The following is a 288,358-nucleotide window of genomic DNA, read 5'->3' as shown; positions in this document are numbered from 1 at the left end:
AAATGAAATAAATTGGTTAAGGTATTTTTAAAATATCTTCACATTTGGAATCTGACTCTTCTGAATTACTTTTTGGCTCAGTCAATATGTTCTGAATTTTCCATATAATATTATTCTTTGTCATTAACAACATTAGAAATGTATTATTTCTGGTGGTGACAGGGGAGTGGGGGGAGGGGTGTGGGGGAAGTGTTCTACTTTTGTCCATCCAGGGTTTTCTTCCATGTTGCTGCAGCCATTTTACAAGTTTTGATGCTGGTGCTTTCTTGATCTTACCAGAAGGTGTCAGACAATGACAGTTACATCATAACTGCCGCCTGACCAACAGTAATTGTGAGATTCCATTAGTTATAAACTGCATGCCGATTTTAGAAATGCTAAAAGCATGAAGAAAAGTGCAATTTTTGATCAATTAAATGGTATTAGTTACTATCATTGTGCCTTTCATAAATTCTACATTTTTCTTTAGCTCAATTTATTTTTCTCTTTTCCTTCATAACCCTGCTTTTAAAAAAGAACAGTCTGTGTTTATTGTCTCACTTTCTTCCCCTTTCATTCACCCTTTTATCTATTACATTCTAACCCCCATCACTCCAGTGGTGGTCTGTTTTAAGTCCTTTTGCAGAATTGTTCACCAACCAGTGAATTCTTATAGTCTGGGATGATAACAATAGTATGGAGCAAATCACAGTATCTTAGAACTAGAAGATTTCCTAATTCTGCCCTTTTCTTAATGTGGCAAACCATCACATTTGACCATTGTTCGTGGCTCCTTTTCCACCTGCCCATTTTAGGTTCATTTTAAGTTCAATAGTTCTAGCTTCTTCAGCCAGTCCTCATATGACAAGGTTTCTAGAAAACTTCCCATCTTGGTTGCCTTGACCTGAACATGTGGTTGGCAGAGGCCTCCTCAGATGTGGAGCCCCAAGGGAAATTCACATTGTCCCTTAAAGGAACCACAAAGACCCAGCAATCCTTTTACTATTACTAGCTAGCTTTTGCTCCCATTCCCAGTAGATGCTATTTTAAACCTTTCCTCACCTCTCTTCTTACATTGCCTTCTCCATCTCAGTTCCCTCCCATTCTGAAGATGTTCTTGCCTCCCCTTCATAAAGAAAATTGAAGCCAAATACCAGCTTCTCTACTTCAGAATCTAGTTACATTTGTGCTCAGCCTTTCCTGTTTACCTCCCTTTGTGAAAAGCTAATCTTCTACACGTGCACAAAGTCCTATAACCTCACATTTTTAAAGGGTCCTGACTTGGCCAATATTATTACTTCTCTTTCTTATCTCTTAAACTTTTTTGTCTTCATCACAGATTCTTGCCGTCAGCAGGTAAACATGCTTTAGAATCTACTGCATTGTGAGAAAAAGGTATGCTTCATTAGTTCTATATCCAGCTTTCAGTTCAGTTCAGTTCAGTCGCTCAGTCATGTCCGACTCTTTGTGACCCCATGAATCACAGCACGCCAGGCCTCCCTGTCCATCACCAACTCCCGGAGTTCACTCAAACTCATGTCCATCGAACCGGTGATGCCATCCAGCCATCTCATTCTCTGTCATCCCCGTCTCCTCCCCCCCTCAATCCCTCCCAGCATCAGAGTCTTTCCAGTGAGTCAACTCGTCGCATGAGGTGGCCAAAGTATTGGAGTTTCAGTTTTAGCATCAGTCCTTCCAATGAACACCCAGGATTGATCTCCTTTAGAATGGACTGGTTGGATCTCCTTGCAGTCCAAGGGACTCTCAAGAGTTTTCTCCAGCACCCCAGTTCAAAAGCATCAATTCTTCAGCGATCAGCTTTCTTCACAGTCCAACTCTCACATCCATATATGACCACAGGAAAAACCATAGCCTTGACTAGATGGACCTTGGTTGGCAAAGTAATGTCTCTGCTTTTTAATATGCTATCCAGCTTTAGTTAAACTTAATTCTTCTTTTTTTCTTAGACAAACTTAATTTTAAATTTTTATTATTATTTCTGTTTTGGTTCAATATTCAAAAGTTATAAAAGGGCATACCAGGAAAAATTTCCTTCCCATTCCCATCCCAGTGGGAACTAGGGTTTTCAATTTCTGCTATCCCTTTGTAGCCCAGCCCTAAGGCATCTATTGTATGTAATTAATAAACTTACCACCGGGCATCTAGAATGGCATTAGTTATGTGCTGTTCTTGGGAAAATCAAAGGTATATTCACACAAAAAATTTTTCTAAAGGGCTTTAATCTCTGAACTCTGATTGAGAAAAGCTGTAGAGATAACTATGTATATGTAAGCAGCTATGCATATATATACATATATTTATATATAATTTTTCTTTTTTAGAGAAATGATGTCATCTTATATGCTGTCTTGCAACTGTCTTTATTCACATAACCATATGTATTGGAGATCTATGTATGTTATCTAAATCTATTCTATCTATTAAATAGTTGACTCACTGGAAAAGACATGCTGGGAGGGATTGGGGGCAGGAGGAGAAGGGAATGACAGAGAATGAGATGGCTGGATGGCACCAGCGACTCGATGGACGTGAGTTTGAGTGAACTTCGGGAGTTGGCGATGGACAGGGAGGCCTGGCGTGCTGTGATTCATGGGGTCGCAAAGAGTTGGACACGACTGAGCGACTGAACTGAACTGAACTGATGTTTGTATACATCCACAAACCTAAAGCTATCCCTTATTAAAAAAAAAGAAATTCACCTATATCTTTAAAAAAGCAGCTTGATGCAGCTATATTTCATGTACCATATAGTTCACTTATTTAAATGGGTTTTATTATATTCACAGAGTTTAGCAGTCATCCCTCATTTCCTCTCAACCCTCCCAGCCCTGGCAGCCACTAACCTATTTTCTGTATCTATAAATGTGCCTATTCTAGATATTTCATATAAAGGGATTCACCATGTGTGGTCTTTTGTGACTAGCTTCTTTCACTTAGCAGTTTTTAAGGTTCATGTTATAGCGTGAACTTCATTTCTTTATAGTGATAAATAATGTTTGTATGGACATACTGTTGTAGGAAGGGGGAGGCCCCCCCTTCAGGGCCCCAAGAGTGGGCTCTTGTCTAACAGAAAAGAATTGTGGGAGGAGACACTGGCTGACAAAGCAAGAGATTTTATTGGGAAAGGACACCCAGGCGGAGAGCAGTAGAGTAAGGGAAACCAGGAGAACAGCTCTGCCACTTGGCTCGCAGTCTCAGGTTTTATGGTGACCGTATTAGTTTCCAGTGGTCTTTGGCCAATCATTCTAATTCAGAGTGGTGGCGCATTGCACCGCTCAGCCAAGATGGATGCTAGCCAGAGGGATTCTGGGAAGTGGAGGGACATGCGGTGTCTCCTTTTGACGTTTCCCAAACTCTTCAGGTTGGTGGTGGCTTATTAGTTCCCTATCCCTTACCAGGATCTCCTGTCATAAAACAACTCATGCAAATGGTTACTAAAGGGCCTAGTCAGCAGAGTCCGCAGACTAGGCTGCAAGGCAGCCCCTGGCAGACGTGGAGCGCACTGCTCCGGCCATGGCAGCCCCCAACCCGCCTCCCGCGATCTCCGCCTCGCTCCAGTGTTTTACGCCCCGCATCTTCGGCACTGCCCCGAAGCCCAAAGTGAATTCTTTCCGGTCTGGCGACAGCGAGCCGCCTCCGGCGCTGGGGCCCAGCGCGCACAGTTGGGCCGGGTGGGCGAGATGCCCCTGCCGCCCCCAGAAGACTTTCCCTTACCGCCTCCTCCGGTGGTCGGGGAGGCAGACGACTCCCTGAGGGCGCCCTGGGAGGTGCCTTCTCACCTCCGCCGCCCCCATCGACGAACCGTTTCCACCCCCCGCCCCGCGCCTTTGGAGGAGGAAATCTTACCTTCCCCACCGCCCCCGCTAGTGGAGGAGGGAGGTCCCCAGGCCCCCACCCAGTTCCCATCGCAGCCCAGGGAGAAGGTGAGCAGTATTGATCTGGAGATCAACTCCCTGTCTTCGCTGCTGGATGACATGACCAAGAACTATCCCTTCAAAGCCCGGGTGTCATCTGGATATGTACCCGCGCCGGTCACCAATCCATTCATTTCCAAGTCCAATACTAAGCCTGCAACTGGGGGCACAGCACCCCTGCCTCCCTGGAAGTCCCCTTCTAGCTCCCAGCCTGTGTCCCAGGCTCAACCTCAGAGCCAGACACAGTTCCATGTCCAGTCCCAGCCCCAGGCCAAACCCCAGGCCCCTCCCCAGCCTGTTCCTTTGGCCACCACCCAGCCTCGGGGGGGCCCCAGCCGCATCTCTAGCCCCTAAGTTTTCTCCAGTGACTCCCAAGTTTACCCCTGTGGCTTCCAAGTTCAGCCCTGGAGCCCCAGGTGGACCCAGGTCCTAGCCCCATCAGAAGTTGGGGGCCCCCTGAAGCTCCCTCTTCCACTGGCACAGGCTCCCCTCAGCTCCCCCAGCTTTACCTATGCTCAGCAGAAGGAGAAAGCCCCAAGTGCAGGAGATGCAGCACCCAGTGCCCCCACTGACTCAAAACCAAAACCAGGTGCGTCCCGCTGGGGCCCCAGGGCCTCTGACACTGAAAGAGGTGGAGGAGCTGGAACAGCTGACGCAGAAGCTGATGCAGGACATGGAGCATCCTCAGAAGCAGCGCGAGCCCGTCAATGAGTCCTGTGGCCGGTGTCACCAGCCCCTGGCACGTTCGCAGCCCACGGTTCGCACGCTGGGGCAGCTCTTCCACATCACCTGCTTCACCAGCCGCCAGTGTGAGCAGCAGCTCCAAGGCCAGCAGTTCTATAGCCTGGAGGGGGCTCCGTACTGCGAGGGCTGCTACACCGATACCCTGGAGAAGTGCAGCACCTGTGGGCAGCCGATCACCAACCGCATGCTGAGGGCCACAGGCAAGGTCTACCACCTGTGTGGTCTGCGCCTGCGCCCTGGAGGGCACCTCCTTCATCGTGGACCAGGCCAACCGGCCCCACTGCGTCCCTGACTACCACAAGCAATACGCCCCCAGATGCTCTGTGTGCGCGGAGCCCATCATGCCAGAGCCTGGGAGCTAGGAGACCATGCGCGTGGTCGCTCTGGACAAGAACTTCCACATGAAGTGCTACAAGTGCGAGGACTGTGGGAAGCCCCTCTCCATTGAGGCGGATGACAACGGCTGCTTCCCCTTGGATGGCCACGTGCTCTGCCGGAAATGCCACACCGCCAGAGCCTAGACTGAGTGAGGACTGGCCCCCTTCTCGGACCGCAAGTCCATTCCCCCATCAGCAGACCGCCCACGGTGGGACCACATCCCCTTCAGCCTCCCCACAGTTATTTTTTGACGTCCAGTCCCTCCTTCCATACCAAACCCCACCCCAGTCTCACTCGTGCCCTGATCCAAGGCCCCTAAGTGGCCTCGGGGCTGCAGAGTCCCAGCCCTGTGGTCCAGTCCCCCTAGTCCTGCAGGGACCACCCACCATCGTCCAGGTAACCCCGCCTGAGGGGGCACAGCTACAAATAAAAGTGTTTTCCAGAAATAAAAATAAAGGACCTAGTCAGGGTGGGCGGTTTCAGTCAGTGTGCTTCCCCTAACAATACCATATTTTATTTTTCTTTTCTTTTTTTTTTTTTGTAGTTAATTTATTTTTTATTGGAGGCAAATTATTTTACAATATTATATTGGTTGGTTTTGCCATACATTGATATGAATTTGCCCCGGGTTTACATAAGTTCCCCCTCCTGAACCCCCCTCCCACCTCCCTCCTCCCTTTATCCTCCCTCTGGGTCATCCCCGCATGCCAGCCCCGAGCATCCTATAACATGCATCGACCCTGAACTAGTGATTCGTTTCACATATGACAACATACATGTTTCAATGCCATTCTCCCAAATCATCCCACCCTCACCCTCTCCCATAGAGTCCCAAAGACTGTTCTATACATCTGTGTCTCTTATGCTGTCTCGTATACAGAGTGAAGTAAGCCAGAAAGAAAAACACCAATACAGTATACTAACACATATATATGGAATTTAGAAACATATTTTATTTTTCTATTCATCAATTGATGGAAGGACCTATGGACATACCACATTTTATTTTACTATTCATCAATTGATGGACATTTGTTTCTATTTTTTGGCTACTACAAATAATGCTGCTATCAGTATTTGTGCACAAGTGTTTTTGTGGACATACGTTTTCATTTCTCTTGGGTATATATTTAGGTGCACGTTTGCTTGGTCATATAGTGATTCTATGTTTAATCTTTGGGGAAACTGCCAAACTATTTTCCACAAAGGCTGCACCATTTTACACTCCCACCAGCAGTGTATGAGGGTTTCAGTTAATCTACATCTTCACCAATACTTGTTATTTTCTGTCATTTTGATCATAGCCATCCTAGTGGGTATGAAGTGGTATCTTATTGTGTGTTTTTTTCAGGGATTGAACCTGTGCCGCTTGCAGTGCTGAGTCTTAACCACTGGACCACCAGGGAAGTCACCTTATTGTAGCTTTGATTCGCATTTTTCTGCTGGCTAGTGATGTTGAGCATCTTGTAATATTCTTTTTGACCATTTGCATATCTTCTTGGAGAAATGTCTATTCAGATCCTTTGCCCATTTTAAAGTTGAGTTGTTCATCTTGTTTTTTACTGTGGCAAAATAATATAACATAAAATCTATGAATTTAACCATTTTAAAATGTACTGTTATGTGGCATAAAGCACATTATAGTGTTGTGGAACAACCACTACCCATTTCCAGAACTTTTTCATCTTCCCCGGCTGAAGCTCTGTACCTGTTAAATAATAACTCTTCATTCCCACATCTCCCCAACCCCAGAAACCACCATTCTACTCTATCTCTATTCATTTGACTACTCTAGAAACCTCATACAAATGGTATTATATTTGCCCTTTTGTGACTGGCTTGTTTCCCCTAGAATGATGTCTTTAAGGTTCATCTAAGTTGTAGCCTATGTCAATATTTTCTTCCTTTTTAAGGTGGTATAATATTCCATTGTATGTATGTACCACAGTTTGTTTATCCATTCATCTGTCAATGGATATTTGAGTTGTTCCACTTTTTGACTATTGTAAATAATACTGCTATGAACATAGGTGTACAAATACCTACTCAAGTCCCTGCCTTCAGTTCTTTTGGGTAAATAACTCAGAAATGGAATTGCTGAATCATATAGTATAATTCTAAATTCAATTTTTTTTTAGGAATCACCATACTGTTTTCCATAGCAACTGTCCTGTTTTACATTCCTACCAGCGAGGCACAAGGATTTTAACTTCTTCATATTCTTACCAAAACTGGTTATTTTCTATGTTTTTGGTTTTTTTAAAATAATAGTCATCTTAGTGGATGTGAAATGGTTATCTTTTTATTATTGAATTGTAAGACTTCTTTTTATATTCTGGATACAAATCTTTTATCAGATAAATGATTTGTAAATATTTCCCACTGTTTTATGGGTTGTGATTTTACTTTCTTGAAGGTGTCATTTGAAGAATAAAAGTTTTTAACTTTGATGAAATCCAATTTATTAATTCTGTTGCTTGTGCTTTTGGTGTGGTATCTAAAATCCATTACTTACTCCAAGGTCATGAAGATTTACAGTTATGTTTTCTTATGAGAGTTTTATAGTTTTGGCTTTTACATTTAGGTATTTGATCCAATTTGAGTTAATCTTTGTATATGATGTGAGGCATCCAAAATCATTCTTTTGCATGTTATTATCTAATTGTCCCAGCACAATTTGTTGAAAAGATTATGCTGTTTCCCATTGAATTATCTTCATACCCTTGTCAAAAATCAGTTGACCATAAATGTGAAGGTTTATTTATGGACTCTCAATTCTATTCCATTGAGTTCTATATCTGTCCTTATGCCAGTATCATATTCTCTTGATTACTGTGACTTTGTAATAAGTTTTGAAATTGGGAAGTATGAGTCTTCTAACTTTCTTGTTCTTTTTCAAGATTAATTTTTGCTATTCTGAGTCTCTTGAGTTTCCATATGGATTTTAGAATCAGCTTGTCAATTTTTGCAAAGAAGCCCATTGGAATTTTGATGAGTATTGCGTTGTTGTTGTTGTTTAGTCGTTAAGTTATGTCCAACTCTTTTGTGAGCCCATGGACTGTAGCCCACCAGACTCCTCTGTGCATGGGATTTTCCAGACAAGAATACTGGAGTGGTTGCCATTTCTTTCTCCAGGGGATCTTCCCGACTCAGGGATAAAAACTGCTTCTCTTGCTTGGCACTGAGCCACCTGGGAAGCCCCAAGTATGATGTTACCTGTGGATTTTTTTTTTTATCGTTCTTGAGACCTGCCTCTCCTCCTGTGCTAAATCTCTGAGCCTCTACTCTGGAAATCAGGGTAGGGACAGTGGCCTTTTTTTTTTTTTTTAGGTAATTAATTTATTTTTTATTGGAGGCAAATTATTTTACAATATTATATTGGTTGGTTTTGCCATACATTGATATGAATTTGCCCCGGGTTTACATAAGTTCCCCCTCCTGAACCGCCCTCCCACCTCCCTCCTCCCTTTATCCTCCCTCTGGGTCATCCCCGCATGCCAGCCCCGAGCATCCTGTAATATGCATAGACCCTGAACTAGTGATTCGTTTCACATATGACAACATACGTGTTTCAATGCCATTCTCCCAAATCATCCCACCCTCACCATCTCCCACAGAGTCCCAAAGACTATTCTATACATCTGTGTCTCTTTTGCTGTCTCATATACAGGGTTATCATTTGCATCTTTCTAAATTCCATATATATGTGTTAGTATACTGTATTGGTGTTTTTCTTTCTGGCTTACTTCACTCTGTATAATAGGCTCCAGTTTCATCCACCTCATTAGAACTGATTCAAATGTATTCTTTTTAATGGCTGAGTAATACTCCATTGTGTATATGTACCAAAGCTTTCTTATCCATTCGTCTGCAGATGGACATCTAGGTTGCTTCCATGTCCTGGCTATTATAAACAGTGCTGCAATGAACATTGGAGTACATGTGTCTCTTTCAATTCTGGTTTCCTCGGTGTGTATGCCCAGGAGTGCGATTGCTGGGTCATATGGCAGTTCTATTTCCAATTTTTTGAGGCATCTCCACACCGTTCTCCATAGTGGCTGTACTAGTTTGCATTCCCACCAACAGTGTCAGAGGGTTCCTTTCTCTCCACATCCTCTCCAGCATTTATTGCATGTAGACTTTTGGATAGCAGCCATTCTGACTGGTGTGAAATGGTATCTCATTGTGGTTTTGATTTGCATCTCTCTGATTATGAGGGATGTTGAGCATTTTTTCATGTGTTTGTTAGCCATCTTTATGTCTTCTTTGGAGAAATGTCTGTTTAGTTCTTTGGCCCATTTTTTGATTGGGTCATTTATTTTTCTGGAATTGAGCTGCAGGAGCTGCTTGTATATTTTGGAGATTAATCCTTTATCAGTTGCTTCATTTGCTATTATTTTCTCCCATTCTGAAGGCTGTCTTTTCACCTTGCTTATAGTTTCCTTTTACACCTCATCTTTGACAAAGGAGGCAAGAATATAAAGTGGAGAAAAGACAGTCTCTTTAACAAGTGGTGCTGGGAAAACTGGTCAGCCACTTGTAAAAGAATGAAACTAGAACACTTCCTAACACCATACACCAAAATAAACTCAAAATGGATTAGAGAGCTAAATGTAAGACCAGATTCTATAAAACTCCTAGAGGAGAACGTAGGCAAAACACTCTCCGACATAAATCACAGCAGGATCCTCCATGACACACCTCCCAGAATATTGGAAATAAAAGCAAAAATAAACAAATGGGACCTAATTAAAATCAAAAGCTTCTGGACAGTGGCCTTTTAAAGTGACACCCCTGTTTAATGAACTGGCCACTGAAAAGGGCTGGTAGCCCCTGGTTTTCTTGGCTTGCCAGTGTGGAACCTCTGCCCTACAAGCTAGCTGGGCAAGGGCCTTAGGGACTACAATAATTTTGTCCTGGGGCACCTGGGTAGAGGCTCTGTTCTATGATTGGGAGCTGGGTGGAAGGAGGGAACCCTTGATGTCTTAGCCTCAAGCACTAAGAATTTAGCCTGTGCCACTGTAGCTAGGGGTCATTGAGAAATCCTGAAGGCCTGCCCCTCCTGCAAAGATACTTTAATCCCTGACTGGGACCTGAGAGGAGAGGATATTCTGTTTTCTTGGCCACATGTGCCAGGAGTAGAGCTTCAGTCATGCTGAACTGGGGTGGGGGAGGTTGTGGGTCATTTCTCAAGTGTCACAGACTCTTCTTATTGAGATTTAGATTTTCTTGAATAAATGTTTTTGTGTTTGCTCTATGCCCTTAAGATAATTTCCAGAGAGTGTTAAATCACTGCCTGTGTTTTAAAAGTAATTTTCACCACTTATGGGTACTTCATTTGAGAGTGGATCTTCACAGCTCTTCACATTGACCCTGGGAAATGGAACCTCCTTTCTCTTTAAAATAACTATATTACGTTGAATTGAAAGGACCACACTTTATTTAACCAGTTAACAGGTTATTTAAAAACAGTGCTCCAATTAATAACCCCGTGTATATGCTAGTAGGGCTTCCCAGGTGGTATTAGTGGTAAAGAATCCGCCTGCCAATGCAAGAGATGTAAGAGACATTGGTTCCATCCCTGAGTTGGGAAGATCCTCTGGAGGAGGGCATAACAACCCACTCCAGTATTCTTGCTTGGAGAATCCTATGAACAGAGGAGCCTGGTGGGCTACAGTCCATGGGGTCACAAAGAGTCGGACACGACTGAAGCAACTTAGCATGCATGCATGAATGCATATTCTAGTATATCTGTAAAATACATTTCAATTGCTGGATGAAATAGTATGAATATAAATAGCTTTGATGGATGTTCCCAGGGTTTCCTCTGTTGAGGGCTTCAACCACTAATATAAAAGTCTATCTATTTCTTCATAGTACTCTGGCCATCATAGTATATTATCAAAATTTTTGGTCTTTCCTATCCTTATGTGAAAACTGATTTTAGATATAATTTTAATTAATTTTTTCCTGCTATAAGTGAAGTTAAGAGTCTTCTTATATGCTTATGAGCCAGGTATTTCCTCTTCTGTGGTCTATTTTTATCTTTTGGTCATTTTAAAATTGGGATGATGGTCTTTTTATTGATTTGTAGATTTTTATATATTAAGAAAATAAACCTTTTGCCATATGAATTGCATATTGTTTCCTTTAGTATGTCCTATGTTTAAATTTTTTATTTGGGGTTTTATTATTTAAGATTTCTTTTATTTTTATGTAGTCAAATTTTTCAGTCTTTTCTTTTGTGACTTCTAGGTTTGAGTCATACTTAGAAGGGCATCTCCCCTTCTTGCTCTGAGATTAGAAAAAGAAATGATGTCTATCATTCTTCCTAGTACTGTTATGGCTAGTTATGGTTTCAATTTATGTTTAAGTTTTTCTTCCATATGGAATTAATTTTATTGTATTTTGGGGGTTAGTGTTTTTTTTAATTTTTATTTATTTATTTTTGGCTGTGCTGGGTCTTCACTGCTGCATGGGCTACTCTCTAGTTGGAGTTTGCAGGCTTCTTATTTCAGTGGCTTCTCTTGTTGTGGAGCACAGGCTTTAGAATGTGAGGGCTTCAGTAGTTGCAGTATGTGGGCTTAGTAGTTACAGCTCACAGGCTCTAGGGCACAGGCTTAGTAGTTGTGGTGCATGGGCTTAGCTGCTCTGCAGCATGTGGGATCTTCTCAGACCAGGGTGCAAACTCACGTCTCATGCATTGGCAGGCAGATTCTTTACCACTGAGCCACTAGGGAAACCCTGTTTTATTGTATTTTGGTGCAAGATATACCCATGAATCCAACTTACTTATTTATAGATAGCTACCTATTTCTCCTACAGAATAGAGACAATGTTTTCTTCATGTCTGCATCTTTAGTACTTAACATAGTTCCTTGCTCATTGTAGGTTGTATGTAAATGTTGTTTGAATGAACAAGATGAATACTCTGCTTCTCTTATAATATTTAGTACCTGCCTTACTGTGGTGAACATACCTAAAATGACCCCCAATTTGTCACACCACGTATAATCCTCTCCACCTGAGTGCAGGTAGAACCTGTCACTAGCTTCTAATCCATAGAATATGGCAAAGGTGATGGTATGCAACTCTCATGATCACGTTAAGTTATATAAGACTCTATGTTAGAAAATTAGAATGAGAGAAACTCTCCTGCTATTCAGTTCAGTTCAGTTCAGTCGCTCAGTCGTGTCTGACTCTTTGCGACCCCATGAATCACAGCACGCCAGGCCTCCCTGTCCATCACCAACTCCTGGAGTTCACTCAAACTCATGTCCATAAAGTCAGTGATGCCATCCAGCCATCTCATTCTCTGTCATTCCCTTCTCCTCCTGCCCCCAATCCCTCCCAGCATCAGGGTCTTTTCCAATGAGTCAACTCTTCACATGAGGTGGCCAAAGTATTGGAGTTTCAGCTTTAGCATCAGTCCTTCCAATGAACACCCAGGACTGATCTCCTTTAGAATGGACTGGTTGGATCTCCTTGCAGTCCAAGGGACTCTCAGGACTCTCAGGTCTTCTCCAACACCACAGTTCAAAAGCATCAATTCTTCGGCGATCAGCTTTCTTCACAGTCCAACTCTCACATCCATACATGACCACTGGAAAAACTAGACGGACTAGACGGACCTTGGTTGGCAAAGTAATGTCTCTGCTTTTTAATATGCTATCTAGGTTGGTCATAACTTTCCTTCCAAGGAGTAAGCATCTTTTAATTTCCTGGCTGCAATCATCATCTGCAGTGATTTTGGAGCCCAAAAAATTAAAGTCTGACACTGTTTCCACTGTTTCCCCATCTATTTCCCATGAAGTGATAGGACCAGATGCCATGATCTTTGTTTTCTGAATGTTGAGCTTCAAGCCAACCTTTTCACTCTCCTCTTTCACTTTCATCAAGAGGCTTTTGAGTTCCTCTTCACTTTCTGCCATAAGGGTGGTGTCATCTGCATATCTGAGGTTATTGATATTTCTCCCAGCAATCTTGATTCCAGCTTGTGCTTCTTCCAGCCCAGCGTTCCTCATGATGTACTCTGCATATAAGTTAAATAAGCAGGGTGACAATATACAACCTTGACGTACTCCTTTTCCTATTTGGAACCAGTCTGTTGTTCCATGTCCAGTTCTAACTGTTGCTTCCAGACCTGCATACAGGTTTCTCAAGAGGCAGATCAGGTGATCTGGTATTCCCATCTCTTTCAGAATTTTCCACAGTTTATTGTGATCCACACAGTCAAAGTAGATACAAAAGTAATTGTGGTTTTACACTGTTGAACTTTGCCATTTAATATTGGAATACATTCTTAAATAAATGTGGTTATGTTATACATCATTTAATGTGCATTTCTCACTTTATGTATTTTTGCTAATGACTTATTATTTGCCATGTATTTTATATTTGTTTTAAACTATGGAAATGATGTTGGACAAAAAGCACATTTGAGCAATTTTCTTACTGGAGTACAAAATGGATCATAAAGCACCAGAGACAACTTGCAACATCAACAATGCATTTGGCCCAGGAACTGTTAATGAACTTACAATGCAGCAGTGGTTCAAGAAGTTTTGCAAAGGAGATAAGAGCCTTCAAGATGAGCACAGTGGCTGGCCATTGGAAGCTGACAGTGACCAACTGGGAGCATTGAAGTTGATCCTCTTACATGAGAGGTTGCCAAAGAACTCAATGTCAACCATTCTAAGGTTGTTCAGCATTTGAAGCAAATTGGAAAGGTGAAAAAGCTCGATAAGTGGGTGCCTTGTGAGCTGACTGAAAATTTTTAAAAATCATCGTTTTGAAGTGTTATGTTCTCTTATTCTTTGCAGCAACAATGAACCATTTCTCAATCGGATTGTGTCATGCAAGTTCAGTTCAGTTCAGTTCAGTCGCTCAGTCGTGTCCGACTCTTAGCGACCCCATGAACCACAGCATGCCAGGCCTCCCTGTCCATCACCAACTCCTGGAGTTCACTCAAACTCATGTCCATCGAGTCAGTGATGCCATCCAGCCATCTCATTCTCTGTCGTCCCCATCTCCTCCTACCCCCAATCACTCCCAGCATCAGAGTCTTTTCCAGTGAGTCAACTCGTCTCATGAGGTGGCCAAAGTATTGGAGTTTCAGCTTTAGCATCAGTCCTTCCAATGAACACCCAGGATTGATATCCTCTAGAATGGACTGGTTGGATCTCCTTGCAGTCCAAGGGACTCTCAAGAGTCTTCTCCAGCACCACAGTTCAAAAGCATCAATTCTTCGGCGATCAGCTTTCTTCACAGTCCAACTCTCACATCCATACATGACCACGGGAAAAACCATAGCCTTGACTAGACGTACCTTGGTTGGCAAAGTAATGTCTCTGCTTTTCAATATGCTATCTAGGCTGGTCATAACTTTCCTTCCAAGGAGTAAGCGTCTTTTAATTTCATGGCTGCAATCAGCATCCGCAGTGATTTTGGAGCCCCAAAAAATAAAGTCTGACACTGTTTCCACTGTTTCCCCATCTATTTCCCAAGAAGTGATGGGACCAGATGCCATGATCTTCGTTTTCTGAATGTTGAGCTTCAAGCCAACCTTTTCACTCTCCTCTTTCACTTTCATCAAGAGGCCTTTGAGTTTGTTATGATTATACAGTGGAAGTAAGAAATAGATTTAAGGGTCTAGATCTGATAGATAGAGTGCCTGATGAACTCTGGACGGAGGTTCGTGACATTGTACAGGAGACAGGGACCAAGACCATCCCCATGGAAAAGAAATGCAAAAAAGCAAAATGGCTGTCTGAGGAGGCCTTACAAATAGCTGGGAAAAGAAGAGAAGCGAAAAGTAAACGAGAAAAGGAAAGATATAAGCATCTGAATGCAGAGTTCCAAAGAATAGCAAAGAGAGATAAGAAAGCCTTCCTCAGCGATCAATGCAAAGAAATAGAGGAAAACAACAGAATAGGAAAAACAAGAGATCTTTTCAAGAAAATTAGAGATATAAAGGGAACATTTCATGCAAAGATGGGCTCGATAAAGGACAGAAATGGTATGGACCTAACAGAAGCAGAAGATATTAAGAAGAGGTGGCAAGAATACACAGAAGAACTGTACAAAAAAGATCTTCACGACGAAGATAATCATGATGGCGTGATCACTCAACTGGAACCAGACATCTTGGAATGTGAAGTCAAGTGGGCCTTAGAGAGCATCACGATGAACAAAGCTAGTGGAGGTGATGGAATTCCAATTGAGCTATTTCAAATCCTGAAAGATGATGCTGTGAAAGTGCTGCACTCAATATGTCAGCAAATTTGGAAAACTCAGCAATGGCCACAGGACTGGAAAAGGTCAGTCTTCATTCCAATCCCAAAGAAAGGCAATGCCAAAGAATGCTCAAACTACCACACAATTGCACTCATCTCACAAGCTAGTAAAGTCATGCTCAAAATTCTCCAAGCTAGGCTTCAGCAATATGTGAACCGTGAGCTCCCAGATGTTCAAGCAGGTTTTAGAAAAGGCAGAGGCACCAGAGATCAAATTGCCAACATCCGCTGGATTATGGAGAAAGCAAGAGAGTTCCAGAAAAACATCTATTTCTGCTTCATTGACTATGCCAAAGCCTTTGACTGTGTGGATCACAATAAACTGTGGAACATTCTGAAAGAGATGGGAATACCAGACCACCTGACCTGCCTCTTGAGAAACCTGTATGCAGGTCAGGAAGCAACAGTTAGAACTGGACATGGAACAACAGACTGGTTCCAAATAGGAAAAGGAGTACGTCAAGGTTGTATATTGTCACCCTGCTTATTTAACTTATATGCAGAGTACATCATGAGGAACGCTGGGCTGGAAGAAGCACAAGCTGGAATCAAGATTGCCGGGAGAAATATCAATAACCTCAGATATGCAGATGACACCACCCTTATGGCAGAAAGTGAAGAGGAACTCAAAGGCCTCTTGATGAAAGTGAAAGAGGAGAGTGTCATGCAAAGTGGATTGTATATGACAACCAGTGACAACTAGCTCAGTGGTTGAACCAAGAAGACACTCCAAAGCACTTCTCAAAGCCAACCTTGCACCATAAAATGGTCATGGTCACTGTTTGGTGGTCTGCTGCCCATCTGATCCACTACAGCTTTCTGAGTCCTGGCAAAACCATTACATCTGAGAAGTATGCTCAGCAAATCAATGAGATGCACTGAAAACTGCAATGCCTGCAGTTGGCATTGGTCAATAGAAAGAGGAGCCTAATTCTTTTCCATGACAATTTCCGACCACATGTCACACAACTAACACTTCAAAAATTGAATGAACTGAGCTATGAATCTTTACCTTATCTGCTATATTCACCTGACCTCTCTCCAACCAACTACCACTTCTTCAAGCATCTCCATGACTTTTTGTGGGGAAAATGCTTCCACAACTAGCAGGATTCAGAAAATACTTTCCAAGAGTTAGTTGAATCCCGAAGCACGGATTTTTATGCTACAAGAAAAAACAAACTCTTTTTCTCAATGGCAAAATGTGTTGATTGTTAATGGTTCCTATTTTGATTAATGAAGATGTGTTTGAGACTAGTTATAATGATTTAAATTTCACCATGTGAAACTGCAATTTGGTTTGCACCAACCTAAAAGACTCTGATGCTGGGAAAGGTTGGGGGCGGGAGGAGAAGGGGACGACAGAAAATGAGATGGCTGGATGGCATCACCGGCTCTATGGACATGAGTTTGAGTGAACTCCGGGAATTGGTGATGGACAGGGAGACCTGGTGTGCTGTGATTCATGGGGTCGCGGAGAGTCGGACACGACTGAGCGACTGAACTGAACTGAACAGCTTTAAAGAAGCAAACTGCTAGGAAATAAACTGCCTATGGAACTTGCCATGTAGCAGGGAACTGCTAGTGGCCTCTAGGAGCTGAGAGTCTCAGACCCATAACCACAAGAACTGAATTCTGCCAACTTTGTGAGTTTGGAGGAGCATCCCAAGCTCCAGATGAGACCCCAGCCTTGGCCTATACCTTGATTTCAGCCCACTGGGATCCTAAGCAGTGAACTAAACCCATCTGTGCTGGGACTCCTGACCCATAGAAACTATGAAATAATAAATGGGACTGTTTTAAGCTGATAAATTTGTGGTAATTTGTTATACAGCAATAGAAAATTAATTTACTTAAATTGTTGACTCCTTTAGAGCTTCCAAGTTTTCTTCATGTCATTTTAAGTCAGTTCACTCCATCTTATTCCTTTGAAGTCAAGTTTTAAAATTTAGTATATGACTTTTAAATATTTATTACCATTAAATCCCACCTTCTTGGTTTGGAATCAGTGTTCTATGCATGTAGATTATTTGAGAAGTTTTATCTCCTCTTCTGTGAGTTCTTCTTGGATGGCTTTTCTCTGTCCTTTCCCTCTAATACACTATGGATTGTTCTTTCTTTTGAGACATATCATCTGGTCCCATCACTTAATGGCAAATAGATGGGGAAACAATGGAAAGTGACAGACTTTATTTTCTTGGGCTCCACAATCAATGCAGATGGTGACTGCAGTCATGAAATTAAAAGACGCTTGCTCCTTGGAAGAAAAGCTATGACCAACCTAGACAGCATATTAGAAAGCAGAGACATTACTTTGGTGACAAAGGTCCATACAGTCAAAGCTATGGTTTTTCCAGTAGTCATATATAGATGTGAGAGTTGGACTATAAAGAAAGCTGAGTGCTGAAGAATTGATGCTTTTGAACTGTGGTGTTGGAAAAGGCTCTTGAGAGTCCTTTGGACTGCAAGGAGATCAAACCAGTCAGTCCTAAAGGAAATCAGTCCTGAATATTCATTGGAAGGACTGATGTTGAAGCTGAAACTCCAATACTTTGGCCACCTGATATGAAAAACTGAGTCATTTGAAAAGACCCTGATGCTGGGAAAGATTAAAGGAATAAGGAGAAGGGGAACAATAGAAGATGAGATGGTTGGATGGCATCACCAGCTTGATGGACATGAGTTTGAGCAAGTTCTAGGAGTTGATGATGGACAGGGAAGTCTGGCGTGCTGCAGTCCATGGGGTCACAAAGAGTAGGACATGACTGAGTGACTGAACTTAAGTCCCCTACATATGAACCTTCAAGTTATGAAATTTCAAAGATGTGAATATGCATACTATCAATGTTGGGTGTGTGTGAAATTGCAGCTTTCCCTCTATGTCCTATTGCCAATGATCCTTCAGCTCTACCATCTCGCACCTCCTCTCCCTCCTCCAGTCAGTAACTCTTCTTGCCTGTTCACTTGATGATAGCCCCTGTATACCAGCTGTTGTACTGTATTATTGTACTTTTCAAGGTACTGTCAGATTTAAAATGTTTTCATTTTTTGTGTTTGTTTTTAATGTATTATTTGTGTGAAAAGTAGTATAAAGTACTATATAGCCAATTGTGTCAGTTGGGTACCTAGGCTTATGAACACACTCTCATAACAGAAGTCATTCATATGTAGGGAACTTACTGTACAGTAGCATTATTACAGTACATTGTGATTATCTGCTCACATGCTCATCTTTTCCACTAGACTATGAACTCAAAGACAGGGACCTTGACTTTTCACATCTTAGTGCAGTGCCTGATGTAATAGAAGCTCAATAATTCTTTTTTGTTGTGTGGGTAAAATGAAAGAAGTGATCAATAACAGGAAATGCTTCATATGACTTAAACAGAAGAGGTCGAAGGAGGATATTGTCATGGTCTATGCACGGGTTGGAAAAGAATTTCCGGATATGAGGCAGAATGAAAGGAGAATAAAGTTTATTAGAGTGGGGGAGGGGAGAGTCGCTGCTAGCACAGTGGGTGGGCTTCCTGATAGTCAGGGAGAGCCAACATTGAAAGGGGTGCTTGGTCCATTTTTATACCCAGGGTGCAAGGAGCGAGATAGGGGTTTTGCGGGTCACTTGCTAATAGGATGAGGCACATATACTGGGAGGGAGAGCCAACACTGAACGGGGTCCTTGGTCCAATTTTATAGCCAGGGTACAAGGAGTGAGATAGGGGTCTTGCGGGTCACTTGCTGATTGGATGAGGCACATAAACTCGGTGGGGGAAGAGTAAGGCAAATACCTTCTCCCTATATGGGGTAGGAGGGGAGACAGGTTATACTACTCAGGAGGACCTGAAATTCTTGAATAGTTACAACATGGGGGAGGGCAAGGAGGATAAGGGTCTGGTTTTTTCTGTTCCTGAATTCCAAGACCCTCCTTGGTTTTTTCTGTTTTTTTGTCCTTGGTATACCACAGATATGATTTGAGGTCTCCATGAAAATTTCAACCCCTCTCTAAGGTGAATTCTGCCCCTATTCTCTCACTTAGGGGTAGAGTTATGATAATAAGCCTTCTTTTGTCCTTTGCATCTTATTGTGGCCCCTTTCCTGACCTAACTGTGCTTGCCAGATACATTTAGTTCAAGACTAATTCTGTTCCCAATTACAACACGTGTGGGTACCACACCACCAAGCAATTCTCAAACACTAGCTGGGTGTCCTAAATTCAACACAATTCTGACACTATGAGCCTAGAGATAACATCAGATGCCACAGGCTCAGTCCTACAAGACTGAGCCCCATCCAACTCAGACATCAACTCCAAATTCACATTGTTACCTGTGTTTCAGAATTGCCAGTTATAGAGCAGAGGTTCCAAAACACCTCTCCATGAGTTTAATTACTTTCTAGAGTAGTTCACAGAACTCAGAGAAGTATTTTACTTACTAGATTACCAGTTTATTATAAAAGAGTATAACTTAGGAACAGCCAGATGAAAGAAATGCATAGGGTATGAGGAAAGGGCATGGAGATTCCATTCATGCCCTCTCTGAGAGCACCCAGACCCAGAAGCCCTTCAAGCCATCTTTTCGGATTGTTTCCTTTTTTGTTTCTTTTTGACTATGCCACACAACTTGAAGCATCTTAGTTCCCCCACCAAGGATTGAACCCAGGCCCCCAGCAGTTGAAGTGCCAAATCCTAACCACTGGACTGCCAGGGAATTCCCTCTTTTGGAATTTTTATGGCAGCTTCATTACCCAGACTGCTGCTGCTGCTAAGTCACTTCAGTCGTGTCCGACTCTGTGTGACCCCATAGACGGAAGCCCACCAGGCTCCCCCGTCCCTGGGATTCTCCAGGCAAGAACACTGGAGTGGGTTGCCATTTCCTTCTCCAATGTGTGAAAGTGAAAAGTGAAAGTGAAGTCACTCAGTCGTGTCCGATCCTTAGCGACCCCATGGACTGCAGCCTACCAGGTTCCTCTATCCATGGGATTTTCTAGGCAAGAGTACTGGAGTGGCTTGCCATTGCCTTCTCCGTCATTACCCAAACATAGTTGATTAAATCATTGGCCACTGGTGATTGATTCACCCTCCAGAACCTTCCCCTCCCCCAAGATCAGAGGGTGGGACTGAAAGTTGTTTCTTCTTGCACCCAGCCCCCATTCTTCCGCTAGGTCATTTATTATATTAACTTAACAAAAGACACCTTGACTGTTCTCCTCTTGTAGAGAATTCCAAGGATTTTAGGATCTCTCTGCCAGAAAGGAAGCAAAGACCACATCACAATATCACAAAGATCCTCTCATGGCAGAAACTACTGAAGCCTGAGTACCTGAGTCACGGGGATGTACTCAGTCACTCAGTCGTATCTGACTCTTCGCGGCCCCATGGGCTGTAGCCTGCCAGGCTTCTCTGTCCAAGGGATTTTCCAGGCAAGAATACTGGAGTGGGGTGTCATTTTCTTCTCCAAGGTATCCTCCTGACCCAGGGATCAAACCAACGTCTCTTTCATCTCCTGCATTGGGAGGCGGATTCTTTATTGTTAGCGCCACCTGGGAGGCCCCCAAGTTATGGCTAGAATAAGTTAAATACTCTTCACAGGGTAGAGAATTGTTGCCAGCTCCTCTTTCTGATATCTATACCAGTGCTTATTTCTTACTTTGTGATAGCAAACCCTTAAGAGTTGGGAATGGAATCAAGAAATGACACCCTCTGAACATAGTGTAACCATAGTGTCTTACAAGACAAGGACATTTCCTAAATTTTTTGTCCAGGAAACCTGAACATCTTACCTAACCTAAGGAAAAGCTCAGAGTAATTCTCAGTTCTAACAGAGGGTATGGGGCTTATCCTCACATCTGGAATGTAACTGATGTAACGAGAATGAAATAACTTAATTTTATTATAATCTGTTTGACGTTGACAAAAAGTTGGTGTTCTATGAGAAGAGTAGAAATAATGGAACCAAAAGTAAGAATTCATGAGTGTATCACCAGGCTTGACCTTGAGAGCAGACATAAATTTCTCCAGAGTACAATAGAGGAGTTAATCATAGTGAAAATTCAAAAACAACATAAATTTACCATAATAGTTATTTTAGGATATTTCAAAAGGATATTACAGTAGGTTTTGAAGAATGTTCAGTGGTAAGTGTAAAAGTTTACTAGAGTTGCCATAACAAAATACCACTAGGCAGTTTAAACAATAGAAATTTATTTTCTCATAGTTCTGGAGGCTAGAAGTCCAAAATCAAGGTGTTGACAAGTCTGGTTTCTTCTGAGGCTTCTCTCCCTGACCTTGGGTGCCCTCGCGCCCTGCAGTGGCTTGAAGCAGGGTTTTGGTTCCCAGCCAGAGATTGAGATTGGGCTGCAGCAGTAAGAGTGGCCAAATCTTAGCCACTAGACCAGTGGTCAGTGATAAGGCCCTGGCCCTTTGGCTTTGCAAAAAAGAATTTTCAAAAAGACGAAAAGTAGTGAAACAAGTTAAGTGTTTATTAGGAGAAAAAAGAGTACAGTACCTGTGGACTCAGACAGTGCACCCTCAGGGCATTTCTTCCTGGTTTTCTTTGGCCAATCATTTTTATTTGCCTGGCTGAGTCTGTATTGGGTATATTTCAGGATCCTCCCATGTGTGTCTGTGCACATCTCTCAGCCAAAATGGATTCCAGAGAAGAACTCTGGGCAGCTTGACATCACTCTCCTTTTGACCTCCAAGGAGTTTTTTAGTCGGGAAGATTTCCTTGACTTAGAAAATGAGGAATATGTAGTCTCTCATCTTATCTAGGCAGGGTCCAGCCTCCTCTTTCAATTTTCCTGCTATTTTGGAGGTTCTGTCCACAAGGAACGAACTCTAGCTGCTCACCTTGGGGCTCATCTATCTGCTGCCTCATCCTTGGCTTGAAGATGACCACCTTCTCACTGTGTTCTCACATGTTTTTTTTTTTTTCAGTGTATACCCATCCCTTGTGTGTCTGTGTGTGTCCAGATTTCCTCTTATAAGAATACCAGTCAGATTGGATTAGGGCCCACCCTGATGGTCTCATTTTAATTTCAGCACCTCTTTAAAGGCCCTGTCTGCAAATACAGTCACATTTTGAGGTCCTGGGAGTTAAGGCTTCAACATACAAATTTTGGAGGAACACAGTTCAGTCCATACAACAGGAGGAAAGTTTTACAATATGAATTAAAAGGCAAGATATAATGTAATATTTTGTTGTTGTTGTTTAGTTGCTAAGGCATGTCCAACTCTTTGCAACCCCATGGACAATAGCCTCCCAGGCTCCTCTGTCCATGGAATTTTCCAGGTAAGAATACTGGAATGGGTTGCCATTTTCTTCTCCAGGGGATCTTCCCAACCCAGGGATCAAACCTGTGTCCTCTGCATTGCTGAGCCACCAGGGTAGCCCCAATATAATATTTAGTGTGATTCTAATCATATAATCATATGCAGAAAAAGACTGGAAAGAAATACTCAAAAATATTAATAATTGTTTTTTAGAGTTTGAGAATTATGAATAATTTTAAATGTTTTCTTCTTTATGCATTTCTGTATTTTCTAAATTTTCTCTAATAAAACATGTATTATAATGAGAAAAATGCAATAAAAGTCACATTAAAAATTTATTCCTTTCCCCTTAATTTTATGACTAAATCAGCTTACCTTCAAGAATGGAAGACAAGGAGATAAATGTGACAGAATAATTGGTATCAGTTGTTAAATTATAAGTGGTATTCTATTATAGGTCACACTATGGTGAGGTTGATCCTGTTGATTGGTTCTCTTTTGAGTAAAATTATTAAAAATTACTTGTTTTCATGTGTGAAGGGGACAAAAAGTTATAAGCTTCAAGTTATAAAATAAGTCATGAGAAGGCAATGTACAGCATGATGACTATAGTTAATAAAAATATATTGCATATTTGAAAGTAGGAGAGTAGATCTTGAAAGTTCTCATCACAAGAAAAGAAACTTTTGTTATTATGTATAGCTCAGTTCAGCTGAGTCACTTAGCTGTGTCTGACTCTTTGCAACCCCATGATCCGCAGCATGTCAGGCCTCCCGGTCCATCACCAAATCCCAGAGTCCACCCAAACCCATGTCCATCGAGTCGGTGATGCCATCCAACCATCTCACCCTCTGTAGTCTCCTTCTCCTCCTGCTCTCAATCTTTCCCAGCATCAGGGTCTTTTCAAATGAGTCAGCTCTTTGAATCAGGTGGCCAAAATATTGGAGTTTTAGCTTCAACATCAGTCCTTCCAATGAACACCCAGGACTGATCTCCTTTAGGATGGACTCATTGGATCTCCTTGCAGTCCAAGGGACTCTCAAGAGTCTTCTCCAACACTGCAGTTCAAAAGCATCAATTCTTCGGCACTCAGCTTTCTTTATAGTCCAACTCTAACATCTATACATGACCCCTGGAAAAACCATAGCCTTGTCTAGACGGACCTTTGTTGGCAAAGTTATATTTCTGCTTTTTAATATGCTGTCTAGGTTGGTCATAACTTTCCTTCCAAGGAGTAAGTGTCTTTTATTTTCATGGCACAATCACCATCTGCAATGATTTTGGAGCCCAGAAAAATAAAGTCAGACACTGTTTCCACTGTTTCCCCATCTATTTGCCATGAAGTGATGAGACCAGATGCCATGATCTTCGTTTTCTGAATGTTGAGCTTTAAGCCAACATTTTCACTCTCCTCTTTCACTTTCATCAAGAGGCTCTTTAGTTCTTCACTTTCTGCCATAAGGGTGGTGTCATCTGCATATCTGAGGTCATTGATTTTTCTCCCAGCAATCTTGATTCCAGCTTGTGCTTCCTCCAGCCCAGCTTTTCTCATGATGTACTCTGCATAGAAGTTAAATAAGCAGGGTGACAATATACAGCCTTGACGTACTCCTTCTCCTATTTGGAACCAGTCTTTTCCTATTTGAACCGGTCCTTTTCCTATTTGGAACCATAATTATGTATGGTGACAGATGTTAATTGGTCTTATTGTGGTGACCATTTTGCAATACATACAGATGTTGTATCATTACATCATACATTTGAAACTAATAAAATGTAATGTCAATTGTACCTCAATTAAAAATGTTTTTAAACTTGCTTTTTCAATCTGAAAACCTGGGGATTCATTTTTGGACTGCAGTAAGAGCACCATCCACTACACTACAATGAAATCTTTGTGGAACCTTTCATCTGGTCCCTTCTTTGACATCTAACTTTGAATCCCCAACCTGAGAAGATATTTAAATCAAAGCATCCAAAATCATATGCTTTAGACTACTGTTCTTCTCTTTCTTTGGAACCAGACTATAAGAGACATCAAAGAAGAAACCCTTGTAATGCTGTGGTCTTCCAGGTTCACCCAACTATGATATTATGTCTCGACATATGAGCACACAGTTTCCAAGCAACTGTTCCCAGATACCTTTAAAATTTTGCTTATTTATTCATTTTTGGCTCTGCTGGGTCTTTGTTGTTGTGTATGGGCTTTCTCTAGTTGTGGTGCATGGACTTCTCTTATTTTGGAGCACTGGCTCTGGTGGGGGTGGGCTTCAGTAGTTGTGGCTCGTGGGCTATAGAGTGTGGGGCTTCAGTAGTTGTGGTGCATGGGCTTAGTTGCCCCATGGTGTGTGGAATCTTCCCAGACCAGGTATCAAACCCATGCCTCCAGCATTGGCAGGAGAATTCTTAACCATGGGACTCCCAGGGAAGTCCCCATCAGATACCTTCATACCACCTCCACTTTTACACTTTAGTATATTTTTGCCTTCTTAACGCATTATTTCTGGGTTCTTTCTTCCCATAACGCTCTTAGCTCTGAAACTTGCATACTTTTACCTGTTCATCAGGAGCTGGGTTATACAGCTCTATCCATCTTTGGGTGCATTTTCTCTTATCTAGTTCAAAGGTCATTGAATCATGCTGGCTCTCCTCCATGAGGCAAACTTGTAGAACCTGTAATTAAGGAGACAATCTAGATGCAGGCCAACATGGTTTTCACTAGAGTTAGCATTTCTAATATTAAAAATTTATTATATGCCTAATAAGTAGGCATATAGATGAGCAACTAGTGGATGGAATCTAATTAAACTTTGAAAACCTTTTTTTGAGAAGCTTTTATTTTAAAGGTAATTAAAAGGGAAACATTCCTTTTTCCCCCCATAAAGACCAGCAACTTAGAAAGATACTAGGTGCTGGAGTTAGAAGAAGAATAAAATGATCTCTACATTTGAGAAGGCCTGTCTAGTGGGAGATACAAAAAAATATGAACACAATTTTTATAGAAGAAATACTATGTTAGATATATAAACAGAAGAACAAGCTCTGGGATTGGACCTAGGTTGGTGGTGACATGGTGAAATGCACCAAGAAGGTCGGAATCATGGATAAATTTGGGACCCATTATGGTGCTTCCCTCAGGAAAATGGTGAAAAATTTTGAAATTAGCCAGCATGCCAAGTACACTTGCTCCTTTGGTGGCAAAACCAAGATGAAGAGACAAGCTTTGGGCATTTGGCACTGTGGTTTGTATATGAAAATGGTAGCTGGTGGTGCCTGGACCTACAACACCAGTTTCACCATCACAATAAGTCTGCCATCAGAAGACAGAATTGAATGACCAATAGAAACACTACCATTTGAATCATTCAGTTGAGTTCAGTTGCTCAGTCGTGACCGACTCTTTGCGACCCCATGAATCACAGCACGCCAGGCCTCCCTGTCCATCACCAACTTCCGGAGTTCACTCAAACTCATGTCCATCGAGTCGGTGATGCCATCCAGCCATCTCATTCTCTGTCGTCCCCTTCTCTTCCCACCCCCAATCCTTCCCAGCATCAGAGTCTTTTCCAGTGAGTCAACACTTCGCATGAGGTGGCCAAAGTATTGGAGTTTCAGCTTTAGCATCAGTCCTTCCAATGAACACCCAGGATCGATCTCCTTTAGAATGGACTAGTTGGATCTCCTTGAATCATTGCTAGCCTATAATAAATAGGTTAATTTATGTAACAAAATTACTTTGGTTTGTTGTTAATTTTATTAGTTAAATGTTGTTGTTCAGTCACTAAGTCAAGTCCAACTCTTTCTGTGAGCCTGTGGACTGTATCCTTCTAGGCACCTCTGTCCATGGGATTTCCTAGGCAAGAATACTAGAGTGGGTTGCCATTTCCTCCTCCAGGGAATCTTCCTGACCCAGAGACTGAACCTGCGTCTCTTGCATTGGCAGGAGGGTTGTTTACCACTGAGCCACCAGGGAAGCCCAAAAGTGTTCTTATTAACATTGCATTAATTTTTATTTCTAAAAAAAGACTTGGATATTAAAGTCCTCCTAATTTTTTTTGGAAAACACCACCAACAAAAAACCCAGAAACAAAAGAGATTAACACAGCCTGAGTAGTGGATGTTAAGGTTTTAAATGAGTCAATATATGAAGCTTCCTTTTCCCCCTTGATAATTTCTAACCAATTGAGAAATAAGGCATAGGAGACAAGTAAATGGAGATTAAAATGTCAGCATTCTTACTGATGAAACTGTTGAGTGGACATGACTTAAGAGCTGCAGCCAGTTGAGCCTGTTACTTCTCTTTCATTCTTTGCCCTGAATTAGAGAGATTTACTCATCTGGTTGGGCAACCTAGGCCACCCACACAGAGCAAATCAGAATGCACCCTTTCTATGGGCAGAATGGCTTCAAAAGTGAGGACTCAGGAAGAGCTGAGCCATACACACCCAGTACCTTCTCTCAAAATCATAAGTCAAGTTAGTCAATTTTCTTTCTGGAGAGGAGTAATGAGAAAGCAGAAAGAGAAAAGAGGTTCACTCAATAACAGCAGCCATCTATTGCTCTGATCTGTGGAGGCCTGCCCCTTTCTGTCACATACAGTTTTCTTAGGACTGTACAGAAGAGTACCACTTCACCCCTGAGTACACAAGAGCCAGGCTTTGATCTCGGGTGACCTTGGCCTGCAGCACCTTGAAGCAGGGTTTTGGTTCCTGGCCAGAGATCGAGATCAGGTCGCAGCAGTGAGAGTGCTGAATCCTAGCCACTAGACCAGTGGTCAGTGACAAGGCCCTGGCCCTTCAGCTTTTCAGAAAAGAATTTGCACAAAGACAGAAACTAATGAAACAAGTAAAGTATTTACTAGGAGAAAAAGAGTATAGTATGTGTGGATAGACACACAGGTAGACTGAGAGAGTCATGCCCTTGTGGTAATCTGAATTACTCCTGTGAGGCATTTCTACTGGGTTTCCTTTGGCCTATCATTTTGATTTACCTGATTCTGAGTCTGTATTTGGTATATCTCAGGATCTTCCATGTGTGCATGCACATCTCTCAGCCAAGATGATTTCCATCAAAGAGGCCTGTGGGTAGTTGACATCACTTACTATGGAGTGGTGCTTCCTCCTTTTGTGACCTCCAAGGAGCTGTCCAGTTGGGAAGGTTTCCTTGACTTTAAGGGGGCTTCCCAGGCGGTGTAGTGGTGAAAAAATCCACCTGCCAAGGCAGGAGACACCTGAGACGTGGGTTCAATCCCTGGGTCAGGAAGATCTCCTGGAGGAGGAAATGGCAACCCACTCCAATATTTCTTGCCTGAAAAATCCCATGGATAGAGGAGCCTAGCGGGCTATAGTCCATGGGGTCACCAAGAGTCGAACGTGACTGAGCACACAGACACCCTGACTTTGAGAATGAGAAATATGTGGTGTCTCATCTTTTATTAATATCTGGGCAGGGTCCAGTCTCCTCTCCTGATGGTCCTGCTATTGTTATTTTGGAGTTTCTGTCCATGGGGAATGAACTCAAATTGCTCTAACAGAGGGGGCCCATTTACCTCCTGCCTCAAATATTCCCTGAGGGATACAGACCCCAAGAAATCTTTATTGGAAAGATGAAGGGGAAGGTTTGTCTTCTGTAGCTTCTTCAGGCTGGCAAGGGGCTCATAAACCCTACCTAGCTGGGGTCATGGAGCTCTTGCCCTGTCTCATTAAGGGACCCAAGAGTTTCTTCTGTTATTATTTTGGCAGGATCTTCTGTGGGGAGCAGCTGGAGTTCTGTATTACCATTGTCCTGTGATGCCCTAGAGAAAACAAACTAAATAATTAGAGAAGCAGAAGCTAACCACTTAAGCAGAAGTAAAAGACTATTATAATCAGAAACTCAAACAAGGGTAGGAATCTGGTTAAACAGGTCAGCATATTTTTTGTTAATCTTAGGCTTAAAATTTTTGGATATTTCTCTGTTTCTAAAATGAAAGGTCTAAACCTGTTGGTCCCAGGCCTCCTTCTTGAACTGAAAGGTCTTAGTTGCAGGTTTGCAGCAATATGGAAGAGAACAAAGCACTACACGAAATATAACATAAATCAATATAGCTGAGATGAGGAAGGTTGTAAGAAAATGGAAACCTCCCATCAGAAAGATTTTAGTAGTTTTGTGGGATCCAGGAGAACAAGTTAGAGAAGCAGTTTCCAATTTCCCCACCCATACTGAACAGTGAGGATTGGTGGTTAATTGTCTGTTGAAGCCAGGTGGCTTGTTTGAATTTTCTCAGTATCAGTCTCTACCTGGGAAGAGGTGTTAGTGTATGTGCAAAAAGAAGTATTGGCAACTGCATATACCCCTCCTTGTTCTGCCAACAGATAATCCAGGGCCAGAGGGTTGTCAAATATCACCTTGGCCAGCAAATCTAGAGACTTCTGTAAATTAGCAAGTGAGTTAGCAGTATGGTTAGCTATGGCAGTAGGAGTATAAGTTTCAAAGGACATGTTGGTAGGCAACTACTCCCCATTTCAACTACACCATTTTAACAGGGTGTACCCAAAGAAATAGGCATTTCCATTTGGGAGCCACCAGGTAAATCTTGAGTTAATTGAGTGAACAGTTTTAATGAACTAGCCCAGTGCTTGGATTCATTGAAGGAGTAGATTGAGAAAGAAGGTTCCCAGCATACACTCTGTGTGTGTGGAGTTGTTGCATAGATGATTAGTGGCCCATGGTTTTTTATCTACCTGACACATGAAAATGTATTCTGGTTAGGCACAATAGACTAACTCATTCAAGGTTTTAAAAACTAGCGATTCCATCACCGACCTGATGGACGTGAGTTTGAGTAGGCTCCGGGAGTTGGTGATGGACAGGGAAACCTGGCATGTTACAGTCCATGGGCTCACAAAAAGTTGGACACAACTGAGCGAATGAACTGAACTGGAGTATTTACTCTATCTGATACTCTTTATTGCTCATTAAATGTTTAAGATTTTATATATGCAGGTCAGGAAGCAACAGTTGGAACTGGACATGGAACAACAGACTGGTTCCAAATAGGAAAAGGAGTATGTCAAGGCTGTATATTGTCACCCTGCTTATTTAACTTCTATGCAGAGTACATCATGAGAAACGCTGGGCTGGAAGAAGCAGAAGCTGGAATCAAGATTGCTGGGAGAAATATCAATAACCTCAGATATTCGGATGACACCACCCTTATGGCAGAAAGTGAAGAACTAAAGAGCCTCTTAATGAAAGTGGAAGAGGAGAGTGAAAAAGTTGGCTTAAAGCTCAACATTCAGAAAATGAAGATCATGGCATCTGGTCCCATCACTTCATGGGAAATAGATGGGGAAACAGTGGAAACAGTGTCAGACTTTATTTTTTGGGGGCTCCAAAATCACTGCAGATGGTGAGTGCAGCCATGAAATTAAAAGACGCTTACTCCTTGGAAGGAAAGTTATGACCAACCTAGATAGCATATTAGAAAGCAGAGATATCACTTTGCCAACAAAGGTCCGTCTAGTCAAGGCTACGGTTTTTCCAGTGGTCATGTATGGATGTGAGAGTTGGACTGTCTGAAGAAAGCTGAGTGCCGAAGTATTGATGCTTTTGAACTGTGGTGCTGGAGAAGACTCTTGAGAGTCCCTTGAACTGTGAGGAGATCCAACCAGTCCATCCTAAAGGAGATCAGTCCTGGGTGTTCATTGGAAGGACTGATGCTGAGGCTAAGACTCCAATACTTTGGGCACCTCATGCAAAGAGTTGACTCATTGGAAAAGACCCTGATGCTGGGAGGGATTGGGATCAGGAGGAGAAGGGGACGACAGAGAATGAGATGGCTGGATGGCATCACTGACTTGATGGACATGAGTTTGAGTGAACTCCGGGAGTTGGTGATGGACAGGGAGGCCTGGCGTGCTGTGGTTCATGGTGTCGCAAAGAGTCAGACACGACTGAGCGACTGAACTGAACTGAACTGAACTGATGGTAATGTTTTCCCTCCACCTGAAGAATAGCCTTTAAAGTGCACGTCACTAGACACAATTTGTCTCTCTCTTCTTTCTCTGTTTTAAATTAGCTTTATTTGCCGTAACTTATGAAGGACATTTTCACTGAATATAGAATTCTAGTTTGGAAAAAAATAAAAACTAGCCATCCAGTTCTACAGCTATGGAAATGTTCTCCAGCTGCAAACCCAACCTGTTCCATCCCTGTCCATCTTGCTATCTGCTTCTCCTGTGTGGATCCTTCTTCCATTGGGGGCAAGTTAAGGTTTGGGCACAAGTAGGTAGCTGGAATTCTGACTGAGAGGGGGCCATTATAAGGCACTGGGGTATTTTTTTTTTTGAAGTTTTCTAAAATATATATATTATACATATCAGATCAGTTGCTCAGTCGTGTCTGACTCTTTGTGACCCCATGAACCGCAGCACACCAGGCCTCCCGGTCCATCACCAAATTCCAGAGTCCACCCAAACCCATGTCCATCGAGTCGGTGATGCCATCCAACCATCTCACCCTCTGTAGTCCCCTCCTCCTCCTGCCCTCAATCTTTCCCAGCATCAGGGTCTTTTCAAATGTGTCAGCTCTTTGCATCAGGTGGCCAAAGTATTGGAGTTTCAGCTTTAACATCAGTCCTTCCAATGAACACCCAGGACTGATCTCCTTTAGGATGGACTTGTTGGATCTCCTTGCAGTCCAAGGGACTCTCAAGAGTCTTCCCCAACACCACAGTTCAAAAGCATCAATTCTTCGGCACTCAGCTTTCTTTATAGTCCAACTCTCACATCCATACATGATTACTGGAAAAACCATAGCTTTGACTAGATGGACCTTCGTTGACAAAGTAATGTCTCTGCTGTCTAGATTGATCATAACTTTCCTTCCAAGGAGTAAGCATCTTTTAATTTCATGGCTGCAATCACCATCTGCAGTGATTTTGGAGCCCCCCAAAATAAAGTCAGCCACTGTTTCCACTGTTTCCCCATCTATTTGCCATGAAGTGATGGAACCAGATGCCATGATCTTAGTTTTCTGAATGTTGAGCTTTAAGCCAACTTTTTCACTCTCCTCTTTCATCACTTTCATCAGGAGGCTCTTTAGTTCTTCTTCACTTTCTGCCATAAGGGTGGTGTCATTGATATTTCTCCCAGCAATCTTGATTCCAGCTTGTGCTTCCTCCAGCCCAGCGTTTCTCATGATGTACTCTGCATATATATGTATACAAAAGCTTTGCTACTACACTTGATAAAGGCTTGAGAAAGAACATTAAAAAAAAGGGATAGAGAAATTGCAGAACACAAACTAGATGAAATGGGAGCACTGAATATGAAATAGAAAAAGTGAAACAAACTGGATGATAGTAATTGACCATCATATAGTCCAGTTGTTTTCAAACATGACTGCTCATTAGAAACTTATCTGGAGCTCTGGAGAAAAAAAGCAATACCTGAGCATTTGTACTTTTCAAAAAAATTTCAAGATAATTCTGATATGCATCTGATCTTAAAAAGTGATTACAGGTTTTTCTATTAGATCCTAGTTTTGGTGATATACAGTTCTATTATTTTTCTGTTGAACAATCAAGGTAAAATGGTATTAAGTAATAGTTACATAATCACAATAGTAAAATATATTTATCAGTTTTCACAATCAATATCCAGGAAAAAATTAAAGATACTTACAATTGCAAGCCATAATGAGAACTTGATTAACTTATCAATATAAAATAATTACATTCAGTTTAGGGGGATCAAGCAGAGTGATGTGGTAAGTGGAAGTGCATACATGCACATGTTTCCATCCACCCAGCAAATCTGTCTTTTGGTTGGTGCATTTTATCCATTTATATTTAAGGTAATTATCAATATGTAAGATCCTATTCGGTTCAGATCAGTTCGGTCAGTCACGCCTGACTGCTCTAAGGTCTTGTACCATCCTATATTCCCAATTTGGCTTAACAACTAGCAGAATAAGAGTATTGCACAGAGACTGCAGGGCACCAAGAGGCCTTGCCTTAAGAATTTATCTATGAGGGGTTTTAAGCCCTTCTTTGCTTCCAACTTTATAGGATACTGTCTCTTGTTAGGATAGGCAGTTTCTGGCCCAAGGCTAATTCTTACAGGTTGGGCGTTTGTGACCCTTCCAGGGATTCCTTTGTCCCATAAGGAAGAGTCTACTGTTTGTAGAATATGGCTGGGAATAGAATCTTGCTCTTCTGGCTGGTCTGTCTTAGTCAGAATCAAAATAAGGGGCTGCTTGGGGCCTCCTAACTGGAGGATGGCCCTAAGGGAGCTCAGAAGGTCCCTCCCAAGGAAAGGGGTAGGATACTGAGGCACAACAAGAAAGGGGCAATAAAGATCCAATTGCAGAATGGTATGATAATTTAGAGACCCATTTTCAGGCCATTTTTTTCTATTCCCCAACTTATTATACAAAAGTCAGGCACCATTATGGTAGAACTTCAGTTTTTCCTTTCTCAGTCCTTTTATTTTAAACAATTTCCAGTTCTTAAGGATACACTCCAGAGGTGCTGCTTCTGGTTTGTGGGAGCAGGGTGGGGTGGGGATGGGGAGCCCTCCCATGTTGGGTAACTTGCAACAGAGAACAAGAGAGTGCTCCTAGAAATGAAATCTGATGTCCCAGAAATATTTACCAGGAGGCTTTAGCTTGAAGGGGTTCAGGATGCCCCCTAAGTTCCCTTTACACCTGATGCAGTCTCAAGTGTCCTCTACTCTCCCATCGATTCCTGACCAAATGCCTCTAGTCTTCCTTGGTCCCACCTTGATGCTGGGAAAGATTGAAGGCAAAAGGAAAAGTGGGCAGCAGAGGATGAGATAGTTTGATAGCATAACAGACTTAATGGACATGAATTTGAGCAAACTCAGGGAGGTACTGAAGGACAGGGGAGCCTGGTATGCTGCAGTCCATGGATCATGAAGTTGGGCATGACTTAGTGACTGAACAACAACAAAAAGTGTCCCCCCACATGGCCAGGGGGGACATTTGAACCAGTGCAGACCAGTTGCCAGACTTTCCTTTGGAGAAATCCCTTGTCTATAGAGCTTATCTCCTGTAACGAGTTTTCCTGTGCTGGGGTCTGTCTATTCCTCACAACTGAGCATCAACAAAGTTTATAATTTGGGCTTCTGGTTAGCAAGCAGCCTGATAGATTGTTGGTAGCACTGTGGAGGCTGCCAAGGACTGGAGTGAAGGGGTATGATAAATGCAAAGAGGGACCGTTGGAGAAATTGGAGTTGGGCACTATGGAAGATGGCACGGATTCAAGACTCAGGGGCTGGAAGGTGAAGAAATTCTCACAGTAAATTTTTGGGGCATTGAGTGAGGTGAGACTGGACAGCAGAAGAACCCCAAATCCCTTGCCCTGTCTGGCAGCTAAGATAGAATTGGGAATCATCTGATGATTCTGTCTGACACAGCACCAAGTTTGGCAGTGGCATGGACGCAGTTTAGGAATGAAGTCCAGGAAATCCTTCCCTAAATGGATGCAGAGATAAGAAGTGAGAAAGAGACTTTGTTGTGCGAGTAAGGTGGGAAAGAAAAGCATAGTGGAGGGTTCCATATGGGCCAGTGAGAGAAGGAGAGCGAGAGACCCCTTGGGCTCCTGAATGGTTGAAAATTGTGTTTCCACCATGTCCCAGAGGACAGTGTCAGCTGTCACCCAAGCATTATTTGGAATCTGCAAGGCTCGAGGAATCCCCCTGCCACTTCCAATGTTGGGGGGAGCCATAGTGCTGTGGGCAGACAGAGGTTATGCCTTGTGAGTCTTGAAAAGGGGCCTCAAGCTGACTTGAGTCAGGGACTGTGAAGTCCGCGGTTTACTTTGAATTCCCAAGTTTCAGAACCAAGTATGATCTCCAGGTAGCCTTGGCCTGCAGCACCTTGAAGCAGGGTTACAGTTCTCGGCCAGAGATCGAGGTCAGGTCTCAGCAGTGAGAGTGCTGAATCCTAGCCACTAGACCAGTGGTCCTGGCCCTTCAGCTTTTCAGAAGAAAATTCCCACAAAGACAGGAAGTAATGAACCAAGTGTTTCTACGAGGAAAAGGGTACAGTATGTGTGGATAGACACATGGGTGGACTGAGAGAGAGAGTCATGCCTTTGTGGTAGTCACTCATATAGGGCATTTCTTCTGGGTTTCCTTTGGCAAATCATTTTGATTTGCCTGGTTCTGAGTCTGTATTTGGTTTATCTGCACCATCTGCCTTTGGTCACCATCTGCAGTGATTTTGGAGCCCAGGGAAAGAAAATCTGTTACTGTTTCCATTGTTTCCCCATCTATTTGCCATGAAGTGATGGGACTGAATGCCACAATCTTAGTTTTTTGAATGCTGAGTTACCAATCCAAATTAAGGTTCCGTTCCGTTCTGTCACTCAGTCGTGTCCGACTCTTTGCGACCCTGTGAACTGTAGCCTATCAGGCTTCTCCATCCATGGGATTCTCCAGGCAAGAATACTGGAGTGGGTTACCGTTTCCTTCTCCAGGGGATCTTCCCAACCCAGGGATCGAACCCGGGTCTCACGCATTGGAGGCAGACGCTTTACCTCTGAGCCACCAGGGAAGCCCAAATCCAAAAACAGGAAGGTTGTCTTAGATTACCTCAGTGGGCCCAGTGTAATCACAGAAACCCTTAAAAGTGGAAGAGAGGAGGTCAGAAACACTCAAAGCAGGTGGATTTGATGCATTGGAGCTTAGAAATGGAGAAGATTATATGTTAAGGAAATGGGACTTCAGTCCTACAATTGCTTGGAACTAAATTCTACCAACAATGTGACTGAACTTGGAAGTGAATTCTTCCCCAGAGCTTCTAAATAGGAATGCAGATACTTTGATTTTACCCCTGTGAGACCCTGAGCAAAGAATTCAGCCATGCAGTGCTGGACTTCTGACCTTTATAAAGTGTGGAATAATTAATTTGTGTTGTTTTAAGCTGATAAATTTGTGGTAATTTTTTACTGCAGAAATAGAAAACTAATATAGGTATGTTTTCTTTTGTAATTAATATGTAGACTGTGGGGTGCTACTTTGAGATCATGTGAATATTGTGTTTTCCATTACTCAAGGATCATCTATTGATTATCCTTGTCTGAATCAGTTATTTCTTTTTTTTTAAGTTTCTTATATTTTATTTTTATTATTATTATTTTTTAAATTTATTTATTTTAATTGGAGGCTAATTACTTTACATTATTGTATTGGTTTTGCCATACATTGACATGAATCTGCCCCAGGTGTACATATGTTCCCCATCTTGAACCCCCTTGGTGAGTACAAAATGGTGAGATTTGAATTCTAGCATTTCTTATAAATTTATTAGCTGGTGTTCTTTTTTTAAAAAAATATATTTATTTATTTCGCTGTACCAGGTCTTAGTTGCAGCATGCGGGATCTTTAGTTGCAGCATGTAGGATCTATTTCCTTGAACAGGGATAGAACCTGGGCCCCTTGCATTGGAAGCATGGAGTTTCATCCACTGGACCACTGGGGAAGTCTCTGTTAGCTGGTGTTCTTCTATAAAGAAGAGCTTCCCCATGCCCTTTTAAAGCATCACTATGAAATTATGCATTCTCTCAGTAAGGAAATGGCAACTCCAGTATTCTTTTTTTTTATTTATACTTTATTTTTTATTATTTTTAAAAATTTATTTATTTTAATTGGAGGCTAATTTTTTAAACTTTTTTATTTTATTTTTATTTTTATTGGAGGCTAATTATTTTACAATATTATATTGGTTGGTTTTGCCATACATTGACATGAATCCGCCGAGGCTAATTACTTTACAATATTGTATTGGTTTTGCCATAGATTGACACTCCAGTATTCTTGCCTGGAAAATCCCATGGACAGAGGAGACTGGTAGGCTACAGTCCATGGGGTCGCAAAGAGTTGGACATGACTGAAGGACTAACACTTTTACTTGCATCGAATAAATATTAAAAAATACTTCAATATCTTTTGAAATTAAGTTTGACAGCTTCAAATATAAAATTTCAAAAGTCAAATATATCCACATTGTATTATTCAGCAAGTCCACTGATAGTTTTTTTTTTAAACATTTATTTATTTTTGGCTGCACTGGGTTTTTGTTGCTGCACATGGGCTTTCTCTAGTTGCAGAGCTACTCTCTTGTTGCAGTGCACAGGTTTCTCATTGCGGTGGCTTCTCTTGTTGTGGAGCATGAGCTCTAGGGTGTAGGCTCAGTAGTTGCGGCACATGGGTTTAGCTGCTCTGTGGCATGTGGGATCTTCCTGGATCAGGGATCGAACCCGTGTCCCCCACATTGCAAGACAGATTCTTAACCACTGGACTACCAGGGAAGCCCACATTGATAGGTTCATACCCAATAGTAATGTACATGTTTTCAGCAAATAATATGTATTGGAATGTTCAAAGCAGTACTATTTGCAGTAGCTAAACTGTAAAATAACCAAAAAGTGATCAACAAGGTAGGAGGAATAAATTCTGATATAGTCCCACAAAGGAATACTATACAGCTAAGAATGAATGATCTACAATGAAATACAACAATATGGATAAATTTCAAAAAGTTAATGTTAAATGAACTTCCTCAGTCTAGTAAAGGGTATACACAAAAAACCAACAGCTAGCAACATAGGTAACGGTGAAAACCTGAATGCTTTCCCCCTGTGATCAGAAACAAGGCAAGGTTGTCTACTCTCACCACTTCTACTCAATATCGTACTGAAAGTTTGAACTAGAGCAATTAGGTAAGGAAAAGAAAGAAAGGGCATTCAGATTGGGAATGAAGAAGTGAAACCATCTCTGTAGATGACATTATCTGTATATAGAAAGTTATAAGGAATCCATTAAAACACTATTAGAACTTATAAGTGAGCTCACCCAGGTTGCAAGGTACAGGAACAATCTACCTACAGATATCAATTATATTTCTATAGAAGAAAAAGAGGGAAACTTTTTTTACAATAATATCAAAAAGAGTAATATACTTGATAATATATTTATCTAAAGAAGTATAAAACTTACTCTCTGAAAACTATAGAATATTGTTGACAAATTGAAAGAAGACCTTAAAAAAATGGAAAGACATCCATGTTCACAGTTCAGAAGACTTGATACTGTTAAGATGGTAATACTTTCCAAATTAATGTATGGATATATGGCCATACCCCTCAAAATTCCAGCTGTCTTTGTAGAAATTGGCAAGCAGATCCTGAATTTCACATGGAAATTCAAGGGCTCCTGGAATAGTCAAAAATCTTCAAAGAGAAGAACAAAGTTGAAGAACTCACGTTTCCAATTTCAAAACTTACTACAAAGCTATAGTAATCAAGACAGTGTAGGGGACTTCCCTGTGGTCCATTGGCTAACACTCTGTATTCCCAAAACGAGGATCTGGGTTTGATCTCTGGTCATGGAACTAGATCCCACATGCCGAAACTAAGACCCAGCATATCCAAATAAATAGATATTAAAACAAAAAAGGGTGGGACTGGTGTAAGGACAGACAGTGGAATAGAACTGAGAGTTCAGAAGTAAACTCTCATATTTTCAGTCAGTTGATTTTTGGTGAGGTGCCAAGACAATTCAATGGGGGAAAGAATAGTCTTTTCAACAAATGGTATTGGAACACTTTATATCCATATGCAAAGGAATGGATTTGGACTCCTACCTCACACCTTGCACAGAAATTAACTAAAAAATGGACCAAAGACCTAAACATGAAGTAAAACTATAAAACTAGTGGGAAACATAGGTATAAATCTTTGTGACCATGAATTAGGCAATGGTTTCTTACATATGACACTTAAATCAGAAGCAATAAGAGAAAAAATAGATAAATTGGACTTCATCAAAATTAAAAACTTTTATGTATTGAAAGACACTATGAAGGAGACTTCCAAGATGGTCCAGTGGTTAAGACTCTGAGCTTCTACTGCAGGGGGCATGGGTTTGATTCCTGGTCAGGGAACTAAGATCCCAAATGCCATGCAGTGCAGCCAAAAGAATAAATAAATGCAAGATTAAAAAAAAAGCATACATCTTAAAAAAAATAAAGACACTATGAACAAAGTGAAAAGACAGCCCATAAAATGGACAAATATTATCAAATCTTTTATCTTATAGAATTCTAGTGTCTAGACAATATAAAGAACTTTTAAGACTCAACAATATAAAGACAATCAATTAAAAATGGACAAAGGATTTGAATAGATTTTTCTTCAAAGAAGACAGCCAAATGGCTAATAAGCACATGAGAAGATATTCAACATCATTAATCATTCCGTTCCGTTCCGTTCAGTTCAGTCGCTCAGTCGTGTCTGACTCTTTGCGACCCTGTGGACTGTAGCCTACCAGGCTTCTCCGTCCATGGGATTCTCCAGGTAAGAATACTGGAGTGGGTTACCGTTTCCTTCTCCATCATTAATCATTAGGGAAATGCAATTTAAAACCATGATAAGATACCAGTTCACACTTAGGATGGCTAGGATTTTTTTAAAAAGATGAATTATAGCAAGTGTTGGTGAGAAAGTGGAATAAATGGAAGCCTTATAATACTGCTGATGGGCATATAAAATGGTGCAGCTTTCATGAAAAACAGTCTGGTAGTTTCTCAAAGGTTAAAAATAGTTACCACATGACTCAGCAATTCGATTCCTAGGTATCTACTCAAAAGAATTTAACACATATGTCCACAGGAAAACTTTTATACTAATGGTCATAGCAGCATTATTCATAATAGCCAAAAAAAGGAAAGAAAAGAGACAACCCAAATGTTCACTGGCTGATTAATGGATAAATAAAATGTGTTTTTTCCATACAATAGACTATTATTTGGCAATAAAAAAAGGAATGAAGTATGCACTTATACATGGTACAAAATTGATGAACCTTGAAAACATTATGCTAAATGAAAGGAGCAGGTTCACAAAAGACCACATATTGCATGCTTCCATTTAGGTGAATGTTTAGAATAGGCAAATTTATGGAGACCAAAAGTAGAATTGTGGTTGCCTGGGGCTGGAGTGAGGGGGTTGGGAGGGAACAGGGAATGACTGGAAATGGGAACAGGGTTTCTTTTGGGGATAGTGAGTATTTATAAAATTGATTGTAGTAATGGAGGTACAACTCTGTAGCTATACTAAAAACTAGTGAATTGTACATTTCAAAAGGTTGAATTTTATGGCATGTGAATTTTATCTCAATTATCAAAATAGTACATACTATATGCTTCCATTTATATAAAGAACAAAAACAAACAAAAAAAATTTAGGCTGTTAGAAGTTGGGACAGAGGTTGCCCTTGTGGGAAGGGAAAGCAGTTACTAGAAGGAAGCATGAAAGGAATTTCTGGGGTACTGATAATGTTTTGTTTCTTGATGTAGGTGCTGTTACATGAGTATGTTCATTTTCTGAACATTCATTGAGCTGTACACTTATGATACCAGTGTGCACATTTCTCTGTGTATATAATACCTCAATAAAAAGTTTAAAACACTTAAACTTTGTAAATAAAAGCAACAAAAATTGGAAAATATTTGAATCAAATATTATAGAAGAAAGTTTAATATCTATATATTAAATACATTCTAATTTATAAGGAAAGCATGAGGACCCAAATAACTAAGGTTGGGGAAAAGAAAAGATATGAATAAGCAATTTCCAAAAGAAATATTAATTCTAAACAGAATGTACTTCCTTCTACTTTTATTAACAAATGACTTATTTAAATTGTAGACATGCGTTGAGATTGTGTTAAGGTTGGTTTACTCTGACATGGCTAATAGCACTGTAAATTGATAAAAATCCTTTGGGAAAGCACTGTAACAAGTATCAAAGTTTATAAATATGCTTCTTATCTTCAATATTGATTATCAATAATCCCAATCCTGGGAATGAAACCTAAGAAGTAATTCAACTAAATATAGACATTGTATTAATGAAAGTATTTCTTAGAATGAAGGAAAACTTGAAACAACCTGAATAAAAGTTTAAATAATTACATAAAAAATAGTGTATCAGTATTATGGAATATTATGCAACCATTAGCAATGATAATTTTGAGTATTAGAAGTAATTTAAAAAATATTTGATCATGAAAAAAGAAATAGGCAAAATTATATGATAATATTCGGTGGTTTGGGGGACAGTTTTCATTAGTATTACATTGTTTTATAATAAAAACACATAAAATTCATTGTTTTACCCCTGGCCATTATACCACAAGAAAGAGATAATGAAGTTGGAGAAAGTCCAATGATGAAGGATACCATGGAACTTCTGGAAAAATTAAAGCTGAGGAAGGAAATATGGTTGAACTTACACACTCATGAAAGGGATAGGTAAGTGAATGAGAAGAGCTGCATAAAATCTTGAAATGCTAGAATTGGAGAGCACCTCCTGATGTTTCCAATTAATTGATCAAGTTTGTATTGAATAAAGTGAAAGTGTAATCACTCAGTCATGTCTGACTCTTTGCCACCCCATGGACTGTAGCCTGCCAGGCTCCTCTGTCCATGGAATTCTCCAGGCAAGAATACTGGAGTGGATTGCCATTTCCTTCTCCAGGAGATCATCCCAACTCAGAGATTGAACCCAGGTCTCCTGTACTGCAGGCGGATTCTTTACCGTCTGAGCCACCTGGGGGGCCACCTTCAATTGAAGGTCTATTAAAGCCACTGTTAATCTGCACATGCTAGATTGGTCTCTACAGGGGCTCCTGAATTCACGCCTCCACCCCTTACGAACTAAGAGGTCTTCTTTATATCAACATATTCCAGTCTGTACCAATGACTTCTTTTCCTGAATTATTTACAATAGCAATTTGTCAGTCTCATAATTGAATCAATCACCTAATCTAAGCAACCAAATAATTATCAGATACATGGATGTATTATTCTGAATATGTATTAAGTTTTTTTGAATACTTCCTATGTGCCCAGGCAGGAAGAATTGACTTCATAATCACATCTAAGCATCACAACAACCCTGTGAAACGTGTATGCTGCTGCTACTTGGTTGCTAAGTCATGTCCAACTCTTTGCGAACCCATGGACTGTGGCCCACTAGGCTCCTCTGTTTATGGGATTTCCTAGGCAACCACACTAGAGTGGGTTGCCATTTCCTCCTCCAGGGGATCTTTCTGACCCAGGGATCAAACCCCTGACTCCTGCTCTGCAAGTGGATTCTTTACCACTGAACCACCTGGGAAGCCCCCTTGAAACGTGTATCCAAAAACGGAGGCTCAGGGATGTTAGATAATTTGCTCAAGACCAAGTGTCTGAGCTGGAAATTTAGCATAGGTCTAATTCCAAAGACTGCCCTCCTAACCACTAGGTATTAATAACACAGTTTCAATTGTATTGTATATGTTTTTTTTCCCCTAACTAGATTTTTAAGACTAGGAGAGCAAGGATTTTATTTTCTTTTTCCTTTGCTTTGTGTATGCTAACTTCTATACACATAGTCCTCAATGGGTACTTAAAGCCAGTAGCTGTAGATAGCTGAAACTACCAGTTACTTCAAAATGAATTTATATTTTAGATAGATTCACTGGAAATCTTTTCACAATGGATTACTTAAAGGAAACAAGGATATTTAGGTCCTTCCTTAATCCCTGAGATGTGTGTGGAAGAGAACCACCTTCACAAAGCTGGTTGCTTCTTTCTGTCTAAGAACTGATAAGGCTGAATGGGATTAGGGTGTGATCCTTTGATTCTTCTGCTTCTCTTCTGTTTTCTAGAAACTCCTAGCCTAAAAGGGTCTATCTCCATTCTAGTGCTTCTCCTGGTTTGGATTTGCTTGCTTACACCCCTCCTTTTCTTGTGTGAGAAATGGGAAATGGAAACCCACTCCAGTGTTCTTGTGTGGAGAATCCAATGGACAGAAGAGCCTGGCAGGCTATAGTCCATGGGGACTGTAGTACAAGGGGTTGCAAGAGTCCAACATGACTTAGCGACTAAACCACCACAAACCACCATGGCACCTATAGAGGCAGATATTAAAGTTAAATATGCCAGGTTTTATCAGTACGGTGGTCAACAAATAATTATGGTATTATGTCAGGCAAGTTATGCCTCTGAGCCTCAGTTTACTCATCAGTAAAATGGAATTAAATAAGCCCCCTCCTCTAATATTTCAATACTGTCATAATTTCATAGTTAATATTTAGTTTAATATATGGATATTGGGTGCTAGAAGGAGGTTCTCCCCAGAGTTGCTGGCCCCTCCTGGGTTGAGTTCTGCTTAATTTCCAAAGAGCCATAGTTATATTTAGTTTAATAATTAATGGGTAGCTGGAGGTACACTATGGAGAGACTGGGGCCTATACATCTGCTGCTGCTGCTGCTGCGTCACTTCAGTCGTGTCCGACTCTGTGTGACCCCATAGACAGAAGCCCACCAGGGTCCCCCGTCCCCGGGATTCTCCAGGCAAGAACACTGGAGTGGGTTGCCATTTCCTTCTCCAATGTGTGAAAGTGAAAAGAGAAAGTGAAGTCGCTCAGTCGTGTCCGACCCCTAGCGACCCCACGGACTGCAGCCAACAAACTGTTGAAATCATCTTCCATTCTCCTGCTGACTGCATTAGGAAAACACCACAGTTGAGGGTGAGAACTGAGGGGTTGGAGTCAGCTGGCTATCCACAATCTGGTAGGGTCCTTGGGAAAGATTTCAGGGGTGAAAGCTCACGTAGAATTCCAGTTAATTTCAGTTAATTTCAGGTAACCTCTTGTAGAAAAGAAAGCTTGGGAAGGAGAGAGTTGAGTTGGAGACCCCTCTGTGCTGTTTTCCCCTCCAACTCTCACCCCTCCCCCACTCCTGTCAATCACCGATTCTGACTATCAAGGCACAAAGGTAGAAAACCCCTGGGGGTCTCAGGCCAGGAAGGCTCTTATTGTCCAGCTCTGATGCCTAGCGAGGAATAGGAAAAGGCTGCCCTCCCCCCTTTCTCGCTGCCTGCCACACCGGTCTTGCTTTTGCAAGTGGAGAGCAATGTCAGGCCCCACGCAATCCCTTTTGCAAAGCTGGAGAGAGAGAGAGGTGTGTGTGTGTGTGTGTGTGGTGTGTGGTGTGTGTGTGGTGTGTGTGTGTGTGTGTGTGTGGTGTGTAGCGAAGAGGATTGGGGGTGGGATTCCATGACGTTAGCGGCTCCGCCTCCCGGTGTATATAAGGGGCGCTTGGCGCGCAACGACCCCAAGCAGCAGCTTTGAAGCCTGAGCAACTGAACTCGGCAGCCCCAACCCAACTCGACTGAACTCAGCCTCGTGGAACCCTAACCGAGATTTTCCGCGCCCTGGGCTTGCAACAGCTCCCGGGTAAGCCTTGAAGGCCGACACGTGTGTCGGAGGGGACACGCGAGGGTCTGGGCATACCTAGGATTCTCTGGCAACCATGGCATGCAGTTGCATCAACGCGGCCGTGACCTGTTGCAGGCGAGACCCCAGTCCTGGGAGCCAAGGCTCTCATTTGCATCTCAGCCCCAGACCTTTTCTAGATGAGATCATAAGAAACTGGGAGCTGAGTCGGGGAGGGGGGCATAAGGCGGAACCCCTCCTCTGGGGTGCTAGCAATTTCGGGCTGCTCAGGGGCCCCTCTTGCCGGGGGTGGGGGTGGGTATCTCCTAATCTTCAGATGTCGAAGCCCCGCCTCACTGTTGATGCTTGCTGGTCAGCCTTGCGGGCCGGAGGAAGTGGGGAATATTTGCTTACTTCCCTGGGCGACGGCAGTGCCATTTACAGTGTGGGCTTCGAGAGGAGGGATGGAACTGAGTCGGTGCTCACTTCTGATCTGTGGCCGAGATTGGTCTCCCCTCTCTCTGGGCGATCTAGGAACCATGCTTATTTGAAGCCCTGGGGGTCAGCCCCGGAAAGGAATGTGGATATTGGGTGCTAGAAGGAGGTTCTCCCGAGTTGCTGGCCCCTCCTAGGTTGAGTTCTGTTTAATTCCCAAAGAGCCACAGGCCAGGGGACGAAGGCAAATCAGCTTCCCTGGCTCCTGAGTTGGGGTCTAGGATAAGCTCTATAGTTCCCCGCCAAAGAAAGAAGAGACTGATGATATTGATTGAGCATCTACAAGGTGCCAGACCACTGAAGGATGGGGAGTTTCACGTGCCTTTTCTGAAATTGTCCTTCCACAAACCTGTGAGGTATTGTTATTCCTACTTGCAAATGAAGAAACTGAGGTTAGAGGAAGAGTGACTTTCCTTTGTCCCCTCAACATCCTCCTCCCCTCCCCCCACAATTCTTTTACTTGGTGGCATGGGTATTGTAATTCACTCTTAGAGCTTAGGGATAATGAGCCCTATTGAAGGTCTTTTGTCTTGTTTTTCACCAGATCCTTCCTAGCATCCTCTTCAGTTCCAGCTAGAATGCTGTGGCAGGCGCTTTGCAGATTTGGTCAAAAGCTGGTACGCAGACGTACGCTGGAGCCAGGCATGGCTGAGACTCGCCTTGCCAGATGCCTGAGCACTCTGGATTTAGTGGCCCTAGGTGTGGGCAGCACTTTGGGTGCAGGCGTGTATGTCTTGGCTGGTGAGGTGGCCAAAGATAAAGCAGGACCGTCCATTGTGATCTGCTTTTTGGTGGCTGCCCTATCTTCTATGTTGGCTGGGCTGTGCTATGCGGAGTTTGGTGCTCGGGTTCCCCGTTCTGGTTCTGCATATCTCTACAGCTATGTCACTGTGGGTGAACTCTGGGCCTTCACCACTGGCTGGAACCTCATCCTCTCCTATGTCATCGGTGAGATGGTGGGGCAGGGGGGCACTTAGGCAGCCAGTGAAGGGGCTTGGAGTCAGGAAATCTGGGTGGAATGGTGAAGCGAGATATTCATCATTCACCAGAATTAAATATTCGTAAATGCGTGTATTTGTTGGGGGGCTGGGTGGGTTGAAGATGTGGAGAAATTATTCGTTCTACTTACCTCTGTCCTGGCTTCCTTAATTGGCTGGTTTTGGTTCTTAAAAGGTAAGAATAGGTGAAAATAGCAGGGTTCTTATGACACTGGTCTGGAAGAGGGAGGAAAGGAGATTAGAGAAGAAACTTGACCCCGTATTTCTCCCTCTGCTCCGTTAGGTACAGCCAGTGTGGCCCGGGCCTGGAGCTCAGCTTTTGACAACCTGATTGGGAACCACATCTCTCAGACCCTGCAGGGAAGCATCTCACTGCACGTTCCCCGTGTCCTCGCAGAATATCCAGACTTTTTTGCTATGGGTCTTGTGTTATTGCTCACCGGTGAGGCAAGGGACAGGGACAGTGACTGGGGTGGGGCTAGTAGGGGCTAGGCTTGGGAGCTTGTGGAGGTGGTAGCTGTGAGAAAGAAGAGAAGCTGGGGAAGAAAGGTCTGCATCTAGAGGCAGGGAAACAGAGCTGGGACTGAGGCCTTTCTTAAAGTCCTGAATGCCTCTTTCCCACAGGATTGCTGGCTCTGGGGGCTAGTGAGTCAGCCCTAGTTACCAAGGTGTTCACGGTGGTGAATCTTTTAGTTCTTGGTTTTGTCATCATCTCTGGCTTCGTTAAGGGAGATCTGCACAATTGGAAGCTCACAGAAGAGGACTACAAACTGGCCGTGGCCGGACTCAATGACACCTCTAGGTTAGGAGAGGAGATAGAGCTGGGAGCATGGTGGAGAGCAGGGGATCTGCACTGAGGGATTCTGGTGGGGGTGGGGGGTGGGGACGGGAACCTAGGCCTTGAAGACCCAGCTGAGTAGCTGGGCTTCAGAGAAAAAGAACCATTGGCTGAATATGCCCTTACTTTTTCTGTCTCTTCTTTCACTTTAGCTTGGGCCCTCTGGGCTCTGGAGGGTTTGTGCCTTTTGGCTTCGAGGGGATTCTCCGTGGAGCAGCGACCTGTTTCTACGCATTTGTTGGTTTTGACTGTATTGCTACCACTGGTAATAGTCATTCCATTCCATCGGGGCTTGTGCACCTTATTGTGCTCAGGTGGTGTTGCGGGTTGGGGGAACGGTAGAGAACCAAGCCTGCTTCTCTGATTCAGACCTTGTGCCCCTTCCTGCAGGGGAAGAGGCCCAGAATCCTCAGCGTTCTATCCCCACAGGCATTGTGATTTCACTCTTGGTCTGTTTTTTGGCCTATTTTGGGATCTCTTCGGCGCTCACACTCATGATGCCTTACTACCAGCTTCAACCCAAGAGTCCCTTGCCTGAGGCCTTTCTCTATACCGGGTGGGCCCCAGCCCGCTATGTTGTAGCCATTGGATCCCTCTGTGCTCTTTCTACCAGGTCAGTGTCAAATGTTTGTTCTCCTCTGTTGCCAGAGTCTCAGGTGATAGTGTTCCATACCAGAGACTACCCCTAAAAAGGCCTTTGCATGCCTGCCTGCATGAGAATTTGCTTTAGTCGTGTCCGACTCTCTGTGACCCTATGGACTATAGCCTGCCAGGCTCCTTTGTCCATGAGATGTCCCAGGAAAGAATGCTGGAGTGGTTTGCTATGCCCTCCTGTAGGGTATCTTCCCAACCCAGGGATCGAACTTGCGTCTCCTACATTGGCAGGTGGGTTCTTTACCACTAGCACCACCTGGGAAGCCCTAAAAGGCCCTTTAAAAGCCCTTAAAAGGCCTGTGAGCAGAAAGTGGAGGCTCCTTAAGCTCACATTTTGGAGGAAAGAGATACCTGGTCAACACTGCTCTGGGCATTCTTCTCTCCAGCCTCTTGGGCTCAATGTTCCCCATGCCTCGAGTGATCTATGCGATGGCAGAGGATGGCCTCCTGTTTCATGGCCTTGCCCGGATCCACACCAGCACACACACTCCCATCGTGGCCACTGTGGTCTCTGGCATTATTGCAGGTGAAAACTCTTTGCCATTCCCCTTGTTATTTCACCAACTCCCTTGACTTTGCTCTTGCCTTCGCTCATGTTTTCTGCCCATCAATTTCAGCATTCATGGCATTCCTCTTTGAACTCACTGATCTGGTGGACCTCATGTCAATTGGGACCCTGCTTGCTTATTCCCTGGTGGCTATTTGTGTTCTCATCCTCAGGTGAGGCTCCTTTCCTCTGCATACTGTCGTTTGGGTTTTAATTCTTAGAAGAAGAGTGATGGGGATCTGCTTCTCTTCCCCCCTCTCTGCCTTCACCATCCTGACTGTCCTCGAGGAGTATGGCTATCCCTCCCTGCCAAAAAATGCGACTACCCTTAATGGTGATGAGGAAGGTTAACCTGCCTGGGAGAAGATGGTTAAGGGTTGTTCTTAATACTCCCATCTTCCTCTTGCCTCAGGTATCAGCCTGACCGGGAGATGAGGAATGAGGAAGATGAAGTGGAGTTGCAGGAGGAGAAGATCCCTGAAGCAGAGAAACTGACCCTGCAGGGACTATTTTGTCCACTGAACTCCATCCCCACTCCACTCTCTGGCCAAGTTGTCTATGTTTGTTCCTCACTGCTTGGTGAGCATTGGAATTTTTCTCTTGGGTCAGCATGATGTGAACTGGAGAGAGGGTGGCTCTCCTTGGAATGGGGTGCCTAATGTTTTAACATGTTGCTCTCAAGAACTGGTTTTGATGCTTTTCAACTTGACTCTTGAAGCTCTGCTGCTGAGTGTCCTTTGCCTAGTACTGGCCCAGTGGTCCATTCCACTGCTTTCTGGAAACCCAGTGTGGATTGCAGTGGTTGTGCTGCTCCTGATGCTCATTACTGGGATCACTGGAGTCATCTGGAGACAGCCACAGAGCTCCGCTGAACTTCACTTTAAGGTAAATGACCTCTTTCTTTCCCTGCAACTAACCCATGTTGGAAGAATAGGTTCTAGATACCTCGCAGTCTCACATATTCTTTCACTGGACAAGAAGGGAAAGGTATAGGAGATACCTAGGCTGAAACATCTTATCTGATGCTTATTTCTTTCCTGTTCCATTTCCCCAGACTCTGCATATTCTTGAGTCCCATGAGGTACACTACATGAGCAGGCACTGAAACACATAGCATTAGTAGGAGTCAGACTCTCCCTTTCCTGGCTAAAAAAGGTTAGGAATCTCTTCTATCTTACCTTGTGGTCTGTACAAAGAAGATTTTGCTTTGTTCCCAGGTACCTGCTTTGCCTTTTCTTCCACTAATGAGCATCTTTGTGAATATTTACCTTATGATGCAGATGACAGCTGGCACCTGGGCCCGATTTGGGGTCTGGATGCTGATTGGTAGGTATTCTTGGGAAGAGTAGGCCTCTTGGGTCCTATCCCACCTCCTTTCTGTCTTGGTCTCAAGTAGGAGTCATTAAGCCTTTACAGACCATTATTTCTCTACCTCACAGCTACCTTTTCCCACTAGGATTTGCTATCTACTTCGGCTATGGGATGCGGCACAGCCTGGAAGAGGTTAAGAGTGACCAACCCTCACTCAAGTCTAGGGCCAGAACTGTAGATTTGGACCTCAGCAGTGCCTGTGGGCATTCGATTTGACATCATCACACCTGAATGCTGTCTGGTCTCCCTGCACAATAATGGAGTGTACTCCTGACCACACTGAGCTAGGCTTCCCATGGGACGTCGGGGGCGGGGAACACAGATAGAGCTCTGTATTTATTGTGGAGTCAAGGATATGTCTTTGCCATTTCTCATCTTTTTTTTTTTCATTCGTTTACTTTTTAATTGTATCTGTAGTTGCTTAACCAGCTTTTAAAAAATTACTATTAAAAGAAACTAGAAAAAGAATCTATGTTTTGTTCTTTGTTTGCTAGAGGTGATATGGAGCCTGACTTTCAGTGTGGAGAACTTCAGATAAGTGTCTTTTGTTTGCTCTGTCAGCACAAAAGTATCCACTCTGCCTGTGTGTGCTTCTTACTGGCTTGGGGTTTGAGTAGGATGGTGTAAGTAGCATCAAGTCTAATCACACTTCAGGGAACAAACTTGAGATATACTTTCCCCTTGCTACACTAAAGGTTAGTTTGTAAATAAGTAGGCAGCAACACTCATCTCTGGGATTTGGGGGTGGACTCTGATCTCAACACTGGCATTGGTCAAGGCCAACACTGAGACCACTGTCTTTTGTTCCACTCCTTCTAGATGGACCAGGCCCAGACTCCTGTGACTGCCTGGACAACAGAAATTTTGGCTGAGGTGTTTGGTACTTCTGGGAAGAAGAGGGGACAGTAGGGGAGAGTGGGTAAAGGACTGTGTATATGTTATAGATACTTGGAACAGGTTAGAGCTGCTCAGACCAAGAACTATTCATTCATCCATTTACTCAACAAGCATATGTCCTCCTATAAAATGCTAGGCCCTGCGCTGGGTGTTGAGGATACAAACATGAATAAGACATAGTCCTTGCTCTCAAGGAACTCATCATTTAGTAGTGGAGACAAGCAGGTCAGCAGGAAACAGTGTGATTTGTCCCAGGGTAGAGGTAAGTGCTGAGTGCTGCAGAAGCATGGTAAAGGATATGCTTGACTTGAGTGTGCCTCATGGGGGATTAACCTGGGGCCTCTGCAGGGAAAGCTCAGAGTCCTAACCACTGGATTGCCAGGGAATTCCCTTGAGTAGGTGTTTATGAAGTGGATTGAGGGGAGGGCTTGTCTGCCGGTGAACAGTGTGCACAAGGCTGCGGGAGTGTGAAAGGCGTACTGTATTGGGAGTATGACATAGTTTAATGTGGCTGAAGGGCAGCACATATGGGGTTGTGGTAAAAGAGAACATGCGGATGGCCTTGTGTACCCTACCTAGGAATCCAGATGTTATCTTAAAATGGTGTGTGTGTGTGTGTGTGTGTGTGTGTGTGGAGGGGAGGGGGTGTTGTCACTGAATGATTCCGAGCAAAAGAGGTGGTTGGATTTATTAGTCTGGCAGCAGCAAGGAGGATAGCTTGGAAGAGGGCGGGGGAAGTTAGAGCAGTGTGATAATAGCTGCCATTTTTTGAGTGTTTATTATAGGCCAGATAGTGTGAATAAATCTCTTAGTTCTTGCAATAACCCAATGAAGTAGATGTTATGATAAACAGATAAGGGAACAGGCTTGGGGTAAAGAATATGCTCTAGGTCACATAACTTGGGATGATTAGGGCCAGGATACAAACTCAGTTCTGACTCTGCAGTGTGTACTCTTTAACCACTGTGTGACATTGCTAGCAGTAACTAGAAGAGCATCATAGTCCTTTGGGCAAAATATTTCAAGAATTTTGGTCATGTGGATGTATGAGGTAAGAAAAAAGTGGCTGATTTAGATTTCTGGGTGAATGATCAAATTATTAGCCAAAATGGAGAGCATAAGAAGAAGAGCATATTTGGGGAAAGATAAATTCAGTTCCTGGAGAAGGAAATGACAACCCACTCCTCCAGTATTCTTGCCTGGAGAATTCCATAGACAGAGGAGCCTGGTGGGGTACAGTCCATCGGGTCTCAAAGAGTCGGACATGACTAAGTGACTAACTTTCACTTTTCAAATTCAGTTCCATATATGCTGAGTTTATAAACATGTACAGGAGTTTAGCTCCATATAGGTGAAAATACATAATCACCAATTGAAACTTGGAGCTAGGCTAGAGGTCTTAAGCTAGAGTTACAGATTTAGAAATCAACCGACTGAGCAACTGAACTGAACTGAAGTGAACTCAGAGAGCAGATGAGTATGTAATGGAAGCTGTGTGGGGCTAAAGATTGCCTTGGGATGAAATAAACAATCAAAAAAATTGAAGCACAAATTATATAATTTCCTTTATATACAAAGAACTCATAAAAAGTCAATAAGAGATATAATAACCTGATACAAAGGATATAGTTTTCAGAAAAAGAATATAAAATGCAAACAAATATAAAAAAGATACTCAACCTCACTTATCAAAGAAATGCAAATGAAAACAGTCACGAGAATTCAGTTCTCACAGACTGGCAAAACAAATTTCAATGACAAGGCACTGGCAAAAGTGAGGGTAAAAAGGCAATCTTATGCATGATAGGGATATACTTTCTTGTGATTTGTGGAGGGTAATTTGATGATACCAGAATTAAAAATACTTCCTTTTTAGTCTGATAATTTCATTGATAGGAATTAAAATTTTACATATATAAGGATATTTACAGTGACATTTTTCATAATAGTGTCAAAGTTGGAAACCACCTAATGTGCACCAGCCAGGAACTAGTTAAGTTACATTAATTCAGTGGAATACTTAATATAGCCATTAGAAAGATGGTAGAAGATCTTGCTCTTCTGAATATAAAGCTTATAAATCTAAATAAAATAAAACAGCATGGTATTTACTTTAAAAAAGGTGAGCTAGAATTATATGTGCCAAGAGGTGATATAGATGGACAGAGATCCAAGACACATTTTAAGCAGAGACAGAACAAAATGGAACCCCCAAGGTGCAAAATATTTATGTGAAAGAACAAAAGAGAATGCATCTAAACTTTTTTTTTGAAAAATTAGCCAGAAACCTCTGATTTCTCTTACGTACTTTTCAGTTTTTTACTAGATACAAACATTACTTTTAAAATTCCTTTTATAATCATAGTAAAAGATTGGAGGAACTAACATCGAAGGGATGGAGGAGGACAACTCGGTGCAGGAGAAGATGGAGAAGGAATGACTGAGAAGACAGGAGAGTGATGTGGCAGTCTAGTGAGGAAGAAACTTCTCAGGAGCAGTCAGCAATGCCAAATACTGCCTAGAGAGTCAAGTTAAATAAGCTGACTGAAAGGTTTCATTGGTTTTGTCAGTTAGTAGGTAATCGATCATTTTAAGAGCAGGTTCTGTCAGATGTGGGGGAGGGGGTTGCAGTAGATTGTGAATGGAAGGTGAGGAAGAGGATGTGTGCTCTAGGCGAGCATTTCAGGGCACAGCTGGAGGGAGTTGAGGGAGAGGTTTCCTTTTTTTTTTTTTAGATGGGCAATTCTTGTATTTATATGCTTAAAGGAGATTGTCAATGGAGACAGCACAATACATCCTGGCACTACTCTTTAAACATCATTTGTGAAGGAAGGAGTAGTTCTTTGATTCGGTTCTCTACGTCTTTTTTCTTTCAGTGCAGTGTTTCCAGATCTCAGATAGATAAATATAACCTTCACAAATTTTTCTCTATTTGTGTAAGTACTATACTATTTATAAAAACACATCATTTTTAAGATTAAATATACTTACTTAAAAAAGCTATTTGTGGACTTCCCTGGTGATCCAGTGGTTAAGAATCCATCTGCCAATGCAGGGGACATGGGTTCAATCCCTGATCCGGGAAGATCCCACGTGCTATGGGGCAACTAAGCCCGTGCATCACAACTGTTGAGCTTGTGCACCGCAACAAGAGAAGCCACCACAATTAGAAGCCCACCTACTGGAACTAGAGAGTAGCCCCCACTTGCTGAAACTAGAGAAAGCCTGTGTGCAGCAACCAAGACCCAGGATGGCCAAAAATTAAATAAATTAATTAAAAAAACATTTTACCACTATTATAAGTGGAAAATAGAATTTTTCTAATATGCATTAAAATATCAAACTATTAAAAAATGCTTGGCTGTGCATCACCTAAAATGCATACACCATATTTTGGAAACAATTACCACAGTGAATAATCTCTGTAGGATGCTATGCTTGAAGCTGGAGTAGAAAATTTCTTTAAGCATGGTCTAATCAATCTCTTCAGAGTCAGAGATAAAATTGCCCCAAATAATTATAGACACAAAGTGGGAAATAACAAGTATCATAAGAGAGGTATGCATGAAGTACCAGTCACAAGAGGGAGTTCTGTGAAATCTTCCTGGAGGTTGAAGCTTTTAAACTGGTTTAAAGGGTGGGTAAAATATGTAATTTCAGATATGATGGGAGAGCATTTCAGGAGGAGGGAACATTGTACCAAAGGCAAAAAGATGGGAAAGTTTATAATTCTGTTTGCTTAGAGCCTAGGATTTTGAAGTACTGAAGTGGATAAAGAAAGAAGGAGAGGAAGATTCCAGTTACTCTTGAACTCAGTTAATTTCAGGACCTGCAACTAAAGGACAGGAAGTGTGTGGATTAGTGTTATAATAAGCGAAGGTGAGAGTGGGTCTGTGATTTGTTTCAATGAATTACATACACCTCAGATACTTACATCAAATTTTCTGTATACATCTTCTCAAGTTATAGCTATTTGCCCAAGTAACCCCACTGCCACAATTCTGACCTCATGAATCCTCCCATTCGCTACTCCCCAACTCTCCAGATATACTTTCTCTCTTTTTATCAGTTTCCTCCAATCTTTGCTTGTTCTCTTTTCCACTTACATTTCTGCATTTATTATCATTATCATTCTTGTTAATATCTTTATCTCACTAGTCAACACTCCAGAGTACTCTCTACCCTACCCAGAGGAATCCAAACATCTTCTTCATACTTTCACCTCTGTAGTTCAAGATTGTTGGTGGCAATCACACAGGTGGGTGGGTTAACGGTCAAGCTTGACCAGGCCCTCAAATGTGCTGGAAATCCTCTTTTTCTCTCTGATTGCCCTGCTCTCTGAAACAACTATTTCTTTCCTTATTCACGTTCTTCAGATCTCTCCCTCCTACCCTCTGCTGTTGACTTTGTCTCATACTTTATTGCAAAAACACATGCCATCAGATAAAAACTTCCTCATCTTCCTGTGGATTTTTAAAAATGGAAATAGCTTTTCTTTTTTCCCCTAGTGATAAAAATGTGTGCATTGTAGGACACTGAAAAACTGAAAGATATAAAGAATCCCAAATCCCAACACTCAAAGATAAACATTAATATTTTGGTAAATATTCTTCCACACATTTTTGTTAAAATATGCATGCATAAGTGTTTATCTTTCTGTGAACTGTTTCCTTTTTTCAATTTATGTATTAGTTGGATTTGTTGGTCCCTGTAGCCATGTATGTCTCTTCCCATTCATACTCACACAGAAACCATCTCAATAGTTTATTATTTTTTATATTTATTTACTTTTATTTAAGGCTTCCCTTGTGGCTCAGCTGGTAAAGAACCCACCTGCCAATATAGGAGATGCCCAAGACCCAGGTTCGATCCCTGGGTTGGGAAGATTCCCTGGAGAAGGGCAGGGCAACCCATTCCAGTATTCTTGCCTGGAGAATCCCATGGACAGAGGAGCCTGGCGGGCTACAGTCCATGGGGTCACAAAAAGTTGGACACAATTTAGCAGCTACACACACATATACTTGATTTACAATTGTGTTCATTTCAGGTGTCCAGCATAGTGATTCAGCTTTGTTACAGATTCTTTTCCATTTATAGGTTATTGTAAGACATTGGATATAATTCCCTGTTCTATACAGTAAATCTTTGTTGCATATCTATTGTATGTATAGTATTTTTTTTTTTTTGCCACATCACACGGCTTGTGGGATCTTAGTTCTCTGACTAGCGGTAGAACCTGGGACCACTGCAATGAAAGAGCTGAGTCTTAACTACTGGACCACCAGGGAACTCCCTGTATAATAGTTTTTGTAGTTATTCAAATCTATAAAATTACACCTTTTTGAGCAGTTAGTAACTTCTTTCTTTTTAAAATTCAATGGTAGGATACAGGCATTTCCCGTCTTATACATTTAGGTTGTTTTCTCAGCAGTGTCTTTAGAGGCTGTATAAGTATTCCACTATATGGTATTAATGTACACTAGGCTGAATAAATAGTCCAGATTCAACTAGGTGAACATTTAAGAGATTTACACTGTGTTGGTGAACATTTTTGTTAATCTATCTTTGCAGAATTTTCCACTTTCTTCTTTAGGAAGATTCCTAGAAGAGGAATTGTTGTGAAACAGGGTATATACATTCTAAGATTTAAAGATCTATTCATTTGGCTGTGCTGGGTCTTAGTTGTGGCATATGGGATCTTAGTTCTCCAACCAGGGATTGAACCTGAGACCCCCGGAACTGGGAACATGGGAGTCTCAGCCACTGGACCACCAGGGAAGCCCCCACTTTTAAGATTTTGATACCCATTTGCACTCCTACCAAGAGTGCACAAGAGTGGGTCTTTTATACATCTTATCAATTTGAAGTTTTGTTAATCTTTTTAACCTTTGTCAATCTGATAAATGAAAAAAAATTCACTTGCTTTATTTGCATTTCTTTGATTACTGGTGAGGCTGAATATCTCTTCATGTGTTTATTGGCTATTTATATTTCTTCCTGTGCAAATTGTCTGATCACGTCCTTTGCTGATTTATGGTGCTAGAACATTTGTTTTTTGAACTTTAAGAGCTCTTATGTTAGATATGTTAACTGTTTATCTATTACATATGTTGAAAGTACCTTTTTCTAATCTGTGGTTTGTCTTTCAACCTTGCTTATAGTACCATTAGGAAGATTTTAATTTTTATGTGGTAAAACTTATTTTTCCATTATGATTCTGGTTTCAGATCATGTTTAAATCTTGTTGTGTTTATAAAATATTCACTCAAACTTCCTTTAGAAGTTTTATGATTCAATTTAGTCTTTGATTAATTCAGAATTCATTTTGGTATATGAAGTAAGTTAGGGATTCGGTTTTATTATTTTTTTAAAATGGCTATCTCACTTCAATACTTTTTCCTGACTAGCTCTTTTCTCCACTGGTTTGAATCCTTTCTATATATACTTGGACCTCTTTCTGGACTCTATTTTGTTCCATTTCTCTGTATGCACTATTACCATACAATTTTATTTATGGTAGTTTTAATATCTAATAGAATAAGCCCATTCCTTGCTTCATTATTAATTTGTTTTGGGAATTTTCCAGCCTATACTTACATATTTATCCTAGAGGTCTCTTTCTTCTTTTGACAAGATGTAATGCTTATTAACTAATTTGTATTCTCAGTTGCTTATTCTCTTTTAATCCACTCTATTAATGAGAGTCTTAATAAGCTCTCATTAGAGTCCAAGCTGTTCACCTGCCTTATGTACTATCTCACCATTTCTGCACTAATTTGTAAAAGGGTTGGATTGGAAAATTTATAGTTTATGCTAGGGGAAAGGGAAGATAATTTACAGCAAGTTGCGTGCTGCTTAATAGTATTTCACTGCTCACTCTTGCATGTCCTTCTCAACATGCACCAGCTTCTTTTATCTCCTTTTCTCTGCTCTTTCTCTTTTTCTTCTGTCTCTTAATCCTCACTTACTTGTAACATCTAAAGAGGCTATCGAGACCAAAAACAAAAACATTGGAGATACCTATACAACATAAGGGTTTTTCACTTTTCTGCATATTTTCCTTTTTTCACTGGCCCTTTCAATGCAGTGGTGTCAGTTCAGTAAGTAGACCTGACTTTGGAGTCATATTTGCAGTCAGTATCGATCAACTGAGTCACTTGATTCCTGGATGCCTTATGTAATCTTGGATAATATAATAGCCATTCTACTACAGACATTATTAGACACTAAGAGCTCTCAAAGGACCACGTAGGCTTGAGAACTGAGGTCTAATTATCGTCCTGTTTGTTCATTTATTCATCCATGAACAAAGGAATTATGCTACAGCCAGGAGCTTGGGTGGGATGATGGAAGTTGGTAGCTCTTAACTGCCAACCAGGAAATAGGGAATTACAATGGGAACTTAGATTTGATAAGTACCTACCGTATGCCAGCCACTGTTTTAGATGTTAACATGTACACTATTCCATTGAACCAGAAGCCTAGAATGACTTTTATTCCCATCTTACAGATGGGGAAATTGAGGTATTGAGATTCTAAGTAGCTAGCCCCGGGTCACACAGTATGTAGTGCATAAAGATTCAGTCAATAATGGGCTACTCTACTGCCTTTGGGCTTTCCAGGAGGCTTGAGTGGTAAAGAATCCACCTGCCAATGCAGGAGATGCAGGCTCGATCCCTTGGCCAGGAAAATCCCCTAGAGGAGGAAATACCGCTCCAGTATTCTTGTGTGGAAAATCCCATGGACAGAGGAGCTTGGTAGGCTACAGTCCATGGGGTCACAAAGAGTTGGACACAACTAAACAACTGAACACACACACACACACACACACACATTGCCCTTTTCTACTATATTTCTTCCCCTAATTTAGCAATCTAGGATTGTGAATTATATACCAGGGTTTAATAGAGGAGGATCCGAAAGTATTTAACAGCAGCACTTCCTGTTTTCCCCCTTTTCTTCATGATACTATGTGATTTAGATGCAGAAAATTTTGAAGAGGGAAAAGAAATTATTTTTAGAAATCTCATCTTTCCCATAGTAAATAATGACTGAATCTGAGACTCTCAGGGTCGCAAGGAAGCTCTGTTAGTGTTCCCAGATTTGAAGCCATAATCTCTGCATCTAGCTTGACTGAGGTGCACAGGGCTTAAAAGAGGGGTATGTGAGGCAGGAGGTGGGAGGCTTGTTAATGTTTTGATATGGGGTGTCTCCAAATACGGAGACATCATGTCTTAACACTGCTGTCTCTGAGTGGAGATTTCAGCAGAGGCCAACTCCTTGCTTGCAAGCATCACCCATAGATTTAGCTGGAATCAAACATATTCATATATATATATATTCCACACCATCAATGAAATCATTTGTTAGGAGTTGGGTAGGTCCCTTTGCTCTTGCTGTGAACCTGCAGGGGTGTCACTGGGTATTTTTCTTAAGACTTGACAAGGGCAGGGCAGCAGAAACATATCTTGGAACTCAGGGTTTTTCTGTCTCCTCAGCTTCTGATACTTGTGACTTTTGCTACTCTTGAATATCAGTGGGCAACATTGTTTATTTTACTTCCTTTTCTTTCCTTTCTTCCCCCCTCCTTTTTTTTTTCTTTCGAAGACCTGCTCTCCTCTTTCCTGTAACCCTCACCATCTGCACTCTTCCCATAGTAACTGCAGTATGTTTTAGTATTGCACTATACTCCCTCACTCTCAGTGATTCTCACCCAGCCCTCTGAACCTCATCCCCAGAACTTCATGTACAGACCGTGCTAGGAAGCTCAGGCTCTGTACCGGAACTGCTCTGCGACGGCTCTGCGATTTACGTCCTTTGATTTACGTCACTTTTAGGGGCGGAGCTTTCCTAACGTCCGGCGTCTGGCGTTCTCCTCTTCGTCGACGACTCGCACTGCCGACTCGGTTTGCAGAGGAGCACAGTGGCATTGGCTCTGCCGGCTGATGTGAGTGATTTTTTTTTTGGATTTTTTTTGGTTCGAAGTGCTAGAGGAGGGTCAGGTACAGGTTAGTTGGGTAGTTTCTAATTAGCGAGGAGATGCTGCCGTTAGGTTACCACTTAAAAAATATATATTTATTTTAATCAGAGGATAATTACTTTACAATATTGTGATGGCCTCTGCCAGACATTAACATGAATCCGCCATAGGCAAATACTTTTTAAAGTGGTTCTGAGGCAGTGATTTTGAACTCTGGAATGGACTGTAGGAAGGTGGGCAAAAGGCAGGGTTTGGGGTCATGGATGAAGTATGGACAGTGGTGTGGGGCCAGCGAAAGTGGGAGATATTTATTGTAGTTTGCATGTGAAGGACTTAAAATTCGGTTGAAGCTGCATGGTTAGTGACTGTTGGGGGCAGGGAGCTGAGACGTTAGCTGGGTCTGCAGAGAGCGGGAAAAAGGACGGTCAGTGATTGGATGTTTTGAAGGTATGCGCGGCAGAGTTGGGAGATTTTGAGCCAATTAGAGGAGGCAACAGCAGACAGACCAATCACAGGGTAACTTGAGCCCGTGGGCGGTTTTTGTGTTGCGGGGCAGATTGTCCTAAGACTCGAGATGAAAATTTTCTCTAAGCTGAGTTCACGTCGCAGGAGCTTGACCCTGGCCTTCATTAACTGTTTTATCTGGGTTTAAAAATTTCCTCACATTTTTTCTTAAGGAACAGAACTGACGGGAAAATTTGAAAAGAAATTTATTGAGAAGCTGGAGAATAAAGGACAGAATATTAAAATATTTTCTTATTTCATAGGCCTGAGCCAGAGATTCCAAAATGGACAACGTTGATTTTCACTTCATGGACTTCAAAGGTATCTAGCTTTACACTAGAAAATGTCAAAATAGTAAAGAAAATGTTTAACTATTTGCTGCCTTATCTAAGATCTTCTGAATGTATTTTGTTTCCTAATTTTGTCTCTTCGGAGTATCGGTAGCTCCAAGTTTTCTCATTTATGTGTTGGAAAACAATGTTAATGTTTAAGACACTGGAATCTTTTTATAAACTAGCGTAGGGAAATAGAATTCACAATTTATAGCTTGTTTTCTCAGGATTTTTGTGCGTGCGTAGTAATACTGGTTTAATCTGAAATAGAAATCTGTGTTAAAAGAACATTAAAAAAACTTACTGCTAGATCCTGAAGTGCCTGTCCGTAATCATCAGTGAAAAATAAATTATATCCTGTGTAGCGTTAGGTTTAAGTGCATTTTATTGTATCTTAATTCTTTTGAAAATTGGTACTCAATGGATGATATTTGTGGGAATTCTTAGTTAAAAAAGCACTTCAATTGACTAAAAAGCCAGATTCCGCAGTCATGCCAGGTATGCGAGAATTTACCGTATTTCTTTTTTTGAGGAACATGATTAGACCTATGGTACATTTGTATTCACGTTCATATAATAATGAAATATGTCATAACCAGATTGGCTACAAATCTGTAATTTAAAAAAGTTTAGGTCGGTATTTTGTTAGTGCTTATCATTTTACAACAACAACAAAGCCCACTACCACTTACCTTAAGTTTTAATTTAGGATATGCTGTTTTAGGGCTTTGCTTGTGGCTAGGCTGGTAAGAGTCGGACACGACTGAGCGACTTCACTTTCACTTTTCACTTTCCACTTTCATGCATTGGAGAAGGAAATGGCAACCCACTCCAGTGTTCTTGCCTGGAGAATCCCAGGGACGGGGGAGCCTGGTGGGCTGCCGTCTGTGGGGTCGCACAGAGTCGGACATGACTGAAGCGACTTAGCAGCTGCAGCAGCAGCGGGCTGGTAAAGAATCCGCCGGCAACTTGGGAGATCTTGGTTCGAACCCTGGGTTGGGAAGATCCCTGGAGACAGGAACGGCTACCCACTCCAGTGTTCTGGCCTGGAGAATTCCACGGACTGTTTAGTCCATGGGATCACAGTGTAGGACACGACTGAGTGACTTTCCCTTTCATCTTAAGGATTAAAAACATTGAGTAGGGATTATTACTTTTAAATATATTTTATTTGAGACCTGGTATTTACATAAATATTTGAAGCACACAGAAAAGTTTAAGAAGAATATAATGAAGACCTGTAAAGCCACCACAAAGTTTTGTTGAATCTTCACATTTTGCCACATACTTCTAAAAGATTGTCCTTAGTCGCTCAGTTTTGTCCGACTCTTTGCGACCCCATGAACTTTAGCCTGCCATGCTCCTCTGCCCATGGGAATTCTCTGGGCAAGAATGTTAGAGTGGGTTGCGATACCCTCCTTTAGGGGATCTTCCCAACCTAGGGATTGAACCCAGGTCTCCTGCCTTGCAGGTGGATTCTTTACCATCTGAGCCCCCAGGGAGGCCCTCTAAAAGATTAAGGTGCCTTTTTTTATCTTTGAAATATTACATAAATTATATAATTTTGTATGATTTTTTTCCTGCAAGTTGTATTATTTTTTTCTCTGTGTTATGTTTTGGATATTTACCCATACAGATATTTTAGCTCTAGTTCATTTATTTACACTGCTTATTAGTAATATTATACTGACTATAAGTGTACCACAATTTATTTATCTAATCTCAACAGCATTACAGCATTGTGTTTTGAAGAGTTTATCAGGAGCTTTCAAACATTTTTGATTACCACCACCACCTATGGAAAGGAAATATATTTTCTATCGCATCTTGGTATATACACACTGCATCAAAAGTTTAATGAAATCATTTTACCCTTATTACATGCAGTGCATGTGTATGTAATATTTTCTATTCTATGCTTTTTCTTTTAAAAATGTAAATGTTGGTTATGACTCATTAATTTATTTTTTGAACACTAGTGGATGAAGCTCTAGGGCAGTGCTGTACAATTGAAACATAGTGCAAAAGTAAAGAATTTTGTATTTTTTGTACCACATTAAAAAAGCTTAAACAGATGAAATTAATTTTAACAATACAAATTATTTAGCTCAGTATATCCAAAATGTTATCATTTCAACATGTAATCAATATAAAAATTATTAGTGAAATAGTTTGCATTCTTTTTCTTTTCTATTCAAAATCATTGAAGTCTAGTATGTATTTTATACTTAAAGCATATCTCATTTTGGACTTGCCACATTTCAAGTGGCTAGTGGCTACCTATAGTGGCAGTGCTACTCTGGATTGTAACTAAGAATTTGAACTGCTGGGTGAAATGCTCTAAGCATCTTTAACTTAACAAATATTGCCAAATCATTGTCAAAAGTAGTTTGAACAATTTATACTGCCTCTTCCTTTTTCTTTCCCTATTATTCTTTCTAATATTTGCTTTTGTCAGACTTAAAAAATTTTGCATGATTGAAGGGTGTTGTTTTTAAGTAACATTTTATTTTAGGACAGTTTTAGATTTATAGAGTAATTATTACAGAGAGAGTACAGAAAGTTCTTAGATACTCCTCAGCCAGTTCCATTTGCTCTAGTGTTATCGTATTACATGGATGTTTTAATTTGCATATCTGTTAAGTAGCGAAGTTGGGTATATTTTCATAGATTTATTGTCCATTTGAGTTTTATCTTCTGTGTATATAACCTTTTTAGTCAAGTTTTGTAAAAATGGATCACAAAAGGCCACGTGATGGCTTAGCTTATTTTTTTCTCAGGGAGAATTGACATAACATGTGTCTTTTTGCATCAACAATTCCAGTCAATTTCAAGGGCAAAAAGGAACAGAAATTGGTCTAAATTATACTCATTATGTCTAAATAATTGTAATTCCTTTTCTGCATATCAGCTCTTCAACTATTTAAAGATACTTCTGTCCCTGGAAAGTCTCTTCTTCAGATTCAGCATTTTTAGTTCTTTTAGTCATTCCTTATATTACATGGATTCTAGTCCTCTCATCATTTTGTTTGCTGTCCTCTGAACATGCTCTATTCTTTTCATGTTATTCCTTAATGTATGGTACACAGAACAGAAAACAGTTCTCTCGGTTCAGTATGATAAGCTCAAAATAATCTTTTGCTTTAGATTTAGAAATGATCATTGTTGTCTTTAGATACTGTTATAGCTAAGATTGAATTTTTTTCCTTTTTTTGGGAGCTGAAAATCACACCATACTGATGACTCATTTTGAGCTTTTGGTCTCCAGAAGACCCTCAGTCTTTTTTTAATACATTCTTATATTAAGCTACATCTTGACTCTCATATATTGGTAGAGTTAGTTTCAGAGACTTAAATGCAGGACTTTTTGTTTCTTACCTTAATGTCATTCTGTAATTGGGGATTTAATTTTTGTTCATGATTATATCCTGTCTTTTATTTCTTGTCTGTTTCTCTCTCAACTTCTTCATGCAAATCATTGATAAAATTGTTAAATAGAGTAGAGCCAAGGGCAGAATGTTACGTTATTAAAAACTTAAGACTGACATTAATTCATTAGGCAACAAGCTCTGAGTATGCTTTTTAAAAAAGTATTTTTTGAGTTAATTTTTATTAGAGTATAGTTGGTTTACAGTGTTTTGCTAGTTTCTGCTTATAGCAAAGTGAATCAGTTATACATGCATATGTATCCACTCTTTTTTAGATTCTATTCCCATATAGGTTACTGCAGAGTACTGAGTAGTCTTACCTGTGCTATATAGTAGATTCTTTAGTTATCTGTTTTATATAAAGTATTATGTATCTGTCAATCCCAGTCTCCCAATTTATCCCTCCCCCCTCTTTCCCCCTTGATAACTAAGTCTGTTTTCTACATCTGTGACTCCATTGCTGTTTTGTAAATAGGTTCATTTGTACCATTTTTTTTTAGATTCCACATATAAGCAATATCATATGATATTTATCTTTTTCTGTCTGATTTCACTCAGTGTGACAATCTCTAGGTCCATCCATTTTGCTGCAGATGAAATTATTTTGATCTTTTTTTTCTTTTTGGATGAGTAATATTCCTCTGTGTGTGTGTATGTGTATAACCACTTTCCTCCTTTGATGGACATTTAGGTTGCTTCCATGACCTGGGTATTGTAAATAGTGCTGTAGTGAACACTGGGGCACATGTATCTTTTCAAATTGTGATTTTCTCCAGATATATGTCCATGATTGGGATTGTTGGGTCATATGGTAGCTCTATATTTGGCTTTTTAAGGAACCTCCATACTGTTTTCCATAATGACTGTACCAATTTACATTCCCACCATACCCTGTCCAACATTTAATGTTTGTAGATTTTTTGATGATGGCCATTCTGACTTGTGTAAAGTGATACCTCATTGTAGTTTTGATTTGCATTTTTCTAATAATCAGTGATGTTGAGCATCTTTTTATGTGCCTCTTGGCCTCTGTATTTGGAGAAATGTCTATCTAGAACTAATCCTTATTGGTCGCTTTGTTTACAAATATTTTCTCCCATTCTATGTGTTGTCTTTTTATTTGGTTTATAGATTCCTTTTTTTGGCTGCTCCACAGCATCTTTAGTTTTCTGACTAGGGATCGAACAAACATTCCCTGCATTGAAAGCACAGAGTCTTAACCATTGGACTGCCAGGGAAGTCCTTGCTGCACAAAAGCTTTTAAGTTTAATTAGGTCCCATTTGTTTATTTTTGTTCTTATTTTCATTACTCTAGGAAATGGATCAAAAAAAAATTCTGTAGTGTATGTTAGAGAGTGTTCTACCTTTCTTTTCCTCTAAGAGGTTTATAGTATCTGGTCTTACATCTAGGTCTTTAATCTGTTTTGAGTTTATTTTTATGTATGGTATTAGAGAGTGTTCTGATTTCATTTTTTTTATGTAGCTGTCCAGTTTTCCCAGAACTACTTATTGATGAGGTTCTTTTTTTCCAGTGTATCTTCTTGCCTCCCTTGTCATAGATTAGGTGATCGTAGGTGTGTGGGTTTATCTCTGGACTTTCTGTCCTTTTCTGTTGATTTATATTTGTTTTTATGCTAGGAAATGGCAACCCACTCCAGTACTCTTACCTGGAAAATTCCATGGACTGAGGGGCCTGGTGGGCTATAGTCCATGAGGTCCCAAAGAGTCGAAACACGACTGAGCGACTTCACTTTCACCACATTGTTTTGATTACTATAAACTTTGTAGTATAAGTCTGAAGTCAGGGAACCTGATTCCTCCTGCTGCTTTTTTCTTTCTCAGGGTTGCTTTGGGTATTCTGGGTCTTTAGTGTTTCCGTACAAAATGTAAATTTTTTTTGTTCTAGTTCTATGGAAAACTGGCATTGGTAATTTGATAAGGATTATATTGAATCTGTAGATTACTTTGGGAAATATAGTCATTTTCACAATATTGATTCTTCTAATCCAAGAACATGGTAAATCTTTCGATCTGTTTGTGTTATCTTTGTTTTTTTTTCTTATTTTTATTTTTTAAAATTTATTTATTTTAGTTGGAGGCTAATTACTTTACATTATTGTATTGGTTTTGCCATACATTGACATGAATCTGCCCCGGGTGTACATGTGTTCCCCATCTTGAACCCTCCTTCCACCTCCCTCACCATCCCATCCCTCTGGTTCATCCCAGTACACCAGCCCCGAGCATCCTGTATCATGCATGAACCTGGACTGGCGATTTGTTTCACATATGATAATATACATGTTTCAATGCCATTCTCCCAAATCATCCCACTCTTACCCTCTCCCACAGAGTCCAAAATACTGTTCTATACATCTGTGTCTGTTTTGCTGTCTCGCATATAGGGTCATCGCTACCATCTTTCTAAATTCCATATATATGCGTTAGTATATTGTATTGGTGTTTTTCTTTCTGGCTTACTTCACTCTGTATAATAGGCTCCAGTTTCATCCACCTCATTAGAACTGATTCAAATGTATTCTTTTTAATGGCTGAATAATACTCCATTGTGTATATGTACCACAGCTTTCTTATCCATTCGTCTTCAGATAGACATCTAGGTTGCTTCCATGTCCTGGCTATTATAAACAGTGCTGCGATGAACATTGGAGTACATGAGTCTCTTTCAGTTCTGGTTTCCTCAGTGTGTATGCCCAGGAGTGTGATTGCTGTGTTGTATGGCAGCTCTATTTCCAGTTTTTTAAGGAATCTCCACACTGTTCTCCATAGTGGTTGTACTAGTTTGCGTTCCCACCAACAGTGTAAGAGGGTTCCCTTTTCTCCACATCCTATCCAGCATTTATTGCTTGTAGACTTTTGGATAGCAGCCATTCTGACTGGTGTGAAGTGGTACCTCATTGTGGTTTTGATTTGCATTTCTCTGATTATGAGTGATGTTGAGCATCTTTTCATGTGTTTGTGAGCCATCTTTATTTCTTCTTTGGAGAAATGTTTGTGTAGTTCTTTGGCCCATTTTTTGATTGGGTCATTTATTTTTCTGGAATTGAGCTGCAGGAGTTGCTTGTATATTTTTGAGATTAATTCTTTGTCAGTTGCTTCATTTGCTATTATTTTCTCCCATTCTGAAGCTGTCTTTTCACCTTGCTTATAGTTTCTTTTGCTGTGCAAAAGCTTTTAATTTTAATTAGGTCCCATTTGTTTATTTTTGCTTTTATTTCCAGTATTCTGGGAGGTGGGTCATGGAGGATCCTGCTATGATTTATGTCGGAGAGTGTTTTGCCTATGTTCTCCTCTAGGAGTTTTATAGTTTCTGGTTTTACTTTTAGATCTTTAATCCATTTTGAGTTTATTTTTGTGTGTGGTGTTAGGGAGTGTTCTAGTTTCATTCTTTTACAAGTGATTGACCAGTTTTCCGAGCACCACTTGTTAAAGAGATTGTCTTTTCTCCATTGAATATTCTTGCCTTCTTTGTCAAAGAAAAGGTGTCCATAGGTGCATGGATTTATCTCTGGGCTTTCTATTTTGTTCCATTGATCTATATTTCTGTCTTTATGCCAGTACCATACTGTCTTGATGACTGTGGCTTTGTAGTAGAGCCTGAAGTCCGGCAGGTTGATTCCCCCAATTCCATTCTTCTTTCTCAAGATTGCTGTGGCTATTCGAGGTTTTTTGTATTTCCATACAAATTGTGACATTATTTGTTCTGCTGCTGCTGCTGCTGCTAAGTCACTTCAGTCGTGTCCGACTCTGTGTGACCCCATAGACGGAAGCCCACCAGGCTCCCCCATCCCCGGGATTCTCCAGGCAAGAACACTGGAGTGGGTTGCCATTTCCTTCTCCAATGTGTGAAAGTGAAAAGTGAAAGTGAAGTCGCTCAGTCGTGTCCGACCCTTAGCGACCCCACGGACTGCAGCCCACCAGGCTCCTCCATCCATGGGGTTTTCTAGGCAAGAGTACTGGAGTGGCTTGCCTTTGCAGTTCTGTGAAAAACACCGTTGGTATCTTGATACGGATTGCATAGAACTTATAAATTACTTTGGGTAATATATTCATTTTCACAATGTTTATTCTTCCAATCCATGAACCCGGTATATTTCTCCATCTGTTAGTGTCCTCTCTGATTTCTTTCACCAGTGTTTTATAGTTTTTTATATATAGGTCTTTTGTTTCTTTAGGTAGATATATTCCTAAGTATTTTATTCTTTTCGTTGCAACGGTGAATGGAATAGTTTCCTTAATTTCTCTTTATGTTTTCTCATTATTAGTGTATAGGAATGCAAGGGATTTCTGTGTGTTGATTTTATATCCTGAAACTTTACTATATTCATTGATTAGCTCTAGTAATTTTCTGGTAGAGTCTTTAGGGTTTTCTGTGTAGAGGATCATGTCATCTGCAAACAGAGTTTTACTTCTTCTTTTCCAATTTGGATTCCTTTTATGTCTTTTTCTGCTCTGATTGCTGTGGCCAAAACTTCCAAAACTATGTTGAATAGTATTGGTGTGAGTGGGCACCCTTGTCTTGTTCCTGACTTTAGGGGAAATGCTTTCAGTTTTTCACCATTGAGGATAATGTTTGCTGTGGGTTTGTCATATAGAAGGAAATGGCAACCCACTCCTGTGTTCTCGTCTGGAAAATCCCAGGGACGGGGGAGCCTGTTGGGCTAACGTCTATGGGGTCACAGAGTCGGACACGACTGAAGTGACTTAGCAGCAGCAACAGCTTTTGTTATGTTGAGGAATGTTCCTTCTATTCCTGCCTTCTGGAGGATTTTTATCATAAATGGATGTTGTATTTTGTCAAAGGCTTTCTCTGCATCTATTGAGATAATCATCAGTTCAGTTCAGTTCAGTCGCTCAATCGTGTCCGACTCTTCGCGACCCCATGAATCACAGCACGCCAGGCCTCCCTGTCCATCACCAACTCCCGGAGTTCACTCAAACTCATGTCCATCGAGTCGGTGATGCCATCCAGCCATCTCATTCTCTGTCGTCCCCGTCTCCTCCCGCCCCCAGTCCCTCCCAGCATCAGACTCTTTTCCAGTGAGTCAGCTCTTTGCATGAGGTGGCCAAAGTATTGGAGTTTCATCCTCAGCATCAGTCCTTCCAATGAACACCCAGGATTGATTTCTAGAATGGACTTTTTGGATATCCTTGCAGTCCAAGGGACTCTCAAGAGTCTTCTCCAGCACCACAGTTCAAAAGCATCAATTCTTCGGCGATCAGCTTTCTTCACAGTCCAACTCTCACATCCATACATGACCACGGGAAAAATCATTGCCTTGACTAGACGGACCTTGGTTGGCAAAGTAATGTCTCTGCTTTTTAATATGCTATCAAGGTTGGTCATAACTTTCCTTCCAAGGAGTAAGCGTCTTTTAATTTCCTGGCTGCAATCAGCATCCGCAGTGATTTTGGAGCCCAAAAAAATAAAGTCTGACATTGCTGCCACTGTTTCCCCATCTATTTCCCATGAAGTGATGGGACCAGATGCCATGATCTTAGTTTTCTGAATGTTTAGCTTCAAGCCAACCTTTTCACTCTCCACTTTCACTTTCATCAAGAGGTTTTTGAGTTCCTCTTCACTTTCTGCCATAAGGGTGGTGTCATCTGCATATCTGAGGTTATTAATATTTCTCCCAGCAATCTTGATTCCAGCTTGGTTTTTATTTTTCATTTTGTTAATGTGGTGTATTACATTGATTGATTTGCGGATATTGAAGAATCCTTGCATCCCTGGGATAAAGCCCACTTGGTCTTGATGTATGATCTTTTTAATGTGCTGTTGGATTCTGATTGCTAGAATTTTGTTAAGGATTTTTGCATCTATGTTCATCAGTGATATTGGCCTGTAGTTCTCTTTTTTTGTGGCATCTTTGTCAGGTTTTGGTATTAGGGTGATGGTGGCCTCATAGAATGAGTTTGGAAGTTTACCTTCCTCTGCAATTTTCTGGCAGAGTTTGAGTAGGATAGGTGTTAACTCCTCTCTAAATTTTTGGTAGAATTCAGCTGTGAAGCTGTCTGGACCTGGGCTTTTGTTTTCTAGAAGATTTCTGATTACAGTTTTGATTTCCTTGCTTGTGATGGGTCTGTTAAGATTTTCTATTTCTTCCTGGTTCAGTTTTGGAAAATTGTACTTTTCTCAGAATTTGTCCATTTCTTCCAAGTTGTCCATTTTTTGGGCATATAATTGCTGATAGTAGTCTCTTATGATCCTTTGTATTTCTGTGTTGTTTGTTGTGATCTCTCCATTTTCATTTCTAATTTTATTGATTTGGTTTTTCTCCCTTTGTTTCTTGATGAGTCTCGCTAGTGGTTTGTCAATTTTATTTACCCTCTCAAAGAACCAACTTTTGGCTTTGTTGATTTTTGCTATGGTCTCTTTTGTTTTTTTTGCATTTATTTCTGCCCTAATTTTAAAGATTTCTTTCCTTCTACTAACCCTGCGGTTCTTCATTTCTTCCTTTTCTAGTTGCTTTAGGTGTAGAGTTCGGTTATTTAGTTGACTTTTTTCTTGTTTCTGGAGGTATGCCTGTGCTATGAACATTCCCTTTAGCACTGCTTTTACAGTGTCCCACAGGTTTTGGGTTGTTGTGTTTTCATTTTCATTCATTTCTTTGTATATTTTTATTTCTTCTATGATTTGTTGGTTATTCAGCAGCGTGTTGTTCAGCCTCCATATGTTGGAATTTTTAATAGTTTTTCTCCTGACTTTGAGATCTAATCTTACTGCATTGTGGTCAGAAAAGATGCTTGGAATGATTTCAATCTTTTTTAATTTACCAAGGCTAGATTTATGGCCCAGGATGTGATCTATCCTGGAGAAGGTTCCATGTGCACTTGAGAAAAAGTTGAAATTCATTGTTTTGGGTGAAATGTTTAATGCCAAAGAATGCTCAAACTACCGCACAATTGCACTCATCTCACACGCTAGTAAAGTCATGCTCAAAATTCTCCAAGCCAGGCTTCAGCAGTATGTAAACCGTGAACTCCCAGATGTTCAATCAGGTTTTAGAAAAGGCAGAGGCACCAGAGATCAAATTGCCAACATCCGCTGGATCATGGAGAAAGCAAGAGATTTTCAGAAAAACATCTATTTCTGCTTCATTGACTATGCCAAAGCCTTTGACTGTGTCGATCACAATAAACTGTGGAACATTCTGAAAGAGATGGGAATCCCAGACCACCTGACCTGCGTCTTGAGAAACCTGTATGCAGGTCAGGAAGCAACAGTTAGAACTGGACAATGCAGGTCAGGAAGCAACAGTTAGAACTGGACATGGAACAACAGACTGGTTCCAAATAGGAAAAGGAGTACGTCAAGGCTGTATATTGTCACCTTGCTTATTTAACTTATATGCAGAGTACATCATGAGGAACGCTGGGCTGGAAGAAGCACAAGCTGGAATCAAGATTGCTGGGAGAAATATCAATAACCTCAGATATGCAGATGACACTACCCTTATGGCAGAAAGTGAAGAGGAACTCAAAAGCCTCTTGATGAAAGTGAAAGAGGATAGTGAAAAGGTTGGCTTGAAACTCAACATTCAGAAAACAAAGATGATGGCATCTGGTCCCATCACTTCATGGGAAATAGATGGAAAAACAGTGGAAACAGTGTCAGACTTTAATTTTTTGGGCTCCAAAATCACTGCAGATGCTGATTGCAGCCATGAAATTAAAAGACGCTTGCTCCTTGGAAGGAAAGTTATGACCAACCTTGATAATATATTAAAAAGCAGAGACATTACTTTGCCAACCAAAGTCCATCTAGTCAAGGCAATGATTTTTCCCGTGGTCATGTATGGATGTGAGAGTTGGACTGTGAAGAAGGCTGATCGCCGAAGAATCGATGCTTTTGAACTGTGCTGTTGGAGAAGACTCTTGAGAGTCCCTTATACTGCAAGGAGATCCAACCAGTCCATTCTAAAGGAGATCAATCCTGGATGTTCTTTGGAGGGACTGATGCTAAAGCTGAAACTGCAATACTTGGGCCACCTCATGCGACGAGTTGACTCGCTGGAAAAGACTCTGATGCTGGGAAAGGTTGGGGGTGGGAGGAGAAGGGGACGACGGAGAATGAGATGGCTGGATGGCATCACCGACTCTGTGGACATGAGTTTGAGTGAACTCCGGGAGTTGGTGATGGACAGGGAGGCCTGGCGTGCTGTGATTCATGGGGTCGCGGAGAGTCGGACACGACTGAGCGACTGAACTGAGCTGAACTGAACTGTCCTATAGAGATCTATTAGGTCTAACTGGTCTATTGTATCATTTAACGTTTGTGTTTCCTTGTTAATTTTCTGTTTAGTTGATCTATGCATAGATGTAAGTGGGGTATTAAAGTCTCCCACTGTTACTGTGTTATTGTTAATTTCCCCTTTCATACTTGTTAGTAATTGTCTTACATATTGTGGTTCTCCTGTGTTGGGTGCATATACATTTATAATTGTTATATCTTCTTCTTGGATTGATCCTTTGATCATTATGTAGTGTCCTTCTTTGTCTCTCTTCACAGCCTTTGTTTTAAAGTCTATTTTATCTGATATGAGTATTGCTATTCCTGCTTTCTTTTGGTCTCTATTTGCGTGGAAGATCTTTTTCCAGCCCTTCACTTTCAGTCTGTTTGTGTCCCTCAATTTGAGGTGGGTCTCTTGTAGACAACATATATAGGGGTCTTGTTTTTGTATCCATTCAGCCAGTCTTTGACTTTTGGTTGGGGCGTTCAACCCATTTACATTTAAGGTAATTATTGATAAGTATGATCCTGTTGCCATTTACGTTATTGTTTTGGGTTCGAGTTTATACACTCATTCTCTGTTTTCTGTCTAGAGAAGGTCCTTTAGCATTTGTTGGAGAGCTGGTTTGGTGATGCTAAATTCTCTCAGCTTTTGCTTGTCTGTAAAGCTTTTGATTTCTCCTTCATATTTGAATGAGATCCTTGCTGGGTACAGTAATCTGGGCTGTAGGTTATTTTCTTTCATCACTTTAAGTATGCCCTGCCATTCCCTCCTGGCCTGAAGATCAGCTGTTATCCTTATGGGGATCCCCTTGTGTGTTATTTGCTGCTTTTCCCTTGATGCTTTTAATAGTTGTTCTTTGTGTTTGATTTTGTTAATTTGGTTAATATTTGTCTTGGGGTATTTCGCCTTGGATTTATCCTGTTTGGGACTCTCTGGGTTTCTTGGACTTTGGTGATTATTTCCTTCCCCATTTTAGGGAAAATTTCAACTATTATCTCTTCAAATATTTTCTCATGTTCTTTTTCTTGTCTTCTTCTTCTGGGACTCCTATGATTCAGATGTTGGGGCAATTAACATTGTCCCAGAGGTCTCTGAGATTGTTCTCATTTCTTTTAATTTGTTTTTCTTTTTCCCTCTCTGCTTCATTTATTTCTACCATTCTGTCTTTTAACTCACTTATTCTATCTTCTGCCTCCGTTATTCTACTGTTGGTTCCCTCCAGAGTGTTTCTGATCTCATCTATTGCATTATTCATTGTATATTGACTCTTTTTTATTTCTTCTATATCCTTGTTAAACCTTTCTTGCATCTTCTCAATCCTTGACTCCAGGTTATTTATCTGTAACTCCAATTTGTTTTCAAGATATCAATTTCACTATCATTATTTGAAATTCTTTATCAGGTAGGTTCCCTATCTCTTCCTTTTTTTGGGGGAGGGGTTGGTGGGCATTTATCGTGTTCCTTTATTTGCTGGGTATTTCTCTGCCTCTTCATCTTGCTTATATTGCTGTGTTTGGGGTGGCCTTTCTGTCTTCTGGCAGTTTGTGGAGTTCTTTTTATTGTGGAGTTTCCTCGCTGTGGGTGAGGTTGGACAGGTGGCTTGTCAAGGTTCCCTGGTTAGGGAAGTTTGTGTCGGTGTTCTGGTGGGTGGAGCTGGATTTCTTCTCTCTGGAGTGCAGTGAAGTGTCCAGTAATGAGTTATGAGATGTCAGTGGGTTTGGAGTGACTTTGGGAAGCCTGTATATTGAAGCTCAGGGCTATTTTCCTGTGTTTCTGGAGAATTTGCATGGAATGTCTTGCTCTTGAACTTGTTGACCCTTGGGTGGTGTTTGGTTTCAGTGTAGGTATGGAGGCGTTTGATGAGCTCCTATTGATTAATGTTCCCTGGAGTCAGGAGTTCTCTGGTGTTCTCAGGATTTGGACTTAAGCCTCCTGCCTCTGGTTTTCAGTCTTATTCTTGCAGTAGCCTCTAGACTTCTCCATCTGTCACTTCCAAGGTGGTTCCCTCTGTTTAGCTTCTGTTTGCTGGTCTCTTCAGTGTCTAATTTCCGCCCTGACACTAGGGGGTGGTGGTGGACACTTTTTAAGGCTCACTTGTTCAGTCGTTCTGTGGGGAGGGAGGAACGCTGCAGACGAATATCACTGGCGTCTGTGGGGAGTGTTCGCAGTATCTTGGCCACAGTGGGTTTTCCCTCTCGCACAGCGCGTGTGTTGTCCCAGTCTACACTGCACAGGCTGTAGGTTGCTCTGCCGGGAACTGTCTGAGGCCTGCTCTGGGTTGCATGCACTTCCCAGGTGTAAGCTGCTCTGAGTCAGGTACTCAGGTACTCCACAAAGGCGCAGACTTGGTTGGGCCTGCGTTTTGTGCCCTTTCCCGGTCTGAGCAGCTCAGGTGACCAGGTGTTTGGTGAGCGTGGTTGCTGTGACTTATCACCTCCCTGGTCCCTGCCGCTCAGTTTTCTGGGTGTACAACCGGTGCACCTTCTCAGGCGGATGTTGACCGGCCAGAAACTCAAGAAGTCTTGGTTAGCAACGAAGTCTATTTGCAGTTTGGTATTGGATGCCTCTCTGGGGCTACGATTGCCCCCTTCTGGCTCTGGCTGCCCTCCCCTGCCTGTCCCTGGGGGGGGGGGTAGGGGATGGCGCTGGCTAGCTCTGCTTAGTCCTTTGTTCTGTGAGTGGGTCTGGTGGAGTCTTAGGTTAGGACTTTTCGCCTTTTCGCAGGGTAGCTATCCCACAGTCTGCTTTGCTATCTCCAGTTAGCTCTCAGATTGCCCTCGCGGCATTCAGGCCCAGTCCTTACTCTAAACAATGCAACCCACGCCTCTCTGCCCAGCCCCTGCTTGCTAGTGGTGGATGCGGGCGTCTACGCTGCTTCTCTGATGGGCGTTACAGTTGGGTGGGTAATCAGTGGGTTTTAATTATTTATTTCTTTTTCCTCCCGATTATGTTGCCCTCTGAGGTTCCAAGGCTCGCCACAGACTCGCCAGTGAGAGTGTTTCCTGGTGTTTGGAAACTTCTCTCTTTTTTAAGCCTCCCTTCCCAGGATGGAGCTCCGTCCCTACCTCTTTTGTCTCTCTTTTTATCTTTTATGTTTTTTCCTACCTCCTTTCGAAGACAATGGGCTGCTTTTCTGGGTACCTGATGTCCTCTGCCAGCATTCAGAGGTTGTTTTGTGGAATTTACTCAACGTTCAAATGTTCTTTTGATGAATTTGTGGGGGAGAAAGTGGTCTCCCCATCCTATTCCTCTGCCATCTTCTCTTCACATTCTGTTTGTGTTATCTTTGATTTCATCAGTATCTTATAGTTTTCTGAGTAGAGGTCTTTTGCCTCCGTATATAGGTTAATTCCAAGGTATTTTTTCTTTTGATGTGATAATAAATGGAATTGTTTCCTTAATTTCTCTTTCTGATCTTTTGTTGTTAGTGTATTGGAATGTAAGAGATTTCTGTATATTCATTTTGTATCCTGCAACTTTACCGAATTCAATGATAAGCTCTAGTACTCTTGAGTATGCTTATTCAACCTGCCTGATTTTCTTTTGTTTCCAAAGCCTGGCCACTGTCTTATTCTGTACTTGGCTTTAACTCTAGATTTAGAATTTTGGTTCATCTCTTTTGAAGTCCTCTTGAGGCTCTCTGTATATGAACTTCTGTTACCAATTCCTCCTATTCACCTTTCTCCTCAGCTTTATTGAGATATAATTGACATATAATATTGTGTAAGTTTAAGATGTACAGCATAGTGATTTTTATATTTGTATGTATTGCAAAGTGATTACCACAATAATGTTGTTTAAGGCATCTATCACCTCACATAGTTACAATTTTGGGGGAGAAGGGTGAGGGAAATGGGTGAGGGTGGTTAAATGGGATGAACTTCCTATTCACCTTTGAACTGCCTTCTTGTTGTTGAACAGAGTTTATTGCCACACTGTGCTATCCTGCTCCTGACCTACAGCCTACAAGGATTTCGTTTCTGTAGTAGTCACTCTTTTTTTCTCTCTTCCCCTTTCTCCTTCATTTTTCTTTTCCTATTCTTTCTTTCTTAGGAATTAACTTTATTGAGGTATCATTTACATGCAATAAAATTCACATTTTAAGTGTATAGGTTGATGTGTTTTTTGTTGTTTTTTTTTTTTTTTGCAAATGTAACCTGTGTAGCCACCATTACAATCATGACACAGAATATTTTCATCTCAGAGAATTCTGTCTGTCATACTCCTTTGCTGTCAATCCACTCCCTGCCCTCTATCCCAGACAGTCACTGTTCTGATTTCTTTCACTACAGATTATAAATGAAATCATACTATATGTACTCTTTCTTTCTATGGTGTCTTTTACTAAGCATAGTCGTTTTGAGAGTCATTGATACTGTTAATCCCTTTCTATTGCTTAGTGGCATTCTACTTAATGACTGGACCACAATTTGTTTATCTCTTCATCAGTTGATGGATATTTTTGACTATTATGAATAAGATTACTGTGAATATTCTTGTATATGTTTTAAGTGATTTAAGTTTTCATTTCTCTTGAGGAAATTATCTAGAAGTGGATTTGTTGAGATTAAAAAGTGTGTTTTAACTAGGTTTCAACAGTTCTAGAGTATTTCCTTTTTGGAAAACAGGTTTCCTTTAGGATGGACTGGTTGGATCTCCTTGCAGTCCCAGGGACTCTCAAGAGTCTTCTCCAACACCACAGTCAAAAGCATCAATTCTTCGGTGCTCGGCTTTCTTTACAGTCCAACTCTCACATCCATACATGACCACTGGAAAAACCATAGCCTTGACTAGACGGACCTTTGTTGGCAAAGTAATGTCTCTGCTTTTTAATATGTTAACACTATGTAAACAGAAGTTAATTAATTAAGTACTTAGATAGAAATAGGTTTTGGTACGGTGGTAACTAAAACAAACCAGATCTCAGCTGAATAAAAGACTCAGTCAAGAGCAACAGGGCTCAGCTACAATGGATAAGAGGCTGTAATGAGAGTAAAACTTATACAGAGACTTTGTAAATCTATACAGATACTTAGGGGGTAGGATTGGATGAATTGGCAAGTTGACTTTGGCTTTTGACCTTCCATTTTATAGGTATGTGAAAGAAATAAAATACTAAATTCATTGAAACATTTATACTATGTGCATTTGATTGAGAGGACTGAGTTGTGGCTTTTTGAGATATTCCTCCTACTGCTATAGTTTGTTCAGAGTAAGTATAATACTACCCTTTAGTCTCTAAAGTTTAGTTTTCTGGATGAGACTGGATGTATTTCCTCACCAGAATCAAGTTGGAAATTCCTTTTTTGATTAGCATGATGTAGTCATGTCTTGCCTTTTTGCCCTCCCTGCTCCCCAGTCAGTTGCCCTCTCTTGCCTTTTTGCCCTCCCTGCTCCCCAGTCAGTTGCCCTCTAAAATTTTACATACCTTTATCTCCTGATGAACCCAGGCTTAAGTTTGCTCCAGTCCCTGAGCCAGTTCTGTCTGGAGCAAGAAAGAATAACAGTATTATGAAGTAGGGAAGAGGTTGTTTTGGGATGAAGTCATAGTGGCCAACAGATTTTATATTTAGCATGCTATGGATATACTTTAGGCACCTGTTGACCTTTATCATTTCTGACTGTCATGATTTTCATGGAGTTAGCCCTTCCCTGTATACTTTTCTAGTTGCTCTCAAGGATGAAGGTTCTGCTCAGAACTGCAATACACTGCTGTGAATAATTCTCTTAAAACTATGGTGCATGCGGTTTCATGTGACTTAGGCATTATGATTCACTGATTGGATTCTGTTGTGCCATACCCAGTCCGTCAGTTGGGTCCTCCTGGAACATTGCATAAGAAAAATGATTGTCTCTCTGACCATAAGATAGGCAGTATGATTTGCAGTGTGATTTTGTCCATCACTAACCTGTTTGTCCAATTTTTTTTGCCGTGCCCCCTTGATACTGTTTTGGACATTTTGACTGTCCTCATTAAAACCAGCCTCTGCTGGGAGATTTTCTTAGCCCACAGCAGAATTATAGTGTAGCACTCTGAATAGTGTTGGCTCATTTATTTTCTCTTTTCTATTTTTTAGTTGTCTCAGAGTCCTGGCAAGTCAGTTCTTCTAGGCCTTTCTCAATAGGCCTAGTATAGTGGAAAGTATAAGATTTCATATTAGAAAGCCTCAGTTCAAGTTCTAGTTTACTATTTCCTCTTTCTGTCAGTTTTAAGAAGTTACTACACTTTGTTAAATCTCAGTGCCTGCATCTCATAAAATAAAAGTATATTCCAGGACTTCCCTGGTGGTCCAGTGGTTAAAAATCCACTTTGCAGTGCAGGGGATGTGGGTTTGATCCCTGGACAAGGAACTAAGATCTCACATGCCAAGGGGCAACTAAACCTGCATGCTGAAACTAGAGAACCAGTATACCACAACTAGAGTCTGTGTGCTGCAACTAAGACCCAGCCAAATAAATATTAAAAAAGAAAAAAGTTCTTTAAATATATAGTCTCCCTTACAGAGTACATTGATAATTAAATGAGAATGCATATGAAAAAGCTAAGAGACTATATAAAGCACTAGGCAAATGTTAACTTTATTGTCATTTTTCATCCTTTTCTCACTGAAGAATTTGCAGATAATTATTGTGATTTGGAGTAAGATCTTGCCCCTGGGAGTCTTTGGACTGCTTTGGCTTTTGAATGACTGATTGAGTTGATGGAGGTCACGGGGAGAGACTTGGCAGGACTGTTGATAGATTTTTTTCCATGTTGTAACAGAAGCTTCTGTCCTCAAGGACAGAGACATTTTCCCTATACTGTACCTAAAATGCTGTTTACCTAACTAGAATTAATTGATACAGATTAATGCGGCTGCCTCAATAGAGTGACTCCCCAGTTTTAACTAGGATGAATCTCATTTAAATTAACTGAAATCATATTGTAAATCATAGTTTATTTCAATAGCCAGAAAGGTAATTTAATCATTTTCTTTCAAAATGTACAATTTTGCTTGATATAACCTTGATACAGGATGTTGTCTTCACATCTCAGGAATAGGCTGTATTTATAGAAGCTTTTTTCTGAACTTCTCCCAGAAGAAAGTCTCTCCTTCATAGTGTAACTCTCAACCATTCAGCTATGTACATGATCTCTATTACTTACTCAGCTTTGCTGACTGCATTTTTTCCTAAAGAACTGCAGTGCTGTCATTGCTTCAGCTGGTGTCAGTCAAGTTGCTCAACTGAATGACACTGAAAATATGTTTTGAAAGGATCAGATTATTTTGACAAAGAATGAATTATATAAAACATTAAGAGAACAGTCACAAGTCAGAATCACAGTCTCATATCTGTGTAACTAGGAGTTATAATTGGTATTCTAATAAAATATCTTTGGATTAAAAATGAAGTCAAATTTAAAAGTTTTATATTGCTTTTTTTCTTTTTTTAGTTTTAAATTAGTTTATTTATTTTAATTGGTGGATAAATACTTTACAATATTGTAATATTTTTTGCCATAATCCATCAACATGAATCGGCCACAGGTATACATATGTCTTCCTCCTGAAACTCCCTCCCTCTTCCCTCCCCACTGTATCTCTCTCAGTTGTCCCAGAGCACTGGCTTTGGGTACCCTACTTCATGAATCGAACTTGCACTGGTCATCTATTTTAAATACGGTAATGGACATGCTAGAGAGAGCACTGTTCTCTCAAATCATCCCATCCTCGCCTTCTCCCACTGAGTCCAAAGTCTGTCCTTTACATCTGTTTCTCCTTTGCTGCCCTGAATGTAGGATCGTTGGTACCATCTTTCTAAATTCCATATATATACATTAATATACTGTATTTATCTTTCTCTTTCTGACTTACTTCACTCTATATAATAGGCTCCAGGTTCATCTACCTCATTAGAACTGACTCAATATGTTTCTTTTTTATAGCTGAGTAATATTCTATTGAGTATATGTACCACAACTTCTTTATCCATTCATCTGCTGATGGAATCTAGGTTGCTTCCATGTCCTAGCTATTGTAAATAGTGCTGCAATGAATATTGGGGTACATGTGTCTCTTTCAGTTATGATTTCCTCCATATGCCCAGCAGTGGGATTACTGGGTCATATGTCAAGTTCTAGTACCAGTGTTTTAAGGAATCTCCATACTGTTCTCCATAGTGCCTGTACCAGTTTGCATTCCCACCAACAGTGTAAGAGGGTTCCCTTTTCTCCACACCCTCTCCAGGATTTATTGGTTGTGGACTTTTTGATGATGGTCATTCTGACTGGTGTGAGATGATACTTTATTCTGGTTTTGATTTGCATTTCTCTAAATTGAGTATTGTTGAACATCTTTTCATGTGTTTATTAGCCATCTGTATGTTTTCTTTGGAGAAATGTCTGTTTAGGTCTTTTGCCCACTTTTAGATTGGGGTGTTCTTTTTTCTGATACTGAGCTGCTTGTGTATTCTGGAGAATAATTCTTTGTCATCTGTTTCCTTTGCTATTATTTTCTCCCATTTTGAGGGCTGTTTTTTCACCTTGCTTATACTTTCCTTTGTTGTGCAAAAGTTTTTAAGTTTAATTAGATCGCATTTGTTTATTTTTGTTTTTATTTCCATTGCTCTGGCAGGTGAGTCATAGAGGATCTTGCTGTGATTTATGTTGGAGAATGTTCTGCCTGTGTTCTCCTCTAGGAGTTTTATAGTTTCTGGTCTTAAATTTAGGTCTTTAATCCATTTTGAGTTTATTTTTGTGTATGATGTTAGAAAGTGTTCTTTCATCCTTTTACATGTAGTTGCCCAGTTTTCCCAGCACCACTTGTTGAAGAGACTGTCTTTTCTCCATTGTATATTTTTGCCTCCTTTGTCAATGATAAGGTGTCCATAGGTGTGTGGATTTATCTCTGGACTTTCTATTTTGGTCCATTGATTTATATTTCTGTCTTTGTGCCAGTATCATACTTTCTTGATAACTGTAGCTTTGTAGTATAGTCTGAAGTCAGGCAGGTTTTTCCTCCAGTTCCATTCTTCTTTCTCAAGATTGCTTTGGCTATTTGGGGACTTTTGTGTTTCCATACAAATTGTGAATATTTGTTATAGTTCTGTGAAAAATATTGTTGTTAGTTTGATAGGCAGTACATTGAATCTGTGGATTGCTTTGGGTAGTATACTCATTTTCACTATATTGATTCTTTGAATCCAAGAACATGGCATATTTCTCCACTTATTGTGTCATCTTTGATTTCTTTCATCAGTGTTTTATAGTTTTCTGTATACAGGTCTTTTGTTTCTTTAGGGAAGTTTATTCCTAAGTATTTTATTCTTTTCATTGCAGTGGTGAATGGTATTTTTTCCTTAATTTCTCTAATTTTTTTCATTGTTAGCGTACAGGAATACAAGGGATTTCTGTGTATTAATTTTATATCCTGTGATTTTACTATATTCACTGAATTAGCTCCAGTGGCTTGGACCTGGGAAGTGCGTGCCACCTTGGGCTGTGGCGACTCCTGTGTGGTCCATCCACTGTGAGCACATCCATCCCACACTCTCAGCAGTGTTTGTTTGCAGTATCCCTCCCTTGCCACAGCACAACTGAGCAAGTGAGCCTGAATAAGTGACCACTTTTGTCCCCTCATGTCAGGGCAGAAATTAGACACTGAAGAGACTTGCAAGCAGAGGAGGCCAACCTAAGCAAAGAAAAGAAGGGGGAACTGCTGCAGAAGTGGCAGGTGCAACAGATTAAAATTCTGCAGTTAAGCTGAGACTGCATTTAAGGGGCAACTGTTGACTTTGAGAACAAGTACAAGCTGGAACAAGGGATTATCTGACACTGAAATTACCCCACACTGCCTACAATAGCTCCAGAGAAATTCCTAGATATATTTTTCTATATTATTATTTTTTTTAAAGTTTATTATTTATTTTTTATTCTTATTTTTTCCTCTTTTTTAAACTTTCTTCCCCATCCTCATTTTCTTTTTTTCCTCATACTATCCTACTATGGTTCTTTATGTTCAATTTACTTTTTTTTATATTGTACTTTTAAGAGTCCAATTTTTACTCTAGGTTTTTAATTTTTGCTTTTTGATCTTTTGTTATTAATTTTGTAGCTTTAAGAGTTTAATTTCTAATATCCATTTTCACTTAAGGATTTGATTACTGGCTTGATTGCCTTCTTCCCTTTTGATTACTCTCCCTTTTCTCCTCCTGGTTGCCTCTATCTCCTTCCTCTCTCTTCTCTATATAACTCTGTGAATCTCTTTGGGTGTTCCTGTCTGTGGAGAGTTGTTTCACCATTAACCTAAGGGTTTTGTCTCCTGCGTTGTGTGGACAGAGAAGTCTTGATGCTACTGTCAGGTTGGGATTGAAACCCAGAGGCAGGAGGCTCAACTCCAGAACTTTGGACTATCATAGAATTCTTGATGCCAGGGAATATTGTTCCCTACGACATACCTATACTGAGACCAATCTCCACTCAAGAGCCAGCAAGCTCCAGTGCCAGACACCCCACACTAATGGTTTTTTCCTTTTCAAAAACATTTTAAGAAATCTTTCTGATACTTGGATTTTTTTAAAACACTTAAAAAATTTTCCTAATTTAAAAAAAATTGTGGTATAATGACATACAACATTATGTTGGTTTCAAGTATGCAACATAATGATTCAATATTTGTGTATATTACAAAATGATCAGCACAGTAAGTCTAGTTTAACATCCATCACTATACATAGTTAGAAATTTTTTCTTGTATTGATAAATTTTAAGATTTCTTCTTAGCAGTTTTTTTACTCTTTGCAATGAAAAAATATACAATAGTTGTCATGCTATGCATCACATTACTATGACCTATTTATTTTATAACTGAAAGTTTTTATCTTTTGATTTCCTTTACCCATTTGGCCCACCCTCTGCCTCTGGCTTCTGGCAACCAGCAATCTATTTCCTGTATCTATGGGCTTTCTCTTTTTAATGTTTCTATGTGTCAGTGAGATCATACAGTATTTGTCTTTCTCTGACTTGTTTCACTTAGCATGACACCTTTAAAGTCCATCCATGTTGCAGATGGCAAGATTTCATTCTTTTATGGCTGAATAACATTCTATTGTATATTTTTACCACTTTTTTTTAAGTTAATTCATCCATCGATGGGAACTTAGGTTCCTTCCACATCTTCAGTTCAGTTCAGTCGCTCAGTTGTGTCCGACTCTTTGCAACCCCATGAACCACAGCACACCAGGCCTCCCTGTCCATCACCAACTCCCGGAGTTCACACAAACCCATGTCCACTGTGTCGGTGATGCCATCCAACCATCTCATTCTCTGTCGTCCCCTTCTCCTCCTGCCTTCAATCTTTCCCAGCATCAGGGTCTTTTCAAATGAGTCAGCTCTTCCCATCAGGTGGCCAAAGTATTGGAGCTTCAGCTTCAACATCAGTCCATCCAATGAACACCCAGGATTCATCTCCTTTAGGATGGACTCGTTGGATCTCCTTGCCGTCCAAGGGACTCTCAAGAGTCTTCTCCAACACCACAGTTCAAAAGCATCAATTCTTCGGTGCTCAGCTTTCTTTGTAGTCCAACTCTCACATCCATACATGACTACTGGAAAAACCATAGCCTTGACTAGACAGACCTTTGTTGGCAAAGTAATGTCTCTGCTCTTTAATATGGTGTCTAGGTTGGTCATAACTTTCCTTCCAAGGAGCAAGCATCTTTTAATTTCATGGCTTCAATCACCATCTGCAGTGATTTTGGAGCCCAAAAAAATAAAGTCAGCCACTGTTTCCCCATCTATTTGCCATGAAGTGATGGGACCGGATGCCATGATCTTAGTGTTTTGAATGGTGAGTTTTAAGCCAGCTTTTTCACTCCTCTTTCACGTTCATCAAGAGGCTGTTTAGTTCTTCTTCACTTTCTGCCATAAGGGTGGTGTCATCTGCATATCTGAGGTTATTGATATTTCTCCCGGCAATCTTGATTCCAGCTTGTGCTTCCTCCAGCCCAGTGTTTCTCATGATGTACTCTGCATAGAAGTTAAATAAGCAGGGTTACAGTGTACAGGATTGACATACTCCTTTTCCTGTTTGGAACCAGTGTGTTGTTCCATGTCCAGTTCTGACTGTTGCTTCCTGACCTGCATACAGGTTTCTCAAGAGGCAGGTCAGGTGGTCTGGTATTCTTATCTCTTTTAGGATTTTCCACAGTTTATTGTTATCCATGCAGTCAAAGGCTTTGGCATAGTCAATAAAGCAGAAATAGATTTTTTTCTGGAACTCTTGCTTTTTCGATGATCCAGTGGATGTTTGCAGTTTGACCTCTGGTTCCTGTGCCTTTTCTAAAGCCAGCTTGAACATCTGGAAGTTCACGGTACACATATTGCTGAGGCCTGGCTTGGAGAATTTTGAGCATGACTTTAATAGCGTGTGAGATGAGTGCAGTTGTGTGGTAGTTTGAGCATTCTTTGGCATTACCTTTGTTTGGGATTGAAATGAAAATTGACCTTTTCCAGTGCTGTGGCCATTGCTGAGTTTTCCAAATTTGCTGGCATATTGAGTGCAGCACTTTCACAGCATCATCTTTTGGGATTTGCAATAGCTCAACTGGAATTCCATCACCTCCACTAACTTTGTTCATATTGATGCTTCCTAAGGCCCACTTGACTTCACATTCCAGGATGTCCAGCTCTAGGTGAGTGTGAGTGATCACACCTTTGTGATTATCTGGGTCGTGAAGATCTTTTTGTACAGTTCTTCTGTGTATTCTTGCCACCTCTTCTTAATATCTTCTGCTTCTGTTAGGTCCATACCATTTCTGTCCTTTATCGAGCCCATCTTTGCATGAAATGTTCCCTTGGAATCTCTAATTTTCTTGAAGAGATCTCTTGTTTTTCCTATTCTTTTATTTTCCTCTATTTCTTTGCATTGATCACTGAGGAAGGCTTTCTTATCTCTCCTTGCTATTCTTTGGAACTCTGCATTCAAATGGGTATATCTTTCCTTTTCTCCTTTGCTTTTTGCTTCTCTTCTTTTCACAGCTATTTGTAAGGCCTCCTCAGACAGCCATTTTGCTTTTTTGCATTTCTTTTTCTTGGGGATGGTCTTGCTCCCTGTCTCCTGTACAATGTCATGAACGTCTGCCCATAGTTCATCAGGCACTCTGTCTATCAGATCTAGTCCCTTAAATCTATTTCTTATTTCCACTGTATAATCATAAGGGATTTTATTTAGGTTGTACCTGAATGGTCTAGTGGTTTCCCCCACTTTCTTCAATTTAAGTCTGAATTTGGCAATAAGCAGTTCATGATCTTAGCCACAGTCCACTCCCGGTCTTGTTTTTGCTGACTATATACAGCTTCTCCATCTTTGGCTGCAAAAGATATAATCAATCTGATTTCAGTGTTGACCATCTGGTGATGTCCATGTGTAGTCTTCTCGTCCACATCTTAGCTATTGTAAATAGTCCTGCAGTAAACATAAGTTTGTACATATCTTTTCAAGTTAATTTTTTAATTTTCTTCAGATAAATACCTGGAAGTAGAATCATATGGTAGTTCTGGTTTTAATTTTTTGAGGAACTTTACTGTTTTCCATAGTGGCTGCACCAATTTACCTTTCCACTGATAGTGCTGAGGCATCCCTTTTCTCCAGATTCCTGCCAAAACTTCTTATTGCTTGTCTTTTTATGCTGGCCATTCTAATAGGTGTGAGGTTATATCTCATTGTGGTTTTGATTTGTATTTCTTTGATGATTAATGATATTGAGCTTCTTTTTTTCATGTACCTAGTGGTCTTCACTATGTTTCCTAAGTTGGATTTTTTGCCATTAAGTTGTCTGATTTCTTTATATGTTTTGGATATTAAGCCCTTATCAGATTTGCAAATATTTTCTTCCATTTTAAACTTTCCTAAATCTGTAATCAGTATTTTGAGCAAGGCATAATGGTTACCTAATCTTAGAAGAATAATATAATTTAATATTAGCCTATTAACTGCTTTATGGGAGTAAGGAAGCTAGAGGTTTTTATTTTCATATGTATCATTACTTGAGGCCTGTGAAATATATATGGTATGTTTTTCCTAAAATCTCTGATCATGCAGGATTCTAAAGATTCTTTGAGCTTTAAAAAATATTTGCGTATATTTGAAAATAATTTGCTGTGTGAAGTGGCCATGTGAATCTATTTTCTGATATTTAACAAAGAATTTCATTTAGAAGATTTATTGTTTATTGTAACAGGTTAAAAATCTGTTTATTGTAGCAGATTAAAAATATTCCAGAAAGTGCTCTTATTAGTATTGTTAATACTAGTTTATGCTCAGAAGTAATGCAAGAAATTAGAGACATGTAGGTTATGGAGACCTCTGTTACACGAGTTTGGAAAAACTTGAGTTTTGATAATGTGAAAGGCATCAATTATGGTTATACATCATGTTTTAGTTTTAAGGAATTCTATGGCTTAATCAAGTTCAGCCATATGGAGTCTGGAGCTCAAGTCTTTTTAGAAAATGGTGAAATCATTTCTGCAGATTCAGTAACTGGTTAATGTTGTTGCTAACTGAGCATGTTATTTTTTTCTCAGAAAGTAGGGTCAAGACCTGCCTAATGCTTGAATGTATTAATAAGTATCTCAGTTTTACAGGGCATATATCTAAGTCTCCCTTCAGAATTTCTACATTTTGTAGTTTTGAAGACATTGTTAATTTCTATTTTGTAGTTTTAAAATTATGAATAACAATACTGTTTGTGAAGTCAATGCATTTTACTTTGAGAATGAGTAATGATTATTAAGTTATAAACAAGTGACTCCCAGGAAATAGAAAATTTATTTGAAAATTATACTCTTCCTTTAGCTAAAATAAACTTTATCTTCAGTTTAGTTTTACTCTAAGGATCATTGAAGTTTCTTCATGCTATAGGAACAGATTTCAGAATGATTTGCTAGTTTCTGCCAATGTTGATAGTTCACGTCACTTTTATCATTTATTGTTGTTTCAGAAACTGTTGAAAACCTAGTTGCAACAGACATTTCACCTGGCACACCTGAGGTAATTGATAGACTCTTCAAGGATGTTGGAAATATCAACAGAGAGTCTATCGCTGAAATACAGGATTGTCAGGTTGGTATAAAAATAATTTTATGATAAGTTTTGATGATTCACTGTTTTAATTAATGTATAAATAAAAAAACAATCTTCATGATTAACATGAAATCTAAATACATAGAAATCAAGTGTGGTGGCACATTTAGGGAAAATAGTGTTTTAGAAACCAGTGGAAAAATATGTCTCAAATTTAATATGTACTATTTAACCTCTAGGCTTCACTCTTCTCATATGTTAAAAGGAGAATAATAAAACCCACCTTGCAATGTTGTTATGAATAGTGAACAGAATAACATATTTAAGGTCCTGGGTTGTTGTGTAGTCGCTAAGTTGTGGCTGACTTTATGACTCATGGACTGTAGCACACCAGGCTCCCCTGTCCTTCACTATCTTCTGGAGTTTATTCAGATTCATGTCCTCTGAATCAGTGATGCTATCTGTCTCATTCTCTCCTGTCCCCTTCTCCTTTAGCTTTCAGTCTTTCAGGGCATTTTCTAATGAGTCAGCTCTCTGATGGAGAAGGCAATGGCAAGCCATTCCAGTACTATTGCCTAGAAAATCCCATGGATGGAGGAGCCTGGTAGGCTGCAGTCTGTGGGGTCGCTGGGGGTCGGACACAACTGAGCGACTTCACTTTCACTTTTCAGTTTCACACATTGGAGAAGGAAATGGCAACCCACTCCAGTGTTCTTGCCTGGAGAATCCCAGGGACGGGGGAGCCTGGTGGGCTTCCGTCTATGGGGTCACACAGAGTCGGACATGACTGAAGTGACTTAGCAGCAGCAGCAGCTCTTTGAATCAGGTGGCCAAAGTACTGGAGCATCAGCTTCAGCATCATTCCATTCAGGGTTGGTTTCTTTTAGGATTGACTGGTTTGATCTCCTTGCAGGCCAAGGGACTCTCATGAGTCTTCTCCAGCACCACAGTTTGAAAGCATCAGTTCTTCAGTGCTCAGCCTTCTTTATGGTCCAGCTGTCACATCTGTATATGATTACTGGAAAAACCGTAGTTTTGAGTATACAGACTTTTGTTGGCAAAGTGATGTCTCTGCTTTTAATACACTATCGAGATTTGTTATATAGCTTTTATTCCAAGGAGCAAGCATCTTCTAATTTCATGGCTGTGCTCACCATCTGCAGTGATTTTGGAGCCCCTTCTACGTGCCATGAAGTGATGGGACCAGATACCCTGATCTTAATGTTTTGAATTAAGCCAGCTTTTTCATTTTCCTCTTTCACCCTCATCAAGAGGCTCTTTAATTCTTCTCTTTCTGCCATTAGGGTGGTGTCATCTGCTTATCTGAGATTTTTAATATTTCTCCTGGCAGTCTTAATTAGAGCTTGTGATTAATTCAGCCCTGCATTTTGCATGATGTACTCTGCATGTAAGTTAACAGGGTGACAGTATACAGTCTTGTCATACTCCTTTCTCAGTTTTGAACCAGTCAGTTGTTACATGTCCAGTTGTAATTGTTACTTCCTGCCTGCATACAAGTTTCTCATGAGACAGGTAAGATGGTCTGGTATTCCTATCTCTTTAATAATTTTCCACATTTGTGATGAACAGACTCATAGTCAATGAAGCAGAAGATGTTTTTCTGGAATTCCCCTGCTTTCTGTATGATCCACCAGATGTTGGCAATTTGATCTCTGGTTCCTCTGCTTTTTCTAAACCCATCTTATACATAGTAGTTAGTCACTTAATAGTAATTCTCTTTTCCTTCCTTTTGCAGTAAAATAAGAAGCTACCTAGTAGTGGGGAACTCAGTTGAATATAAGCCTTCGGAGGTAGTGCTTTTTTGGGGGAAGGGTATTTTTTTTTCTAGTGTTTAATTGGAAGTCTGTCACTTAATTTTGAAATTGCCTTGAGGTTCTGAAATGAGGTTCTGAAACATTGAAAATTTTTACCTTGGGCAGATCCTTCTACTTAGGTGACTGTACAAGTGGAAAGGTGAGAAGAAAGTTTATTGTAAATATCTTTCATACAAAGGGCACAGCAACCCACTCCAGTATCTTGCCTGGAGAATCCCATGGGCAGAGGAGCTTGGCAGGCTACAGTCCATGGGGTCGCAAAGAGTTGGACATGACTAACACCCCCCCACACACATATGTAGCTTTATACATGATTCATATGCCATATAATTTACCCAAGTGTGCAAGTCAGTGGTTTTTAGTATTTCACAGAGTTGTACACTCATCACCAAAGTGAACTTCAGAACATTTTCATCACCCCAGAAATAAACACACTCTATTTCCTTTTCTCTTCTCCAGCCCTAGACAGCTTCTAATCTACTTTCTGTCCCTATGGATTCGCCTATTCTGTACATATTATATAAATGGAATTATACAATATGTGGTCTTTTGGGACTGACTTCTTTCACTTGAAAGTGAAAGTGAAAGTTGCTCAGTCATGTCCAACTCTTTGCGACCCCCAAGCCAGAATACTGGAGTGGGTAGCCTTTACCTTCTCCAGGGGATTTTCCCTTAGCATAATGTTTTCAAAGTTCTTCCATATTGTAGCATGTATCTGTAACTCATTACCTTTTATGGCTGAATACTGTTTCATTCTTTGGCTGTGTCACATTTTGTATATCCATTCATCTTTTGATGAACATTTGGGCTGTTTATACCGTTTGGCTGCTATAAATAATGTTTCTATGGCACTGTTAACAATATCTAGGACATGGAAGCAACCTAGATGTCCACTGACAGATGGATGGATAAGGAAGTTGTGGTACATATACACAAAGGAATATTGTTGTTGTTCAGTCACTGAGTCATTTCTGAATCTTTGCAACTCCATGGACTGTAGCACACCAGCACTCCCTGTTCCTCACAATCTCCCAGAGTTTGGCCAAGTTCATGTCCATTGAATTAGTGATGCTATCCAACCATCTCATCCTCTGCCACCCTCTTCTTTTGCTTTCAATCTTTCCCAGCATTCAGCTATAAAAAGGAATGGATTTGAGTCAGTTATGATGAGGTAGATCAACCTAGAGCCTATTATACAGAGTGAAGTAAGTCAGAAAGAGAAAGACAAATATCATATTAATATATATATATGGAGTCTAGAAAGATAGTATTGATGATCCTATTTTCAGGGCAGCAAAGGAAACACAGACTTTTCTGTCCATGTCTACAGAATAGACTTCTGGACACAGTGAGGGAAGGACAGGGTGGAATGATTTGAGAGAATAGCCTTGAAACATATACGCTAGTATATATAAAATAGATAGCCAGTGGGAGTTGGGTGTATTACACAGAGAACCCAAAGCTGGTGCTCTGTGATAACTTAGAGGGGTGGGATGGGGAGGGAGGTGGGAGGAGGGTTCAAGAGGGAGGGGACATATATATACCTATGGCTAATTCATGTTGATGTATGGCAAAAACCATCACAGTATTGTTCAGTAATTATCCTCTAATTAAAAAAAGTATTAATCCAAGTAAAAAAAAGCCCTGCTGATATTTTCATAAAGATTATATTAAATCTATATATAAATCTGAGGAGAATGAATGTCTTAAAAATAATGCTGCTGTGAACATTCATGTACAGGTTTTACATATTTTTAAAAATTTATTTATTTTTTAATTGAAGGATAATTGCTTTACAGAAATTTTGTTGGTTTCTGTCATTTCTTCTAGATATGTACCTAAGAGTGAATTTGCTGGTCATATAGTAACTCTGTTTTATTTTTGAGAAACTGCTGGATTGTTTTCCAAAGTGACATTTTCCATTTTACATTCCCATCAGCAGGGTATAAGTGACCCAATTTTTCCACATCATCACCAAAATTTATTGTTATATGTCTTTTTGATTATAGCCATCCTAGTGAATGTAAAGTAGTATCTCATTGTGCTTGTTTTATTTTTAATTGTGGTAAAGTATACATAACATTGGAGAAGGAAATGGCAACCCACTCCAGTATTCTTGCCTGGAGAATCCCAGGGACGGGGGAGCCTGGTGGGCTGCTGTCTATGGGGTCGCACAGAGTCGGACACGACTGAAGCGACTTAGCAGCAGCAGCATACATAACATAAAATTTACTATCTTAACTATTTTAAAATGTAAAATTCAGTAGTATCAAGTACATTCATATCATTTTGCAACCAATTCCTGAACTCTTTTCATCTTGAAAAACTGAAATTCTATACCTGTTAAACAACAACTCCGTTTTCCTTTTCCCCAGACTCTGTCAACCACCATTCTGCTTTCTGTCTTCATAAGTTTGACTACTCTTAGTACCTCATATAAGTGGAATCATAACATGTATTTATTGTTTTGTGACTCTAGGGCGTGTGGACATTAGTAGTTGTGGCATGCATTTCTCAGTTGTCCTGGGAAATGTAGAATCTTCTTGGACCAAGAATTGAACCTATGTCCCCTGTGTTGGCAGGTGGAGTCTTAACCATTGGGCCACCAGGGAAGTTCATGATCACTATCTTAAATGACTGAATAACATTCCATCTAGTAGATTTATCGTAATTCATCTATATATTTCTTTATTACTGAGTATATTGTTTTTAATTTTTCACTATTGTAAATAATGATGTACTATTAAGTGCAGAGATTATCTCCTCCATATTTTAGATTATTTCAGTCAAACAATTACTGTGTCAAAAGATAAGAATTTTTTTTGGCTCTTTTTACATATTGTTAAATGGCTTTCCAAAATACCAAAAAAGTCAACTTCTTTAAGTTGCTTTATTCTGGATGTTTATGCTGCTGCTGCTGCTGCTGCTAAGTTGCTTCAGTTGTGTCCGACTCTGTGCCACCCTATAGACAGCAGCCCACCAGGCTCCCCCGTCCCTGGGATTCTCCAGGCAAGAACATTGGAGTGGGTTGCCATTTCCTTCTTCAATGCATGAAAGTGAAAAGTGAAAGTGAAGTCGCTCAGTCATGTCTGACTCTTAGCGACCCCGTGGACTGCAACCTACCAGGCTCCTCCGCCCATGGGATTTTCCAGGCAGGAGTACTGGAGTGGGTTGCCATTGCCTTCTCCGTCTGGATGTTTAAATTTTCCCCTAAATACCATTTGTTTTTCTGGGAAATTTTGAATCAAATATTAACTCCATGTGCTTTTGATGAAACATATCAAATAATACTTCATATGAAAGTCATCATTAGGTCAGATGTGGCATGGGGATACTATGTGAGAGAGATGGAGGTGAGCATGATAATTAGCTGCAGAATAGTTAGTGAAATGATGGCCATGCCAAATATCTGTTTAAAGGGGAGCTCATCAGGGAAATTTGAAACTGTAGGGGGAAAAAGTGGCACTGGAGAAAATAAACTAATAAACTAAAATACAATTGTGTACCACTTTTGTACACAAACTGAGTTTAAATTTTTTTCCAGTTATTATTCCTCTTAGTCATTTACTATCAATATGTTTATGATAAGAATGGTAGGTATATAACTTTTATTATAGTCACTATAGCACACTGGGAGATTTAGGCCAGAGCTAGGCCACCTCATGCGACGAGTTGACTCACTGGAAAAGACTCTGATGCTGGGAAGAATTGGGGGCAGGAGGAGAAGGGGACAACAGAGAATGAGATGGCTGGATGGCATCACCGACTCTATGGACATGAGTTTGAGTGAACTCCGGGAGTTGGTGATGGACAGGGAGGCCTGGCATGCTGTGATTCATGGGGTTGCAAGGAGTCGGACACGGCTGAGTGACTGAACTGAACTGAACTGATGGCATATTGGTCTTAGGCAGTAGTACCACCCAGGATCAACTCTTGCCTCTAGAGATCTCTTGCCAAAAGCCAACTTACTGCAAATTTTATTCTTGTGATGCTATGAGATTGATTCATTTTTTCATCTGGTTGACTAGATTCCACCTGATAGAAAGGTAAACCCCAAAAGAAGCTGCCAAACTCTTTGCTCCCCTTGTTCCTAGAACAGGACATAGTAAAATGAATCTTATTATTTGAATATGTATTCTTTACTTAGCACTTTGGTACATAATGTGAATATTACGTAAATTGAGTAAGATACGATGTTTGATATCAAGAAGCCTAGTTGGGAAATAAGAGTAACAACAAAAACAAAGGATAAATGATACAAAGTAGCATAATTAATTGTTCAATTATGTGAAACTTAGTGAATACAGGAATTCAAAGAAGAGAAAGATAATGAAGAATGTAGTGGTTGTTGAAAATTTCATGTATGTTCTTGGTGAGGTTGAATTTGAATTTGAATTACATAAAGATAAGGGGAGGAGTTATATCTGATGAAGCCAACAGTATGAATTTCTTGTTGTTTAGTCACTAAGTTGTGTCCTACTCTTTGCGGCCCCATGGACTGCAGCATGCCAGGCTCCCCTGTCCTTAACTATCTCCTGAAGTTTGCTCAAACTCATGTCCAACGAGTTGGTGATGCCATCCAACCATCTCATCCTTTGTTGCCCCCTTCTCCTCCTGCCCTCAATCTTTCCCAGCATCAGGGTCTTTTTCAATGAGTTGGCTCCTCATATCAGGTGGCCAAAGTATTGGAGCTTCAGTGTCAGCAACAGTCCTTCCAGTGAATATTCAGGGTTGATTTCCTTTAGGACTGACTGGTTTGTATGAATAAAGGTACACAGATAGGAATGAACAAGTTGTGTTGATAGGACAGTGATATAATTACTCTGATGGTAAGTTTTGGGGAGAAAAGGTAAAATGAGACTAGTTATGGAGGACCTGTAAATAACCCACAATCACATAAATGTGAAACATGCAAGAAAGAAAATATCATTGAAAGCAGACAGTATTTTAACTAAGAAAATGTTTCTGTTGCACAGATTGAAGAAATGTCAGTAAACCTGTGGAACTGGGCAATTACCAAGAAGATAGGTTTGGTGATAAATGAAGAACAGAAAGCTAAATGTACGTATACGTTTTGTAACTCATACTATGAGGAATATTCTTATTGTACATCAGATTGTGTTCTTGTAGTTTAAATATTTTGATCAGTTCTTAAATGTATATTTATTGAAAGAAAATTAAACAAAACAATCCTTAGACCGTAGTTTCTTGAGCAAACCCTGCATTGGTTTTATGGTTTTTCAGAGGTTAGTTCTTTATTCATAGAAATGTAAAAGCTTCACTGCAGAAATAGTCTGGTGGTGAACAAAAAAGATGATTAAAAATGAGGTGGGGAAAATGCAAACTTGAAGAAATGTCAAAGGACATGGATTATTTCTCTGGAGAAGAGATGATCGGAATCTTCCGGATCCTGAAGACCCATCAAATAGGTTCTCTTCTCCATTAAAAAAATAATGAAAAATGTTGCTTTGTGAGGAATTTAGATTGAAAAAAAAATCTGTAAAGAATAGTTTCTTCATGAGGTGGGTTGATATACATTGGACTGAGTTACTGAGGAAAATTATAGTAGAAGTTTTTGTGAGAGCAAACAAGAATAACAACAACTGAGAAAAATCCCAAACCACATTCATCTGCTTGGGTATATTAAATGTGATCCACTGTCTGGCAGAATATGAGCACTTTAGCTAAATGGGCAGGATCTAGTGTGCTGACAGTTACTGATTTCCAACAAGGATAGTGACAGTTAATGCATTTATGGAAAGTATATTGCCTCATTATAAAGAATATGAATATGTTGAGGCAGCCTGTCAAAAGGTGAATCTCTGGAGTGCTTTGCCTTGTAGACAAATGAATTTTGTCTGTATGCAACAAATAGAATTTAATACTAAATATTTATCTGTATAAATATAAACTAAACTGTATACAACTTCAGTGTAGGTCTTGCGTACTTAGTGGTTAATATAGTCTTATTAGCCCACTCTTCTATTAAGATGTTTAGAGAACAGTTCTGTCTCTTAACTCTCAGATAAATGTTTATATCATTGCTCCTAGAAGGCTTAGATCCTGGAGTTGTGAGGAGGGAAGAGTTGAAAATTCATCTGTGGGAGAAACCTACTGCACAGATGAATTGTGTGATGTTAATTCTAAACTCCTCCCATTCTGCATATCAAGGGACACTGCTCTGGCTGTTTTTCACTTCTTGCCCAATAGTGGGGTTTTGGTAGATGAAGTGGGACCTACAGCCCTAGGACCTTTCCTAATGTACTGACTCTGCAGTTCTTAGATATTTGGGTGCTTGTTATGTGTACAGTATTTTTAAGATACAGTAGAACACAGGATGTAGTGTGGGAAGCATCTGGTTTAAAAAAATTTTATTCCCAAAATACATTGATTGGTTGGAAGATATTTTGTCTCAAAAACAAATTCAATGTGCCTGGATTATGTTATGTGATCAAAAAAGTCATTAAAGATTTATGCACTATAGTTTATTATTATTGGGAAGGTTTATGGAACAATTGACAGAAATAGGACAGCGAGAAGTGGAAGAGTGATTTGTAAACTTTAATTTTAGACCTGTTGTATTTGAAGTGACAGTAGTTAGAGATGTGAGACTGGACTTTGTGTGAAAGGTTGGGCTGCCTATAGATTTGATAGTTATTCACATGGAGGTGATTGTTGAAGCCACACAAGTTGTTGAATTCTCAGAGGGAGAAAAGAAAGAACAGTGGTTCTTAAATATTCGTATAAATGAGAGTCCCTTGTGGAGCCTTTTTCAGATACAGATGCTGAGGCCCCATCATTGGAGGTTTTGATTTTGGGGTTTAGGAGGAATTCTGGGCATGTCTATGATTTGAAAAAACTTCTTAGGAATTTTCATGCACAGCAAATTTTAAGAACAATGGTGTTGAGAGAATAGAGTAGTTGAGATTTTTACCTTAATTCTTCCAGTTAAGTAAAAGAAGTAAAAGAGCAAGGATAGGAGACATAAAAGGAATAGTCACAATATTCTAGAGGAGACTCACTATCCACTTCAGTTCAGTCACTCAGTCGTGTTCGACTCTTTGTGACCCCATGGACTGCAGCACACCAGGCTTCCCTGTCCATCACCAACTCCTGGAACTCGCTCATACTCATGTCCATCGAGTCAGTGATGCCATTCAGCCATCTCATTCTCTGTCGTCCCCTTCTCCTCCCACCTTCAATCTTGCCCAGCATCACGGTCTTTTCCAGTGAGTCAGTTCTTTGCATCAGGTGGCCAAAGTATTGGAGCTTCAGCTTCAACATCAGTCCTTCCAATGAATATTCAGGACTGATTTCCTTTAGGACTGACTGGTTTGATCTCCTTGCAGTTCAGGGGACTCTCAAGAGTCTTCTCCAACACCACAGTTCAAAAGCATTGATTCTTCAGCACTCAGCTTTCTTTATAGTCCAACTGTCACATCCATACATGAATACTGGAAAAAACATAGCTTTGACTAGATGGACATTTGTTGGCAAAATAATGTCTCTGCCTTTTAATATGCTGTCTAGGTTTGTGATAGCTTTTCTTCCAAGGAGCAAAAGTGTCTTTTGATTTCATGGCTGCAGTAACCATCTGGAGTGATTTTGGAGCCAAAGAAAAGAAAATCTGTCCCTGTTTCCATTGTTTCTCCATCTATTTGCCATGGAGTGATGGGCCTGGATGCCATGATCTTAGTTTTTTGAAAGTGAAAGTGAAGTCGCTCAGTTGTGCCCGACTCTTTGTGACCCCATGGACTGTAGCCTACCAGGCTTCTCCGTCCATGGGATTCTCCAGGCAAGAATACTGGAGTGGGTTACCATTTCCTTCTCCAGGGGATCTTCCCAACCCAGGGATCGAACCCAGATCTCCCACATTGGAGGCAGACACTTTAACCTCTGAGCCACCAGGGAAGCCCAAAGTTTTAAGCCAGCTTTTTCACTCTCCTCTTTCACTTTCATCAAAAGGCTCTTTAGTTCTTCTTCACTTTCTGCCATAAGGGTGGTGTCATCTGTGTATCTGAGGTTATTGATATTTCTGTCAGCAATCTTGATTCCAGTTTGTGCTTCATCCAGCCCGGCATTTCGCATGATGGACTCTACATATAAGTTAAATAAGCACTACCCACTTATTGAGTACATACTCCTTTATAGGGTTGTCAAACCATGTTATGGCAGGCAGTAGGTAAAGGTCCGTCTAGTCAAGGCTATGGTTTTTCCCATGGTCATGTATGGATGTGAGAGTTAGACTGTGAAGAAAGCTGATCGCCGAAGAATTGATGCTTTTGAACTGTGGTGTTGGAGAAGACTCTTGAGAGTCCCTTGGACTGCAAGGAGATCCAACCAGTCCATTCTAAAGGAGATCAATCCTGGGTGTTCATTGGAAGGACTGATGCTAAAGCTGAAACTGCAATACTTTGGCCACCTCATGCGACGAGTTGACTCACTGGAAAAGACTCTGATGCTGGGAAAGGTTGGGGGTGGGAGGAGAAGAGGACGACAGAGAAAGAGATAGCTGGATGGCATCACCGACTCTGTGGACATGAGTTTGAGTGAACTCCGGGAGTTGGTGGTGGACAGGGAGGCTTGGCGTGCTGTGATTCATGGGGTCGCAGAGAGTTGGACACGACTGAGCGACTGAACTGAACTGAACTGAACTGAAGACTCCAGAATGAAAATACCAAGCACATTGTTCTTGAAGATTTAGAAAGGAGTGGATTAAAGCTAAATAAACAGGACAAATAAAGAATTCACAAGTGCCAGCAGGTGCAAATCTATGTTTTGTGTAAAGTTAGAGATGTGAGAAAAAATCTTTGTTTTGTGTAAAGTCTGTCAACAAGCACCTAACCAGGATATTTATAGTATAGAGGGCCAAGAACAAGCTGATGAGAAGATGAGTATAGAACAGCAGCATCAAAGAAAACATCTTTATACAGAAATAGCATTCTGTCTTAGCCTCAGCTGCCTTTGGTCAGAAGGCTTAATGTTGATAATTATACACACCTGGATCAAGAACATAGGACTGGAGCAAAGTTCTTTTTTTTTTTTTTTGGAGCAAAGTTCTTAGACTAAGACATTTCCCACAGAGGGACACTGCTTTGTGCTGAACTAGGATAGAGTGAGGCGAAGGAAGTGGTATTTTTCAAAAAGGTTATGATCATTGGGAAATGTTGCTGTGAAGTCAGGGAAGCTGATCTTTGTGAGTGCAGCTTTAGTAAAATGATAATGAAGCCTAACAGATTGCAGGACATTAGGGTAAAGAGGGAGTAGGAATAAAATTGAGATAGTAGGTCATCAGTTCATGAAATTTTGAGACTCCCCTGGTGGACCTTGTTAAGAACCACCTTGCAATGCAGGGGACACGGGTTTGATCCCTGATCGGGGAACTAAGATCCCACAAGCCTGCACCACAACTAGAGAGACCACATGCCTTAACCAGAAGACCCTGAGTGCTGCGATTAAGACCTGATTCAGCCAAATAAATTAATTAAAGAAGAAAAGGTTGGCAATGAGAGGAAGAGGTGAAATGGGATGGAAACTTGAAGCACAGTGGGGTTAGTTGAATTTTTTTAAAGAAGGGAAATGGATATATTTGAAGGTAGAGGGGAAGGAATATAGAGGGAAGCACCAAAGATCTTTGGAGAGAGGGAATAGTTGAGAGATCAGGGTCATTGAGAATACTGAAAAATTAGTAAACTTTGAAAAAGAAACATTTTCAAAACTGGAAATGCAAAACAATGTAAATGTATGTTTAGAAATTATTTTACTGTAAGTTTTTTTCCAGAAACAAATTTGTTGAGGGAGTGAATAAATTTTACATTTTATGATGGTTAGTAAAAATTTGATTACTTCAATTACCCTGTAGTTTAAGCTGGGCAAATCTCTTTTTTATTGGAATATTTTATTGGAATATTTTATTGGATATTAGCATAGATATTAGCATAGATAAAATGGCTGCAGAGTTTTAAAAATATCAAGTTCAGTTATATGTGGAGTTATCTTTAAAAATCTGGGTATGTTGTATCACAAAAAGGTTACAGTTATTCAAGCTTTCCTATTTTCAGGGTAAATGAACTGTACAACGAAGATATCTATATTTTCTAAGTTATGCTTCAAGAACTTTACCTCATCTGAAGAAAATATTGTATTTAGGAAGTTTCACATTTTAGGAGAATAATCTTAAAATATTCTGATATTCAGAAATTTTGTCAGATGTTGAATAGCTTTAGATTCCAATTCTACTTAGAATTTTCCTGCTGGCCTGGTGCATACAAGAGCATCATATGAGTCTTTGGGATTTAAGACTTGCAGAAATTAAAATTTGAAAATTAGATATCTGTTTGACTTAAGCAAATTATTCATTTGGTAATTTTCAGGTCATCTACTTTTGATAATTGATTTTTTAAAAAGATCTTTAAAAGTCCTATTTTTAACAACAAATATGATTTTACTTCACTACTTTTTCTCTTTATAGGTGTATATAAAAGGAGAATGAATGTTTTGTGTTTATGGGTGTCTAATTACTGAATTACTGTTTTGCAGTGCGGCATGTTGCTTGTAAGTTGATTCGCATGTGTGAACACCCAGATGCTTCAGAAGAAGCTATTCAAAGACAAATTTTGGTAAGTCCTAATTAAATCAGAAAAGGGCACATGCAGTGAGATAGTCATTACTCCTGTGAAGATGGTTGAATTTAGTGTAAACATGGAAGAGGTGTTATATCCTTTAGTTCTGTCAATGTTGTTATTCAATCTCTAAGTTGTATTTGACTCATGACACCATGGACTGCAGCAGACCAGGCTTCCCTGTGCCTTACTATCTCCTGGAGTTTGCTCAAACTTGTGTTTGTTGTCAATAATGCCATCCAAGCCATTTTATCCTCTCTTGCCCCGTTCTCCTGCCCTCTGTCTTTCCCAACATCAGGGTCTTTTCCAGTGAGTTGGTTCTTTGCATCAGGTAGCCAAAATATTGGAGCTTCAGCTTTAGCTTCAGTCCTTCCAATGAATATTCAGGGTTGATTTCCTTTAGGATTGCCTGGTTTGATCTCCTTGCTGTCCAAGGGATTCTTAAGAGTCTTCTCCAACACCACAGTTTGAAAGCATCCATTTTTTGGTGCTCAGCCTTCTTTATGGTCCAACTCTCACCCATACATGACCACTGGAAAAACCATAGCTTTGACTATATGGACCTTTGTCAGCAAAGTAGTGTCTCTACTTTTTAATATGCTGTCTAGGTTGGTCATAACTTGTCTTCCAAGGAGCACACGTCTAATTTCATGGCTGCAATCACCATCTGCAGTGATTTTGGAGCCCAGGAAAATAAAGTCTGTCCCTGTTTGCATTGTTTTCCCATCTATTTGCCATGAAGTGATGGGACTGGATGCCATGATCTTAGTTTTTTAATATTGAGTTTTAAGCTAGCTTTTTCACTCTCCTCTTTCACCTTCATCAGGAGGCTCTTCAAGAGTTCCTCTTCACTTTTTGCCATAGGGGTTGTGTCATCTGCATATCTGAAGTTATTGATATTTCTCCCGGAAATCTTGATTCTGACTTGAGCTTCATCCAGCCCAGCATTTCACATGATGTACTCTGAATATAAGTTAAATAAGCAGGGTGACAGTAGTACTCCTTTCCCAAATTTGTACCAGTCTATTGTTCCATCTCCAGTTCTACATATACATGTATCCATTTTCCCCCAAACTCCCCTCCCATCCAGGCTGCCACATAACATTGAGCAGATTTCCATGTGCTGTAGGGTAGGTGCTTCCTTTTTTTTTTTTTTACCCAACTTAACATTATATCCTAGAGATCGCTCCATAGCAGTATATAGACATATTATTTTTTAGCTACATGTATCTTTTCCTGTTTTTAAGGCTGTTACGCATAACCATTTTTGTTTTTACTTGTCATGTTTACTTCCATATATCTTAATCATATGCTCGTATCACTGTATTAGTTTGCTAGGCTGCCATAAGAAAATACTATGGAGTGGGTGATCTAAACAGTGGGAATTTATTTTCTCACAATTCTGTCAAAGATCACGATCTAAAATCAAGTTTAAGATCCAGGTGTTGGAAAGTTTGTTTTCTTCTGAGGCCTCTTTTTGGATTGCAGATGGCTGCCTTTTGTCTGTGCCCTCTGTGTGTGCACATCCCTTGTGTCCCTTTGTGTATCCAGATTTCTTATAAGGATACCAATCAGATTGGATTAGGGCACACCTTAAAGGTGTCATTTTAAATTCATTTTTTTAAGGCCCTATCTTCAAATATAGTCACATTCTGAGGTACTGGGAGCTAGGGCATCAACATATAAATTTTTGGATGGGGAGGGGGCAATACAATTCAGCCTACAATAATTAATTCTTGATTCATCAGCTTCATATATTGTCTGTTTCTTATACAGAAATACTATCTTATACAGAATTACTACATATACTATCTGTTTCACAGATACGTGAAGATTTATCTCATACTACATATTGCCTCCCCGACTCTGCCTTTCAGTTTTTGTTAGTTATATTATACTCTTTTTGATTTATGTTAATGATTATTATTGAAATTTAAATTTATTTGTTTTTATATATTTAAGTATTTATTTCTTACTCCATCAGTTTTAGAGAGTATATATTTTTTAAATTAATTATTTTTTTGGACTGTGCTAGGTCTTCAGTGCTACATGCAGGCTTTATCTAGTTATGGTGAGTGGGGGTGCTACTCTTCTTTGCTGGGCATGGGCTTCTCATTGAGGTGGCTTCTATTTATGTGGAGCACAGGCTCTGGGCAAGCAGGCTCAGTCGTTATGGTGCATGGCCCAGTTGCCCCATGGCATGTGGGATCTTCTCAGACCAGGGATCAAACCTGTGTACCCCCTCATTGGCAGGCAGATTCCCAACCACTGGACCACCAGGGAAGTCCCAGAGAGTATATCTTTACTTTCAACTCTGTGAGGATATTAGTACCTTTATCATTCTCTCTCCCTTTCCTCATCATGAACCTTCCAACTTCAGTTACATCTAACATTTGCATTTTTGGCTTTGTTGGTTTCAAAGAATGGTAACTAAAAGCATTTTATTGATTGTGACTGCTGTTTAATTCTGTGGATAATAATGATATATCTCTTTATGTTTCCATCTACTAGCTGTCCTAATTCTATTTCCTCAGGTATTCTGTTTGTTGAGTGGGTTGTCCTTTCATATTACTGGTTTCCCTCAAAAATTTGGTGATTCTTGCTTATATTTGATTTGATAGTCTTTGATAGTTTTCTGTGAATAGCGTGTCAAACTGTTTACTGTAACCCGAGTCCAATAACTGATTGAGAATTAGGAGCAGAGATTTTGCATTGACATGTGTTGTCAGCCATCTGGAGCTCTAATTTTTTCTAGTCTAAGTGATCATACTCACTGTTACTTTCTGAGGAGGAGGGGAAAGTGTTTTGGGAGTGACGCCTACTGCCTGATACTCCTACTGTTCACATCCAGAATGTTTCCATATTTTACAATTTTGTGCATTTTAGCATGTAGGTTTTTGCCGCACTCCATTTGCTGTCTGTTTTTCAGAAGTTCTTCATAATTTCCAATCAACTAAAAATACTCCATTTTCCCAGGGCTATTATTAATATGAAAATATGCATACATTAATATTATTTCTATAAAATATGTAAATTCCTAGAAATGATATAATATATATGATCTGTATCATAATATATATTTATATGATATTATATATCATTTCTAGTATATCATAGTATATACTATATATACATATCATTTCTAGGGATTTGTAATAGAAGGGGTGGCTATAGTGTATGCTTAATCCTCCATCTTGATTCAGTTCTTGTTTGCTTCCACAATATTTGTGGATATTACTCATCAACTATTTATTTAGATGTCTTTCAGTTATAATAGTGTGAGCTTCTTTGGGGTGCCTGGCATGTAACGGATATATAATAAGCATTTGCTGAACTAAGAAAATTTTTATTTGAAATATAATTAAATACCAGATCCCAGGTATGTTGACTTATAATCTAGTGTTTATCATAGAAAAATTTCTTCAAGTATGTGAGGCATTAATTTTTAGAACTTTCTCTTCTTGTCTAAATTATCCCAATGTTTTCTTTTCATATTTCCTAGAAGATGTATTTTCAAGTCTATTAATTTTTTATTACTGCTTTTAAGACCATTTTTCTTTAATTATGCAGTTCCATGCAGAACATAGGATTCTAATAAATGTTACTTTTTTGTTTTCTGTGGATTACACTTCTGAATCTGGACATAGGATTAAATATTTTACCCCATATAATCATCAGCCAATTTAGAAGAGGTGTGAATTTTAAAAATTTATTAATTTTAATTGGAGGATACTTGCTTTACAATATTGTGTTGGTTTCTAACATGCATTAGCATGAATCAGCCATAGGCGTATGTATTTCTTCACCCTCTTGAACCTCCCTCCCACCCCATCCAACCCTTCTACATTGTTACAGAGCACCGAATTTGAGTTTCCTGCATCATACAGCAAATTCCCACTGGTTATCTGTTTTACATATGGTAATATATATGCTATTCTCTCTATTCGTCCCACTCTCTTTTTCCCCCCACTGTGTCTGCAAGTGGGTTCGTCAATGCCATCTTTCTAGATTCCATAGGAAAGTGAAAGTGAAGGTGTTAGTCACTTAGTCATGTCTGACTCTTTGTGACCCCATGGACTGTAGCCCTCCAGGCTCCTCTGTCCCTGGAATTCTTCAGGCAAGAATACTGGAGTGGGTTGCCATTCCCTTCTCCAGGGGATTTTCTCGACCCAGTGACTGAACCCAGGTCCCCTGCATTGCAGACAGATTCTTTACTGTCCAAGTCAGCCCTAGATTCCATATATATGCATTAATATACTGTATTTATCTTTCTGAGTTACTTCACTCTGTATAATAGGCTCTAAGTTCATCTACCTCATTAGGATTGACTCAGATGTTTTCCTTTTTGTGACTGAGAAATATTCCATTATATATAGATACCCAAACTTCTTTATCCATTCATCTGTCAATGGATATCTATGTCCATTGTCCTAGCTATTGTAGATAGTACTGCAATAAATATTTGGGTGGTTGTGTCTTTTTCTGTTACAGTTTCCTCAGGGTATATGCCCAGTATTGAGATTGTTGGGTCATATGGTAGTTTTTGGAGATTTTAGAGGAAATGCTTTCAGTTTTTCACCATTGAAAATAATGTTTGCTATGGGTTTGTCATATGAGGCCTTTAATATGTTGAGTTATGTTCCTTCTATGCCTACTTTCTGGAGAGTTTTTGTTATAAATGAGTGTTAAATTCTGTGGAGAGTTTTTGTTATAAATGAGTGTTAAATTTTGTGGAGAGCTTTCTCTAGATGATTGTTTTTTATCTTTCAGTTTGTTAATATGGTATATAGCATTGATTGATTTGCATATATTGAAGAATCCTTGCATCACAGGGATAAAGCCCACTTGATCATGATGTATGGTCCTTTTAATGTGTTGTTGGATTCTGTTTGCTAGAATTATGTTGAGTTTTTCATATATGTTCATGATTGATATTGGCCTGTAATTTTCTTTCTTTGTGGCAGCTTTGTCCTTTGTCTGTTTTTGGTATCAGTGGGATGAGGACTTTGTAGAATGAGTTTGGGAGTTTTCCTTCCTGTGCAATTTTCTAGAAGAGTTTGAGGACAGTGGGTATTAGCTCTTCTCTAAACTTGTGGTAGAATTTGCCTGTGAAGCCATCTGACTCTGGGCTTTTGTTTGTGGGAGGATTTTTTTTTATTAAAGCTTCGATTTCCATGGTTCTGATTGGTTGCTTCATTTTTTTCTATTTCTTCCCGATTCAGTTTTGCAAGGTTATACTTTTCTAAGAATTTGTCCATTTCTTAGAGGTTGTGTGTTTTATTGGCATATAGTTGCTTGTAGTAGTCTCTTGTGATCCTTTGTATATCTGCATTGTCTGTTGTAATTTCTTTTTCATTTCTAATTTTATTGATCTGAGTCTTCTCTTTTTTTCTTGATGAGTTTATCTAATGGCTTATCAGTTTTGTTTATCTTTCAAAAAACCAGCTTTTAGATTTATTAATCTTTGCTATTGTCTCCTTCATTTCTTTTATTTCTGCTCTGATCTTTATCATTTCTTTCCTTCTACTGACTTTGGATTATTTTTGTTCTTTTTCTAGTTACTTTAGGTTTAGGGTTAGGTCGTTTATTTGATATTTCTCTGGTGTCTTGAGGTAGGATTGTATTGCCATAGACTTCCCTCATAGCAGTGCCTTTACTGGTTTTGAGTTGTTGTGTTTTCATTGTCATTTGCTTCTAGGTATTTTTTGATCTCCTCTTTAAATTCTTTGGTGACCTCTTGGCTAATCTTATAGCATTATGGTCAGAAAAGATGCTTGAAATGATACCTGTTTTTTAAAATTTACCAAGGCTTGATTTGTGACTCAGATGTGATTTGTCCTGGAGAATGTTCCATGTGCACTTGAGAAAAAGTGCAGTCTACTGTTTTTGGATGAAATGCCCTTTAGGTATCAAGATACCAACTAGGTCCAACTGGTCCAATGTATCATTTAAAGCTTGTATTTCTGTATTAATTTTCTGTCTGGATGATCTGTCCATTGGTGTGAGTGGGGTGTTAAAGTCCCTCACTATTACTTTGTTACTGTTGATTTCCCCTTTAATATTTGGTAACATTTGCCTTCTGTATTGAGGTGCTCCTATGTTGGGTACACATATATTTATAATTGTTATATCTTTTTCTTGGATTGATCCCTTGATCATTATGTAGTGTCCTTCATTGTCTCTTGTAGCAGTCTTTATTTTAAATTCTATTTTATCTGATACGAGTATTGCTGCTCCAGCTTTCTTTTGATTTCCATTTGCATGGAATATCTTTTCCGAGCCCCTCACTTTCATTCTGTATGTGTCTTTAGGTCTGAAGTGGATTTCTTGTAGACAGCGTGTATAGGCATCTTGTTTTTATATCCATTCAGCCAATCTGTGTCTTTTGGTTGGAACATTTAATCCATTTATACTTAAGGTAATTATTGATATGTATGATCCTATTACCATTTACTTTATTGTTTGTGGTTTGTTTTTTTATGCCTTTTCTTTCGTCTTATGCTTCCTACTTAGAAAAGTTCCTTTAGCTTTTGTTGTAAAGCTGGTTTGGTGGTACTGAATTCTCTTAACTTTTCCTTGTCTGGCAAGCTTTTGATTTTTCCTTTGAATATGAATGAAATCCTTGCTGGATAGAGTAATCTTGGTTGTAGGCTTTTCACTTTCATCACTTTAAGTATTTCCTGCCACTCCCTCCTGGCCTGCAGTTTCTGTTGAAAGATCAGTTGTTAGTTGTTATGGGGATCCCCTTGACTATTGTTTGTTGCTTTTCCCTTGTTGCTTTTCATGTTTGTTCTTTGTGTTTAATTTTCATTAGTTTGATTAGTATTTGTCTTGGTGTGTTTCTTCTTGGGTTTATCCTGTATGGGACTCTCTGGGTTTCCTGGATTTGGGTGGCTATTTCCTTTCCCATGTTGGGGAAGTTTTTGACTATAATGTCCTCCAGTATTTTCTCCTACCCTTTCTTTTTCTCTTCTTCTTCTGGGACCCATATAATTCAAAGGTTGGGTAGGCATAATGTTATCCCAGAGGTCTCTGAGACTGTCCTCTTTTCTTTATTCTGCTCTGCTTCAGTTATTTCTACCATTTTGTCTTCAGCTCACTTATTCATTCTTTTGCCTCAGTTATCCTGCTGTTGATTGCCTCTAGCATATTTTTAATCTTGCTGATTGTCTCTTCTTTATTTCTGCTGCTGCTGCTGCTAAGTCACTTCATTTGTGTCCGACTCTGTGTGACCCCATAGACGGAAGCCCACCAGGCTCCCCCGTCCCTGGGATTCTCCAGGCAAGAACACTGGAGTGGGTTGCCATTTCCTTCTCCAATGTGTGAAAGTGAAAAGTGAAAGTGAAGTCGCTCAGTCATGTCTGACTCGTAGCGACCCCGTGGACTACAGCCTACCAGGCTCCTCTGTCCATGGGATTTTCCAGGCAAGAGTACTGGAGTGGCTTGCCATTGCCTTCTCCTTTATTTCTGCTAGGTCCTTGTTAAACATTTTTGTATCTTCTTGATCTGTGACTCCAGTCTATTTATCTGTGCTTCCATTTTATTTCTTAGTCTTTGAATCATCTTTACTATCGTTACTCTTGATTTATTTTTGAGGTAGACTATTTTCTCTTTATTTGTTTGGTGGTGTGAGTTTTTACCATGTTCTTTTATCTGCTGGATGTTTCTCTGTCTTTTCCTTTTATTTAATTTATTGTGTTTGGGGTCTCCTTTCTGCAGGTGGGAAGGTTATGTGGTTCCTTTTAACCATGGAGTCTCCCTCCCCTGGGTGGGGTTGGACCAATGCCTTGTGAAGGTTTCCTGGTTTGGTGGATTTGTACCTGTGTTCTGGTGGATGGAGCTAGGTCTTATCTCTCTGAAGGACAGTGCTGGGTCCAGTAGTGTGTTTTGGAGTGTGTATGGGTTTGATATGACTTTGGGCAGCCTCTCTGCTAATGAGCAAGATTGTGTTCCTGTTTGCAGAAGTTTTGGTGTGAGGCGTCCACACTAGCTTGCTGGCCTTTGGGTGGGGCTTGGTCTTAGTGTTGAGATGAAGGCCTTTGGGAGAATTCTCATCAATTAATGTTCCATGGGGTTAGGAGTTCTCTGGGATCCAAAGTCCTGAACTTGGGTCTTCCACCTTTGGGGTTCAGGCCTGACCCCTTACTGTAGGAACAAGACTTCATAGGTCACACAGTAGAGAAGACTAATGGTGAAAGCTCCACCGAACAGCCCAGAATACCCAAAGAAACTTACACACTTACAAACAGAAGAGAAAAAAAAGAGAAAAGAAATAAAATTAAGATAAAAGCAGGAATCAGAAGAGAACAGTCAAGCCAACAGACAAACCCATAAGTGAAAATGAATACTAAAACCTAGACTGGCAAAAATACAAAATAAAAAACATGGGGAAAATGTAATACAATTTAAAAATACTGTAAAAATAGGAAAATAAAATGAATTTATTTAAAAATAAAATGTTTTTTAAAAAGGAATAATAAGTAGGTTATAAAAAATAAAAATTAAAAGAATAATGGAGAAAAAACAACATTAGAACAGTATGATAAAGAAAAAAGTGAAAAAATAGCAAAGTATATATCGAGTGGTAATATGAAGAATATTCTTGTAATTCCTCCATTGACCTTTCTACACTGTGTGCTCTAGTCAGTCTGCCTATTCAGAAAATCCTCCAATATTTCTAGGAAGATCTGTGGAGCTGTTCTGTGCAATGTGTCTGAGACTCATGTCTTGCCTTCCTCCAGCTTGTACTTGCTCCTAAAGTCCACAGTTGCTCCTAAGCCCACAGTCTCAGGCTAATTGTGGAGATTTAATCCACTGTACCTGCTATAGGAGTGCTTACCCCTTCTCTCCTTTGCTCACACACCCTCTGGTGTTCCACTTTGGTTTTGGCCCTCCCTCTGCTTGTAGGCTGCTCTCTGGTGTCTGTTCCCAGCCCAGACAAAAGGCAGCCTATTGGGGCCCACATACTCAATTGGACACAGTTGGGGTGTGTGTGGGGAGTGCCTGCTGGAGCCAAGACCTGTGGTAAGTCACCACAGTCTCAGGTGGCTCATGTACTTCCCCATAGGAGCTGGCCCTGAGTTGTGGGTCCCTCAGCAGAGACAAACTGCACAGGCTCCCAGGAAGGTGTGGGCAGTGACCTGTGCCTGCGCACAGCTTGGTGGCACTTGCAGCCCCTGGGGTTGAGATTGTAGTGGCCTCCGTCCTCTGCCTCTAGCTCTCGCAGTGGCTTTTCTACCTTCATAGACCACAGCCGACTCATCCCACCTATGGCGCTGGCAAGGGTGAGGTCCTGCATTCTGGGAGTGTGCATAGTTAGAGCAATCCCACAGCAATGATCTCTTGCCTCTCTGGCTGGTCCATGATTTTCCCTGGACTCTCTCAGCTCTGCTGTACTAGTCCCCTCAGAGTGTCTTGATGGCAGCCAACCCTGATCCTCTCCCTGGGGTCTGACCCCTGAAACTTGAGCCTGAGCCTGAGCATCTAGCCCCAGTCATCGTGGAGAGCATGTAAGCTGCTTCTCTGCTGGAAAGTGCTGTTTGACAACTAACTCTGGTGAATTCTCTCCGTTCTGCCTTCTAAGCACCTGTTGCCGTGTTCCCCTCGGAGGTTCCAAAGCTCCTCCTGACCCCTCCTGTGAGGGGGTTTCTGAGTGTGTGGAAACTTTTCCTCCTTTGGGATTCCTTCCCAGGGGCACAGGTCCCTGTCCTGAAATCTTGTATGTTTTCTTATCTTTATCTTTTGCTGTACCTTGTTGTGGGGAGGTTGGCTTGCCTTTTTGGAAGTCTGGTGTTCAGGAGGCATTCTGTAGAAGTTGTTCCATATTCAGATGAATTTTTGATGTATTTGTTGGGTGGGGAGGGTAATCTCCCCATCTTATTCCTCTGCCATCTTGAAAGTCCTTGAGGTGTGAATTTTTAACCATTAATTTGTACCTTCTTTCTTCCAGATGAATATGAAAACAGGAAAAGGGTGGGTGAATGTTGGAAATGTGGAGCTTGCTGATGATTTTTTTCAATCTGCCATGACGGTAAGTTACTGTTGATTTTTAACTGTTAGTAGCAGTTGTGGTTATTCTCATCATTACATTGTATTGTGGTTTATTTTCCAGAGTCTGGAGCAGTTATATTTCAAATTAACTCAGGGGAGCTCCACTGAGGAAGATGTGATTACGCAGAAGACTGCTGTGGAGAGGGACATTTTGAAAGTGATTTCTTATCAAGCAGAGGCAGTAGGTATCATAGTCACCAGAGCTTTACAGTGGGGCATTTTCTATATGTAAATGCAAAAGCGATGAGATATAACCTATTAGAAGAAAGTCAGGTGTCATTGGTCTTTTATTGCATATTATATTTGACCTTTAATCTCTGTTTTATAGCTGAAGGTGACATTACTAATGGTAATTGGTATTTATTGGGGTAGACGAAATTGAAAAAACTTAGATCAGTTCAGTTCAGTCGCTCAGTCGTGTCCGACTTTTTGCGACCCCATGAATCACAGCACGCCAGGCCTTCCTGTCCATCACCAACTCCCGGAGTTCACTCAAACTCATGTCCATTGAGTCGGTGATGCCGTCCAGCCATCTCATTCTCTGTCGTCCCCTTCTCCTCCCGCCCCCAATCCCTCCCAGCATCAGAATCTTTTCCAATGAGTCAACTCTTTGCATGAGGTGGCCAAAGTATTGGAGTTTCAGCCTCAGCATCAGTCCTTCCAATGAACACCCAGGACTGATCTGCTTTAGGATGGACTGTTTGGATCTCCTTGCAGTCCAAGGGACTCTCAAGAGTCTTCTCCAACACCACAGTTCAAAAGCATCAATTCTTCGGCGATCAGCTTTCTTCACAGTCCAACTCTCACATCCATACATGACCACGGGAAAAACCATAGCCTTGACTAGACGGACCTTGGTTGGCAAAGTAATGTCTCTGCTTTTTAATATGCTATCTAGGTTGGTCATAACTTTCCTTCCAAGGAGTAAGCGTCTTTTAATTTCATGGCTGCAGTCAGCATCCCCAGTGATTTTGGAGCCTAAAAAGATAAAGTCTGATACTGTTTCCACTGTTTCCTCATCTATTGCCATGAAATGATGGGACCAGATGCCATGATCTTTGTTTTCTGAATGTTGAGCTTCAAGCCAACTTTTTCTCTCTCCTCTTTCACTTTCATCAAGAGGCTTTTTAGTTCCTCTTCACTTTCTTCTGTAAGGGTGATGTCATCTGCATATCTGAGGTTATTGATATTTCTCCCAGCAATCTTGATTCCAGCTTGTGCTTCTTCCAGCCCAGCATTCCTCATGATGTACTCTGCATATAAGTTAAATAAGCAGGGTGACAATATACAACCTTGACATACTCCTTTTCCTATTTGGAACCAGTCTGTTGTTCCATGTCCAGTTCTAACTGTTGCTTCCTGACCTGCATACAGGTTTCTCAAGAGGCAGGTCAGGTGGTCTGGTATTCCCAGCTCTTTCAGAATTTCCACAGTTTATTGTGATCCACACAGTCAAAGGCTTTGGCATAGTCAATGAAGCAGAAATAGATGTTTTTCTGGAACTCTCTTGCTTTTTCCGTGATCCAGAGGATGTTGGCAATTTGATCTCTGGTTCTTGTGCCTTTTCTAAAACCAGCTTGAACATCTGGAAGTTCACAGTTCATGTATTGCTGAAGCCTGGCTTGGAGAATTTTGAGCAGGACTTGACTAGCATGTGAGATGAGTGCAATTGTGTGGTAGTTTGAGCATTCTTTGGCATTGCCTTTCTAATCCTTATTTTCAACCACTGCATGTAATATCTATCATTTATTTGTGGCAGTGGTCTCTATTTGAAAGACCTATCTCTGTGACTCTCTTACGTTCACAGTATGCCTAAAGTGTGTTGGTCATTCAGTCATTTCTGACTCTTTGTGAACCCGTGAACTGTAGCCTACCAGGCTCTGCTGTCCATGTAATTCTCTAGGCAAGAATACTGGAGTGGTTTGCCATTTCCTTCTCCAATACCTAAAGTATTGCCCCAAAAGAGCCTTCACATTTGCAGTTATTCTGGGTTGTTTGCTAATATTTTCTAAAAGTGTGCTGATGTCAGTGTTCAGAGTTGTACTTTATCTCCGTTTGGCTTATAGATTTCCTTCTTTTGCCACCGTGCTGTTCAGTGTGCATTTTAAGTTGACAAAATATAAGCTGTGATGAGTTTACTCTCTGAAATTAAGTAATTCTGGAAATGAAAGGGAACTTAAAAATCATCTAATTTTATTTTTTAACATCTTCACAGAAATATAATTTGTATACTGTAAAATTCACACATTTAAAAATACAATTCAGTGGTTTCAGTATATTCATACAATTGAGAACTTTTAGCACAATCTTAAGTTTAAAACATTTTCATTACCCCAAAAGAAATCCCCTATCCATTGCAGTCACTCCCTATTCCTCCTGACTGCTAGCAACCACTAATCTACTTTCTTTCTTTATAGATTTATCTGTTCTGGACTTTTCATATAAACGAGCTCATATAACAATTAATCTTTTGTGCTTAGCTTCTTTTACTTAGCATGTTTTCAAATTTAATCTGTGTCGTGAAAGTGAAAGTCGCTCAGTCATGTCCAATTGTTTGCGACCCCATGGACTATACAGTCTCCAGGCCAGAATACTGGAGTGCATAGCCTTTCCCTTCTCCAGGGGATCTTCCCAACCCAGGGATTGAACCCAGGTCTCCTGCGTTGCAGGCAGATTCTTTACCAGCTGAGCCACAAGGGAAGCCCAATCTATGCTGTAGCATATATCAGTATTTTTATTACCAAATATTATTGTACTGTATGGATATACCACATTTTGTTTATCCATTCAGCTATTGATGAACATTTGGATTGTTTTCGGTTTGGAGCTATTGTAAATAATTCTACTGTTAACGTTCATGTACAGATTTTTGCATGTACAGCTTTTATTTCTCTTAGATCCATACCTAGAAATATAATTGCTCAATAACACGATAACTCTGTTTAACCTTTTGTGAAACTGCTGGACTGTTTTCCACAGTGGCTTTGTACCATTTTACACTTCTGCCTCTAGTCTCTGAGGGCTCTAATTTCTTCATATCTAGGAATTTTATAGATTTAGAATTTGCATTTAGGACTTGATCCATTTCAAGTTAATTTTCACGAATGGTATGAGATGAGAGTCCATTTGCATTCTTTTGCATGTAACTCTCCAGTTGTCCTAGCACCATTTGTTGAAGACTGTTCTTTCCCCATTGAGTGGATTTATCACCCTTGTCAAAAATTAATTAATCAGAAATGTGAGAATTTATTTCTGAACTGTTGATTCTGTTCCATTGATCTATATGTTTGTCCTTATACCAGTGCAATGGTGTCTTGAGTACAGTAGTTATGTAGTCAGTTTTGATATAAGGAAGTGTGAATTTTCCAGCTTTGCTACTTTTCAGGATTATTTGACTCTTCTGGGTCTCTCGCATTTCAATATGAATTTTAGGAAAAGCTTGTTAATTTTTGCAACAAAGCCAGCTGGAATTTTGATAAGAAAACCACTGAATCTGTGGATCAGTTTGAGGAGTATTGCTGTCTTAATAATGTTAAGTGTTTTGATCCATGGATAGAGATATTACTCATTTAGTTAGGTTTTAATTCCTTCTCATTTTTTAAATGATGAAACTGAGGTTCAGAGAGATGATGCGAGTTAATTGAAGATCTAAGACTAGAACCATGATTCTCTGACTTTTAGTCTAACACTCCCTACCCAAAACTTTGTTGTTATTCAGTCACTAAGTCATGTCCAACTCTTTTGTGACCCCCCCCCATGTACTATAGCACACCAGGCTCCTCTGTCCCCCATTGTCTCTTGGAGTTTACTCAAATTAGGTTGACTGTATAAAAAGAGAACCCTTTGTGGTAATTTTGTTTACTTTTAAATGTTGATATCCTTTGTCGGTTACTTTATTTATTTTTTTAAGTAATTAATTTATTTTTTATTGGAGGCAAATTATTTTACAATATTATATTGGTTGGTTTTGCCATACACTGACATGAATTCGCCCCAGGTTTACATAAGTTCCCCCTCCTGAACCCCCCTCCCACCTCCCTGCTCCCTTTATCCTCCCTCTGGGTCATCCCCGCACGCCAGCCCCGAGCATCCTATAACATGCATCGACCCTGAACTAGTGATTCGTTTCACATATGACAACATACGTGTTTCAATGCCATTCTCCCAAATTATCCCACCCTCACCCTCTCCCACAGAGTCCCAAAGACTGTTCTATACATCTGTGTCTCTTTTGCTGTCTCGTATACAGGGTTATCATTTGCATCTTTCTAAATTCCATATATATGCGTTAGTATACTGTATTGGTGTTTTTCTTTCTGGCTTACTTCCCTCTCTATAATAGGCTCCAGTTTCATCCACCTCATTAGAACTGGTTCAAATGTATTCTTTTTAATGGCTGAATAATACTCCATTGTGTATATGTACCAAAGCTTTCTTATCCATTCGTCTGCAGATGGACATCTAGGTTGCTTCCATGTCCTGGCTATTATAAACAGTGCTGCAATGAACATTGGAGTACATGTGTCTCTTTCAATTCTGGTTTCCTCGGTGTGTATGCCCAGGAGTGTGATTGCTGGATCATATGGCAGTTCTATTTCCAGTTTTTTGAGGCATCTCCACACTGTTCTCCATAGTGGCTGTACTAGTTTGCATTCCCACCAACAGTGTCAGAGGGTTCCTTTCTCTCCACATCCTCTCCAGCATTTATTGCATGTGGGCTAACAAACACATGAAAAAATGCTCAACATCCCTCATAATCAGAGAGATGCAAATCAAAACCACAATGAGATACCATTTCACACCAGTCAGAATGGCTGCTATCCAAAAGTCTAGATGTCGGTTACTTTAATGCAACTACTAAAAAATTGATATGAAGTCCAGCAGGTCTTGGTCTTATATCTTAACTCTTCTACCAACTCGCTCTATGACTTTGGGCTGTTACTTAACCTCCTCAGGCCTATAAAAATCTAATATTTAAGAGATCACAACTCTATGTTATATACTGTGACAGGGATGCATTTGGCTTGATAGTAGTTCATGTGAAAAAGACCTATGTGGTTTATATTGTTTACTGTTTTGCTGACATATAGTTGATGTACAGTGTTATATGTTACACATGTACAATAGAGTGATTGACAGTTTTAAAGGTTATACTCCATTTATAGTTATTATAAAATATTCCTATATTATACAGTATATTCGTATAACTTATTTTATTCATAATAGTTTGTACCTCTTAATCCCCTACCCCTATATAGCCCTTACCCCCTTTCCCTTTCCTCATTGGTAACTGCAAGTTTATTCTGTGCATCTGTGAATCTTTTGTTTGTTTGTTTTATTCAGTAGTTTGGTGCAGTTTTTAGATTCCACATACAAGTGATATCATATAGCATTTTTCTTTCTCTATTTGGCTTATTTCACTTTTTAGCATAGTACCCTCCCAAGTCCATCTATGTTGTTGCAAATGACAAAATTTTACTTTTTAAGGCTGAGTAGTACTCCAGTACATACACATACTGCATCTTCTTTTGGTATCTATTGATGGATACTTAGATTGCTTCCACATGTTGGCATTTGTAAATAATTCTGTGATGAACATTGGGGTGAATGTATCTTTTCGAGTTAGTGTTTTATTTTTCAGATATATACCCAGGAGTGAAATGCCTGGGTCATGTGGTAGTTCTATTTTTAGTGTTTGGAGAAACTTCTATCCTCTTTTCCATACTAACTGTACCAGTTTATAGCCCATAGTGTATGAGGGTTCCTTTTTTCCACATTCTTGGCAACATTTGTCATTTGTGTTTGTTCTGATGATAGTCATTCTGACAGGTGCGAATCGATATCTCATTGTGGTTTTGACTTGCATTAATTATGTTCAGCATCTATTCATGTGCCTGTTGACCATCTGAAGGTCTTCTTTGGAAACTGTCTATTTAGACCTGCCCATTTTAAATCAGATTGTTTGCTTTTTTGATGTTGAGTTGTATGAACTGTTTATATATTTTGGATATTAATCCCTTATCAGTCATATAATTTATAAATATTTTCTCCCATTCAATTGATTGTCTTTTCATTTTGTCATTGGTTTCCTTTGCTGTGCAAAAGCTTTTAAGTTTGATTGGGTCTCACTTGTTTGTTTTTGCTTTTATTTCCTTTGCTTTAAGAGAAAGATCCAAAAAAACATTGCTCCTATTTATGTTAATGAGTCTTCTGCCTATGTTTTCTTCTAGGAGTTTTATGACTTTCAGTCCTTCATTTTAGGTTTTTAATCCATTTTGGGCTTACTTTTGTATTTGGTAAGAGAAAATGTTCTAATATCATTCTTTTGCATGTAGTTGTCCAGTTTTCCTAGTACCACTTGTTTCAGAGACTATCTTCATTGTACATTCTTGCCTCTTTTTTTTTTTGAAAGTATGGTTACCACCCTCAAGAAAATGATAAGCTAGTTTGGAATTTAGGCTATAAATACTTTTTGAAAAATGAACAAAGGAAAATATAAGTGCCAGATGAGTGGCATAGATCAAGTGGAGCACAGACTTTGTTTAAGGTGGTAAGGTGATGCAAGTATTGTGTTTACCTTTGTGCCACAGATTATCCATCTATAACCTTTTAGCACTGTAGAAGGAACTATAGATCTTGGTGTTTCTCCAAATTACCCATTTCCCTTGTCTTTTGTCAATGCCTCTTTCTGCTGGCTATATCATCTGCTGCTCCCTTTCCTCTTTTTTTTTTATGGCCTTGAAAATTTTGCTGAGTTTATTTAAAACAATCTGATTTCTTTCTAAAATTTTTTAAAATTTATTTTTAATTGGAGGATAATTCTTTTACAATGTTGTGTTGGTTGCTGCTGTGCAACAGTGTGAATCAACCATAAGTATACATATATCCCCTCCCTCTTGGGCCTCCCTCCCACTCCCTCCTACCCTTTCCTCTTTACTAGAGTAAGAGTACTTATAAAAGATGGTATGGTCATAGGAGCATATGAGCTATTAGCTTATCCATAAAGACTATGATGAAGGGTGTCCTGAAGATGTAAGTCAAATGGAAAGTCCACCACCTTTATTATACCAAGAGCCCTGGTCCTCTATCTTTCCTACTGATTAAGTATTAGCATAAAAATTAATCTGTACATCATCAGTATCTAGTATGGTAGCTGGCACATAATAAATAATATGTTAAATGCATGTTCTACAAATGAAGCTGCTTTCCTATTATCCCTCTCTGACCTGTTTGTCCCCCTGAAGAGTGATGGTAGATTGTTGTCCAGTTGTTCAGTTGTGTCTGACTCTCTGTGACCCCATGAACAGCAGCACGCCAGGCTTCCCTGTCCTTTACTATCTCCCAGAGTTTGCTCAAACTCATGTCCATTGAGTCAGTAATGCCATCCATCCATCTCATCCTCTGTCACCCTTTTCTCTTCCTGCTCTCAATCTTTTCCAGCATCAGGGTCTTTTCTAATGAGTTGGCTCTTTGAATCAGGTGTCCAAAGTATTGGAGTTTCACCTTCAGCATCAGTCCTTCCAATGAGTACTCAGGGTTGATTTCCTTTAGGATTGACTGGTTTGATCTTCTTCCAGTCCAAGGGACTCTCAAGAGTCTTCTCCAGCACCAGAATTCTAAAGCATCAATTCTTTGACAGTCAGCCTTCTTTATGGTCCAACTCTTACATCTGTACATGACTACTGGAAAAACCATAGCTTTGATTATGGCAAAGCTTTTTTTTGGCAAGGTAATGTCTCTGCTTTTTAATATGCTGTTTAGGTTTGTCATAGGTTTTTTTCCCAAAGAGCAAGCATCGTTTAATTTCATCATTGTAGTCACCGTCTGTAGTGATTTTGGAACCCAAGAAAATAGTCAGTCACTTTCCATTGTTTCCCCATCTATTTGCCATTAAGTGATGGGGCTTGTTGCCATGATCTTAGTTTTTGAATGTTGAGGTTTTAGCTAGCTTTTTCACTCTCTTCTTTCACTTTCATCAAGAGGCTCTTCAGTTACTGTTCACTTTCTGCTCTTAGGGTGGTGTCATCTGCATATCTGAGGTTGTTGATATTTCTCCTCACAGTATACTCCTGACAGTATATAAAATATAAAAGATTGAGAGACACTGGTATAGACAAGTGCTATACGATTGTAGGAAAGAGGATGCAGGGGGTGAGATTACTGTGGGCTGGGTTGTTAGAGGGAGACACACAAAGGATTTAAAACATCGTTTGCACTTTGGAGAAAGGAATAGATAAGCGGGGAAAATGGCACAGGATATTCCAAGCAGAACACAGACTTGAGCATGAGCAAAGTCATACAGATAGAAATGTGCTTATCTGGTTTAAAGACTATTCAATGATCTGTTTATTCAAAGGAAAGTATTTGTGAAAGGGCACAGTAAGGACTGAGTTTTAAGAAATAATTTGGGTCAAGTTGAGAAGGCCTGAATATACCTCTTTGAAAAAATAATTTGTAAAGGTAGTGTAGTGGTTGAAGGTTTTTGGGGAAAGATAAGGTGGCACAAAGTGTGATCTGTCAATAATGCTTAGATTGTATTGAAAAAGTAAATGTACCATAAGTGTAAGCATGAAATGATAAGAGCTTGGACTGTAGTTTTAGCAATAAGAATGGAAATGAAGGGGGCAGATAAAGGAAGCAAACATTTATGCTCAGTGAGAAGAATTAAACCATTCAGTTCGGAGACAGGAAAACGAGAATAAGAAAACTAATTCATTTCACAAGTGTATACATGTTGTTGGGGCCGGGAGAGGGGGAGAATGTAGCAAAAAGTAAAGCAAACGTAAAGATGGGATGACATGCCAGAGATAGAGGACTATAAAAGTGAGTCATGTATGAGAGGAAAAGAGAATTTCAAGGGAAATCGGATGATTAGCAGTGGTCAGTGCTTCAGAGAAATAGGAAAAAAATGAGGATGAAGAAAAGGCTATAGGATCTGGCATTTTGGAAGATGATAGTGACCTTAGAAAGCAATATCATTGGCAAGGTAAAAAATAGAAGATAAACTATAGGAGTGCTGGGTGGATGGTGAGGCAGTGGAAGATTAGTATGGTGGGAGCATCTCTGAGGTCAAAAGTATTCTGATAATTCAAAGCATTATTTGCTTTTTTCACTCTGTTGACGTTTGTATTAGTGGTTCAAAAGCAGTGGTGGGTAAAACTGCTGATGCTTTAACAATCATCAAGACAGTGGCATATCCTTTACTAGTTGTCATTGTATTCTTCATTGCTACACCCTTGGTGTAAAAAGAATTCTGGTTTTACTTAAAAATGCCCTTGGTGAAGCAATAAAAATGATTAGTTTTAAACTTTGACTCTTGAGTATATAATGTTTTAATATTCTAAGTAATATAAAGGGAAGTTCCCATAGTATTTCTGCTGTATATTGAAGTATGAGGATTGTCTTGAGGAAAGGCCCATATGTGATTCTTTGGGTTGTGAGCTGAATTAGCTACTTTTGTTTTCATAGAACACCATTTTTACTGGAAAGACTGACTGATAGATAAACTTTGTTAATTCAGACTTGGGTATTTAGCAGGCATTTTCATTAAAATGAATGAAATGGGAATGTGATTTCAAGGAAGGCAACCAACAATATTTGTTGCCAGTGATAAGATTTAAACTTTTAAAAAAGTAAAAATTAGAAGTTTGGAAAACTTGTTTATCTCTACCATGACCGTGAGAGCTTCCAGATACTTAGACTTTTCTGATGAAATCAATGATGGTATTAACTAATACGATTTTTTAAAAACTTCTTATTTAAAATATAGATTCACAAGAAGTTGCAAAAATAGTAGAACTCTAGTGTACCTTTCACCCACTTTGCATCCTTGGTTACATCTTGCATAAATATAGTGCAATATAAAACTAAGGAGTTGACATTAGTACAGTCCATAATGTGAACTCATGTGTATCTGTTCTATACAGTTTTATCACATGGATAGATTTGGGTAACCACTATCCCCAGGATCACAGTCAAGATACAGAAAAGTTCCATGACCACAAAGATTCCTCATGCTTCACTTTTGTAGTCATACCCATTCCTCTATCCTCGGTCCCAGGCAACCAATAACCTATTATCCAGTTCTATAATTTTGTCATTTTGGAGTAGTATATTAAAACGGAATGGTACAGAATGTAACCTTTTCATATTGACTTTTCCCACACAGCATAATTCCTTTGACATTCATCCAAGTTTTCTGTATCAATAGTTTGTTTTTTATTTGCAAGTAGCAGAGAAGACAATGGCAAGCCACTCCAGTACTCTTGCCTAAAATATCCCATGGACGGAGGAGCCTGGTGGGCTGCAGTCCATGGAGTCGCTACAAGTCAGACATGACTGAGTGACTTCACTTTCACTTTCACACATTGGAGAAGGAAATGGCAACCCACTCCAGTGTTCTTGCCTGAAGAATCCCAGGGATGGGGGGCCTGGTGGACTGCCGTCTGTGGGGTTACACAGAGTCGGACACGACTGAAGTGACTTAGCAGCAGTAGCAGCAGCAGTATTCTGTGGTATAGATATACCACAATTTGTCTAGCCATTCACTATTGAAGGAATTTGGGTTGTTTCCAGTTTTGGCTTTTGCAGGTAAAATTGACATGAACAGTTGTGTGTAGTGTTGTTGTTGTTTTTTTTTAGATTTTTGTGTGAACATAGATCTTATTTCTGTGGGTAAATGCCCAGGACTGCAAATGCTGGATCAAATGGGTAGTGTATGTTTAGCTGTCTATTTTTGAGGAAACTGTCAAGTCAAACTATTTTCTGGAGTGGCTGTGCCACTTTAATTCCCACCAGCAATATCTGAGAGATCCCATTCTCTGCATGCATACAAGCATTTGGTATTGTGCCTAATTTATTTTAGCTATTCTGTTAAATGTGTGGTATTATTTCATCAATTTTAATTTGCATTTCACTAATGGCTAATGATGTTAAATTTCTTTTTCATGTACTTATTTGCCACTTGTATATTCTCTTTAAGTGAGATGTCTGTTCATGTCTTGAGCACTTTCTAATTGTACTGTTTGTTTTTATTACTGTGAATTTTAAAAATTATATATTCTAGATTTGAGTTCTTTGACAAATATGTGTTTGGAAATATTTTCTCCTAGTTTGTAACTTGTCTGTTAAGTATTTCAGTAGGGTTGCAGACAAAAGTAATTTTATGTCCAGTTGATTTTTTCCTATTATGGATTATGCTTTTGGTATCATGTCTCAAAACTCTTTACCAAACCCTAAATATGAAAATATTCTCCTATATTTTCTTCTAAAAGTTTTATAACTTTACCTTTAACATTTAAATCTATGTTAGATTTTGAGTTAATTTTTCTGTAAGGTGTGAGGTTTAGGTTCCTTTTTTGTTTATGGATATCTGATTGCTTCAGCACCTTTAGTTGAAAAGACTATCCCTCCACCACTGAATTGCTTTTGCACATTTGTTAAATATCAGTTGGCCATACTTGTGTGGGTGGATCTATTGGTATTTCTGGGATATTCATTCTTTCCTTTTGATGTATTGGCGTATTCCCCTTTCACTATCACACTGTCTTGATTACTATAGCCGATGACGTCTTGAAAATAGGTAGAGTGATTTTCCATTTTATTATTATTTTCAGAATTATTTTAGTTATTCTAATTCCTTTTCCTTTACATATAAATTTTAGAATAATCATCCGTATTTCCAAAAAATTTTACTAGAATTTACATTTTAATTGTGTTCAGCCTATGTATCAATTTGGGAAGAATTGACATTTATTATTTTCATTTGTTGCTTGTGCTGTAGTTGTCATATCAGAGAGACCACTGCCTAACCCAAGATCAGGAAGATTTGCTCCTATATTTTAGTCTAAGAATTTTATAGCTTTTAGCTTTTACATTTAAGCCTTTGATCCACTTTGAGTCATTTTTTTCATATGGTATGAGGTAAATATCCAGTTTTATTCTTTTGTATTGAATATCCAGTCCTACCACCATTTTTTAAAAAAGACTATTCTTTGTTCATTGACTTGTCTTTGTACCCTTGTCTAAAACCAGTTGACCCTAAATGTAACCATTTATTTCTGGACTATTAGCTTTAGTCTATTTGAAACTACTGGGTGGTGTTTCAGAAGGCTTTGAAGTTTATATCTCATTACAGAAAGAATTTAGTGAGAGGCAAAGTGTTAGATAAGTGATTTATTAGAATAAGTCATTTGCAGGGGCTATAAGTGGGCAGGTGAGAGGGTGCTGTGCCCCCAAGAACTAACTGGGCTGCAGTTTTATAATAAAAGGAAAAGTGGGAAAGTGGAGAAGACCATCTTTGTCTTTCTTGAGTAGATATCATGCTTCCATCATCATCTCCTCTTCCAGGTTGGGCAGGGGAGTTTTCTTGTTCCTACATTGTCAAGCTAGGTCCACAAATTATTGTTGTTGTTTTAAATATGTGCAGAGAGCATGTCCTGCTGCTGCTGCTGCTGCTGCTGCTGCGTCACTTCAGTCGTGTCCGACTCTGTGTGACCCCATAGACAGAAGCCCACCAGGGTCCCCCGTCCCTGGGATTCTCCAGGCAAGAACACTGGAGTGGGTTGCCATTTCCTTCTCCAGTGTGTGAAAGTGAAAAGAGAAAGTGAAGTCGCTCAGTCGTGTCTGACCCCTAGCGACCCCACGGACTGCAGCCCACCAGGCTCCTCCATCCATGGGATTTTCTAGGCAAGAGTACTGGAGTGGCTCGCCATTGCCTTCTCCGGAGCATGTCCTAGGGATCATTAATTTATTGTGTGCACTGGACAGGATGTTGGTCTCATGCCACCATTATTTTATTTTTGGGTACTTGTCTCATGCTTCTGTTACTGAGCAAGCCTGCTTTGTTTTGCGATTAAGCATACCTGCTTTCTTGAGTCATTAACTTACAGGGACTCCCATATTTTTCCTACTTACAATCCCCCAGTGGGGTTGGCACGAGTTGGCAGAACTATCACCTGCCAACGTAGGAGATATAAGAGATGTGGGTTCGATCCCTGGGTTGGGAAGATCCCCTGGAGGAGGAAGTGGAAATCCTCTCCAGTATTCCTGCCTGGAAGAACCCATGGGCATAAGAATCTGGCGGGTTATGGTCCATAGGGTCACAAAGAGTCAGACACAGTTGAGGCAACTCATGCATGCACGTGCTAGAGTTAGCTATTTAATCACCTACTTTGTCCCTTTACTCTTAATCTTGTATCTTGTCTCTTTGCTAAATTCACTTATTCTAGAATTTTTTGATAATTTTTTTTTTTGTCTATGTAGGCTATCATGTCATCTACAATAGGGACGATTTTATTCCTTTCAAATCTGTATAACTTTTCTTTTCTAACCTATTGTGCTGGCTGGGACTTTCAATACTATGTTAAGAGTGGTGAGTATGAATGATTTTTTTTTTGACATGTTATAATGCAATGTGTCAACCTTTGGTATATCTACATAACTCAGTTAACCAATATTTTCCAAATTTCCAGTTCATATTGTTACAAATTCATGCATGGTTAAAAGATGGACTCAAAGGATAAGATAGGTCCATGAGTTTTAATGTAAAAGTTTGTTTATGAAAAGTTCATTTGTATGGTTCCAGAATTCACATTACAACTAAGCTCTAAGAAACTGCTACTTACTGAGTTTCGGTGTTGTATCAAAAAAGAATAGCCACAATTATCTGAAAAGATTGTTTTCCAACTACATAAATGGAGAAGACTCTTGAGAGTCCCTTGTACTGCAAGGAGATCCAACCAGTCCATTCTAAAGGAGATCAATCCTGGGTGTTCATTGGAAGGACTGATGCTAAAGCTGAAACTGCAATACTTTGGCCACCTCATGCGACGAGTTGACTCACTGGAAAAGACTCTGATGCTAGGAAAGGTTGGGGGCGGGAGGAGAAGGGGATGACCAAGAATGAGATGGCTGGATGGCATCACCGACTCTGTGGACATGAGTTTGAGTGAACTCCGGGAGTTGGTGATGGACAGGGAGGCCTGGCATGCTGTGATTCATGGGGTCGCGGAGAGTCGGACACGACTGAGTGACTGAACTGAACTGAAATGTGTGAGAGTGGATATTCTTCATATACATACTTAAAACAACATTATGGTAGGTATAATGAAGAATCATTATAAAACAATAAAATGGGAAAGACTAGAGATCTCTTCAAGAAAATTGGAGCAATAAAGAGAACATTTCATGCAAGGATGAGCACAAAAAAGGACTGGAAAAAGTTAGCTTTCATTTCAGTCCCAAAGAAGGGCAATGCCAAAGCATGTCCAAACTACTGGACATTGTGCTCATTTTGTGTGCTAGTAAGGTAATGCTCAAAATCCTTCAAGCTAGGCTTCCGTGGTATGTGAACTGAGAACTTCTAGATGTACAAATTGGACTTAGAAAAGGCAGAGGAACCAGAGATCAAATTGCCAACATTTGTTGGATCATAGAGAAAATAAGGGAATTCCAGAAAAACATCTGCTTTATTGACTATGCTAAAGCCTGACTGTGAATCACAGCACACTGTGGGAAATTCTTAAAGAGATGGGAATACCAGACTACCTTACCTATCATCTGAGTTACCTGTATGCCGGTCAAGAAGCAACGATTAGAACCAGACATTAAAACCAGCCTGGTTCAAAATTGGGAAAGGAGTACGTCAAGGCTGTGTATTGTCACCCTATTTATTTAACTTCAGTGCAGAGTACATCATGCTGGGGTGAATGAATCACAAGCTGGAATCAAGATTGCTGGGAAAAATATCAGCAGCCTCAGATCAGATGACACCACTCTAGTGGCAGAAAGTGAAGAAGAATTAAAGAGCCTTTCGATGAGAGTGAAAGAGCGGAGTGAAAAGCCTGACTTAAAATTCAACATTCAAATAAACTAAGATCATGGCATCCACTCCCATCACTTCATGGCAAATAGATGGGGAAAAAGTAGAAGCAGTGACAGATTTTATTTTCTTGGGTCCAAAATCACTGTGGATGGTGACTGAAGCCACAATGTTAAAAGACCCCTGTTCCTTGGAAGGAAAGCTGTGACAAACCTAGACATTGTATTAAAAAGCAGACAAAGGTCTGCTTTGTCACCACTTTGCTGACAAAGGTCTGTCTACTCAAAACTATGGTTTTTCCAGTAGTCATATATGGATGTGGATGTTGAAGCACAAGCTGAAATCAAGATTGCCGGGAGAAATATCAGTAACCTCAGATATGCAGATGACACCACACTTAGTTCAGTTCAGTTCAGTTGCTCAGTCATGTCCAACTCCTTGCCACCTCATGACTGCAGCACACCAGGCTTCCCTGTCCATCACCAACTCCAGGAACTTGCTCCAACTCATGTCCATTAAGTCGGTGATGCCATCCAACCATCTCATCCTCTGTCGTCCCTTTCTTCTCCTGCCTTCAATCTTTCCCAGCCTCAGGGTCTTTTCAAATGAGTCAGCTCTTCGCATCAGGTGGCCAAAGTATTGGAGTGTCAGCTTCAGCATCAGTCCTTCCAATGAATATTTAGGACTGATCTCCTTTAGGATGGACTGGTTGGATCTCCTTACAGTCCAAGGCACTCTCAAGAGTTTTCTCCAACACACAGTTCAAAACCATCCATTCTTCGGTGCTCAACTTTCTTTATAGTCCAACTCTCATATCTATACGTGACTACTGGAAAAACCAGAGCTTTGACTAGACGAACCTTTGTTGGCAAAGTAATGTCTCTGCTTTTTAATATGCTGTCTAGGTTGGTCATAGCTTTTCTTCCAAGGAGCAAGTGTCTTTTAATTTCATGGCTGTAATCACCATCTGCAGTGATTTTGGAGCCCCCCAAAATAAAATCTCTCACTGTTTTCATTGTTTTCCCATCTATTTGCCATGAGGTGATGGGCCCAGATGCCATGATCTTAGTTTTCTGAATGTTTAGTTTTAAACCAGCTTTTTCATTCTCCTCTTTACTTTCATCAAGAGGCTCTCTAGTTCTTCTTCTCTTTCTGCCACGAGTGTGGTGTCATCTGCATATCTGAGGTTATTGATATTTCTCCCTGCAATCTTGATCCCAGCTTGTGCTTCTTCCAGCTCAGCGTTTCTCATGATGTACTCTGCATATAAGTTAAATAAGCTGGGTGACAATATACAGCCTTGATGTACTCCTTCTCTGACTTGGAGCCAGTCTGTTGTTCCATGTCCAGTTCTAACTGTTTACAGATTTCTCAGGAGACAGGTCAGGTGGTCTGGTATTCCCACTTCCTGAAGAATTTTCCCCAGTTTGTTGTGATCCACACAGTCGAAGGCTTTGGCATAGTCAATAAAGCAGAAGTAGATGTTTTTCTGGAACTCTATCACCTTTCCGATGATCCAACGAATGTTGGCTGTTTGATCTCTGCTTCTTCTGCCTTTTCTATATCCAACATGAACAGCTGGAAGTTCACAGTTCATGTACTGTTGAAGCCTGGCTTAGAGAATTTTGAGCATTACTTTGCTAGCGTGTGAGATGAGTGCAATTGTGCAGTAGTTTGAACGTTCTTTGGCATTGCCTTTCTTTGGGATTGGAATAAAAACTGACCTTTTCCAGTCCCGTGGCCACTTCTGAGTTTCCCAAATACCACCTTTATGGCAGAAAGCAAAAAAGAACTAAAGAGCCTCTTGATTAAGGTGAAAGAGGAGAGTGAGAATACTGCGTTAAAACACAGCATTCAAAAGACTAGGATCATGGCATCCGGTCCCATCACTTCATGCCAGTAGATGGGGAAACAATGGGAACAGTGGCAGACTTATTTTCTTGGGCTCCAGAATCACTGTGGATGGTGACGGCATCCATGAAATTAAAAGACACTTGCTCCTTGGAAGAAAAACTATGACAAACCTAGACAGCATATTAAAAAGCAGAGATATTACTTTCCTGAAAAAGGTCCGTATAGTCAAAAGCTATGGTTTTTCTGGTAGTTATGTATGGATGTGAGAATTGCTCCATAAAGAAGGCTGATTGCTGAAGAATTGATGGTTTTGAACTGTGGTGTTGGGGAAGACTCTTGAGAGTCCCTTGGACAGCAAGGAGATCAAACCAGTCAAACCTAAAGGAAATCGATCCTGAATATTCACTGGAAGGACTGATGCTGAAGTTGAAGTTCCATTACTTTGGCCACCTGATATGAAGAGCTGACTCATTAGAAAAAACCCTGATGCTGGGAAAGGTTGAAGGCTGGAGGAGAAGGGGACGACAGAGGACCAGATGGTTGAATGGCATCACTGACTCACTGGATATGAATTTGAGCAGGTTCCGGGAGATGGTGAAGTACAGGGATGCCTGGTGTGCTGCAGTCCACAGGGTTGCAGATAGTTAGACATGACCGAGCGACTGAACAACACAAACATATGGATGTGAGAGCTGGACCATAAAGAAGGCTTGTGCATCAAAGAATTGGTTCTTTTGAACTATGGAGCTGAAGAAGATACACCATATTAACAAATTGATCATCTCAATAGATGCATAGAAAGCCTTTGAGAAAATTCAATACCCATTTATGATTAAAAACTCTTCAGAAAGTTCAGTTCAGTCGCTCAGTCGTGTCCGACTCTCCGCGACCCCATGAATCACAGCACGCCAGGCCTCCCTGTCCATCACCAACTCCTGGAGTTCATTCAAACTCATGTCCACAGAGTCGGTGATGCCATCCAGCCATCTCATTCTCTGTCATCCCCTTCTCCTCCCGCCCCCAACCCTTCCCAGCATCAGAGTCTTTTCCAGTGAGTCAACTCGTCGTCCTACTTCAGAAAGTAGGCATACCTTAATATGCAGCAAACCCACAGCAAGCATCCTAAATGGTGAAATGCTAAAAGCATTTCCTCTAAAGTCAGGAACAAGATAAGAGTGCCCACTCTCGCCACTATTACTCAACATGATTTTCGTAGTCTTAGCCATAGCAATCAGAGAAGAAAAATAGTAGGAATCCACATTGGAAAAGAAGAATTAAACAAATCAAGACCTTTTAACAGCAATTCACATGTCAGAATTGACTTTTAGACATATAGCTTGTTATTCATTTTAACCAGTTACTGACATTTTGTTTTTTGCTTTTCCAGGCAGTTGCTCAAGGGGATTTTCAAAGAGCATCTAGTTGTATACTGCGCTGTAAAGATATGTTGATGAGACTTCCCCAAATGGTGAGTGAAATCTCTGCCTTCATTCTCCACGAGTTTGAAAATACACTATATCACGGTCTAGGAAGACTCATTACTACTTCATGTGATCCTATAGAGTTTATATTTTGTTTAAGATTTACTTACTTAGCCAAGATTTGAAATATTTTCCTTCTTTTGTTCTTTAATTGAACAGGTGTTCTAAAAAGTAATATAGGTTACTTAACATTTCCTTGCTTTCCCTTTTATTGTCAAAACACTTTGGTAATATTTCCTCCATATGTCATGGTATGTGATGAAAGAAAGAAAAAATGAGTTTATTGCCCTACTGACAAGGTTGATAGCAGCTATTCATATCATTGCCATAGTATTTTTCTGTATTTGGATTTGGAGGTGTGAGCAGTTTGATAGGATAAATAATACCTGTTTCTCAGACTGGAGTTTATCAATATTCCCGAGTAGATAATTTTTATTTTTGGCATTTTTAAAATTTTTATTTTTTTAATTTATTTATTTTAATTGGAGGCTAATTACTTTACATTATTGTATTGATTTTGCCATACATTGACAGAATCTGCCCCGGGTGTACATGTGTTCCCCATCTTGAACCCACCTCCCTCCCCATCCCATCCCTCTGGTACACCAGCTCCGAGTATCCTGTATCATGCATCTAACCTGGACTGGCGATTCGTTTCACATATGATAATATACATGTTTCAATGCCAGTAGATAATTTTTGATTTTTCCACTTTACCTCCCTTTTCCATTCTTTCTCCCCTATTTCAGGCCTATGTTACTTCAGTCTTTACTGTTACAGAGGAGACTGATACCAAAGATAAATTTGGTATCAGGATGATCTCAGGGCTCCCTCACTTGTACCTTCATGTGAAACTGGTCTTACTTTTCTCTCAAATTCTATGTTCTAATGTAGAACTTAATTCAGTAACTATTTATATATTGCTAATATTATGTGGAGGTAGTCTTCTAGTCTTTAAAAGAATTAAAAACAATTTCACAGTTACAAAACTGTAACAAGAATCTTAAAAAGAATTCCTATATTCCCTTTGCCCTGCAACCTAGTTCAAGTTTTTCAATACTGTTCTTTACACAAAATGGATTCTTTCTAGGATTCACTTAGTCTCTAGTCTCTTTCACTGGAAAACTTCCTCACTTTTGCCTTGACTTTCTTGACCTTGACAAATTTGAAGATTCCAGAACAGCCGATTTGTAGAATGTGACTTAATTTTTTCAAAAATTAAAAAGAAATTTTATTGAGGTATATTTGACATATAACACTGTATAAATTTGAGGTATTTTACATGTTGATTTGATCCATTTTTAATTTGCAGTATGGTTACTGGAGTAGTGTTAGCTAACACCTTTATCATGTCACATAAATGTCATTTTTTTGTGTTGAGAAGAGTCAAGATCTAGTTCCTTAGTAACTTAAAAATTTACAGCACAGTATTGTTGACTATAATCACTATGTTGTACATTAAATTTCCAGAAATTATCTACTAGCTGCAAGTTTGAACCCTTAAATGATGTCTCCCCAGTTCCCTCTCTCTAACCAAATTAGGGTTTGTTGAAGGATTCCTTATGATTAGACTAAGTTACGAATTTGGGGCCAGAAAATCACAGAAATGATTCTGTTGAGTGACATACAAGATTGATTTATTCTATTGGTGGTGGTGCTAACTTGGATCTCTTGGTTAAAATGGTGTTTTACAGGTTTCTCCAGTGTAAACTTATGTATTTTTTCCCTTTGTTGTTCCTGAGTGTTTTGTGAGATGATGCCCTGAGACTTTGTAAAATCCAGTTTCTCATCCAACTTTCCCTATCTGTTGAGATTTCCTGCCTAAATTGGTACTGTGATGGTTGACACCTGGCTATTTTTCTAATTCTATCCTTCTTTCTATATTAGGTGACATCTACTATAATTTTTTATTGAGCTAAAATATATGTAACATAAAATTTGCCATTTTAACAACTTTTAAGCATGCAATTCAGTGGCACTAAGTACGTTCACAGTGTTGTATAACCGTCACCACTCTGTACTGATATAAACTCTGTACTCATTACACAAATACTCCTCATTACTTCTTCCTCTGGTAACCTCTAATTTACTTTCTGTCTCTGTGAATTTGCTTGTTCTAGATATTTTATATAAATGGAATCATATAATATTTATCTTTTGTGTCTGACTTATTTCATTTAGCATTAATATTTTCAAGGTGCATATCATGACATGTATCAGAATTGGATTCCTTTCTATGGCTGAATAATATTTCATTGTATGTATATACCTAATTGTTTATCTGTTCATCAATTAATAGATACTTGAGTAGTTTCCACCTTTTGGTTACTATGAGTAATGCTGTAATGAACATTGGTGTACAAGTATCTGAATCCCTGCTTTTAGCTGTTTTAATCTAAGATTTGAATGGTTGGTAATATGGTAATTTTATGTTTAACTTTTCGAGGAACCACCAAACTCTTTTTCATAGTGGCTGTACTATTTTACATTCCCACCAGCAGTTGAATTCGGGTTCCAGTTTCTCCACACCCTTAGCAACACTTGTTATTTTCTGGGCTTTTAAAAAAATTACTATTATAGCCATCTTAGTAGGTGTGAAGTGGTTTCTCATTGTGCCTTTGGCTTGCATTTCCCTACTAACTAATGACACTATGCATCTTTTCATGTGTTTACCAATTATTTTTATAGCTTCCTTGGGACATATGTATTAAAGTCCTTTGATCTTTTAAAATGGAGATTTTTAAGATTACAACTATATTAATATGATTTTAAATGTTGTTATAAATAGTGTTACAAGTTGCTGAACATTAAAATATTTAGCATTTCTATTGGTGCCAGTTTTTACAAAATGCTATTAACTAAACTGTGTCCCCTCTTGCCCCAAACTTATCTGCTGCAGCCTTAACTCTCAATGTGTATGGTGGTAGGGTTTTGGGGAGGTAATTAAGCTTAGGTGAGGAAGGGCCTTCATGATGAAGTTAGTACCCTTATAAGAAGGGCCCCAGAGAACTTGCTTTTCTCACATCCTCTCCCCTATCATCCAAGAAGGCAGCTCTGGGAAGAGAGCCTTCACCATAGAAAAGTGATGGTTAAACTTTAATTTTGGACTTTCTAACCTTCAGAACTGTAAGAAATTATTTCCTGCTGTTTAAATAAAAATAAAGTTGGGCTGTTTTTCCTACAGTGAAGTATCACCTCACTCTGGTCAGAATGACTGTCATTGAAAAGTCTACAAATAATAAATGCTGGAGAAGATGTGGAGAAAAAGGAACCCTCCTACAGTGTTGGTGGGAATGTAAATTGGTGCAGCTACTATGGAGAACAGTATGGAGGTTGCTTAAAAAACTAGAAATAAAACTACCATGTGACCCAACAATCCCACTACTGGGCATATACCCTGAGGAAACCGTAATAGAAAAAGATACATGCACTCAAGTGTTCATTGCAACACTATTTATAAATAGTCAAGATATGGAAGCAACCTAAGTGTCCATCGACAGATGAGTGGATAATGTTGTGGTGTATATATACAATGGAATATTACTCAGCCATAAGAAATAATGAAATAATGCCATTTGCAGCAACACGGATGGACCTAGAAATGAACATGCTAAGTGAAGTAAGCCAGACAAAGACATATATGGTATGATATTGCTTATATGTGAAATCTGAAAAAGATACTAATGAGCTTATTTAAGACAGAAACAGACTTAGAGAGATAGAAAACAAACTTATGGTTACCAAAGGGAAAAGGCCGGGAGGGACAAATTAGGTGGTTGGGATTAACATGCATCTACTACTGTTTACATAAAATAGATAACCAACAAGGACCTAGTGTATAGTACAGAAAACTATATTCCATGCTCTGTAATAACCTATAAGGGAAAAGAATGTGTGTGTGTGTGTGTGTGTATACATATACACACAACCATCTCATCCACTGTCACCCCCTTCTTTTCCTGCCTTCTATCTTTCCCAACATCAGGGTTTTTTCCAATGAGTCAGCTCTTTGCCGCAGGTGACCAAAGTATTGGAGCTTCAGCTTCAGCAAGTCCTTCCAATGAATATTCAGGGTTGATTTCCTTTAGGATTGACTGGTTTGATCTCCTTCCTGTCTAAGGGACTCACAAGAGTCTTCTCCAACACCACAGTTGAAAACCATCAATTCTTTGGCGCTCATCCTTCTTTGGGGCTTCCCTGATAGCTCAGTTGGGAAAGAATCTGCCTGCAATGCAAGAGATCCCGGTTCGATTCCTGGGTCAGGAAGATTTGCTGGAGAAGGGATAGGCTACCCACTCTAGTATTCTTGGGCTTCCCTTGTGGCTCAGCTGGTAAAGAATCCGCCTGCAATGTGGGAGACCTGGGTTTGTTCCATGGGTGGGGAAGATCGCCTGGAGAACGGGAAGGCTACCCACTCTAGTATTCTGGCCTAAGAATGAAAGGGTTGAACATGATTGAATGACTTTCACTTTCACCTTCAGACTTCTTTATGGTTCAACTCTTACATCCGTACATGGCTGCTGGAAAAACCATAGCTTTGACTATGTGGACCTTTGTTGGCAAAGTGATGTCTCTGCTTTTTAATATGCTGTCTAGGTTTGTCATAGCTTTTTTCCCAAGGAGCAAGCATCTTTTAATTTCATGGCTGCAGTCATCGTCTGCAGTGATTTTGGAGCCCAGGAAAATAAAATATGCTGCTGTTTCCATTGTTTCCTCACTTATTTGCCATGAAGTAATGGGACTGGATGCTGTGATCTTTGGAGAAGGGAATGGCAACCCACTCCAGTATTCTTGCCTGGAGAATCTTATGGATGGAGGAGCCTGGTAGGCTACAGTCCATGGGGTCGCTAAGAGTCGGATACAACTGAGCGACTTCACTTTCACTTTTCCCTTTCATGCATTGAAGAAGGAAATGGCAACCCACTCCAGTATTCTTGCCTGGAGAATCCCAGGGACGAGGGAGCCTGGTGGGCTGCTGTCTATGGGTTGCACAGAGTCGGACATGACTGAAGCGACTTAGCAGCAGCAGCAGCTTGCTTCAGCAGCACATATACTAAAATTTGAATGACACAGAGAAGATTAGCATTGTCCTTGCACAAGGACGATACTCAAATTTCTGAAGCATTCTATATTTTTGGATTGGAAGTTTTGGATTATCAGATGCAAAGTATTATACATACTCTTCCCAGGTGGCTCAGTGGTAAAGAATCTGTCTGCCAATGCAGGAGTTACAGAAAATGAGGGTTTGATCCTTAGGTTGGGAAAAATCCCCTGGAGGAGGAAATGGCAACCCATTCCAGTATTCTTGCCTGGAAAATCCCATGGACAGAGGAGCTTGGCAGGCTACGGTCCATGTGGTCACAAATCAGTTTGACATGACTTAGTGACCAAACCACAGCAAAAACAACAAGGTTTGGTCTTATAAATTTGTTCTTATTTGGTATTCTTTTCTCCCCTGCTGCTGCTGCTAAGTCGCTTCAGTCGTGTCCGACTCTGTGCAACCCCATAGACTGCAGTCCACCAGGCTCTGTCATCCCTGGGATTCTCCAGGTAAGAACACTGGAGTGGGTTGCTATTTCCTTCTCCAATGCATGAAAGTGAAAAGTGAAAGTGAAGTCACTGAGTCGTGTCCGACTCTTCACGACCCCATGGACTGCAGCCTACCAGGCTCCTCTGTCCATGTGATTTTCCAGGCAAGAGTACTGGAGTGGGGTGCCATTGCCTTCTCCATCTTTTCTTCCCTAGGAAGTAGCATTTAATGTAAATACACTTGAAGGAATTGTGAGGGCAGAAAAAAAGAAAACACTGAGGAAACTGGATAAAGACTCAGTATATTTAATGTTCATCAAAAGTTTTACTTTCCATTTTTCTCTGTATAAGTTAGTTGCAAGCCTTTCTGCAGCAAGTGGAAATAAGCTGCATTATTCCAGTATAGCTGTATAATTGGTGTGGCCCTGTGTGAACCTATGGGATCTGGGGCATGTAATGAGTTAAGCTTTTTCTGTTGAAATGTTGAGAATGCATTTAAATAAATACTTCTGGATTCTTGCCAGACCCACATTACCAAGACTATTCTTTAGTTTGGATTTAAATATACAGTAGGTTTGATGTACTCAGGCATGCATATTGAACTTCTACTTAATTTTGTACTGTACAAAATTTCAAAGGGAAACTTATTTGAAGCAAGACAGCTCTTTACACATTACTTATGAATAACTTGCCTCAGGATCTGCCTCTGTAGTCTTACTCAGGTAAAACTTATATAGAAGATTCCTTTATATGGGTATGACAGATTCTGGATAGATGGTTTCTATAAATACTGAGGGAATATTTGGGTAAATTATTAGAATTAAATTTTTTTCTTTTATGCCATTTCCCAGTATTTTGATGAATGAAAATTCTATAAGATATGACATTGTTGATACAAAGATTGAAATGCTGGTTAATAATCTGTAAGAGTATTTTCCTATGGCATCATTCACATACTTGTTTCTACTTTTATCTCAGTTGTAATTTAGGTAAAGAAAATTTTTGTTGTTATTAAGAGACACATTAATTCTTTTTTAAAAAATAATTTTATTTATTTGGCTGTTCTGGGTCTTCATTGCTGTGTGGGCTTTTATCTAGTTGCAGTGATTGGGAGCTACTGTCTAGTTGTGGTTAATGGGCTTCTCAGTGTAGGATCTTCTCTTGTTTCAGAGCATGGGCTCTAGGGTGTACAGGCTTCAGTAGTTGTGGCATGTGGACTCAGTAGATGTGGCTCCTGGGGCTGTAGAGTTGTGACACATGGGCTTAGTTGCTCCGAGGCATGTGGGTCTTCCTGGATCAAGAATCAAACCTGTGTCTCCTACATTGGCAGGCAGATTCTTCACCAGTGAGCCACTTGGGAAGCACCAAATTATTTTTAAATAAGTCTTATTACTAGATAGTGCTTTGAACTTTAGAATTATTTTTAATTGTCCTAATTTTAGAAGATATTCATTCATTTTTTTCCCCCTTCAATAGTGATTTTGTTTTCTTTGCATATACTCTTTTCTAATGCTTTTTAACGAATCTGGCAACCTACAGAGGCCTGTTCTTTTGCTGGGCAATGATTGGTTTCCCCATTTTCTGTTACAGAGAACCTTTCAAGTTCAATTAGTAATTATTACTTTTCCATATATAACACCGTGAATATTTTTAGTTCCTCTTTATATAAATTGAGAGGTTTTGTTAAGGATGAATGAAGGTGAAAGTTGCTCAGTCATGTCCGACTCTTTGTGACCCCATGGACTGTACAGTCCATGGAGTTCTCCAGGCCAGAATACTGGAGTGGGTACCCTTTCCCTTCTCCAGGGTATCTTCCCATCTCAGGGATCGAACCCAGGTCTCCCACAAAGCGGATACTTTACCAGCTGATCCACAAGGGAAGCCCAAGAGTCCTGGAGTGGGTAGCCTATCCCTTCTCCAGGGGATCTTCCCGACCCACGAATTGAACCGGGGTCTCCTGCATTGCAGGCAGATTCTTTACCAACTGAGCTATCAGGGAAGCCCAAGGATGAGTGGGTTATTGGTTATTTTGATGTACAGGACACTTATTATGTTTTAAAGACTCTGAAATGCCATACATTTTTTAATGTTAAAAGAATCATGAATCTGACATATCTTGTTTGTTTGTTTTTTATATTGCAGACTTGTTACCTTCATACTCTCTGTTACAACTTTGGAATACAAACCCACAGGCAGAATAAATATGAAGAAAGTTCTTTCTGGCTTAGGTAATATAAAAATATAATGTAAATTCAAGATTATTATCATAGAGTTCAATTAATACTTAACATGGGGTACTTTGGAAGTTTAAATATTTTCTGATTTCAAAAGCCAACATGCTGAATTTATTTACTCTTTTAACATGTATTGTTTATTATTCTTGTATGTTTCCAGTTGATAGAAAAGTATATTCTATTCTTAATACTAACATAAAGAGCATGTTCTGTGTCCATTCCTCCTTTGTATTTCCAACAAGAATATGGAAAACTCTATTTTTTGCTTTGGTGTATATTGCTGTCTGCTAACCCAAGAGTATAAGGGCAGGTGGGTAAGTAGGAAGATCAGCTAAAATTATTAGCCTTAAATGAATTTTGGTGTTTTAATATTAGTCAAGTAAATATATATTAAGCACTTGCTACTGCTACTGCTAAGTCACTTCAGTCGTGTCCGACTCTGTGTGACCCCATAGATGGAAGCCCACCAGGCTCCCCTGTCCCTGGGATTCTCCAGGCAAGAACACTGGAGTGGGTTGCCATTTCCTTCTCCAATGTGTGAAAGTAAAAAGTGAAAGTGAAGTCGCTCAGTCGTGTCCGACCCCTAGCGACCCCATGGACTGCAGCCCACCAGGCTCCTCCATCCATGGGATTTTCCAGGCAAGAGTACTGGAGTGGCTTGCCATTGCCTTCTCCATATTAAGCACTTACTGTATGCTTATTACTATACTAAGATTTGTACTGGGCTTCCCTGGTGGCTCAGAGGTTAAAGCGTCTGCCTCCAATGCGGGAGACCCGGGTTCGATCCCTGGGTCAGGAAGATCCCCTGGAGAAGGAAACGGTAACCCACTCCAGTATTCTTGCCTGGAGAATCCCATGGACGGAAAAGCCTGGTAGGCTACAGTCCACGGGGTCGCATAGAGTCGGACACGACTGAGCGACGGAACGGAAGATTTGTACTATTGTGTTGACTCTGGAAATATCAAAGGAATAGTGAAAAAATGTAGCTCATATGCAAGAATCCTGTGTTTCACTGAATACCTATGCCCAGTACAGGTTCTGACACATGGCAGATACTCAGTAATTGCTGGTTAAATGAATTTCTGTGAAAAATATGTTTCTCTGTAGATGTTACATAAAGTGCTTTGAATATCAGGGGATTATGGAGTAAAATATATTAAATCAATTCAGTAAATGTTTCCCTTCTCTGAGTGTGGGGTTAATTATAGTTATTTGGAGATAGCCTCTTGATTAGTTTAACTACTGTGAAAACTACATTTGCCATTAATGAAATAAATAGAAATATCATTAAGATTATAGTCCTCACAGGCATGTATATTTCTAATAAAATATTTATATAAATAACTTGTTTGTATGAAAGACTTTTTTGGGCCCAAAGATTGATTAAACTCTATAAAGAACTATGTCTGACAGAACAGGCTTATGCAGTTGTAAGAGATATACTTGTCTCAATTTAGCCTGCTTCACACAAGTGGGATATACCTGCAATTTTTATTATAAATCACATTTTATAAATTGAATTATTAAAAGTATACCAGAGGAACTAACTAGTTTAATGTAGGTTTACCACAGGTTCCCTTTATTTATTTATTTTTTTGGTTAAATTATTTATTTTAACTTGAGGCTAATTACTTTATAATATTGCAGTGGTTTTTGCCATACATTCACATGAATCAGCCATGGGTGTACATGTGTCCCTTATCCTGAACCCCCCTCCCACCTCCCTCCCCATCCCATCCCTCAGTGTTGTCCCAGTGCACCGGCCCTGAGCACCCTGTCTCATGCATCGAGCCTGGACTGGCAATCTATTTTACATATGGTAATATACATGTTTCAATGCTATTCTCTTACCTTCTCCCACAGAGTCCAAAAGTCTGTTCTCTACATCTGTGTCTCTTTTGCTGTCTCGTATATAAGGTCATTGTTACCATCTTTCCAAATTCCATATATATGCATTAATATACTGTATTGGTGTTTCTCTTTCTGCCTTACTTAACTCTGTATAATAGGCTCCAGTTTCATCCACCTCATTAGAACTGATTCAAATGCATTCTTTTTAGCAGCTGAGTAATATTCCATTGTGTATATGTACCACAGCTTTCTTATCCATTCATCTGCCGATAGACTTCTAGGTTGCTTCCATATCCTGGCTCTTGTAAATAGTGCTGTGATGAACATTGAGATACATGTGTCTCTTTCAATTCTGGTTTCCTTGATGTGTATGCCCAGCAGTGGGATTGCTGGGTCGTATGGCAGTTCTGTTTCCAGTTTTCTAAGGAATCTCCACACCACAGGTTTCCTTTAAATGAGCAACCTTTTTATAAAGTGAATGAAGAGTAAGTTCTACTCCAAGATTTGGCAGTATTTGAGGGAGGAGCACTCAGAAAGATGGCATCAACCTATCAAAGATTAGTATGCTAAGGAAACAGGAATGGGAAGGACAAAATAAGAGAAAAGGATGTTATGGTGCCATGGATGGCTTCTGGAACCTTAAGACTATGGAGGTGAGCCTGTAGTTTATGCCAAGAATAAATATGAACATGAATATTCTCTAGGAAGTGGTTTATAAGAGTAGACTTAGGCTTAAGTGGCATAACAGGTAGGTTATTATCATATATGCCATGGATTGTTGACCTCTTATCTGTTGTCATCTTTTTAAGAAAACCTTACAGAAGGAAAATATAATGGTGATAGAGCATGACTGATATTTCTATCATAAGCTAACTGTATCAGATTTTTACTATATGTTTCAATTCAGTTCAGTCACTCAGTTGTGTCTGACTCTTTGTGACCCCATGGACTGCAGCATGCCAGGCTTCCCTGTCCTTCACCAACTCCCAGAGCTTACTCAAACTCATATGCATCTAGTTGGTGATGCCATCCAACCATCTCATCCTCTGTCATCCCCTTCTCCTCCCCGCTTCAATCTTTCCCAGCATCAGGTCAGTTCTTTGCATCAGGTGGCCAAAGTATTGGAGTTTCAACTTCAGCATCAGTCCTTCCAATGAATATTCAGGACTTATTTCCTTTAGGGTGGCCTGGTTAGATCTCCTTGCAGTCCAGGGGACTCTCAAGAGTCTTCTCCAACACCACAGTTCAAAAGCATCAATTCTTCAGTGTATGTTTAGTGACTATATTATTAGGCCAAGAGAATTCCATAGTCCATGGGGTCACAAAGAGTCATACATGACTGAGTGACTTATACACACACACACACACACACAATTACTAGGAACATTATTTGACCCACAGTCATATTTTCATTAAAAACTATATAATAACAAATTTATAGAGCACCACTATCTTTTGATTTTTTGTATTCTTGTTACTAGAATGAGACTGAGGAAAACAGGAAGGGCTTGAATTCTAGGCCTAGTTATTATATATTATTTTAATCTTCCAGTTTTTTCCGTACATCTTTTGGGGATATAAAAATAACTTAGTGAGGTATTATCAAAGGCCTTGAAAAAGATTGTATTTTAATGAGTTTAAAAAGAAGCAAAAATAGTTATCAACATTGTGATACCTATTTTTAGATACCAACTTTTTGATTATGATGATTATGATGATGCATATATTGTAGAGTGTTTAGCAACATGCTTTGGAAATAAAAACTGCTCAATAAATGGCAGTAGCTGTTGCTATTACTAGGTGATGTGTTTGCAATTTATTGTATATGGGTGCTAATATGGCCACTTCACTAGTTTATTCCAAAATTTATCACAATGAAATAAAATGCAGAGTACATCTTGAATCCCCAGGTAAAAATATTATAGAGACAAACACTCGCATCTTTTATCATATACTGCCAGTCTTTTGGTTAGTTTTTCTTTGGACTTCAATTATCCGTATGTTGGGACCAGTTGGTTGGGAGCAGTCGGTGATACAAGCAGGAATAAATAGCTGCTAATTAAGCACCCTTCTCTGTGAATTTTCTACTAGAAGGAGGGCATGGAAAGTGAGTGTACTTTCTATAGGCTTAACTCTTTCATGAATAGTGAATATCTGAAGGTAGAAGTTATGTACAGTTTGAAAGTACCTTTTCAGTCTAAAAGGAAAACCCCTCATCTTTACACAAATGATAAGAGATCAAAATTGCTATAGTGTATTAGAATTCTGTTGAAGTAGAAGCCTAAGACATAAAGGGTGGTAGTGGGTATTGTTTATAAAGCCCTTTTCTTTCCCTCAGTTCTTGTAAACAGATCTCAGTTTAGGACCTTCTCAGTTTTTATCTCCTCCAAGCCTTTCTTTTGCTAAAAAACTTCATAAATAGCTGCTGCTTTCCTTGATTTCTTCCACACTTTTGGGATTATATCCCCTGATTAGAGATGCCACAGATTAAAAAAGGCTGCAGTAGTTATGAATGAAATTGGGAATCCTTAAACTAGAAGCAGAAGATATTAAGAAGAGGTGGCAAGAATACACAGAACTGTACAAAAAAGATCTTCACGACCCAGATAATCGTAATGGTGTGATCACTCACCTAGGGCCAGACATCCTGGAATGTGAAGTCAAGTGGGCCTTAGAAAGCATCACTATGAACAAAGCTAGTGGAGGTGATGGAATTCCAGTTGAGCTATTTCAGATCCTGAAAGATGATGCTGTGAAAGTGCTGCAGTCAATATGCCAGCAAATTTGGAAACCGCAGTGGCCACAGAACTAGAAAAGGTCAGTTTTCATTCCAATCCCAAAGAAAGGGAATGCCAAAGAATGCTCAAACTACCACACAATTGCACTCATCTCACATGCTAGTAAAGTCATGCTCAAAATTCTCCAAGCCAGGCTTCAGCAATACGTGAACCGTGAACTTCCAGATGTTCAAGCTGGTTTTAGAAAAGGCAGAGGAACCAGAGATCAAATTGCCAACATCTGCTGGATCGTGGAAAAAGCAAGAGAGTTCCAGAAAAACATCTATTTTTGCTTTACTGACTATGCCAAAGCCTTTGACTGTGTGGATCACAAGAAACTGTGGAAAATTCTGAAAGATATAGGAATACCAGACCTGCCTCTTGAGAAACCTGTATGCAGGTCAGGAAGCAACAGTTAGAACTGGACATGGAGCAACATTCTGGTCCCAAATAGGAAAAGGAGTACGTCAAGGCTATATATTGTCACCCTGCTTATTTAACTTATATGCAGAGTACATCATGAGGAACGCTGGGCTGGAAGAAGCACAAGCTGGAATCAAGATTGCTGGGAGAAATATCAATAACCTCAGATATGCAGATGACACTACCCTTATGGCAGAAAGTGAAGAGGAACTCAAAAGCCTCTTGATGAAAGTGAAAGAGGAGAGTGAAAAAGTTGGCTTAAAGCTCAACATTCAGAAAACGAAGATCATGGCATCTGGTCCCATCACTTCATGGGAATTAGATGGGGAAACAGTGGAAACAGTGTCAGACTTTATTTTGGGGGGCTCCAAAATCACTGCAGATGGTGATTGCAGTCATGAAATTAAGAGACGCTTACTCCTTGGAAGGAAAGTTATGACCAACCGAGATAGCATATTAAAAAGCAGAGATATTACTTTGCCAACAAAGGTGAGTCTAGTCAAGGCTACGGTTTTTCCAGTGGTCATGTATGGATGTGAGAGTTGGACTGTGAAGAAAGCTGAGTCCCGAAGAATTGATGCTTTTGAACTGTGGTGCTGGAGAAGACTCTTGCGAATTGCTTGGACTGCAAGGAGATCCAACCAGTCCATCCTAAAGGAGACCAGACCTGGGTGTTCATTGGAAAGACTGATGCTGAGGCTGAAACTCCAATACTTTGGCCACCTCATGTGAAGAGTTGACTCATTGGAAAAGACTCTGATGCTGGGAGGCAATTCCCACTTTTTTTTTGTTTTAAATTGGAGTATAATTGACTTTCAACTTTATATTAGTTTCAGGTGTACAACATAATAACTTGATATTTTTGTACCTTACAAAATGATCACAAGTTTAGTTGCCTGTATTGGCATCTGGTCCCATCACTTTATGGGAAATAGATGGAAAAACAGTGGAAACAGTGTCAGACTTTATTTTTTGGGCTCCAAAATCACTGCAAATGCTGATTGCAGCCATGAAATTAAAAGACGCTTACTCCTTGGAAGGAAAGTTATGACCAACCTTGATAGCATATTGAAAAGCAGAGACATTACTTAGCCAACAAAGGTCCGTCTAGTCAAGGCTATGGTTTTTCCCGTGGTCATGTATGGATGTGAGAGTTGGACTGTGAAGAAAGCTGATCGCCGAAGAATCGATGTTTTTGAACTGTGGTGTTGGAGAAGACTCTTGAGAGTCCCTTATACTTCAAGGAGATCCAACCAGTCCATTCTGGAGGAGATCAATCCTGGGTGTTCATTGGAAGGACTGATGCTAAAGCTGAAACTGCAATACTTTGGCTACCTCATGCGACGAGTTGACTCACTGGAAAAGACTGATGCTGGGAAAGGTTGGGGTTGGGAGGAGAAGGGGATGACGGAGAATGAGATGGCTGGATGGCATCACCAACTCTGTGGACATGAATTTGAGTGAACTCCGGGAGTTGGTGATGGACAGGGAGGCCTGGCGTGCTGTGATTCATGGGGTCGCGGAGAGTCAGACACGACTGAGCGACTGAACTGAACTGACTGAGCTGATTCCCTATACTGTACATTATGTCTGCATGACTTATTTATTTTAAAACTGAAAGCTTGTGCCTCTTGATTTCTGTCACCTATTTTACTCATCTCCCCACCCCACTGCCTAATCCCTTTCTTGACAGCACTCATCTGGAGTACTTCCATAACATGGAGGTGGTGTGGATAGGAGCAGGTCATAGCTCAAATGCCAGAGACTCTCACCGTTTTTACTGAAATTCTGTTGGTTTTGTTTGATAAATATTTTTCGATTGCTGTATGCCCTTAGGAACTTTCCAGAGACCTTAAGTGGTTGTTTTAATGATTTTTCCAGGCAGATGATTGTTTCACTGGGGAGAGAGGGTCCAAGAACTCCTTAACACCACGGTTGCAGAAGTTCTGTTTTCATTGATTATTTAAAAAGTAGAAGGTTTAATGTACCAACAGAGACCTCTATGAAACAGGGCTTTCATTGAGGCTATTATAATATAGGCCAGCTTTTTACCCTTGTTAGCAAGCTGAAAACTCAGTTTGGTAGCTTTGGGTCTTTGAGAGTTTCTTAAAAGAAATTCTTCAGAGAAATGGCTTCAATTTAGTACAGTTCACCAAAATTTTATTGACTTCCTTCCTTGGAATACCAATTTTATGGTGAGTGATCTTTGTTTTGCTTTTAGGTGTTTTGAAAACCTGAGGCTCATATTCATACATTATTTGTGGTTATCAGAATGTCCCATAGATAATATAGTATGGTAATTAAAGCAGATAACTGAAAGTCAAATTTCTTTTCTCCCCAACCCCTTGCTCTCATTTTCAGTATTAATCTAAGAAATATTAGAAATCACTTAACTGCTAAACTGGTTCATTCAGCTGCAAAATGGAACTAATATTGTGCGTCACAAGGGTGTTGTGAAGCATAATAAATATTCCTGAAACATTTGTTTTTATGAAAACGCTTGTATTTGTTTCATTATAAAAATATATTTGTTACACTTTAAAATGTGCTCCTAAAGTAAGGGCTTGTACACACATGTAAAACAGTTTTATATAGTATATATAGCCAAATGGAGAAGTGCAATACTGTAATTATGGTGTTGATTTATTGAATATACATCCTGAGGAAATTGTGGTTTTCTAAAGTTAGAAAATATTGCTTTATACAATTAATTTTTATGTATTAATTGGCTAATAATCTGTTGTAGTGCAAAATAGAAAAGTTATAATTGAGTATAATTATCACATGTCTTCTTAGTAATATGTAATCTTGAAAAAAGTATAATTTGAAATAAATGTATTTATATGTCCTTTTTTCCTTTTTAAATTACAGCCAAAGCTATGATATTGGGAGGATGGACAGGAGTTCTGTTGAGCCAGAAATGCTGGTAAGGATCATGTTAAATATTGCAGAAGTAGGTTGAAGAAATACAGTTTATGTTATTTTAATAAATTTATAATCATCTATCCCTCTATTTTTGAGTGTTCACTGGGCACATCACGTAATATCTCAGTGTGTTAGTTTTTATAAAGTTGATAAACTTGTAGAATCTACCATCCAGGTAGATTGTTATACTCATGAGTTAATACATGTAAAATACTTAGCACAATGTTTGGCTATATACGTTTTAGCTTTTATTTACATGCTCAAAAATTTTACGTTTCCTGTAACCACTCAGATAGTACATACCTGGTATGGAAGTTTAATTTTACTATTCAATCAAATAAAATGTGATTATGTAATAAATCTGATTTAAAGCTAATTTAAGTCATACCATAACAGAATGGAATTTTTTTGAATATCCATCTCTGCTTCTTAGCATTATTACAATATATCAATCAAAATGTAACTGAATACTTATATACATCTATCATTATGGTAGACAGGGAATAAAAGAGAAGCATAAAACATTGCCTCTACCCTTAAGCTTATGTTTAAAAGATGAAACTAATATAAGTGAATACAATGGAATATTATTCAGCCATGAAAATGATAGAATTTCTGAGACATGCTACAACATAGATGAACCTTGAGGACATTATACTAAGTGAAGTGAGCCATTCACAAAAAGACATACTGTATAATTCCATTTCAATGAGGTATCTTGGTTTGTCAAATTCATAGAGACAGAAAATAGAATGGTAGTTGCAGAGGTTTGGAGAGAGGAGAACATGGTGAACTATTGTTTAATGAGTATAGAGTTTCAATTTTGTGAGATTAAAAGAATTCTGGAGATGTATGATGGTGATGGTTGCACAACAGTGTGAATATACTTAATATTACTGAACCATGCACTTAAAAATGGTTAAAATGATCAATTTTTTGTTATGTGTATTTTGCCACAATTAAAAATAATAAGATTATATTATGATTGTGTCATATATTAAAATTTTATATAGCAATGAGAATAGATTACAATAATTGTAGCTATGTGAATATCCTCACATATAATGTTGAACAGAGCAAAATACAAGGTAGTATATACTGTATATTTACATAAATACGAATCGCAAAAGCAGGTAGACCTAATACATGGTGTTAAAAGTCAGATAATTGGTTACCCTTGTTTTGAATAGTGTCTGAAAGATGAGACTAATGTTCTGTTTCTTGATTTCTGTGTTGTTAATATATGTTTGTTCACTTTGAGAAAATTCTGAGCTGTACGATTGAGATTTTTGAACTTTTTCTGTATGGATTTTTTACTTCATTTAAAATGTCAAAAGAAGATTTAAAAAAAAGTACAAGTGAAACAATTTGAGAAAAATAAGTGACAGACTGTGTGGTATTGAGCTGAAGTATGCAGAAGGGTATACAGAATAGGGGAATATTAGTGTTGACTAGAATATCTGAAGAAGTCTTCTGATGACTTCCCTGGTGGCTCAGTGGTAAAGAATCTACCTGCCAGTGCAGGAGAAATGGGTTCTATCCCTAATCCAGGAAGATCCCACATACCGTGGAGCAACTAAGCCTGTGCACCACAACTATTGAGCCTGTGCTCTAGATCCAGGGAACCACAACTGCTGAGCCCTCGAGCCACAACTACTGAAACACTTGCACCCTAAAGCTTGTGCTCCACCGCAAGAGAAGCCACCACAATGAGAAGCCTGCACACCACAACTGGAAAGTAGCTGCTGCTTGCCGCAATCAAAGAAAAGCCCGTGCAGCACTGAAGACCCAGCATAATCAAAAAACAAAAGAATAAAAAAAAGGAAACCTTCTGGTAGGAGATAGACCTGAAAAGCAGATGGAGTTCATATAGTTAAAAGGGAGGAAAAAGGGAATTCGAGGCAAAGGATATAGTTGAGAAGACATATGAAGGAGGAAATGAAGATGGAAGATAGGATTTAAGTGTGATTGAAACCTAATATTCATATTGTGAGGTATGGAGAAGTAAGATTATGAAATAGTTTTTCTCTCATGCTAGCAATACTTTATTGGAGTATAACACATATACATATGTATGTATATATATATATAATATATATATACATATATATGTATATGATAAAGTTATGACCAACCTAGACAGCATATTGAAAAGCAGAGATGTTACTTTGTCAACAAAGGTCCATCTAGTCAAGGCTATGGTTTTTCCAGTGGTCATGTAGGGATGTGAGAATTGGACTATAAAGAAAACTGAGCGCTGAAGAGTTGATGCTTTTGAACTGTGATGTTGGAGAAGACTCTTGAGAGTCCTCTGGACTGCAAGGAGATCCAACCAGTCCATCCTAAAGGAGATCAGTCTTGAGTGTTCATTGGAAGCACTGATGTTGAAGCTGAAACTCCAATACTTTGACCACCTGATGTGAATACCTGACTCATTTGAGAAGACCCTGATGCTGGGAAAGATTGAGGGCAGGAGGAGAAGGGGACGACAGAGGATGAGATGGTTGGATGGCATCACCAACTCAATGGACATGGGTTTGGGTGAACTCCGGGAATTGTTGATAGACAGGGAGGCCTGGCATGCTGCGGTTCATGAGGTTGCAAAGAGTTGGACATGACTGAGCAACTGAACTGAACTGTACAAATGTTAAGAGTATATACAGCATTATGAATTTTAGTTTATCTGTATAATCTTGTAACTACCACACAGATCAAGATATAGACATTTCCATCACCCTCAAAAGTTACCTTGGCCCCTTTCCAGTTAACAACTATTCCTACCCTCCTGATAAAACCAGTATTCTGATTTTTATTGCTCTAGATTATTTTTGGCTTTTCTTGAACTTTGTATAAATGAATCACACAGTATGTACTGTTTTATTTCTGGCTTCTTTTGCTTAACATAATAGTTTTGAGATTCATCCATTTTGTGTTATCTTTCTGATTATTTGACCCTTTTACTATTACAGAATAACTGTAGTCTTTTTCAGAGATGCCATAATTACTCCATCAAAGTCCTCTGCAGGAGTTTATAAGTTGAGAGTTGTTCCACGATAATAATACTGATATTAAGTACATTATATCCATCTTAGTTTTTGAATTAAAAAGCTCAAAGATGTGACACCCTAAATGTCCTTTCTCAAAGATTCACAGAGCCATAATGTGCTTAACATTTTATTTTTTTTTAAGTTAGAAGACCACGTTTGCCTGGTCCTACTTTCCTCACTGTACTTAAAGGTAGAATATTCATGGAAATAGACCTCCTTCTTTCAAAATGTGAATCTGTAGTTAAATAAATCTGTGCTGACTAGAATTACTCTCCTTATCAATGTAGACCTGGCTGGAGAAACTGACTTAATTAAGAAATACTTTATTAATTTTAAAATTGGTTGAGTTGGGAGAAATCTTCTCTATAGGAAAGAGTATCTGTTCCTACTGAAATAGTGGTCCAGTTGGTTAATCTCAACTAGGCTATAAAGACTTTGAGAAAAGAATTATGTCTTTCTATTTATTGCTTTTGATGGACGCCTAATATAATGCTACCAAAACAGTAGGTGATAAGATGATTACATTAAATATTGCTGGGCTTTAATTTCCTTACTTTTAAAGTGGAAATGATAAAGTACTTTAGCACTAGAAAACTGTTAAGAAAATAATTATGTTAACAGAATTATATTAAATTTAAATAAACTATTACTATAAAATTCTCAGACGGTGTTTGGTATGGGTAACATAATGATGAGACATATCCTAAGACTATGTCGTTGCTTAAGGAAATGATATTTCATAATTATGACTGAGGTTTGAGAAATGCCTGTCACTGTGTAAGTCATAATCAGCACTTTAGCCCTCAACTATGTGTGTATGTGTTTTCTATTTTCAATTATAGGCTAAAGTTCTGCGGTTACTAGCCACTGCTTATTTGGATTGGGACAGCAATGAATATCATGATAAGGCTCTCGACGTTATAAACCTAGCAAACAAGGTATAAGAGGTTTTTACTTTGAATATTATCTTAATGCAATTTTGAAAGCATTGACTCACATTTTGAAATCCAGTTTAGACATTTGCTGTAGTATTCCTTTTTTTTTTTTTTAATAACATATTGGGACAGTTTCATCTGCAGTGCAGAAAGGAAGAATAAAATATACTTCTATGACAACAGATATTTTTGAAAAAATTTTCTTTTGTACAAAACAGAAAGTGTTGTCTATTCTGAGTAAATTTTAGGATAAAAAATAAATGATAAAATAGGCAGATAATGGGATTTAGTTTAAAAAACATCACTGTTTCACATTAGCTCATACTCATACATACAAACACATACACACACACACACATACATACACATGTACATACTTTATATTCCTGAACAAGGAACTCTGATAGACTGATGACTGTTTGAAAAGAGATTCAGTTAGTATCAATGTGTATTATTCTGTAAGGCAATTAAATGTACTAATACATTTTTAAAGGATTTTTTTTTCAACAAGATGGGATGCATGAAATCAATAGTTTAATCAGGATATTATATTGGGAGACCATTTATTTGAACTATATTTTCTTGAAATTTAAGGCACATGGATGGGGCTATTTAATGCTGAAAAGCTTCTTTTATATTAAATTTTTAAATTTAAAAATATTAATATACATGAACATTTTCAAAAGTTGCATCCTGTTTTGTTTTGCATTTGCTGAGATGCAAGTCTAAATAAAAAACATAATCCAAGACAATTGAGGTGGTTGCGTACTGGCTACATGGATTCTTCTCAGCATGTGTTTTTGTTCGCTAGATGTAGAAGTTGCAGTTTTTATAACAATAATTGTTCATCTGCCTTAGTCCTGACATATCACATTTAATAGCCTAATTATTGATCATGGACATCAGTAAATGGGTGTGTTAGGATTTCAGTGGCAGTATGCATGTAAAAGACTTTCATTTGTAAACAATTTCAAACCTAGACAAAGACTGAAAGAATAATAGTGTGAAGAATACTTGCATATATACTTTACCCAGCATCACCTGTTATTAACATTTTGTGCATTCTAAATCTTCATATTGTTCAGTTCAGTTTAGTCACTCAGTCGAGTCTGACTCTTTGCGACCCCATGGACCGCAGCACACAAGGCTTCCCTGTCTATCACCAACTCCCGGAGTTTACTCAAACTCATGTCCATTGAGTCAGTGATGCCATCCAACCATCTCATCTTCTGTTGTCCCCTTCTCCTCCTGCCTTCAATCTTTCCCAGCATCAGGGTCTTTTCAAATGAGTCAGTTCTTCACGTCACATGGCCAAAGTATTGGAGTTTCAGCTTAAGCATCAGTCCTTCCAATGAATATTCAGGACTGATTTCCTTTAGGATGGACTGGTTGGATCTCCTTGCAGTCCAAGGGACTCTCAAGAGTCTTCTTCAACATCACAGTTCAAAAGCATCAATTCTTTGGCACTTAGCTTTCTTTATGGTCCACCTCTCACATCCATACATGACTAATGGAAAAACCATTGCTTTGACTAGAGGGACTTTTGTTGGCAAAGTAATGTCTCTGATTTTAATATGCTGTCTAGGTCGGTCATAGCTTTTCTTCCAAGGAGCACGTGTCTTTTAATTTCATGGCTTCAATCACCATCTGCAGTGATTTTGGAGCCCAAGAAAATGAAGTCTGTCACTGTTTCCATTATTTCCCCATCTATTGCCATGAAGTGATGGGACAGGATGCCACAGTCTTCATTTCTTGAATGTTGAGTTTTAAGCCAACTTTTTCACTCTGTTCTTTCACTTTCATCAAGAGGCTCTTTAGTTTCTCTTCACTTTCTGCCATAATGGTGGTGTCATATGCATATCTGAGATTACTGATAGGTCTCCCACAATCTTGATTCCAGCTTTTGCTTCATCCAGTCTGGCCTTTCTCATGATGTAATCTGCATATAAGTTAAATAAACAGGGTGATAGTATACAGTCTTGATTTACTCCTTTCCCAATTTGGAACTAGTCTGTTGTTCCATGTCAGGTTCTAACTGTTTCTTCTTGAGCTGCATGCAGATTTTTCATGAGGTAAATAAGGTGGTCTGGTATTCCCATCTCCTTAAGAATTTTCCACAGTTTGTCATGATCCACACAGTCAAAGGCTTTGGTGTAGTCAACAAAGCAGAAGTAGATATTTTTCTGGAATTCTCTTGCTTTTTCGACGATCCAACGTATGTTGGCAATTTGATCTCTGGTTCCTCTGCCTTTTCTAAAACCCACTTGAACATCTGGAAGTTCTTGGTTCATGTACTATTGAAGCCTGGCTTGGAGAATTTTGAGCATTACTTTGCTAGCATGTGAAATGAGTGCAATTGTGCAATATTTTGAGCATTCTTTGGCATTGCCTTTCTTTGAGTTTAGAATGAAAACAGACCTTTTCCAGTCCTGTGGCCACTGCTGAGTTTTCCAAATTTGCTGGCATATTGGGTGCCGCAGTTTACAGCATCATCTTTTAGGATTTAAAGTAACTTAACTGAAATTCCATCACCTCCACTAGCTTTGTTCGTAGTGATGCTTCCTAAGGCCTACCTGACCTCGTACTCCAGGATGTCTGGCTCTAGGTGAGTGATCACACCATCGTGGTTATCTGGATCATTAAGATCTTTTTTGTATAGTTCTTTTGTGTGTTCTTGCCACCTCTTCTTATTATCTTCTGCTTCTGTTAGGTCCATACTGTTTCTGTGCTTTATTGAGCGCATCTTTGCATGAAATGTTCCCTTGGTATCTCTAATTTTCTTTCTTTTTTTTTTTTGTGGTGAAAGAATGTACAGCATTTATTGTAAAGTGGTAGACAGGGAGTCTAGGACAGCTAATGCTCATAATATCTGAACTCCCTGAGGGGTTTAAGGAATGCATATTTATTTTTTTATTGGAGGCTAATTATTTTACAATATTATATTGGTTGGTTTTGCCATACATTGACATGAATCTGCCCTGGGTGTACATGAGTTCCCCTTCCTGAACCCCCCTCTCACCTCCCTCCTTCCCTTATCCTCCCTCTGGGTCATCCCTGTACACCAGCCCCAAGCATCCTGTAACATGCATCGACCCTGAACTGGCGATTCGTTTCACATATGATAATATACATGTTTTAATGCCATTCTCCCAAATCATCCTGCCCTCACCCTCTCCCACAGAATCCCAAAGACTGTTCTATACATCTGTGTCTCTTTTGCTGTCTCGTATACAAGGTTATCATTTCCATCTTTCTAAATTCCATCTAATTTTCTTAAAGAGATCTCTAGTCTTTCCCATTCTGTTGTTTTCCTCTATTTCTTTGCATTTATCTCTGAGGAAGGCTTTCTTATGTCTCCTTGCTATTTTTTGGAACTCTACATTCAGATGGGTATATCTTTTTCTCTTTCACTTTTTGCTTCTCTTTTTTTCTCAGCTATTTGTAAGGCCTCCTAAGACAACCATTTTGCCTTTTTGCATTTCCTTTTCTGCCGGGATGGTCTTGATCACTGCCTTCTGTACAATGTCATGAACCTCTGTCCATAGTTCTTCAGGCACTCTATCAAATCTAATTCCTTGAATTTATTTGTCACTTCCACTGTATAATCATAAGGGATTTGATTTACATCGTACCTGAATGGTCATACCTGAATATATAGCTCTCTATATTATTAAGAAAATATAATTCATGCATTCATATTATTGAGGTTAATATATTGATATATCTGTAATAATAATATATATTATATGCACTCAGTATTGAACTTTATAGCATGTTTTTCTCTCTAATATATGATGAGTCTAGGATCATTTATGTGACCTGTCTCTTAAGTCTCCTGTAATCTGAAACATTTCTGTAGCCTTTATTTTGACTTTTGTGTCATTGAATTTTAGAAGAGTACAGTAGCTCCCCACCTTGTTTTAAATGAAAATTCTTCACTTGAGATTTATCTGACTTTTTTAATGATTAGACTCAGGTTATGCATTTGTGGGACTTCCCCAGTAGCTCAGCTGGTAAAGAATCCACTTGCAATGCAGGAGACCCCAGTTCGATTCCTGGGTTGCGAAGTTCCCCTGGAGAACGGATAGGCTACCCACTCCAGTATTCCTGGGATTCCCTGGTGGCCCACATGTTATAGAATCGGCTTGCAATGTGGGCGACCTGGATTCAGACCCTAGGTTGGGAAGATCCCCTGGAGGAGGGCATGGCAACCCACTCCAGCATTCTTGCCTAGAGAATCCCCATGGACCTGAGGAGCCTGGCAGGCTACAGTCCATGGGGTCGCAAAGAGTCAGACACGACTGAGCAACTAAGCACAGCACAGCATAGCTCTTACCCAAAGAAAGGTCTTGCAGCAGGTTTTTTTCTTTTTCTTTTTTTTTACCTAAGGAACTATATTTGAAGTCTGGAAAATGTGTAAGATTCCTGAAAGAGAGCGTGTAGGAAAAGGAGTATTTAGTTTTATAGAAGCTGAATGTTATGAAAGCCTCACCGTAAGGTGCCAGGAGGATAAGAGGAACACCTTAAAGTGGGTAAAATACCCACTAGATGGGCAAAAACTTAGAAGTCCAATAATTCCAAGTGTTAACAAGGATATGGAACACTGGAAATTCTCATCCACGACTGATGTCAGTGTAAAGTGGTATACCTCTTTGGAATTGGAAGTATGAGTCATCCTGCTTTGTTCTGTTTCCAGGTTGTTTTGACATTCCTTGCACTTTCTTATGAATTTGGGAATCAGCCTATTAATTTCTACAAAGATGCCAGCTGGGAATTTGATTGCATTGAATCTATAGATCAATTGGGAGACTACTGCTATCTAAACACTTTTAAGTTTTCCAATCCAGGAATATGAGATGTGTTTTTATTTATTTAGGTCTTCTTTAATTTCTTTCAGTAGTGTTTTATAAGTTTCAGTGTAGAAGTCTTGCCCTTATTTTTAAAATTAATTCCTATATATTTTATTCTTTTTTGTTGCTATTATAAATGGAGTTATTTTCTTACCTTCACTTTTGGATTGTTCATTGCTAGTATATAAAACATGTTTTGAGCTTAAGACATATTTGAATATGCCCATTACGAAAGATGATAATGTAAGAAATTATAATACATTCTTAGTTTATTCTTGTATTGATATCATCATTATTTGCAAATGGTTATACCACCTGTGGTTGCTTTCCCTAACTTTCCATTCCTCAGGCATCTCACATATGAATTTACAGAGCATGGAGTTAATGAATACAGTATCCACATAGCGGTTGATTAATGTTGTAGAAAGAAAAATTCTGTTCTGTGAGCCTAGACTGCCCTTTTAATCGTAGACAGCTGTTTAAAAATGTACACTGTCAGGCAGAAGTAGAACCAGGTCCAACTAGCAAGAACTTGAAAAAACCATTCTGATTATATTCTTATTAATAGTAAATGTGATAGGCATATCCTATAGGAAAGACAGTATGTTTATTTCATTCAACCATTACTTGCAAAGGACTTTAGTTGTTATTAAGATTTCAAAAGAAAGCAGATCTAATTGATGTTTAGGGTTTTGCTTACCAAGATAAGAATATGGTCTTATATTCTCACAGTTTAAATATTGACCTTGCCATTAAATGCTTGCCACTCAATAGACGTGTTTACATGTTCTTTTCCATGTACTGTTCCATTTAGATTGAATAAAATATCAGAAAATAGCCTCATGGATAGACTGGATATTATGATTTGATCTTTTATGATTTTGATTTCCTTTGATCATGAGTCATGTTGGTGTGGTTTAGTGAAATAGACAATTACTTGAAAATTGTCTTTTACATTCTACAGTTAATATCATTGTGATTTCTTTGCTTAAAATAGGAGGAGTTACATCCAGCTGGGCTTTTCTTAAAGGTGAAAATCCTCTTGATGGGTGAAATATCTAATGAAGAACTTTTTCAAGGTAAGTAACATCTCTGTGTGTGAAAAGTACAGAAATATTAATACCAATTTGTTGACTGTAAGATATTTTGTATTATACTAGCATAGGTATAATTTGATGGTGACTGAGAAGGAAATTGAGTACATAAGATTGTCAGGAAGCGAAGGAGAAGGAAAAGCACACACTAGCAAATTTATCAAGAAGTAAAGAAAAAAAGAGCTAATAAAAGCTATCAGTTTTCCTTTAGTCTAGCAGAAAATTGCAGGTGCCCAACCTGCCCATCATGAAAAAAGATACCTATTGATAGAAAAAGCCTTTGCAGTGCTGTGCCTTTTATAATTACTTGTCTGTGAAGTGAATGTGAAAGTCGCTCAGTTGTGTCTGACTCTTTGCAACCCCATGGACTGTAATGGACTATACAGTCCATGGGATTCTCTGTGCCAGAATACTGGAGTGGATAGCCTTTTCTTTCTCCAGGGGATCTTCCCAACCCAGGGATTGATCCCAGGTCTCCTGCATTGCAGGCGGATTCTTTACCAACTGAGCCACAAGGGAAGCCCAAGAATACTGGAGTGGGTAGCCTATCCCTTCTCCAGGAGATCTTCCTGATCCAGGAATTGAACCGGGGTGTCCTGCATTGTGGGTGGATTCTTTACCAACTGAGCTATCAAGGAAACCCAATTACTTGTATAAACATTGCTATTTGTTTTTTGAAATTCTCAAGGAACTAGAATGTGCATATCTCAGCATAAACTGATGTGCAGCTTTGAGTCATTTGGCAAGTCACTTAAATTTTCTGTGCTTCAGTTTCTTCAGCTTAAAAAATATATATAATATTGATGTCTATCTCATTGTGTTGTTTTGAGAATTCTATGAAAAAAGTATGTAAAGCATTTAGTTCCATGCTTGGTACATAGTGTGCAATAAATATTAACTATCATTTAGTTATTATGGTTACTACTATTAACTGTTATTACTACTATATAGAGGAATTAAGTGAGGCAAAATATCTCTCTATGCACACTGACCTCTTAACAGTATTTCAATTATGTTTAGTCATAGAACTAATTTAAAATTTTTAATGTGTACATGCTTTATTTTTTACTGTATAAAATATAATCATAGAGCTGTATTATTTTTGCTATATAAAATTATGTTAGTATAATAACTGATTATCCAGTAAATAATAGCAATTTATAATAAGTAGGACTGTAATCAGATTTGGAAGTTGCTGTAAATTTAGTGCCTATTTAGTACTACTGAAAGTTCCTGTGATTTCTAGAATATTAGCTAATCATCAGGAGATCTCAGGATCTGAAATACATAGAGGATTCTGCATCTCTAGGTAATAGTATCAGCTCAGATATGCACAGGCTGAAATCTGTTCAGAGCCAGAAAGACAACTTCATTCTTTTTTTGCAGTATGGGAATAAACAAACCAACTCACCAATTAGAGGAATAGTCTTACTCAAACTAATATAGTGTGGGAAGACCAGAGAGATTATTGGAGTTACCTAGTTTGAAGTTAATTCCTATTAAATTTTTTAAAATCAAAGTGTAGAAAAGAAACAATTTAAAATAAAATGTTATTTCCAGATTGTTTTTACTTAACTTGATCTAGATACTCATGATAGAGTAATGAAGTTGCAACATCAAATTATAAACTAGGAAACTTCCATGAATTTAAGTTTTCTATAGTTTAAAGTAATACAATTATCTTTCATTTTGTTATATTAAAAGTATTGGTATATATGAAACTTGCATTTTTATAATATGTTCATTTCTTTGCTAATGAAAGTACTTTAAGAATAATCAACCTAACTACTGTCATTGGAACTTCACTGGTATTTTTTATAGTAGAGAAAGTAGACATTTTAAAAATATATAATGTTTTTTATTATGAAAAAGTAGTACATGCCCACTGAAGAAGTTTTTGGAATATACTAAAAATACTTATTGTCCACCATGCACTGGAATATCAGCTCTGTGGCAACAGATTTTTGTGTGTTTTGTCTACTACTGGATTCCCAGCATAGCTCCCTGGCACAAAGAATACACTTGTTAGCTATTTGTTGAATAAATAATCTAAACACAATCACTTTTAGAAATTTGATGGTTTATTTTCAGTATTTTTCTATCTTAATTTGCTTTTTTACAGAATTTATAGACAGCCTTTGTTTTCCAATTTTTTTACTAATCTTATAATTCATATTGGTGCATATTCATTTTTTAAATAAAAAACAGTTTTATTTTATATTTAACATTTTAATGGTTGCATAGTAATTTGCCACTATTGTAAAGTGGAGACTCAGTATACTTCATTTTTTTGTCAATATAACCTGTGTTGCTTTTATTAATAATATCTTTGTTACATTTCCCCACATTTATTTCAGGTGACTTTTCAGAAGTACAATTTCTGAAATAAAGAGAATCATAATAGCAGCTGTCATTTATTGAATGCTTACTAAGTGCTAGCTCTTTTGCTATGTAATTTACATGTATTATCTCATGTAAGTCTCTCAACAACCCTGAGAGATTGGTGATTTGTTCCCCACTTTACAGATGGGAAAACTAAAGTCCAGAATAACTAAATTGATTATGGCCGTAAAAGTGGCTGCTGCTGCTGCTGTGTCACTTCAGTCGTGTCCGACTCTGTGTGACCCCATAGACAGAAGCCCACCAGGGTCCCCCGTCCCTGGGATTCTCCAGGCAAGAACACTGGAGTGGGTTGCCATTTCCTTCTCCAATGTGTGAAAGTGAAAAGTGAAAGTGAAGTCGCTCAGTCGTGTCTGACCCTTAGCGACCCCACGGACTGCAGCCTACCAGGCTCCTCCATCCATGGGATTTTTCTAGGCAAGAGTACTGGAGTGGCTTGCCATTGCCTTCTCCAGTAAAAGTGGCAAGTGGTTTCAAATATGGATCTGTCTGACTGACTTAAGATCGCAAGCTCTTAATCACTGGATTTTTAGCATATAGTACTCAAATTGCTTTTCAAAAGGTTACTTTGCCTGTTTCACTACATTCTCTGTAGCATTGGATATTCCTGGCATATAAAAAGGCTTTGATAAATTGTTAGGCAATACATGATATATGGCAAACATTTAGAAAGTAGATTTTGAACAAAGGAAAATTATTGAAAATAGCTAAACTTCCTCAAAAATGAAACTGATATGATTATTTCATTTTTTCTTTTTGTTAGCTGTTATGGAAATTCTACATTTTGGCGTGTCTATGAACTGCTGTCTGAATATCACTAAACTGCTGATGGATCATGAAAGGTATAGAAGAATTGATTTTCTTTTCTTTAAAGGCTAACATTTTTCTAAGGTTTCCATTAACATTAGTTGAATTATATCTGTTTATATCTGTATCTATCTATACCCATATTCACAAAGCACAATATTTGGCATTATGCTAATCAAATTAGAAGATGGAACTGCTTGCTTAATGATTTAAACAATAAGTTCAGTTCAGTCGCTCAGTCGTGTCTGACTCTTTGTGACCCCACGAACTGCAGCATGCCAGGCTTCCCTGTCCATCATCAACTCCTAGAGTTTACCCAAACTCATGTCCATTGAGTCAGTGATGCCATCTAACCATCTCATCCTCTGTTCCCTTCTCCTCCTGCCTTCAATCTTTCCCAACATCAGGTTCTTTTCAAATAAGTCAGCTCTTCTCATCAGGTGGCCAAAATATCAGCTTCAACATCAGTCCTTCCAGTGAACACCCAGAAGTGATTTCCTTGAGGATGGACTGGTTGGATCTCCTTGTAGTCCAAGGGACTCTCAAGAGTCTTCTCCAACACCATAGTCAAAAGCATCAATTGTTCAGCGCTTAGCTTTCTTCTTAGTCCAACTCTCACACCCATACGTGACTACTGGAAAAACCATAACCTTGACTAGACAGACCTTTGTTGACAAAGTAATGTCTCTGGTTTTTAATATGCTGTCTAGGTTGGTCATAACTTTCCTTCCAAAGAGTAGTCAAGTAGTAAACAATAAGTAGTCAAGTCAATTTTAAAATTTATATTAAAATTTTACTTATTTTTATTTTATATTGTACTCTTTTATTTACAGTGTTGTGTTTGTTTCAGGTGTATAGCAAAGTGATACAGTCATATATATATATATATATATATATATATATGAATTAACAAAAGCAGTTCCAGTCTTTTGATGGGGTGCTTATGGTTTATGACATAAATGGCATTATTTTGGGAGAAGGATAACTTAGGTATGGCATTGGGTTTTTTTTCTTTTTGCAGCTTGAGGCAGTTGTAAAATAACTTAATGTAGCTTTTTACAACTGTGTATTCTATAGTATTTTTTCATTTGGTGAAATTTTAACTGTTAATGTTTTTGGCATTGTGCTTTGTACCATTTATTAAATAAAAATTAAAAAAATAAAAATAAAATTTTAAAAAATAAATGAAAAAAAATTTCATTTTAAGATAGGGTTTTGTAAAACCAGAGTTGACTAGGTTAACTTAAAGGCCAGTGTCATGTGGAACTGGAAGGCATGTGCAAGTATAGTTCAAGTGCAGATGATATACCCCTCTGGCTCTATCATCATGGGATTATTAATGTCAGAAGGGACCTTAAAGTACTTGTAGACCTCTTTAGTGGTTTTCAAGCTTTGGTATTCATCAAAATTACTGGGAAATAAGCACTTGAAAAGATGCTGAACATCGTTAGCCATCAGGAAAACGCAAATCAAAACCACAATGAGAAACTGCTTTATACCACTGCTGCTGCTGCTGCTGCTAAGTCACTTCAGTCGTGTCCGACTCTGTGTGACCCCATAGATGGAAGCCCACCAGGCTCCCCCGTCCCTGGGATTCTCCAGGCAAGAACACTGGAGTGGGTTGCCATTTCCTTCTCCAGTGTGTGAAAGTGAAAAGTGAAAGTGAAGTCGCTCAGTCGTGTCCGACCCTTAGCGACCCCACAGACTGCAGCCTACCAGGCTCCTCCATCCATGGGATTTTCTAGGCAAGAGTACTGGAGTGGCTTGCCATTGCCTTCTCCACTTTATACCACTAGGATGGCTGTAATCAAAAAGATAGATAATAACAGAAATTGACAAGGATGTGAAAAATTGTAGTCCTCATACACTGCTGGTGGGAATGTAAAATGGTACAGCTACTTTAGAAACAGTCTGTCAGTTCCTGAATAAGTTAAATAGATAGTTACCATATGACCCAGCAGTTCCAATCCTGAGTTAAACAGGAAACGTATCCATACAAACACGGGTATATGAATGTTTGTAGCAGCATTATTTTTAATAATCAAATGTGGAAATAACCAAAATATCTATGAACTAATGAAAAAAAAAAGCAAAATGTAGTGTACTTATATCATGGAATATTGTTGTTTAGTTGCTAAGTCATGTCTGACTCTGTGACCCCATGAACTGCATGCAGCATGCCAGTCTTTCCTGTCCTTCACTATCTCCCAGAGTTTGCTCAAACTCATGTCCATTGAGTTGGTGATGCCATCCAAGCATCTCATCCTCTGCCACCCCCTTCTCCTCTTGCCCTCAATCTTTCCCAGCATCAGGGTCTTTTCCAGTGAATAGGCTCTTTGCATCATGTGACCAAAGGATTGGAGCTTCAGCTTCAGCATCAGTCCTTCCAATGAATATTCAGGGTCGATTACTTTTAGGATTGACTGGTTTGATTTTGCTGTCCAAGGGACTCTCGAGAGTCTTCTCTAGCACCAGAGTTTGAAAGCATCAGTTTTTTGGTGCTCCTCCTTCTTTATGGTCCAACTCTCATTTCTCTACATGACTACTGGAAAAACCATAGCTTTGACTTTATGGACCTTTGTCAGCAAAGTAATATCTCTGCTTTTTAATATGCTCTCTAGGCTTATTGTAGCTTTTCTTCCAAGGAGCAAGCATCCTTTCATTTCATGGCTGCAGTCACCATCTGCAGTGATTTTGGAACCCAAGAAAATAAAGTCTCTTCCTATTTCCATTGTTTTCCCATCTATTTGCCATGAAGTGATGGGACTGATGCCATGATCTTAGTTTGCTGAATGTTGAGTTTTAAGCCAGCTTTTTCATTCTCCTTTTTCACTTTCATCAAGAGGCTCTTTGCTTTCTGCCATAAGGGTGATGTCATCTGCATATCTGAGGTTGTTGATGCTTCTCCTGGCAGTTTTGATTCCAGCTTGTGAGTTATCCAGCCTGGCACTTCTCATGATGTACTTACTCTGTATATAAGTTAAATAAGTAGGGTGACAGTATACAACCTTGACATACTTCTTTCCCAGTCTTGAACCAGTCCTCAGTTCCATATCCAGTCCTAACTGTTGCTTCTTATCCTGCATACAGGCTTCTCAGGAGACAGGTGAGGTGGTCTGGTATTCCCATCTCTTAAAGAATTTTCCACAGTTTGTTGTGATCCACATAGTCAAAGGCTTTAACATAGTCAGTGAAGCAGATGTTTTTCCTGAAATTCCGTTGCTTTTTCTGTGATCCAGCGGATATTGGCAATTTGATCTCTGATTCCTCTTCCTTTTCTAAATCCAACATGTACATCTGAAGTAAGTAATTACATGAATATACAGTTTTAATTTTTTTTTTTTTGTCTGTGCTGGGTCTTTGATACTGTGCACAGGCTTTCTTAGTGGAGGATAATGGTGGCTACTCTTCTAGTTGCGGTGCATGGGCTTCTCATTGCAGTGGCTTCTCTTTTTGTGGCGTATGAGCTATAGGACATGGGTCTTCAGTTGTTACCACACTGGACATGGGCTCAGTAGTTGCGGCTGTCAGGCTCCAGAGCACAGGCTCAGCAGTTGTAGCAGCCAGGCTTAGTTGTCCTGTGGTAAGTGGGATTTTCCCGGACCAGAAATTGAACCAGTGTCCCCTTCATTGCAAGGCAGATTCTTAACTACTGGACCACCTGGGAAGCCCCACGTGAATGTAAATTTTAATTCACATGTTCTTAGTGAAGTCATTTCTCTGGGAAACTCATTTGGCAAGGACTAATATGACTTACTTTTCTATGCTGAAATTTATCTGCACAGATGGAATTGATTATATGAACTACGTACTCAAAACTTTAGACTTAAAGATTAAATTCTTAAGAATGTGTTTTCTGATTTTCAACATTATAATAATGAAAAACATTGTTTATTTTGCTTTTCTCAATTAATATTACTAAAGTGACTAAAGAACTACAAATTAAACTGTAGTATAGTGTGATACTAAATTCTAATTAGACAAATTTGGAATATCAGATGTAGTGGACATTTACTGCTTTTGGTCAGTCATCATTCATTCAGTCCACTTTCTTATTGATAACATTATCCAAATTTCCATTTAGGTATCTACTTATTCCCTATCAGTATATGTGGACATTGACATATTGATGTAATAGAAAGAATTTCAGTTTTCTATTTCCAAATCAAAAGAATAATCAATTTCAAGAAGAAAATTTGGCAAATTAAGTATTTTTTATCAAATTTAAAATATAGCTTGTATTTTTTTACATGTTTGTACTGGTGTTGGAGAAGACTCTTGAGAGTCCCTTGTACTGCAAGGAAATCCAACCAGTCCATTCTAAAGGAGATCAATCCTGGGTGTTCATTGGAAGGACTGATGCTAAAGCTGAAACTGCAATACTTTGGCCACCTCATGCAACGAGTTGACTCACTGGAAAAGACTCTGATGCAGGGAGGGATTGGGGGCGGGAGGAGAAGGGGACGACAGAGAAAGAGATGGCTGGATGGCATCACCGACTCTGTGGACATGAGTTTGAGTGAACTCCGGGAGTTGGTGATGGACAGGGAGGCCTGGCGTGCTGTGATTCATGGGGTTGTGGAGAGTCGGACACAACTGAGCGACTGAACTGAACTGAACTGAACTAGGTTAGTATGTGTGTACTTAGTCGTGTCCTACTCTCTGCAACCCCATGGACTCCTCTGTCCATGGTGATTCTCCAGGCAAGAATACTGGAGTGGGTTGCCATGCCCTCCTCCAGGGGATCTTCCCAACCCATGTCTCTTGCATTGCAGGCAGATTCTTTAACATCTGAGCCACCAGGGAAACCGTTAGTATGCTTGCACAATAATTCAGTTAATAAAGTTTGATTACATATCTGGCCATTTTTTTACTTGTGGTCTATTTCGCTCATGTATATTACACACTTACATCTATAGACAGTATAAAAAGTTGCATTATATAATGGATAATTGTTTTAATAATAATTGTATGCTGCTATTGCTAAGTCACTTCAGTCGGGTCCGACTCTGTGCGACCCCATAGACGGCAGCCCACCAGGCTCCGCATTCCCTGGGATTCTCCAGGCAAGAACACTGGAGTGGGTTGCCATTTCCTTCTCCAATGCGTGAAAGTGAAAAGTGAAATTGAAGTCGCTCAGTCGTGTCCGACTAGTAGCGACCCCATGGACTGTAGCCCACCAGGCTATTCTGTACATGAAATTTTCTAGGCAAGAGTAATGGAGTGGCTTGCCATTGCCTTCTCCGATAGCAAAAGCAAAATTACATGTTATGTAGAGAAACTTCTTTTAGCGATAAAAGGTAAATGTGCAGAATGTTAACTATTAGAAAGTGAATGCAGTTCTGCTATTAAAAAAGGTAGTGTAGTCTTCCGATGATAAAATTTTGAGTACTTTGATGAATGAATGAAAATACCATGTTTCAAGTGATTAAAAATTTTTTTTCTTACCTTTTGTAGTCAAGCTTCTTTAGGAGTCACAGTGCAGACAACTCCAGGTTATTTGTTTATGAGATCCTGATCATACGTGGTGCTGTATAAGGGAAGAACACATGCTTTGAGATCTAGAAAAGCAGTTTGACATTTTGTTATTGTGAATAATTTTCCAGAAATTATTTGCTTATGTCTGTTTACTCTCTGACTTTATCATTTAGTAAACTTGTCTAAAGATAAGATTAATTTGGCATGCCTTTTTCTCACCATTCCTTTCTGGTTTATGTTCAGTCAGTACAGTTCAGTTGCTCAGTCATGTCCGACTCTTTGCGACCCCATGAATCACAGCATGCCAGGCCTCCCTGTCCATCACCAACTCCCGGAGTTCACTCAAACTCATGTGCATCGAGTCGGTGATGCCATCCAGCCATCTCATTCTCTGTCGTCCCCTTCTCCTCCCGCCCCCAATCCCTCCCTGCATCAGAGTCTTTTCCAGTGAGTCAACTCGTCACATGAGGTGGCCAAAGTTTTGGAGTTTCAGTTTTAGCATCAGTCCTTCCAATGAATACCCAGGACTGACCTCCTTTAGAATGGACTGTTTGGATCTCCTTGCAGTCCAAGGGACTCTCAAGAGTCTTCTCCAACACCACAGTTCAGAAGCATCAATTCTTCGGTGCTCAGCTTTCTTCACAGTCCAACTCTCACATCCATACATGACCACTGGAAAAACCATAGCCTTGACTAGACGGATCTTGGTTGGAAAAGTAATGTCTCTGCTTTTTAATATGCTGTCTAGGTTGGTTATAACTTTCCTTCCAAGGAGTAAGCGTCTTTTAATTTCATGGCTGCAGTCAGCATCCACAGTGATTTTGGAGCCCCCAAAAATAAAGTCTGACACTGTTTCCACTGTTTCTCCATTTATTTGCCATGAAGTGATGGGACCAGATACCATGATCTGAGTTTTCTGAATGTTGAGCTTTAAGCCAACTTTTTCACACTCCTCTTTCACTTTCATCAAGAGGCTTTTTAGTTCCTCTTCACTTTCTGCCATAAGGGTGGTGTCATCTGCACATCTGAGGTTATTGATATTTCTCCCAACAATCTTGATTCCAGCTTGTGCTTCTTTCAGCCCAGTGTTCCTCATGATGTACTCTGCATATAAGTTAAATAAGCAGGGTGACAATATACAGCCTTGATGTACTCCTTTTCGTATTTGGAACCAGTCTGTCTTTCCATGTCCAATTCTAACTGTTGCTTCCTGACCTGCATATAGGTTTCTCAAGAGGCAGTTCGGGTGGTCTGGTATTCCCATCTCTTTCAGAATTTTCCACAGTTTCTTGTGATCCACACAGTCAAAGGCTTTGGCATAGTCAGTAAAGCAGAAACAGATGTTTTTCTGGAACTCTCTTGCTTTCTCCATGATCCAGCGGATATTGGCAATTTGATCTCTGGTTCCTCTGCCTTTTCTAAAACTTGCTTGAACATCTGGAAGTTCACGGTTCACATTGCTGAAGCCTGACTTGGAGAATTTTGTGCATGACTTTACTAGCGTGTGAGATGAGTGCAATTGTGCGGTAGTTTGAGCATTCTTTGTCATTGCCTTTCTTTGGGATTGGAATGAAAACTGACCTTTTCTAGTCCTGTGGCCACTGCTGAGTTTTCCAAATTTGCTGGCATATTGAGTGCAGCACTTTCACAGCATCATCTTTCAGGATTTGAAACAGCTCAACTGAAATTCCATCACCTCCACTAGCTTTGTTCGTAGTGATGCTTTCTAAGGCCCACTTGACTTCACGTTCCAGGATCTCTGGCCCTAGGTGAATGATCGCACCATCGTGATTATCTGGGTCGTGAAGATCTTTTTTGTACAGTTTTTTCCTGTGTATTCTTGCCACCTTTTCTTAATATCTTCTGCTTCAGTTAGGTCCACACTATTTCTGTCCTTTATCGAGCCCATCCTTGCATGAAATGTTCCCTTGGTATCTCTAATTTTCTTGAAGAGATCTCTAGTCTTTCCTATTCTGTTGTTTTCCTCTATTTCTTTGTATTGATCTCTGAGGAAGGCTTTCTTATCTCTCCTTGCTATTCTTTGGAACTCTGTATTCAGAGCTTATATCTTTCCTTTTCTCCTTTGCTTTTCACTTCTCTTCTTTTCAAAGCTATTTGTAAGGCCTCCCTAGGCAGCCATTTTGCTTTTTTGCATTTCTTTTCCATGGGGATGATCTTGATTCTTGTCTACTGTACAATGTCACGAACCTCCGTCCATAGTTCATCAGGCTCTCTGTCTATCAGATCTAGTCCCTTAAGTCTATTTCTCACTTCCATTGTATAATCATAAGGGATTTGATTAGGTCATACCTGAATGACCTAGTATTTTTCCCTACTTTCTTCAATTTAAGTCTGAATTTGGCAATAAGGAGTTCATGATCTGAGCCACAGTCACCTCCCAGTCTTATTTTTGCTAACTGTATAGAGCTTCTCCATCTTTGGCTGCAAAGAATATAATCAATCTGATTTTGGTGTTGACCATCTGGTGATGTCCATGTGTAGAGTCTTCTCTTGTGTTGTTGGAAGAGGGTGTTTGCTATGACCAGTGCGTTCTGTTGGCAAAACTCTATTAGCCTTTGCCCTGGTTCATTCCGTGCTCCAAGGCCAAATTTTCCTGTTACTCCAGGTGTTTCTTGACTTCCTACTTTTGCATTCCAGTCCCCTGTAATGAAAAGGACATCTTTTTTGGGTGTTAGTTCTAAAAGGTCTTGTAGGTCTTCATAGAACCGTTCCACTTTGGCTTCTTCAGCGTTACTGGTTGGGGCCTAGGCTTGGATTACTGTAATATTGAATGGTTTGCCTTGGAAACGAACAGAGGTCATACTGTCGTTTTTGAGATTGCATCCAAGTACTGCATTTCAGACTCTTTTGTTGACCATGATGGCTACTCCATTTCTTCGAAGGGATTCCTGCCCACAGTAGTAGATATAATGGTCATTTGAGTTAAATTCACCCATTCCAGTCCCTTTTAGTTCACTGATCCCTGGAATGTCGACGTTCACTCTTGCCATCTCCTGTTTGACCATTTCCAATTTGCCTTGATTCATGGACCTAACATTCCAGGTTCCTATGCAATATTGCTCTCTACAGTTAATCTCAAACTTTATAATGTATATATGATCAACTGAAGATCTTGTTAAAATAGAGATTTTAATTTAGTACGTCTAGGATGGGGACTGCGGAGAAGGCAATGGCAACCCACTCCAGTACTCTTGCCTGGAAGATCCCATGGATGGAGGAGCCTGGTAGGCTGCAATTCATGAGGTGGTGAAGAGTCAGACACGACTGAGCGACTTCACTTTCACTTTTCACTTTCATGCATTGGAGAAGGAAATGGCAACCCACTCCAGTGTTCTTGCCTGGAGAATCCCAGGGACGGCGGAACCTGGTGGGCTGCCGTCTATGGGGTCGCACAGAGTTGGACACGACTGAAGTGACTTAGCAGCAGCAGCAGGATGGGGACTGAGATTTACATTTCTAACAAGCTTCCAGATGATGCTGATATTGTAGATCTGTTATCCACACTTTTTCCAGGTTTGGGAGTTTATTGCCAACTTTGTGGGAAATAAAAAACACAGTTTTTCCTGTCTCTAGTTATCATCACTCTTCCAGTTTTCCATAATTTCTTAAAGACTTTTATGAGTCTCATCTACAAATGTCTTAGTCTCTTATAATACAAATTCATTTGATCTAGGGGTCCTAAACTCTTTTACAAAACTCTTTATTAGTTACTATTACTATCTCACATTGCTTTTTAATTTCTTCTTTTCAGAATTTTTATCAATATTTTTATTCTGAAATTTACCATGAGTATAATGAAAATTTTAAAAGAAAAAGATCATATTTAACTTATTATCCTAACAATCTTTTAGTTTTTTTCTTTCCTTCAGCTTTGTTTCCAGCCTTCTTCTTAAATAAGGCTTTTGGTTTTTTATTAACGTAATAGTTTTTGAACTCACTGTCAAATATTACAGTAAAATGTTTAAGAGCGCTCTCATTTCTTCACACTGAGTTCCTGAAGAGTTTTACTGATAGAAAATTGGATATAGTAAATACTATTTTTCCATAGGTTTACATTATAAAAATAAAAATGACTTACCTCCAGGAAATTCCCAGTCAATAGGACTCCATGCTTTCACTGCTGAGGCCTAGGTTCAATCCCTGGTGGGGGAACTAAAATCTACAAGTGGACCATAACTATAATAAAAATTTTAAAGAAAAAAGATCATACCTAAGCTTAGTATCCTAATGAGTCGTGCAGCATGGTTAAAAAAAAAAAAAAAAGAAGACTTACCATTTAGCTCTAAGGTATAATAAAATCATATTTATGAATGCAGCAAAATTTTAAAATGATATGTTTAGGTGAAATTCATTCCTTTGATAATATAATAATAAGTATTTGAGTGGGTTGCAGAAATGGCATGCTAGCTGAGATGAGTGAGATAATTTCCTAAAACATAGAAAAAGAGGCAGATTTGTAATATTAAGGCCCTCACACTCTCAATACTAATTCCTTCCTGGGATATGTCTAAAAGATTATCATTAGACACTGGGAGGTAAAAGCAGTCATCAACTACCTCTGGGATTTTATTTAATCATGCCAACATTGTTTTTCCCATGTAATAGCTACCATCAAAGCAGAGGACTGTTGTTAAGACTGTTAGCAAAGATCTTTCTTCTTCTCTCTTATTTCTGGTGAGACATTCATATAACATACTTTGTAAGGCATGAATTAGAATTTTTGTTTTAATAAAAATTCTTAATGAGTTCATTAGAAATCATAGTTCCAGTCTGTAGGAAGTGAACGTGGCACAGAATATATACTCATTTCTTGAATCTAGAGTATATTTTGTTTGGGTAGATCGTTTGTAGTTTTTGTGTTTTTTTTCCCCCTGGGGTAGGGATTGATTTTACGATGTTTGAGATGGAAAAAGGAATAGAAAGGATTTTTTAAGGTTGATTGTTTTTTTGGAGACAAGCGTTTGATTTTCCTTAGCCTGTTGGTTGCATTGCAGTTCATTTTATCAACAAAAATTGTGTCTAGTGCAACATGTTGTCAGGGACCTGGTTGGAGATAAAAAGAAATATAAGAAGCAGACATTCCTCCAGTGAATTTACTGTCCACTACAATAAGCTAAGCATGTGTATGCTTGATCAGTCAGCTGACAGTAAAATGTAGAATTTGAGAAATGCATAGTATAGGTGATTTATGTGAATCCTATATGACTTTAGAAGGAGTAAAAACTCACTGTGGGGTCTGTTGGTCATGGAATGCTTAATGAAGGGGATAGCGACTTAGAAATGGGTAAGATTTTCATAGGTGAGTAAGTAGTAATTACTGACAGGAAGACTAAATTGATCAAAAATGTGAGCACAAGGTGCTATAATTTAGTCCAATTTAGCATCATCTGTGTAAAGGACAACATATGGAACACATAGGGGCTTCTTTCAGGGAACTTAGAAATCTTACTGTAAAGATGATATTTGTAAAGATAATACAAGACAGCACATGGAAAAGGAGAATAATTGACAAATTAGTGTAGGAATTCAGAAGAGGCCTAGACCATTGTGTACTGGAAACATCAGAAAGGTTTCTTTGAAAGTGAGATTTGAGCTGGGCTTTGAAGGTTAGAGAAGGTTTAGCAAGGTGGAAAGGAGGAATAAGGATGTATTCAGAATATGATGATTAGTGGTTCAGAGAGGCTGCAGCATCAGTTTTATATAAAGGGTGTAATGAGATACAAAGTCAGGTAAATTATTCATTTGTGAAAATCCTTGAAAATCAAGCTAAAGAACTCTATGATATAGGCAAATGGGGACCCATTTGAGGTTTTCAAATAAGGTAGTGACATGCTAATGGCAATAATATGTAAGAATTTGAGAAGGTGAGATTAGAGGTAGTAAATCAGTTGAGACATTTATGATTCAGTAATCCCTCATAATAGCCTCTTATTGCCTTATGTATTAGCTTATCACTTCAGAGCAAATATGAAGTGTTAAGAACCTGAACTAGGTTGACATTAAGTGTTAGTTGCTCAGTTGTGTCCAACTCTTTGCAATCCCGTACAGGAGCCGTGGAGAAGGAAACCCTGGAGATGGCAATCCACTCCAGTATTCTTACCTGGAGAATTTCATTGACAGAAGAGCCTGGCAGGCTACAGTCCATGGGATCACATGTTGATACTAGTGGCAATTAATTCTTTCACATCTGAGTTCCTACAGTGTACCAGTTATTTTATTGCTGGGCACTGAAGATATAGAAATTAAATAATATGCCGTCTCTAGTCTCAAGAAGATCACTGCCTAATGGGAAAGAGTATTTCATAATTATGAAACAAATATAGTAACAGTTATTTTGTTATTACCAAAGAGGGGCTTATGAATGGATGATTTATAAAGATAAAATTATTCTTGCCTATATATTTGGCATTAGCATTGTATCATTTTGAGTTAGCAGCACTCTTGCTGCTTTTGCTTTTATTCAACCATATTGATAACTAATTTACCAGCCCCACATTATCTTCAAGACCTATCATTTTTCAACATTTTCACATTAAAGCCATAAACTATACAAATAAAGAATCTTATTATCAGAGATTTCTAATATAGGAAATAGAAGAAAGAGATGAAAGTGAAAGACACTATGAAAAATAAGAATTGGGGACATCATTACCCCACATGTAGCAGTAGATCATCCACACAGAAATAAACAAGGAAATATTGGACTTCAGCCATATAGCAGATCAGTAGACCTAATAGACATTTATAGAACATTCGATTCAACAGCAACAGAACCCACATTCTTCTCAAATGCACATGGAATGTTCTCCAGGATTGATTATATGAAAGTACACAAAACAGGTCTTAGCAAATTTAAGATTGAAATCATATATCTTTTCTAGCCACAGTGGTATGAAACTAGGAATCAACAGTAAGAGGAAAGCAGAAAAATATGCAAATATGTGGAAATTAACAACACTCCTGAACAACCAGTGGGTCAAAGAAGAAATAAAAAAGGGAAATTTAAAAAATCTCAAAAAAATGAAAATGGAAACACAATACCCCCAAACATATAGGATGCTGCAAGAGCATTTCTCAGAGGGAAGTTCATACCAATAATGCATATCTTGAAAAAATAGATTGCAAAAAGCAACCTAACTTTACATCTCAAGGAACTAGAAAAAAAAGGATAAACTAAACTCAAAGGTGACAGAATGAAGGAAATAACAAAGATCAGAGCAGAAATAAATGAAATAGAGGCCAGAAATAAAATAGAAAAGATCAACGAAACTAGGGAGTGGTTTTTTAAAAAATAAGCTAAATTGACAAAGTTATAGCTAGATTAAAGAAGAAAAATCTGAAATGAAAGAGGAGACAACTGTTACTACATAATACATAGGGCAATAAGAGGCTATTATGAGGGATTATATGCCAACGAATTGGATATCCTAGATAACTTATTGGATAGCCTAGAGGATAAATTCCTAGAAACGTACAACCTACCAAAACTGAATGAAGAAGAAATCGAAAGTCTGATCAAACTTAATAGCTAAAAGATAGAACCAATAATCAAAACTTCCAGACACAGAAAAGCCCAAGAATAGATAGTTTAACTGGTGAATTCTACCAAACATTTAAAGAATAATTAACACCAGTTCTTCTCAGACCCTTCCAAAAAGTTGAAGAGAAGGGAATACTCACAAACTCATTTTACAAAGCCAGATCTGATACCAAACCAGATGTGGACACTACAAACAAAGAAACTAAAGAACAATATTCCTGATGGATATAGATGCAAACATTCTCAACAGAGTATTAGCAAGTCAGTTCAATAGCATATTTAACTGGTTAAAAGACATGACCACCTGGAATTTACCCCTGGGATCCAAGGATGGTTCAACATAGGCAGATCAATAATTGTGATAAAATACATTAATAGAATGAAACATAAAAATGATATGATGCTCTCAGTGGATGTAGGATAAAAAAGTATTTGACAGAGTATAACATCTCTTGGGGCTTCCCTGGTGGCTCAGAGGTTAAAGCGTCTGCCTCCAATGCGGGAGACCCAGGTTCGATCCCTGGGTCGGGAAGATCCCCTGGAGAAGGAAACGGTAACCCACTCCAGTATTCTTGCCTGGAGAATCCCATGGACAGAGAAGCCTGGTAGGCTACAGTCCACGGGGTCGCAAAGAGTCGGACACGACTGAGCGATGGAACGGAATGGAACATCTCTTGATGAAAGTGAAAGAGGAGAGTGAAAAAGTTGGCTTAAAGCTCAACATTCAGAAAACTAAGATCATGCCATCTGGTCATTAATACTTACCTATCTGAAATTCTTCCAAAAAACTGCAGAGAAAGGAACACTCCCAAGATTATTCTATGCAAGGCTACCATCACCTTGATATCAAAACCAGACAAAGATATCCCCCAAGAAAGAAAATTATAGGGCAATATCGCTGATGAACATAGACACAAAAACCCTCAATGAAATACTGTCATACAAAAACACATAGAAAGGATCATACACTGTGATCAAGTGTGATTTATCCCAGGGATGCATGGATTTTTTTATATATGCAAGTAAATCAATGTGATATACCACATTAACAGATTGAAAAATAAATCCCATATGATATTCTCAATAGATGCAGAAAAAGGTTTTGACAAAGTTCAAATATTTCAATTGTTTAATTAATTTTTTAAAGAAATTTTAAAATGTTTTGTGGTAAAGTATATAAAACATAAAAGGTACCATCTTAACTATTTTTAAGTATACAGTTCATCATTGTTAAGTACACTTAATTGTTAAGTGTGTTACATTGAACATTCACAGTGTTTAAAGTACATTAAGGAAACTCTTGAGCTCTTTTCACCTTGCAGAATGGCAGCTTTGTACCCATTTAGTAACAAGTCTCTGTTCTCCACTTTCCCCATCTGTGGCATACACCATTCTACTTTCTGTCTATGAATTTGACTACTGTAGGTACCTCATGTTCGTGAAATTATACACTATTTGTGCTTTTCCAACTATTGTATTTCACTTGGCATAGTATCCTCAAGTTTCCTCTGTGTTGTAGCATGTATCAGAATTTCCTGCTCTTGAAAGGCTAAATAATATTCCTCTGTGTTATGTACTGCATTTTGTTTATTCACTCATCCATCGATGGAAACTTGTAATACTTTCACATTTTGGCTATTGTGAAGCATACTGCTCTGCCATTGGGTATAAAAAGATTTCTTTGAGACTTTATTTTTGGTTATTTAGGTTTGTACAAAGTACAATTAGTAGATTATATGAAAATCATTTTTAATTTTTAAAGGAATCACCATACTGGTTTGCATAGCAGCTATACGATTTTACATTCCCACCAACAGTGCACAAGTTTTCCAATTTTTCCACATTCTGGCCAACATTTTTTTTGTTTCTTTTTTTTTTGATAGTAGCTATTTTAATGGGTATTAGGTGGTATCATTGTGCTTTTGATTGCATTTCACTAATGGATTAGTAATACTGAGTATCTTTTCATGTGATTTTTGCCATTTGTATATCTTTTTTGGGAAAAGTGTCTATTCAACCTCTTTGTCCATTGATTTTTTATTGTTTGAGTTTTGAAAGTGAAAGTTAGTCACTCAGTCATGTCTGACTCTTTGTGACCCCGTGGACTATAGCCCACCACACTCCTCTGTCCATGGAATTCTCCAGGCAAGGATACTGGCGTGGGTTGTCATTTCCTTTTCCAGGGGATCTTCCCGACCCAGGGATCGAACCCATGTCTCCCACATTGCAGGCAGACTCTTTACCAACTGAGCCACCAGGGAAATCCTTCTTTGGGAAAATGTCTAATCAACCTCTTTGCCCATTTTTAAGTCAGTTGGTTTTTTATTGTTGAGTTTATATACCCGGATATTAACTGTGTATCAGATGTATATTTTGCAATCTTTTCTCCCATTTCATAGGTTGCCTTTTCACCCTTTTGATTGTATTCTTTGGTACACAAAATTTATAAATTTTTACATAGTCCAGTTTATCTGTTTTTAATTTTGTTATTTGTGCTTTTAGTGTCATATCAAAGAAATCATTGTCGAATCCAGTGTTATAAAGATTTTCCCCTATATTTTCTTCTGTAAGTTTTATATTTTAGTTCTTCCGTTTAGGTCTTTGATCCATTTTGAGTTAGTTTTTTTATATGATGTAAGGTGATTTCATCAAAGAATGAAAAGAAAGAATTTCATTCTTTTGCTTATGGATATCCAGTTGTCCCAGCACTGTTTACTGAAAAAATGATTTTTTTTCCCTTCATGGAGTGGTCTTGGCACCCTTGTTGAAAATCATTTGACCATGTATGTGAGAATTTCTTTCTAAATTCTTATTTTATTCCATTGGTGTATATGTATCTTTATGCCGGTACCACATTATTTTGATTACTGTATCTTTGTAGTAAAATTTGAAATCATGAAGTATGAGTCCATCAGCTTTGTTCTTCTGTTTCAGGATTGTTTTGGCTCCTCTGGGTACCTTGATATTCTGTATGAGTTTAGGATGGAGTTTTGCATTTCTGCAAAAAATGTCTTTGGGATGCTCACAGGGATTGCATTACATCTGTAGATCACTTTGGTTGTATTGCCATCTTAACAATACTAAGTTTTCTAATCCATAAACTCTTTGCATTTAACATAATCATTATCTAGTGTTATATTATTTGTGTAATGAAGCATAATTTTTTAAAGGAGTTGTTGACCGAGGGAATTGGCAAATTTCTTTTTATTCTTTCAGTTTTATTAAGATATAATTGACATTCAGCACTGTGTAAGTTTAAGCTGTATAGCATAATGACTTGAGAAGATAGTCAAAAGGTACAAAGTTCCAGTTATAAAATAAATGAATATTGAGAATGTAACATACATGTTGACTGTAGTAAACAGTGCTGTATGGTATATTTGAAAGTTGCTTCTAGAGTAGATTGTAAAAGTTCTCATGATAAGGGACTAGTAAATTTCTAATGTCTGTTTGTGTGTGTTCACTTCATGGGTCTCATGTTCCAATATTTATAAATTGGCATCAGTTTTGGAGAAAAAGACTAAATATTAGTAGAGAGATAATTATCTGACTGTATATATTTATAAGAAGAAAATGCTTGTGGCTTGATAAATTAAACAGGAAGTGAACTAAATTATGTTTTTTTTATTTTTTATTGGAGGCTAATTACATTACAATATTATATTGGTTGGTTTTGCCATACATTGATATGAATCCGCCCCGGGTGTACATGTGTTCCCCTTCTTGAACCCCCCTCCCACCTCCCTCCTTGCCTTATCCTCCCTCTGGGTCATCCCCGTGCACCAGCCCTGAGCATCCTGGGTCGTGCTTCAAACCTGGACTGGTGATTCATTTCACATATGATAATATACATGTTTCAATGCCATTCTCCCAAATCACCCCACCCTCACCCTCTCCCACAGAGTCCCAAAGACTGTTCTATACACCTGTGTCTATTTTGCTCTCGCGTATACAGGGTTATCACTACCATCTTTCTAAATTCCATATATATGCGTTATTATACTGTATTGGTGTTTTTCTTTCTGGCTTACTTCACTCTGTATAACAGGCTCCAATTTCATCCACCTCATTAGAACTGATTAAAATGCATTCTTTTTAATGGCTGAGTAATACTCCATTGTGTAAATGCACCAGACCTTTCTTATCCATTCGTCTGCAGATGGACATCTAGGTTGCTTCCATGTCCTCGTTATTATAAACAGTGCTGCAATGAACATTGGAGTACAACGTGTCTCTTTCAGTTCTGGTTTCCTCGGTGTGTATGCCCAGGAGTGCGATTGCTGGATCATATGGCAGTTCTATTTCCAGTTTTTTAAGGAATCTCCACACTGTTCTCCGAAGTGGCTGTACTAGTTTGCATTCCCACCAACAGTGTAAGAGGGTTCCCTTCTCTCCACACCCTCTCCAGCATTTATTGCTTGTAGACTTGGATAGCAGCCATTCTGACTGGTGTGAAATGGTATCTCATTGTGGTTTTGATTTGCATTTCTCTGATTATGAGTGATGTTGAGCATTTTTTCATGTGTTTGTTAGCCATCTGTATGTCTTCTTTGGAGAAATGTCTGTTTAGTTCCTTGGCCCATTTTTTGATTGGGTCATTTATTTTTCTGGAATTGAGCTGCAGGAGCTGCTTGTATATTTTTGAGATTAATTCTTTGTCAGTTGTTTCATTTGCTATTATTTTTTCCCATTCTGAAGGCTGTCTTTTCACCTTATAGTTTCCTTTGCTGTGCAGAAGCTTTTGATTTTAATTAGGTCCCATTTGTTTATTTTTGCTTTTATTTCCAGTATTCTGGGAGGTGGGTCATGGAGGATCCTGCTGTGATTTATGTCAGAGAGTGTTTTGCCTATGTAAATTATATGTTATTGACAAATAGTTTTGTTGAGATATTTAATGGTATTACTTAAGCTCAGATACAGTTTTATCTTGCCTGTTTTGGTCGTGCTCAAACAAATTTTAGGCTTGTTAATGTAAAAAAGTTATTTTATTCACACCACTTAAAATTGTGTTTTCTTGAACAGAGAACCTGTTGGATTTTATTTCCTGAAGAGTATCTGTGAACATTTTCAGTCATCAGAAGATACTAGTAAAGCTCAACTGCTCCACATTGACATGCTTTTACAAAGGAAGGAAGAATTGTTTGCAAAGGAGAAGGTTGAAGAAATCATTATAGGTCAGTAGAATTTTTGCAGATGTTTTAGAAAAGTGTTAATATGCATGTCCTTCTGAGATGAATATCAGAACAGTAGAAAAATCTTCAGATCAACAGATTTTTTTCTTTTTCTCACTTACTGTTTTTCCTCCCTAATATCCTTTAACTATAACAATTCATCTAACCAGATTCCACCTATGTGGTAAGCCAGGATGAAAACTAAACAAAAATAACAAAATAGCAACAACAATAGACGCAGCTTAAAACTCATCTGTAATGGAAAATTGTGAGGTTAGAAGCCTAAATTGTGTTTCAGTTTGATCTCAGATTACTTTGTGTGCCTTCAGGCTAGTCAGTAATATCTCTGGATCTTGGTTTTTTTCCAACTGTATAATGAAGGTTGTGAACTACATTCCTAGTTTTATAATTCTTTTTAGCAGCAGCAGCAGCCTTTTGTGATGCAATCTTATGTGAACCCTGCCCCCAGTAAAACAGACTAGAGTTGTTGTAGTTAAAGCAAAGATGTAGAGCCAAATCTGGGCATTCCATTAATCCCTCATCTCTCTGTAGAACCTTATATTCTTAAGAACACAGATAGTGTGAACTCTTTCTTAGAAAATTCGCCCTAATCTGTTCTTTCAACTCTATACATATAGAGATATTACTGGAATGATAGTCACTAATGTTAACACTGGGATTTATTCTGAGTGGTGGAAGTTTTGGTGATTTGTTGCTTTTTTGTTGTTTACCAGATTGCTTGAATTGTATAAGTATGAATCATGTTTTATAAAAACAAAGACATTGATTTTTAAAGGAAATCTTTTGACTTAGATAATCTCTGAGTCTTTTGAACTCTAGATTCTATGAATTGTATTTTACTGATGACACCTTTCCTCCATATCCTCACTAAGAATCCAGTTATTTTTAGACCCAGTGTTGATAAGCTTGGTTATGTGATTTTGCAACCTTCATCATTTTAATGGTAGCATATTATAAAGAGAGAAAGGACCTACAAGGAAATATAAAGATATCCTGATCACAAGGGAGGGAAAAACCTTATAAATTATATAAAACCATTTTAAATACTTTTAAACATATAATAATATGTACTATATAATAATTACTGAAGTCATCATTATGGTATACTAACAGTATAATTAAATACAATGGCTGTTATTGTTGACCTTGAGTAGTCTAAAAATAGTTAAATTGTGTTTCATAAACTACAAAGTATGTTTAAAATAAATAAATTTTTTAAAAATAAGAAGATTAGATATATTCATGGATAATAGCTTCCCACCACTGAAGGCTGGAGGAGCCACTCTGGGAGGATCTGGCTGAGATGAAAGTGTTTCATGTTAGTTTTTCTCATTGTATCAGAGATCCAGGTGGTAAAATGGACTTTCTTCTTGGTTCATTTCCTGGGCATTTTTCTTTCTTTCTTTCTTTCTTTTAAAACATGATTCATTAAAAAAAATTTTTTTTAAAAAAGAAAAACATAATTCATAAAACACGAATTTTAGAAAAATTAAGAACCTTAAGTGATTTAGACTTCCTAAAAATATTTTATGTTTGATGAAAGTAAACTGCCAGGTAACTAGAAAACTTTATTATCTAGAATAACTAATTTTCCATGGTTACAGTTAGCCAAAGTTGTATTATGGTATCTAATTATAGTTATACTTTCAAAGTATTAAAATATTTTAGGTACATACTTTACAGTGCTTTTTACTTTCATGTGACTATTTTTGACTAAGTCGTGAAAAAAACTTTGTCTGCTGACTGAGTTGAGGGGTCAGAGACTCTGTTTTCTTCTTTTTTTTAATATAAATTTATTTATTTTAATTGGAGGCTAATTACTTTACAATATTGTGGTGGTTTTGCCATACATGGACATGAATTCGCCCCGGGTGTTCCCCATTCTGAACCCCCCTCCCACCTTCCTCCCCATCCCATCCCTCTGGGTCATCCCAGTGCACCAGCCCCGAGCACGCTGTCTCATGCATCGAACGTGGACTGGTGATTTGTTTCACATATGATAATATAAATGTTTCAATGCCATTCTCCCAAATCATCCCACCCTCGCCCTCTCCCACAGAGTCCAAAAGACTGTTCTTTACATCTGTGTGTCTTTTGCTGAGAGACTCTGTTTTCTAATCAAGACTTTTGTGGAAATTGATTGTGACAAAGGGGTGGAATTGAAAGGGGTATAGAATTCTACTATAGATTAAACTTTACTTTAGTGTGTGCTAATGTATTTGAACCCTGTAAATGTCTAGACCAGAAACAATCAGACATGAATTACCTTTTGAAGTAATAGAGTTTATGTGTAAACATGGTCTTAAAGTATTTTACAAAGGCTTTAAGGTATAATTGGCCTTTCTTGTGAACTTGAACTGATCTAGTTAGTATATAATAGTATAAACACTTCTTATTAATGATTTCTAGCATTGCTGTCTGTTCACTGTTAATAACATTAAGGCACCAGATGATGATCAAATTTAGAACATAGAAAATACATTAAAAAGAAATTGGAGTGGAAAACTATTACAGATTGATGGGCAAATTACAGTGATTCTAGCAAACTCTGATTGTATTATATAGTCAATTTTGCTAGTAGATCTAAAATTGATGATGAAAACCTGTCTGAATGTGGTTGTGTTTGTAGCCGTTATGTAAAGATTGTAGGTTCTGAATATAGTTATTGCTCTTTATTTCATGTAATAGATCTTGAATCTTGTTTTTAGAGCTTTTTTTTTTTTTCAGGTCACCAAACAGGAAAACCACTGGCATCAGAATTAATAGGCTATTTCCACAGCATTATTTGGAAACAAGCTGCCAGAAGTTTTGAGGTTAGGGAATAATCTATTTTTATTCTTTATATTCTTTCTTCACACTAACAAATAAAACAGAGTGTTCACTATAAAAATCATAGAACATCAAATACTTAATAATCTCTTTGTGCTTATATACTATTTATTAAATGTAATGCAGAACATTAATGGGCAGAGGATAAGAATTTATTTAAAAATGCTAAAATGTGATTCATCCCCACTGGGAGTTTGTTGTTGTTCAGTCACTAAGTCAGTGTCTGACTCCTTGCAACCCCGTAAACTGCAGCACACCAGGCTTCCCTGTCCTTCACTATCTCCCAGAGTTTGTTCAAATTCAAGTCCATTGAGTCGATTGGTGATGCTATCTAACCATCTCTTCCTCTGCTGCCCTTTTCTCTTTCGCCTTCAAACTTTCCCAGCATCAGGGTCTTTTCCAATAAGTCGGCTCTTCGCATCAGGTGACCAAAGAATTAGAACTTCAGCATCAGTCTTTCCAATGACTGTTAAGGGTTGATTTCCTTCAGGATTGACTGGTTTGATATCCTTGTAGTCGAAGGGACTCTCGAGTCTTCTCCAGCATCACAATTCAAAAGCATCAATTCTTTGGTGCTCAGCCTTCTTTATGGTCCAGTTCTCACATCCATACATGACTAAGGGAAAAACCATAACTTTGACTCATACGGACCTATGTCGACCAAGTAATGTCTCTGCTTTTTAATATGCTGTCTAAATTTGTCATACTTTTCCTTCCAAGGAACAAGCATCTTTTAATTTCATGGCTACAGTTACTGTCCACAGTGATTTTGGAGCCCAATAAAAAAAAAATCTGTCAATGCTTACACTTTTCCCCCTTTTATTTGCCATTAACTGATGGGCCCAGAGGCTATGATCTTAGTTTTTTGAATGCTGAATTTTAAGCCACCTTTTTCACTCTCCTCTTTTACCCTTATCAAGAGATTCTTTAGTTCCTCTTCGCTTTCTGCCGTAAGGGTGAATCAATTCTTCGGCGCTCAGCTTTCTTCACAGTCCAACTCTCACATCCATACGTGACCATTGGAAAAACCATAGCCTTAACTAGATGGACCTTTGTTGGCAAAGTAATGTCTCTGCTCTTTACTATGCTGTCTAGGTTATCAAAACTTTCCTTCCAAGGAGTAAGCGTCTTTTAATTTCATGGCTGCAATCAGCATCCACAGTGATTTTGGAGCCCCCAAAAATAAAGTCTGACACTGTTTCCACTGTTTCCCCATCTATTTGCCATGAAGTGATGGGACCAGATGCCATGTTCTTAGTTTTCTGAATGTTGAGCTTTAAGCCAACTTTTTCACTCTCCTCTTTCACTTACATCAAGAGGCTTTTGAGTTCCTCTTCACTTTCTGCCATAAGGGTGGTGTCATCTGCACATCTGAGGTTATTGATATTTCTCCCAATAATCTTGATTCCAGCTTGTGCTTCTTCCAGCCCAGTGTTCCTCATGATGCATATAAGTTAAATAAGCAGGGTGACAATATACAGCCTTGATGTACTCCTTTTCCTATTTGGAACCAGTCTGTCGTTCCATGTGCAGTTCTAACTGTTGCTTCCTGACCTGCATACAGGTTTCTCAAGAGGCAGGTCAGGTGGTCTGGTATTCCCATCTCTTTCAGAATTTTCCACAATTTCTTGTGATCCACACAGTCAAAGGCTTTGGCATAGTCAGTAAAGCAGAAATAGATGTTTTTCTGGAACTCTCTTGCTTTTTCCATGATCCAGCGGATATTGGCAATTTGATCTCTGGTTCATCTGCCCTTTCTAAAACCAGCTTGAACATCTGGAATTTCACAGATCACGTATTGCTGAAGCCTGGTGTGGGGAATTTTGACCATGACTTTACTGGCGTGTGAGATGAGTGCAATTGTGCGGTAGTTTGAGCATTCTTTGGCATTGCCTTTCTTTGGGATTGGAATGAAGACTGACCTTTTCCAGTGCTGTGGCCACTGCTGAGTTTTCCAAATTTGCTGGCATATTGAGTGCAGCACTTTCACAGCATCATCTTTCAGGATTTGAAACAGCTCAACTGGAATTCCATCACCTCCACTAGCTTTGTTCGTAGTGATGCTTTCTAAGGCCCACTTGACTTCACATTCCAAGATGTCTGGCTCTAGGTGAGTGATCACACCATTGTGATTATTTGGGTCGTGAAGATCTCTTTTGTACAGTTTTTCTGTGTATTCTTGCCACCTTTTCTTAATATCTTCTGCTTCAGTTAGGTCCATACTATTTCTGTCCTTTATCGAGCCCATCCTTGCATGAAATGTTCCCTTGGTATCTCTAGTTTTCTTGAAGAGATCTCTAGTCTTTCCTATTCTGTTATTTTCCTCTATTTCTTTGCATTGATCTCTGAGGAAGGCTTTCTTTTCTCTCCTTGCTTTTCTTTGTAACTCTGTATTCAGATGCTTATATCTTTCCTTTTCTCCTTTACTTTTCGCTTCTCTTCTTTTCACAGCTGTTTGTAAGGCCTCCCCAGACAGCCATTTTGCTTTTTTGCATTTCTTTTCCATGGGAATGGTCTTGATCCCTGTCTTCTGTACAATGTCACAAACCTCCGTCCAAAGTTCATCAGGCACTCAAAACTCTTGTTCTGATTGGTCATATTCCAATTGAATATGTAATTTGCAGGTATTGTCTCTAATTTCATAGGTTACCTTTTAATTTTGTTGATGTGAGGAAAGAAGAGAGAATATTGATTGCCACTGTGACTTTTATTCATCAAGACTGGTAATAAAATGCACTTAGCATCCAGCTAAAGATGTGTTTTGGTTGACTAAAAATTTAAACATTACCATTTTTTGTTTCTAGAGATGACTTGGATCAGTTAGGGTCAAATGTAGCGATATCGCTGTAATTTTGTTATTTCTTTTTAAACTTTAGGTACAGAATTTTGATGATGCCCTGCTCTGGTACTGTTATTCTCTGAGATTTTATGCAGCTGATCAATCTGATCTGGACTTGGCCAAGCTACAGAGGAACATGGCTTCTTGTTACCTGCATTTGGGACAATTTGATAAGGTCTTTTGATTTATCTTTTTCAAAGATAGCATATGTTGTTATAGGCAGTGGCAGAGAGATAATTGCAATGTGATATCTTGACTATTAGGTTAGGATATATGAGAGTTCCTTCATAGAGGACCAAGTTAAATTGATAGTTTCCTGACTCACACACTATGAACATTAGTAAGTAGAACTTCCCAATAGGAGAAAGAATTTATAGACTCTTAATTCCATTGCTTACTGTTTATTTTAAACCCCCTGTTCTGAAAGGTAGTGTATCATTGGAATTCATGAACAGAATTATCTTCTACTAACCATCTGCAGTATTGTCCTTTTAAGCAGAATAAGTTTTAAGGTGAACACTTTTTTTGGTCAACTTTCATTGAGAACAAATACTTGGGTGAAATATCATTCTTTTACTTTATGGGTTAGCTCTTGCCTTTCTACAACTCTTTTAAAAGTTCAGCAATTGATTTCTTATCAGGACAAAATTCTAGAATATAAAATAGATAAAACTCATTTGACGATAGAGCCATTCGTACTTCCCAAAGCCATTGGGACATTTCTTCCTTTGCTTATCATAATAGTATGCACGTGATGGGAAGGGAGTCTATTTTGCCTTGTAGTAGGACAAAGAAACGGGAAAGACAAGTATGGACCCAGTATGAAGCTTTTGGTTGCTTTTTAAGTTTTAATGACAAATTTAGGGAAAATATGTGATTAAAGGTTGTAATTCTAGCCATTTTCTTTAAAGATTTGTTTACTTTGAAGGATTGTCTGAATGAATACTTCAGATTTTCTTTCACAAGAGTATTTACCATTTAGTTTGTTATAAATTCACAGTCCTGAAAGAGAAGTTGAAAGTTTATTTACCTCATCGTATTTCTACACAGGCTAACATAGTCTGAGATACTGTAATAGTCTCTGAAGTTACAGAGATGAACAAGTTGCCTTCAACTTAGTAAAGCAGTTGGCATCAGGGTATCCTAATGAGCAAATCAGAAGATTATGACAGTAGGGAAAGTTTAAGTTGGAGAGATTCCATAGTTAGGCATATAGGTAGTTGGTATCACATAAGCTCATATCAATCAGGGAACAGGTCTTCAATCATTGAGATTTGGGCTCAGATGCAGGACTAAAATCTTTATATCATTGGGCATATGTGTGGATAGACTAAAAAAAGCAAGGTCGAGCTGCAAACCTAAAGTGACTGGGATTTGTGGCTCTAAAGAGTGAAGCTCAGGCATGGGGACTGCAATTACTAAAAGAGAATACAAAGTGAATAGATAATAGAGTTTTCTAAGACTTGAAGCAATGCTTCTTAAATTTCCTTTGTGTTAGCTTTGGTTCTAGAGCCTAGTGTAGGACTGAACCTATAATTGGGAGTTCAAATGGTATTAGTAGTGAGGAAGGGAAGAATAAGACAGCAGGAAACCAGGTGGGTTCTAATATGTATACTCAGTTTGTTATTATATCATTTAAGGCCAGATTGCCTTCTTGATTACTGTTAGTATATTTCTCCATTTTATTTTTCTTGTCTTAAACTTACCAGATACCAATTTGATACCCTCCATATGTGAGAATAGTCTACTGTGCACTAAGACTGATAGAAAGGTGAAAAAAATCACACAGTTCATCATATTTTACTATTTTGCTATTCCCACCTAGCCTGGTTAATTTTATTATGTCATTTTTTCACTCCTTCCCTTCATCTATTTGAACATTGTTCAGAAATTTTACAAAACCATGTTTATTGAATCTGATAAAATTTCTAAGTTTTCACATGCTAAGTCGCTTCAGTTGTGTTCTGCTCTTTGAGACCCTATTGACTGTGGCCCACCAAGCTCCTCTGTCCATGGGATTTTCCAGGCAAGAATAATGGAGTGGGTTGACGTGCTCTTCTCCAGGGGATCTTCCTGATCCAGGGATTGAACCCACATCTTTTATGTCTCCTGCATTGGCAGGCGGGTTCTTTACCACTTCTGCCACCTGGGAAGCCCAAGTGTTAGTCACTCAGTCGTGTCTGATTCTTTGCAACCCAATGATCTGTAGCCCACCAGGCTCCTCTGTCCATAGAATTATCCAGGCAAGAATACTAGACTGGGTATTCCCTTCTCCAGGGGATCTTCCCAACCAAGGGATCGAACCCCAGGTCCGCTTTGCAGACAGATTCTTTACCATCTGAGCCACTAGGGAAACCCACAGTTTTTACATAAGCACTAACTAAAACTGACTCTTGTTGACTTGCTGTCTTACTCTCCACCAATCCTTGGTAATTGTGAAACGTTTTTTATCCCTAAGCCCCATGCTTTATCCTTTGTTTCAGAAAAAAAAAAAAAACAAACAAACCTAATTTTCTGGGTTTGTAGCCACTGACATCAGCTCCTCTCCTCTTTATCCATTCTTTCTTCTCGCTTATCTTGGAGAAAGAAGTAACTTTCCCATGGGACCTTCTCTACAAATTTCAACGCTAGTTTTTCAATCTTTTTCTCTCTACTGTTTCTTTCCCTGTCACTACAATTATTTTTAGGCCTTCTCTATCTGAAAGCTTTCCTTCAACCTGTCATCCTCCCCAAATTATAGTTTGTCCTTCTTTTCATTACCAAACTTTATAACCTAAAATTACTGCCTATATTTTTTTAGTATTTATTCATTCAAAAAATATTTATTAACTGTCTACTACATGTTAAATACTATTCTAGGCATTGGGGATGTAGTTGTGACCAAAGTAGACAAAACTGTCTACCCCTACAGAGTTTATATTCTCCTGGAGAGGCAGACAATAAAAAGATAAATGTTATGGTATATTAAAAAGGTCAGCAAATTTTTTGTACAGAACCAGATGGTAAATATTTCAGGCTTTCCAGTCCATAGTCTTTCTTGCAAGTACTCAACATTACAGTTGTACCATGAAAACAGCTGTAGACCATATGTAAACAAACTGACATGAGAATGTGCTAACAAAACTTTTTATTTAGGAACATTGAAATTTGAATTTCATATAACTTTTTGTGTCATAAAGTATTCTTCTTTCGATTTTTTCAGCCTTTCAAAAACATAAAACTTAGCTTGTTAGATGTTAAACTGGATGTAGCCCAAAGGCCATAGGTTGCTGATCCCTGTTATATTAGATAGTGATAAGTGCTAGAGAAAACTAAGTAGGAGAGTGTAGTATTAAATGTTTTAGAGGAGGAATGAAGGGTTGGAATTTTACAGAAGGCCTCAGTGAAAAGATAGTTTTTGAGTAGAAACCTGAGGAAATGAGGGATCTAGCTACGAATATCTTAAACAAGAGCATTCCAGACAGAGGGAGTAGCAAGTGCAAAGGCTGTGGAGTGTAGGAGTAGGAGCATATGGGTGGTGTTTGAGGAACAGCAGAGAGACGAGTGTGTCTGGAGCTAAGGGAATATTAGGGAAAGTAGGAGATATGATCAAGGAAGTAGCAGGGAAACAGATATGTAAGAAAGACATTGTATTTTAAAGATTTTAAAGATTTGTGTCATTAACTCTTGAGATGGAGAACCAGTGAGGGAGTTTGAGGCAGAGGAGTGACAAGATCTGACTTGCATTTTAATAAAATCACTCACTCACTGTGTTGAACAGACTGAGCTGGGTGTAAGAGTAGAAGCAGGGGGAAAAGGTAGGACGCTACTGAAATAATCTAGGCAAGACATTATGGGGGCATGAACCAGTAGGGAGGAAGTGTGGATGGGGAGAAGTGGTCAGATTCTAGATAAAACATGAAAGTGAAGGTGAGAGAATTCTCTGACACACCACATACAGGATAGTAGAAAGTGAAAGTGAAGTCGCTCAGTCGTGTCCGACTCTTTGCAGCCCCATGGACTGTAGCCTACCACACTTCTCTGTCCATGGGATTTTCCAGGCAAGAGTACTGCAGTGGGTTGCTAATTCCTTCTCCAGAGGATCTTCCCAACCCAGGGATCAAACCCAGGTCTCCCACATTGAAGGCAGACGCTTTACCATCTGAGTCACCAGGATAGTAGAGGGAAAGACAAGAATGACTCTTCAAGTTTTTGGCCTCATCATTTACTCCCCTCTTCATGATTTTTGTGTCCATGATTCTAAAAATTGCTCTTTTGAATATCACTAGTGACCTTTTTAAAGAACTTTTTTTACCGTACCATGTGGCTTGTGGGATCTTGGTTCCCTGACCAGGGATCAAACCTGCATCCCTTGCATTGGAAGCAAAGTCTTAACCACTGGACTGCCAGGGAAGTCCCACTATTGACCTTTTAATGATAAAGTCTAATGAATTTTTCTCAGTCTTTCTTGTTTTCTGGTCTTTCTGGCGCAAAAGAATATAATACTGTCAACTACTTTTTCCTTCTAGAAACTTTCTCTTTGGCTTCTATAACATACTCTTTTTCATTGAAATATAACTGATTTACAATGTTGTTAGTTTCTAGTTTACAGCAAAGTGATTCAGATATATCTACATATGTATTTTCATATTCTTTTCCATGATTATTTATTATAACATATTGAATATAGTTCCCTGTACTATACGGTAGGGCCTTGTTATTTATTTGTTTTATATATAGTAGTTTGTGTTTGCTAATCCCAGACTCCTATTATATCCTTCCTCTACCCTCTTTCCTCTTTGGTAACCATGTTTGTTTTCTCTGTGTGACATACTCCCTTAATCCTGTGCTCTGACTCTTCCTTTTCTATTTATGTTACCAGCAGTCTCTTTTCCCAAATGTTGGATGAAGGCAGGTACTATGTTTATCTCATTCTCCATTTTATCCTTAACACCCCATGAACATGCTGGGTACATGATACGTTTTCAGTAAACATTTTAAAATTTATTTTCTTGGTATATGATAAGTTTTCAGTAAACATTTGTTGTATTTATTCTTTTATTTCAGTTGTACACTATCCCCTCAGTAATCCCCTCAGCTGCTTTCTTAGCTTCAGCTCTCCATTTCCAAATCTATATCTCTAGCCCTGATCTTTTCTCACAGCCCACATCCACCTTTCTACTGTTCTTGGTTATATACAGCTATCTAAGACTGAAATCTCAGATTCATGGATTCTTTCTTCTCCCTCTATATTTAGTCATGTTCCACATCTGGTCACTTTTACCTCTCATTATTTTTGCCAACTGTCTCCTCTTCCATCTTTACCTCACTATCCTAGTTAAAGCCTTCATTACCTCAAAGACAATTGGAATAATCTTATAAATGATTATAATATCTTGTTCAAAATTTTCACTGGCTCACTATAAATAAAGACCAAATTCCTTAGATTTAAGGTCCTCTGTAATCTTTAAATAAAATAATCCTATTTTATTTCCTGTACACATGTACTGTGTTTGTCCCCAACTGAAGTACCTGCTGCTTCCTAACCATACTATATGTTTTTCTGCCTCTGTAATTTTTCCCATGCTTTTATATTGCAAATTACCTCTTCTGTATATCCCTACCTTTTGAAATAACTTTTTCAAAGCCTGGATTACAATGACAGTCTTAGCTTCCTAAGGAAATTTCTGAGTCTTGGTCTTCCTCTAAGATTTTGTTACACATTTGTTTTTACCTAGATACTTATGTTATGCCTTCTATTCTAGTTATTTGTATACCTGTCTTTGTGTGTGTGCTCAGTCATGTCTAACTCTTTGCAACCCCATGGACTGTAGCCTGCCAGGCTCCTCTGTCCATGGAATTTCCCAGGCAAGTATACTGGAGTGGGTTGCCATCTCCTCCTCCAGGAAATAGTCCTGACCCAGGGATCAAACCCACATCTCCTGCATTACAGACAGATTCTTTACCCTGAGGCACAGGGAAGACCTATACTTATCTTAGCTCCCTATTAAATTGATACCTCCTCTAAGATAGGGCCATATCTTTATTTTGTCTGATATCTAGCATAGAGCCTGTTGCATAGTAAACACTCATTATATTAAAAAATAGTCATAGAGACTCCATAAATGCTTGTCAGTTTCCATGATATAGGAATTCTATTTGTTCATGCTATTTCTGTCCTTCCTACTGTGAATAATTGGAAATTAAAAGTAACCAAATATGTGAGTGTCTTTGATTATCAGAAGTGAATGAGGTTATGTTATTTAAAAAATCATCCCATTATTCCTTTCTCTAGCTCAGTTCCTTTCTTTTAACATGAAACATTGAATCATAGATCATAAGTCAATTTGAATGGGTTAAAGAGGTTGGAGAGTCTATTTTCTGAACTCTTAGTAGCTTATGTTACAGATTCATCAATTCATGCATTTGGTGACATCACTCTGAGACAACAATGCTAAATTTAGGTAGTTTCTTTAGTTTATTTTCTAATTTGTAGAGATGTAAAATTTTAATCACCGTTATCTATTCAGTATCTCCAGTACATTTTGTGAGGCAATATTAAACTCTGTAGTTTCATAGACATCAACTCTGTCTTTGGGAAATTTGTAGCACCTTAAGCCCAATACCCTAATTTTATTATTTTCGAAGATGTTAAAGTGTTTGGCTTGTGAAAGTCATAGACTTGAATGGACAGACTTTGTATGGGAGAAATGAGCATGGGTTACAAGTATAGGAGCAATTGATTACAACTTGATATAATGGAATTTACTGCAAATCATAATAAAACTTTAATATTTGTTAAGAGAGGGATAATGGATTCTTTTGATGATAGTTTATAAGTTAATAGTCATACACAATTGAGTACTTTTTTAACAGTACAAAAATTCCATCCTCAGCTTGCATCTGCAGTTTAGATACATGAATGTCATTGTATCACTATAGATTCATAAAACTAAAGCATGATCTCAAAGCACAGTATGGTCATAAGACTTATAACAGCCCCAAGATGAGACTATGTATAGAATATTTATAAGACCTAAAAGTGCAACCAACCATGTCTCGTGTGCTGGTTTTATATTGGTTCTGTTTGCTATATGAAATACCAAAAATCATGCCTTTCCATTATAGGAGTGACAATGAGCTTGTGATCAACAGAAGTAAACGAGTAACATTCACTAGATGGCACTGTGGCCTCTGTTTGTACAATAATAACTTGTCAGTGATTTTGAAGCAATTTTGTGATTCTTTGGCAGGTATAGCTTTCCCCACAAACGTTTCTGTATGGATGTAAAAGAAAGTTAGCACTTAAACAACCCTGAGGTGAAGATTAATGTTGACTCATTCTCGGTATAGCCATAATGTAAAAACACGATAATTTAGGTTTTAAGTCAACAAATATTTATTGAAAACCTAATCTATGCCTGGTGGGCTTCCCAGGTGGCACAGTGGTAAAGAATTTACCTGCCAGTGCAGGAGATGCAAGAAACCCAAGTTCAGTCCCAGAATTCGGGAGATCCCCTGGAGTAGGAAATGGCAACCCACTCCAGTATTCATGCCTGGATAATGCCATGAATGAGGAACCTGGTGGGCTACAGTACATAGGGTCGCAAAGAGTCAGACACTACTGAGTGACTGACTGAGCGCGTGCGCACACACACACACAATCTATGCCTCGTACAAAAGAATGTTCAAGTACTGCACAGTTGCACTCATTTCACATGCTAGCAAGGTTATGCTCAACATCCTTCAAGCTAGGTTTCAACAGTATGGGAATGGAGATCTTCCAGATGAACAAACTGAATTTAGAAAAGGCAGAGGAATCAGAGATCAAATTGCCAACATCCGTTGGATCATAGAAAAAGCAAGGGAATTCCAGAAAAACATAGACTTCTCCTTCATTGACTACACTAAAGCCTTTGACTCTGTGGATCACAACAAACTGAAAAATTCTTAAAGAGATGAGAATACCAGACTACCTTACCTGCCTCCGGAGAAACCCATATGCAGATCAAGAAGCAACTGTTAGAACTGGACATGGAACAAGAGACTCATTCAAAATTGGGAGTAGAGTATGTCAAGGCTGTATATTGTCACCCTGTTTATTTAACTTATATGCAGAGTACATCATGTGAAATGCCAGGCTGGATGAAGCTCAAGCTGGGGTCAAGATTGCTGGGAGAAATGTAATAATCTCAGATATGCTGATTACACCACCCTAATGGCAGAAAGTGAAGAGGAACTAAAGAGCCTCTTGATGAGATTGAAAGAGGAGAGTGAAAAAGCAGTCTTAAAACTCAGTATTCAAAAAACTAAGGTCACAGCATTTGGTCCCATCACCTCATGGCAGATAGATGGGGAAACAGTGAAATTATTTATTTTCTTGGGCTACAGAATCACTACAGATGGTGAGTGCAGTCATGAAATTAAAAGATGCTTGCTCCTTGGAAGAAAAGCTATGACAAACTTAGATAGCATATTAAAAAGCAGAGACATCCCTTGGCTGACAAAGGTCCATATAGTCAAAGCTATGGTTTTTCCAGTAGTCATATACAGACATAGAGTTGGACCATAGAGAAGGCTGAATGCCAGCGAACTTATGCTTTTGAATTGTGGTGCTGGAGAAGACTCTTGTGAGTCCTTTGGATAGCAAGAACAAACCGGTCAATCCTAAAGGAAATCAACTCTGAGTATTCATTGGAAGGACGGATGCTACAGCTGAAGCTCCAATCCTTTGGCCACGTGATGCAAAGAGTCAACTTATTGGAAAAGACCCTGATGCTGGGAAAGATTGAGGGCAAGATAAGAAGGGAGCAACAGAGGATGAGATGGTTGGATGGCATCACCGACTCAATAGACATGAGTTTTGAGCAAGTTCCGGGAGATGGTGAAGTACAGGGAAGCCTGGCGTGCTGCAGTCCATTGTGTTGCAAAGAGTCAGACATGACTGAGTGACTGAACAACAGCAACTATAGGATAAATGGGAGACATGATCCTTTCTATAGATAAACTTAAAATACTATTGTGAAAATGAGATTTATACACATGAAATAATTAGAAATTAAAAAGTATGCAATTGAATATCAAATTGTGATATATACCATATGGATTTAAATTAATAATATGTAAATGAAGATCTTTTGTGATTATTAATTGAATGTACATATGACCTAAAACTGAAAAGAGTAACTAATGCATCAGATGACAGAGTCTGATCTGAAGGCATCTCAATAGGTGAAATGATGAGCCCATTCTAACAAGATGAAGACAAACAGGGAACAACAATACATCCTGTACTTGGATCCCTAAAACTAACTGTATAAGAACAGAATAAATGAAATATGGCTTAGCACAGCACATATGAAACATTTAGGATTGTTCAGTTCAGTTCAGTAGCTCAGTTGTGTCCGATTCTTTGTGACCCCATGAACCACAGCACGCCAGTCCTCCCTGTCCATCACCAACTCCCGGAGTCCATGCAAACCCATGTCCATTGAGTCAGTGATGCCACTCAACCATCTCATCCTCTGTCGTCCCCTTCTCCTCCTGACCTCAATCTTTCCCAGCATCAGGGTCTTTTCAACTGAGTCAGCTCTTCACATCAGGTGGCCAAAGGATTGGAGTTTCAGCTTCAGCATCAGTCCTTCCAATGAATATTCAAGACTGATTTCCTTGAGGATGGACTGGTTTGGTCTTCTTGCTGTCCAAGGGACTCTCACGAGTCTTCTCCAACACCACAGTTCAAAAGCATCAATTCTTTGGTGCTCAGCTTTCTTTAAGGTCCAACTCTCACATCCATACATGACTCCTGGAAAAAACCATAGCTTTGACTAAATGGACGTTTGTTGGCAAAGTAATGTCTCTGCTTTGTAATATTCTATCTAGGTTGGTAATAACTTTTCTTCCAAGGAGTAAGTGTCTTTTACTTTCATGGCTGAAGTCACCATCTGCAGTGATTTTGGAGCCCCCCCAAAATAACGTCTGTCACTGTTTCCACTGTTTCTCTATCTGTTTGCCCTGAAGTGATGGGACCAGATGCCATGATCTTAGTTTTCTGAATGCTGAGTTTTAAGCCAACTTTTTCGCTCTCCTCTTTCACCTTCATCAAGAGGCTCTTTAGTTCTTTACTTTCTGCCATAAGGGTGGTGTCATCTGCATATCTAGGGTTATTTGATGTTTCTCCCAACAGTCTTGATTCCAGCTTGTGCTTCCTCCAGCCCAGCGTTTCTCATGATGTACTCTGCATATAATTTAAATAAGCAGGATAACAATATCCAGCCTTGACATACTCCTTTCCCTATTTGGAGCCAGTCTGTTGTTCCATGTCCAGTTCTAACTGTTGCTTCCTGACCTGCATACAGATTTCTCAGGAAGCAGGTAACGTGGTCTGGTATTCCCATCTCTTTCAGAATTTTCCAGCGTTTGTTTGGGGTCCACATAGTCAAAGGCTTTGGCCTACTCAACAAAGCAGAAGTAGATGTTTTTCTGTAATTCTCTTGCTTTTTTGATGATCCAACGGATGTTGGCAATTTGATCACTGGTTCCTCTGCCTTTTCTAAAACCAGCTAGAAAATCTGGAAGTTCACGGTTCACATACTGTTGAAAGCCTAGCTTGGAGAATTTTGAGCATGACTTTACTAGCGTGTGAGATGAGTGCAATTGTGCAGTAGTTTGAGCATTCTTTGGCATTGCCTTTCTTTGGGATTGGAATGAAAACTGACCTTTTCCAGTCCTGTGGCCACTGCTGAGTTTTACAAATTTGCTGGCATATTGAGTGCAACACTTTACAGCATCTTCTTTTATAATTTGAAGTAGCTTAACCTGAATTCCCGGAGAAGGCAATGGCAAGCCACTCCAGTACTCTTGCCTAGAAAATCCCATGGATGGAGGAGCCTGGTAGGCTGCAGTCCGTGGGGTCGCTGAGGGTCGGACACGACTGAGCGACTTCACTTTCACTTTTCACTTTCACACATTGGAGAAGGAAATGGCAACCCACTCCAGTGTTCTTGCCTGGAGAATCCCAGGGATGGGGGAGCCTGGTGGGCTTCCGTCTATGGGGTCACACAGAGTCAGACACGACTGAGGTGACTTAGCAGCAGCAGCAGCAACCTGAATTCCATCACCTCCACTAGCTTTGTTCATAGTGATGCTTCCTAAGGCCCACTTGACTTCACGTTCCAGGATGTCTGACTCTAGGTGGGTGATCACAACATCATGATTATCTGGGTCATGAAGATCTTTTTTGTACAGTTTTTCTGTGTATTCTTGTCACCTCTTCTTAATATTTTCTGCTTATGTTAGGTTCATACCATTTCTGTCCTTTATCGAGCCCATCTTTGCATGAAATGTTCCCTTGGTATCTAATTTTCTTGAAGAGATCTCTAGTCTTTCTTATTCTGTTGTTTTCCTCTGTTTCTTTGCATTGATCGCTGAGGAAGGCTTTCTTATCTCTCCTTGCTATTCTTTGGAACTCTGCATTCAGATGGATATATCTTTCCTTTTCCTGTGCCTTTCCCTTCTCTTCTATTCACAGCTATTTGTAAGGCCTCCTCAGACAATCATTTTGCCTTTTTGCATTTCTTTTCCATGGGAATGATCTTGATCCCTGCCTCCTTGTACAATGTCACGAACCTCCATCCATAGTTCTTCAGGCACTCTATCAGATCTAATCTCTTGAATCTATTTGTCACTTCCACTGTATAATCATAAGGGATTTGATTTAGGTCATACATGAATGGTCTAGTGGTTTTCCCTACTTTCTTCATTTTACATCTTAATTTGGCAATAAGGAATTCATGGTCTGTTCCACAGTCAGCTCCCTGTTTGATATCAATGAAAGGTAAATTCATCGCTTGATATCTTTTGGCCTCCCATATAATATGATTTGGGGCTGTAAATACATGAGAGGGTCTGTTCATATTATACCTTAGGGATTGGTTCTCCCTACCCTGTTTTGTTTCATTCTTCTCAGAACCAAGGTAACTTTTTTTGCAGTCTCCTGAGAATGTGGATGAAAGTGAGTTTACTTCTGATTTACCCTTAGCCTAAGAGTATGATCCCTTGAGCTTTGATGTCTATTTTCCTGAGCTAGTTTTGCTAAATTAAATTTAGCATTTGCCTAGGTTTACAAATGCTTACCAGAAAAAGAAAGTGGCTGGACTTCTCCCATGGTCCAGTGGCTAATACTCCATTTTTCCAATGCAGGGGTGTGAGTTTGATCCCTGGTTGGCAAACTAAGATCCCACATGCTGCACAGCATGGCCAATAAATGAATAAATAAATTTTTTAAGTGGCTTTAAATCTCCATTTACTTCTGTCGGACCTCACTTTTCCTTAGATATTTCTTGGTAATTGCTTTACTAGTCAGTTGCTTTTGGAATTAAAAGAAAATGTTATCCAACATTTTTGCTTGTTTTAACTAGGTTTGACCTATAAAATGTGTTTTGTTGGTTTGACATATATAATGTGCCCTGTTCTCAGGAGCAGAATTCATGATTTCTATTGCATTGTGATAGAACAGTTCTTTAAAGATTTTTCTTATGTTCATGTCTTTTCATTATGAGTGTCCCTAAGCCATTGTGACTATATTGATAGCATTAGTAAAATATGGTAAGGTCTTCCTTATATGTTTTATAAAAGCACACTAATATTTCTTTTTTTTTTTTTCAGGCTAAAGAGGCGGTTATCGAAGCTGCACAACGTGATCCTCGAAATATTTTCACTCAGTTTTATATATTCAAGATTTCAATCGTGGAGGGAAACTCTGGAGGAGGTATAAATGTTAGTTATAAGTTATATTTGTCTGTTAACACAAAGAACAATCATCTTTGATCATAAAAGAAAAAAGTAGTCTTTAAGACAGTGGAGTTGAATATATATATATATATATATACTAGCTTCCCTATGTAAAGATGATACAACCATGCAACAAGAAACTATGGAAGGTTGCATAAAAATAAAAGCAAAAGGTCTACCTACTGAAGGAATAGGAACTAGGCGGATATCGGACAGGAATTGGGCTGAAGTCTTGTCACTGTAGACTTTTATACTTTTATCATTTGAACCAACCTATTAAAAATTAACCTTAAAAAGCTGGGGGCAGGGAGAAATTATAATTCAGTCAGTAAAGAATTTGTCTTTAGAGAATGGAAGTCTCCAGGATACCTTTAAGTTGTTTTCACTTAACCTCCCAGGTTATCAGTGAGATATTTGGCCCTGAAAATGGAATTTCTCTCCACAAAGTTGACAGTGTTAAAATTGCTAACATGAACCTTATCCCATTAGTGCTTTGTCCTTTCTATTAAGTTAAGCATAGTTTCCTTGCTAGTTGTCTGCACACATGGGTATCTTGACTTGGTTATAGGTTTCCCTGTGCTGTGATATTATTCCTGCTCAACTTTGGATGACTGAGCAAATCCTAGAGCAATGTGAACTACAGACTGGTTGCCCTTTGTTAAGGGTACAAGGAGAGAAATCTAGAAACTTGAGTTAATGGGTTCAAACAAAATTTATACTAATCCGGTTAAGCAACTATTTATGAATACTACTGTATGTGCAGTGGACTTCATTATTCACTCTAAGAAAAAGATATTTTTTCTTTGAAAAAGAAGTGTTCTAGAGTAGTAAAGTATACCTGTATATTAATTAAGGAATAACAAATTGGAATCAGCTCTTTATCAAGGTTAATATTGCTGTCAATGTCCATTATTAAGGTTTTTACTAGAGACTTCTGGGCATTTATTTTTCTTGATATATTATGCTGAAATATAGAAGAACTTAAAACTTTTGCCAACGGAAATAGCAAAAAGATAACCCCACACAACCAGATTTCCTATTAAACTTTTTATTTTAACACTGTATTAAAGTTATTTTGCTTTTTAATCATAACATAAACACAGTCTTTTTATTTCTTCCCCATTTATCTGTGGTCATGTTTATTGAAGATACATACAATAAAATTTATCATTGCCTAGTTCTGTTAGTTTTGACAATTGTGTACACTCATGTAATCAGCACCACAATCAAGATATAGAACAGGGGCAGATTCATGTCAATATATGTCAAAACCAATACAGTAATGTGAAGTAATTAGCCTCCAATTAAAATAAATAAATTTAAAAAAAAGATATAGAACAAAAAATTAACTTCATTCCCCTTTGTTGTCTGTCCTTCCCACTACTTCTAGCCCTGATTCCTACTAATCTCATTTCTCTCTATAATTTTACCTTTTCCAGAATGTCATATAAATGGATTCATATAGTATGAAGCTTTTTTCCTTTCACTTAGTATAATGCATTTGAAACTCATTCATACTGTTGTGTGTGCCTTTGCAACTCATTCATACTGATATCAGTTCAGTTCAGTCACTCAGTCATGTCCGACTCTTAGCGACCCCATGAACCACAGCACGCCAGGCCTCCCTGTCCATCACCAACTCCTGGAGTTCACTCAAACTCATATCCATCGAGTCGGTGATGCCATCCAGCCATCTCATTCTCTGTCATCCCTGTCTCCTCCTACCCCCAATCGCTCCCAGCATCAGAGTCCTTTCCAGTGAGTCAACTCGTCGCATGAGGTGGCCAAAGTGTTGGAGTTTCAGCTTTAGCATCAGTCCTTCCAATGAACACCCAGGATTGATCTCCTCTAGAATGGACTGGTTGGATCTCCTTGCAGTCCAAGGGACTCTCAAGAGTCTTCTCCAGCACCACAGTTCAAAACTGATATAGTTTGTTCTTTTTTTATTGCTAAGTAGTATTTTATAAGTATGAATGAATTTTATACATTATACATTTGCAATTTATACATTTATCAGTTGAAGGATATTCAAATGGTTTCCAGTGGGGGTGATTATGAATAAAGGTGTGATAAACATCTGTTTACAGATTTTGTGCAATGACAAGATTTCACTTCTCTAGGGTAAATATCGAGGAATAAGTTTGCTGGGTCATATGATAAGTATGTGTTTGTTAGAAACTGCCAAGCTCTTTTCTAAAATGGCTCTACAGTTTTATGCTCTTACTAGCTATGTATTAAAGTTCCAGTTGATCTGCATCCTTACAAACACTTGGAACTGTCTACTGGAAAATTTCTTTAGTCATTCTAATTAGCAGGTAGAGATATCATGATAAGGTTATAATTAGTATTTCCTTGATGTCTAATATTTAACATCCATACATCTTGTTTGGTGGAGTGTTTGTAAAAATCTTTTGCCCAGTTTTATATAAGAAGCTTTTATATTACTGAATTTTGAAAGTTCTTTATATATTTTAAATACAAGTTATTTATCAGATATGTGTTTTATAATTTTTATTTTCTTAGTGTATTTCATGACAAGTTTGATGAAGTCTAATTTATATTTTTTCTTCTTTTATGGATCTTTTTGGTATTGTAACTAAGAAATATTTATTTAATCCATGGTCACAAAAAGTTTTCCCGATGTTTTCTTCAAGAAATTTTGTGGTTTTAGGTTTAAAGTTTATGGTTAGTTCTGTGGTCCATTTTGCATTATTTTTACTTAATGTATGGATTGAAGTGTGTGTATGTCAGTGTGTATATGTCAGTTCCATGGCTACCTAATCATTCAAGTTTCATTTATTTATTAAGTTCTGTCCTTTCCCAACTGAATTGCCTTTGCACCTTTAATGAAAATCAACTGTCATATTTGTATGGGTCCCTTTCTGAACTCTTCATTGTGTTCCACTTATCTATTTATCTTTACACCATTCCCACACTGTCTTGATTAATGTAACTATATAGTAAATTTGAAATCAGGTGGTGTTGGTCCTCCATCTTTATTCTTCTCTTTCAAATTGTTTGGGTTAAGTCCTTTGTACATCTCTGTGAATTTTAGAATCAGTTTTTTCAATTTCTACAAAAGTAAATATTGATTGAGATTCCATTGAATGTATATATACATCAGTATGGAGAGAATCAACATCTTCCAATCTGTGAAATGGAGTTATATACCTCTATCTGTTCAGCTCTTTAATTTCTCTCAGAGATCTTTTCTATCTTTTATCATATCAGTCTTATTCATCTTTTGTCAGATTTATCCTTAAGTAAACTGTATATTTTATGCTATTTCAAATGGCATTTTGAAAAAAACTTGCAGTTTGTGATTGTTCATTGCTGCTGCTGCTGCTCAGTCACTTCAGTCGTGTTTGACTCTGTGCGACCTCATAGACGGCAGCCCACCAGGCTGCCCCGTCCCTGGGATTCTCCAGGCAAGAACACTGGAGTGGGTTGCCATTTCCTTCTCCAATGCATGAATGATTTTTGTATATTGATCTTGTATCCTACAGACTTCTAAATTCCCTTATTGCTTCTAGTAACTTCCTTGTAGATGTAATGTTATCTACGAATAAAGACAATTTCACTACTTTCTGTACAATCTGGGTGCAGTTTTTCATATTATACTTGTTAGAATCTCCAGCACAGTGTTGAGTAAAATTGGTAAAGAGCAGACATCCTTGACTTTTTCCTGATTTTAGAAGGAAACCATCCAATTTTCAATCATTAAGTATGATGTTAGCTATAGATTTTTCATAGATAACTTTTTATCAGATTGAGAAAGTTCCCTTCTGTTTCCAGTTTCCCAGATATTTTTAATCAGAAATGAATATTGAATTTGGTCATGATTTTTTTTACATCTATTGAAATTATCAAGTTAAAAAATTTTTATTGGAGTATACTTTAATACTCATTATACTAAAGTATTAATACAATATTGTGTTAGTTTCAAGTGTACAACCAACATAGTCTGTTATACATATACATATGTTGACTCTTTTTTAGATTCTTTACCAATATAGGCCATTTCAGAGTATTGAGTAGAGTTCCCTGTTCTATACAGTAGGTCCCTATTGCTGCTGCTGCTGCTAAGTCACTTCAGTCGTGTCCAACTCTGTGTGACCCCATAGACGGAAGCCCACCAGGCTCCCCCATCCCTGGGATTCTCCAGGCAAGAACACTGGAGTGGGTTGCCATTTCCTTCTCCAATGTGTGAAAGTGAATTAGTTATTGCTTTTATATACAGTAGTGTGTATATGTCAGTACCAATATTCCAGTTTGTCTCTTCTTCCCCTTACACCCTAGTAGTCATAAGTTTCTTTTCTACATCTGTAATTCTGCTTTTGTTTTTTTTGTTTTTTAGCAATACAAGCGTGCAAGATTTTATTGATTTTTCTGATAAAGAACTTCCCAATCTCATATTTTTGTTTTGCAGATAAGTTCATCTGTACCCTTTTTAAATTTTTTGTACCCTTTTTTTAGATTCCACATATAGGTGTTATCAAGATATTTGTCTTTCTCTGTCTGACTTTCTTTACTCAGTAGGATAGTCCCTAGGTACATCCATGTTGCTGCAAGTGGCATTATTTCACTCTTTTTAGTGGCTGAGTAATATTCCATCATATATTTATACCACATCTTCTTTATCCATTACTCTGTAGATGGGCATTTAGGTCACTTCCATGTCCTGGGTATTGTAAATAATGGTGCAGTGAATGGTCATGTATCTTTTTGAACTACGGTTTTCTCTGGACAGATGCCCAGGAGTGGGATTGCTGGTTTATATTGTAGCTCTATTTTTAATTTTTTAAGGAACCTCTATACTGTTCTCTGGAGAAGGCAGTGGCAAGCCACTCCAGTATTCTTGCCTAGAAAATCCCATGGACAGAGGAGCCTGGTAGGCTGCAGTCCATGGGGTCGCTACGAGTCAGACATGACTGAGCGACTTCACTTTCACTTTTCACTTTCACACATTGGGGAAGGAAATGGCAACCCACTCCAGTGTTCTTGCCTGGAGAATCCCAGGGACGGGGGAGCCTGGTGGGCTTCCGTCTGTGGGGTCACACAGAGTCGGACACGACTGCAGTGACTTAGCAGCAGCAGCAGCAGCATACTGTTCTCTGGGCTTCCCTGGTGGCTCAGAGGTTAAAGCATCTGCCTCCAATGCAGGAGACCCGGGTTCGATCCCTGGGTCGGGAAGATCCCCTGGAGAAGGAAACAGTAACCCACTCCAGTATTCTTGCCTGGAGAATCCCATGGACGGAGAAGCCTGGTAGGCTACAGTCCATGGGGTCGCAAAGAGTCGGACACGACTGAGCGATGGAACAGAACGGATACTGTTCTCCATAGTGTCTATACCAGTTTACATTCCCACCAACACTGTAGGAGGAATTCCTTTTCTCCACGTCCTCTCCAGCATTTATTGTTTATAAATTTTTGATGATGGCCCTTCTAACTGGTATGAGGTGCTATCTCATTGTAGTTTTGATATGCATTTCTTTAATAATTAGTGATGTTAAGCATCTTTTTATATGCTTTTTGGCCATCTGTATGTCTTCTTTGAAGAAATATCTGTTTAGATCTTCCGTCTACTTTTTGAGTGGGTTGATTTTTGACATTGAGTTGCATGAACTGTTTGTGTATTTTTGGAAAGATTAATCCGTACTGGCACAAAAACAAATACAGATCAGTGGAACAGGATAGAAATTCCAGAGATAAACCCACACACCTAATCTGTTGCAAAGGAGGCAAGAATATACAATGGAGAAAGAACAGTCTCTTAAATATGTGGTGCTGAGAAAACTGGGCAGCTCCATATAGAAGAATGAAATTAGAACACTCCCTAACACCATGCATAAAACTAAACTCAAAATGGATTAAAGACCTAAATGTATGAGGCCAGATACTTTAAAACTCTTAGAGGAAAATGTAAGCAGAACACTCAGTGACGTAAATTGCAGCAAGATCTTTTTCAATCTACATCCTTGAGTAATGAAAATAAAAGCAAAAATTAACAAATGGGACTGAATCAAACATAAAAGTTTTTGCACAGCAAGGGAAACCATAACCAAAATGGAAAAGTCAGCCCTCAGAATGGAAGAAAATATTTGCAAACGAAATTACCAATTTTTTTGAAGTTTATTAGTATGATCAGTTATATTGATTTTCCAACTGTTAAACCAATGTGGCCTTCCTGGAATAAGCTCCACTTGGTCTTGATGTGTTCTTTTTTAAATATAATAGATTTGATTTGCTAATAGTTTGTTTAAGAATATTTGTTCTTGTGTCCATGAGTGCTATTGGTCTCTGGTTTTCTTTTCCTGTTAGGGTACTGCTTATTGCATAGAATGAATTGGAAAATGCACGTCCTTTTTACATCTTCTGGTAGAGTTTTTGTTGCTCAGTTGGTGTTATTTTTTTGTTAAATGTTTGGTAGAATTCACCAGTGAAGTCATCTGGGGCTGGAGTTTTCTTTATGAGAAAGCTTTTAATTATAAACTCCATTTCTTTAATAGATAATAGAATTCTTCAGGTTATCTATTATTTCCTAACTGAGCTTTCGTAGTTTATGTCTTTCAAGAAATTTGTGTGTGTCATCTAAGTTGTTGAAATTATTGGCCTAAAATCATTCATTATGTCATTCATATTATCCTTTTAACATCTGTAATTCTAAAGTGATGTCATATTTCTCATTCCTGATATCTGTCTTCTCTCTTTTCCTCCCTGTCAGTGACTGTAAGTTGATCAGTTTTATTGACCTCAAAGAACTAGCTTTTGGTTTCATTAATTTTTCTCTATTTTTTCTGTTTTCTGTTTCATTTATTAATTTTCTGGTCTTTATCACTTCCATTCTTCTACTTACTTTGAGTTTCATTTGCTCTTTCTTTTCTAATTTCTTAAGGTTGAAAGCTGAGGTTATTGATTTAGACCTTTATTCTGGTCTGATATAAACAGTTAATGCTATAAATTACCTTCTAAGTGTTGCCTTAGTGACAATCCACAAATTTTTATATATTGTGTTTTCATTTTAATTTAGTCATATTTTTCAATGTGACTTGACTCCAGTGTAAATCCATGGATTGTTTAGAAGTATGCTATTTATTTTACAAACATTTGTAGATTTCCAGAGAATTTTTTTAAGAGAACTTTTATATAAATTTAATTTAATTCTGTTTCAGTCTATGATCATAAGTTTGTATGAATCCTTTTAAATATGTTGAGGCTTGTTGTATGGACTAGAGTATTGTCTTTCTTGGTAAATGTTCCCTGTGTACCTGAGTGGAATGTGTATTTTGCTGATGTAAGGTCAACTGTTCTATAAATGTCAATCAGGTCAGATAGATTAATAGTGTTAAATATCCTTGCTGATTCTCTGTCTACCTGTCCTGTCAATTATTTGAGAGCCTTCATTGAAATCTTTGACTATAATTATGGATTTGTTCATTTCTCTTTGCAGTTCTATCAGTTTTTCCTTTTGGTATTAGATGCATAAACATTCAGGATTGTTATGTCATCATAATAAATTGATTGCTTTATCATCATGAAATAACCTTCTGTCACTAAGGCTTTGCTCCGAAATCTGTTTTGTCCATTATTTTTTAAATTAGTTTTTATTGGAGTATAGTTGTTTTAAAGTATTGTGTTAGTTTCCACTGTACTGCAAAGTGAATCAGCTATACATATACAGATATGCCCTCCTTTTTGTATTTCCTTCACATTTAGGTCACCATAGAGCACTGAGTAGGGTTCCCTGAGCTATACAATAGGGTTTCATTGCTTATCTATTGTATACATAGTATCAATAGTGTATATATGTCAATCCCAAGTTAGATCATCGAAAAAGCAAAAGAGTTACAGAAAAACATCTACTTCTGCTTTATTGACTATGCCAAAGCTTTTGACTGTGTGGACCACAACAAACTCTGGAAAGTTCTTAAAGAGATGGGAATACCAGACCACGTTACCTGTCTCCTGAGAAATCTGTATGCAGGTCAGGAAGCAACAATTAGAACTGGACATGGAACAACAGACTGGCTCCAAATAGGGGAAGGAGTACGTCAAGGCTGGATATTGTCACCCTGCTTATTTAACTTATGCAGAGTATGTCTTGAGAAACACTGGGCTGGATGAAGCACAAGCTGGAATCAAGATTGCTGGGAGAAATATCAATAACCTCAGATATGTAGATGATATCACCCTTATGGCAGAAAGCAAAGAACTAAAGAGCCTCTTGATGAAAGTGAAAGAGGAGAGTGAAAAAGTTGGCTTAAAACTCAGCACTCAGAAAACTAAGATCCTGGCATCTGGTCCCATCACTTCATGGCAAATAGATGGGGAAACAGTGGCAGACTTTATTTTGGGGGGGCTCCAAAATCACTGCAGCTGATAACTCCAGCCATGAAAGTAAAAGACGCTTGCTTCTTGGAAGAAAAGTTATGACCAACCTAGACAGAATATTAAAAAGCAGAGACACTACTTTGCCAACAAAGGTCCATCTAGTCAAGGCTATGGTTTTTCCAGTAGTCATGTATGGATGTGAGAGTTAGACCTTAAAGAAAGCTGAGTGCCGAATAATTGATGCTTTTGAACTGTGGTGTTGGAGAAGACTCTTGAGAGTCCTTTGGACAGCCAGGAGATCCAACCAGTCCATCCTCAAGGAAATCAGTCCTGAATATTCATTGGAAGAACTGATGTTGAAGCTGAAACTCCAATAATTTGACCACCTGATGCAAAGAGCTGACTCATTTGAAAAGACCCTGATGCTGAGAAAGAGTGAAGGAGGGAGGAAAAGGGGACGACAGAGGATGAGATGGTTGGATGGCATCACCAACTCAATGGACATGAGTTTGAGTAAACTCCAGGAGTTGATGATGGACAGGAAGGCCTGGAGTGTTGCAGTCCATGGGGTTGCAAAGAGTCAGACACAACTGAGCGATTGAACTGAACTGAACTGTCAATCCCAATTTCTCACTTCATACAACCCCCACTTTGCTACCTTGGTTTTTATTTTTTTTTTCTTTGCATCTCTGTCTCTACTTCTGTTTTGCAAATAAGATCATCTATATCATTTTTCTAGATTCCACATATATTCAGTAATATACAATTGTTTTTCTCTTTCTGAATTACTTCACTAGTATGACAGTCTCTAGGTCCATTCACATCTCTACAAATGACCCAATTTCATTCTTTTTTATGGCTGACTAATATTCTATAGTATATATATACCACATCTCTTTATCCATTCCTCTGTTGATGCACATTTAGGTTGCTTCCATGTCCTGACTGTTGTAAATTGTGCTGCAGTGAATATTGGGGTGCGTGTATCTTTTTGAATTATGGTTTTCTCTGGGTATGTGCCCAGTAGTGGAATTGTTGGGTCATATGGTAGTTTTTAGTTTTTTAAGGGACCTCCATACTATTCTCCCGGAGAAGGCAATGGCAAGCCACTCCAGTACTCTTGCCTAGAAAATCCCATGGATGGAGGAGCCTGGTAGGTTGCAGTCCATGGGGTCACTAAGGGTCGGACACGACTGAGCGACTTCACTTTCACTTTTCACTTTCATGCATTGGAGAAGGAAATGGCAACCCACTCCAGTGTTCTTGCCTGGAGAATCCCAGGGACGGGGAGCCTGGTGGGCTTCCGTCTATGGGGTCACACAGAGTCGGACACGACTGAAGTGACTTAGCAGCAGCATACTGTTCTCCATAGTGGTTGTATCAATTTGCATTCCTACCAACAATACAAGAGGATTCCCTTTTCTCAAGAGGCAGGTCAGGTAGTCTGGTATTCCCATCTCTTAAGGAATTTTCCACAGTTTGTTGTGATCCACACAGTCAAAGGCTTTGGCGTAGTCAATAAAGCAGAAATAAATATTTTTCTGGAATTCTCTTGCTTTTTTGATGATCCAGCGGATGTTGCCAATTTGATTTCTGGTTCCTCTGCCTTTTCTAAATCCAGCTTGAACATCTGGAAGTTCATGGTTCACGTATTGTGGAAGCCTGACTTGGAGAATTTTGAGCATTACTTTACTAGCGTGTGAGATAAGTGCAGTTGTGTTCTTTTAAGTTTAATTAGGTCCTATTTGTTCATTTTTGTTTTTATTTTTTTTATTCTAAAAAGTGGTTCAAAAAAGACCCTACTGTGATTTATTTCTATGAGTGTTCTGCTTATGTTTTCCTCTAAGAGGTTTATAGTCTTACATTTAGGTCTTTAATCCATTTTTAGTTTATTTTTGTGCATGGTATTAGGAAATGTTCTATTTCATTCTTTTACATGTAGCTGTCCAGTTTTCCCAGCACCACTTATTGAAGAGGCTGTCTTTTCTCCACTGTGTATTCTTGCCTCCTTTATCACAGATTAGGTGACCATAAGTGCATGGATTTATCTCTCGACTTTCTATCCTGTTCCATTGGTGTACATTTCTGTTTTGTGCCAGTACCATACTGTCTTGATGACTGTAGCTTTGTAACATAATCTGACATCAGGGAATCTGATCTCTCCAGCTTCTCTTTTCATTCTCAAGATTGCATTGGCTATTCAGGGTCTTTTCTGTTTCCATACAAATTGTAAAATTTTCTTTCCTAGTCCTGTGAAAAATGTCATAATTTGATACGATTGCATTGAATCTGTAGATTGCTTTGGATAGTATAGTCATTTTCACAACACTGATTCTTCTGCTCAAAGAACATGATATATCTCTTTTATTTGTTTGTATCATCTTTGATTTCTTTCAACAATATCTTACAGTTTTCTGTGTACAGGTCTTTTGCTTCCTTAGGTAGGTTTATTCTTAGGTATTTTATTCTTTTTGTTGCAATGGTAAATGGGGTTGTTTCCTTAATTTCTCTTTCTGATCTTTCATTGTTAGTGTTTAGGAACGCCAAGAGATTTCTCTGTGTTAATTTTGTATCATGCAACTTTACTAAATTCATTGATTTGCTCTAGTAGTTTTCTGGTGGTATATTTAGGGTTTTCTATGTATAGTATCAGGTCATCTGCAAACAGTGAATGTTTTACTTCTGTTCCAATTTGTACTTCTTTTATTTCCTTGTTCTCTGATTGCTGTAGCTAGGACTTCCCTGACTATGTTGAATAATAGTGGTGAGATTGTACACCTTTGTCTTGTTCCTGATCTTAGAGGAAATCCTTTAGTTTTTCACTATTGAGAGTAATGTTTGCTGTGGGTTTGTTGTATATGGCCTTTGTTATGTTGTGGTAGGTTCCCTATATGCCTACTTTCTGGAGAATTTTTATCGTAAATTGATATTGAATTTTGATGAAAGCTTTTTCTTCATCTATTGTGATGATCATATGGTTTTTATTCTTCAGTTTGTTAATATGGTGTATCACATTGATTTATTTGCATATATTGAAGAATCCTTGCCTCCCAGGGATAAATCCCACTTGATCATGTTGTATGATCCTTTTAGTGTGTTGTCACATTTAGTTTGCTAGTACTTTGTTGAGAAATTTTGAATTTATGTTTACCTGTTTTGTGTGATATTAATATAACCACTGCAGCTTTCTTTTGATAGCTGAGTGGCACTCTTCCAGATTGTATATTACCCTATCATTTCTTTTAACTAATTTTGGCTTTATTTTTAAAGTATGTTTTTTGTTACTTGCATATATCTAAAAGTCACTTTCTTTAATTCAATCTGTCTCTGTCTTTTAAATGGATCATATAGACTATTTATATTTTAGCATGATTGTTGATATGGCTAGGTTTAAATTTAGCATCTTGTTGTTTGTCTTCTGTTTGTCTTTTCTAGTCTTTGTTGCCATTTTTCTTTTTTCTGCTTTCTTTTGGGTTAATTGAGTGTTTTATCATTATGTTTATCTCATTCTTTGGCTTATTAACTATAACTTTTTCTTTCATTATTTTAGTTGTTACTTAAGGTCTGTAGTACATATATTTAACTTACCACGGTCTACCTTTAAGGCATATAATGAAATGTAATATAATATTTTTTACTCTATTCTGTATTATATGTACCAAATTATATTTATCCCATTCATTATTGATTAAATTTAGGATATTTTACTCCAATAAAAAATAAAATAAAAAATAAAAAAAATGCTGTGTGAATATATTTGTATGTTTTTATTCACTTTTGCAGGTATATCCATGGAATAAATTCAAAGAGGTGAACTGCTCAGTTGGGCATTTTTCTGACTCTCAAGTCCTCCTTAACAGTTTAGGTATTTAGGTGACTTTTGAAAATGAATAAGATATTAGTCCTCTTAAAATGAATTCCATAGTCATTGTGGTATAATAACCATAGATAGCTATTATCTTTGATAAGAGTATCTCATCTTTAATTGTCTCCTTGTTTTTCAGCTTTGCAGGCCATTATCACTTTGGAGTATTTATTAATGACTGAAGAGCAAGATGAGAATAATGTATCTACAAAGAGAAGTTCAGGTGTCATGCTTCTCGGTTTGGCTGCCCAGTTTGCTTTAGAGGTAATTTTTATGTAACCATTTATGAGATTTTTACCTCTTTTCCATTTTCAGAGACTATTATGATGGAATCATCACCAGTTAGGCACAGGAGAGCCTTTTCTTTACCATCTATTTTGCCTCGTTATTTTCACACCAAATTTGGTTGTAGAATTGCTTTATTTCTCTTCATTTTTTATGATTTAAAGTAAATAAAGTGAAGTTAGATATTTGTTCTTAATAGAAAAATACACATAGCGAAACATTAACTTTTAATAGAAACTTGAGATTTAAAATGTTATAGTATGCAAAAAAAGTATTTATTTGGAGACGTATCTATCTCATTGGTTTGCAAAAAAAAAAAAAAAAACTTTGAACCTTAATGGAAGGTTCCTTTCTAGTTTATAACCGAAAAACAACTTTAGTTTGGAAACAATAATGACTTGTACCTCCTTTTTTTATTGGCAAAATTCTGGTCTTAGTAATTTGTAGGATTAGGAGAAGCATTGTAGCAACTGTCGAGCTCTTGGACTGGGGTTGAGCTCTGCCACTGAAGTGTTTAACTTCTTTGAATCTTAATTTCATCTTTTTGAAATAAAGATAATACCTGCTTCCAGGATTATTGTTAAAATTAACTGAAAATGTGATTTGTAATCAAAGAAGCTTGATCTAATAGTTTTTTGTTGTTATTAACAATATGCAATCTGGCCACAGGTGTCTCTTCTAATTTATCTCATATTACTCCCCAGTATCATCATCATAGTGATATCGGACGCATAAGACTTCTATAACTCCAAGCACATTCAGTGTTTCTCAAACAGGCCAATCACATTCCTTCTTCCGTATCTTATTTACACCATTCTATCTTTTAAGAAATGTTCTTGTTTAAATGTTAACCTTTTTCAAGGTCCAATTTAAGATTTTCTTCTACTGTACAGACTTCCCGAATCAGTTCTAGTTCTCAGTGCTCTCCTCCTACTCTGAATTGCAGTCATTTTTAATGTGTATACTACTTATTTGGTCTATATTTTATATACTGCTTTAAATTGCTAATGTATGGGTTGTCTGTCCAACTTGACTTATAAGATCCTTGAGGGCCATATTTCTAGTACTCAGTCCAATATCTTTCTCAAACTAATAGCTGAATATAGTTTTGAATGATATGTGTTTTGATGTTAATGAATAGGATAATAAAAATCCTGGAAGAGGAAAAATATTTGGCAGATGTGGATACAGGATGTGTTTGTGAAGAAAATGAGTGAAAAATCTATAATGGGGAACCCAAAGGCAAATATATTTTTAAAGGAAGGTTTATAAAATATCTGATGGAAAGCAGAAGAAAGGTGGTGGAAGAATTATGGAAGTATATTTCTGAAAAGCAAAAAATTTTAATAGAAGAGAAAGAATCGGGGGGAAGAAACCCAAAGTAGTTTGAATTAAAAGATGGAAGGAAGTATGGATGAGCCAAGCCCAGGAAATTGAATATATTTCTACAAAAGAACAAGGGTGGAATCCAGTTTTCACTTAGTGTAATTGCTTTGCAAAAGGCATTTCAAGTGCTAATGAGACTATCATTCATTCAGCAGATATTTATTGAGTACCTACTGTGTGCCGACCATTGTTCTGGGCTCTTGGTATAAATAAGTAAACAAAACAGTAATGTGCCTTCTTGGAGCTAACATTCAAGCAGGAGGAAAGAAAATATTAATAAGCATAATAAGAAATTACATAATATGTTAGATGTTGATAGCAATATAGAAAAAATAGAGCAGTCTTAATAGAGCAGATCAGGGATGGGAATGGGCTGAAATTGGTGTGAGTTATTTTTTTTCAAATAGGGTGATTAGGACAGGTCTCATCAAGAAGATGGCATTGTATGAAGACTTGAAATTGGTGAGGGAGTTAGCCCTGTAGATATATGGGGGAAGTGAAGAGGAATAGTATTCCAGGCAGAGGTAACACCAATTCAAAGCCTGAAGCAGCAAGGAAGCCAGTATGGCTAGAGTGAATAAAAGGGTGGATTAGTGAGAGATCAAGTCAGAGAGGTAATAGAGAGTCTGGATTATATAGATCCTATTGCCTAGAAAATCCCATGGATGGAGGAGCCTGGTAGGCTGCAGTCCGTGGGGTCGCTAAGGGTCGGACACGACTGAGCGACTTCACTTTCACTTTCCACTTTCACACATTGGAGAAGGAAATGGCAACCCACTCCAGTGTTCTTGCCTGGAGAATCCCAGGGATGGGGGAGCCTGGTGGGCTTCCGTCTATGGGGTCACACAGAGTCGGACACGACTGAAGTGACTTAGCAGCAGCAGCATAGACTAGTGAAAGTACTTTGACTTTTACTCTGAATGACATTGGAGTGTTTTTAACAGAGTCGTGAAATGATCTGATTTTATTTAACAGAAATACTCTTGGGTGTTATATTGAAAATAGGCCAGAAAAGAAGAGCCAAGGTGGAAGCAAGGATACCTATTCAGTTCAGTTCAGTCACTCAGTCGTGTCCGACTCTTTGTGACCCCATGAATCACAGCGCACCAGGCCTTCCTGTCCATCACCGACTTCCGGAGTTCACTCAAACTCATGTCCATTGAGTCGGTGATGCCATCCAGCCATCTCATTCTATGTCGTCCCCTTCTCCTCCCGCCCCCAATCTCTCCCTGCATTAGAGCCTTTTCCAGTGAGTCAACTCGTCACATGAGGTGGCCCAAGTATTGGAGTTTCAGCTTTAGCATCAGTCCTTCCAATGAACACCCAGGACTGATCTCCCTTAGAATGGACTGGTTGGATCTCCTTGCAGTCCAAGGGACTCTCAAGAGTCTTCTCCAACACCACAGTTCAAAAACATCAATTCTTCGGCGATCAGCTTTCTTCACAGTCCAACTCTCACATCCATACATGACCACGGGAAAAACCATAGCCTTGACTAGACGGACCTTTGTTGGCAAAGTAATGTCTCTGGTTTTTAATGTGCTGTCTAGGTTATCATAACTTTCCTTCCAAGGAGTAAGCATCTTTTAATTTCATGGCTGCAGTCAGCATCCGCAGTGATTTTGGAGCCCAAAAAAATAAAGTCTGACACTGTTTCCACTGTTTCCCCATATATTTGCCATGAAGTGATGGGACCAGACGCCATGATCTTAGTTTTCTGAATGTTGAGCTTCAAGCCAACATTTTCACTCTCCTCTTTCACTTTCATCAAGAGGCTCTTTAGTTCCTCTTCACTTTCTGCCATAAGAGTGGTATCATCTGCATATCTGAGGTTATTGATATTTCTCCCAGCAATCTTGATTCCAGCTTGTGTTTCTTCCAGCCCAGCTTTTCTCATGATGTACTCTGCATATAAGTTAAATAAGCAGGGTGACAGTATACAGCCTTGACTCACTCCTTTTCCTATTTGGTACCAGTCTTTTGTTTCATGTCCAGTTCTAACTGTTGCTTCCTGACCTGCATATAGGTTTCTCAAGAGGCAAGTCAGGTGTTCTGGTATTCCCGTCTCTCAGAATTTTCCAGTTTCCATTGTTATCTCCCTTATCTGAGTCACCTTAATGTTTTCTCTGGATTACTTTAAAAACTTCCTAATAGGTATCCTGAATTTGGCAATAAATTTAGGATACCTATTAGGAAGTTTTTAAAGTAATCCAGAGAAAACATTAAGGTGACTCAGATAAGGGAGATAACAATGGAGGTAAATGATAAGTGAATTTGCTAACAGATGAAGGGTATAAGGGAAAGAGACTGGGTCATCAAACGAAGTTGCCATCAACTGAACTAGGAGAAGCTGCAAATAGAGTAGAGATGGGAGGACAGTTAGGAGTGCGATTTGGACATGATACATTTGCGATGTCTGTTAGACCATCCAAATGGAGATCCAAGTAGTCAGTTGATAAAACCCTAGAGTTCTGAAAAAGGTCTGGGCTGAAGAGAAAGGTTTACTAAGAGTCATTAATATATAGATGATATATAAAGCTATTAGACTGGGATGCCATCACCAAGGAAGTGAGTATAAATGAAATATAGAAGATGACCAGAGACTGAGCCTGGAACCCTCAAACATTAATGGTTTGGAGAGAAGCAGAGGAACCAGTAACTGTTCAGAGGAACTGTGGTATTGGAGAAGACTCTTGAGAGTCCCTTGGACTGCACAAAGATCCAGCCAGTCCATTCTAAAGGAAATCAGTCCTGAATATTCATTGGAAGGACTGATGTTGAAGCTGAAACTTCAATACTTTGGCCACCTGATGTGAAGAACTGACTCATTGGAAAAGACCCTGATGCTGAGAAAGATGGAAAGAGAAGGGGATGACAGAGGATGAGATGGTTGGATGGCATCACCAACTCAATGGATGTGAGTTTGAGTAAACTCCAGGAGTTGGTGATGGACAGGGAGGCCTGGCATGCTGCGTTCCATGGGGTCGCAAAGAGTCGGACACTGCTGAGCAACTGAACTGAACTGAGAGGAACCATTACAGGGTAATTAATGAAAGAGAACAACCCATGAGGTAGGATAAAACAAGGATGGTGTGGTGTCTTAGAAGGCAGCTGTGTTTCAAGGAGGAAAGAGTGATTAGCTATGTTGATTGTTGCTGATATGTCAAATACAATGGGGACTGAGAATTGACCATTGGAATTTATAATATGTTGGTCATTGGTGAGCTTGACAAGAGCACTTTTGGTCGAGGTAGGACAAATGCCTGATTACAGTAGGCTCAAGAGAGAATTCGGAGAAGGCAATGGCAAGCCACTCCAGTACTCATGCCTAGAAAATCCCATGGATGGAGGAGCCTGGTGGGTTGCAGTCCATGGGGTCGCTAAGGGTTGGACACGACTGAGCGACTTCACTTTCACACATTGGAGAAGGAAATGGCAACCCACTCCAGTGTTCTTGCCTGGAGAATCCCAGGGACGGGGGAGCCTGGTGGGCTTCCGTCTATGGGGTCACACAGAGTCGGACACGACTGAAGTGACTTAGCAGCAGCAGCAGCAGCAAGAGAGAATTGAAGGAAAGAAATTGTATGCAATAAGTATAGACAATTCTGTAGAAAAGTTTACTACAAAGGGAAGTAAGGAAGTTGGGCAAGAAAAATAAGTTGGAAAGTAGTTGGTGAGAGAAGTAGGATAAAGAGGTTTGTTTATTTGCTTGAAATGGAATGAATGAGAATGCTTATTTACTAATAGGAATGACCCAGTTAGAGAACAAAAGTTGGCAATGTTAGAAAAATGAAAGTTGTTAGACTAATGTCATTAAACAATAATGGACACAAGTGTATAATTAAAATTATAAATATAATATATAAAATTGGCTCTAGGAAGAAAAGCTGGCTTAAAACTCAGCACTCAAAAAAAATAAAATCATGGCATCCAGTCCCATCACTTCATGACAAATAGAAGGGGAAAATGTGGAAATAGGGACAGATTTTATTTTCTTGGGCTCCAGAGAAACTGTGGATGCTAACTGCAGCCATGAAATTAAAAGACACTTTTTCTTTGGAAGAAAAGCTATGACAAACCTAGATTTTGTATTAAAAATCAGAGACATCACTTTTCCAATGAAGGTCTATACAGTCAAAACTGTGGTTTTTCCAGTAGTCATGTATGGATGTAAGTTGAACCATAAAGAAGGCTGAATGCCACAGAATTGATGCTTTTGAACTGTGGTGCTAGAGAAGACTCTTGGGAGTCCCTTGGACTGCAAGAAGATAAAATCAGTCAATCCTAAAGGAAATCAACCCTGAATATTCATTGGAAGGACTGATGCTGAACTCCAATACTTTGGCCACCTAATGTGAAGAGCCAGCTGATTGGAAAAGACTCTGATGCTGGGAAAGATTGAAGGCAAAAGGAGAAGTGGGGAGTCAGAGCATGAAGTGGTTAGAAAGTATCACTGATTCAATGGACATGAGTTTGAGCAAACTTGGGGATATAGTGAAGGACAGGGAAGCCTGGCTTGCTGCAGTCCATGGGGTTGCAAAGAGTTGGACACGACTTAGCAACTGAACAACAATAAGTAGGAAGAAACGTGGATAGTTCATTTTTGCTAACAGTTGAGAAGGCAGAGTATGTGGGTGTGGTTCCTGGTGTGTGAGTCGATGTGGTAGTGGGAATCTGTGGAACTTCTTTTCCTGACTGCTTCACTTTTCTCAATGAAGTGGGAAACAAGGTCATCACCCAAGAGTAAGACTAGGAGAGGAGGTGTTGGGGACTTGAGAAAAGAGTACAAGATGTCAACTAATCATCCAGAAAATCAGAAAAGTGAATGGCAAGGGTATGCTTACCTCGTAGCAGTAAGGTCCATTTGATGAAATTTTAAAATAAATAGTTGTACAGGTTTTTATCTGGCTAGTTTCAGCTGCATGTGTACAGGCACAAAAGTGACTAGAAAGTTGAATTTAACCAGGCTTGAGTTTGCTGACATGACTTAGTGAGTGAACAACAGCAACATAGTTTTGCCAGATGAACACAACAAAGCAAAAGAGGGACAGGAAAATCAAGAAAGAAGAAAATGATTATAATGAATCCCCGTGGAATTTAAACTAGATACAGAGGAGGACTTCAAAGAGATTAGGAACGGTGAAATGTTAGTAGTGTCAATATATTGGTGATCTTAATGCAGTTGAAGGATTGCTGGAGTGATAAAAGGAGTGAATTAGAAAGGTTTGTTGTTTAGTCAAAAAAGAGTTGTACAACTCTTTCGCAACCCCATGGACTGTAGCCCACCAGGTTTCTCTGACCATGGGACTTACCAAGCAAGAATACTGGAGTGGGTTGCCATTTTTTCTCCAGGGGATCTTCCTGACCCAGGGATCAGTCCTGTGTCTCCTGCATTGGCAGGTGGATTTTTTACCACTGAGCCATGTGGGAAACCCTTAATGTGGATTAGGGTGCTGGAAATGAGGGTGATCTCAGAGTCTGGGGTTCTTTTGGTTACTGCTGATAAACAGGAATAAAGAGCACAGTAAGATTAGTCCTAGTGGAGTCAAGGCAGTGTTGGCAAGGCTATGAGTGTTTGTGGACAGAGAGGAATGGCTTTCTGGGGCCAATATGAACCTGTTTAGTAAAAATTTTTTCGATGAGTAATCCTTCTACCATCTTGCAGCAACTCTTTTGAGAATACAAAACAGACAAGTTTAGATTTTTTTCTTGTCCTTAATGGGCAGGAATATAGACAGTATTTTGTAAGTACCAATTTGAAATGTAATTTAACGTATTATATTTATCCTTTTTAGAATGGCCAACAAATTGTAGCGGTAAAAGCTTTGGAAAATTTAGCTAAATTTTCGGAAGAGCCGCAACAAGTTCTTACAGCTTTAAAGTAAGTAATCTAAATCCTGTGGATGTAAAAGCATTTCCTCTATACATGTTACTCTTGGTCAATAATTTTTGCCTTAATAGTACTGATGGCTTCAGGCTGAAACAATGCCTGCAATACCAAGTGGTTTTTTTCCCCCAGCTTTATTGAGATATAACTGACAAATGGTGTTATTTTGTAAGTTTAAGGTATGTAACTTGGTGATTTAATACACATTCATATTATGAAATGGTTAGCACAATAAGATTACATCCATCACCTCACAAAATACTACACTGTATGTGGTGAGAACATTTAAGATTTGCTTTCTTAACAACCTTCAGGTATATAATACAGTGTGGTTAACTACAGTCACCATGCAGTACATTAGATCTCTGGGCTGTATTCAACGTGTAACTGGAAGTTTATACCCTTTGACCAACATCTCTCCATTTTCTCCCCCCACAGGCCCTAACAAACATCATTCTACTCTGTTTCTGTGTGTTTGGATTTTCTTCCTTTTTTTGTTATTTTCTTTCTTTCTTTCTTGTTTCTTAGAGATTCCACATATAAGGGAGATAATCCAGTACTTGTCTTTCTTTGACTTATTTCACTTAGTACAGTGCCTTCAAGGTCTGTCCATGTTGTCACAAAAGGCAGAACTTTCTTTTATCTAGTTAAATGATATTCGTGTGTGTGTGTGCAAGTACACATACTACATTTTCTTTATTCCTCCATTGATGGACACTTAAGGTTGTCTCCATGTCTTAGCTATTGCAAATAATGCTATAGTGAACATGGGGGTGCAGATTTTTCTTCAAGACACTGATTTCCTTTCTTTTAGATACATACCCCAAAGTTGGGTTGCTGAATTGTATAGCAGTTTTATTTTTAATTTCTGAGGAACTTCCATGCTCTTTTTCCACAGTGGCTGTACCAGTTTGCATTCCCATCAACAATCCACGAGGGCTTCCTTTTATCTACAAAACTTATTATCTCTTGTTTTTTTATAATAGCCATTCTAACAGGTGTGAGGTGATGTTTCACTGTGATTTTGATTTGCATTTCCCTGTTGATTATAATGTTGAGCATCTTTTCATGTACCTGTTGGCCATTTGGATGTCTTCTTTGGAAAAATATCTATACAGGGCTTCTGCCCATGTTAAAATAAGATTGTATTTTGCAGTTGAGCTGTAAGAGTTCCTTATATATTTTAGATATTAACCTCTTATCCGATATATTATTTGCAGATATTTTCTTCCATTGTATTAGTTACCTTTTCATTTTTTTGATAGTTTCCTTTGCTATGCAGATTTTTATTGTGATATGCAGAAGATTTTTATTGTGATTTATCCCCACTTACTCATTTTAACTCATTTTTGCTTTTGTTGCTTGTGCTCTGGGTATCATATCCAAAAAGTCATTATCAAGGAGTTTTTCCCTATGTTTTCTTCCAGGAGTTTTATTCTTCTACTTTTTTTTTTTTCTTTTTTTAAAAATTTATTTGTTTTTTAATTGGCTTTAAGTCTTATATTTAAGTCTTTAATCCATTTTGATCTATGTTTTCTGTGTAGTGAGAGATAAGAGTCCAGTTTCATTCTTTTGTGTGTGGATATTAGTTTTCTCAGTACCACTTATTGGCAAAGATTATATTTCCTCAATTAAGTATTCATGTCTCCCTTGTCAAATATTGGTTGATGATATATAGGTGAGTTTATTTCTGGGCTCTCTATTCTATTCCATTGGTCTATGTGACTATTCTTATGCCAGTACCATGCTGTTTTGATTACTATAGCTTTGTAGTATAGTTTGAAAACAAATGTGATGGCTCTAACTTTCTTCTTTTTCAAGCTTGCTTTGGTTGGTCAGGGTCTTTTGTGGTTCTGTACGAATTTCAGGATTTTTTTCCTCTTATTTCTGTGAAAAATGCTATTGGAAATTCGGTAAGAATGCTTAAAGTAAAAAAAAAAAAAAAGAACATATCACTATATCAGTTAAACCCGATCTTTTCTTTTTCTCTTTCTATGAAGGAAAATGGTTTATCAAAAGGGAACTTTTACATACAATAATGAGGCAGAGGAGGCTGATGTAATGGTAACCCCTAATGATGTAACTGAGAATATGCCAGTGGGAAAACTGGAAACCAGAAGGGTTCTGTAGTGATTATCCTGTTGGTCAACTGTACTTGAATCCACTCTTCTGAAGGGAAATGGAATCACAGATATAATAATATCAGAAGGAGTCTTGAGATACTTGCATATGTTTAGTCAGATAAATATCTAAAGTCATCTGGGATGATTGATAGTGTTTTTTATTTTTAAAGATTTTAAAGGTTTAAAACTTCACAAAATACCTTATTTTGTCCATTTGTCATCATGCTGTCAGATCCCTTCAAAAAGTATTCATCCTAGTTTGTATGGAACCCAAAGGCCAGTTCCAGGTTCCTTTATAGAAAAATATAAAAAACTTGTACACTATGCCTAATGTTCCAGCAGGTGATTTGGGGCAATGATATAAACTGTGGAACTATTTAAGAATGTCTAATAAGCAATGCTTTTGTTTTAAAATTGTTTTACTAAATTACTCTTCCAAAATTACAAAGTTGGTACGTTTTCATTGCAACCATTAAAACATACAAAGACTTATAAATAATTAATCTTCTTTTCCCCTTTAGTTTCTTACTTCTACGTCCTGGGGTAATCAAAATTACTAACTTGATTTCTTCCTAAGCATCACTTTTTTTTTTATTACTTTATCATACAGGTGTTTGTTTCGTCTTTTTCTTCCAAGAGTTTTTCAAATGCCAGACTCTGAAAACAAGTAAGTTATAATTCAACAGAAATGATGTATTCACCATTAGAAAAAAAAATAGAAAAATCTTCCACTAGAAATCTAATATTGAGAAATATATAGTATAATGGGTAAGGGCAATATAGACTCTGGGGCTAGTCTTCCTGGATTTATATTTTGGCTCTGGCACTTATTAGATATGTAACCTGGGCCTCTGTTTCCCCATCTGTAAAATGGGTGTAATAGTACCTACCCTATGAAGTTACTGTGATGACTTGATGAATAAATAAGTGTAAAACATTTAGAATATTGCCAGGCCCTTGCCATGCCCTCAGTAACATTAGCTATGGTTTCATTATGATATTGCATCTGTTTTTCCCATTTATTTATTTATGGCTGCGCTGGGTCCTCGTTGCTACATGCAGGCTTTCTCCAGTTGGAGTGAGCGGGGGCTACTCTCTTATTGTGGTGTGAGGGCTTCTCATCGCAGTGGCTTCTCTTGTTGTGGAGTGAAGACTTTATATTATAGGCTTCAGTAGTTGCGGCTCATGAGCTCTAGAGCACAGGCTCAGTAGTTGTGGCACATGGGTCTAGTTGCCCTGTGGCATGTGGAATCTCACCAGACCAAGGATCAAACTCATGTCCCCTGCTTTGGCAGATGGATTCTTAACCACTGGACCATCAGGGAAGTCTGTTTTTCCCTTTCTTGACAGGAGACTTACATATAGATGTATCTCTTTACTTTCCCATAGAAACATAAATAACCTGATTGGTTTGTTGATTCTGATTTTCTATCACCTTAGCTGGTAGTATTCAAATATCTTTCTGCTTACAGTTTCTGTGGCATACAATATCAAGAACTTAACGATTTGTGGAAGAATTAGGTTACCCATTTTTCAAAAGAAAACTATTCAAGATCTTGAGTAGGGATGACTTTCAGAGAAACATCACTCATCTCTATTGTCTCTGCTTGAACAAAAAGTCTATAATATTGTACCACTACTTCATTTTTGCTTTGTATGTTTGTACCTGGAGGTATAATGTTTTTTGGCTAAATTAATTGGGAACCATCTATAACTGAGATAATATTATATTGATGACATAACTTTTTTTGTAATACAAATTCTACCCATACATGAATGGTTAAGTTTTGCCTCTTCTTTACAGGGTCTATGAATCCATTTGAAGGGCACTTAAACTTAAAAAAAAAAAAAGAGAGATAATTGGAATTTAAATAATGATCAAATATTTGATGATATTAAGAAATTATTGGAACTTCCCTGGTGGTACGTGGCTAAGACTCCACACTCCTAATGCAAGGGTCCTGGTTTGATCACTGGTCAGGAAACTAAATCCCACATGCCACAACTAAAAGATCCCACATGCTACAACTAAGACCCAGCACAGCCAAATAAATAATTTTTAAAAAATTTTTAAATTATTATCTTTAAAGCATATAATGGTAATATAGTTATGATTTTTAAAGAATCCTTTTATCTTATAGACACACCCTAAAATATTTATGGATGAAATTATGTGATGTATGGAATTTGCTTCAAAGTAATATGGCTAGGTGGAGGTACCATTGAAATAATATTGATGATGAATTAATAATTATTGAAGCTAAGCCATGGATACCTGGGGGTTCATTCATCTGTTACACGTAAACTTCTTTGAAATTTTCAACAATGAAAAGTTAAAGAATAAAATAGGAAACTCAGAGACTAAACCTTGATAGCTAATAGAACGTAAGAGCTCCTTGAAGGCTGCTGCTAAGTCACTTCAGTCGTGTCCGACTCTGTGTGACCCCATAGACGGAAGCCCACCAGGCTCCCCCATCCCTGGGATTCTCCAGGCAAGAACACTGGAGTGGGTTGCCATTTCCTTCTCCAATGTGTGAAAGTGAAAAGTGAAAGTGAAGTCACTCAGGGCTATTTATATTTATCTTTGTATCTTTGAAACCTAGGACAGTATCAGATACCTAATAGTCACTCAGTTTGTTTAAATGACTAAATATCAGTACTTTATAAGAAGATCTAATATTGGACTTACAGCGTGCTTCATACTCCATGTAATTGCAATGCACAGTCAGATCCCACTCATTAAAACTAATTTGAAGATAGGGAAAAAGAAAGGCATCTTGTTTAAATTAAGGACAAACTTAAATTACAGAATTTTAAAATATGCCTTTATTGTTTTCATGTAAATACAGTAATAAAGAATATCTAAAAAAATAAAGAACGTCTACTACCAATGTTCTAGATGTCAGGACCTGATTTAACAAATCGATTAGACTAATTTAGGGAAAAAAGGCCTAATTCAGTGGAAAGAGTCAGAGAATTGAGTTCTAGTTTCAGCTATTTCACTAACTTCTGGTTTACTTTAGACAATAACAACTTATTTGACTTCTCTAAGCTTTATTTTCTTCACTTATTAAATAAAAGAAGATGAACTGGAAAATTTCTAAAGTTCTATCCTCTTCTAAAAATCTTATAGTTTTAAATTACAGTATCTACTTAAGTATTAACAATTTGTGTGCTAAAACTTTTTAAAGCAGTTTGTCTCTTAAATAGACTGTCCATTCCTTTCCATATCCTCATTCTTACTTGTACTATTTATTTGCATTAATGACCCCTCATAGATTATTATATATAGTCACTGAATTAAATAGTGAAGAAGTCAACTTTAGCTCACCTTAAATTCAGATTAATGAAATTTATGTTAGAAGTTGCTTTATATAAAGTAGATGTCTATTGTTTATCCCTTAGAAAGTGGCTAGTTTTCCTGAAGCACAGTCTATATTGTCTAATATTAGACATTCTCCTGATAAGACGAGTCTTACAGTATATTATACCCTACTTAGTATAAACTTTTTTAGTTGAGTTAGCCAGTACTTCCATATTTAATCCTTTGTTTAAATATAATGGGATGTTTTACTCTGTTAAAACTTATGTACCCCACCTAAGGAAACTTAGGGCTTCCCAGGTGGCTCAAATGGTAAAGAATCCGCCTGCAATGCGGGAGACCTGGGTTTGATCTCTGGGTTGGGAAGATCCTCTGGAGGAGGGCAGGTCAATTCATTCCAGTATTCTTGCCTAGAGAATCCCCATGGACAGAGGAGCCTGGCAGGCCACAGTCGCAAAGACCATGGGGTCACAAAGAGTCAGACACGACTGAGCAACTAAGCACAGCACACAAGGAAGCTTAATAAAGGGTCAAAAGGCTTGAGTACTAGTAGTCTTGACATTGTCATTGCATGACCTTAGACGAGTCATCCCCAGTTTCCAGATCTGCTTTCTCATCTGTAAAATTAAGGTTATGGATAAGTGATTTTTAAACTATATTCCTTAGAAACCTGGAAATTCTGTGGCACTGCCTCAGGGACTTCCAGGAACTGAGGCTCTAGGCCTCTGCCCACGAATGGTACAACCAGAGCAGCTGCACTTCTGTCTCTTCTTGTACATTAGAGTTTTATAAAATTTTATCTGAAACACAGGTTCTGGTTTCCCCTCTCCAAAAAAAATGTTGAAAATCACAGAGATCACTACCTGCTCTCAAATTCTATGACGCTGTAATAAAAAAACTTTATCAGTCATTGAAATCCTTTGCTGAAGAATAGGTGTAGAGGGGGAAGAGAGAAAAAAATATGAGGACATTGGGACTGAGGAACAGTATCCTTTAATGGGGAAAAGCAATGTAAAATGATAGATTGGCACCTTGAGCAACAAACTTCACAATTTTGCATTTTCTTTGAGAAGCTCTCAGGCACAAATAGAGTCTCTTTTTGATACTTTTCTGTAGTAAAACTTTGGAACAGCAGGAAAATACTCTTCTTTACTTTTTAGAAAGAAAGAAATGGAAAGACTTTTGGCTTACTTCAATACAGGTAAATATCTCCTTGATTATTTTCACTCATTCATCTTGCCTCTATCCTCTATTAATATATAAATTCTCCAAGTATATTGAGCACACTGTCTCAGGCTTCATGTTTGAGTTAAGCTTCACGTTTTTACTAACATTTGTCGCAGCAGTATACCTAGTTTCTTTATTCACAAGCAGAGAAAAGTTTGCCGTCACTAGCATTCATCTCCAAATGTTTTTATTACAGTTTTTAAAAAGATGGTTTTTCTGTTTTTTCCTTCCTCCCTCCCTACCTGCCTTCCATCTCTGTTTCCACTTGATTCTAACCTAGAAATTGAACAGGTAAAAAAGGATCAAAACAAGAATACTCTGAACCCCACTAATTTTCATGATCTCTGCATCAAATTCAAATTGTTTACTCTTATTTTGAGGCTGTCCATTGATCTATCCAAGTCTGTGTCATCTCCTCTGTATACTAATAATTCCTCGCTGCCCACTTCATTCAGCTAACTTCCTAGGTCCATTGAATTCCTTTATCCAACTCCATGCTTACTTTCTTGGTGTTGCTTTTGCCTAATAGGTCTTCCGATTTCTACTGCCCGTGTACCTATTTGGGCTTCCCTGGTGACTCAGTGGTAAAGAATCTGCCTGCAGTGCAGGAGATGTGGGTTCAATCCCTGGGTCAGGAATATCCCCCAGAGAAGGAAATGGCAACCCACTCCAGTATTCTTGGCTAGGAAATCCCATGGACAGAGGAGCCTGGTGGGCTATAGTCCATGGTGTCATGAAAGAGTTGGGCATGACTTAGTGACTAAATAACAACAATGTACCAATTTCCTTAAGTCTAAAATACACCAAAACCTTCATATCTTAGAAATTCTATCCCACTTATTGCAGTAGTTCACTTTTATACCTCAAATATCTTTCAACAGGTTGTTAAATGTAACAAGGCAGTTTAGAAACCAGAGCTTTTCAAAAGAGTAATGTTTACTATTGGCATTCTTCTCTCTCAGAAGGGCACAAGAGTATGTAATAAATGCTTTCTGATGATGACAACAGATTTTGGTTCTGTACTTTGCTTGCTGTAGGAGTTCAGTAAGTAAATAGTATGCCAAACTATCAGTACTCTTCCAATCCTCAATCTCCATTTCAGTGTTTTAAATGATTATTTCTATTTTTTTTCCTTACATGTAAATCGTATCTTTCTACCTCAGGTGGTGAATGATTGTTTTAATTAAAAATCCCTCCAAAGATATGTTTGTTCTCCACAGTTTGAATTAACAGTTTCTAAGAGTTTGATAATGCTTTTTGTCATTTTAATTATTTTGTTATGCACTCATGCACACACACTGAAAAAGAACTTTCTAAATCCAGGCTCATGTCTGACTGTTTTTAAAGCAGGATTAACAACTTTGTTAGAGTATAAAGTAAAAGACCTCAATATGAGATTTTCCTATTTGACGCAGCACTCCTGAACCTTGCTCAGTTATTTGAAGAAGAAACCTGGACTTTGGCCTTTAAGATTAATGAAGCTCATTGGTTTCGAAAAACAGGTAAAAGGGAATTCTGTGGCTAAGCAAAACATTGTGGGGTGATAGAATCAGACATTCAAATTCTAGCTCTTAAATTTATAGCTATGGGTATAAGGATAACTTGCTTAATCTCAGTTTTACTATTTAATCTCAGTTTTACTATTTAATCTCAGTTTTACTATAAAAAATGGGGAACCTGGGACATACCATGTACTCACTGTTAGTTTTCTTCATTTTCTGTTGAAATGAATCTAAGATTAAAATAATGAATTAGAACTGCAGGTCTCCAAGGTTATGTTCCTAAACTTGGTCTAGAATGCCCAATTTATCTCTAAATGTGAACATAAAAAATAAACTACATGCAACAATATGAATGAATCTCACAAAAATTATGTTGAGCAAAAGAAGCCAGATGTTATGTATATATTGCATGGATCCATTTATATATAGTAAGTAACAAAAAGCCAGCAAACTAATTTACAGTGTTAGAACTCAGGATAGTGGTTACCCTTGAAGGGAGTAGTACTTGGAGAGAGTAGGTGGGATTGCTTCTGGGTTTCTGGTAATGATAAAGATCTTCTTTGACCTGAATTGGTTACATGGATATATACACTTTATGAAAATTCATCAAGTTATACAGTTATGAGTTATATAATTTACTTTATGTAGATTCTATTTATAAAATTTACACTCCAGTGATAAGTAAGCAAGAGCAATTAAGCATCAGTGTCATAAGGTTAACTGGTTCTTCATGAACCTTTTTCTGCTTAATGGGGTTTACTGGGTCTCTAGGAGAAAAGGGAATAAATACAGCAGTCTGGCTTCTAGGAAACTTATGTGTATAATGGAAAATAGAAAACATTTAAATTATAGAAAGATTTAATGACTTTGATGTTTTAGAAGTTTGAAAAGTTATTTCTCAATACTTGTTTTACTGAATTTTAATTTGGATTTTTCAAGATAAAGATCATGCTGAATGTTGCCTAATGGGGACGTCCACAGCTCTATGAAAGATGTGAATCTTTCCATCAGTTTTCCTGAATGTTTGATTCTAATATACCTGTTCTTTGCTGAATTTTAACTTTCTTTCACCAACTGAAGTTGGTAAAATCTTCAGTGTGATCCTCATTTTTTAGGTGGATTCGTATCAACTAAGAATTTATTGTAGATCCCTGATTTTAAAAAAATTCAACACTATTGCCATTAGTCATTGTCCTAGAATTAAAGATTGGAAGTGATAGAAGTCTCTAAGTTTACCTGAAAAAATTTTTTCTAAAAACCTAAAGTTAGCTTTTTTTAACCCTTGAGAAACTCCACATTAGTATGTTAATATTAAGGATGTGGAGATTATAAATCTGTGGCGATTATAATGGTATAGATTAAACAGTGAATTTTCATAATTATGTTATTTCATATTAATGTTCAGCTTGGAACGTGGCTGTGCAATGTGAGAACGATCCACTGTCAATGAGAGAGTTTTTTGTATTTTCTTATATGGTAAGTCTCTTCTAACAAGTATCTCATGTATGAACCACAACAAGGATATGACCACTATGGCTATAGTCAAGGACTAAGTATAGAGTGAGATTGGCTTTTAATCTAGGAACTCTTAATATACATTTAAGCAGGAATGACCTAAGGAGAATTTGATCCCTAGAGGATATAATATGAGAACATGAGGTAGATCTCCACATATCACAGTATCACAGACAACCATCCTGGAGTGTAAAGTTCTACCATAAGAGACTTACTCCTTTATCTTTGAAGGAATTTCAGTCTCTCAAAGTCCTATATAAAAATATAACTATTTTTAGAAGGAAATGCTCTAAGAAGTTGTAAATTATCGAAACATTAGGAACGGTTCTGGGTATAAGTCTATAGGAATATAGAATAGGTATCTGGGGACAACAGGAGGTTAAAAGGATGCTAAGAAGTTTAGATCTGCTTTATAATTTTTCTGAGAGCAAGCTCTGTGTGTAAGGATTTGAGTTTGTTTTGCAATTATAAGCATTTAAAAATAGTTGTTAGCCTTCAAGGTAGAGGTTAAATGACAGAAAAAGGAACAAGCATTGATGAGAGGATGAAAGGGGAGGTGGTAAAGAATATCCCTCTTACACATTCAGGAGTATGAAATCTGTTATGTTGAGATAGATTAAATGTTTTAAACTGGAAAAAACTAGGTAATCTAGCACAACTCCTTTGCCTTATATATGAGTTACCTGAGATGTAGAGATTGAGTGTCTTGAAATGCTATTTAGTTAAATGATGGTGATGATTATGATCACTAAATATTTGGGGAGAATAAGAAATAATGTTTGAAAATTTAAGTATAATTGTCATTTTAATGAGGTAAAATAAATCAGTTTTAGTTTTGACATTTGTGATAGCACTAGTAGAATTCCATGTTAGAATCCTAGGTAGCCTAGAATTTTATTGTAGTAAAATGCTGGGAGGTTGTTTTTTGAGGTTAATTTGTGCTTTTATTTGCCAGCATAACTTGGCTAGAGTGGCCTACAAACTTTGTTGATCTTGTGTATAATATGTATACACACATAAAAGGGAAACAAAAGTTTTGCCAAAAATGTCTACCCTGAGTGTTAATTTTTTTTTCTTTTTTGACTTTTTAAACCAGTTTTAGGTTTACAACAAAATTGACAGGAAGGTGCAGAAATTCTCCATATATCCCCTCCCCACACATGCATAGCCATTATTAACTGCGTGGTACCTTTTTTTAAAAAAAACCAAGAACGAAATGCGTTGACACATCATAATTACCAAAGTCCACAGTTCACCATAGGGTTCGTTTTAATAAGTGAGAATAGTGTTGCATATTCTGTGGGTTTAGATATAAGTACAATGACATATATCCATCATTATAATGCGATACACAGTATTTCACTGCTCATAAAACTTCTGTACCCTGTGTATTCATCTCCCCTCTCCCCTCAAACTCCTGGCAACTGTTGATCTTTTTATGGTCTCCATAGTTTTATCTTTTCCAGAATGGCATGCAGTTGCAATCTATTTTTTCTTTTTTTTCCCTTGGAACAAGAGGTTCAAAGTCTTTATAAGACCATCCATGACCCATTCATGTGTGTACCTCACCAGCTCTAGGTGGCAAACTTCTCTATTAAATACTGTAGGTTTTCTTCCATTATTGAGCCCCACTGGTCCTACCAGCAACCATGTGGAGCTACAGAGGGACATGTGTTTGGGTATTTGTTCATAGAAAGGCCACAAGTTTTGTGCCCCTTGTCACAATGAACCCAGATTCCTATTGGGTGTGTTATAAACAGAGGAGCCATTTCTTCAGGCCCCTACTCTAAGTACACCCCATGGGAGTTTTTTTCTAAAGCTAGAGTACAAGGTTTAATGATGAGGTTATCCTAATGCCTGTCAAGATTTGACATTGTCTCTTTTAGCCATGAATAATATAGGTACTAATTTCAGCTCTGTTCAGTGCAAAGGGAAAATCTATTTGCCAGGGGAAAAATCACTTAGAAATTACAATATAAGCCAAGAAGTAAATCACTAGATAAAAATACAGGGCCAAAGTGACAGTACTTGTCACTGGGAAAGACAGGAAAATTGTGAAGAAATGAAGCTTTTTAATCTCTCGAAAAGTGCTAAAGTATGGAAAGTAATATAAAATTAAAACCATAAATCAGTGTTATAGCCTATATCATTTTTAAGGTGAGATGTGGTTTTCCAGCTGAATTTTGTCATTCAGACAGGATGTTGCTGATTTTCATTCTGATTGTTTTGTTCACCTGGCAGAATTCTCCCTATTCATTGATGTTCTGGTTATTTCTTATCAGCTGTCCCAGTTTTGTCCTTCTGATCAAGTAATTCTGATTGCACAGAAAACATGTTTACTTATGGCAGCTGCAGTTGATCTCGAGCAAGGGAGAAAAGCTTCAACAGCTTTTGAACAGGTAATGTGCAACCTTCAAAGAAAATGCAAGCATTCAGTGTGCTATTTGGTATGTTTGCCTTCCTTCATGCAATTCTTTTTGATTCTCTTTATGGAATCTTTTCCTCCATTCTGAGAATATCTTGATTTCAGAGATTTGTAATTCCTTTCTAAGGAAAAGTCATATTTGGCTTAGCCTCTTCTTTTAAAATGCCCCTTGCCATGGACCACTCTTTGTGAATCTGCTTTTAAATATTCTTTATCTTCATCATCTCCCTGTGATCACAAGTGGTCCATAAGTTGTTTGTTTTACTTCTGTTTCCTTTCACACATTCTCTGAGGAATCATGTTTACTTCTACAGCATTTTTTTTCCATTTGGCTGTGTTGGTTCTTAGCTTCAACATACAGGATCTTTCGTTGAGGTGCATGGATTCTCTAGGTGTGGCATGTACTTCAGTAGTTGTGGCACATGGACTTAGTTGCTCTTCAGCATGTGGAATCTCAGTTCCCCAACGATGGATCAAACCACATCCCCTGCATTGCAGGGCAAATTCTTAATCACTGGACCACCAGGGAAGTTCCACTTCCACAGATTTGTTAGCCATCTGGAATTATTTAGCTGACTTGTTTATTGTCACAGACTGGTTCCAAATTGGGAAAGGAGTATATCAGTCTGTATATTGTTGCCCTGCTTATTTATATGAAGAGTACATCATGCAAAATGCTGGGCTGGATGAAGCACAAGCTAGAATCAAGATTGCCGGGAGAAATATCAGTAACCTCAGCTGCCTGCAGTGAGTAAGATCTGGGTTGGGAAGATCCCCTTGAGAAGGAAATATCAACCCACTCCAGTACTCTTTCTTGGAAAATTCCATGGGCAGAGGAGCCTGGAGGGTACAGTTCATGGGATTGCAAAGAGTCACACACGACTGAGCAACTTCACTCACTTCAGATACGCAGATGATACCACCCTTATGGCAGAAAGTGAAGAACTAAACAGCCTCTTGATGAAAGTGAAAGAAGAGAGTGAAAAAGTTGGCTTAAAACTCAACATTCAAAAAACTAAGATCATGGCATCCGGTCCCATCACTTCATGGCAAATAGATAGGGAAACAATGGAAACAGTGACAGACTTTATTTTCTTGGGCTCCAAAATCACTGCATATTGTGACTTTGGTCATGAAATTAAGAGACGCTTGCTCCTTGGAAGAAAAGCTATGATCAACCTAGACAGCATTTTAAAAAGCATAGATATTACTTTGCCAAGAAAGGTCAGTCTAGTCAAAGCTATGGTTTTTCTAGTAGTCATGTATGGAGGTGAGAGTTGGACTATGAAGAAAGCTGAGCACCAAAGAATTGATGCTTTTGAACTGTGGTGTTGAAGAGGACTCTTGAGTGTCCCTTGGACAGCAGGGAGATCCCACCAGTCAATCCGAAAGGAAATCAGTCCTGAATATCCATTGGAAGGACTGATGTTGAAGCTGAAACTCCAATACTTTGGCCACCTAATGCGAAGAACTGACTCATTTGAAAAGACCCTGATGCTGGGAAAGATTGAAAGCAGGAGGAGAAGAGGACGACAGAGGACAGGATGGTTGGATGGCATCACCGACTCAATGGACATGGGTTTGGGCAAGTTGGTGATGGACAGGGAAGCCTGGCATGCTGCAGTCCATGGGGTCACAAAGAGTTGGACATGACTGAGGAACTGAACTGAACTATTTATTGTCACTCAATTGCATTTGCTTTCTTTGACCCACATTCTTGAATATTTTATCATTCAGTTCAGTTCAGTTCCTCAGTCATGCCTGACTCTTTGTGACCCCATGGACTGCAGCATGCCAGGCTTCCCAGCAAGCAGGGTGACAATATACAGCCTTGACGTACTCCTTTTCCTATTTGTGGAACCAGTCTGTTGTTCCATGTCCAGTTCTAACTGTTGCTTCCTGACCTGCATACAGGTTTCTCAAGAGGTAGGTCAGGTGTACTGGTCTTCCCATCTCTTTCAGAATTTTCCACAGTTTATTGTGATCCACATTAACTCAGTTTTAACAACAAGAAAACAAAATATCTACTTTTGCTGAATTCCACTCTCAGCTTAAACCTTACACCTTTTAAGGAGATAGCAACATCAATATCTCACTCTCCCATATACCAGAGTATTCACTGATTTGTCTTTAGTTCTTTACCTTCCTTCTTTCAAGCTTGGAAAGTTGTCACCAAATTGGACTTCTAGCGTGTTTGTATGATTTTAACTTCTAGATCTCTCTGCTTTTTTCCTCTTACCTAGCCAAAGAAAACTTCCTAATTTCCCATACTTGCCAGCTTCTTTTCTTTCCAATTGGTACAAAATCCTTCTTGCTGCTTATTCTGTTCCTTCTGTTAATATGTTCTTTTATTAAATTTATTTATTTTAATTGGAGGCTAATTATTTTACATTATTGTATTAGTTTTGCCATACATTGACATGAATCTGCGCCGGGTGTACATGTGTTCCCCATCTTGAACCCCCCTCCCACCTCCCTCCCCATCCCATCCCTCTGGTTCATCCCAGTACACCAGCCCTGGGCATCCTGTATCATGCATTGAACCTGGACTGGCGATTTGTTTCACATATGATAATATACATGTTTCAGTGCCATTCTCCCAAATCATCCCACCCTCGCCCTCTCCCACAGAGTCCAAAAGATGATTCTTCACATCTGAAACAAGCTCTCAATAGATCTCTGCCAACATATTTTCTTTCCTTTCTTTTCCATTGTTGAGTTCAACTCAAAAAAACATGTGAGTACCAAGCACTCTGCTAGTTACTAGAGATAAAGAATATAACGTCCTTGTCCTGAGTAGTAAAGGGACCTCTTTTTAGAAACTTTTCCATAGTAAAAGAAGATGAAAAAAAATCTACAAGCCTCAGAGCAAAACCAAAACAACCGTTTTGCTTCTTCATAAGTAAGGGTGTTGTCAAACTGAAATTCATTCCAAACACACTGAAATGTCAGGGTTTGGAGCAGAGAAAGGCTTATTACAAGGGCCATGCAAGAAGAATGAATGGCTTGTGCTCAGAAGATCTGAACTCCCCAGTGGGTTTCAGGGAAGTTTTTATAGGCAACATTTGGAGAGGTGGCACTGCAGAGTGCATAGCTCTTCTCTGATGGGCTGGTGGTGAGGTAATAGAATGGTCATCATCTCAGTCTGATATCAGCCTTCTGGTTCCAACTAGTCTGGGGTTCACATGCTTGTCCTCAGCCTAAGGTTATCATCCTCCACCTGGATAGAGGCCTAAATTCCTGTAGAACTAATCTTGTTGCACTGTAGACAGAGTACATACTTTGTCTGACTTCAAGTTATTTTAAATGTATTTGAAGTTTGTGTTGTGGTCTAACACATGGTATGTCCTGGATAAAGTGCCATGTGTGCTTGAGAAAGAATGTACTTTCTTCTTGGTTGATGAAATGGTCTATGTATATCTTTTAGGTATAAAAATAAACTATACGTAGTTTTACACGTATTTTAAAATAAGAAAAGAAAGAAGAAATATATTATCAGTGAACTTTGTTTTTTCATTTGTAAATTCAAATATATATTATCAGTGAACTTTGTTTTTTCATTTGTATTCAAATTGCTGTTGGTGTCACTTGCTTTCAGCCTAAAGAACTTCTTTTAGCATTTTTATAAATGGTTCTGCTAGCAAAAAGATGCAACTTTTTTAAATCTGGGAATTTCTTTTGCTTTCAGTTCTGAAGATAATTTTGCTGGGTATTAGATTCTTGATTGCCTGTTTTCTTTCATCACATTGAATATGTTATCCCACTGCCTTTTTAATCAATATTCTACATTTCCTGACATTGTCATCTTGCCTTCCTTTTGTAAGTGTGGTATCCTTTAATTGTTTTAACATATTTGAAACAGCTGCCTTGAAACCTGTGTCTGCTAAGTTCCAATGTTGGACCTTTCAAAAGGTCCTCTTGCCTACTTTAATCCGGTGCATGGGTCATACTTGTTTCTTTGCATATTTTATAATTCTTTGTTGAAAACTGAACATTTTACATAGTATTTTGGAACATCTTTGGGTACTGATTCCCCCTCTCTTGGACTTGTTAATATGTGCTTGTTTGTTTGATTAGTGACTTGTCTGGGCTAGTTCAGTGCAATCTTATTTCTGCAGCTGTATAGTAGTATAGAGCTTCTAATGTTACTCCTCAGAGATCAGTCGTTGCCTTTGCAGTCAGCATGACCCCTTCCCTGGAAAGGAATGAAAGTAGTTTTAGCAGGGTTATTTTTGAATATCTCTTTCCATGATCACTCTGATAAGCTTCTGGGTGGTCTTCTATTGGTATCATACACAGGTGTATGTCTTGATGAATTACTAGGTGACTGGTGTGTGTGTGTGTGCATGCACATGTACGTGCATGCACACACACACACGTTTGAAAATACTCTGGTATAAATTGCTTCACAGTTTGATCCAATTAATGTAACGCCCCTTTGAAGCGGTAAGTAATCTTAGCTTTCTCTTCCCCTTAGTTATCTCTGTAAACTTGTATTCTACTGTTTGGCTTGTCATTATCACTAAATTACCAGCTTCCTCTTAATTGCCCACACCAAAATCTTCACTTTTTTTTTATCATGCCTTTAGACTTGAACTTCCCCAAGCTCTATTTCAATAAATATCAGTCTCCTTAGGATGACTACAGAGCTTACTCTTCTAATGACCTTCCTCTCCTCCTGAGCAGAAACTCTATACACTGCTTTGGAGCTAGAGGCAGGGACCATGACCCATTTTTAATAGAGTGACAATACAGCTCTGTAAGTCAGGGTCTAGCAAAAGTCATAGTCCCTAACATTCTTAACTTGCCTCTTTCAGCATGGAAATTCTAAGGAAGCTGAGGTGAGGGCAATTGTGACCCAGTATTTTCAACTTGCAGTGCTTGGGTGGACTGGGTAGAAGAGAGTGCCAGGCTTCTTAATTGTGCTTGTTTATAATAGAACTCAGGCATCCCTGGTAGCTCAGCTGGTAAAGAATCCGAATTCCTGGGTCAGAAAATTCCCCTGGAGAAGGGATAAGCTACTCATTCTAGTATTCTTGCCTGGAGAGTCCCCATAACAGAGGAGCCTGGCAAGCTACAGTCCGTAGGGTCGCAAAGAGTCACACATGACTGAGCAACTAAGCACAGCACATAATAGAATTCATGCAATACAGATCTTGGGGAGGGGAATGAGAAGTCCTGGCAACATGCCCCTTATGGTCATCACTAGCCTGAAAGCTGAGGGTATAGTGAGCCCTATCCTCTTGGTTATACTCACCTAAAGTGCACCTACATCATACTGAACTGGGGAGGGGAGTTGGCCAGATGATGGCTCAACTGCTACAGGTACTCACTGTTCTTACTGAGACTTTAGTAGATTTCCTGGAATAGATGTTTCCTCATTGGCTATTAATATATGCCCTTAGGGAAATTTTCTGAGACTTTACATGATCATGTTTTATCATTTTCACCAGTTGTGGTAGTTTTGTGGGGGAGAGGATCCATAGATCTCCTCATATCACCATTCTGGAAGCAATTTTCTTCTGTCCTAGATTATTTTTTAAAAATTGATAATACTCAAGATTTTCTGTTTAATCCTCAATTTCCTATAAGTTAAGTGATTATGCTATGCATCTTAAACAATGCTGTTATGTCAATTGTACCTCAATAAAATTAGGGGGAGAAAAGGAAAGAGAAAAAAAATAGAGGCTAATATTTATATATAAATCCAAAAATATTCAGTTTATACTTCCATTTTTCTAGTTTAATTTTTTACTGCACATGATATGATTTTTATTTGCTTAAAGTTTTGTTTGGTTGAGACTAATTTTCTCATTACTTTCTTACCAAACAGACCTACTCACTAAATCGTGCACTTGATCTGATCTATAAATGCAGAGACATCTGGAATCGCCTGAAAACAACAGGTACAGTGGGACTGGGAGTATGGTAACATGGTTATAAAGGGGGTTTCTGATCTGAATAACCTAGTCTTTTACCAACAGAAATTTGTGCCACTGAAATACTTGATAACCAGCCAAATGATCCTTTAAGAACTAGCTTTTCCTTACTCTATGTTTGTATTTTGTATTTTAAATCTTTGACACACTGCTTAGAGTAAGAATATTTTTCTTTAAATATTTATTTATTTACTTGTCTGTGCTGAGTCTTAGTTGCAGCATGCAGGATCTTCAGTTGTGGCATGTGGGATCTAGTTCCCTGACAAGAGATCAAACCTGGGCCCCAGTATTGTGAGCAAAGAGTCTTAGCCACTGCAAGTCCCAAGAATGTATTTTACCTTGATTTTCATTGTAGTATTGAGTATAAAAATAGGACCATCATTGTTCAATATGACTTTATTGCTCTTAGGTCACTGGATTTGATATCTAACTCAAACAAATTTTCACTTTGACTAAATGTAGGGTACAGAATCTTCCAAACCACAATGATAATATCAGATACTGTTAACATTTTGTAATGAAATTATCTGTGTAGTAGTAAACCATTTGAAGCTATATAGTAGCTTGCTATGGTTTCCTAATTAAGGATGGTATTATTAGATAGACTTTATTATATCGTGTCCATCTATTCCTGTTTTAGTTAGAATTTTTAAAAAATCTATACATACTGAATTGAATTTCATGCCTTTTATTTTTGATTAATTTATTTACTTTGGCTACACTGGATCTTTATTGCTTTGCACGGGCTTTCTCTAGTTGTGATAAGCGGAAGCTACTCTTTGTTACGGTACACAGGTTCTTGTTTCAGTGGCTTCTCTTGATGCGGAGCACAGGCTGTAGGTGTGCAGGTTTCAGTTGTTGCAACACACAGGCTCAGCAGTTGCAGTAGGCGGGATTTAGGGTGCATGGGCTTCAGTACTTGCAGCACTCAGGCTCAATAGTTGCTGCCCATGGGCTCTAGAACTCAGGCTCAGTAGTTCTGGGGCACAGGCTTAACTGCTCTTTGGCATTTGGAATCTTCCTGGACCAGGTATTGAACTTGTGTCCCCTACATAGGCAGGTGGATTCTAATCCACTCTGCTACCAGGGAAGTCCCAAATTCCATGCCTTTTAAGCTTCTCTAGAGATCATCACATGGTTTATTCCTTTGGAAGTATTAATATATTAAATTATAATAATAATAGATTTCCTAAAATTAAGTCATCATTGGATTTCTGGAATAATCCATTTGGTCATGGCATATTATTATTTTAAAAAATGGTGAATTTGGTTCCCTAATATTTAAAAATTATTGGGCTGTCATTTTATGTGTATATTCATGATACCTTTGATGAATGTTTAATATCAAACTATAGGACTTAAAAGAAAGAACATAAACATATAAAATTTAATTCACCTATCTCAATCTATGGCAGGCATTTAAAAGAATAAAAACAATAAAAAGAAAGGAGAGAAAATACCTAAATAACATACTCAATATGGAAGATTTAATAGAAATATACCAGATAGCCTGAAAATATACTTTATAGCCTGATAATAGAAAACTCATTTTCTTTTCATGTGCCCTTTGAACATTTACAGAATTGATCACAAGAAAAACCTGAATGAAAAAAAAAGCCTGAATAAATTCTAAAACATAAAAATAAAACAGGTAGCATTATCTGATCACAATGCTTCACAATGCAATAAAACTAGAAATTAATAATGGAATTAGGAAACAGAATCCTTTACCACTTGGACATTTTTAAAATAACAAAAGTAACTATGGAATATATGGGCTTCCTTGCTGGCTCAGTGGTAAAGACTCTGCCTGCCAATGCAGGAGACTTGGATTTGATCCCTGTGTTGGGAAGATCCCCTGGAGAAGGAAATGGCAACCCCACTCCAGTATTCTTGCCTGGAAAATTCCATGGATAGAGGAGTCTGGCAGGCTACAGTCCATTAAGTTGCAAAAGAGTTGGACTTGGCTTAGCAACTAAACAACAGCAGTAGCAATATGAAATATCTATAAAATGATACTTAGAATACCTCATAACAGAATCTGAATTACTAAAGTAGTGCTCAGAGTGAAATTCATACCTTTAGTGCCTTTTATTTAAAAAATATGTCAGAATGCTAGCTGTCGACTGAAAATCAGTTTCTTCATTCTAGGAACACAGCTAGATTCTCTTTATATAGCTATATCTATCTATGTCATTAGAGGCTTACAAATTTAAACAATGAGATACCACTATACACTTATTAGAATAACAAAAATTCAAAACACTGACAACACCAAATGCTGGTGAATATGTGGAACAACAGGAATTCTCATTCATTGCTGACAGGAATGCAACATGGTATAGCCACTTTGAAGGACAGCTTGGCAATTTCTTAACAAAACTAAACATACTCTTGCTATTCAATCCAGCAGCGGTGCTCCCTGTTTTTTATGCAAATAAATTGAAAACTTATGTCCATGAAAAGACCTGCACATGGATGTTTATAGCAACTTTAGTCACAATTTCTAAAATTTGGAAGCGACCAAGATATCATTCAGTAGGTGAATAGTCAAATAAACTGGAATGTCCAAACAATGAAATATTGTTCAGAACTAAGAGGAAATGAGCTTATTAAACTGTGAAAAGACATGAAGGAAACTTAAATGCATATTACTAAGTGAAAGAAGCCAATCTGAAAAGGCTGCATACTATATGATTCCAACTATATGACATTACAAAAAAGACAAAACTATGAAGACAATAAAAAGATCGTTGGTTATCAGCATGAATTTAAGAGGGAGGAATAAATAGATAAAACACAGGAAACTTTTAGGGCATATACATGTTATTATACATTTGTCAAAATCCATAGAATGTACAATGCCAAGAGTGAATCCTAATGTAACATGGAATTTGGGAAAAAATGATGTGTCAATGTAGATTGAGTGATTGTAACAAACGTACCACTATGGTGCAGGATGTCAATAGTGGTAGAAGTTGTGTGCAGTGGGGGATAGGGTATATATGGGAATGCTCTATACTTTCCACTCAATTTTGCTGTGAACCTAAAACTGTTTAAAAGAATGGCTATTATTGAAAAGACAAGGGAGATGTGGAGAAAAGGGAATTCTATGCACTGTTGATGGGAATGTAAATTGGTATAGCCACTATGGAAAACAATGTACACGTTCCTCAAAAAAGCAAAAATAGAGCAACCATCTCCAAAAACCCCAGTACTGAGTATATATCTAAAGGAAATGAAATCACTATTGCAAAGAGGCATCTGCATCCCCGTGTTCATATATCACAATAGTCAAGACATGGAAATAGTCTAAGTATTCACTGAAGGATGAGGAAATAGTCTAAGTATTCACTGAAGGATGAATGAATAAAGAAAATATGACATACATATATATGTATGTATGTGTGTATATATGTATATATATGCACACACAATGAACTATTTAGCCTTATAAAAGAAAGAAATCCTGCCATTTGTAGCAACATGGATGAATACCTGGAGGACATTATGCTGAGTGAAATAAGACAGAAAAACACAAATACTGTATGACGTAACTTATATGTGGAATCTTAGAAAAAAAATCTCATAGAAACAGAGAGTAGATTGTTGGTTCCCAGGAGCAGGGGCATGGGAGAACATGTGATGGTGGTCACAGGGTACAAACTTCTAGATATAGGATGAATAAGTTTTGAGAGATCTAATGTACACCATGGTGACTGTAGTTAACAATACTGAATTGTATGCTTGAAAGTTGCCAAGAGAGTAAATCTTAAATGTTCTCACCCCACATACACACAAACACAAATGGCAACTATGTGAAGTAATGGATATGTTAACTAGCCTTATTTTGGTAATCATTTCACAGTATATACATGTATAAAATCATGACATTGTATGCCTTAAATATACCTAATATTATATGTCAAATACATCTCAATGAAGCTGGAAAAAATCCAGCAATATATGAAAAGAATTATATGCCAAAGAAGACCACTAGATATAGCTCCAAGGATGATGGATTATTTGTTGTGGTTGTTCAGTTGCTCAGTAGTGTTCGACTCTACATCCCCATGGACCACAGCATACAGCACACCAGGCTCCCCTGTCCTTCATTGTCTCCTGGAGTTTGACCAAATTCATGTCAGTGAGTCAGTGATGCTGTCTAACCATTTCATCTTCTGTTGCCCCCTTCTCTTTTTGCCTTCAGTCTTTCCTGGCATCAGGGTCTTTTCCAGTGAGTCGGCTCTTCAGTTAGGTAGCCAGAGTATTGGAGCTTCAGCTTCAACAACAGACCTTCTAATGAATATTCAGGTTCACTTTAGGATTGAGTGGCTTGATCTCCTTACAGTCCAGTGGGCTATCAAGAGTATTCTTCAGCACCACAATTCAAAAGCATCAGTTCTTCTGCACTCAGCCCTTTTTATGGTCCAGCTTTCACATCCATACATGACTACTGGAAAAACCCTAGCTTTGACTATACAGACCTTTGTTGGCAAAGTGACGTCACTGTTTTTTAGTACACTATCTAGGTTTGTCATAGCTCTCCTTCCAAGGAACAAATGTCTTTTAATTTCATGGTTACAGTCACCATCCACAGTGACTTTAGAGCCCAAGAAAATAAAATTTGTCACTGCTTAGACTTTTTCTCCTTCTATTTGCCATGAAGAGATGGGACCAGATGTCATGATCTTAGTTTTTTGAATGTTGAGTTTTAAGCCAGCTTTTTCACTCACTTTCACCTTCATCAAAAGGCTCTTCAGTTGCTCTCGACTTTCTGCCATTAGATATACTTTTCCCTCTAAGCACTTTAGCTGCTCCCATTAGTTTTATTACATTGTATCTTCATTTTCATTAGTTTTCAGAATATTTTCTAATTTCTCTTTTGATGCACTTGTTGTTTGTGTCCTGTTTCAATGTATTTGTGAGTTTCACAGTTTATTTTTGTTATTCTAATTTCATTCCACTGCAGCCACAGAATGTACTTTATATCATTTTATACTTTGAAATTTATTGAGGTTTGTTTTATGATCTATCATATTGTCTATTCTGGAAAATATTCTCTATGCACCTGAGAAAAATGTTTATTCTGCTGATGTTGAGTGTTCTGTAAAGGTCTGGTAGGTCTAATTGGTTTATTGTATTTTTCTTCTTGATTTTCTAACTGTTCTAAGTATAATTAATTTTGGGCTTCCCTGGTGGCTCAGATGATAAAGAATCTACCTGTAATGTCAGAGACGTAGGTTCAATCCCTGGGTTGGGAAGATTCCCTGAAGAGGGCATGGCAACCCACCCCAGTATTCTTGCCTGGAGAATTCCATGGACAGAGGAGCCTGGCAGGCTATAGTTCATGGGATTGCAAAGAGTCCGACACAACTGAACAACTAACACAACAGCAACAAAATTAATTTTAATGAAGTTCAGGAATATCCAACTATATCAGTAATTGTATTAAATATAAATGGTATAAATCAGAGGCTAAGGCACTTTTATTAAAGGGCCAATAATATTAATAAATATTTTAGGCTAGCAGGCCATAGGGTCTCAGACACAGCTACTCAACTCTGCCATTACAGGCAGGAAAATAGCCATGGATGATATTTAAACAAATGGACATAACTCTAGTCCCATAAAACTTTACTGCCAAACAAATGGCCAGCCCACAGATTGTAGTTTGATTACTTGTGATCTAAATACTCCAATTAAAAGATCAAGAAAAGAAAAAAAGAATGTAAGATTGGCTAAAAAAATCAACATCCAACTGCATGATATCTATAAGAAACTCACTTAAATATGAATATATAGATAAGTTAAAAGGAACTGAAAATGATACACTATGCAAACATTAAAAGAAAACTGGAATGCCTATATTAATATCAGATAAGACACTTTATTTTTTAATATTTATTTATTTGACTGCCTCTGGTATTGGTTGCAGAACACAGGATCTTCATTATGGCATGCAGGATCTTTCATTGTGATATGCAGGCTCTTCATTATGAAATGCAGGCTTTTCTAGTTGTGCCCTGGTTCAGTAGTTGTGGCACATGGACTTAGTTGCCCTACTTCATGTGGGATCTTAGTTCCCTGACCAGGGATTGAACCTGCATCCCCTGCATTGGAAGGCAGATTCTTAACCACTGGACCATCAGGGAAATCCCCAGTAAAGACACTTTAAAACGAGGAATATTACTAGGGATAAGAAGGGATATAATGAAAAAGTGATCAGTTAAGCATGACAACATACCTATCCTAAATATGTAATTTACCTAATGACAGAACTTCAAAATACATTAAGCAAAAGCTGATAGAACTGAAAGGAAGACTAGATAAATCCACCCAGTGGTTGGAGACTCCAATATACTCAGTAATCAGTACAATAAGTCAATAGAAACTCAAGAAGGGTTTAGAAGACATAAGTAACACTGTCAGTCAACTTGATCTAATTGACATAGAATGCTCTACACCAGAATACACATTTATTTTCAGTTGCATGTGGATCACTCAACATAGACCACATTCTAAACCATAAAACAAACCAGAAAAGGGTTAAAAATATTAATATATAAAAAGTATTTTCTCTTACCATAATGGAATTAAATGATAAATCTATAATATAAAATATATGTATGGTTTATGTTTTTATTTCCAAATATATATTTGGAAATTAAACAACATACTTCTAGTTGATATAGAGGGAACATGTATCAGCATAATTAAGGCCATTTATGATAAACTCACTGATACTCAACAAGGAAATACTGAAGTCTTTTTTGTAAGACCAGGAACAAGACAAGGATGCCCTTTCTCACTACTTCTGTTAAATGTAGCATTGGAAGTTCTAGCCACTGCAATCAGACAAGAAAAAGAAAAAAAAAAGCATCCAAATTGGAACAGAAGAAGTAAAACTCACTATTTCCAGATGACATTATACTGTATAGAAGAAACCCTAAATTCTTCACCAAAAAAACTATTAGAACTGATAAATGACTTCAGTAAAGTTGTAGGATATAAAATATGCCAAAATCTGTTACTTTTCTATACACTAATAATGAACTATCAGAAAGATAAAGCAAGAAAACAATTCTGAATAAAACCATATGAAAAAAATAAAATACCTAGGCTACTCTGAAAACTATAAAACATTGATGAAGCAATTTTAAAGTTATACAAAGAAATGGAAAGATTTTTTTCCTGTTCTTGGATTGGGATAATTAATATTGTTCAAATGTCCATACACCCAAAGTGATCTACAGATTTAAGGCAATTCTTATCAAAATAGTCATGACATTTTTCACAGAACTTGAATAAATAATTCTAAAATTTATATGGAACCACAAGAGACCCTGAACTGCCAAAGCAATCTTGAGAAAAAAGGACAAAGCTGGGGGTATCATGCTGTCTGACTTCAGACTATGCTCAAAGCTACAGTAATCTAAACAATATGGCACTGCCAAAACAATGGACACACAGATCAATGGAACAGAATAGAGAACCCAGAAATTAACCCATACACCTCTGGTCAATTAATCTATGACAGAGGAGTTAAGAATATATAATGGAGAAAAGACAGTCTCTTCAATAAGTGATGCTGGGAAAACTGTACAGCCACATGTAAAACAATGAGATTAGAACATTTCTGCATTCAAAATACAAAAATAAACTAAAAATGGATTAAAGACCTAAATGTAAGACCTAAAACCATAAAACTCCTAGAAGAGAACATAGGCAGAACACTCTGTGACATAAATTATAGCAATATTTTTCAAATCTGTCTCCTAAGGTAAAAGAAATAAAGGCAAAAACAAATAAATGGGGTGTAATTAAACATAAAAACTTTTGCACTACAAAGGAAACCATTGACAAAACGAAGAGACAAGCTATGGAATGGGAGAAAATACTTGCAAAGGATATGATCAATAAGATGATAATATCCAAAATATATACACAGCTCATATACTCAGTATTTAAAAAAACAGCTCAATTAAAAATGGACAGAAGTCCTAAACAGACATTTTCCCAAAGAAGACATACAGGTGTCTAACAGGCACATGAAAAAAGATGCTCAATATCACTAATCATTGGAGAAATGCAAATGAAGACCACAGTGAGATACCATCTGATACCTGTCAGAATGGCTAGTCTCAAAAAGACCACAAACAAACATTGGTGAAGAGGTGGAGATAAGGGAACCCTTGTACACTGTTGGTGGGAATGTAAATTGAAGTTCCTCAAAAAACTAAAAATAGAACTATTATATGATCATATAATTCCTTACTGTGTATATATCTGGGGAAAAAAGATAATTCAAAAAGATACCTGCACCCCAATGTTGATAATAGGATTATTTATAATAACCAAGATAGGAAAGCAACCTGTCAACAGATGAATGGATAAAGAAGATGTGGTGTGGAGGGAATTATGTTACGCAAAGTCAACCCCAAAAGGTTAAGAACTATTTCAGTCCATTTGCATAACATTTTTGAAATGACGAAACTTCAGAAACAGAGAAAAGATTTGCGGTCACCGAGGACAGCTTTAAAGGGCAGGGTGAGCCTGATTTACCAGACGTGAGACGCCCGGCTCCGGCGGCGCAGACGCGAGAGACGCCCGGCTCCGGCGGCGCAGACGCGAGAGACGCCCGGCTCCGGCGGCGCAGACGCGAGAGACGCCCGGCTCCGGCGGCGCAGACGCGAGAGACGCCCGGCTCCGGCGGCGCAGACGCGAGAGACGCCCGGCTCCGGCGGCGCAGACGCGAGAGACGCCCGGCTCCGGCGGCGCAGACGCGAGAGACGCCCGGCTCCGGCGGCGCAGACGCGAGAGACGCCCGGCTCCGGCGGCGCAGACGCGAGAGACGCCCGGCTCCGGCGGCGCAGACGCGAGAGACGCCCGGCTCCGGCGGCGCAGACGCGAGAGACGCCCGGCTCCGGCGGCGCAGACGCGAGAGACGCCCGGCTCCGGCGGCGCAGACGCGAGAGACGCCCGGCTCCGGCGGCGCAGACGCGAGAGACGCCCGGCTCCGGCGGCGCAGACGCGAGAGACGCCCGGCTCCGGCGGCGCAGACGCGAGAGACGCCCGGCTCCGGCGGCGCAGACGCGAGAGACGCCCGGCTCCGGCGCAACCGACCACGTGCAGAATCGTGGCTGAGAGGAGCTGCCCTGCGCCCAGGGTTAGGGCGGTGGCCGAGAGGAGCTGTACCACGTCCAGGAGGCGGTGGCTGCTTGGGCACCGGAGGGCTGAGAGGAGCTGATCCACATTCAAAGCAGGAGGGGCAGCCTTGAGGAGATACCCCTCGTCCAAGGTAAGGTACAGTGGCTGCACCTTGCTGGAGCAGCTGGGAAGAGATACTCCATGACCAAGTGGAATATAAGAATCCAGTGTTCTGGGGAGGAAGGAACAAGATGGCGGAGGGATAAGACGGCGAGACCACTTTCTCCCCCACAAATTCATTAAAAGAACATTTGAACGTGGAGTAAAGGCCACAAAACAACTTCTGAATACTGGCAGAGGACATCAGGCTCCCAGAAAAGCAGCCCATTGTCTTCTAAAGGAGAGAGAAGAAATCCAGCTCCACCCACCAGAACACCGACACATGCTTCCCTAACCCGGGAACCTGGACAGGTCACCCGTCCAACCCCACACACAGCGAAGAAACTACATAATAAAGAGAACTCCACAAACTGCAAGAAGAGGGAAAGGCCACCCCAAGCAAAGCAATATAAGCAAGATGAAGAGGCAGAGAAATACCCAGCAAGTAAAGGAACAAGATAATTGCCCACCAACACAAACAAAAGAAGAAGATATAGGGAATTTACCTGATAAAGAATTTCAAATTTTGATGGTGCAAATGATTCAAAATCTTGAAAGCAAAATGGAGTTACAGATAAATAACCTAGAGAAAAGGATTGAGAAGATGGAAGAAAGATTTAATAAGGACTTAGAAGAAATAAAAAAGAGTCAGTATACAATGAATAATGCAATAGATGAGATCAGAAACACTCTGGAGGGAACAAACAATAGAATAACAGAGGCAGAAGACAGGATTAGTGAACTAGAAGATAGAATTGTAGAAATAAATGAAACAGAGAGGAAAAAAGAAAAACGAATTAAAAGAAATGAGGACAATATTAGAGACCTCTGGGACAATGTTAAATGCTCCAACATTCGAATCATAGGAGTCCTAGAAGAAGAAGACAGAAAGACCATGAGAGAATACTTGAGGAGATAATAGTTGAAAACTTCCCTAAAATAGGGAAAGAAATAATCACCCAAGTCCAAGAAACCCAGAGAGTCCCCAACAGGATAAACCCAAGGCGAAATACTCCAAGACACATATTAATCAAATTAACAAAGATCAAACACAAAGAACAAATCTTAAAAGCAGCAAGGAAAAAGCAGCAAATAACACATAAGGGGATTCCCATAAGGATAACAGCTGATCTTTCAACAGAAACTCTTCAGGCCAGAAGGGAGTGGCAAGACATACTTAAAGTGATGAAAGAAAATACCCTACAGCCCAGATTACTATACCCAGCAAGGATCTCATTCAAATATGAAGGAGAAATCAAAAGCTTTACAGACAAGCAAAAGCTGAGGGAATTCAGCATCACCAAACCAGCTCTCCAACAAATGCTAAAGGATCTTCTATAGACAGGAAACACAGAAAGAGTGTATAAACTTGAACCCAAAGCAATAAAGAAAATGGCTACGGGATCGTACTTATCAATAATTACCTTAAACGTAAATGGGTTGAAATTTTCAAAAAGGCTAAGAAACAATTCTCATAGCCATCAATAGTTCAGTGTTGAGTTCATGAATAGTTTTTAAAGTTTGGGACAAACTGTAGTATTTGCTATTTGAAGTACTATTTGTAATTGGCATATTACAATGTAACATTGGTCTTCATTTCCAACTTGAAACGCCTAAAAATGCCTAACAGGTTTTTAGATTTGTGAATTTTAGTTGATATGTATTTTATGATGTTACTGAACCTGCAGAAATATTGAAATATTTCAGAGAACTTATTCACTGTACATTTAATTTATTTTATTTATAAAAGTTATGAACTGTAGAAAGTTTTACTTGTTGGGTCAAATGCTTGTTGCTTCAAATGCTTTTTGCATTTGAAGTGCTAGTTACAAGAAAATCAAATACCTTCAATGTATAAATGCTATTAAGTTTTTAAAGGACTCTGGAGTATAAGTAAGTTTGTTTAAAGAAATTTAGTCTATTCAATCTGAATCAGCTCTGTCAAACATTAATTAAAAGCTTCATTTAAAATAAATAAATAATGGTGGTGGGAGGGAGGGTTGGGAAGCTGGCTGGAGGTGGAGGTGGAGGTGGTGAAGTTTATTAATCTAATTAAAAATGAAGTTGCATTTCCATTTTCCAAAACCACCCATTCACCAGCGTACTGTGTCACTAGACATTATGTACGATTTTACTTTGCAACAGAAACCATTACATTTAAAAATTCATTACAGCAAGGTTAGTTAGACACATGATGGATGCAGCTTTAATCCTGCCATATATTATTACAGTTAAAATGTAAATGATGAAAAATATTTTGTGCTTATCAGCATTTATGTGGAAATGTGTTTTACAGTGATATATGGTGTTATATTTCTATTATTGTGATGAAAAAGAAAGCAATACAAAAAGACGAAGTGTTTATTAAAACATGAAAAAAAAAAAGAAATAAATGGTTTTGCAGCACTGAAGAGATTATAGAAAGTAAATAAGCTAGATCAGACCTGTTTTATGTAGTAATTTTATAGTTTATTTTAATTATTTCAGTTGTAAAATATTGTTATACTGTTCATTAGTTCTGATTGTTCATATTAAACTATTGTAATGCAAATAAATAAATAATTAGAAAAAAAAGGAAGATGTGGTGTGCATAAATGTGTGTGTATGTGTGTATATGTACACACAGTGGAATATTGCTGTTAGTCACTAGGTCATGTCTGAATCTTTTGTGACCTCATGGACTATAGCCCGCTAAGCTCCTCTGTCCATGGGATTTCCCAGGCAAGAATACTGGAATGGGTTGCCATTTCCCTCTTCAGGGATCTTCCCAAACCAGGGATCAAACCTACATCTCCTACTTTGGCAGGTGGATTCTTCACCACTGAGCCCATGATGGAATATTATTAAGCCATTAAAAAGAATGAAATTCTTCATTTGTAACGTGGATGGACCTAGAGAATATTATACTAGTGAAATAAGTCAGACAGAAGAAGACAAATACTCTATGTTATCCCTTATATGTGGAATCTACAAAATGTAAAGAAACCAATGTACATAACAACAGAAACGGATTCACAGATATAGAGAACAAACTAATGGTTACCCATGGGGAAAGTGAAAGGGGAGGGGGCAATACAGGAGTAAGGGATTAACATGTACAAACTACTATGTATAAAACAGACAAAATAAATAAATAAAACAGACAAGCAGCAAGGATGTGTTGTACAGCACAGTGAAATATAGCCATTGTTTTGTTTTGTAATAACTTTAAATTGAATGTAGCCTATAAAAATATTGAATCACTATGTTGTACACCTAAAACTAACAATATTGTAAATCAACTATGCTTCAATTTTATCTTTTTTATTAAACTTTTTATTTTGTTTTATTTTGTTTAATATAGCCAATTAACAGTGTTGTGATAGTTTCAGGTGGATAGCAAAGGGACTCAGCCATACATATATATATATCCATTCTCCTCCAAACTCTCTTCCATCCAGGCTTCTGCATAAGATTGAGCAGAGTTCTCTGTGCTATACAGTAGGTCCTTGTTGGTTATCCATTTTATTTTTTCAGTTTTTTCTTTTAAAAAAATTATTTAATTTTAATTGGGGGATAATTGCTGTACATTATTGTGTTGGTTTCTGCCATACATCAGCATGAATCAGCCATAGGTATCCATATGTCCCCTCCCACTTACGTCTCCATCCCACCCCTCTAGGTTATTACAGAGCACCTGATTTGAGGTCCCTGCATCATACAGTAAATTTCCAGTGGCTATCTAATTTTGCATATGATAATATATATTTTCAATGCTACTCTCTCAGTTCATCCCATTTCCCCACCCCACCCCATATCCACAAATCTGTTCTCTATGTCTGTGTCTCCATTGCTGCCTTGCAGATAGGTTCATCAGTACCATCTTTCTAGATTCCATGTGTATACATTGCTGTATGATATTTGTCTTTCTTTCTTACATCACTCATATAATATATAACAGTGTGTACCTAGCCATTACAAACCCCCTATCCCTTCCCCCCATCCTTTCCCCTGGCAATCATATTCTGGCAATGTATTCTCTAAGTCTGTGATTCTGTTTCTTATACTTCAGGGTTTTTTTAATGTATTTTTAAATAATCAGATGGATCAAAGAGAAATTCATAGGGGAAGTTAGAAATAGTTTGAAAGGAAGTAAATGAAAGCACAGCATATAAAAATTTGGAGGTACAGCTAAAGTAGTGTGTAGACAAAAGTTTGTAGAATTAAATGCCTCAATTAGAAAAAGATCTTGAATAATCTAAGCCTTCACCTTAAAAAAACAGGGAAAAATGATCAAATTGAACCAAATTAAGCAGAATGAAAGGAATAATATAAGCAGAAGTCAGTAAGATTTAAAACAGGAAACAAAAGATAAAATTGATGTAAACAAAAGCTGTTTTGTTGTTGCTGTTTGGCAGTGCAACTGAGAAACCTCTAGCCAGGCAGATCAAGAGACAAATTAACAATGTCAGTGCGTGATACAGGATGCTCGGGGCTGGTGTACTAGGATGAACCAGAGGGATGGGATGTGGAGGGAGGTGGGAGGGGGGTTCAAGATGGGGAACACATGTACACCCGGAGCAGATTCATGGCAAAACCAATACAATAATGTAAAGTAATTAGCCTGCAATTAAAATAAAGAAATTTAAAAAAATAAAATTTTTTAAAAATAAAAATAAATAAAATGATGCAACTGACAAGAAAAGAATGATAGTGTAGACATCACTGCAGATCCTACAGACATTAAAAAAAGATAACAAGGGGATATTCTGAACTAATTTATGCCCATTAATTTGAAGGGTTAGATGAGACTGACAAATTCCTTTGAAAGTAAAACTACCAAAACTCCCACAGAAGAAACAGATAACTTGAAATTGTCCTATACCCATTGAATTCATAGTTTAAAATCTAACAAATTTTAACCAAGTGAGGTTTGTCCTGGTTTCAACATTATAAACTCAGTTAATTCACCATATCAACAGATTAAGTGACAAGATTCAATATCCATTTATTATAAAAACTCTCAACTAAACAGGAATAGTAGAGAAGTTCCTTAACTTGATAAAACCATCCATGAAAAATAAAACCTACAGCTAATGTCATTTTAATGATGAAAGACTGAATACTTTCCCTCTAAGGACATAAACAAGTCAAGAATATCTAGTCTCACTACTCCTGGTCCTCATCATCCTGGTGGTTCTAACCAACGCAGTAAGGCAAGCAGAAGAGTGGGAAAAGATGTGTAGAGTGAAAAAGATCAAACAAAACTATCTCTATTCGCAGAGGACACATAATTCTCTATATAGAAAGTCCAAAGAATCTACCAAAAGAGTTACAGGAACTAATAAATGAATTAGGCAAGTCACAGGATACAGGTCAATATTCAAAAGATGGTTATAGTTCTGCATTCTGTCACTGATGTTCATTAATAAAAATAATAATCAGTAGTGATAGAAGTCAAAATAGTTGGTAACTCTGAAAAGGTGGTATTAACTGGAAAGGAGCACGAGTGTTGGAAGTGTTCTATATCATGATTTGGGTAGTGGTTATATGGGTTTTTCTGAACTGAACAGACATAAAAATTCACTGTTTTAAGATTAAAAATTCACACTTTTAAGATTAATACACTTGTTTATTGTATATATGCTATACCTCAAAACTTTTGAAAATGTTCAGTCTAATAAGGGTGATTGGATTGAAAATGTTCAGTCTAATAAGGGTGATTGGAAACCAACTCACATACTATGATATATGCCACCTGATACAAGATTCTGCCCATGGTGATAACCAAGAAATAAATATTACTGACTGACTAAGTGAAACAGTTTGGAAACTTTCCCTTACTTAGTTGAAAATAAAATTACAGTTGTTTTATGTTGCACTGGATCTTCTGGTTAACTCAGTCATTAAAGTAAGGCAGGTAAACATTATATTTGAATTAGATAGCAGCAGGAGTTTTCCAGGCTATTTAGAAATATCATGGCAATAATTTCAGGAAATGTAGACAACTTTAATGAATGCATTTCAGGGTGTGAAAGTATTGGTAAGTTTATAGATTTAAAAATGTAAAAGATGTATCTAAAGGAGCTGAGATAACCGCAAATTGTAAGTAGAATTAATTTTCCTTGATAGGAAAATCTCCCCAGAAGGGAGACTAGAATAAGAGAGAATAATGAAATGTAATCACAGAGAATGTTGCATTTTTGCCTCTTTCTTAGGGGACTTCTCAAGTGATCCATGCGAAACATTGCTTCTGTTGTATGAGTTTGAAGTGAGAGCCAAACTGGGTGACCCATTACTGGACCACTTCCTGGAACCAGTGTGGGAACTACCTCATTTAGAAAGTAAAGCATTTGAAACAATTGCAGGTAAGAGCTAAATTTGTTTTTGGAAGGCTGGTACCCATTTAAATCATACTACATTTTTCTTTCTTCTCTCTATTCTCTCTTTCATCCAGATGGGAAGCAATGTATCCCCATAGAACTTTGTTCTCCTTCTCTAATAGCATTCTTGAACTATTCTGTATTATAGTCATTTGTGCGTTTATCTTATTCTTTATCTGAAATTATAAGCTCCTTAGAATCATGAGTAATAATTACTTACATTTATTGTACTTATAAACCCTAGCAATGTGCATTGCTCATAATAGGTACTTATATTTATTTTGTGTAGAATCAAATAATGTAACTACACAATAGGGATAGTAGCTCAAACTTAAGAAAGTTTTGCTCAGCTAGCTAGAAATAGATAATCAGCTGCTTCACTAATCAAAGGTGATACAATCTTACTTATTTATTAAAGTGTACAGAGAAATATTGGTGATATTTTTAACATAATTGCCAACCTCAAATTTTTCGTTGGGCTCTAAGTGGTATTTGGGGACTCAGGGCCTAATTATCTTTCCTTTATATCTTTCACCCTCCTCAGGAGCCTGTATATGGCTAATAAAGGTATTGGATAGCCCCAAATGTACAAGTCATATTTGCCTTTCCTTGTCTTGCCAAGACAGAATTTCTAGGAACATGGAGCTGGTGGTGTATACCTTATAACCATATGATGGTGACCACTGCTCCTTGTATAATGGAACTCCAATTCTAGAGGCCTGGTGAATGCATCTAGAAGTTTTGAGAGTTTTATCTCTGATATGTACTCTTATGCCAAGGGTTTCCCGTTTTTAATATTAGATAGAAACAGTATATTGTAGTATAAATCTGAGGTGGTTTTTTTTTCTCATTAATTCTGAGCTCAGATCAAGTGTAGAGATTTTCAGTTATAAAGGTCTGCAGTAAAACCTTTTCATCATTGCTCAGAACTGATCAGCATTTCATATATACACACCCTCAGTCCACTCTCATTCACCCACCAGTAAGTTCTCAGTTATCCAGTCACCTTTACACATGCGTGCGTGCGCGCGCGCACACACACACACACACACACACACACACACACACACACACACACACACACACACACACACACACACACACACCTTATTGTTTTAAAAACATTATTCTTTTACCTTTTGGAACTATAAAGATCATGCATCTGGTAAACTAAGAGGTTTTCTGATGCTCAGATTAGACTACTTTCATTATTGATCCACTTCAGTAAAAGCAGATCGTGGAGAATATAAATGTGTTTTTATTAGTACCTTTTTACTGATCTGCTTTCTGTTTTTTCTTCATGTGCTCCTCCATCACTTTGGTTCATACGATTATTACTTCGCCTATATGACTATGTGCTGAGTCACAGAAACAGGTTCTCTGCTGATGTTTACTGAGGGGGGAAAAAATATATATATATATGTATAACCTAATGATCCTACCATGTTACTCTACCCAGAAAGTAGAAGCTATCTCTGAAAGCCACCATGGATTCATCATATTATGAAATTCATTTTTGGAGTTTTGTGTTTGTTTTTGTATGTGTTTCAGGTCAGTTTCATTAGAGAAAACAAGTTGTAATCTAGGATGAAAACTCAATGGATGAGATTATGATGTTCACAATCTTTTTGCTTCCCTTCTTATAGCATTATCAATGGAAAAGCCTGCATGCTATCCTTCTATTGCTCTGAAGGCCTTGAAAAAGGCTTTGTTTTTCCATGAAAGGAAAGAATCAATTGATGTTTTGAGATACAGGTTGGTAAATATAATTAAACACGGAATCCTAACTTTTTGATAGCCAAAAGTGCTATAGTGTTCCATTTGTTATCAGTCATACTCAACTGATGCAAAGGATGATTGGGGTACTCTTGTAACTCCTGGACTAAAAAGTCCTCAGCCCTCAGAACAGCTCCATATTTAGAGTTGTGTTACAGACTGAGGCAAGGTGAAGGAATCTGGTTGTCCCAAAGGAGAAAAAGAAGGAGAAAGTTACTACTTTTTGTGAGTCTTTATATATAATAAAATTATTGATTAAGTGTTGATACCTTTCTTTCAGTGCTAAATATGCCAATTGTACAGAAAAGTACAAAGATTAACAAGCACCAATGTGTCCACTGTTCAAATTTAACAGATACTAACATTTTGGCACATTTACCTCATATTTTTTTCTAAGCACCTTTCTTTAAGGACCAATAAGTGCTGTACATAATAGAAAATGATATTTATTGGAGATTTTATGTTCTCTATTTCCAGACATGGGGGGAAAATAGATATTGTGTGATTTTTCTCTGGAAAACTTCATAACAGTCTTCCTTTTCTGAGACATGAGAGACAGTTCTCCTGGAATTATTCCCAGTTTAAATCCAATTCCCTTTCCCCATTTGAGGATGTAATGAGATGCTTTAAAGTGCATGTAGATTAAACCAGATCATAAAATATAGTAAACAGACACCACTCCTTAGTTCAGGAAACTAAAAAAAAAAGTGAAAGACAGCCATAGGCATAATAAAATGAAGGATTGGTCAGCCCCTTTTATATCTTCAAAAATCTGTCGTTGAGCTTGGAGGCCAGATAAAATTGAAGGAAGAACAGACGTGTTTTGAAGCTCTTAGTCTGGGATGAGGTCCAGATTTTACTTATCTCAGCCATGAAGTCAATGATTTCTTTCCTTATGGGATGAATTTTCTCTTTTTGATTTTCAGCAAATGTATGCACAGCTTGGTTAACCTCTTAGTGCCAGATGGGGTGCCGAATACAGAACTCTGTCCCATGGAAGAAATTTGGGGCAGTTTTGAAGATGCTCTGATCTTTATTAGCCAGACCGTAAGTCAAACAATGATGTTAAACTTTAAGCTAATTTTAAATAACTGACTTGTCTTGTGTATTAGAAATTACATAGAATAATGCTTTTTGATATGAGTTTTATGGTGAATAAATTCATTTTAAAATGTGGTTACACACTATAAAATTTCCCTGGGTTTGTAAAATGTAAATATTAATAGGTAAAAGTAAAAAATTTCTAATATAAGTGTACTATGGAATAGGTCAAAGTGTACCATCTGGCACTTTTAATTATTTTGTATTTTCAAATCTGGTAGAATTGTTATTTCCTTGTGATGATACTAACTCTTTGGAAAAGCTTATTGTTATTCCTGCCACTTCTGAGACAGGTAATAGAGTAGAAGAAACACTGAAGGCGACCTATATTTTAGTCCCTTCTCTGCTGATTTTCTCTTCAGTGCAGGTTTAATTCAGTAATTTTCAAATTAGCTTTATTAAGATGTAATTTACATACCATAAAATTCACTCATTGTTTGTATATAATTCTGTGATTTTTAGTAAATTTATGGTTATGCAACTGTCACCATACTCCAGTTTTAGAGTATTTCCATTACCCACAGAAGTTTCCCATTGCCTGTTTGCAGTTAATCCCTGCTTCCATTTTCAGGTCCAGAGAACCACTGATCTACTTTTTATCTCTATAGATTTTCTCTTTCTAGATACTTCATATAAATGAAATCATACTTGTGACCTCTTGTGTCTGGCTTCTTTCAATTTAGCTTACTGTTTTTGAGGTTCACCCATGCTGTAGCATGTATCAGTAATGAAAAGGAATGGCCTTTTTATTGCTGAATAAACATAATACTATTTTGTTCACTAGTTGTCACATTTTGTTCACTAGTTGGTAAATACTTTATTTGTTTCCACTTTTTGGCTATAACAAATAATGCTACTATGAACATTTGTGGGTAAGTCTTTGTTTTCAAGGGTTTGTTTTCAATTCTCTAGAGGAACTGCAATCTGTTTCCCAAAGTTGTTGGTCAATTTTACGTTCCTACCAGCAGTGTATGAGAGTTCCAATTTCTTCACATCCTTATCAGCTCTTCTTATTGCCCATATTTTTTTTTTATAGCCATCCTACTGGGTATGTAATGGTAGCGCATTGTGGTTTTTATTTGAACTTCCATGGTAGCTAACACTGTTGATCTTTTTTTCATGTGCTTATTGACCATTTGTTCTTTGGAAAGATACCTATTCAATTATTTCCCCGTTTTTAAAATTGGATTCTCAGTGAGTTTTAAGAGTTCTTTATGTATTCTAGATACAAATCCTTTATCAAATATACTATTTGTAAGTATTATCTCCCAGTCTCTGGCTTGTCTTTTCATTTTTTAGTGGCGTTATTTAAAAAGCAAATGTTCTGATTTTTTATGAAGCCCAATTTGTCATCTTTTCTTTTATGGGTCATGTTTTTAGTCATGATAAGAAGTCTTTGCCTATTCCAAATTTACAAAGATTTTCTTCTATTTTTTTCTTGTAGCTTTTATACTCTTATTTCTTACATGTTGGTCTATGATTCATTTTGAGTTAATTTTTGTTTATGGTGTATGAGGCAAGGGTCTAAATGGTTTATTTGCTTGTTTTTGCATAAGGTTATTCCTCCTCTGCTGTTTGACTTTAGTTTTCTCATGTAAAATGGACATAATAATACTTTCTCTTACTCCTACACTGAGGTTCTAAGGATTGACTGAAATAATAATATGTGTTGTGAACTTTAGCAGCTCATATATATGTAAGGTAGTGTTGTTATAAGGGAGCTATAAAATATTAGGGTTAAATGGCCTGCTTAAAGTCACATAAAAAGTCATTATTTGAGTCCATGTTAATATCCAAGGATCCTGACTTTCCCAACTGCTTCTTCATATACAAATGTCTGCAAACCACAACAGATGGTAGAATAATATAGAAGGGTGACAACCTGGTACAAACTAGCATCGTCTAACAGAAACCCAGAATTCTGGAACTATGTAATTACGGCCAGTGAGAATTTAAGTTTAAAAAAAAACTTCAGCATTGAACATTTTGCAGATACATGCATCTTTTTTTTTTTCCTCATCTTAACTTCATTTTGGAAGAAGAAATAATTTAATTTCTAAGCCATGAGCCTCATCTGGACCTTCAGATGTGTTTGCCATAGTAACGAATACAAACTAAAATTAAATTGTACTATAAATTCAAATTGATCAATTTCCATAGTCTCTATATAAGGCCAGAACTGCTCTGAGCATTTTGTTTTTGCCACTTTTATTCTGTCTAATGTATTACTCTTCCATCTCTCTGGTTCTTGGCCTGTTAGGTTAATATTTTTGTACTTTTTTGACCAGTCTCCCATACATAATTGTTAATTCTCTGAAACATGATGGAGTAGTTAGCTTTTTATGCAGATATTTAATAACCCTCTATCTCCTTATATAGTATATGTTGCTTTTTATTGTTTGATTGAATGTGGTATGCACCCCTTTTGTTTTAAATGCTTGGGAAAAAAATTTACCTTTGTTTGACTTTTCTGATGACCAGTCACTCATTCATTATTTATTAAGCAGATAACCTTTATCAAGTATGTCCATACAGTGGCAAAGTGGCTGTTGCACAAACATAAAACCTCAGGCCCACAGTATCACGCTGTACATTTTACAATGCATTCTTACATCCATTATTTCATTTGACCACCCCACCCCTAGTAATTCTATGAAGCAGGCAATACTGGTAATATCCTTGATTTACAAATGAGACAATTTTCAAGATTCAAAAATGTCAAGTTACCAATTTTCCTAAGTTTGTATGACTAGTGAATGAAAGAATTAGAACTGTCTGACCTCAGTTTCAGAACTCTTTCCACCAGAATACATCTTATTTATCTGCTCTTGCTAGGAATTTCAGTTCAAGTTGGTATTTAGAATACTTTGTGCCTAGCTCTATATCCTAAAGATTTTCTCCTCTTTTTTTAAGTTTTATATTTTACATTTCAAGTTAATTTTTGTATGAGTTGTGAGATTTAGGTTGAGGTTCATTTTCATCTATGATATCCAATTGTCCTAGCACCATTTGTTGACAAGGCTGTCTTTCCTCTGTTAAATTGCTTTTGTACTTTTGACAAAAATTGGTTGGATATACTTATATGAGTTCTGTTACTGGGTTCTTCATTTTCTCTATGTGTTAATCCTTCTGCCATTACCATACAGTCCTGATTACTATAATGTCTTAAAAGCAAGTAGTTGCACCAACTTTATTGTTCTATTGCATAATTGTTATAAGCTGTCTAGTTCCGTTGCCTTTCTATATTCATTTTAGAGTAATCTTCTCTAAATCTGCAAAAATTCCTCCTGGGATTTTGGTAGGAATTGCATTAAACTGAATTTGATTCCTAGGACTGCTATAACAAATTGCCACAAACTGGGTAACTTATAATAGGAGAAATTTATTCTCTCACAGTTCTGGAGGCTAGAAATCCGAAAATCAAGGTGTCAGCAGGGTTTACTCTCTCCATAGGCTCTATGGGGAGGATCCTTCTTTGCATCTTCCTGTCTTTTGGTGGTTGCTGTCAAACCTTGGCATTCCTTGGCTTATAGATTTATCACTCCAGTCTCTGTCACCACATGGCATTCTCCCCATCTGTCTGTCTGTGTCTTTTTCTCATAAGTGTACATCCATTACTGGATTAAGGGGTCACTCTGCTTCAGTATTATCTCAATTACATCTGTAGTGACCCTATTTCCAAATATGGTCATACGATGAGGTACCAGAAAGGACGTGAATTTGGAGGGGGAGCTCCATCCAACCTGGTACACTATATATCAAGAATTGACATCTTAAATTACATGTCAGTTTTTAAAAAGAATTGATGCCTTTATTATATTGAATCTTCCAACCCATGAACAGGATACATCTCTTCATTTATTTAGATTTTTTATTTCTTTCATTAGCATTATAATAATTTTCAACATACAAATCCCATATATGTGTTGTTAGATTTACATCTAAGTGTTGTGGGGTTTTTTTTTTTTTTTGAGTGATTGTAAATGGTGTCCATGTGTTAATTTCTAGTATGAAGAAATACAATTGATTTGAAGATTCCTTAGGATTTTCTGTGTAAACAACCATCTAATCTTCAGATAGGGACAGTTTTATTTCTTACTTTCCGATCAATATGCCTTCTCTTTCCCTTTCTTGCCTTATTGCACAGACTAGAACTTTCAGCACCATGTTAGTAAGAGTGATGAAAGTGAATATTCTTGCCTTGTTCACTATCTTAGGGAGAAAACATTCAGTGTTTCACCATTAAGTATAATGTAAGCCATAGGATTTTTGTAGAGGCTCTTGATCAAGTTAAGACAGTTCTCTCTTATTCCTTTATTTCTGAGTTTCATGAATGAGTATCGAATTTTGTCACATGCTTTTCATGTACCAGTTGATCGGAGCATGTGATTTTTCTTCCTTAAACTGTTAATATGAGGGGTTATATTGACTGATTTCAAATATTAAACCAGCCTTGCATTGTTGGAATAAACCCTACGTGGTCATAGTGTAAATTCTTTTTTATATATTGCTAAATTCTGTTTGCCAGCATATTGTTAAGGTTTTTTCCTGTATTCATGAGGGATATTGTTTGGTAGTTTTTTTTTAACCTGTACAGTCTTTGGTTTTGATATCAGAGTAATACTAGATTCATAAAATTTCATATTTTTGGAAAAGATTGTGTAGAATCTATGTCAGTCTTTTCTAAATGTTTGGTAGAATTCTGCAGTTTAGCTAGAGATTCTTTCCAAGAGTTTTAAAACTACAAATTCCATTTCCTTAATAATTATAGAGCTGTTCACATTATCTATTTTATATTGGGTGATTTGTGATAATTTATATTTTTCAGTGAAGTGACCTGTTTCTTCTAAGTTGTCAAATTTAGGTGTATAGACTTCATTGCATTATTATTCCTTTATTATTCTTTTGATGCGTGCAGTGTCTGTAGTGGTATCTACTGTTTTGTTTCTGATGTTTATAATTTAAATCTTCCCTTTTTTCTGTCATTCTTGCCTAGAGTTAATAAATTTTATTCACCTTTTCAAAGAACCATCTCCTCCAATGATTATCTCTACTGACTTTGTGTTTTCAGTCTCATTAATTTACGCTCTTATCTTTATTATTTCCTTCTACTTGCTTTGCATTTAGTTTGCTCTTATTTTCTAGCTTCTTGAGATGGGAATGTAAATTAATTTGAGATTTTTCTCCTTTTCTAATGTATGCATTTAGTGCTGTAAATTTCCCTCACTGTACTACTTTAGCTGTAGCCCACAAATTTTGCTATATTGTATTTTCATTTTCATTTACCTCAGTGTATTTTTTTTATTTCCCTTGAGACTTCCTCTTTAATCCATAGATTACTTTGAAATGTATTGTTTAGTTTCTAAGTGTTTACAGATTTTCCTATTATCTTTCTGTTATTAAATTCTAGTTTTGTTCCACTGTGGTCAGAGAGCACAACTTGTGTAATTTCAGTTATTTAAAATTTTTGAGATTTTTATGGCCCTGGATATGATCTAACTTACCAAATGTTCCATGGGCACTTGAATGTGTATTCTGCTGTCATTGGTAAGAGTATTCTATAAATGTTGATTAGATCTCCCTGGTTAATGGTGTCACCAAGTTCTTGTATATATTTCCTTATTTTCTGGCTAATTGTTCTATTATTTGTTGAGTAGACATGTTGAAATATTCGACTATAACTGTGAAGTTGCCTAGCTCTTCTCACGCTTACTGGTTTTTGCTTCATGTATTTTGTGACTCTGTTATTGGATGTATACACATTTATGATTGCTTTGTCTTCCTTGTGGATTTCACCTTTTCTCATTGTATAATGTCCCTCTATATCATGAGTAATTTTCTTTGCTCTGAAATCTATAATGACTAATATTAATATTGCAACTCTTTCTATCCTTTGATTAATGTTTACATAATATACCTATTTCCATCTTTTTACTTTCAACCTTCCTATTTGAGGTAAATTTTTTGTAGACAGCATATAAACAACATGTTTCTTTCATCTACTTTGCCACTGTCTTTTTTAATGTTCCCTTTTTTATAAAAGTTTCAGGTATACAACATTATAATTCAACATTGGCATAGACTACAAAATGTTTACCCCAAAAAGCATGCTGCTGCTGCTAAGTCACTTCAGTCGTGTCCGACTCTGTGTGACCCCATAGACAGCAGCCCACCAGGCTCCCCCGTCCCTGGGATTCTCCAGGCAAGAACACTGGAGTGGGTTGCCATTTCCTTCTCCAATGTGTGAAAGTGAAAAGTGAAAGTGAAGTCACTCGGTCATGTCTGACTCGTAGCAACCCCATAGACTGCAGCCTACCAGGCTCCTCCGTCCATGGAATTTTCTAGGCAAGAGTACTGGAGTGGCTTGCCATTGCCTTCTCCGCCAAAAAGCATAGTTACCGTTTATCACCATACAATTGGCTCCCTTGACTCCTTTTGCCCAATTCCCAGTACTCTTCCCCTCTGGTAACCACCAGTATAGCCTCTATCTATGAATTTGTTTTGTTTTTATTTTTTAGATTCTACATATGAATGAAATCATAGGATATTTTTTTCTTAAGACTCATTTAACATAATATTCTCAATGCATGTTATCACAAATGGCAAAATGTATTATTTTTTATGGCTGAATAGCATTACATTGTGTGTACATGTGGACTGCTACTCGGCCATAAAAAATAATAAGTGCTGCAATAAACATGGGGTACATATATTAATATCATTTTGAATTATTGTTTCATATTATTGGGATAAACTCCCAAAGTGGGATAGTTGGATAACATGGTAGACCTATTCTAAAGTTTTAAAATAATCTCCATACTGTTTTCCATAATAACTGCACATTCCAACCAACAGTGCACAAGATTGTCTTTTCTCCATGTACTCTCCAACACTTGTTGTCTTTTTGATAATAGCCATTTTAATAGATATGAGGTAGTATCTCATTGTGATTTTGACTTTCACTTCTCTAATAATGATGTTGAGCATCATTTCATGTGCCTCTTGGGCATCTGTATGTATCCTTTAAAAAAATGTCTACTCAGGTCCTCTGCCCATTTTTTTGTTTTGTTTTGCTTCCTCTGCCCATTTTTATATCAATTGGGTTTTTTTTGAGTTGTATGAGTTGTTTATATATTTTAGATATTAACCCTTTATCAGATATATGATTTATATATCTTCCCCAATTCAGGAGGTTGCTTTTGTGTTTTGATGATGATTTCCTTTACTGTGAAGAAGCTTTTTAGGTTGATGTAGTCCCATTTGTTTGTCTTTTGTTTTCCTTGTCTTTGGAGACTGATCCACAAAAACATCACTAAGACCGATATTAGTGAGTTAAACGCCTATGCTTTCTTCTAGGACTTTAATGGTTTCAGGTCTTACATTCAAGTCTTTAATCCATTTGAGTTCATTTTTGTGTATGGTGTAAGATAGTGGTCTAGTTTCACTCTATTGCATGTGGCTGTCCAGTATTCTTAATGCCACTTATTGAAAAGACTGTCCTTTCTCCACTCTTTGCTCCTTTGTTGTAAATTAATTGTTTATGGTGGTTTGGTGGTTTAGTCGCTAAGTCGTGTCTGACTCTTGCGACCCCATGGACTGTAACCCGCCAAGCTCCTCTGTCCATGGGATTTTCCAGGCAGGAATGCTGGAGCGGATTGCCATTTCCTTCTCCAGGGAATCTTCCCAACCCAGGAATTGAACCTGGGTCTCCTGCATTGCAGGCAGATTCTTTACCAACTGAACTATGAGGGAAGCCCAAATTGTCTATATGGGTGAATTATTACTGGGCTGTCAAATCTGTTTCATTGATCTGTGTGTCTTTTTGTTCCAGGACCATATTATTTCATTATTATCACTTTATTCTATACTTTGAAATCAGGAAGTGGTATACCTCCAGCTTTGTTCTTCTTTCTCAAGATTGTTTTGGCTATTCAGGATTGTTTTTTGGTTCCATATGAATTTTAAAATATTTTCCAGTTGTGTGAAATATGCCATTAGAATTTTGATAGGGACTGCATTGAATCTGAAGATTGCTTGGGTGCTATGGATATTTTAACAATATTAATTCTTCCAATCTATGAGCATGGGTTTGCTTATCTTCAGTTTCTTTCATCAGGATCTTATACTTTTCAGGGTAGGGTTCTTTCACTTCTTTGTTTAAATTTATCTGTAGGTGTCTTACTCTTTTTGATGCAATTGTATATAGGATTATTTTCTTAATTTCTTTCTGGTAGTTTATTATTAGTGTATAGAAATACCGCAGATTTCTGTATATTAATTTTTTATCTTGTAAATTTATTGAATTCATTTATTAGTTCCAACAGTTTTTTTGATGCAACCTTTAGGGTTTTCTATATATATAGTGTCATGTCATCTGCAAATCATGGGTTTTACTTCTTTCTTTCTGATTTGGATGAATTTTATTTCTTTTTCTGGCCTAGTTGCTCTGGATAAGACACCCAAAACTATGTTGTATAAAAGAGGTGAGAGTGGACATCCTTCTCTTGTTTCTGATCTTAGAGGAAAAGCTTTTTGCTATTGAGTATGATGTTAGCTGTGGTTTTGTCATCAGTTCAGTTCAGTCTGACTCTTTGTGACCCCATGGACTGTAGCACACCAGGCCTCCCTGTCCGTCACCAACTCCTGGATCCATCACCAACTCCCGGAGTAGATTCAAACTCATGTCCATTGAGTTGGTGATACCATCCAACCATTTCATCCTCTGTCATCCCCTTCTCCTCCCACCTTCAATCTTTCCCAGCATCAGGTCTTTTCAAATGAGTCAGCTCTTCGCATCAGGTGGCCAAAGTATTGGAATTTCAGCTTCAGCATCAGTCCTTCCAATGAACACCCAGGACTGATCTCCTTTAGGATGGACTGGTTGGATCTCCTTGCAGTCCAAGGGACTCTCAAGAGTCTTCTCCAACACCACAGTTCAAAAGCATCAATTCTTTGGTGCTCAGCTCTCCATGGGGTTGCACAGAGTTGGACATGACCAAAGCGATTTTGCATGCATGCATGCATTGGAGAAGGAAATGGCAGTCCACTCTAGTATTCTTGCCTGGAAAATCCCAGGGACAGAGGAGCCCAGTGGGCTGCCATCTATGTGGTCGCACAGTCAGACATTACTGAAGTGATTTAACAGCATTAGCGGCAGCAGCATGGTCAGAATAGATACTTGATATGATTACAGTCTTCTTAAATTTATTGAGACTTGTTTTATGGCCTAATATGTGATCTATCCTGGAGAATATTGCATGTGCACTTGAGAAGACTATTCTGCTGCTTTTGGATGGAGTGTTCTGTATATGTCTATTAAGTCCATTGAACTAATGTGTCATTTAAAGCCAATATTTTCTCACTGATTTTCTGTCCCTTGCTGTAAATGAGGTGTTAAAATCCCCTACTATTATTGGATTATTTTCAGTTTCTCCCTTTAGGTTCATTAATATTTGATTTACATATTTTGATGCTTCTATTTTAGGTGCGCATATATTTATAAATACTTTATATCTTTCTGAACTGACCTCTTATCATTATGTAGTGCCCTTCTTTTTCTTTTATTATAGTTTTTATTTTGAAGTTTGTTTTGTCTGATTTGAGTATAGCTACACTACCTTTCTTTGGTTTCTTTTGCATGAAATATCTTTTTCCATCCCTTCACACTGCCTGTGTATGTCCTTAGTTCTGAAGTGAATCGCTTGTAGATAGGATGTGGATGGATAGTTACTGTTTTTCAATCCATTCAGCCACTTTGTGTCTTTTGATTGTGAGTGTTTCACACTTACCTTTAAAGTAATTATTGATAGTTTTCAGGTCTTTTTCAAAGGAAAATCATTCCAAATATAGCTGTAAATTTGTTGTGTTCATGAGAGGAACTGTTTTCATGGTTTTCCTATGCTACCTTTTTGAACCTTTCCCTTCGGTCTCTGTTTTTTAAATTTTAGTTTTGACTTAAAATATTGTGTTAATTTCAGATATACAGCAAAGTGATTATATTTTTCAGATTATTTTCCATTATAGGTTATTATAAGATATTGAATATTGTTCCCTGCACTACACAGCAGCACCTTGGTACTTATTTATTTTATCTATAGTAGTCTGTATCCATTAATCCAATACTCCTAATTTATCTATCCCCCCTTTCCTCCGTCTGTGGTAACCCCAAGTTTGTTTTCTATGTCTATGAGTTTGTTTCAGTTTTGTATGTAGATTCATTTATTTTTTACCTTCCACATCTAATATTTGTCTTTCTCTCTCTGACTTACTTCCCTTAGTATGATATTCACTAGGTTCATCCATGTTGCAGCAAATTACATTATTTCATTTTTTTATGGCTAATATTCCATTGGATGTATATATTCCACATCTTCTTAAGCCAGTTGTATCTTGATGGGCACTTGAGTTGTTTCCTTGGTAAATAATGTTGTTTATGAACATTGGGGTATATGTATCTTTTCAAAATAGAGTTTTCATCTTTTCCAGATATATGCCTAGGAGTGATACTGCTGGATCATATGATAACTCTCTTTTTAGTTTTTTAAGGAAACTCCATACTGTTTTCCATAGTGGTACCACCAGTTTGCATCCTCACCAACAGTGTAGGAAGGACTCCTTTTCTCCACAACCTTTCTGGAATTTATTATTTGTAGACTTCTTGGTGATGACTGTTCTGACTGATGATAACTCATTGTGGTTTCAATTTGTATTTCTCTACTAATGATCTCGAGCATCTTTTCATATGCCTATTGGCTGTCTGTACATCTTCTTTGGAGACGTATCTATTTAAGTTTTCTGACAATTTCTGTTGAGCTTTTTGATATTGAATTATATAAACTTTTTATGTTTCAGATATTAAACCATTGTTTGTTGAATTATTTGCAGAAATTTCTGACATTCTGTAGGTTGTCTTTTTGTTTTGTTGATGTTTTCCTTATAATTTGTTTGCCTTGGAAGACTAACCAAAGAAAACATTGCTATGATTTATGTCAGGTAATGTTTTGCCTATGTTAACTTCTAGGAGTTTTTTGGTGTCTGGTCTTATATTTAGGTCTTTAAGCCATGTTGAGTTTATTTTTGTATATAGTATGAGGGAGTGTTCTAATTTTATTGATTACATGTAGCTGTCCAGCTTTTCCAACACCACTTGCTGAAGACTCCTTTTCTCCATTATATATTATGCCTCCTTTGTCATTATTGTTGTTCACTCGCTCAGTCATATCTGACTCTTTGTGAACCCATGGACTGTAGCATGCCAGTCCACATGGTAGCATGTGCTTTACCATCTCCTGGAGCTTGTACAGACTCATGTCCATTGAGTCAGTGATGCCATCCAACCATCTCATCTTCTGTCGTCCCCTTCTCCTCCTGCCTTCAATCTTTCCCAGCATCAGGATCTTTTCTGGTGAATTGGCTCTTCACATCAGGTGGCCAAAGTATTGGAGCTTCAGCTTCAGCATCAGTCCTTGCAATGAATACTTAGGATTTATTTCCTTTAGGATTGACTGGTATGATCTTGCAGTCCAAGGGACTTTCAAGAGTCTTCTCCAACACCACAGTTCAACAGTATTCTTCAGTATTCAGCCTTCTTTATGGTCCAACTCTCACATCCATACATGAATACTGAAAAAACCTTGGCTTTGACTATATGGACCTTTGTTGGCAAAGTAATGTCTCTGCTTTTTAATATGCTGTATAGGTTGATCATAGCTTTTCTTCCAAGGAGTAAGCATCTTTGAATTTCAGGCTGCAATCACCATCTACACTAATTTTGGAGACCAAGAAAATAAAGTCTCTCACTGTTAACATCGTTTCCCCATCTATTTGCCATGAAGTGATGGGACCAGATGCCATGATCTTAGTTTTTGAATGTTGAGTTTTAAGCCAGCTGTTTCACTCTCCTCTTTCCCTTTCATCAAGAGGCTCTTTAGTTCTTCTTCACTTCTGCCAGAAGGGTGATGTCATCTGCATATTTGAGGTTATTGATATTTCTCCCTGCAATCTTGATTCCAGCTTGTGCTTCATCCAGCCCGGCGTTTCACATGATATACTCTGCATATAAGTTAAATAAGCGGGGTGACAATATACAGCCTTGAGATACTCCTTTCTCAATTTGGAACCAGTCTGTTGTTCCATGTCCAGTTTTATTGCTTGACACCAAGAGCACAAGCAACAAAATTTTAAAAATCAATAAATTAGATAATAGCAAAATTAAAATTTTTCTGCGAAGGACCATCAAGGAAGTGAAAAGGCAACCCACTGAAGGGCAGTAAATGTTGTGAAATCATATATTTGTTAAAGGACTTGTGCTTAGAATATAAAAAGAACTCTTACAACTCAATAATATAAAAACAAATAAATTTTTTAATGGGCAAAGGATGTGTATAAACAGTTCTCCAAAGAACATATTCACGTGACCAGTAAGCATATGAAAGATTCTTGACATCATTAGTCATCAGAGATAGGCACATCAGAACACAGTGATCGAAAAAAAAGTGATCTACCACTTGATACCCACTAAGATGGGTATAATCAAAAAGACATAGAATAATAAGTATTGACAAGGATGTGGAGAAATTGGTGATCTCATACACTGTGTTACTCTACAGTAGTACAGCTGCTTTGGAAAACAGTCTGGCTAAGTTCCTTAGAAGGTTAAACATGGAGTTACCACATGACCCAGTAATTTCACTTCAAGGTATATACCCATAAAAATTAAAGCAAATGCCAAACAAAGATTTATATAGAAATGTTCATAGCAGCATTACTCATAATAGCCAAAAATGGGAGCAACCCAAATGTCTACCAACTGATGAATGGATAAACAAAATGTGATACGGCCATTAAAAAGATGAAGTGTTGATACATGCTACAACATGGACCTTGAAAACATTATGCTAAATGAAAGATGCCGATCATAAAGGACTGCTTACTGTGTGACTTAGGACATTTATCCAAAATGTCCAGAATGGTCCAATTTATAAAAGACAGAAATTAGATTAGTGGTTGCCCAGGGACTGGGGGAGATGGGTATTGACTGCTAACGGGCATGGTTGTTTCCTTTTAGGGGGATTAAAATATTCTAAAATTGATTGTGGTGGTGGTGGCAGAATTCTGTGAGTATACTAAAAGCTATTGAATTGTACACTTTAAGTAGGTAAATGGTATGATATGTGAATTATATCTCAATAAAGCTTATATACTTCAGGACCCCTGAAGAGAACTTGAACAGATGGCATTTGTGTTCCAGAACATCTACAATTTTGTTAGAGATATGTATCATCACTATATTTATTAAGATCTTAAGGACAGAGAAAACTGGCTTCAGATATGAGCCCCAGAAAGTCATAAGTGCAAACACTTCTATTTGCTGGAGTTGGTTTGTATATTACCATAGGCAAGCCTGTGTTGCATTGGGGTGAGTAGCTGCATAGATGCATTTCTTTGTTGAAGATTAATGGTTCACCTGAGCAGTACTGGACAAGAGGGTAGTTAATGCAAATAAAAATAAAACTCTTCCAGTTCCCTAACTCGTTGAATGGCACTGTCATTCTTCTAGTTGTCCAAGCTAGACATCTTGGAGTTATCCTCAACTCCTCCCTCACTCCCATTTCTAAGTCCTGTCAATTCTACCTCCTAAATACTGTGTGCATTCATTTTTTTCCGTCTTCCACCATCACCACCCTAGTTAAGGTTATCATCTCTTACCTCAGCTACTACAGGAAACTTTTAGCTGGTCTTCTAGCATCTCTTGGTTTCTTCATCTCTCCATCTAGCAACCAGAGTGATCTTTAAAATTTTCAAATATATATGACCTTGCTTAATCTCCTTTAGTAGTTTCCCATTGCTCTTAAAAACCGAAATCCTGAACATGACCTACAGGGCCTGCCTACCTGTCTGTCCTCATCTTGAGTCACTCTTTTCATCACTCTGTACTGCTAACCACACTATACAAGGCCACTAGTTGCTATCTCCTAGACAAATTTGATGACCTCTTTCTTTACCTTGGCCTTCATTAACCACTGCCTCCTTACTGAAATTGTCTTTTCTTTTGTCCTTTATTTTCTCATCACTCTTCTGTGTTATCTTTTTCCTCTTAACACCCAACTATGAACGTTTCTAATATTCTCTACTCTTTCCTTCTCCATATTCTATAATCTGTCCATTAAATGGATTGATATTCTCCAACCTGAGTTCCATTCCATATCTGCAACAGCCTACATATTTCCAAAGTTGCCTCAGCCTCAACATGATTAAAATAGAACTTAACATTATCTTGATCCCTTATCCCCAGAAACATTCTATTTCAATTTCTTCTTTTAGTGGTATCAGCATTCTCTCAGCCACTCAAACTATATATTTTAAGCCATTTTTAATTGACCTATCTTCCATTCACCGTATCAAACCAAGTTATACTGATTCTTCCTTTAGAACTTTTCTTACATCTTTCCATTTTTATTGTCACTATTCTAGTTCTGACTGTCATCACTTCATACTTTGTCTCTTACAAGTCCATTTAGTCTCACTGTATTTGTTTTCTCACACTTAGGTCTGTTCTAAATACCATTATCATTTCAGTCTTATTAAAACTCCACTTTTATCATATAACTTTCCTTCTCAGAAACTTTCAGTGACTTTTCATTGCCAGCAGAATAAATTCCAAAATCTGTAGCCTGTTATACAAAACCTTTAACACTCCAGCCCAGTGTTTCACAAATTAACTTCCACAATATGTTAGTAAATGATCTACATACTCTGGATTAAACAAAGTTACATAGTTTCATTACTGTAAAACTTCCTAAAACTTTTAATGAACTAATGTTCATTATAACGCTCCAAGAGGTTGTATATAGAATGCAGTACTTCCAAAATGTATTTGACTAAAGAACCCTATTTTTATACACCATCTGTTAACATTTTTCATGACACTAATGTTTTAAGGAAAAACATCTAGGAAGTGCTTAGGTAGCCCCATCCTACATTTCCAGTCCTATTTGCCATTAATTTCCCTACATCAATTGTCTGCTTGGGCCAAATGACCATTAGTCCCCCTCAGACTCAAAGACAGTCTGATTCTTTATTGATTCAGTTCTGCCCATGTGAAATGCCCATCTCTTTCTCTGTATATATTTTTTTAAGTTGAGATACAATTCATTTGTCATAAAATTCACAATTTTAAAGTCTACAATTCAGTGGTTTTTAGTATATACACAAAAACCTGCAAATATCATCAGTATCTAAATCCAGAACATCTTCATCACCCTGAAAAGAAATCCCATAACCATTAGCAGTCACTCCCCATTCCCCCCTCCCCCATCCCCTGGCAACTACCACTGCTGTCTCTTGGATTTGCCTGTTCTGGACATTTCATATAACCTCTCTATAGCTAGATCACCTGTGTATCTACCCTAAGATCATGTCTATTTGTTTAGTCATTGTTCAGTTAGTTAATCAATTAAAAATCACAACACGGTCATGTGTCAGGTTGTGAATATGCAAAGGTAGATGACATTCTGTTTTTAAGAAACTCCCAGCCTCGTGAGTTTGGACGATCCCCTGAGAGGAGGGCATGGCAACCCACTCCAGTATTTTTGCCTGGAGAATCATGGACAGAGGTCTCAAAAGAGTTGGCCATGACTGAGTGACTAAACAAAGCACACAGCACAGCCTAGTGGAGGAAACAGACAATACAGCTTGTAAGTGCTGGTGTAGTGCTGTGAACAAAGTGTCATAGAAACAAAGTGGTACATACATATTCATTGTGGAGAGTCAGGGAAAGTCTCAGAGGAGGTAGCATTTGACTGGATGTTGATTGATTTGTTCATTCATTCATTTAGCAAATATGTATTGTGCCCTTATTATGTGCCTGGCACAGTGTTGGACCCTGAGGATACAAAGATGAATAAGAAAAGTTCCCGGTACTCAAGGAGCTCAACCTGATAGAGGAGATACATAATACACAGTTTAAAAACAATGTGATATAAGTTGTATTAGAGGAATGTAAAGCTTGCTGTGGGAATAGAGAAAGGAATAACTTTGTTTGTTAATTTGAAGAAAAAGTAGAACTTTATCAGGTGGATAAGGACTGGGTGGGAGTGGTGGCATTTCAAGCAGAAAAACTAGACCTCTGACTGGCAGCACAACGCTCATTCCTTTGATTGAACTGGAGCATCTAATGTCTGTGTCACTCTGACTACTCCTTAATCATGTAACTGGTGTGATCCTCTTTATACATGGATGACTTTATACAATGTCTCCCCGGATGGATTATGTGTCATTTAGGATAAAATGTCTTCTCCCTCTTAGCACCCTCATTCTCATAGTGTTTTATGCATAGTAATTTTTGATAAATCCACATGAGTGAAAGTACAGCTTAAATAATGTCATTGACACTCAAGAAGCTGCTGCTCAGGTCTTCTATCACATATCCCCTTTCAAGGGCTCGAAACTTCTTGTGTAGATGAAGGGTTTTAACATGGAATGAGTACACAAGTGCTCCCTTTGTGGTCCATTTCCTACACGAGAATTGTGAAAGTAGCTCCTTAGATATCCTTTTGCTATTGCAAAATCTTGTGATCAACCATGTTAAAAGACAAAGGGGAGATTGGTTCAAGATGGCAGAGTAGAAGGACATGTGTTCATCTCCTCCTACAAGAGCACCAAAATTTCAACTAGGTATTGAACAACCATCAACAGTAGGACCCTGGAACCTACCCCACATCCAGAGACAAAGGAGAAGCTGCAACGGGACAGTAGGAAGGGCACAATCACAGTAAAATTAAATCCCATACCTTCCAGGTAGGTGATCCACAAACTGGAGAACAATAATAACAAAGAGCCTCTTGATAAAAGTGAAAGATACACAGATGACACCACCCTTATGGCAGAAAGCGAAGAGGAACTAAAGAGCCTTTTGATGAAAGTGAAAGAAGAGACTGAAAAAGTTGGCTTAAAGCTCAACATTCAAGAAACGAAGATCATGGCATCTGGTTCCATCACTTCATAGCAAATAGATGGGGCAACAATGGAAACCATGACAGACTTCCTTTTCTTGGGCTCCAAAATCACTGCAGATGGTGACTGCAGCCAAGAAATTAAAAGACACTTGCTCCATGGAAGGAAAGTTATGACCAACCTAGACAGCATATTAAAAAGCAGAGACATTATTTTGCCGACAGAATTCCGTCTAGTCAGAGCTTTGGTTTTTCCAGTAGTCATGTATGGATGTGAGAGTTGGACTATAAAGAAAGCTGAGCACCAAAGAATTGATACTTTTGAACTGTGGTGTTGGAGAAGACTCTTGAGAGTCCCTTGACAGCAAGGAGATACAACCAGTTCATCCTAAAGGAAATCAGTCCTGAATACCCATTGGAAGGACTGATGCTGAAGCTGAAGCTCCAATCCTTTGGCCACCTGATATGAAGAGCCAACTCATTGGAAAAGACCCTGATGCTGGGAATGATTGAAGGCGGGAGGAGAAGGGAACGACAGAGGATGAGATGGTTGCATGGCATCACTGACTCCATGGACATGAGTTTGAGTAAACTCCATGAGTTGGTGACGGACAGGGAAGCCCATGGGGTCACAAAGAGTCGGACATGACTGAGCAACTGAACTGAACTGAACATGATCCTGCCCACCAGAGCAAGACTCAGTTTTTCCCACCACCACTCCCTCCCATCAGGAAGCTTGTACAAGCCTCTAGCCTCCTCCATCAGAGGACAGACAAAAGAAGAAAGGAGGAGAGTCCCACAGAGCCTACAACAAAAACCACATTACAGAAAGTTAATCATGATGAAAAAGCAGAAAGTTATGTCCCAGATGAAGGGACAAGATAAAACCCCAGAAAAACAACTAAATGAAGTGGATATAGACAACCTTCCTGAAAAAGAATTCAGAATAATGACAGTGAAGATGATCCAGGATCTCAGAAAAAGAATGGAGAAGGTGCAAGAAATGTTTACCAAAGACCTACAAGAACTAAAGAACAAATAAACAGAGGTGGTCAGTACACTGGAAGGAATCAATAGCAGAATAGCTGAGGCAGCAGAATGGATAAGTGTCATGGAAGACAGAATGGTGGAATTCACTCACTGCCACAAAACAGAATATAGAAAAAAGAATGAATAGAAATGAAGACAGCTTAAGAGACTTCTGGGACAACATTAAACACACCAATATTTGCATTACAGGAGTCCCAGAAGGAGAAGAGAGAGAGAAAGGACCTGAGAAAATATTTGAAAAGAAATAGCTGAAAATTTCACTAACATGGGAAAGGAAATAGTCAGCTACGTCCAGGAATCACAGAGTCCCAGGCAGGTTAAACCCAAGGCAGAACACATAGTAATCAAACTGACAAAAATTAAAGACTAAGATAATTAAAAGCCAAAAGGGAAAATGACTAATAGCATACAAGGGAACTCCCATAAGATTATCAGCTGATTTCTCAACAGAAATTCTACAAGCCAGAAGAGAATAGTATGATATATTTAAAGTGATGAAAGAGAAGAACCTACAACCAAGAATACCCAGCGAGACTCTCATTCATATTTGATAGAGAAATCAAAAGCTTTCCAGACAAGCAAAAGTTAAAAGAGAATTCAGCACCAGGAAACCCAAGATAAGGAAAAAATCTACAAAAAATAAACCCAAAACAATTATACATATTGATAATTACCTTAAATATAAATGGATTAAATCTACCAACCAAAAGACGAGTGGCTGACTAGATGAAAACATGTGCTTGTATGCACTTCCACTTACCACCTCACTCTGCTTTTAACCCCCTAAATTGTATGTAATTATTTTGTATTGTTAGGTTAATCTTGTTTCCACTGTGGCTTGTGATTGTAATTATATTTTATTTTTTATCTGGCTACGGACTGTGAAAACAGATAAACATCTTTTACTATTGTGATTATGTAGCTATTACTCATTTAATACCTTTGTATCATGATTGGTCAACATAAAATAATAGAATTCTATGTCACTAAAACTACCATTTAATAGAAAAACCTATAATCACTTTTTAAATTTTTTTCATTTATTTTCAATTGAATGATAATTGCTTCACAATATTATGTTGGTTTCTGCCATACATCAGCATGAATCAACCATAGGTGTATGTCCCCTTCCTCTTGAACCTTCCTCTCACCTCCCACCCCATCCCACCCCTCTAGGTTTTTACAGAGCCCCAGTTTGAGTTCCCTGAGTCATAGAGCAAATTCCCAGTGGCTATCTGTTTTACATATGGTAGTGTATATGTTTCCATGCTACTCTCTCCATTCGTCCCACCCTCTCCTTCCTTGCCCCTGGTGTCCATAAATCTGTTCTCTATATCTGCTATATCTCTCTATTGCTGCCCTCCAAATAGGTTCATCAGTACCATCTTTCTAGATTCTATATGTATACATTAATATATGATATTTGTTTTTCTTTGTGACTTAACTTCACTCTGTAAATAGGCTCTCGGTTCATCTACCTCAAATGCATTCCTTTTTATGGCTGAGTAATACTCCATTTTGTACATGTACCACAGCTTATTTATCCATTCATCTGTCAACAGACATCTAGGTTGCTTCCATGTCCTAGCTATTGTAAATAGTGCTACAGTAAACATTGGGGCACATGTATCTTTTTCAGTTATGGTTTTCTCAGGGTATATGCCCAATAGTGGGATTGTTGGGTCATATGGTAGTTTTAGTCCTAGTTTTATAAGGAATCTCTATACTGTCTTCCATAGTAGCTGTATCAGTTTATGTAATTACTTTTTAAATCCAGATGCACGTTAGAATTATCTTGGAATTTTTTGAAAAATACAGATGCCCAGATACTATTTTTTTCGCCAAAGCTCCAGATGTGATTCTGATGAGCAGCCATGTTTGAAAACAACTGAACTATATGATGATCTTTTATTTTTATCTAGTTTATTTCACTTTTTCTATTTCATTTAGTTTATGTTTTCCAATTTCTCTTTTTGTTGTTCTTTCTCAAGACTTTATCAAGTGTAGTAGAAAAGGTTTTGTGTATATATGTATCTGCATATATATAATTTGTGATATGTATATATTTTAGAAAAATTATGAATTTTCCCTAGCTAAAAAATGTATGACATTTTGATTCCACTTGTTTGACTAAGTATGAGTAGAATGCTAGATTTCTAATTTATATTCACTCAAAACTTTAATACAATTCCATTTATTCTTTCATATACTATTACTGTTAAAAGTCTAGAAAGCTTGTTATCTTAGTGATGTAAAAAATTTGAGGCTTGAAACTTCTATTAAAATAATCTAATTCTGAGAATATAAAGAAATACTATGTTGTTTTAAGAAACAGAAAATTTAACATGTGATGCAATATTATTAACTAAATTACAGATTTTGTTCAGATTTCACAAAATTTTATGCTTGTGTCCATTTTTTGTTCTCATACATTATTCAAGATTCCACATTGTATTTAGTTTCATTGAGCAACTTCAGCTACATGCAATAAATTCTGATAAATTCTCTTTTTATTTTTATTCTGTTGCAGATACTTTCTAATTTTCCTTGTTACAGCTTCTTAGATACACCCATCACTTAAAAGTGGACATTTAATTTCCAAATACATGGGTTTTTTAAGTATCTTTGATATTAATCTCTCATTTTGATATTGATTTCTTATTTAAATGCTTTTTTCTCTGCAATCATCCTGTGTTTTTTCAGTTTTTTAACTTTATTGAGGCTTTCAGTGGCTAAGTCAAAGGTCTCTCTTGGTACGTGTCACATTGCATATGTGGTTTATTTTCAAATATCTTTTGATACTGATTTCTAACATAGTTCCACAGTGGTTAGACTCTGTATGATTTCAAAACCTTTCGACCGTGAAATTTTTGCACCTTGTTTTATGTCCCTGGATATGTTCTACTGTCTCCTGGTTTATAGTCTTTGGGAACTTGAATAGAATTTGTATCCTGTTGTGTGAAAATTGTGTAAATCTTAATTATGTTGAATTGGTTCATAGTGCTTTTTGAGTCTGCTGCATCCTTCTACTTCTGTCTATTCATTCTATTAATTTTTGAGGGTTTGATATTGAAACTCCAACTAAAAATCTGAATTTATCTACTTCATAAGTGTAATATATAGTGGAACTCCATGTAACTTTGTTCTGTATTTTCCAAGTCTCCTATACGTGTGTTATCATACGTAATTTAAAAAATAAAATGAAAAATTTAAAAAGAAATGTGTCCTGCATTCATAGCTAGGTAGAGACTGTCAACACAAAGATTAGTATTTTTAAATTACAGTAAATTGACTTCAAGTAAAACAGATTACCCTCCGTAATCAGTTTTTACCTTCAAAGCGAAAACTGAGGTTTCCTGGAGAAGGATTTCTGCCTCAAGATTCTAACAGAAATTCTGCCTGGGTTTCCAGCCTACTGGCCTGCCCTACACATTTCAGACTCAAGATCACAACATCATGAATTTATATATGATGTTGATTTATACATGATGAATTTATACAGATTTCAGACTCAAGATCACAACTACATGAATTTATAGCCTGCTAGCCTGCTCTACAGATTTCAAACTTGCCAACCCCTATATTGTGTGAGCCAGTTCCTTAAAATAAATCTCTATCGATATATGCAAAAATAAAGATTAATATAAGCTCTCTTCCAAACACGGGACTGAGTCAGGTCAAGAAAATTAAGAGATTCAATAAAACTGCAGATTCAGTAAAACTGATTCTTGACAAGCTTCTCTGAAAATTAGAGATTTAGAAAATTAGAAATTAGAAAATTGGGGAGATAATTGACTGAGGACAGCAATAAGGGAAGCTCCAAACAGGATACAGGTTTTTCTCCTGCTTCAGAAAAAACAGAACTCAGTGCAAGAGGGCTTCAATGCTTTTTTAGTTTATATGTCACTTCATGAGGTCTTGCTATGGAACATGCTACAGCTGACAGAATTTAAAGGTGCCCTTCTCTTCTGGAGCACAGGATTGCTCACAGAAGCTGTGGGTTTCTTCCTCGGTGTTGGCAGAGCACCCATTGTTTAATAATAATGGGATGCAACTCTGATAGAATCAGTGCTACAGTGATTGTGACAGTAATACCTGTAAACCTCTTGTTCTTGGATTTTAGGAAGGCTACCCAGAAATGGAGATTCTCTCTCTGATGATCAAGTCCTGGAACATTGGCATACTTCAGTACAGTAGACGCATGTATGTATCTACTGAAAAATGGTGCAGCCTGGCACTGCGTCTCCTTGACTACCTTGGATCCCTCAAGAGCACCTATGAAACTCAGGTGAGGAAGAAGAAGGTTAGGGGGTGGATGGCATGACTCAGGGGATAAAGAGGTTCTATCTAGCTCTCAGTAAGGGCACAACCCTACCTTAGTTGACTAGGAAAGGATCTTGACCATTGTTCCTCTTGGTAGTTCCATGAACTGCATGAGTTATGGGACTATAAACAGTAATTTCTTATAGTGAAAACCAGGAAGAATGGCAAACAAGGCAAATTTAGGAATAGCAAGTGGAATCTAATTAAGAAAAATGCCAAGGGTGAGCTCAGGAAAGATGTATCACTGTCAGTGCCAGTGCACATAGGGAAGACCTCTCTGCAGACAATGACTATTTAAAAAGACATTTTCTGCAGGAATTATTTTGAGCAGAATTATTTCTGAGCCCTTAGCTCACCAGGAGAGGCTTGATGGAGAAAAAGGTTTTGTATCAAATAAGAGGAAAGGGTACCTTATCTTTTATAGTAACTGCTAGTAAAATTAAACCTAGTGTCACAGGATCCCTTTTCCCCAAGAGAGCACTGTATGTTCTCCCCAGAGTGGTGCTTCAGGTCTCAGAAGGTAAAGGTTAGATTCTCATGCCATCAACATGGGTCTGGGAAGTTTTCGCACATTTCCCTTCCTTTCAAGAAATCTATTTGCTGTTCTCTTTCCCAGGTGAATATTCTGTACAGTGAGCTTGTGGAAGCACTAGGTAAAAAGAAGGGGTCAGCTTTTAATGAAGAGTGAGAACTGCTGGAACAAGGTATATACACTGGCAAGCTGACAGCAACTTGAAGATGTGTGGTTCTAAGATGTTGAATGTTTAAATTCTTACCAAACTTGCTGTTTTGTTTCTGTTTTCTCCTGCCCTGTTTTCATGTTGTTAAGTGAAATTTCCAAAAATAAAAGCATTTTGACTTTTACTGTTGTGACCAGCTCATTTCTGAGGGACAAATGATTTTTCCAAAGTGCTAAGGAACATATATACATATATATATTGGGCTTTCCTGGTGGCTCAGACGGTAAAGAATCTGCCTGCAATGCAGGAGACCCAGGTTCATTCCCTGGGCTGAGAAGATCCCCTGGAGGAGGAAATGGCAACCCACTCCAGTATTCTTACCTGGAGAATTCCATAGACAGAGGAGCCTAGAGGGCTATAGTCCATGGGGTTGCAAAGAGTCCAGACACAATGGAGCAGCTATTGAAATGGCCTATGTGAGAGCAAGATGATTCATGCCCCATGTGAACAAAAGGGGATGTTCATCCTGATCCAATACAGATTGCATTTTATTCGAGAAGTGCTCTAACTCCCAATACCTGAACATAACAGAGAACCATAGACTCTTGATTCATCAGATGGACCTTAGTGGTCTGTGGGCCCAGCATTGATCAGATTTCATGAAATCTATGACATCCTTAAGACTTGGTTGTCCAGGCTTTTATCAGAACATACCCTGACAGAAAACACAATCCTGAGACAATGCAATCCACCATTTTTTTTTGCTAATTGGTAAAATACACTTCCACATACTAAACAGAAATTTGTCTCATAGCAAGTTTGCTTCCTCTGTCCCCCTATCATCCTGGCTTTTTTCTTCTGGTTATACAGCCTCAGACTCCCTCACCTGTTCCTCCTATGATGTAGTTACCTTACCTTTCCCAGAGCCAAAGCCCACCAGTGAGGTCTGACCCACACAGAGTTCAGCAACCTCATTCTGGCTAGAGTTGCATTAGTGTACTGTAAGATTACACTGACTTTTTTCCCCAGTTGGTTTGTATTAACATTTATTAACTTACGATTTTGAAATAGTTTCATACTCACAGAAAAGGTGCAAATTGCTACATACCCTTTACCCAGAGTCCCCATTTGTTAATATTTTAGCACACTGCCTTACCATTCTCTGTTTCTTTCTGAATCATTCAAGATTAATTTGCAGACTTCTCACTCCATTACCCCTTTGCCACATTGTGTATTTCCTAGAAACAAGAATACTATTCTCCCAAATGACCACAGTACAGCAGTCAATATTAGAAAATTCACAATGATACAATTCTACCACCTAATCCACAGACTCCTTTCAAATTTCATTGATTGTCTTAATAAAGTCCTTTATAAGTTCAGGATCATAAGTTGCTTTTAGATGTCATGTCTCTCATCTGCAAACCCAAAGTTTCTCAGTCTTTCCTGATCTTTCATGACCTTGACACTTTTGAAGATTACTTTGTAACATGAACCTCCACTTTGGTGTAGCTGGTGTTTCCTAATGATTATACATTTTTTTTTTATTTCTAAAAAAGAATTTTATTAAAAAAGCACAAATGCAAAGAAATGAACAGAGGAAAATTTATGCGTCGAACCTGGACTGGTCACTTATGATAATATACATGCTACAATTCCATTCTCTCCAATCATTCCACCTTCACCCTCTCCCACAGAGTCCCAAAGACTGTTCTAAATGCCTATGTCTCTTTTGCAGTCTCTTATACAGGGTTCAGGTTACCATTTTTCTAAATTCCATATATATGCGTTAATATACGGTATTGATGTTCTTCTTTCTGGCTTACTTCACTCTGTATAATTAGCTCCAATTTCATCCACCTCATTAAAACTGATTCAAATGCATTCTTTTTGATGGCTGAGAAATACTCCATTGTGTATATGTACCAAAGCTTTCTTATCCATTCGTCTGCAGATGGGCATCTAGGTTGCTTCCATGTCCTGGCTATTATAAACAGTGCTGCAATGAACATTGGAGTACATGTGTCTCTTTCAATTCTGGTTTCCTCGGTGTGTATGCCCAGGAGTGCGATCGCTGGATCATATGGCAGTTCTATTTCCAGTTTTTTGAGGAATCTCCACACTGTTCTCCATAGTGGCTGTACTAGTTTGCATTCCCACCAACAGTGTAAGAGGGTTCCCTTCTCTCCACACCCTCTCCAGCACTTATTGCATGTAGACTTTTGGATAGCAGCCATTCTGACTGGTGTGAAATGGTATCTCATTGTGGTTTTGATTTGCATTTCTCTGATGATGAGGGATGTTGAGCATTTTTTCATGTGTTTATTAGCCATCTTTATGTCTTCTTTGGAGAAATGTCTGTTTAGTTCTTTGGCCCATTTTTTGATTGGGTCACTTAGTTTTCTGGAATTAAGCTGCAGGAGCTGCTTGTATAATTTGGAGATTAATCCTTTATCAGTTGCTTCATTTGCTATTATTGTCTCCCATTCTGAAGGCTGTCTTCTCACCTTGCTTAGAGTTTCCTTTGCTGTGCAGAAGCTTTTGATTTTAATTAGGTCCCATTTGTTTATTTTTGCTTTTATTTCCAATATTCTGGGAGGTGGGTCTTGGAGGATCCTGCTGTGATTTATGTCGGAGAGTGTTTTGCCTACGGTCTCCTCTAGGAGTTTTATAGTTTCTGGTCTTACATTTAGATCTTTAATCCATTTTGAGTTTATTTTGGTGTATGGTGTTAGGAAGTATTCTAGTTTCATTCTTTTACAAGTGGCTGACCAGTTTTCCCAGCACCACTTGTTAAAGAGACTGTCTTTTCTCCATTTTATATTCTTGCCTCCTTTGTCGAAGATAAGGTGTCCATAGGAGCGTGGGTTTATCTCTGGGCTTTCTATTTTGTTCCATTGATCTATATTTCTGTCTTTATGCCAGTACCATACTGTCTTGATGACTGTGGCTTTGTAATAGAGCCTGAAGTCCGGCAGGTTAATTCCCCCAGTTCCATTCTTCTTCCTCAAGATTGCTTTGGCTATTCGAGGTTTTTGGTATTTCTATACAAATTGTGAGATTATTTGTTCTAGTTCTGTGAAAAATATCGTTGGTAGCTTGATAGGGATTGCATTGAATGTTTAAATTACTTTGGGTAGTATACTCATTTTTACAATATTTATTCTTCCAATCCACGAACACGGTATATTTCTCCATCTATTCATGTCCTCTTTGATTACTTTCACTAGTGTTTTATAGTTTTCTATGTACAAGTCTTTTGTTTCCTTAGGTAGATATATTCCTAAGTATTTAATTGTTTTCATTGCAACAGTGAATGGAATAGTTTCCTTAATTTCTCTTTCTATTTTCTCATTATTAGTGTATAGGAATGCAAGGGATTTCTGTGTGTTGATTTTATATCCTGCAACTTTGCTCTAATCATTGATTAGCTCTAGTAGTTTTCTGGTAGAGTCTTTAGGGTTTTCTGTGTAGAGGATCATGTCATCAGCGAACAGTGAAAGCTTTACTTCTTCTTTTCCAATTTGTATTCCTTTTATGTCTTTTTCTGCTCTGATTGTTGTGGCCAAAACTTCCAGAACTATGTTGAATAGTAGTGGTGAGAGTGGGCATCCTTGTCTTGTTCCTGACTTTAGGGGAAATGCTTTCAGTTTTTCACCATTGAGGATAATGTTTGCTGTGGGTTTGTCATATGTAGCTTTTATTATGTTGAGGTATGTCCCTTCAATTCCCACTTTCTGGAGAGTTTTTATCAAAAATGGATGTTGAATTTTGTCGAAGGCTTTCTCTGCATCTATTGAGATAATCATTATACACTTTTGATTATACATTTTTGGTAAGCACACCACAGAAGGGATGTGTTCTCAGTGCATCACACCAACAGACACACAATGTCAGTTTGTTTCATTGATGGGTAAAGTTAAGACAATGTATACCATATTAATAATTCATAATTATGAAGTATCTTGTGGAAGATACTTTAAGATCAAATATCCTGTTCCTCATTAAACTCTCACTCACTAGTTTTAGCATCTACAAATGACTTTCCTGAATCCATTTTTACTGTGGTGGTTACTAAATGTTGATTTTTTTTTAATTTCCATCATTCCCTCTTCACTTATTAGTTGGCATGTATAAAGAAGAGCATTCTCCCCTTATTTATTCATATTTTTAAAATATATTTTAGTATAGACTAAACTTTGGCCACCTGATGAGAAGAGCTGACTCATTTGAAAAGACCCTGATGCTGAGAGGGATTGGGGTGGGAGGAGACGGGGACGACAGAATGAGATGGCTGGATGGCATCACTGACTCGATGGACATGAGTTTGAGTGAACTCCAGGAGTTGGTGATGGACAGGGAGGCCTGGCGTGCTGTGGTTCATGGGGTCGCAAAGAGACACAACTGAGCGACTGAACTGAACTGAATGGATTCCTATCTTATTCAATGTTATAATACACTATTACCACTATTTTGCTACTCAAAAATGCCACCTATGTCCTTTTGACATGTCCCCAACATTCACTAAACACTTCCTTACTCTGTGACAAAATAAGATGTTGCAGGCTCATCTTGTACTTTCCCTGCTCCTGCGCTGGAATCAGTTATTTCTCCAAGGATCCCATATTCCTTTTGATGGAGAATGGTAGTTAATTATCCAAGATCTGAGTGCTAGGTGTACTCATTAGTACTAGGGTGCAATTGTTTCTACAGCCTCTCAGTGGACAGAATTAGGAAATAAATGTGTGGGTGTATACATACAGGTAAATGTGTGTTCTGCTAAGTCTCTTCAATTGTGTCTGACTCTTTGCGACCTTATGGACCGTAGCCCACCAGGCTCCTCTGTCCGTGGAATTCCCCAGGCAAGAATACTGGAATGGGTTTCTGTACCTTCCTCCAGAGGATCTTCCTGAACCAGGGATCTAACCTGAGTCTCTTAAATCTCCCGCATTGGCAGGCGGGTTCTTTACCACTAGCGCCACCTGGTGAATATATGTATGTATAAAACTTCATACTGATATGAACATACTGATACTTAACTGAGTTCATACTGATACTTCCATTTTCAATCCAACACCAGAGGGTTTATTCTAGCCTTCCTCCTTTTCCATATGTGCAACTGTCTCTACCAACATTGAGAAACCTGACTCCTATTAACTTCAAATATTCACTTATTTGCTCAGTCTCCCTGTTTGAGAATGATCTCCCAGTCAGGCCTCAGTCCTAATGCCACCATACTGACCATGAGGGCCGCCCCTTCAGCCAAAAAGCCCTGGCAAATACTAGCCAAGTCATCATCCAAGCTCCCAGCCCAGGGAAGGAGCAAACTGAGTCCCTTGCCGAGCCCCCCACCAAAGGGAAGGGCAAGGAAGCACATTTACATTTAAGCAGGCATTTCATATTGTTGACTCACGAGACTTATTGTTTACTCTCCCAGTGTTCACCTTGGGTTTTTTCCTATTTAGTTTTTGAGAAGTCAGCTCAAGTGTCATTTCCTCAAAGAAACCTTTCTCAACCAGGTCAGGTTCCCTTGTCATACGCTGTCTTAGTGCTCTGTTTTATTCTTCATAGTTTGTAGATAACATATTTCCTTGTGGACTAATTTGATTAACATCTGTCTCCCTCAATAGTCTTTAAGCTGCAGAAGGGCAGACAGTGTGTATATCCCAGTGTCTAGCACAGTGCCTGGCACTTTCAGTAAGTATATTAATGAATGAAAACTAAACTTTTTTCATATATCCTATTAATTGATGTCTCAGCTTGTACTCAGAGAAGGCAATGGCACCCCACTCCAGGAGCCTGGAAGGCTGCAGTCCATGGGGTCACTAGGAGTCGGACACGACTGAGTGACTTCACTTTCACTTTTCACTTTCATGCATTGGAGAAGGAAATGGCAACCCACTCCAGTGTTCTTGCCTGGAGAATCCCAGGGACGGGGTGGGCCTGGTGGGCTGCTGTCTATGGGGTTGCACAGAGTCAGACACGACTGAAGCGACTTAGCAGCAGCAGCTTGTACTTCCAGTCTAAGTGCATTTATCACTATTAAACTGTTCTCACCAGTTGTTCTTTTTAAAATTTCTTTGTTACAGTGTTATCCCTCTCAGACCCACATTATCTGCATATTTCATCAGTGCACCAAGTAGGTGAAAAGATGTACTTAATAGGGAAGGGCTGAGACAAAGCTTGGTGGCAGGCCTTGCAGTCCTACCCACAAGTTCGTTCATTCATGCAACAAACACTTTCTGAACACTTTCTACGATGTATTGGACATGGTTATAGGTACTGGGGATAAAGTCATGAATGAATTAGAGGACAAGGTCTCTCCTTCGAGGAGCTCACATCCAGGTGGAGGTGACAGATAAATTAGTATATAAACTAAACTTTGATCCATTAACTAGACTTTGGGATGATCACTCACCCATTCCATAATTTCACAAGGAAAAAAATGTCACACGAGTGGCTGTCAATGCCTTGCTGAATCTAGATACACTATGTCTACAATGTTCCCCAGCTTTACCCATTTCAGAAAAGAAAATGAGCTTTGTCTTGTACTCTTCTTAGGTAGAGTTTTATAAACCCTTTGTGATCACTACTTCCCTTCCAGGTCTCATGCAAACCATCCTTTCCCATACATAGAAACTTGCCTGGGATTAAGATGAAATTTGCCTATCTAAAGCTTATGAAACCTACCATCCTCCCTTTAAAAAGGAGTATTTGTCCTTCTCTAAGTTTGCTGGGAGAAATATTGATAACCTCAGATATGCAGATGACACTACCCTTATGGCAGAAAGTGAAGAGGAACTCAAAAGCCTCTTGATGAAAGTGAAAGAGGAGAGTGAAAAAGTTGGCTTGAAGCTCAACATTCAGAAAACTAAGATCATGGCATCTGGTCTCATCACTTCATGGGAAATAGATGGGGAAACAGTGGAAACAGTGTCAGATTTTATTTTTTGGGCTCCAAAACCACTGCAGATGGTGATTGCAGCCATAAAATTAAGACACTTTTTGGAAGGAAAGTTATGACCAACCTAGATAGCATATAAAAAGCAGAGATATTACTTTGCCAACAAAGGTCCGTCTAGTCAAGGCTATGGTTTTTCCAGTGGTCATGTATGGATGTGAGAGTTGGACTGTGAAGAAAGCTGAGCGCCGAAGAATTGATGCTTTTGAACTGTGGTGCTGGAGAAGACTCTTGAGAGTCCCTTGGACTGCAAGGAGATCCAACCAGTCCATCCTAAAGGAGATCAGTCCTGGGTGTTTATTGGAAGGACTGATGCTGAGACTGAAACTCCAATACTTTGGCCACCTCATGCAAAGAGTTGACTCATTAGAAAAGGCCCTGATGCTGAGAGGGATTGGGGGCAGGAGGAGAAGGGGACGACAGAGGATGAGATGGCTGGATGGCATCACCAACGCAATGCACATGAGTTTGGGTGAACTCTGGGAGTTGGTGATGAACAGGGAGGCCTGGTGTGCTGTGATTCACGGGATAGCAGAGTCGGACACGACTGAGCAACTGAACTGAACTGAGACTGCCAGCATTTTTCTTGTTCCCCATGGTTACAAACACCAGTGCAATGATCTCATCTACAGGTTCTTTAAACATCCTGAAATACAACCTGTCTCAGCCAGGAAACTCAAAATCATTTAAAGCACTCTGATGCTTTCCTACAATTTTCTTATTTACCATGATCCTCAGTTCCCTCTTTACCAATGTCTGCTTGACCCTTTCCAGTCTAATGGACAGAGTTTGTATGGTGGAGAAGACTAGAGCAAGGGAGGAATTAAAGAGGTTGTCTGTCAGCATTACACCATTTCATTTTTTACCCTGTGGTACTACTGGAATTCTTTTTACATGTGTTTATATTACGTTTAAAATTTTTAAAACTAATTCTAATTAAAACATACTATTCTGCCCTAACTTGAAGACTTCATATCCTCCTTGATTTGCTTCTTGATGCAAACAAACTGAAAACAAGCCTCTTTTTCTTACTCCTAGCATTAGCTCATTTGGTGTCAGGCCTTCCTGATATAATTTTAACAGCTCCATGTTACTATTTTATATTCATGTTTGGTCAGATGCCCTCTCTCCACCTTTTATTTTTTTTTTTTTTGAACAGAGGAAAATTTATGCGTCGAACCTGGACTGGTCACTTATGATAATATACATGCTACAATTCCATTCTCCCCAATCATTCCACCTTCACCCTCTCCCACAGAGTCCCAAAGACTGTTCTAAATGCCTATGTCTCTTTTGCAGTCTCTTATACAGGGTTTAGGTTACCATTTTTCTAAATTCCATATATATGCGTTAATATACGGTATTGATGTTCTTCTTTCTGGCTTACTTCACTCTGTATAATTGGCTCCAATTTCATCCACCTCATTAAAACTGATTCAAATGCATTCTTTTTGATGGCTGAGAAATACTCCATTGTGTATATGTACCAAAGCTTTCTTATCCATTCATCTGCAGATGGACATCTAGGTTGCTTCCATGTCCTGGCTATTAAAAACAGTGCTGCAATGAACATTGGAGTATATGTGTCTCTTTCAGTTCTGGTTTCCTCGGTGTGTATGCCCAGGAGTGCGATCGCTGGATCATATGGCAGTTCTATTTCCAGTTTTCTGAGGAATCTCCACACTGTTCTCCACCTTTTAAATGTCTCATCATCAAAGAACTCCTTCATTTACATCATTTTCTTTCCATACTTTTATTTTTACTTCTTCATTAAAATACTCCACAATTATAAGGTCAGAATTTAGCTTTTAAGAGCTTTAAAACCCTTTTGGAAGGGCAGTTGAGTAGAAAGTGTAAGAAAACTAACAGTGAATATACTACTAAGCACGGAGCCCTTCATGTGTGCCATCCCATCTAATTGTTGTCACAACCCTGGAAGGAGGTGGTGCCTTTCTATTGTTGCTGTTCCTTCCTTCTTTCCTTTCTTTCTCCCTCCTTCCCTGTCATTCCCTGTCATTCTGTGGGCAACAGGCTCAGAGTTTAAGTCACTTAATCAAGGTCACACAGCAGGTAAATGGCAGAGCGATGATTGAAAACTAGATCTATTAGATCCCTGCTCTTTGCCCTCATGCTACCTTTTCTCTGAACCATCTGAAGTCTGCCTTCTTAAATTCTAGAGCAAAATACCTTACTATGTCCAGCCTTATGCTGTCAAAACTCCAGAGCTATTATGGTTACTCTTCGTTTCCACTTCACTAATCAGTTCTTTGTTATTGGTCAGAATTGGGTCATGGAAAACAGTTTGCTTGTGGATTTACTTTCTGAGGGGAAATACTGTCAGCAAGACAAGTAAAATATTTCAAAATGACTGCAAAAGAGACATAGGCATTTAGAACAGTCTTTGGGACTCTGTGGGAGAGGGTGAAGGTGGAATGATTGGGGAGAATGGAATTGTAGCATGTATATTATCATAAGTGACCAGTCCAGGTTCGACGCATAAATTTTCCTCTGTTCATTTCTTTGCATTTGTGCTTTTTTAATAAAAATACTTTTAACTGTAAAGAAAAAAAATTATAAAAAATAAATAAATTTTGAGAAAGTCACAAAAAAAAAAAAATAAGCAAATGAAACAATAGAAACCCTGGACAAAGTACCTCATTGCTGCTAAATCTTGCCCAATGCCATTTTTGTGATCTGTGTCAGGAATACATCAGCCATTTCTCCCATTTTGTAAAGTGCTGTGTGACATGCTTACACTATATTACTTCGGCTCCTTTCTCCTTTCAACTTCACCAAAACTCTGTAGAGGACTCTGTTCTCACGTTTGTGGATGTCTATGCCTGGTGTGCTGCGGTTCATGGGGTTGCAAAGTCAGATACGACTGAGCGACTGAACTGAACTGAATTGATGCACACAGCACAATGCCATCTCCCATTCTCAAGGGAGTCTTTCTTTACGTTGTGGTCCTGATACCAAATTCTAGTTGTGTTTCATTCCACCAAGTCTTAACATCTTTTAGTTGATATTTATTGCCTTGAGGTAAAATTTCAAGATTACCTCGTAATACTAGGTTGAACCATATGAAGTTGCCATTTTTGTAAGTCAAAGCAGTAGAATATTGGCAATTTCATGTGGTTAAACCCAGTGTATGTGCTGTGCATTGATACACAAACAGCTTAAGCCATAAATTCTACTTACGACTTTTCCCAGATGTATTCTCCTATGATTGAACAGGAAACTCTTCCATTGCTGTTCTTGTTGTTGCAGCTGATATCACTCATAGTAATTGATATTATCAGATCATTTTCCTCCTTTCCCCTCCATGGGTAAACACATTTTCCCCAGTTATCATAGAGAACTCTGTCCCTAGCCAAGAGCCCAGCAATCCAATATTTTAAACTATAGTCCAGACAAAGAAATCCTATTCTGCAATTCCATCTCTATAGGCAGCTATTTCACCATTCATATTTTCTTAAGTATCAGTTTTCTTTTGTAAGGGAAAAAAACACTTTGATCGATCAGGTCATTGAATTTTCCAGTCACGATAGTCATTGGGGATGGTTTCTATGTCTCCTTTGGTGGGCCATTCATTCCTACCAGATGTCCACCTGTTAAGAGGTGAAGGAAGGTGGAAATGGGCATTTGTTTGATAACTTTACCATGGCTCTCAGCTAAACTGCAATGAAAATACATGATCAGAGAAAATATTCAAACTATGTCAGCATACTTATAGCCCTCTCCACATTGTCAACCCAGAAGCCATCAACCATTCATTAATTCATCTGTCCATCCAGCCAATGAGTAATTGTGGTTTAGACCCAGATCCTACCCTCAGTGAGTTTATAGTCTAATAAAGGAACTGGTTAGGCTTACAATTAATGCATTACAATGATTATAATATTAAAGATAGAATATGACTAATATAAAAGTAGGGGAAATGTGTTGGGATTCCAAAAGAGGGGATCAGGAAATATTTTGTGGAGAAGGTTGAACTGGATTTGGACATAAGGGACAAGGGGAAGAGTATTCTAGGCAAAACAAAACAACAACAACAACAACAAAAACCCAGCATGGCAAAGGCATAGTCTTCTGGTAGTAGAAATAGTGAATGGTTCCTTTTATGTGCAGTATAGAGTGCTTCAGGTAAATATTGGGGAAAAGCTTTGAAATATAGGTTGGAAGATTATGGAGGATCTCCAACACCTGACTAAGGCATTTGAACTTGATTCTCTAAGCCATGGAAGAATTTGAGCTGGGGAGTGGTATGGTCAGACTGTGGGAACATTAATCAGGGCAACAGTGCGTGAAGTGGATTGGAAGGGAGAGTCTCAGTTCAGTTCAGTCGCTCAGTCGTGTCCAACTCTTTGCGACTCCATGGACCATAGCACGCCAGGCCTCCCTGTCCATCACCAACTCCCATTTACCCAAACTCATGTCCATTGAGTCGGTGATGCCATCCAACCATCTCATCCTCTGTCATCCCCTTCTCCTCCTGCCTTCAATCTTTCCCAGCATCAGGGTCTTTTCAATGAGTCAGCTCTTCACATCAGGAGGCCAAAGTATTGGTTTCAGCTTCAACATCAGTCCTTCCAATGAACACCCAGGACTGATCTCCTTTAGGATGGACTGGTTGGATCTCCTTGCAGTCCAAGGGACTCTCAAGAGTCTTCTCCAACACCACAGTTCAAAAGTATCAATTCTTTGGCGCTCAGCTTTCTTTACAGTCCAACTCTCACATCCATACATGACTATGGAAAAACCATAGTCTTGACTAGACGGCTAGAGGAAGCCTAATTTGTAAATCATTATAATGTCTCTATTTCACCCTTTTATAAGGCCCCACACTCTTCATGAATAGCACTTATGTTTGTAAATATTTCTATGACTTTTTGATGCCTGTCTCCTCCACAGTGAACTCTATAAGGGCAGACTTATCTGTTTTGCTCACTGTTGTATCCCAAGGGCCTGACACATAGAATTGTTTGTTGAATGAATGAAATAATGAATAATTGAATTGGGATAATAGCAGTAAAAACAGTGATGGTGGATGTGAGGACTATTAGAGAGACATAGACATGATGCAAAGATTTCAGGTCTGTGTGGGGAGAATGTTTCAACTGTGAAATATAGTAGAGGGCTTTCTCTATAAAAGTATAAAATCTGTTGGTCTGGAATTCATGATGACTTGTGAGAGCAGTTTCAGTGGAGTGGTGAGGGCAAAAGCCAGACTGCAAAGAATAATACCAAGGCGGGAAGTAGTAAGAAATAGATGAGGCAGCACAGCACAGCAGCAAAATGCAGAACCAAACTGGCCAGGTAAAAATCCTTGCTCTCCCACTCACTAGCTGTACAACTTTGGGTGAAGTGCTTAGCCTCACTTTGGACCTGTTTCTTGCTTATAAAGTTCCCATAACAAGTTATATAGAGTTGTTGTAAATAAGTAAATACATGCAAAGTTGGTAGAGCAATGCCTGACACCTATTATAGTAAGTCCTTCTGAAGGTTTGTAAGTATTATTTGGCTCTTGCTCTCTAGCAGGGTCACGTGTTTCTCTGCACCCACTAACTCTTGACACCCTCTTGTCATTCTATTTCTCCACAAGATCTGAATTTCCCAGCCCTAGGAAAGGTTTCCTATCTTTATGCAGCAGCCAGAGTGAGGTGGGGTTTTTACCTTCTTTTCTGTTGTTTCACAATCTTCCGCTCATCAGTCTTGACTCTGGTTTTTATTCCCCTTTACCTTCTATATTGTCTCTTATTTCTTCTCTGAAAATAGCGGGGTGAACTCTAGTAGACCCCAGAGAGGGAGGGCCTTTTTTGTCTCCTCTACTTAACAGCAAGGGGGTGGGTTCCCCGTTGACTTTTTTAGGATCATTTTTACCTTTACATTTTGAGTTTATGTATTTGCAGTTTCTCAAGAGGCAGGTCAGGTGGTCTGGTATTCCCACTTCTTTCAGAATTTTCCACAGTTTATTGTGATCCACACAGTCAAAGGCTTGGCATAGTCAATGAAGCAGAAATAGAAAGAGATGGGAATACCAGACCACCTGACCTGCCTCTTGAGAAACCTGTATGCAGGTCAGGAAGCAACAGTCAGAACTGTACATGGAACGACAGACTGGTTCCAAATAGGAAAAGGAGTGAGTCAAGGCTGTATATTGTCACCTTGCTTATTTAACTTATATGCAGAGTACATCATGAGGAACGCTGGGCTGGAAGAAGCACAAGCTGGAATCAAGATTGCCGGGAGAAATATCAATAATCTCAGATATGCTGATGACACTACCCTTATGGCAGAAAGTGAAGAGGAACTCAAAAGCCTCTTGATGAAAGTGAAAGAGGAGAGTGAAAAGGTTGACTTGAAGCTCAACATTCAGAAAACAAAGATCATGGCATCTGGTCCCATCACTTCATGGGAAATAGATGGAAAAACAGTGGAAACAGTGTCAGACTTTATTTTTGGGGGCTCCAAAATCACTGCAGATGCTGACTGCAGCCATGAAATTAAAAGACGCTTACTCCTTGGAAAGAAAGTTATGACCAACCTTGATAATATATTAAAAAGCAGAGACATTACTTTGCCAACAAAGGTCCGTCTAGTCAAGGCTATGGTTTTTCCCGTGGTCATGTATGGATGTGAGAGTTGGACTGTGAAGAAAGCTGATCGCCGAAGAATTGATGCTTTTGAACTGTGGTGTTGGAGAAGACTCCTGAGAGTGCCTTGTACCGCAAGGAGATCCAACCAGTCCATTCTAAGGGAGATCGATCCTGGGTGTTCTGAAACTGCAATACTTTGGCCACCTCATGCGAAGAGTTGACTCACTGGAAAAGACTCTGATTCTGGGAAAGGTTGGGGACGGGAGGAGAAGGGGACGACAGAGAATGAGATGGCTGGATGGCATCACCGACTCTGTGGACATGAGTTTGAGTGAACTCTGGGAGTTGGTGATGGACAGGGAGGCCTGGCGTGCTGTGATTCATGGGGTCGCGGAGAGTCAGACATGACCGAGCGACTGAACTGAACTGAACTGATTTGCAGTTTTCCCCTCATTCGGCCTAGGAAACTTCAACCTCTATGACAGGTCAAAGGTAAGGGAAGCTTTTTTTGTGTGGGAATCTTTTTAATGCCTCAAGAGCTGAAAGTTGAAAAGCTGGCATTTAACAAACACAAAGCCAGCAACTGCTGTAAAAGCCCACCCTGGGGCATCACTGCCTGCAGGGCCTCAGAACCAGGAAGCACTTCCTGGTTGGAGTCACAGCTGACAGCCCTCACTCTAGCGAGAAACACCACCAGGAGCTACTATTTGTTGCCATGTGGCACCTACACTCTCCCTAGGAGGCGTCTAGTGGCATGCTTGACACCTCTATTTCCATATTTTCCTAGCACAATTTCTTTGAGGGTAAGTAATCAGAATTGGCACCTTCTTCTATCAGTTTTCTATTTTTCAAGCTGTCCTGGGATCCTACACCTCTACCCATCTGGGGAAAGGAAATTTCCCACATCCTAGTTCACACGCCTCCTGTGGATCCTTTTCCTCTCTCCTTTCCTGCAGGCACTGAGCATGTAATGTTTGATCATGTATAAACCTAATGTGCTCTTGGGCTGTGTTCTTTGCCAGCTGTATTTAAGCCTTTCACATCATCTGCATCACTGTTCATTGGTTTTTCCAACTGCAAATCTACAAAAGGCATGAACTGTCTTTTTGTGACGGATTCTGGATAGTACACGTCCTTTAGAATTCTATTTTATCATCGTCAATGAGCCTTAGAACTGGGAGTGGCTGTAGAGCTCGGTGCAACTTCCTCCTGTTTTAGGTTAAGACTGTGAGGCCCAGAAAGGGGGAGTTCATTCACCAAACATTTATTGAGCATCTAGCATGTATTAGCTGCTGTGAGGGATACAAAGATACATCAGATGCAATCCCAGCCTTCTAGAAGCTTTCTGTCTAGTTGAAGAAGTACATATGGACAAGGAAGAACAGAGTAAGTTCGTATAAACTGCTAAACTGGTGCAAAGGAAGGGAGGGGGAAGGTCTTCTGGAAAGACCAGTGGCATTACCATGAAAAATGCCACTAATCACTGACAGTTGAAGGGTTCCATAGAGATCAGGACTGGAAACATTCCAGACAGAGGCTTTGCTCACAGGTTAAAAGGCAAGTCTAGATTGGTTTATAGGGAAACAGAATAAGATGAAAAAGCAGATCAGGGCCTGCGGAGGGTGTTCAGTATATCCCTCCCCCACAACCCAGACTCCTGTCACCAAGGTGGCCCTGCTGAACTTTTTTTTTTTTCCTGCTGAACTTATAGCTCTAACCTGAATGTCACCTTCTCAGAGAAGCCTTCCCTGGACACCGTCTCTAAGCAGGGCCCCTCTCTATATTACTCTCTATTGACGCATCCTATTTAGTTCTTTCACAGCATTTAGTATAACATGTAATTATATACTTAGTTACTTGTTTGTTGCCCTCTCCCCACTAGACTAGAAGCTCCTTGAGGGCAGGGACTGTCTTCCTTTGATTTGCCATTGTATTTCCAGCACCAAGTACAAGGCCTCTCATAAGGAGCTCGCTGGTCATGGCTCTTCTTATTGTGAGGGTAGTGGCACTGATAATGAAAACAAAGCACTAAATTGAATGGACAACATAAAGAATCAATTTTCAGTAGGAGATTGGATATGATAACCAAAGGAGATAAATCAGATTTTGAGCCTAGGTGACTAAAAAAGTGCTGGCATTTAGGATGGGGGAGAAAAGTGAAGGAGTCTTCAGTTCAGTCGCTCAGTCGTGTCCGACTCTTCGCGACCCCATGAATCACAGCACGCCAGGCCTCCCTGTCCATCACCAACTCCCGAAGTACACTCAAACTCATGTCCACAGAGTCGGTGATGCCATCCAGCCATCTCATTCTCGGTCGTCCCCTTCTCCTACTGCCCCCAACCTTGCCCAGCATCAGAGTCTTTTCCAGTGAGTCAACTCGCCTCATGAGGTGGCCAAAGTATTGCAGTTTCAGCTTTAGCATCAGTCCTTCCAATGAACACCCAGGATTGATCTCCTTTAGAATGGACTGGTTGGATCTCCTTGCAGTCCAAGGGACTTTCAAGAGTCTTCTCCAACACCACAGTTCAAAAGCATCGATTCTTCGGCGATCAGCTTTCTTCACAGTCCAGCTCTCACATCCATACATGACCACGGGAAAAACCATTGCCTTGACTAGACGGACCTTGGTTGGCAAAGTAATGTCTCTGCTTCTTACTTGAAGCCAAAATGCTCCAGGGAGGAATGGAGTCACAAGGAGTTGGGGGTACACAGAAAGATGTTTATCTTTTTGTGACGCTGAGAGAGGAGTCTTTGAAAATAATTTTTGGGAGGTCCGAGCTGACCCTGAGAGCTTTTGGTTACCTGATAAACTTGCACCGAATCAATGAATGGTCAGTAAGAGGGAGCAGAATTGGAGATTGTTCAGTTCCTGGTGAGAAGACAGCAGAGTGAAAAGAAAGGGAGCTAAAGAAGAGGAAGCAGTTGGAAATGAACAGGAGTCCTAATTGACAGAGAAAGATCAGAGAAGTAGCAGGGACTCCAGAACTGAAGTTCTC

The 288,358-nt window shown here is 38.5% G+C and overlaps 2 protein-coding genes, 4 non-coding genes and 2 pseudogenes across 6 annotated transcripts; 5 read left to right on the top strand and 3 right to left on the bottom strand.

Moving 5' to 3' along the window:
• Nucleotides 1-3,513: 3,513 nt before the first annotated feature.
• Nucleotides 3,514-5,322, top strand: LOC129564546 (zyxin pseudogene; annotated as a pseudogene).
• Nucleotides 5,323-25,671: 20,349 nt separating this feature from the next.
• Nucleotides 25,672-25,961, top strand: LOC148773329 (large ribosomal subunit protein eL43 pseudogene; annotated as a pseudogene).
• Nucleotides 25,962-44,102: 18,141 nt separating this feature from the next.
• Nucleotides 44,103-48,992, top strand: SLC7A3 (solute carrier family 7 member 3). Its single transcript, XM_055438399.2, has 12 exons — nt 44,103-44,112; nt 44,927-45,316; nt 45,650-45,808; nt 45,991-46,168; nt 46,357-46,469; nt 46,595-46,817; nt 47,245-47,384; nt 47,476-47,578; nt 47,818-47,984; nt 48,124-48,290; nt 48,623-48,731; nt 48,862-48,992. The coding sequence occupies exons 2-12, from the start codon at nt 44,947-44,949 to the stop codon at nt 48,990-48,992; spliced, it is 1,860 nt and encodes a 619-aa protein (XP_055294374.1). The 5' UTR covers nt 44,103-44,112; nt 44,927-44,946.
• Nucleotides 48,993-85,513: 36,521 nt separating this feature from the next.
• Nucleotides 85,514-271,813, top strand: TEX11 (testis expressed 11). Its single transcript, XM_055437603.2, has 29 exons — nt 85,514-85,700; nt 86,158-86,279; nt 93,052-93,136; nt 98,615-98,694; nt 108,647-108,727; nt 108,809-108,928; nt 126,810-126,890; nt 134,575-134,660; nt 142,589-142,643; nt 146,532-146,627; nt 152,472-152,553; nt 155,732-155,810; nt 173,837-173,988; nt 176,734-176,819; nt 179,712-179,849; nt 192,320-192,422; nt 204,781-204,905; nt 212,108-212,193; nt 214,933-214,989; nt 218,805-218,845; nt 220,287-220,373; nt 221,779-221,849; nt 224,171-224,287; nt 230,147-230,219; nt 245,759-245,908; nt 247,570-247,678; nt 248,626-248,746; nt 270,926-271,090; nt 271,742-271,813. The coding sequence occupies exons 1-29, from the start codon at nt 85,514-85,516 to the stop codon at nt 271,811-271,813; spliced, it is 2,907 nt and encodes a 968-aa protein (XP_055293578.2).
• LOC129535282 (U6 spliceosomal RNA) lies at nt 131,937-132,039 on the top strand. The gene has a single exon (XR_008681561.1). It is a non-coding gene; the product is annotated as a U6 spliceosomal RNA (small nuclear RNA).
• LOC129535344 (small nucleolar RNA SNORA11) lies at nt 223,558-223,687 on the bottom strand. Its single transcript, XR_008681618.1, has one exon. It is a non-coding gene; the product is annotated as a small nucleolar RNA SNORA11 (small nucleolar RNA).
• On the bottom strand, nt 246,781-246,848 carry LOC129535335 (small nucleolar RNA U2-30). The gene has a single exon (XR_008681609.1). It is a non-coding gene; the product is annotated as a small nucleolar RNA U2-30 (small nucleolar RNA).
• Nucleotides 247,061-247,140, bottom strand: LOC129535336 (small nucleolar RNA U2-19). Its single transcript, XR_008681611.2, has one exon. It is a non-coding gene; the product is annotated as a small nucleolar RNA U2-19 (small nucleolar RNA).
• Nucleotides 271,814-288,358: the final 16,545 nt, after the last annotated feature.

This window comes from Moschus berezovskii, chromosome X, assembly GCF_049115385.1.
Source record: "Moschus berezovskii isolate FMDL1 chromosome X, NW_MosBer_1.0, whole genome shotgun sequence".
NCBI lineage: Eukaryota > Metazoa > Chordata > Mammalia > Artiodactyla > Moschidae > Moschus > Moschus berezovskii.
This window is presented reverse-complemented; position numbering and strand designations above follow the sequence as displayed.

What these genes read in the sequence shown, in the direction of transcription:
- TEX11 (XM_055437603.2), top strand. Translation starts at nt 85,514, where the DNA reads ATGGAGACCTCTGTTACACGAGTTTGGAAAAACTTGAGTTTTGATAAT. An exon ending in TAATGAAGAACTTTTTCAAG is followed by an intron (nt 152,554 to 155,731) that starts GTAAGTAACATC and finishes TCTTTTTGTTAG; the next exon opens with CTGTTATGGAAATTCTACAT. An exon ending in CAAGTTCTTACAGCTTTAAA is followed by an intron (nt 212,194 to 214,932) that starts GTAAGTAATCTA and finishes TTTATCATACAG; the next exon opens with GTGTTTGTTTCGTCTTTTTC.
- SLC7A3 (XM_055438399.2), top strand. Translation starts at nt 44,947, where the DNA reads ATGCTGTGGCAGGCGCTTTGCAGATTTGGTCAAAAGCTGGTACGCAGA. An exon ending in TCTTGTGTTATTGCTCACCG is followed by an intron (nt 45,809 to 45,990) that starts GTGAGGCAAGGG and finishes TCTTTCCCACAG; the next exon opens with GATTGCTGGCTCTGGGGGCT. An exon ending in GGACTCAATGACACCTCTAG is followed by an intron (nt 46,169 to 46,356) that starts GTTAGGAGAGGA and finishes CTTTCACTTTAG; the next exon opens with CTTGGGCCCTCTGGGCTCTG.